Source organism: Corvus cornix, chromosome 8 (genome assembly GCF_000738735.6).
Source record: "Corvus cornix cornix isolate S_Up_H32 chromosome 8, ASM73873v5, whole genome shotgun sequence".
NCBI lineage: Eukaryota > Metazoa > Chordata > Aves > Passeriformes > Corvidae > Corvus > Corvus cornix.
The window spans coordinates 23,744,464-24,032,821 of NC_046338.1; the positions used below are offsets into that span (position 1 = coordinate 23,744,464).

At 40.7% G+C, this 288,358-nt stretch overlaps 8 protein-coding genes and 1 long non-coding RNA gene across 15 annotated transcripts; 3 read left to right on the forward strand and 6 right to left on the reverse strand.

Annotated features, from left to right (window-relative positions):
• Nucleotides 1-13,284: 13,284 nt before the first annotated feature.
• On the reverse strand, nucleotides 13,285-115,041 carry CDC73 (cell division cycle 73). Its single transcript, XM_039555878.1, has 17 exons — nucleotides 114,875-115,041; nucleotides 109,359-109,464; nucleotides 108,290-108,359; nucleotides 107,215-107,277; nucleotides 107,074-107,126; nucleotides 106,637-106,725; nucleotides 105,053-105,269; nucleotides 94,584-94,682; nucleotides 93,255-93,333; nucleotides 82,984-83,048; nucleotides 31,564-31,621; nucleotides 28,537-28,572; nucleotides 28,057-28,144; nucleotides 20,709-20,870; nucleotides 18,846-18,946; nucleotides 15,640-15,781; nucleotides 13,285-14,774 (listed from the first exon to the last, which is right to left on the reverse strand). The coding sequence occupies exons 1-17, from the start codon at nucleotides 115,003-115,005 to the stop codon at nucleotides 14,738-14,740; spliced, it is 1,596 nt and encodes a 531-aa protein (XP_039411812.1). The 5' UTR covers nucleotides 115,006-115,041; the 3' UTR covers nucleotides 13,285-14,737.
• On the forward strand, nucleotides 52,535-60,723 carry LOC104695422 (beta-1,3-galactosyltransferase 2). Its single transcript, XM_010409292.3, has 2 exons — nucleotides 52,535-53,136; nucleotides 57,877-60,723. Exon 2 carries the CDS (start codon nucleotides 58,014-58,016, stop codon nucleotides 59,280-59,282), a length of 1,269 nt encoding a protein of 422 aa, XP_010407594.1. The 5' UTR covers nucleotides 52,535-53,136; nucleotides 57,877-58,013; the 3' UTR covers nucleotides 59,283-60,723.
• A 1,975-nt stretch (nucleotides 115,042-117,016) lies between the features above and the next one.
• LOC120410365 lies at nucleotides 117,017-119,185 on the reverse strand. Its single transcript, XR_005602448.1, has 2 exons — nucleotides 119,047-119,185; nucleotides 117,017-118,933 (listed from the first exon to the last, which is right to left on the reverse strand). It is a non-coding gene; the product is annotated as an uncharacterized LOC120410365 (long non-coding RNA).
• A 71-nt stretch (nucleotides 119,186-119,256) lies between these two features.
• On the forward strand, nucleotides 119,257-122,261 carry GLRX2 (glutaredoxin 2). Of its 3 annotated transcripts, none has more exons than XM_039555693.1 (4): nucleotides 119,257-119,345; nucleotides 120,137-120,206; nucleotides 120,910-121,086; nucleotides 121,609-122,261. In XM_039555693.1, exons 1-4 carry the CDS (start codon nucleotides 119,296-119,298, stop codon nucleotides 121,726-121,728), a joined length of 417 nt encoding a protein of 138 aa, XP_039411627.1. In that variant the 5' UTR covers nucleotides 119,257-119,295; the 3' UTR covers nucleotides 121,729-122,261. The 3 variants fall into 3 exon arrangements, with proteins under 3 accessions (XP_039411627.1, XP_039411630.1, XP_039411628.1); XM_039555696.1 differs by lacking the exon at nucleotides 119,257-119,345 and adding an exon at nucleotides 119,364-119,445; XM_039555694.1 differs by lacking the exon at nucleotides 119,257-119,345 and adding an exon at nucleotides 119,391-119,440.
• Nucleotides 122,262-131,891: 9,630 nt separating this feature from the next.
• RO60 (Ro60, Y RNA binding protein) lies at nucleotides 131,892-142,063 on the reverse strand. Of its 3 annotated transcripts, XM_039555691.1 has the most exons (9): nucleotides 141,980-142,063; nucleotides 137,538-138,139; nucleotides 136,630-136,850; nucleotides 136,246-136,392; nucleotides 134,848-134,985; nucleotides 134,503-134,619; nucleotides 133,637-133,750; nucleotides 133,082-133,228; nucleotides 131,892-132,174 (listed from the first exon to the last, which is right to left on the reverse strand). In XM_039555691.1, the coding sequence occupies exons 2-9, from the start codon at nucleotides 138,115-138,117 to the stop codon at nucleotides 132,022-132,024; spliced, it is 1,617 nt and encodes a 538-aa protein (XP_039411625.1). In that variant the 5' UTR covers nucleotides 138,118-138,139; nucleotides 141,980-142,063; the 3' UTR covers nucleotides 131,892-132,021. The 3 variants fall into 3 exon arrangements, with proteins under 3 accessions (XP_039411625.1, XP_019147419.1, XP_039411626.1); XM_019291874.3 differs by lacking the exon at nucleotides 141,980-142,063 and having other exon boundaries at nucleotides 137,767-137,922; XM_039555692.1 differs by lacking the exon at nucleotides 131,892-132,174 and having other exon boundaries at nucleotides 133,098-133,228; nucleotides 133,644-133,750; nucleotides 141,980-142,062.
• Nucleotides 142,064-142,403: 340 nt separating this feature from the next.
• Nucleotides 142,404-159,047, forward strand: UCHL5 (ubiquitin C-terminal hydrolase L5). Of its 3 annotated transcripts, XM_039556221.1 has the most exons (11): nucleotides 142,409-142,597; nucleotides 143,972-144,035; nucleotides 145,747-145,852; nucleotides 153,198-153,323; nucleotides 153,408-153,469; nucleotides 153,547-153,677; nucleotides 155,039-155,102; nucleotides 156,185-156,287; nucleotides 156,713-156,826; nucleotides 156,991-157,089; nucleotides 158,438-159,047. In XM_039556221.1, the coding sequence occupies exons 1-11, from the start codon at nucleotides 142,516-142,518 to the stop codon at nucleotides 158,480-158,482; spliced, it is 996 nt and encodes a 331-aa protein (XP_039412155.1). In that variant the 5' UTR covers nucleotides 142,409-142,515; the 3' UTR covers nucleotides 158,483-159,047. The 3 variants fall into 3 exon arrangements, with proteins under 3 accessions (XP_039412156.1, XP_039412155.1, XP_039412157.1); XM_039556222.1 differs by lacking the exon at nucleotides 156,713-156,826 and having other exon boundaries at nucleotides 142,404-142,597; XM_039556223.1 differs by lacking the exons at nucleotides 142,409-142,597; nucleotides 143,972-144,035 and adding an exon at nucleotides 149,259-149,342 and having other exon boundaries at nucleotides 145,781-145,852.
• A 48,894-nt stretch (nucleotides 159,048-207,941) lies between these two features.
• RGS2 (regulator of G protein signaling 2) lies at nucleotides 207,942-210,899 on the reverse strand. Its single transcript, XM_019291608.3, has 5 exons — nucleotides 210,766-210,899; nucleotides 210,509-210,610; nucleotides 210,346-210,407; nucleotides 209,316-209,482; nucleotides 207,942-208,936 (listed from the first exon to the last, which is right to left on the reverse strand). Exons 1-5 carry the CDS (start codon nucleotides 210,870-210,872, stop codon nucleotides 208,742-208,744), a joined length of 633 nt encoding a protein of 210 aa, XP_019147153.2. The 5' UTR covers nucleotides 210,873-210,899; the 3' UTR covers nucleotides 207,942-208,741.
• A 39,596-nt stretch (nucleotides 210,900-250,495) lies between these two features.
• RGS13 (regulator of G protein signaling 13) lies at nucleotides 250,496-259,837 on the reverse strand. The gene is made up of 5 exons (XM_010409512.4): nucleotides 259,701-259,837; nucleotides 257,032-257,100; nucleotides 254,423-254,484; nucleotides 252,925-253,091; nucleotides 250,496-250,929 (listed from the first exon to the last, which is right to left on the reverse strand). The coding sequence occupies exons 2-5, from the start codon at nucleotides 257,094-257,096 to the stop codon at nucleotides 250,732-250,734; spliced, it is 492 nt and encodes a 163-aa protein (XP_010407814.1). The 5' UTR covers nucleotides 257,097-257,100; nucleotides 259,701-259,837; the 3' UTR covers nucleotides 250,496-250,731.
• Nucleotides 259,838-268,417: 8,580 nt separating this feature from the next.
• On the reverse strand, nucleotides 268,418-271,755 carry RGS1 (regulator of G protein signaling 1). The gene is made up of 5 exons (XM_010409297.2): nucleotides 271,520-271,755; nucleotides 271,052-271,135; nucleotides 270,366-270,427; nucleotides 269,644-269,807; nucleotides 268,418-268,963 (listed from the first exon to the last, which is right to left on the reverse strand). Exons 1-5 carry the CDS (start codon nucleotides 271,621-271,623, stop codon nucleotides 268,778-268,780), a joined length of 600 nt encoding a protein of 199 aa, XP_010407599.1. The 5' UTR covers nucleotides 271,624-271,755; the 3' UTR covers nucleotides 268,418-268,777.
• Nucleotides 271,756-288,358: the final 16,603 nt, after the last annotated feature.

The following is a 288,358-nucleotide window of genomic DNA, read 5'->3' on the forward strand; positions in this document are numbered from 1 at the left end:
GTTTTTTAATGTAGTCAAACTGCAGGGACAGCAAAGCTTTGCCAGCCTTTAATTCCACAGAGAAATGCACATGAGATAAACAGCTGTCATTTTAAAAGGTGTTGCTGTATGTCCCTTCTTTGCCCTTCCCCTGAGAATACAGTGACAGAGGAAAAGCACTACAGTCCTAGACTGACAACCCAGGGGATCAGCACTGAAGCTTTCCCAAGCAAGGAAAAACCTGTGCAGACACAGCAGGACACAGCCCCCTCTCCACACCCCTTCTTCAATTTGAGACCAGCGTGAGATCTCAGTTGAGCTGTTTCCAGCTATCAGGATAGCAAAATATTTATAAAGTTAACTTTGGGCACTCATGTTAGGATAGCATACAGAGTCTGACACCTCTTGAGAAAACTGAGTCACATCAAATCACTAGTCTCTGGCAGAAATTATATTTGAAACATATGCTGCTACCATAAAGCGCTGGTTTTATTTCAGGAAGAGACGAATCTGAAGCGGTCTGCATTGCACAAAGAACTACCAATATTGCCATATGCACACCCTAAGAACTGGTCTGAAAGCTGCCTTTAACTTGTGAAGGAAAAACTGCTTTCGATCTCCTAAAGGAAGTACAACAGCACCAACTGCTGCTATCTCAACTGGTGACCAATGGATCTTACTGCTCTGGAAACAGGAACAACTGCCCAGCACAAAAGCTCATTTACCTCATGGATCAGCTGCAGCCCAGCTTTGGCCTTAGCTGCCAAGGAAGCTCTTTCATCTCCATTCAGCTGAAACCTCCCCTGATCTGAGCAATAAGACAGAAACCACACTGAGGAGGGGGAGGCCCAGATAAGAAAACATCTTCCTAGTTACAAAACAATAACCAAAACCTCTCCCCCAGAAAAGTCAGCAGAGAAGTATTTCCTCCTTGCAATTAGGTAGTATTAAAGAACTCCTGTGTCATTCTCAAGCTTTGAAATGGCCTCTCCAGATGTTCTCTATCTCCATCACCCTGTCTGTCCTGCCCCCTTTGCCTTGCTCAGCAATCACATGCAAAGCAGAGATGCACAGAAGAACCAAAATCCAGCTCCAACAAAAGGACTGTGGGAGCTGAGAGGTTTTAGCAGCCACATTTAGCAAACATTTTGAAGAACGTGACTTGAAGTCCTTTTCTAAACTCTCTATTCTAACAGAGTATTTGGGAAAGGAGGAAACTTTTTTAAAGAGAAAAAGGATTACACTTCTATGCTCTATTCTTATCCATAGAAATCTCCCTTCACACATGATGTTACAGCATCAGTAAAATACAGCAGATTGCATGGGCATGTCCTTTAATAATTTGAAGGTAAAAATGGAGCAATGACAAGGTAACATATACACCTGTAAAGAACTCTGGTGCTCAAATCTTATGGCTAATAATAGTCAACGTTGGTAAGAGTGTAAGTGTTATTCATAATTTCTGGTTGCCTCTGAAGTGTAGCAGACATGAGGACTTTATCACTTTACCTCTGTTCAGAGGGGATTGGCCATTTTCTAAGCATGATTGTCCTCTAATCTGTGCTACAATTTGATAATTACTTTGATTATTATTTGATTATTAGCTTGGCTGTTTACCTGCATTCTGATAACTACAGAACTCCAGAGCCCTGAAACTCTCTTGACTGCAGCTTTTGAACAATTAGAAATCTGTAATGAAAGACCTGCGCAGAGCTCGGGGAGAAAATTTTTAAATATTATATAGAAAGACATCAGACTGTTAATAAATGCAAATATATTGATGACCTCTGTAAACACTGCTTGGAAAGACAACACACCTGCTTTTCACCTCTAACACTTCCACTTCAAGAACTAAGCCAATCAAGGTAAGGTAGCAGCTCTAACCCAAAATCTAATGCCCAGAACCAAACCCAGTGTCCCAAGTTAAAGAGTTCTTCAGCTGATAATGTGCTCTGGAAAGCCAGATAATGGCCCTTCCATCTGCAATGTGCTACCTTCCCACACAGGAATTTGTTTCATTTTAATCCACTGCATTTCCCTATAAAGACTGTCTTAATCAAGTGAGCAAACTCTGGACCTGGTTCAACATCTTTCAGGGGCAAGACATTTTCAGCTATTGCTATTTTTAACATGTGTGAACCTGCTCTACTAAATTTCCTTTTAGCATTGTCCAAATAAACCTGCCTGATTATGTAAATGGTTCATATGTTCTGCTTTTTCCTTTTTTCAACTACTTTGGATAGCAAATGACATTCTTATGACAGTTATAGCAGATTGTATTTTCTGGTACAGTAAAGCAAACTCTCAATTTTTTCCTGTACAGTAAAGCAAACCATTTTAAATATCACTGCATTTTAAGGCTAGAAGAGACTGAGATGCTCACCCAGCTTCCCACAGCATAAATCAGAGAATTTCATCCTGTGATTCCTATATCTAACTCATCTCTAAAACTCATTATTCCATTTACATCTTGAAGAATCTCAGTATTTAACAAGCAACATTCTTTTGACTTCAAGAAATAATTTACATATCAATTTATACTGCGGATCATTGCAAGCAAGAATCCAACACCCTCATAATTATCAGACAGGGCATGTTACTGTAGTTTATTCAAACTAGAGTTCTACCAGCATTGAAACAGTCCTTGGTGCCTTAACAGCAACAAAAAGCCTCATGAAAGTGTTGAGTTGACCCTGAATACTTCCTTTCATGTTAGGAATGGGGATGCTTCCCATTGAGTTCCCTCCCTAGACAGCCCTGGGAGAGGGATCTTTGCTGTTAACCTTCTCAGGAACTGTGAAGCAGCAGGCTGAAAAAACAGATGCTTCCTGAAATTGGTAAACTGATAGGTAACAGAGCTCGACTGCATTTTGTTTGGCATACAAGGGAGAAATTGGGGCATGCTAAACTTGATTAATCCAAAACATTCAGTACTCAGTTCCAGTAATGAGAAATGCTGAAAACCTGGTTCACTTGGTGAGGTAAATGCATCTCAGAGGTCTTTTTGCTGTTAGTGAAAAGAACCTTTACTGATGAGGAGCAATAACACTGAGAAGAAGATTGATTCTGTGAGACAAACCACTGTGAGACCAGATCAGTGAAACTTCAAAAACTTCTGAGATTTGGCAGGAAAAAATAAGATCTCTGAAGGTTCCTAAGATGCATAAAACTGTCTGGATAACAGAACTTTGCCTTGTATCTCACTGACCCTAACTATCAAAGCCACTTCTGGTCCTGTCTCAGTCAATACCTTCAGCTGGAGGGGAATAAGGAACATACCTTAAATTAAACTATGAAGATAACAGGCAGTGGCTTCTGACTACCAGTCTTCATGTTTCATAAAAAAAATCAGAGTACCCTGTTAACCTGCCAGAGACAAAGGGAAGTCTCTCAGAATAACTTCAAACAACAAAAAAAAACTTCTTAAAATGACTTAATTAAATCACCAGTGGTCAGAGGATCAAGGAAGAAAACTGAGAGGCAGATAGGCTATCTTGATAATAGCAGGGAAAAAACCATAGCTAACACTTGAAGAAAGGCAGTGACATTTTTCCACAAAAAAAACAAAACCAAAAGCAACCCAAAAACTCAAACAAAAAACCCACCAAACAAAACAAACCACTGTTATGGGTACAGGCTTGTGTTTAAGGTACATTACAAAAAGTAACTTTCTCCATCTGGATCTGGAAAAAACTGCAAGCAACTCTTGTTCTTTTCTACAGAAGCTGAGAAAGGTGTGAATAAAGCAACACGGCTAATTGGCAAGGGAAACAATCAGCAAATAAACTTGATTGTTAATATTTACATAGCAAAATCATCCTGGCCATTATTAGAAGATTACTCAGAACAACATTTAAATACCACCACCTTCTGCTGATTACAAACTGACTGATTAAACTGAGGAGACAACTGGAACTCACCGCTTTCCTCCGCCTCCCAGCGCCTCCTGCTCCACGGGCAGGCACCTCACCCTTGTGGCCACGCAGGGAAAAAATTACCTGGTTCTTGTTCAAAGAGCCGGGGAGGCTGCAGGGCCAGCGGGGTGTGAGGGGGATGACCTGCAGCTCCTGGGGAGGGGCGTCTGAGGCACCTGAGGTGGGGAGAGGGAGACCCTGAGGCACCTGAGGCAGGAGCGGGTCCTGAGGCAGAGCCAGGTTCTGAGGCACCTGAGGTGGGGAGAGGGAGGCCCTGAGGCACCTGAGGGCCCTGAGGCAGAGCCAGGTTCTGAGGCACCTGAGGCAGGGCTGGTTCCTGAGGGTCCTGAGGCAGAGCCAGGTTCTGAGGCACCTGAGGCAGGGCTGGTTCCTGAGGGTCCTGAGGCAGAGCCAGGTTCTGAGGCACCTGAGGCAGGGCTGGTTCCTGAGGCACCTGAGGCAGAGCCAGGTTCTGAGGCACCTGAGGCAGGGCTGGTTCCTGAGGGCCCTGAGGCAGAGCCAGGTTCTGAGGCACCTGAGGCAGGGCTGGTTCCTGAGGCACCTGAGGCAGAGCCAGGTTCTGAGGCACCTGAGGCAGGGCTGGTTCCTGAGGGTCCTGAGGCAGAGCCAGGTTCTGAGGCACCTGAGGCAGGGCTGGTTCCTGAGGCACCTGAGGGCCCTGAGGCAGGGAGGTCCCGAGGCACTCGAGGAACTTTCCCTGGAAAGCACCAGTCTGTTGGCATGGAAGCCCTTGACACAAAGGAACACCAGGACGTGACTAATTTTGCACACTTCTGTTTAAAGACAGGTGTAAGATTAACCGGGTCCTGAACGGCACATTGTACATCTCTACCATATAAAGGAATGATCAATGGCCTTGAATCAACATGAGATACTAAAGAGACAACACAGGGGATTTGTGGGCTCAAGGAAAAGTCCAGGTCTTCGGAGATCCCTGGGTCCAACCTCCTGTTAAAAGCAGGGCGACAGACCAGGTGAACCAGAGCCCATTAAGCCAAGTCTGGAGTACTTCCAGTGAGGAAAGAAGTTTCCACTCTTTTGTGGGCAACAAGTTCCTATGGTGAATTGCTGTAATGAAGACTTTTTTTGTTTTCTTCAGTCCAGACAGAGCTGGTCCTGAAGAAGCTTGTCCATGTTTCCTCTTTTTCTGCCACTGTGCATCCTTGTGAAGAAAGAACCCCTGTCTTCTCCTCAGCTACCTTTTGAGTACTGGAAAACACAGCAGATCTCCCCTGACCCTTCAAAAACCCCACGTTAATTTCTCTCCCAGTGATGAAATGAGCGTCAACACAGGAGAAACATACTACATTAACAAACCAACCCAAAAAAATGGCATTTCTCTTAGATAAAACTAACAAAAAATACACCTCTACCCCTGAAAGTGAAAACTGAGTAATCTGTTTACACTGAACCATCTAAATATACAAGCTCCATTTTAAAAATAGTTTTATACAACAGAGAAGTCCCCAAAAGGATTAGTTAGCAGGGCTCACATTAGTGACACAGTGACCCTCCAAAACTCGAGATGAAGCCTACTAAGGTAAATATTTTTGCTAAGACTGCAACACATTCATTTACTCTGAAGGCTTAGATCCTTCCACAGCAAGTGAACTAGCAAGAGCCTAAGTTTCATGGATTTTTTTTTTTCAGAAATGTATGTTACTCGTTCTTGACCATTTTATGCAGCATGTAGAGTGAGCCTCAAAGGATGCACCTATATTGGTGCTGTAGTTTGGGTGAAGAACATGTTCCTACAGAAAACCTGAATGTTTTCTGCTTAATTTGCTTGCACTTTCTGTTTTTACATGCTTTGTAGACATTCCACATCTAATTTAAGAGAAACTTACTCTAATACTGGAAATACTTGCTCTAGAATAATTAATTTTCTTTCTCTGTGCTCTTTCACAAGCATAATAGTTAAAAGCATATCTGTGGAAATTTATAGGAAAATCGTATTAGCTCTGCATGACACAGATAATTATATTAGACTTTGCACTTTACCCTGCAAGTTTGGTAAATCAGGTTTATCATTCTGTTGAAAGATGCACATATCACTACAAATAACTAGAATTAAAAGGGTGCACAGGAAGGTAGAAGTTAATAGAACAGAATGCCTTTGCAAAGGGCACAAGGCATGCCATTTACAAGTGTAAGTCAACAGCAATCATTCACACTCTCCAGCAGTCAGCAGGCAGACATTCTGCCTTCCAGGCACATATGATACAATGCTTGGACTCGCTACCTTCAGAGGGAAGTAAAGTTATCAAACACCAGTGTCATTGGGCAAAAGCACTGAATTCTAGAAAATGTAGAGATGCCGAGTCATCCATCTCAAAAGGAGTGCTTTACAATGTCATTTACTCAGTCATGCCATGGCAATGCTGATGCAAAATGAGTCTGGTCCCATGCAGACAGCTGCTTTGACACTGCTGAGGACCTGCAGCTTTCTCCTAACATCAAAACACTTAATGAATTTTTTTACATTGTGATCAATTTCCAATAATAGAAAAACTGCTGTCTTTAGCAGTTATTAGCTCCATACTCAGCTAATGTAAAAGCTGTGTCAATTTACCTCATGACCTAAATTAGGTTTTGCAGGGTCAGCTAGCTTACCCAGGGAGAAGGATGCATGAGCTAGCTGAGTCAGACGACCACTTCATTAGGATTGTTTCAGTTGCACATTCTAATAAATGCAATGACATGATGAAAAAAACTGTATCATTTTTTTAGCATGTAAATCTTAACCTAGAAGTTCACATATAGACTTTTTCTGACATATTACAGAGAATCTACTGATGACTTCATCTAACCTCCAGAGCATAAAACCACAGCAAAATAAAGTTAAGCTATGATAAATCATGACTGCCTGTGGGCACTGTAGAAATACGACTCCTTTGATGGTCCTGAACCTCCTCACCTTATCATCATTTTATGACACAGAAGAACCCCCGTTTCTCTGTCTGGATGCTAAAAGCATCAAGGTTATTGCTGGTTTTTAAGGAGTCTTTTAGTCTGCAGACAATGCCATCCACTGCATTGCTAAGTGTGGCATGGAACATTAAGAGCTGCATTAAAGAAAACCAGACATTTATCTCTGTATTTCAGATATAAACTTTATATCATCTTTTACTACTATAGAAAAACATTTGACGTGGCTATGAGATGGCCCATGACTGTTTACAAGGTTGGCAATACAGGTCTGGCCAGCTGAGTTATTTTTACAGAAAGTGGGCAGGTACTGCAATACAGTACAAAGATGGGACAGACTGAGAGAACAATGGGAAGTAAATGCTGTGAAACAGCAGCAGACAGGAGGTAAGAAAACCTGGCTATGGGTTGAGACAGTGTGGGAATGATGACTTCCTAAACATTTGGGTTGCTGTACCCCCAAAATCAAGCAATGGCCACAATCCATTTATTTTCCTGTTTTTCAATTAAGCAGCTCTTCCCAGACACACTTCTACCTGCACTGGACATAATTCCTGTTTCAAGAGATACTGGTTATTTAAGGAGTTAAAAATTAGAAAATATTTACACCTGCTCCCTCCCCGGCTGTGACAGGTAACACACCTGAAGGTATTAATCCCAGAAATAACAGTACAAATCACAATTTCAGGGTATAAGATGAGAAACATTAAAAAATATATTGCACAAAGAATTATTGGGCCAGTGATGGTGCATTTATTACCATTTTTGCAGACTTGACGTGTGATGGATGAGAATGTTTTGAAGACATCTGCGTGACATTTCACATCTCATATCAAATGGGCAAATCCCTGACATATTCCATGCATTTCAAAGACTTCTGGCAGATTTTATTCTCCTGAAGTTCTCAAAGGCTATTTATTGCTCTTGGAAATGGCCTTCAGTCTGTATCAGAGGAAAAACAAGCCCCTGAGAGGCAAATTACTAAACGCAGAGCTCTCCTTACCTATGATTTCTTATGTAGCTTAGTTAAGGTATTGACTGTTGTCTCACATTGTATGGCCAAGTGCCAACAGTGTTCTGAAAAGAATTAACATATGGAGAACACCACACTTTAATTTTGATACATTACAAAAGCCATGATATAAAAATGACAACGTACATCATGATGGATGCACATTTCTCAGTGGAACAGTAATGTACATGCACATAAACACAAAACTAACTTATTTTGTCTTTACTTAATTCTGTACAAGATCATCCAGCTGCCTTGATATTTGGGTGAAAGAAAAGGCAAGATGAACAGACCAATAGGTGCTGACCAAAGCCAGAAAAATCCAGATTAGAAGTTAAAATAAAATTCAAGAGGGATTTTACACCAGTGATTGAATTTGTGGATCAGTCAATTTGATAAAGGTAAAACAAGATTATTTGGAACACAATTTAGGGCATTACTCCACACAGAATAAATTTGTTGTATACAGACTTCACAGTGCATTGTTCAAAATGTGTTTCAATTCAGTTACCTCACTCTAGGCAGCTTTCTATGTTGTTTGGGTTTGCTGGTGTTTTTGTTAATTTGATTTCGTTGTTGGGTGGTTTTTGCAGGTTGTGGGGTTGTTTTTTTCTTTTTGGGGTTGTTTTGGTTTTAATCTTTAATCTCATTGTTACCTTTCTACCAACTTTTCAGCAACCAGACTAATTGCTTCCACTGTGCATAAAACAAAGCCTCTTTCTTACAAGTTTTATTACAGAATAAAAAGATGTCCTGTCTCCACTGGAACTTGCAATCCAAGTATGGACACTGCAGCCGAGGAGGGGTTCAGCCCAGATGTCCCACTACAGACACAGACACAGCTGGTGAGGTGCTGTTCAGCTACATCCTCTTTTTCTGTGACCATCTGAACTTTTTAAGGGCATGCTGTAAAATTTACTGATAACCTCTAGCCCTGAAAAACCATCAAATCCATGCTTTCTGCTCTCGGGATTAGGATTAGTTACTGTGGTCATCTCACAATTCTTACTCAATCGTGAATAGCTCTATTACAAGAGTTGAGCAGCATCTGGGAAACAAATATCAAATTTTTTATTTTTTCACTGCTCATAATTTTTTAAAATTTGATCTGTCTCACAAAATCAGTAACAAAGAAAACTAGTGTGGTGCTCCTCAAACCCTTTGCCAGCTGTGAACAAAGGCTTTCAGGTAATTAAGCATTTAGATTTCACTCAGTCTCAGGTTAAGAATGACTCAGTAGAGCTCAGAATAATCATTCTGCCCCTAAAACTAATCTGCAGTAACAGGGAGAACTCTGCAGTTGAAGATCCTTGGAGAAAAACTAGAGACATACCAGCAATTAATGAAATACTAACAACTAGTATATTTTTATGTTCAGAACTTCAAAGCTTCATTGCTACAGGTCAAAACTAAACTAGAAAGAAGCAGGATGAAATATTCAGTAGGTCATACATGCATTTTTACTGGTTTTGAGGTCTTTGTTGGTTTGGGGTTTTTTAGTTTGTGATCAGCTTTAAGGCACAAAGGGAGAAGCTCATGCTTCTTGTGCTTCCACTGCTCTGTCTGTGCCCTGATGGGGCAGAGAAATAATTCCTAGAGGTGTGCTCCCATCAAAAGACTGTGGATTAGGGAACAGTCCCAGTTTGGCAGAAACAAGCAGGAAGAACAAGTCAGGGAAGCAGATGGGTGGCTGGATAGGTCTCTGGAAAGGATTTCAAGAGGGCAGGAAGAAGTGAAACATTACAAGCCATTTCTTTAAGGCATTTTTTACATCCTATTTCACCAATAAAAATACCTTCAGTGTTATGAAACTACAGCTTTGGTCTTAACTGATAGGAACACGAGAAACATGCCTTTTTTGTTTCTTCTTTCAGGGCTGGGTTGCCTGTTGCATTTAGAAAGACCTTTGAAAGTCCGCAAGATATTTTTTCTAACAATTTTCAAAAGTTGGACTTGAGCTAATGCTAAACTATAACTCTCTCTAAAAAACATCATTAATATAGTCCAGATCTTAAATAATAGGTCATGTGACAGGATATTTCCAAAAATTTAAATTTAACAGTCTATTAAACACAAGCTTATGACAGTTATGTCCTAGTTTAAAGGTTTAGTCTCATGAAAAGTTTGTTTCCATTCAATAGTGGCTTTTCCCATAAGGCTCTTTTGAGATTTCATTTGAATTTCAACCTTCAAAACCACTATCGAAATTTGGGCCCACTGACACAGGCCGTAACTTACAACCCACACACTCATATAATCTACAAACTTTCAAGCAACTACAGCTGAAGATTTACCTCTGACAGTTTCCAGTGATACATGCAGGAACCTTGTGAAGCAAGTAAACAGTTTTTCTGCATTTGAAATACATCAAAAGAATGCACAGATGGAAATAAATACCATACACCAAGTTCTTTTTCTTACAGATTTTATACACCACCTCATATCTTTCATTTTTACATGTGAACTAGTATGTGCAATAAAGTTTGAAATATTTGAGATTGTTCTTTGCATTTGTACTCTTATTAAAAAAATTATAAAATTCTTGTTTAAAGACAAATCAGCACATCAAAAGTCTGGATGTGTGGCCTGCCAACAGCTACTACCTACCAACAGGTTGTGCTGGATGAAATCTCATTATTCTCAAACCTGCCCTCTGTGATAGCATCACCACTGAGAAGAATGAGGGAGAGAAGTAAATGACAGCTGAACAATCCCAGAATGTGCTGAGTTGGAAGGAACCACAACGATCATCAGATGGGATCACAGTCCCATTCAGACACCACCTTTACCCTTGCCAAGGGCCTGAGCTCCACTCCAACAGCTTCATCCTCAGGGATCTGATCTTGCCTCAGAACCCTTGAATCATGCAAACAGTCTCTGGGTAAACACAAACCTAAGGAGGGAAACTACACAACTCTGATTGAAGTATGCAACTGTTCAGCAAAGGAAGCAGAACTGCCACCTCTCCAAAAAAATCTGTTCAGTTACAAATGAGCAACTCAGGATATGACATTTGGAGATTCCAGTTTGTGGCACATTTTTCCACAGATCAGCTGAACTGTAACCTACTTGGCCAGCAGTTTCTTCAGGCAGAGATTTTAATTTTTCATGAACACATTGCTCTAATAAAGTACTTGGCATTAGTTATGGCTTTTGAATTAAAATGCATTCATGACATTAAATTTTAAAATCACTAAGCCATTAATTTTGATCAGCTTTTTTTTTTTCTAGTATAGCGATTGCAAGAATTAGCAACTAAGTGCATATTTCACCTGCAAAAGAATAAAGGCTGTACTAATAAAACTTACTTTTGCATGTGTCTGCAGAGAATGGTAATATTTTATACACCAACTGCACAGCAAATGAAAGCCAAAAACAAATTTGCTGTTCTAATAAAGGCTGATATGTCAAATGTAACATAATAGTTTGACTTATGACCAAGGGCAACTTAGCACACAATTTGCTATCTACATTTTCTTCTGAATTCAGAAATAAAAAGGTTTACAGCATTGCAGAACAGTTCCATCAATTGTCTAGCTCAAGCACTGCCTTTAGTACCTATTTGTGAAACCATCTTCCTACAAAAATTTCCAGGTAATAGCTCAATAGCTGAGCCTACTCAGCTGAGGATGCTGATCTGCAATTTCTTCAGGTATGCAAGTCCCTGCAGTTGCCCTACTTTACCTTACAAAAATATTCCCCTTTTTGTCTGCTTTGTTCAGGCTAACATTCAAAAGCTGAAATAATACGAATCACAGGTTTAGTTTTTAATACAAAATCATTACTTCAGGTACATCTCCTGGCCCCACAAACCCTGTTACTAAAAGTAGTAATCACCTGCTGACAGTATGGGAGCCCAATAACAGACTTCAAACCAGTCCTCAACTTATCTTGTTCCATCTCACTCATCTTGTACTTATGAAACAGTGCAGAGTTATGACACTGAAGGTGTTTAATAGGAACAGCCAATTTGATATCTGATTCTTATGCTCGTGTCATTCTACTGTTCAATACACTGCAGCCAGGGAAGGAGCTCAGCTACAGTTGTACATTTTAATTGAGTACAATTTACACACTTTATACACCTCTAAGTAGTGCGTTGAATTTGCTCAGCAATAAGAAAGCAGCTCAGTAAAACAGATGTCTGCTCCTCCAGCTTCCCCACTTCTTAGTACCAGTTTTCTTTATTACTCTACATTAACTTGTAGATAAATTAAGCATAACATAAGTGTCTAAAATTCCAGCTGTGTTGCAAAATGCTGCTGTAAGGCTAAATTTTTAAGTCCAAGTAGTTTCATAATCTATGTGCAGTTATTTATGAAGGCAGCAGGAATGCTATTCTGACAACCTAATTAAACTTCCAATAATGTCAGCAGGAATCTGATTGCAAAATGGCTCATTTTATAAACATCACTACTTTTATGACTGACAAAAATATGCACGATCAGGTGCCAGCTCCTTCACAAATACATATTTTATAACTTGGGTTGCAAACTACTTGCCAATACAAAATTCTAAGATGCTAAAGGTCTGTTCTCAACCCATAAAAACCAACACAGGTCACACAAAGATTTCATGGATGTTGCTCTTCTGCCCATTCCACATCTGTGTAACTTCAGTAGTTTCAGAGGAGTTAACTCCCAATAAATACATAAATCTACATCTAAATCACACCATCTCCTGTACCCAATACTGGATCTGGGATTACACCCGCACTGAAAACACAAGTGAAGTATAGGACACAGAAAAGATAACTGGCCCTTGCCTGTTGCAAACCCACTCTATGGCCTGCATGTCACACTGCATGTGAAGCACACACTTCTCCAAAATTTGCTTTTCAAATTGACTGCCCAGAAGTCTCTTTACAACAGCATAGGCCATATTGTACTGATTAAGTCTGAAAAAAACCCATTTCTAATTGGAAATGTTTTAAGTTAAAAAATGCATACATGATATCCCACTATTTAAAGCAGAAATGAACTGTAAATGGAACCACTTGCTCATGGTAGCAGCTGCTGTGTTGGAAGAAGCCATTACAGCTTTGCTCTGTACAGTACAGGTTAAAACCAAGCATTCAATGTTTCAGACAACTCTAGTAAGACATGGACACATTTATAATAAGCTTAAGTACAGGGAAACCACGGTAACATGGTACTGCCCAGCTGCCCACACAAACAGGAGACATCCCAGTAGTCCTGTAGTGCCCACTCTTCCCAGTCACCACACTGAATCCATTCCAAAATCCAGGGTCAGCTGCTTCTAATCTTGGGATTCACAGGGGGTTGTTTAGGTGGTTTGAATTTTTACATTTCCTTTAAGACCATTTGAAAATACAGTCTCAGTATAGCAGGGATGGAAACATACAATCAAAAGTCAGACCTCACAGTCCTCATACATTTAAGACATAGTTTTAAAAACCTCTCACAGAGATGTGACTTTGGGTTTTATTGAAAATGAAGCTAAGATCAAATAAAAACTAAAACAGAATAGGTAGAACATTTTATTTTTGTCAAACCTTAAATGTAAAGTATATTAAAAAAACATGGTTTGGAATTTCAAGAACAGGAATATAAACATGTATCCATGTATCTTCTATCCCAGAAAAAAAATCATGCAGGTGTTACAGAATTTGATCATTCTCTACATTCACTGGTATGCAACATCAACTTAATGTTATTCCATAGATACAGAGATGCTGTAAATTGGTACAAATACCAGGGTCCTCTGGCCTCACACTGGAGATGAAGCAAATCTGTTCTTTGGTAATTGGAGAAGGCTGATTTTCCATTCCAATGCAGGACTCTTAGGAGGCCACATTAGCCACTCAGCTCAGAAAATTATAACTCCTGTAGATAGTCTGGGCTACTTTTGTCACAAGAAAATAGTATTAGAGGTATAAATGCAAAGCAGTTAAAATTTTTCATTCCTTGTGGCGGCTCTTCCAGGACAAAAAAAAAAAAATCCCAACTCTCTCCTCCTCTATTCATCGTTTAATCTAAGTAACATTTAGACTCATATGCAAAGGTATTTGCTAGATGGGAATGTACACATGCATACTTTCAGTTTAAATAAAGAGACGTGTGTGGAGAATGGCAATTTAAAGTTAACATGACTTGAAGGTACGCCTATAATAAAGTTTCAAGATTTAGTAAACTGGGACATTACAAATCCAAAAAAAGTGTTTCTAGATTTTTCATCTTCCCTTTTTCAACAAAGACTGACAGAATATACATATACAGGTTGACATTTTGATTTATCCAAAACAACTTTCACTTTGCTCAGTTTGCAAGTCCTATTGACTAAAATGTAATATCATTCACAACAAAATATTTTCAGTAAGTGAAACGGTAAGCAAAGAAACCCCAAACTAAGCTCAGAAGCTAAGTGGTTTAGAAAGCCTGGAAACATCTACGTGTGCATCAGTGTGTCTATAACTTTTTTGTACACTATATCTATAGACACACCCACACATTATTTACACACAGCCGTGCGCACACGCGCACACACACGTGGGGAACCTGCCGTGGAGATCCAGCTATTGTCTACTCAGGAACAAAACACATCATTTAAAAATGTGGCTAATTTAACAAAACAGAGAAGAAACTGCTGCTATCAAAATATACAATTTGGATTGCAGACTAGAAGGCTAACAACATTAAAAAAATAGTTTTAAGCAAAACCCCTTTGCTTCTGAATAACAACAGGTATCAACCTGCCATAGCATGAATCATCCAAACAAGATTTTATAAAAAGTTTAAACTGTGACCCTTCCTCATTTGTAAAGTTCTTGACATATCATATAGTGCGAGCTCTGGTCTCCAAACTGGAGCCCCTTCTATTTTTTTCAATCCATACTTCAGGAAATAAATGGCAGCTGAAGGATTCAGAATCTCAAGTGAGATTTGTGCTTTACCATATACCTGAAAAAAAATTAACAGAAGATAGCATTACTACCCTTGTGGCATTTATAGGAATTTTACTCACAGGAATAAAATGCACAGGCACTGCTAAAACAGAATGCTTAGGGAACTAGAAAGTTGCTGAAGAGATGCCATGTGTCATGTACCATATAGAGCTCTGTGTTATGCACAGGATTTGTCCCACTAAGTAACAGCCAGCTACAGCCTTGCCTCAAAGAAAACTCATGTTTTCCAAGGCATTGCATGACTTCTAACATTGAAAGACTGCTGTTAAAAATAACTAGTTCATTCTGGGAGTTCAGATATGTTGTTAATCTGAGACTTTTAAATAGAAAGCCATGGAAAGTTTGACAATTGGAATTATTTTGACAATTCCCACAGGATTTTTCTTTTTCACTCAATCATTCAAGCAGTTTGCTATGCAATCAACATGAAAAGATTAAACATTCATGAAATGCATGGGCTTCTCCACTCCCTCAATATTTCTTCAACTGCTTCATGATAATAAAGTTTCTTCTCTACAACATGAAAAAGGTACTGCAGTGAACTTCCCCCTCAGGAGGGTTCTGACCAGAAGCAGAGTCAGAAGGTGGGGAATCATGGGACTAATCAATGATTAATGGAAACTACCCTTCCTTTAAATCCACACTTATTACACTTTGGAGATTATTACTTACAGTCTGTAAACATATACCACTACATTTTATTAACTGCATCATCAGGGAAAATCAAAACAAACACTATTTCCAGGCTAAAACATTGTTCAGATGTCTTAGTTGTAAACAATTCCCTGGTTGCCAGAACTTTTCACTCCCACCAAAACCATAAAAGCATGACCACCAAGGACTTTCAGCAGGAAACATACCTGTCCAAGGTTTCCCAGAAGCGTAGAAATACCGGCCTGTCCAAGTGCCTTTTGTGGTAGCTGAGCTCTAACACTGTTACATCCCATTTCTGTACGTTGGGATCCAGGCGCACTTCATCGTATTTGAGATGAAAAGCTTTAACTACAGCAAACAGGAAAGCATTTGGTACAAACACAAAGACTTCAGTGCTTTTTTATTGGTCAAAGAAAACTCCCACCTCACCCTTCTTTTTTCAGAATGAAGCCTGAGAGCAAAATTAATGAACCCATAACCCAAGGAAGTCAACTACTCCCTAAAGGGCACAGCTAAACATAGAGGTCGATGGCTCTCAGGCTATTCCAGGGTGAAGGGAAAGGGCAGCCAGATTCCAGGGGAACAGCACAAACATACTGCCAACTCAAGCACATTTTCTTTGAGAAACAAAGAAGGTATTTGTGAAAACCTCTGAACCACCAGAGAATTAAAAATAATAATAATAAAGGTATTTCTGAGACCATTGAGTAGGAAGCCTGGCTATACCCTGAAAGAATCCATAGAAGATTGATGGTAGAATGCCAGTGTAACCCCCAAATCATACATAAAGCATTCTGAGAAATCTAGTAACTGCCAATTTCCCCTGATCTAGCACTCAGTTAAAAATGGTAAAATATGAACTGTTATTTTTCTCTTGGGAAGTATTGTCACATGTGAATTAGGTAAAGCCTAAGCATTTACACAGTGAGCATTAAAACCAAAGTATTTAAGCCTTGGACAATTCCTATCTGGTAACCCAGTCTGAAGATTTTAGTAGTATTGGCAAAGTAAAACAGAAGCCACCAGTCTTGTGGAAACTAGTTATTTTTAATGCCATGGTTGTATCTTCTTCTGATACCACGCTCTTAATTTTGTCTTCCACAAAATCAGTCCTCTTTTCCAGATCTATCTAGGAACTTCCTAGAAGGCTGGTATGTGAAATAAGCTTTTTTTTCAGCTGACAAACTAAAGAAATTATCATCTGGCTTGTATCCCTGCCAGATAAATTTCCAAGCTTTGTGAATGGAAATGAAGAATACATATACATTATCTCTGCGATACAATGCTGCATGTATTCATGTAACTTCAGAGAAAACAAATAAAGATATACCAGGGCCACACATTTACAGAAAACTTCAACACCTGACAGAGTCTCTCCATTAAAGTTAAATGTTATGGAGCACAAGAGCATCCACTTCTGAACCTGAAACAAATCACTCCTAAAGCTCACTGATGTGCTCTGGGAGGAACACCTGAAAATGGCAGTCAAAATTAAGTATTTGTTCATGAAGGTGACAGCATTCAGAACCTCCTCTCAAACGTTCACTTGTAAATGTGAAATTAGGCTGGTTTGCTATGTGAGTATGAAACAGTCAGGCCACGCACAAGGAAAACTAAAGAGCAAAGTTTTAGAGAACTCAGCTAATGAAATGTTCTGTGACAAAGCAATTGAACAAATAAAACCAGCTTGGCAGACTCTGGCCCAGTACACATTTTACTGAGGAGTTCTTTCTTGTAAGCTACCTGCTTGCTTTCCAACAGGACAGGGACAAGCCTTGAATACTTGGTAACCACGACAGACCCAGAGACATGGAAGAAGAAATGCAAATCCCAGAAACCACATTTGTGAAGACTATTGAACACTATAAATATGGCAAAGCAACAACTTCAGATAGAAATAGATACATAAAACTGGACTGATACTCTCTGTGCTCCCTTCATTTACCTGTTTTCATTTGAGGGGTGAGTAAAGTCATTAGGAAAAGTTTAAGAAATATATTTTTATCAGGAAAATATTTTTAAAATACCATGCTTTGAAGCAATGGAATGTATTTCTAAAATTAAAGATCCATTTCAATGTATAAATTAAGACCAGATAATCCCTCTTTCACTTGAAAAACGTAAGAATTGGTACATCTTCAGCCTGAACTGTGCAGGCTGTGCTTGTGATCTTTTGGCATGTGAAGACCCAGAATGTCAAAGCAAGTCAGAACAACTGCTACAGCCCTCCATACATCTATATATAAAAATATTAAAATGAATAGGAAGCAGCACGTAACTGCTAGCTAGACCTTCAATATTTCACTGCATTTTTCTTGGCTTTGCTTTTCACAATTGCCATTTTCTCAGTATCTTTATTTTGAAGTGCTATTTCATTCTTTCATTAGTCTCTTTTGTTAAACTCTTTCCTGTGGCGTATTTTTACTTTTACAATGACTTTCAGGCTCTTTCTCTCTTTCCCTGCTCATTCTCAATCCCTCCTTTAAGTGACTCATTCTAATTTCTTGTTCACAGACCCATCCTTAGCTTTCTGTCCCACCCTTGAGTCTTCTTGCTGCTCACCAAAGTAGCATTCTCTTTCCAGATTCTACCCCACATACCAAAGAGGGGCACATACAAGACCTGATCAAACCTGCTTCCTCATCACACTGACTGCAAGATGACAGAACTGAACTACGGTGGGTTTGGGTTTGCTGCTATTTTTTTTTCTTTTGTGTATATCTGTTGGTTTGGGGTTTTTTAAACAATCTGAAACCATAGGACACTATCAAACAGTCTGTTTTCTAAGGCAACTCCAAACTGAAGCAACAGAGAAGCTGACAGATTCCTTAGATATTATGGCCCACCTCTCTGTCAAAGGGGTGAACTATGCCAGAGGAGTGCCTCAAAGCACCACAGTTGTGGGGACTCAAGAAATCTGTTCAGATCTATACAATGATAACATCTAGCTCACTTGAAACTCAGACTTTTTAAAACTCTGAAGTTTTTGTCAAACACCAGATCACATCTTAAATGCTTTCTTAGAGGCATACTACGTGATTAATTCTCTCTTCAAAATAGCACTGGAATGTGAAGACAGACTGTGAACCTGTTATCTGTGAATTGCTGGAATATGCATTGTCTGTTCACCCTTTTTTTAGAAGACTGGAAAGTAGATTTGTACACCAGCTATTTGTGACTCTTGTAGCTGACAGCTCTGAGAAGATTTCTATGAGCTTCCACAGATCAGAGCGGAACAAGCGCAGAGGGCATGGGAATATTCGCTTCCTTGAGGAAACCAAAGCCCAAAGTCTGCTCAGCTACCTGCACCCAACAGCGCTTTGGCAGCACTCTGTCATGAGCATAAACATCCTGCAAGAGCCCCCAAACACAACAACAAACCCCAAACCAAGGAACAAAATAAATCCCTTACTTTTTGCAAAGATATCGACGGGAGATCCGTCCGGCAGGAGCCAAGGCCAGCCCTTGAACTGCCAGGCGGGCCCCTGGACAAACACGGCCACCACGCGGTCCCTGGAACACACAGAGGGGTGGGCATGGGCATGGCCTGGAACATTTCAGTCACCTCCTGTCCTAAACAGGCAGCATGCCTTAGCATAGCTGCTGCTTTTATAGAGCAGGATAGCACATTTAACAACCACACCTCCAGCACAGCTGCTTTTCCTCTTGTAAAGAAAAAAAACCATTCAGGTGATTCCTCTGGGCTTTCAGCCCTGTCCCTTTGCAGAAGGCAGCTCAGTTTCTCATGTTACAATTTTTAGAAGCCAGTGTTTATTTGTTGTCGTAGTTACTTTGCTTTTGAAAAGTGCTCCAGCATTTTCAGAGATAATCTTCTGCGAATGGCACTGTAAACTGAGATGTGCAGATTTAAAAGCCTTTATTCTCAGCACTGCTGCCTTCCAGGCTGAAAATTCATGAGCAGCAACAGCTGCTAAATTTCTGCAAAGTGCACTGGCTATTTTAAGAGTACACAACCATTACCTGTGGTCTAAGAAAATAAATTTGTGATTAAGATGAAGCTTTTGCATTAGTAAAATTTAAAAAAACCCACCTTTGAGAATAAACGACCTCCCACATATGGTCTACTTTTCTCTTGATCATTTACATCATCCAACTGCGGTTCCTACCCACCATAACAAAGAATTACCTCTCTAATCTAATCCCCAAATTTAATTTATCATTAAATCCACTAAATCCCAAATGGAAAAGAATAATCAAGGTGAAGTTTTGTGGTCTAGAGGGGTTTTTTTGCAGGTTTTGTAATGGCTTCCTTGGATAAAACCAAGATAAAAAAACCCACACCACTTCATGTCTTTGGTCAGAAGTACTTCAGAAAGTAGTTTAGATGGTTCTTAAAGGTTTGATCATTAAACATTTTAAGTGCTATTTAATATTCAGAATTTTAAATACATGGATTTCTGATTAGTTCAAGGTCTAAATACAGAGAATAATTGATTTAGGAACAGAACCTTTTCAAAGTATTCCTCTCCATTAAAATCTAATTTGGAAATTGCAAAACCTCCAAATATGTCATCATCCATGTCCCAGATCTTCTCACTTGTGAGGAAGAAGTAAAAATGCTGCATAATGCACTTCATCAAATAACAAAAAGATGTCAAACAACAATAAAAATGCTTCTTCAGAGTTTTCCTGTTCAAAGAGAGCTATTTTTTATAGCCTTGAAGAATGGACTACAGACCAAATAATCCGTCCCAGCTTTTTCATAAAAGTAAAAACTACCTATGATTCCCTTTCTGCAACTAGGGCTTTTCCTTCAGAAGTAAAACTCCAGTAGCTCCAATACTGGAATCACAGTTCAGTCTTACTGTCTGATGTATTTTCTTTCATTAACTATTAAAAAAGTTGGAATGTCAGATGCTGATGGCCTGCAAACATATATTCCCAACAAGCTCTCCCTCAGAAAACAGGAAAGGAGTGGTTTTCTTGCAGATCATGTTTCAGTGACTTGCACATTATGCTGTCACAAACCAGAAAAATAATATGAACATTTCTATTTAAATTTCTGGAACATTTCTGGCAAAATTAGTAGAGTAGCTATGCTGCTCACACTGTTAAAATGTAAAGTGTTGCAAGTTTTTAGATGAATTTAGTTTCATCTTATTTTCACCTGAAAAAAAAGACTCCTATACAGTTAATAAAATCCAGCCTTATATCTGTATCTTCACTTTTCAGTAGATTTCAGGTCATTTTATTGGTCCCCTTCAAATTCTGCATTGTCCTGGTAAGAAATTGTGTAAAGGAGAAATGTTCTTACCAGTCTTGTGGCATAAGTTTCAGAGGTTGATCTACGACTCGGTAAGGGACAGTGACGCTGACTGTGGTTCCCCCAGGCTGCATCTGGTCCTTCCTCCTCTGTATTAGAGTCTCATTCTCTCGTTGACAGCCCTGCTTCTTCTTCTCATCTGATGGTACAAACCTTAGGGAACAACAAACCCCTCAGTAGACAAGGGCAATTTACTTGATGGGATCAGCAGGAAAAGGAACAGCTTTATCAGAGCTCAGCACTATTGACAGCAGCCTCTGAAGCCACCTCGTTTTCACGGTGCCAGGTCTCCGTAACTACCCATTCAGAACACCGAAAGAAATGTAAGAATAATATTTCAGAAGCCTTCACGATAAAGTCATACTAAAAGGTCCTCTGTGCCTCAAAAATACAGCCTGACCCATTCTTAGACATTTGGGGCACTCCTTGTTGACTTTATATAGTACAGTTGCTGATGAGGAGCCAGACTACAACCTGCAAAGTGACCACAACTCTTCTTTTTAATGACCAAGTGTAACCTGGGCATTAAAACAGTTGCTTCCTGGAGGAAATTTTAAGAGCTCTTGGAGCCATCAGAATTATTACCAATTAGAATTTTCTCAAGAAAGCTGGGATTTTTGGTCAAAAATGGTTTTGAGTGAGGTTTTGGTTTTTTTGGAGGATGGTGAATTTACATTATCAGTGATTCATTTGGTTACTATGATGCATGACACTACAGGTTTTTTTGGTTCTTTTTCTAAATAGATTCTGTGATGGAGTAAATGCTTGTAAAATCCGGATAATGTGGCCCTCATGTCATATGTAATCTCCCTATGACAAAAATAGATGCTAAAATGTGACACAGCTTTCCTCCCTCCAATTAATTACAGATCCTTAATCTTTCAGCCCCCCGCCCAAAAAAAAACAAATGCAATCACATTTCAAGGCCCTCTTCTTTGTGGTGATAATAAAATACCCAGACAGGTCTCAAAATTGGCATCATAAATGTGAGAGTAGTGTGAGCTTTTTTACTGATACATCTCAATGGATTCTGAGATAGATAAAAGAAAGGTAACAGAGCCATGTCTTTCACAGAACTAGAAGTGTGTCGTGGAAAGGGAAGTTGGTGGGACCAGCAGCACCTTCCAGGCCAGCACAACAGCAGAGTTCAGCCCTGTGTTCTCCTAATATTCTACTCAGAACCACCCAGCTGCAACACAACCCTATCTGCTGCTGACATTTCATTGCCAAAGCTTCTGATAAAAATAAAACTGTTTCTCTTAACTGAAGAAGTTAGCAGAAGGATTTGTGGTACATTTTAAAAGCACAATACATAGTTGGTAACATTTCTCTTCATTACAGTGCACATGGTGCTTTTGAGCAGCTTACTAGATTTTTTGGGTAAGTTGTTTGCAGCATTTCTATTTGTTCTCTTCAATCTATTTCTATTTGAATACTGAAAACCAATTTGAATGTGCTTTAACAGGCAGGCTGCACTTCCTATTGCTGGATAAACAGGAAAAAAGAATGCAAGATTGAATATGAAGAAAAGTTTGTTATTCAGTCAACTTGAAAATACTAGTTTTCCCTACATATCCAATGAGAAAATGACATTTTGGGGAAAAAAATCCCCCACAGCAAACAAACAAACTTTAAGGCAGCGGGTGAAAATTGCCAATAAACCTCCAAGCAAAACTGTTTTACTTTCCCAATGTAAATTAACAGATGATGTCCCCTCATACTCCTCATGATTTAACAGTGTTTCAGAAACAGAAAGTCACAAGCAATTTGTGAAACGTGTGTCCAAATGCATTCAATTGATACAACTGCACTGGGAAATTAAAAAAAGCCCAACACCTGCAAATGACTATGAATGGTGCATTAAAGCTGACTAGCACTGCAAATACAGAAAAAGCATCACAGGTGTGAAACAAGGAGCTATAAACCAAATTATGCTTATCTGTCTAGTACATGTGAAACACCATCATTCTAAAGGAAATACAGACCAAAAAGCTGTACAGGACACTGGGAGAAAAGTACACATTGGCCACCTAGAATATATTTTTTAAAGTTAAGAGAATAATTTCCCTAATAATTGAAGTAATTAGGAAATAGTTAGCATTTACATACATTTTATCCATCACGACACACTGACACATACAATTGTGTGCTACACAGAGGCATTCGACTGAGTTCTGCACTGGAAAAAGCCACCCAGTGTGACACCAGAATTGAAGTATTTCTCATCAATTTGCTAATTTAAAAACTCCAAAGTGATGAGCACACTCATGAGAACTCCTAATGGCCTGTCCTGCCAATGTATCACAGGTTTGGCTTTGCCAATAATAACTGATAGGAAACTCTGTAACTTAAAATGAGGACTTGCTTGGTGGTCCTTCAGCTTTTAAGAAAACTACTAATGAGCTCTCATCACTCATTAGAACTAAAGGAATCTAGGCTGAAAAGAATGAAAATAAATTTTAAAAAATAATAAAAAAGAATTAGAGAAACAAGCCCTCAAACACCTTTTATCCAGGAGGCAGGCTTTATAGGAAAAGCCAGGATCACCTGAAATGGTGGGCAGCTTGAGAAGAATTTTGTTGTTCTCTGTCCCCTGCACTAAACAAGAACAAACTCTTACAGAATATGTAAATAAAAACCAAACAGCCCTACACACATTACAGTGATAATCAAGTATTCATCTGAACAGGGATCTAAAAGGTCACATTTTAAATTTAATTTGTAAATGTGAGGAAGCAAACACATTTTAAATGGAAACAGGAAAGCAAAGCAGCCCTCCCAAATAAGAGTAAAGGCAATATTGCTGTGCTACAGAGGAACAACTTCACCACTCCGAGGCCTCTCAAATTTGGCTGAAACAGGCACTCTCAGCTTTAAATGTTTCTGTGTTTAAGAATTCATTTCAACACTAGTTTTTGGCAGTTTCTCTCCATTTCAGCTAGAAACTGTGTTACAGCCACTGAGGCACCATTCATTTGTGCATCAGTTATGTCCCTTCTAGACAATGGCTTCAGTTTTATTCCCTGGAAAAAGTCTGAGTGTTTTTGAGTGCAATTCCCTAGGACACAACACAAAGATATCTTGTTAAGGAAGAACTATCAATGAGCAGATTCAAATGGAACAGCGGAGAAGACAACGGTCACAAAGCAAGCACTGAAGCAAGCACTTACATACAGATAAACACACAGAGTACAGGAATAAAGAACAGCTTACAGAAAGTTTATGGAATATAGGCCTGCATTTCCGGGAACCATTGACTCAGTACGCACAGTAAAAGTCACGTGCTCAAGGATTGAGAATCAATAGAAATTACTGTATGATTATAAATACATATGGACTATGTCATCACTACCTGGATATAAAACACAAGCATAAGAAATCTGAGTACTAAACACCAAAAATCCCATCTTCTCTTGGAGATTATTTATATTACTGTATGATACTACAGCCCATGGCTTAACTACACATTTGTACTTGACACCTTTTACACACCAGAAATGGGGTCTGAAACCTGAGTGTGCAGGAGCTTACAGTTTCCTGCTGCTTCTCCAGATTACTTTCCCTATTAAAAAAATTGAAAAAAAAATCCATACCTACTTAGAATGCACTTTTATACCCCTAGTAGGGGTAGAAAATTAATAGCCCTCACTGTTAATTACCAAAATCATTATCCACATGAAAAATGGTGCACTCTCACTTTCCAAAGGCAGCAGGTCCCTTCCCTAAGGTAACAGGCAAGTGATTGAACACCATCAGATTGTGGGAGGTAACTGGTAAGACACCATCTACTGAACTGCCTGAGATGTTCCTGTCTCAGCTCTAAACTCACATCCACTGTCAGCAGTGCCTTTAAAACACTTTCACACTGGGGTCAGAGCAGCACTTTCTGGCCCCCAGCTCAGGCACCCTGAAAAATGCATGAACGGAGAAGAAGGCAACTCACCAGCAGCTGAGATCACAGTAATACACATTTGATTGTGTTCAGAACTGGAGACTTATTTTTACAACCCTCTCAGTATTTCTGTTAAATTACAGTATCAAAAGCTTTAGACACCACCTATTTTTGCAAGAGAACAAAGCTTTTTTACACTACATCATGCCTGAATGTATCCCAGATACCTCACTCAGTATCAAAGCTGGATAAATCTCCAGTGAGTTGCCTGGCCACATATGGTGAAATGCATCACAAGCAAGAGCATCACCATAATAAAAATACATAATCACCATCTAATCATTCTCATCTGCCTGATGGAATTCCTGCTTCGCTTTTGCTCCACGTAAAGCAGAAGCCTTGCCTCTGAAAAGCCTGCTTCAGGTATTCTCAAATACTCAGTCACAATTTCACACAGCAATTGTGATATCCAGCCTCGCATTCAGATAGTGAGTAATAATAAAATGTATCATATAAAATATTTTAAAAAAGCATCACAACATACCAGAATGGATTGCAGTTCTGATTTTAAATTAAATTAAATTAAATTATATCCTTCTACTATTTTAGAAACTCCTCACTTTATGTTGTACTTGGCTCCTTAGAAAAATAACCTTTCAAGAAAGTTAGCAAGAATATTTGCATATTATCCAGCAGGTGAATTGCATATATTACAATCACATACAAAAACGTCTCCCTTCAAAATCTAAGTTGCAACAAATAGAAAAGTTAGATATCTCTAAAATAAAATCTTAAACCAGTGCCATGCTTTGGGTTTGTCATATGTATTTCCTTCTTCACATGATAGTTTTCCTGCTTTCCATATTCTTTACCTTAAAAGAGAGCCTAACATTAGTGATAAATTAAAGATGCTAAGCACCATACAAATGTCAGCCAAATGTGGCATAGAAAACTAATATACTACAGAGCTATGAAAAGGCTTAGTAAAAATGCTGGTATAATTAATAGGTTTCTCTCAGATCTTGACAATTCAATTTAAGTCCTACCATAGAACTGGATGAAGAATCTCCTGTTTATTTTACAGCCACCAACCTAAAATATCTGGCAATGATACTACAATTAACTTTTCTCATATCCAAAGTGACCATGCACTGCAGTCCAGTTCCTTACAAAAAAAAAAAAATCCAGGATTGTAGACAAAAGGTATCCTAAAAGACAGAGATTCTCAGCTATGATTGAAAGTTTTGATCTCTAATTATAATTTCAGCTGATTTCTTTCCTTATTTTGTTTTAAGAAACATTTAAATGGACAGCATCACAAAAATTGATTTATGAAACCCAAATTCTCATTCTTCATGATCACACACTTCACAGACTGTGCTGCCTGGGGGATCAGCCACGGAAGAAAAACCCGTCCTATAAACAGCTTCCATATCCCAGCCATCCCAGAGGCATCATCCTCCCAGGCTTCTCCTACGTTTCGTCAGTCTCCCCTGAAATGGCTCTTACCCTTCCAGCTCCAAAAATCTCTCCTCCAACCTCCTCTGATGGCAAATACAAGCAGGCTGACTAGCTCTAGAAATACAAGAAATGCAAATCTACCTGCATCTTCCTCAGCAGGGGTAAGGGCAGTAATATTAATTTAGGTGTGTCTTTTCTATCTGGACAATATTTCTTTATCCCAAAACTTGTGGCAGTGACAGGAGTCTTTGAAATCTCTGCTCTTCTGTCAGACTTAGCAGAAAGGGGGAATGAGTTAAAGAAGGTGCTGACTTAGAGGCAGGAATTAGCTAAGTCTTCTTTCCTCGGAAAACCATCACATATCTATCAATCACACTCTACATCAAGGCTAGTTCTACACTCTGCATACCTGAACAGTAAAAGCAAACCCTGAAGCTATTCCTGAACAAAGTACTTCCATAAATCTGAATGCAAAAAAATACAGGCCAGGTGGCATATTTTCCAGAAGAATGCTAGACCTGTCATGGCTAAATTAATATTTTGCTCTTCTGAATTCTGCTATTGCACTTCTGATTCATTAACATACCTTGCTTCTCCCCTTTCACTTTCATATAGGCTAACTATACAGTGTCCTCCTTTGAACCCTTCAACTTCCTTTCAGTTTTTCTGGATCATGTTCCTTGCACTCTAAATATGAGCATCCTCTTGGGACAGGCCTTGGGAAGCTGACTGCGGCTCTGCCCCGGTGGAGCTGAGAACAGCTGAAAACTCTGACTCCTGGCACAGAGGCACTTAGACATGACAGACAGGTGCTTCATTCCTTTCTGGGTACACCTGAGCAAGGAAGTCACAAATTACACAGATGCAAAATCCAGGGCTTGTTGTGTGGTTTTTTCCTAACTATAAAAACCCACATAAACAAACAACACCCTCTGCCAACCCAATTAGCTCAGTGCAGTGAGTGCTTGCACATTAAAGTGTAATGTTAACAGCCAGCCTTCTCTCAGAGCCAGTATTGCAGAAGAGACACCAAGAGGCCAGTGCACTCACAGGGTCTTTGATGGCCTGTGGCAGTAAGCTAGGAACTGGAATTAGCTGCAGATCAGAAGGCACCTGGTATCTCAGAGCACAGTTTTAAACAAGTCTAGGGCAACTCCAGCAGAAGCTGTACCACCACAACAGCCTGGTTTGGACAAAAAGCAGTGTAACAGTATCACAAAGATGAGTGCTGGAGATGATAAAAAGATGACCCCTCCATTTTTTGGACATACCACTGCAGACAACCTACAACAGTGTATTTCTCTGTGAAAATGACCGTTCCAAAAAAAATTACCTGATATTTACTGATAGGCAAGTCTAAAACCCGTGATCTGTTGGACAAGCAGAAAGATTCATTCACTCATCATGAATTAAATCTTACAATCAGATGTGTGATGAGATAAACAAGTTTTAGCAACTCACTGGTACTTCCCTGGATGCATCTGCATCAATACTCAATGACAATATGTGAACTTTAGAAGAAATTCTTTACTTGCATAACCAGCTGGGATGCTTGGCTGATACAGCCCCTCTGGTCACCTTCTCCTTTACAATAACTGTGGTCCTTTCCCAAAATCTTTTCTGAGCTCCATGAGCTCCCTTGCTCAGCTTCTCTCCGCCTTCTTCCATGGGAAGGGTTGTTCACTGATCACTTGCACGTGGCTGCATAGATGTTACATCAAAGAAAAGCACTGCACACATTCCAACTGCTACTGCAAGAGTCTCCTCAATCTGCCCCATGAGTCACAACTGAGCCAAAACTCTGAATTAGGTTTTTGCTTTTTTCCTACTAGTCAAGAGGAATTAATATCTTTTATACTCTGGTCTGTAAAACTAGCCTGTCACAGGAGAGTGGATGAACCCTCTTGCTTAATTACTAATTAGGTGCAGTATAACTTTGTATCTGAAAACAATTTGTTATACAGTATGTTCTAAGCAGCTACTTACTTCAGATCTTGCAGAAGGTCCTTTGCATTAAGCATGGTTATTAAAGAGGTCGTGGCTGCTGGAATAATGATTATGGGAGTTCGAGATCCTGTAGAGATAATAAAGTTAGGCTTTCTTGGAGGGGCTTTTTTGTTTTGTTGTGGTTGTTGTTTCCTCCCCTCCCCCCCTTTTTTCATTAAAGGAACTATACATAAAAACAAAACTCTTGCTGAAGAGGTCCCAGTCATGAAAAAATAGTCAAGGAAAATCAACAGTCAAGGTTTTCATTCACCAAAGAAAGCAGACCCTCGTATCATGAGTCTCTCAACATGTGTGGGACCCATATTTAGCAAAACAGAATGCTCTTATGCTATACAGAATGCATGCTATATATTCCACTGCTTGCTTATATTGTTGCTTGTAGTGTCAGGAAAAAAAAAACGAAGACTGGGCACAATTCACACAAAAATGAAAAGGATCATGTAACTAAAATTGACTCACCTTTTTTCTGGTTTGGAGGTGGTCTTGCTTGGGAAACTGAGAAAAAAAACCAACAAAAATTACAGCAGAATGAGTAGGACATAAATCCAAATGTCATTGCAAGGCATCTGTTTAATTGCAGGAGTGAATAGGGACGAGTCACACTACAGTCATTAGATCATTTTTACAGATGCAAGACACTAAGATGAAGAAGGGGTTTATAATTTGGGTTTGAGTATTCAGAAAACAAACAGCTTTTGACCATCTGAAGGAGATGTTAGGAGAGTTGAGTCAATCTCTCCCAGTTTTACTGAAGCTGCTCATTCCCCCTCCATCCTCCACAAAAGACACCATGGACACAACACCATGGACAAAAATTTCCAGCAATCTTGAAAAAAGCTGCTTGTAGATCTTCAGTACAATAGTGCTGAACCAACAGGAAAACCTTCACAACAAACTGATCTCCGCAGAGCCTCACCTTTTCATTAGTAGTTATTTTTGTACATGACATCCGTGGGATTTAGCTATCCTGGACACATACAGAACTTTCAACAATCAAACCCTGAATTTCAGGCTTACTCAGGTTAATTTTGGATTGCAGTTTGAGTTACATGAGGTCTCCAGGTGTCAGAAACAGTCAAGCTTGACACTCAAGGGGAAAACCACCCAAGCAATCAAAAAAAGGAGAAAAAAATAAAAAAAAACCCAAACAAAATTACTTCAACCACCAAGGACACACACAAAACCACTACTGGACTGGTAGAAACCAAAGAATTGCCTCCACCTCCCCAGTAGAATGTTTCCACTTCAGTCTTCGAAGTTGTGACCACCTCAGTAAAGGAGCTACTGCATTCCAAAGGTGGAAAAGCATCTTTGTTTCTTCATTTTGGTGCTATTACTGAATTACCTGCCTTCCCCAAATAAACATTTTATAGTTCAGTTTTCAGGAGAGAACTGTAGCACTTGATAATCATCATCATCATCCATGTTTATCCTAATTCAGAAAATGGTGAGTAGTGGAGAGATTGATGCAGACTAGCTCAAGTCTCAACTGCTACTATGCATGACAAATTTCATTAATTGACTTCCAATTGCATAGCACCAACTTGCTCATGTTTATTTATGACCAACTGTTTCAGAAACTTCCTAGAACAGTATAAATATTCACAACACATACTTGCCATTGTTGAAATATTGAGACCATATCCTTAATTATCTTTTCCTGACACTGTCAAATGCACAGATATAATTGGCAACACTATATTGAACTACATGAACTTTACATACCCAATGATTTTCAATTATTTTTTTTTAATCTAGGTATCTCCTTAATGTAAAAATGTTCTTTAAATATATGGGCAGAGCCAGCTGTCCTAAGGAGAAAAAAACCAAAACAAAAAGGTGGGGGAGGGAGAATAGGCATCTGTAAGAAATTTAACAGCTGTACAAAGACGTGTTAGGAGAAAAGCTGGTAATGCAAAATGGTGCCAAAGAGTGTAATTTAAGAGCACATCTCAGGTATTTTTTCCAAATCACCACTATACAACAGTTTAGCCTAATTTAACTAATGCTTCCTATGTGCAAAGCATCCTCCTGCAAACAGCAGGCTTTAGTTGCTTTGACTGCTAAGAATAGAACAGCTGAATTTTTAAAATATCCAAGTATCAAAAGTCAAAAATATCCTAGAACAGGCAGAAAGGGAAACCTCTTCTGACTACACTTTTCTTTATTCTCTCTTCAATTTCCAATCTAGAGGCAAGATAATGGATGGGGCTGGCCTTAGAGCAGAGCAGTATCAGTATCATCTATAGACAAACCCCACGCTGCTGGCAGGAAATGCCCAGGAAGTCACAGCCAGCAGCAGGGACTGTGACAACTCAGCCACATTTCTGTTCTTGCCACTTCTACCCTTTTCATGCTGCTGTCTGTCAACTCCATCTGCATTAGGATGCTTAACGGGGCTAGTGAGAGAAGTATGACAGGCAGCATGACCTTTCCAGTTCCAAAATAACCAAACAGAAGAATCTGTGCACAACAGCATTTAGGCATGCTGAGAACATTCAGTATCAGAACGGATTTTGGGGGAAGAAGCAGCTGTACAATATTAAGTCTTGGCATTAAATCCTGCAAACAAATCTCAAGGAGTTAGCAAGGCACACATTGAAAGCATTTAGTCTCAACAAGGATATACAGTATTCCAGCAGCACTTCTAGAAAAAGTATATTCATTTTAACTGGTTAGCTTTGTTTCCAACCCCCCCGAGAATGTCCCCAGGACCTTCATAACATCATCTTGTTCTGAAATAGCACTTCTCACATCCACCAAACCAAAAATTCTCACAGCATGCAACCAGGGGCAAATCTGCACACCACTGTTTGCAACCACCGTCCCTCTCATGTACTGCTCTTACGCACTTCTAAAAACTCATCATAAGGGTTTCTTATTTAAACAAAGCACATCTTTCAACCCATCACTGAATCAAAACTTGAGATTCAGTCTGACAGACAAATGGACTTGGTAGCCAAAATCTACTAAAAGAGAATTAAAAACCCAGTTGAGGACTTTGGCCCCATTACAAATACCTTATGTGCTAAGAAGTGTGAAGAAGTAATGATAACACATTCAGAGAACTACTTATTTCTGATATATTAATCCTAGAAGTAATAATATCTCTTTTTGAGATTAGCTATTCTGTTTAAGTTGTTTACCCTTGGAGTTTTAATCAGCTCTTGTTAGATATTTGAGTGGGAATTTTGTCAAATTTTAATTGGTGACATACCAAGCCCAGGACCAAGAAGTTTGTAACTTCTTAATTTCAGCAGTGCATCCTTTCAACGGGCTAATTGGGGAACACACTGAAGGGAATGACCGCAGGTCCCACGGTACAACATTAAACAAAAGGCTATAGCTTTTTCCAACATATGCACAGTTAAAGGCCACAAACAAATGACCCCTACTTCATTCTTGAGCTAACTAAAGTTTTAAATAGCACTTCTTTGAAACTCATGTATCTGGGACAGAAGCACAAGTGACAGTGGGCCCCCTTACCTGGTCGTGGCACAGGCTGTGCTGCCGGAGTTTGTGTTTTTCGAGCAGATGCACCTTCCTTTGAAAAGACAGAAGAGGCGACATTATCAGCTGACCTTCGTGTCAGGTACACGAGTTTCTCAAATGAACACAGAGCTACAGAAGGTATCATGATAATGAGAGCAGTATGTTTCCACTAAAGAGATGGAAGAAATAGAGAAAATATTCCAAACTCTTTATAGATCCTGTTTTAGATTTGAGGAGGACAGACAACCTCAAACTTTTATTACAGTCTTACGTTTTAACCAATCATAAACTTGTTTTAATATACCTTCAAAGAAACCTTCCCTACTTACAGCATTGTTGCATTTCACCTATCACTTTCACCACAGGTTAGTCATGTAAATATAAGCAATTGGCTGTAGAAATTTCCAAAGGAGATCTGCTTATGCTCTGGATGGAAAACCAGGACTAAGAAATTGCAATGCCTTGAGGAGTTTCAGGGCTCAGAAATAGCACTCTCATGATAATTAGTTCTGCTCATGCCTTATCCAATTACCTTAATGTAACACAGAAAAGACCTGCACTACTGTTTATTCTTGTTAACTCCCCAGAGTCAACACAGCACCAAAGAAAACAGTGAGGTCACACGTCTGCTTCCAAAGCAACACTGAATTCCTGCAAGAACAAATTCTGCTCTCAGTTACTGCCGTGAAACCTCACTGAACATAACACATAGCACCAACATGCTAAGAAGCTGCAGTATATTCCAGCCACTTCTATCTGCAGAGCTGACAGGAGAAGAACTTTTTACATGAAACCATGGATTTTATCTGAAAATTACTTAAACGCTATGTGAAGTATCCTACAAGCATGAGACACTCAGCAAGGTCAGAGATCCCACTCGGAGAAAAACCTGTTGGAAAGGACTGTGATATGGCACTATCAGACTTCTATGTCCATGCATAAATAACAGCGTGTTTTGTAATTCAAAATAAAAGAAAGCTTATGAGAGGGCTCACATTCCATGATTTAAATAACACTTAGAGGAACTGCTTTTAAGTTTCCATCATGAAAGTTAAAACTGTTTATCTCAGGATCTCTGAAGAACAAATAGAAGGTCCCACACAAGCCCATAGAAAACACAAATTTACTCAAAGCCTCTTTCCTGAGCTTTAGTGAAGCCGCCCATGATTAGTTACACTAAGCTAGAGCTGACATTTGGTGCAGTGTGCACCTTTTGTAACTTTTACAGGCACCAGCCTCCCATTAATCTTTAGTATAAGGATTTAACCCTGCACTGCAAGTAATGGGTCTATCCCAAATTTTACTGTACTCTTTTCTGAATACCAACATTTATGTAGGGCAGTTGAGTCAGTACCTGTTATTTTAAGACTTACTTTTATAGCAGCAGAGGAAAGGTATTTTTGCCAATGTCCTTTCACAATAATTACTCAGAAAACGATAAAAATGAAAGTAACACCACACTCTGGAGGATAGCAGCAAGAAAGGCTGACTACCTTTGAGACAAGCCTTGCAACTGAGAAACAGCATCTTTCTTCTTACTTCCACTTTCCAAGAAAGCAAAAATAAAACATTTTGCACCTCTTCCTGTAGAAAGATACCATGTTCTGTGTCAAAAGAATGATTCTGTGCTGCACTAGTTACTCATTTTGAAGAAACCAAGAATTCCCCCATAACACTTCCTTAAATTCATGGTGCTTGATGAATGTAAAGAACATTATCAAGCTAAAGAAACATCAACTCCTGCAATGCTAAGTTTCAAGTTTCTAAATCCAGTTCAGACACATAACCATTACTGTGTGCTATCCCCCACCTCTATTCCTTCTGCCACCCCTACGGAATCAGCAGTGCAGCTTTGCTGCCTCCTCTGCCACTCATCCAGTGCCTCCCATGTCTCAAACACACCCTGCAGCGAAGGGAGACAACCAGGAGCTGCTGCAGAGAAACTCTTGTAAAGAATTATAACCAAACCAGTGACTTGAGCCTAATGAAGTTACTGGCAAATTATCTGTTTGGGAGTTCTTGACACTCTCCTCTGAACTGCCTGCTCAACAGCCATTCAAGGGAGACTTGGTGCAGGAGTCTAAAACAAGAAGGGAAGGCCTTGAGAACATGGCAACTGAAAGAAACAAAATATACCACCCCCAAACCAACAATGATGTACAGAAAAAAATCACTTTAAAATATCTGATTAATAGTAGGATATAAATTCATTTAAATGAGTAAACAACGTTTCCATGCTTACAACCATTCTATCTGTAAGACCAAATTCTGCAAATCAATAAATTATGGAGGTCACAGCTTTCAGTTGTATGAATTGGTACCTTAGACTATGATAATCTCAGGAATGAACCTCCCTCAGCCCACAACTCCTGACATTGAGGTATCCCCAAAGCTCAGCTGTCACCTGCTGAAGGTGTACCATCAATCCTTTGGAGATTTACACCCTTCTCTTTTTACAATTTTCAGTGATCTAACCACCAGCTCCTAGTCTGTAAAAGCTGCAGCCAATGTAGCAAAGGAAGCTGATCAATATTTCACCCCCACATTTCTCAGAAGATTTGTAAGGAGAAATGTATACTATTAAGGTGAGGAAAAGAAAGGATGTACAGAGCTGAGATGGTTGATAAGACCTGCACCAGGAAAACCTGGTGTCAGTAAGGAAGTCCTTATCAAGATAATTTTGTTAATATTTTCCTTTGTCCCACTAAGTTTGGATTTAAAATTAATGCTTTTCAAAAGCTTTCAGATAGAGATACAAGCTTTTCCTATGGCGACACACTGATTTAAGACAAGCTCTGTTCACAAGGCAGGTATAACCACAGAGAACTCCATGCCAGGACTTCTCCCGAAGAGTATTAATCAGACAGAGTAACCTCTGTAGCTGCCTTATCCAGCCACGCAAAGGAGGTGCTGCTGGTGATTTGTGGCCTCTCAGCTACTCAGAGGCAACTCCTTGTTTGCATGCTCTCACTCCCTGTAAAGGCAGGAGTTACTTCTTACTGAGCACACAGGAAGATATTTCAAATCTTCTCATGTAAAGTTTTTAATCTAAAAGTTACTCTTAAGTAACCAGCATGCTGCAAATTCAAACTCCAGTTAGGGGAGCTTTTGTTCATGCAGCTGTACCCTAAGCATCACAAGCAGCAGAAATCACTGTTTAGCTATTTAAAGAACATTCATTTCCTCAAAATTTCTGAATACTTAAACAGTTTTGCTCGAAAATGACATACCTAATTCTCATGCATAAGCTGTTTGACACTCTTAAGGAGTGTATTATGAATATTCATAAGTTGAAACTAATTTAGTAACAAAACCATGTAATTTGAAAAATACAAATCTTCTTTAAGACGACCACTTAACATTGTATTTTAACCAAAAACATATTACTTGGTTTACTTGTGCTAATTTACCATAGAAAGTTATATATATATTTACATAGTTTACTTATGATTTACATTTAATATAGGAGATTTAACCATTCAGGCAACAACCTGATACAGGATGTAATCAGCTCCATACTTTCCTGAGCCTCACTGCCTCATTTCCTTATAGTGTTGGATCTGCTTCTCCATGGGACTCATTTTAGTGCTCCTGTTTCCCGTCATTTTAGACATTGAAAATATCTCTTCTCAACAATGTTTTTGTGTTTAGTGTATTCTTTATGCTATTTAACACTGTCCTACCTAAACACCTAAAAATACTGGGTTCACAAACAAATGCATGAGTGGGAAGCAGCTCAGTACATGTGGTTAGCACGTCTGGTTAGTACAGCTATGGTTGCATTTAACTTACTCAAGAGTGGGTGTTGGGGGTTTCTTTGTTTCCTTCCTCTTAGACACCTTTTAAAAACCTTTTGGAGTGTTCTCTCACCTTTCTAAAAATAACATTTTTTAAAAACAGCAATTATTTGTACTAATCAACAAAAATTACCCATTACCAATATTCACCTGATGGATTCATCAGGACCCAACTATTATTTTCCTGTATTTTAGAAAACCGTCTGTATTTTAGATAGTTAGTACTTTTCTTAGGTCTAAATGAGCATTAACATCCACAGTTAGATTACTTTCACTTCCCAGCTGGAATGACAACTTGCCTGAACAATAAGTCCTGGTACACTTTAGAAAATAAACCCTAAATTATTAAAGGTATCTTATGGCAGCTTCACAGGTTCAAATGGTGGAAGGAAAAACTATTTCATTGCATATTCCCTTTCCCAACTGGATTTTTATGGAGAGATCCATAGAGTCTGTAGTATTTTGACCTTTTAAAAAACCATTAGGAGCAAAGGTCAGAGTTGACAATTTGATGCCATCTTGTGGCTTTAATTTGGTAAATTTAATTACTATCTTGTTCCTTAATAATATTTAAATTAGTCCCAGAATTTCACCCAAAAATCTGAAAATTATTGGGTAGCTTGCATGCTCCTGGCCCAGAAGCAGTAGAAGCAAAAAGTAACATTTGATTCTGCAAGAAGTGTTAGCAACTGCTCGCATGTAAAACACAGAGCAGCTTCCAGCTTCTCCAGCCATGACAGAATTCACCCAAGGCCAGCTCTGTTTGTGAAGAGGAATGTAGTAAAACTTGGACTCAAAAGAGGAAGAAAATAACTACATGTGGATGGCAAGCTTGCAAAATTATCTTTAAGAACAGACTTCAATGTATCTATTCAATTTAGGGTACAAGAGACTGTAAAAACTCATTTTAATTACCAGCAACTCTATTATCACTTCCTGAGTGACTTAAAGTATTGAACCTTTGAAAATTCTAGTAAAGCCAGCCTAAAGAACTATGAAAAAATTTAAAACAACTGCATAGTTCAAAAGAATACGACTTTTCTATAAATTAAATATTGTATATATCAATGTACAACAAACAGACAAAACAAAGGGTTGACTTCAAAGCAGGTGATCTAAAAAAACTGGTCCAGATGCCCTACTTGAAGCCTGACAGATAAACATCTATTTCATATAAACTGGATTCTGAAAACATGGAGATTTGTTCTAAAAATTTAAAGCCCCTAAAAGCCTTGGGAAAAAACCCAAGCCCCCCAAAGAGTCATGCAAAATAATCCAACCAAGTGGCTCTGCCTCTGCAGCCTTCCCAATAATTCTCTGACTTCTGCTTGCATGAAGAAAATGTTAATAATATTTTAAGTGGTGTTTCACATCATCATTTTACTTATACATCAAACTGGTATAGTTTATTTTCCTACTTCTATGCACACACAAATCTGCATGCAGCCCCCCAAGACATACTTAAATAATAAATTGCAAGCTTTTAACTGCCTTCCTAATAACTATGCTGTAAAAAAATAGAATTTGATAACAGGATCTAACTATTGTGCAAATACTTCTAATGTTATAGTCACTTTCATTTCCATTGCCTGCAATATTAATAAAAAGGTCATTTCTACTGTTTATATTGTTTTACCTTCCTTATTTCCTGGAAGGAAGAGTGGGAGTTTAAGCAGAATTAAAGATATTTTTACAGAACAAATTTTAACAGAAGAAAAGTTTACCAGTATTTATCAAAGGATTCCTATACCAACTGCCTAAAGAAAATAACACCACAGATTCGCTTTTTCCTACTTGGACAAGTAAAAAAACTGATGTGACAAGACAAAAAGGGCTGATAAAAAATATATAGAACATGTTTATTTCAAAATTCAAAACTCATCATAGAATCATTAAATTTGGAAAAGACCTTCAAGCTCATCGAGTCCAACCTTTAGTGTATTATATTAGAAGATATTATACTGAAGGTCACGTCTTATCCAGCATAGAAGGCTTCCAATCCTGAAATCCAGTTTCATGCCAGAAAATTCGATGCCAATCTTACAAAGGTAAGAGAAGCCTCGTTATAGTTCTCCAAATAGTGCAGTCCATATAACAAATTTCACAAGAGTAAGGCAAGCAGAACGAGTGCAGCACTGCAGGGAGGGAGGAGAGGGGGAAAGGAGAGCCAGGGGAGGGTGGCACAAACGAAACTGCTGGTGCCACCAGGGGACTCCCCAAACTTAAACACTAATATCTGTTGTACCACAGCGTGCAAATTAAACTTTCACTTACAAATCTGGTCCTTTATTAAGCCATTACAGAATTAAAACTGACAAGATTATTCAAATTCAGAAACCCTGACACTGTTAAACGTAATAAACAACAGAAGTGATGGGTGTTTTCCATAGCAGGTTGGACCTGGCAATGAGTGCCATTGAATGAAAAATATTCCCTGCCATTTCTTGTTCATTACCAGGTTAAAAGAAATTCAGTTTGAACATGGAAAAATCTGAATGACTTAACTGAACTGCTTATTGATATCTTAGGAAATATTCTGGTTCTGCAAAGAAAACAAACCAAATCACAACTGAATCTAGAAGAAAACTGTAGTGACTAGTGAGCAACTAGGGACAAAAGCATATAAATACACTGAAATAATAACAATAATGGAAATTACTAGAGAAGTTTTTGAAAATAATTAATCAAAGCCACAACTACTGAGATGACTTAAAACCATTAGCCCCAAAGTCAAGCCATCAAACCCCTCTGAACAGCCTCACAGAAGTGTGCTAGAGCTCCTCCCACCTTTATCCTTGCACAGAATATCTGTAAAATTAAGATCTTTGTCTTGAATTTGTATCAGTCACATAAATTCAAACTGTTGCTACTGAAATAGCAATTTTTGAGCTGAAGAGGGATGTTGGTGATGAAGATTAAATATGTAAAGCACTTCCATTTTCCTGGGGATAAGCTGTGTTCATCAAAAACAACAAATCTTAATCCTGAGAATTCCAGAGGGCTAGTTTGTTTGTTTTTTTGAAAAATAAAGGCTTGTCTATACCTACCTATGTTCATTTAAACAATTCGTTTCCTTGAACTGAGTGAAAAGACAAAGGCAGTTATCACTAAAACATTATTTTTGCTTAGAGTTCTTTCCCTTTGGGTTAATTATCTGAGCCGGCCTCACTCATATTACTTGGCAGCCAGGGAGGGTTTTCAGCAGCACAGTTTGAGTATTAAGGGATTGTTTCACCTTTCTCAAAAGTCAGGTGTAAAGGTTTCTACACTACTGGTTTTCTGCTTGCCACAGTCAGCCCAGGACACATCACTTCAACAGAACTGGAATTTGCATCTAATTGTGAATTTACTGCAATTGGCTCATGTCTGAGTCTCCAACTGACAACTTCACATATTCTTAACTATCTAGTTCCAGTGCTGCCTCTAAGGACAAAGGTCAGTCACTCACAGGAAGTGGTTCTATCAGAAATATCACAGCATATGGGGCTCAAGCAATCCATTTGCACAACAGCACAACTGACATGCAAATTCCAAACATATAGAGAAGCACCATTGGTTCAGATTTGGCTTTGGAAGTGGGATTCAAGGGAACAGTCACATTTACATTTCAGAAAATGCTGCTCAGTAGAGAGCAGCAGGAAGACCCCACTTACACCTGCATTCACTGAGCAATACATGAGCAGAGCTCTACATGACCTCAGACAGGTTCCTTTGCCACTTCTGGAAAGATTTGTGAAATGCTTTGTGTGAGAAGTATATTTTTAAAGCTCTGCAGGTGCCTAAACGGATAGAGATGGACCCTTAACTTCTGTATGAACACCTCTCAAAAAGAAAACCCCAAACTGAACCAAGACCCAAGCAACTGAGTAACTTTGTGTAATGCTGTCCAACATTTCAATGCAACAGAAATTGCTGAGGCTCTTTCCAGCCTTCCCCTGCTCATTCTGACTCCCATTGCCACAACAGGGGATGCTGGATTAGAATTCTAAAGACCTATTAAAGACCTTGGGTTATTTCACGATTGCTTGTTCAACAAATTATCCAGCACCACTTGTTCCCAGTTGTACTTTATCCTGATGTGATCTTCTCCTTTCTATTCACTGAAAAGTAGTTTTAATATTATTCTTCTGTACCTCGCCAGCTTTAGCAATCCCAGCACTATGGCTATATATTACATTATGTTACAAGAAAACACAATTATCATGGGTGGTCATGGGCAGAGAGATGAAAGCAATTTTCCAAGTAATCACCTTGGAAGACTTAAAACATCTGGAGAAAACCCTGACACTGAATTCCTTGAGGAGCCAATGTGCAAAGCTGAACAGTAGAGCAATGAACTCTCAGCTGTTTGTGTTGCCTAGAAAAAGAACTGCCGAGTTCAAAAATGTGTTTTTCAGGATCAAAAGCTTTGGCTGCAGCTATAACAAATTGTAACAAATAAGCCAAGAGATGAGGGCTTGAGTGATGACAGAGATGGCTGTGAGCAGACAAGGGACTGTAACCACTTGGATATGGAAAGGGCTATTTTGAACTGCCACAGACAAGGGAAAGGGCTAAAAAATGTTCAAATTGCAGAGTGCCTTGTACTCCAGGCTTCCTTCCTTGATGAACAACAGCTCATCAGCTATGCAAATCCAGCTCCAAAAGCAAAGATACTTTCTACTAAACACCAAAAGGTGATGATCCTGAGATATGCCATAACTGTAACAAGCTGCTGGTAACTAAACCACACAGGTGTGCAGTCAGCTGGGTAGTATCAGTCATGAAACTTGTGCTATCTCAAATTTTCTTCTCAACTCTTCTTGTATTTTTTTTACTTTGTAACTTTTAACAAGCACACCCCACGAGATTCTTGTGGGATGCCCACTGCTTCAATGGCTACAGCAAAGTTAAGTGATAGAACTGTAGGTAGAGAGGATAAAGGAAAAAAGAAGTGTCTTTATACAAATTACCTATGCCATTTGCAAACAGAGTAGTTAACCTTTAACATTGGTTAAAGCCCTCAGATCAACAAACTGTCTGCTTAGAGCAGATTCACTGTCCTGCATGCTGGTGATAGAAGTATTGACAAGATATTGAGACACAAGAGAGATCTGTACAACACGAGACAAGCAAGTTAGAAACAGAGCAGTAATTCTCTGCAAAAATTTCTGAGTTTTAGTCCAGCACAAGAGTGTTAAGATTTCTGGACTCGCACATGCTGCAGTTATCCACACCCTGTAATTCCCCCAGATGCGGAAAACTAGATGTTTTAATCTGCTTACAAGATAACCAGAATTCTGTCTCTGAACATTTGTCCTGCCCCAGCTGCCTCAGTTCACAAGTCCAGTTCTAGTTGTCATATGGGGGGGAAAAAAAGTTTAAATTAACCAAAGGAATATCACAATTCACAGATGACACAGATCCTGTCCCGCTCTTACACTACAGATTTTATTGCTTTAAATCATTAAAAAAAAAACCCAGACTGAAAGGAAGAAAATACGTTGTCTACTATGAAGACAGAAAGTGAATCAAATCGGGATGCAAGTAGGTTTTTTTTGAGGACAGGGGTGAGAGGACAATGGGTGAACAGACTTTTCTTGTTTTATAACACTGTAGCTAAGTACCCCTGACCATAGTGGCAGCAAAAAGTATCACTGCTCCTTGGCAAGAACACAATTTGGTCATTTCCCCTTTTCTCAGCTGCTGAACTTGAGCTTTGCATTTACAGCTGGTACAAGGGGAACAGCCCCTGTGAAACGTTTGCCAAACACTGCACATACACACAGCATATGCAAGGTTAAAATGCAGGGGAACAGCAACAAAAGCTTCAAACAAAGCTTTCTGCACCAAGCCCACCTCCACCTGGGGGTGGCACTTCTCCCATCACTGCCAGCCCAGATCTCCTGTCCCCACATGCAGCCCCAGAACAGTCCTTGTTAACAGGCTGATAATGTGTTCAGCTCTGATTTTATCACAAGAAGTTGGAAAATCTGCCCCCAAACACGAAGTTACCAGTTATGTTGTGAATGAACTTTTATTTCACTGAGAATACTAAATCAGAGAAACCAGGTGTTGTGAATATAATACTTTGCATTTCCAGTGTCCAGGCTTGCTATATGGTGCCCTTTGAACAAGCCTTATTTTCAGAACTATTATGACCAGAGCTGACATTTGATTGCAACGTTTCTTTCTGCCCCATGACTTCATATATTTGCATCAAGTAAAACAAAATATGTCAACACAAAGAAAACACATCTGTTGTTGGATTGAAATGTTTATATATTCAGATATAAATATATATATCAGATACATATATTCAGATATATATATTCAGATGTCAACGATATAAACACACCCCTGGAAACATTTTCCCACATTTTAAGACAGGGCAGGGAGGCAGTGTGGGATTCAAAAGAATATACACACAAACTTCAAACCTACAAAGTTCCTAAGCAGTGTATGAATAGTACCTCAATCGTAATATTACACTGTAGGAGTTACTTACCTGCAGCTTCCCATGCTTACATATTTAACACAATAAAACATCACTGAAAAAACACTTGTGCTCTTCAGTATCCTCAAATGGCCGCTCCCACCTAGAGTCAACATCACTAACCTATTTTTCTCAGCATGATATTCTCAAGTCAGCATTTCCAAATTTTGCAGTAATAGCACTCCTCTCACACCAGTCACAGCAGTTCTGACAAAAACTGCCTTCTAGACTACCTAGGTCTTTTCTTTGGCTGCAGGATGCAGAAGTTTCATATGCAGCATCATAACCAAATATCCCGAATAAAATTGCAAAGGGTTTGGTGCTGTTATGTGCCATTTATGACCCTGTCCTCCAGTTCTCTCTGCCTCCAGCTTTCCCTGTGAGATCCATTCCAACACATACTTTTCATTGCAGAACTCTCATTCCAGAAGTCTGTTTTAATTAAAATATTCTTTTATTTACAATTAGGAAGGAGCATTCAAATTAGACCAAAACATTTATTATTCCCCCTTCTTCAAGAAATTTTCTCTGAGTGCAACTGGGTAACTACAAAAGGCCTGAAGTTTCCCTCCCTGCATAGAGATATAAACAGATGAAAACATTTAAGTATTTTGCAGTTATCACTACTATGGAGCACAAAATCATACTACTGTACATGTCAGCAGAAAGAGCCAGGCAGCCACCTGAACCCAAAATTCTGTTTTTCCTAAATTAAGCCTTTATACTTATCCTGTAGATTCCAGAATGAAAGAAAACAAAATCCAACCTAATAGTCCCCCAAACACAACAAATTTAAAACTTCTGGTTTGTACCCAGAGAACAAACAGACAACATGCATTAAAGTTTCAGTTGTCTCCATTTCAGCATGGTCTAAAAGCCTGGCTCTTTGCCAAAAGTAATACAGCCTTTGGACAGGGCTGATTTCCTTCCAAAAAAAAATCACATGGGGGCAACAGAATCCCAATATTAATCATCACCTAACAGAGTCACCTGGGACACAAAAGCGTTCCAGTCACACACCAGATTCATAGATTGAGGACAGACAATAGAGGAATATATAACGTATTAGTATCACAGCAACAAAGCTTTCTACTTGTATGCTTCTTGAGAAACAGCAATATTTAAGGAAGTGCCTTCAAGGTTTTTAGTGCTCGCATGGCTTCGATAGAATCTGTGCATTACTGCTACAATACCATCCACCAAAGAGACTGTGCAAACTGCTCTTGGTATGGGTATCCTGAAGAAACTTACATTCATACCACCCTGCTGGAGCATATAAAAGCTGATGATGTTACATGCCCATATCAAAACCTAACTCTAGTGGTAATAAATCATGCATTAAGTTAAAATACAGGAAGGCTTCTGGCTGTATCACACAAGATGAATTTTTCCATTTGGCCTTCTGCCTCTACTTTCAGCTTCCTTTGGCATTATATCTAAATGCCCCATTATTCTTCTCTCTTTAGTAGAGAAGATTAAATTAAGCTCTTCTCAAAGCACTAAGATGACAGCATGCAACTTTTATTTTTCCATTTTCCACACAATCCATACACTAGACAGACTATCTCCAAGCTTCTAGTGTTGCATTAGGATTCCTGGTTTATCACACAGCTGTTCTCATCTGTATTTTTGGTGCTGCGGAAATGCATCCTCTTAAAGAAAGGTCAATTGACAAGGTCTCACATAGTCTGGGGCCATCCTATTCAAAGATGAGGACAGGATAAGGGCTCTACAAAACCAACAAATTTTAGGATCTTCCTGCTATGCTGTGACTTTTATACAGGCTTCATCCAAGGCTACAAAAAATACCCCTTGACTAAATTAGCAGACTCAAAAGTGCATCGAAAAAGAGGTTCTGAAAGTTATCAAAAGGCTGTCCCCTCCCACTCTTTACACACACACACAAAAATTTACCTTTAAGAACCTCCCACTGTGAATAACCACTGGAGATGATAGATTCTGCCAGTCAGCACATTCACAGGTGAAGTTCACTACAACTATTATTTCTGCTCCTCATGTGTTAGCAACTATCAGTCATCCATAATGATCCTGGGGCTTTCACAGTTTATCTGAAGGAAATGTGCCATAAGCAGCAAGACCTCCTCAGCTCTCCTTCAGCCCTCACATCTGTCCTGGTACTTCAAATAGCTGTTTCACCTTTGAAAAGTCTAATGTCAGTGATAAAAAATAAAGATCGTTTTTTTTCTACAGCTATGTGTTGCAAAGTAAAATCCCCTCACTGAAAAACTCAACATTTAAGTGGCAGGAAATAAAAATGAGTAAACCACTAAGAGCAGACAATGTTTTGGAATAGAGTTAGGCTTTCAATGCCAAGATTTCAAGGAGAGAAAAAAATCCCAACATAGAGTGTAACAAGATTCCTCTGTTATGATACCCTGGAACTTTCTGTACGTGCTTAGGATGGCTTTACCAGTCACAAACAGATTCAATTTCATAGATACTCATCCAATAACTTCCTTGTCTTAGTCGGGTCGTGCTCTACTTTTACAAGAAAAACACCAAAACAAAATAGCAGCATCACCTTTTGAGCAAGGGCAGCAGATTAATTTTACGTGTAGCTCAACGGGCTGATAATAAATACACAGACCAGAGACCTCACACTTTTCTATCTATTCCTGTGCTTCCAAAAAGACATTTTAAAAATGTAAGAAAAAACAACTATTCAAGAGTTAATGCCAGACTACGTATTTCTTCCTTATTTTGGAAGGAATATTGGCATATTCCTGGGGGAATGAATATGTGCCTATTCCGAAGAAGAGCAGAAATCCTTACCTCCTCCAACAGACACTTCTGTCACTGACTAGTGCCTAGTTTGAACAGACACATCTGAAGGCACTACCACTATGAAAGCTGTTCTAAAAAAACCCCAGCTCGTTATTGCCCTCAGATCTCAATCAGCTGGGATCAGATCTTTCCAGGTAGCACATTTTCCATTCAGGATGATGGAGGTGCCTCAGATTTCTCAATTTCCTTAGCTCAGGGCAGCTTCTCAGCTCGCCTCCTGCCCAGGCCAGCGGGCCTTCAGCCACAGCACTGCACCCAGCATGGAGCTGCTATTTATAACTCCTGCAGGCATCTCAGGGATGCCTCAGCATTGTTCCAAGAACCAGCAGGCAATTCTGCACAGAGTCATCAGAGCACACGAGCTCCAGCCACGCGGGACCTGAGGGCTGCACCGGCCCATTCTGAGCCGGCTGGTGCATCTATTCCCACACAGCCGACGTTCCACAAGGCTCAGGGGATTGTGTGCATTGTCCTGTGCACACACACATCCAATTTTAATCTGGCACAATCCCACCCGACCTGCCAGGGAGAGGAGAACAGAGATTCCAGAGACCTGCTCTAACCTCTCCTGCTGCACCCAGCGTTTCCCACTTTACGACAGACCTCCTTGCTCGCTCCCTTCCCCCCCACCCCCCACCGTGCACCTCAGGTAAGTGACATTTAATACACGGAATAAAAAACCTCTTCCTCTCCTGTCATTAGGCAAACAGCATAAGAGTATAGATACTGGCACATCGTGAGAAAAAATAGAAAAAGACGAAAGAAAAACAAAGAGAATGGCAAATGTAAATTTTTCACAGTAGGGAAACCTTTTCCTTATGAGGTGACCTAGATTCTCAGACAAAGGGATTCCCTTTCTGTACTGAACCCAGGCCTGATTAAATGAAGAAGGAATTTTTATTCTATTTATTACTTTGCTTGTTTACCTAGAAATGCAATAGAAGGGCTTTTTATATTTGGCAAAATAAGGAACACCAAGGCAAAGACTAACATGGAGATCCAAAGGTGTGAAGGAAAGAAACAAAAACAGAAAGAAAGTGGGTCAGATTTAGTCTCACCAACAGCTCAATCTTTTCAACTGCAATGTAAACCCTCATACTTGCACATGGATAAAACACAAGCATGCATTAACCAAAACTTACAGAAAAAGCATTTGTAGAAGTCTGAATGTTTCATTACACAAATCCTCAAGAGGAAAAGACTTCAAAGAACCCACAACATGCAACCCATCATCCAAGGTCACGAGATTTTGTGGGGTTTTAAGAGGATGACAGGTTTTTGTACGTTTTTAAAAAGTGGGGTGGTTTTTTTGAGATGACAGATGCTCCCTATAAATTTACTTTAGTGAGACAGATCAGCGATAGAACTCTTTGCAGATGCTGATTATGAACGGCAAGATTATATACTTAACAGAAAAATATCATCTTGAATTTTAGGCCAAATTTTACGGACTCAGCATTATTACATTAAATATAACCAGTATTTCTTCTGTTACAGACACACCTCCCTACAGAATGCATTAATGATTCTTAATATTATGTCTTGAGGTGGACAAGATGCAAGAGAGCTGTCTCTGATTTCTTCTTCTGCTAGAAGCCACTAAATTACAGAAAATAAACCACCTGGAATTCCAGTTTGAAATATAGCTTAAGATAGCAGAAAACAATAAAAATTCTCTAGTTCTCAATCAATATTATCTCTCATTTTACATAATACAAACCAGACTATGAGGATTTCCTCTAAATCATGTATTTGAGGACTAGGAGTCCTGGTTACTGACTCTACATGAGTAATTTATGTGAGAAAAATCCTCAGGCTCATGAAATTAATCTAGAGTCTTACGCAGATTACAGAAGGAATTATGAACACAGTTATTCAGTCAAAATCCATTATTTCCACAGCAGAGCTTCCTTTTCCTTGAAAGCCACTCAAAGAACGGTATCATTTAAGTTTAATGGGAATTTTACAAGTGGAAAGTCTGCAGCTTAATCTGCACTGACTGGGAACAGCAAGTTGAGGGAAACACAGAGGTGGAACAACATTGGGTAAAATCAGGGACGTGTCCCCAGCTGGCCAGGCTGAGGCAGTTCAGTCAGACTGGGTGGTGTGCACAGTGTTTGGAGGAATCTCAGCTCCTCCAACATGTCAAAAAAAGGGCAGTAGGGAATTGCCTTTAAAAGGGGATTTATTCTCCATTTTATGATCCAGGTTTTCTGTTGGCTATGAACAAATATTGCTGAAATTTATTACAGGAATAGGACCTCTTGAGTCACTGGGGGAACGATTTTTTTCCACAGATTTTGTTGGTTTTCCTAGCTTAAGCATCTGTGCTTGAAGAAAAGGATTCAGGCATTTAAGGCACTTGCTAAATCTTTGTTATTTCTGCTGTAAACCCTTCATGTCCCCCAGAATCAGCTGTAAATGAGGATACCTACAGGATGGAGCTGTAGGAATTAACGAACTAAAGCTGCTGAGGAAACGTGACAGATGGAAAGCATCAGTACAGGTCTCAACCCCAAGTCACAGGAAATTCTGACAGCTCTGAAAGTCCAGTTCTTCAATTTCACATTATTTAACATTCACTAAACAAGAGCATCACCTATTTCAGTACTAAGAATTTCTGAGGCTGACAAAATGTCTCCATATTCCTGTACAAACCATATACATGGAGAAAAGAACTTAGGGAGCCGATGAACAGCTGGAGTTGCTAATCTCTTAATTGGTCTCACACAAAAGAAAAAAAAAAAAAAAACATCTATGTAGCTACTCCAGCATGGAGGAGTGCTGGGCAGGATGTCTGCATCCTTTGGTGAACCTCATGGGCATTGAATGCCAAGTGTGAAAAAGAAAAAAAAAGGTGAAATGAGAAAAAAACCCATGAAATTTCTTACCTGGGACTGCCAGGTAAGATTGACCTGGACACACCATTTGACAGCACAGCCCCCAACAACCAAATTCCACAGCTTCACCTCAGCTCAACAAAGCTCTCAGAGCACAGAGTTACCAATGTTATCATTCTCAACATCTACAGTAAACCCATTCCATAAATCTTAAGGATTCATCAGGATAGGCCTCTTTAAGTTATTGGGAGAGAAGTGTGGGATGCCTCAAGAGCCTGAGGATAGCCTGAGGGAAAAGGGGCAGAAAAAGAAGGTATCAGGCACAGAAAGGCCTGCACAGGTGGCAGCGGCTGGAACAAGACATTTTCCTTCCCTGGCATAAGAGCTGGTGCCTGTTATCTCCAACAGGATGCCATCTTTCTGCTTTGAGATTGGATATTTAGTACCACTTCTTCCCCGAGAGTCTCACTTTCTGTAAGAATTGGAGTTTTTATTTCTAATTCTCATGCTGGGGATGTGAGGGTGGGTGTTAGGGGTACCTTGATCACAAAGTGCAGAGGCAGGTGGATGAAACAAGAATGAGGTAAGGGGGAAAACACCAGCCCATTTCCCACTGTCGTCCTTTAAACTGCCTGTGAATGTTTGGTACTTCAGCTGCTTGGCCTCCTCTCCCCTGCTGTGCTGAATCAAAGCTTCATAAAGTCCCTGCTCTTCTCAGAATGCAAAAGCAACACTTGTGACAGGCAGAAAATATTACTGCTGGCACTGGCTTGCCAGTTCATCAGAGGAGAACCACACAACCAAGAATCCTGCACAATACAAATGAAATTATGTTGTCCATCCCCTGGAAGAATAAAATCTGCATTTAGCACTTGAGATCAGCAATAATTGCATGCAAAGCCTGAGGGAAGACATGAAAATCAGAAGAAAGAGAAGATATGATAAAACAAACAACACAGTATTGAAGAAAGAAACATGTCTGGACAGTATACATTTTCGTAACACACAAAACCAGAACTGAACCAAAGCAGACCAAAACCAGTTTGTATTTTGGCCTTTTGAATGAATTTTGAAACACTCCAAACCTGTGTTCCTCTAAGGAAGCTGTGACAGGAGTGTGCACTGAATTTTAGCTGGATACCTAGAAGATCAGTTTACTTAATAAAAAAATACAAGCTTTAAAATTATAGAACATCATCTTGAAATGTTTCCCCAGAAGCACCTTCCTGACTTGAAAACATCACTCAGACTTCTCCCTTTCTCACAGCTTTGTGATGTTGGGGATACGCTCATATTCCTTACGGAATGATACATAACAATAATCAACTACATAAAACCCCGTGCATGTTTCACAACATCTGGGAACTTTTTCTAGTTATATAGAGATTGATCTGTATTACTGAATTCAAGTTCTAAAGTTATGACACTCAATAATTAATGAAATCACCAAGTTTATGGCTTGGGTGTTCTTAGAACAGAGAACAAAATCTTGACCATTTATAAAACAATGCACCAAGTGTAAAAGCTGGGTTTCACTACCAGCTAAGCAATGGTGAAAATCTACTAAGCAAAATAAGGCAGGCAATACTGACACTTGTGGTCATTTCTAGATTGCTATTTTTCATTCACTTACAAACATATCTGGGATAGCTAAGAAACATGTTAGGATCTCAAAGTAGCCAAGCAAATTCCAAGTATTTGCCAACCCTGTCTCCACTCTAGCTGAACTTACTGGAGAAGTATTATTTTTGAAGGAAAGAGGAGAATGGCCACTGGCCATACACACAATAATTCTTAACATGGAAAATTAAAACTAAGCATTTATGACACTCTGTATTAACACATTTCCAGAAGGTAAAAATAGAGCTTAAAAGCAAGAATAACCAACCTTGAAAATGTTGCCATTAATCATTCTGAACTGTCACTTGAAAGGCTCTCAACACATTACAGTTGATGTAATACTGCATTTTACTATGATAAAGTGGAATGAAGATTGCAAAGTATTCATGGAGTTTCCAGAAAGCACGGTCCATATGGGAATAGTGATATACCAGCTATGACTTAAGTATTTAAACTCTCATGGGGCTTGTGCCACCAGGGAGAAGTTACCAAGCAGTATATGCCTGACTGCTGCAATTACTCCAAATTAGTTTGAGGAATTTCTGCTAATGTTGTCAAGGCAGAACTTTACTGAATGGCTCAACCTAAGAGTTTATTACAAAACCAGTTAGACAAGACTCTGCTGACACCCTCTAAAAATGCCACAGAGAGTTTCTTAAGTTTTTTGAAGAAAATATTCCAAACCTCCCCAAGTTCGTGTTGCATTGGTAGATTTTGCTCAGTTGCCAGTTGTCATGTGCACAGGGTGTTGTGAGCAGCCCTCTCCTCTCCCTCCCTGTCTCTTTGCAGGACTCGCTGAGCACTCCTGTTCCTGGTCACGGTAACTCCGCCTGTTCCTCACAGGCTGTACATTTTCACTTACTCCTTAGAGCCTTAATAGGTGGCAGCCTCTCAAACACTAACACTGCAGCTTCTAATTTCGGATGTAACCATAGTAACATTACAGAACACATTAGTCCCTGCATCGAGAACAAGCAGTCAGTCCACTGACCCTTTGCACTGAGATTGGGCTGAAGTAAAGCTCATTCCAACCTCCAACCCAGCAAGATTACCAAAATCTGCACCTCCTATTTCTTTCCAGTCCAAAGCAAGACCTGCCCCCCGAAACTCCCACAAACACACAGTATCATAGGAGAGCAGCAAAGAACAAAGTGCTATACAAGAAAAGGAAATTCTTCCTGAAACTTTGTCTCTAAAGCTACATCAGTCACTCCCAGATGGAAAGCAGTATAAAAATCAAAGTTTTTTCTTACTTTTCTTTAAGATGAGCAAAGAATGATCATACTTATTTGAAAAAAAAAAAAAAAGAGAGAATGAACAAAAGATATTGGTCATTAATATTTAAGAATTCAATACTCAATTTGTTCACAAGGCAGGATGACACTTTTTACACATATCAACAGACAAGAGCTCTGCCTGAACTTTACAGGCTACACACAAGGGATATGACCATTTAATTAAAAGCTGAAGCTGATGTCTGTTCCCTTCCAAATTTACTTTAAAAAGGATTCTATTTAGAAAAACAGCCCTTGGGATTTTTGTACCTTTAATATTTACTAATGAGCATTTATAGAAAAATAAAGACAGCTCTGCCCCTTCCAATACAGTACACAAACACCCTACCTATAGCTCCCAAGCTTTAGCAGCTACACCAGGTACAGTGAAGCAGCAGCAAATAAATTAAGTTGAAACAGTGGAGATTTTAATAACCATTCTGTTGAGATTTGAACTCGTTTCCCAAATACAAGGTTACATGTCTTGTCTGAAAATTCGAAATTCAGAGGCAGATTTACATGTTTATGTTTGAGAAAAGCATTATTTCCTTCTGCCTAAGTCCCCATGGGTGCACCTACCACACGAATAACCCACTTGGTTTCCTACTCACACCCCAGAGTGCAGCAAACTGGGAGCACTCCTGGCCACACTCTCGCATATTTTGTGTGCATCAGCAACAGACTACCCAAAATTCTGAGTATTATACCGGGCAGCCATAAGAAAGCTTTGTGTGTTTAAGTGGGAAATTGAGTAGTCTGGGCACATATTGAACCTCTCAGTGCACTGATTCTCAATTATTCATAGAAGTCCCAGATCAGTAAGCGGTGCTGGACACAGGCCCTCTTCTCATGCTCCACCTCCACACTGACCCCTCCCCTCCATTTTTTAAACACTGATTTCTTTAGACTGGAGGAGATACAAACTCTTTACTGATATGCACTTTATATTTATAATTACTATTTAGGAAACATGCTCATGACCCTAAAATGTCCTCAGATAGGATCAAAGGATTTGTGGAAATCATTATTAGGTTAGGAATTGCATGCATTACAAATAAGACTAAATTAATAGAGAAAGTTAGTGTACATAGATGATTTAGTTAGGAGGATCTAAATCTGATTACGTTTCTAGTAAATTAGCATCATACACATCTAAAATAATAAAACACACTGACTGCCTGGGGAAGCCTTATTTCCCAGTAAGGGACATGCCTACCCCCAATCCTACAGATCAGACACACCAGATAAATTACAGTTTCTTTACCCTTTGGCTGGAAAGAAAGCCTGAAGAGCTAGTCATTACCTTCTCAAAACAGAGTGGGCAAACACAGTGACTAATAAATACCTGGGTAAGTAAGCTGCTAGCTCTCTATTTTCCCAGCTATCTATTGTAGTATTTTATTTATGTAGTAAATAGAATAAGATGCTTCAGCATAGAAGGGTCAGTCATTGAAAGGAGAGAAAGGAAAGGAACAGAAGTTTCCTTAGGACCAAAAAGACAAATTCTGTGATATAGGTATGTCTGTAACAGACAAAGGACATTTTAGGTTCATCAATAATTGAAATGAAGTGCCCCTGACTCTGCAATGCCAGACTTCAGGCTGTACCATAGCAGAAAGCCATTAACAGCAGAGAGGCAGCTTAACAGCATGTGCTTATACATCAGTGGTGTTCAGCCTAATTGAATAACCTCAGATAACAAAAAGCAGCTTTTAAAGAGTAAGCATGTGTAAAGGAAATATGAGCAAAGAAAGACATTTTTATCTTTTCTTTGGCATGAAGGCACAAACCATTTGTACTCCAAGAGAGCCAAATGGGTTAAATCAAGCTTCGGCATTTAAATGCTTATAATTCCCTTGCACAGCAGAACAGCTTTTGGAGTATGGGAATAGAACATCTAGCATTAAAAATCTCCTAGAAAAGCCTAAGTTACAGTGTCAAGGAAAAGTGAAAACAATCTGTAAAAACCCTCAATTTTTCACTTAATGATCATACAATTTTTATACTATCACCTACCACTGTGCATGAACTGAGTATGTATCATTTATCAAATAAGAGCAAGAGCCTGTACAGCCTCCTGTCTGCCTTTGGATTTAGTCAAAATGAATGCTAACAATCACGTGGGATTCAGCCAAGCAGTGACGTTAAATTCTGCTCTGTCAGAAGACAGCATCTGTCAAAGCCCACATTTAAACTGCTGCCTGCCTGTGCAGCAGCTGAAGAACTACGGGATGGATTTTATACACCACAGTTCCGGGTTAAAACAGCTCCAAACCATTTCTACTACTGCCTAGCAACAATGAAGGAAGGAACAGAGGGAGATCCTATTACTGAAGACAACTGAGGCACTACGCGCTAGCACTCCCTGCTAACATTTCCACCAGAAATATGGATCCTGAGGAGAGGAGAACACAGCCCTGCATTGTCCGAGCCGGGAGACACCAGATGTGAGAGCCCCAATGCAGCGGCTGTGAGCGCCAGCCAGCCCCGCGCCAGCAGCAGCCACAACTCCTGTGCCTTTGTCTGCAGCATGAACAAAAAGCCCCGAGACAAGGACGCCACTTCCACGCAAGGAAGGTAACACGGCAACGGGCAGGCAGATGGACAGAGTGGATCCCGAGCAGAGCGGTCGCACGAAGCAGGGCTGGTGGGGGATGTGCGCATGGTCGAGAGCATCTTTTTTGCTGAAGTGATGGCGTGCCCAAACTATTTTCTGTGGGTATAATCCTGCACCATAAATGGCCTGACCAAGGAAGGTATGTCAAACCCTTGTGTGTGATATTCATTCGCTTGTCTGTTACCTTTTCAGCCATTACAGATAATGATCGTTCCTAATTTGCGGCGCCCTGAGATAACACTGTCTCTGAGCAGGGAGAAAGAATTCTAGCAGGTTTTGCTCTCCCCCAGCACAATGTCACTCCCTTACACTGAATAAATGCACTGCTCACAGTCTGCCAAGGCTGGTGTGGCTGGAGAGGAAGGATTAAAGGGATAATGGAGCTCCTGCAATGATTGCTTTTAACTGAGAAATTAAAAACTCAAAGCCCTCCAATACAGAAAAAACAGTCAGAAATCCTCTCAAACTAGGTCAGAATTAATCCTTATCTGAAGTAATCTTAAAGCATGGTAATATGGCCATAATGTGACATACCGAGAGCACTGAACCAATAAAACAGACCACGCAGTCAAAAGACATTACCCTAAAAGTCCCCTCAGCCCTTTTTACACCTGCTTTTCTGCCCGCCAAACACAAGCAAAATGTCACCAGGGCACTACCGGCCAAGCATAAACTGGGAGCAGGCAAAAGACTGGGCATGATTTAAACCATCAGCAGTGCAATCAGGCACCACGATTTACAAGTAACATCAGGCTCCCTGACATCCCAAAAGAAAACCTTCAAACACTACACACTCAAAATGGTAAGCACGTAACTTATCTCCTGCCATCACTGCAATTTCTGTTTAACATGAAAACACTGACTGTTTAACTTGGATTGTAAAATAACATTCCATCTAATTGCCATTCATTCCTATTTATTGTTGAAATTTAAATACTTCGTCACTAATGGCAAACAAAAAGATGAATAATTGCAATACAAATTTAAGACCTAAATCTATAGCAAGTCAATACACCACAGTAAGAAAGTGCTTATCTGCAGAATCTACCAATTAGCTATAATAAATCATTAAATGTCAATATAAATGTGCTTTCTTTCCCCAAGGCAATGCCAACATGAAATAAAACAACTGCAGCTGGAAAGAGTTCACAAACCAAGGGACACAGCATACAACAGACACCGGTTTCAAATCAGTTTTGAGACATTTAGAATATAAAGTCACTTTACAGAACTTTTAAAACAACAACAACAAAATGTACCTTCAGGCAACACTCCAGGAGAAGCACACCTGGCTAATGTAAGACACTAGTATCGGACATTTAAAAACCTGCACATCAAACCTTATCCCAAATACTGTTTTGTGCAAAAGATTAATGGAGTTTGTAAGGGAAGTCAGGCACATTAAATGAGGCCCAATATGCAACTGGCTGTTCATCAGAATACAGTCTCAGGCTGCCTTTTGAACTCTTCCCTCTAATTTAAGAGTTTGCCCACACAGCTAATCAAAATATGAAAATCCAAGACGTGTGAATAGGAAGTCGAATGCTTCAATTTGCAAAGCTGTAATTATAGAGCAGAACTACAAGTACCAGGAACCAAAACACCAGCAGAGCACAGACCACAAATAAAAATTCAAGAGGCATTCACAGTTTATGTATTTGGCATTTGATAATGCATCAGTGACTGCACTATCAAGTGCCAAAAATGAAGGAGCATTATCAGAAATAATGTCTCCAAAATGCAGTTACATGCAACAACACACTCTCAGAGGACAAGGTGAGTGTTCTAGAGACCCTCTACTGTACTTAGGTTTTCTTATCTACTGTCAATAGTTGGTGCCTGTTCATAAAATTCTGTGAAATGGAATTTTAAGTATTTGGACAAAAAAAGTAATGCTCTAACCCTATTTAAGTGAGACAAAATAATACTTTTATTATACTCTTCGATGGTGGGCTTAATATCTATTGACAGTTTTTTACATCCTGTTTAAACAAAGCACCCTAGCATGTACTATTTTTTTTTTAAGGTGCAATTGTTGTTGCTGTATTTTCAGTGCTAAATACCCCACTGTGTATTTTGAAATGTTTTACACACAAACTGCAAAGAAAATGAGCCCAAGTTATTCGGGGTTTTTCAGTCAATAGCTTTATGAAGCTGAAAAATAGGTGTGGGTGCATCCCCTATTCATAAAATGCCTTTCTAAAGGGCAAACAGAGACAGATTTTCTAAGACACTCCTACGCTGAAAAATCAAGGAAATATGACTCTCTTAAAATGTCTTCTGATTCTAGTTCTGCCCCTCACTGTAAAACTTATTTCGTGTGCACTATGTGAGCATACAGCCTAATAAAAAAAGGCTTCGGCCATTGTAGCTGCCTTTGCTGGGACACTTCCTCAGTGCATCAGGGAAGCACAGCACCTGCAAACAGCTTTCAGTTTTCAGAAATATTTATGTAACTTAAGATTCTCATTTTTGCCTATTGCCTTATCGAAGTAGCTGCTCAACAAAACACTACCTCACTTAAAAATTATACAGAGATTAGTAGTGCAGGGCACTTTTGCTGAAGTATTTCCATCTAATGACTGTAGTTTTATAAGTGGAACCATTCAGTGTGACAATATTGTTCTGAGTTCTAGCTGCTACTCCACATTCATGAAATTCTGGCTTTGATTTTCTTCCTAAATTGTGGACGCATGCACTGGAACAATAACTAATCAAACATTTCCACTGCTGCCCTCCAATTTGCCATCAAACAATTAACTTCCCCGACATCTGGGCTATCCTTTGAAGTGACGTTTATGTTTGCTTATGCACAGCTATTCCCGAATAGCTGCGTGTTCACTTACAGCTCACTGCACACTGCAGACAAACTAAGAATTACGAGTTTTGAGGGAGGCTTCTGTTTTTCCAGCAGGCAAAAGCAGGTGCGAGTGGCCAGATAAACACGAGCCTTGCACATTTGGGGCGTATCTTCTTTTACATGTGGACAACACTCGAGTTAAAGCAGCACAAGTGTGGAGTGTCAAGTTAATTCCTGAACTACAGTTCAGACACACGCGTTTATGATTTTTAGAGAGGCAGCTGAGCGTCCGGGAAGTGGCATCAGCCCCGAACAGTTAAATAACAAAATCAGAGATACTTTCAGCAAGCTTTAAAACCAAACGCATGAAAGCACCTGAAGTGCAATGGGCCGCACAAGAGGCGCCATTCGGGTGTTCCCGGGCCGGGCTCGGGTGTTCCCGGGCCGCGCTCGGGTGTTCCCGGGCCGCGCTCGCGTGTTCCCGAAGGACCGCGGCGCGCGCGCCCTTCTCGCGTCACAATCGCCGCGCAGCGTCGCCCCCTGGCGGGGGTCGCTGAGGCGGCGGCCCGGGCGCGAGGCATCTCCCGCTCGCTCCGGAGGGTGTTGCAAAGGTAAGTAAGTAAAATAAACAGCAGTTATACCCCTCTCCCCACCCTTCCGAAATGCAAATATTCCCTTTCGTGAATAGGGCAGCCTGGATGTTGTATCACACACATACAACTTAATATTCTATTATTCGATTGACATCTCAAAATACTTCCTTACAACGTTAAACCCTGTAATTTCCCATGAAACGTATCACTTGGTTTTTAAATGCACAAATTAATGCAAATATTTGTTTAAGAAGATAGCAAAGCAATTAATAAATTACATATTTCTATTGGAAACAGCATTTTCTATGGACTCTCGTTCATCTGTCATCCTTTTTCCTATACAAAACCCTAGGGCCCAGGAATAAATTAGAGCAAATTGAAAATTGCAAACGAATTGCTACTGTGCAGTGAAAGGTTCATTTACGAGATGATGTGATCAGCTTTTAATATGCAGCATCATGAAGCTGCCATATTGACTCTGCTCCTGAATATGAACAAAAATTTAAGAAAAAATGAAGCACAGACTACTTTGGCACTTTTTCCTACAGCTACAGCTGCTGGTCGGAATACTTGAAATTTCTGACTGCTGTAAGAAGGACAGTAGTTACACTTTTATAGAAGAAAAAAAACCCCAAACCAGATGATCATCAGATAGCTGGCCAGAAACTTAGTCCTGAGCAATTTTATTTCCAGGTATCATGATCACTACCCAAGATCTCTGCATACTAAAAATCAAGAGCTTAATTTTAATCCAGCTGCTTCTGAGCCTGGCACCACAGCCCAGTGTTCCACTCAATGTTTTCCTCCAATGCAGAGAACAAGGTGAAAGGTGCCTGAAAGGTGACTGGGAACGTTATCCTGCACTAGCATCTAAGGTCTGTGCAGTGAGCTTACTGGACCCTGAAAATTAATTTTGACAGGTGCATCTTCTCATTGACTTTCCCTGCACAGTGGGGGCCGGTGGAGATGCACCAGGCAGTGTCCTGTGACTAACACAGCTCTGCCATCACCAACCCTGTGCCGTCTGTCCCCCCACCAGGCATGGCCATTTGCAAAAAGGGCTTTAAACTGTGAGCCATCCTAGCCTCTGCATGTCAAATCAATTTTAATTAATGCCAATAAACCTTCCATCTGCCAGCAAGGCTTTTTCATTCAGTCATTCTCAAACCCTCTACAAGGATTTCAGAGCCATGGATATGAAGCTATTTACGTCTGCTTCACACTTTTTCCTGCTGATCCATTTTTTTTTTTCTCCTTTTTCTTTGGTACCCAGGATGCTTGTCAAAACTTTTACCATGAAGAAAAGCATTTTTAAAATCTAACAAATCAAGTTAAATCAAATCTTATTTCCATTGACATGGGCTGTTTTTTAAAAAAAGTAAATTTAACTGAATTTTATGTTTATATCTAGTTTCTATTTGTAACCTTTTATGTTATGCGTGTGTAAAATGAAAGATTTCTGATTTTTTTTTTTTACTCTTTGCAGAGTGAGCCATTTGCAGACAACTGCTCAACATGAACAAAGGAAAATGAATACCAAAGAATAGCAGTGGATTCTAAACCAATTGGAAAAGCCTTGTGCTTGAGCATTGTCTCATATCCCATCACTGGATCCTTACAAACATGCTTCAGTGGAGAAGACGACACTGCTGCTTGGCAAAGATGACCTGGAATACCAAAAGGTCTCTGTTTCGCACCCATCTCATTGGCCTGGTCTCTCTGGTGTTTCTTTTTGCCATGTTTCTGTTCTTTAACCATCACGACTGGCTGCCAGGCAAGGCTGGATTCAGAGAAAACCCCATGGCTTACACCATACGAGGATTTAGATCTACAAAAAGTGAGACCAACCACAGCTCTCTAAGGAACATGTGGAGAGATGCTGTGCCTCAGACACTCAGGCCTCAGACAGTCACCAACCCCAACAACACGGATCTGTCCCCACAGGGAGTAACCGGTTTGGAAAACACCCTCAGTGCCAATGGAAGTATTTACAACGAGAAAGGCACTGGGCATCCAACTTCCTATCATTTCAAATACATCATCAATGAACCTGACAAGTGCCAGGAGAAGACCCCTTTCCTAATACTGCTTATAGCTGCAGAGCCAGGCCAGGTGGAGGCCAGACAAGCAATCCGACAGACCTGGGGCAATGAGAGCATGACACCTGGCATCCAAATTGTGCGGATTTTTTTGTTGGGCTTAAGCACCAAGGTAAATGGACACCTCCAGCGAACCATCCTTGAGGAAAGCAGACAGTACCATGACATCATTCAACAAGAATACTTAGACACCTACTATAATTTAACTATTAAAACTCTGATGGGAATGAACTGGGTTGCAACCTACTGTCCACATGTTCCATATGTTATGAAAACTGATAGTGATATGTTTGTCAATACTGAATATTTAATACACAAGCTTCTGAAACCAGAACTTCCTCCGAGGCACAAGTATTTTACAGGTTATTTAATGAGAGGTTATGCACCTAATAGGAACAAGGATAGCAAGTGGTATATGCCACCTGATTTGTATCCAAGTGAACGTTATCCTGTATTCTGCTCTGGAACTGGTTACGTTTTTTCTGGAGACTTAGCAGAAAAAATCTTTAAGGTCTCTTTAAGCATCAGACGTTTACATTTAGAGGATGTGTACGTGGGGATCTGTCTCGCCAAGCTGCGGATTGACCCCATGCCCCCACCCAACGAGTTTGTCTTCAATCACTGGCGAGTTTCTTACTCCAGCTGTAAATACAGCCACCTAATTACCTCCCATCAGTTCCAACCTAGCGAACTGATCAAATACTGGAACCACTTGCAGCAGAACAAGCACAGCGCCTGCGCCAACGCGGCCAAGGACAAGGCCGGCAGGTACCGCCACCGCAGACTGCACTGAGGGCCAGCACCGCCGCCCGGCCCTGCTGCCACCTGTAAATAACAGCGCTGAACGCATGGACAGTGACCGCGGAGCAGCCCCGGGCACAGCCCGCACACAGCCCAGCAGGCGGGAAATTATTTTTTTAAGTTGAATAAAAAGTATAGCTCTTGAATATTATGGAATTATAACCAAAAGGTTTTCCCAGCGAATTTGAGATTAAAAAAAAAAAAAAAAAAAAAAAAAAAAAGATGGTATATAAGGATTTCTGTGTTAATGTGCAATAATAAGCATGCACACTTTGGTGGTACAATTGCTGATTTATGTGCCAATAAAATATAATTGAGCATATTTTCCACACTAAAATTTTATTTTAAGAAATGCATTCATAGCTCTAGTTCTCTTCCATGTAATGATTTCTTGTTATCTAGAAACGCTATAAAATGAAAAATTAAAAACTAAGGAAATGCACAAAGGGCAGATCAGTTTTACCTTCAATTGCCACATGACAATTATTATACACTTCTTTAATGTACAACACATTTAGCAATGTCACAATTTAGTAAGACACTACCAGTAAATTCTAAAGTACTAAGAAAGTACTCCCTTGAAGTAGGTCCAGTTTTGGGAAGTTCGCTTATTTGGTTTGGAAGGAGAGATAAATGAAATCAAAGTTGCAAAGACTTGCTTTGTACATCACCTTCAGAAATGCAAGTGGTGTTCTGGATGCAACTAGATGTCCACAAAGAGCTGACCGAAAGCTACTTCATTCTCTAGAAGTCACAGGGCAAGCTCCTAAGATCTGGTGCCAAGTAACATTCATTCCCCTTGGCACCTTCATGCAAATTCATTGGATCTGCTGTTAATTTCCCTACATAACTTCAAGGTAACTCAAAGGCTGATGAGAAATGTAAAACCTAAGTTCCAGTCTTGCACCGTTCTTGACAAAGTTTCATTTTGTGCAAAGTGAGAGAAAACTATTCAAATGTGTTGATTTTGCTCTTTCCCGTCTGACAAAACCAAGGATCAGTCAAGTGAAAACATGTGCTGGAGAAAATGGAGCCCCACACCTGAGTTTATAGGTGGGGAAGACTAGGTCACAATACGATTAAGAGTTCCGGCCAGCAATATGGGCAGGAACAAAATCTAAGCAATTTAAAGTCATAACACGTACCACTGAAAATAAATTGGAGAAGTGGGTTTAATCTATTTACAGATTTCCAGTTTTCTAACAAACAGAACTTTTAAAGCTTATTTTCCAGCTGTTACAGCAGAGTTGTATCAAATTCAGGTTTTACTGCTTGTCACAGTGCCAGGGTAAGCAATACCCACCTCTGATTTAGCAGCAAATGATCGAACTACAATTAGTTTTCTGTTTGACTGGGACTTTTTAATTGGATAAAATACAAATCTTTGATGTACTTTTATTGTTCAATAAAATTGATTATATTTATGGTCTTAAGATTTCACTTTTTCTGGGAAAGCTGCTCAGGAAGAAAGAAATTTCTAGCTTTAGCATTACTTGGTTTTTGTAGTGTTCCCTAGTCCTTAAAGCCTGGTTTTCATGCACAGTACAGAGATCACAGCAGGGTTTTCTCCTCTATAATAAGAAGACAAATCATATTACTGAGCACTCTCAGCAGCTCTTGGGCTGTCTGTCTGCAGGAACTCTCACACGTGAACAGAGTGCAAGGCACTGGGTGCACCTCTGAAGCAATTCCAGCAGCTCTTATGGAAGGTGGGCATGGAAATTTGCTCAACACCATTTTTTTGGTGATCCTCCACTATATTTTTTCCTCTGCTGTGTTTCAGGTGTGTTAATTGTACATTTCTACATTTCCAACACCCCTCAAATCATATAATGTCTGGATTTGGGGAAAGCAAATACCTGTAAAAGTAGTAACTCTTCTGCAGAGATTTCTCCAACTAAATTGCAAGTTCATACACTTGGTTTACGTGATGCCTATTGGCATTCATGCGAGAGAGCTGCTCTGGACAGATGCTTGGGAGTGTGCTTTGAGCAGCTGCTGCAGTTTTCCCCACTCAATGTGCTGCTTGCTCCCAGCTGCTGCAGGCCGCAGCTGACAGGCACCTGGCTGAAGGTCACTGCAGGCAGGCTCTCCACCACAGTGCCAGCTCTAGACCCCCAGAGCAAGTGTGGGAAGCCAGCTACTGCTGCAGGGGACTGAATTTTGGAAGATGTCCAATGCCATAAGTGGCCTCTCCCCAGGCAGTGCTGGCCAAGGACGCAGTCCAACCTCCTGGAGAGGACTTCAGCGCTGGTCCTGGCCCTTGGCGCTTTCCAGCTCCACTGCGATGTACTCGATTTTACCAACTCTGGCTAGTCCTGAATGCTGTTCCTGGCTCCTGAGTGTAGTCCAAGAGGTTAATACTGAACCTTAAATAGTTTGGCACTGGAACCATCAAGTTTGGCAGCCAAACCACCTCTCGGGTGCTGGGCTTTGGAGTTCCTGCACGATGCCGATCTGCCCGAGCTTGGCAGAACCACGGCATGATGCCCACGAGTTCAGCATACCAAACCTCCTGCTACTTACAGGACTAGTGAGGAGCATCAGATGCTAAATAAAAAGCCATTCTGAATGCCCTTTGAAGGGCCCGACATGATTTTTAATTTGCATTAGTGTTTGGGTATAAGTTGAAACTACCCTATAAACATATTTGCATTCTTATCAAGATGGTTAAAGGCGACTAAAAACATTTGCATCCAAGTACTGTTTTCTTGCACAGTTTGTTGCAAAGCTTTCAGTAACAAAAGGGAATCATTTTGTGTTATGAAATATGCAATTATAGAATGAAAGCTCTACATTCCTTTCTCTGAATGTTTTACTGTTTTCTAGCTTGTGTTTAAGCTATTTGCTCACTCTACTAGAATATAAAAACAGTTCATGTTAACAATAGTGCAATAATTATTTATATCATTAAAAGCTTGGACAAGTTCTCTCACTTCCTTTCCCCATACAGCAAGAAAAAAATGCATTTTTGATTAGCAATAAGATACAAACTTATAGCTAAAACTCTAATTTGTCTGCAATGCATTAAAAAAAGGGGATAAAAGATAAAACTATTCATTGAATATAGAAGTACAAGAGTTTGTATAATATTTGCTTTAAATGTTTTTACTTCTCTGTATGTCTGCTTCAGGTTGAAAACAAATATAAAAAATCATAATGGCTCAAAGCTTATGATGGGAGAAAAAAATTGTGACATCATCAGTACCCTCATTATGGCAAAGAAAATTCTCAGAAAAGCTGGCCTGGTAACAAAAATCAGAAATTGGAATACCATCATCTCCCCGTATTTATTTAACTTTCAACTATTATAAAGATTTACACATTGATACTATAGGACCAAAATTAAGTCCCACCAAAAAAAAGTTGTTATTCAACAACAGAACTGTTCCTTTCATGTCTCCAGTTACATCAGTGGTATGAGTTATTTGCACATCCCACACCAATAGAATTAAGAATGGAAAATGCACGACTACAGCTTTTGCTGTAGTAGAACTGATCCCATCCCCTGTCACTGAGAGATCTTTCATGGGTAAAGTTCACAGTCTGTTCTAAATTTAAAAAATTACATGTCAAGGTACTTCCAAGCCTCAGTGGCTTGTTCTGAGAGAAAATTCAGTGCCCACTAAGATCTTCACTTAAATTTATAAACTCAAATTATGGGATGGCAGTGATCTAGAAGAGATGAGACAGACTGCCTTTCAGGTTAACCTTACTAGAACAGCAATTTAGAATCTGCTTTTCTTTGCAGTGCAGTAATACAAAACGTGTCAGTCCTCATTTACAAAGTATTTTCAGAATATATCAACATGTTAAGACATGCATCAACTGTCTCCAAGCCCCGGCTGAATCAGGCACTGGAGGGGAGGGAAGCACCTAGAGGCCATTACTTTAGACTGCCTCCCCCTTCCCACTAATTTTCCTGATATGTTAACGCAGTCCCCAATCACACTTCAATCTAAAATACCTACATAATCCCAGAGGGCAAGAAAATCTTTTCTCTTGAATGAATGCTCATTGCAATGCATGGAAACGTCCTAGGAGGAGATGAAAGGGAGAGGGAAGATGCTAATATAGAAGCTACTACTTCTTCCATTTGTGCTTTTGGGAAGAACAGGCTTGTAACTGATTTGCAGAAACATCACTTGTTGCCATATTTTCCCAATTTTAAATGCCATTTCTCAGTCCCTCTTATGCTGTCAAATAGCACAAATAAATAAATATTGGACAATCACTCAGTCACACTGTGAGAACCACACGTCTCAATGAAGAGCAGTATTGTCCTTTCCACGTCAGATTGTCCTTCCAAAGCAGGATGTGATTCGGGCCACAGTCTCATCCCCCTTGCAGAACACACCACTGAACATGGCACTGGCTGTTATTCCCACAGATCCCATCTCCAGCACTGCTTCCCAAGCCCAGGCACTCCGTGGGCACCCAGGGGAAGGAGGGAGGCAGGGAAGCTGCATGGCCAGCTCTGAAATGCTGCACTGTGCAAATGTAGGTCAGCAAGGACAGAACGTGGGCTCTGCTTTGTACCAAGAGTGAATCAAAGGCTTTCCGGGGCAGGAGGCTGGGGGAGGGCTCTGGAAAACAACTTCTTTCAGCAAATCAGTGAAAAAGGAGCTTGAATGTCAGAAAACAGAAGAGCGAAACTAAAAATGCAGCAGCTGATCAACACCACACAGGTTGGAAATACAGGGCAGGCTCAGTGGCAAGGAAAAACATTACAAAAGTGAGGCCAAATTAGAAAGCAGGATCTGGAATTCCAGTCATAAGTGTTTACACTTCTGCACTTGAACATAGGAACCTATGAGGTAAATCCATTCTTCTAACAAAATTTTAGTGCATGTGTTTTATTAAGACCTGAACCAAATTCCAAGTCATGACATGATGGCATAAACAGCAGATCAGTAACTCCACAGAGAATGCTTTACACATAGTACCCTGGCAAACCAAGAGCAAAGCAAATTAGATCACTTTTGCCTAGGATTTGTATTTAATCTTCACACAAAGAGTTAATTTCAGCCTTCATTTGTTCCAGGTTAGCTCAAAAGAAACAGAGCCTGGTACAATATGGTACCTTCCTTTCACAGCTAAAAGACTGCAAAGGAGTTTAGCTGAACATGGGATATGGATGAAAACTACCACATTGCTGTTCTGATATTGCCATGGTAACAGTTACAAGAGCTCTCTTAAGCATTTAAATCTGACAGCTTTCCTGATAACACTAACTGAATGATAGTAATGATGCATTTTGGTTCATGAGCTAACTGCTCTATAACCACAGGGTACGAACCGTTCCCTACACTTTTCTCAAGACTGCTTTTGGTCAACACGTTCTGACCGAGACAGTAACCTTGAATTACCACTCAAAAAAGAAAAAAAAAAGGGAAAAAAAAGAAGTCCCTTCAGCTCAGGGAGTACTCATGGCTTAAAGCTTTATGCACTCTCAAAGGTTTCCATTCGAATGCTGAAGTTGTGCACAGTCGGTGTGCAGAGTGGAGAAGTCAAGACTGCTGAAGTCTTTGATGGGATTTTTCTCAAAGGGTTTTCATTCGCCTGGGAAGGCTGGAGGAAAAAAACCCACCTTCTGAAGGGTGGATTGAATTGTGGCTGACCTTCAAGATGTCATTTGCTCAAGAAAAGACAATGAGGAAGAAACAGGCGTTTTTATACAATCTTTTTCAGTTTGTAACCAATATACACTTTTTTCAATTACAAAACACTGCAAGCTGCTCTACCTCAGTAGAGGCCAAAGTGCACTGAGGAATACACTGTGTGCTCTGAGAACAAGGGCATCACAGCAATGCCTCCGCCTCCTATTAGCCCATTTAGCTTTAGCTAATATTAAGTGGCATTTTTCAACTGTTTAATATGAATATTCTGGGAACCACTCGCTCTGATCTCCCAGATGCTCAGTGTGGGCATAATGGAGAAGTCTCTTTTTCTTTACCTCATTAAAAAGTGAAGTGTGTGAAACACGTTTGTCATCCTAACATTTCAAGGATACCAGCTTTGATAATGTCTTGCAACATATTCAACTAAAAAAGATTAAGATACTGAAAACAGTGTGAAATCTTTAAAAATTTCCCAAGGTGACAAAAATTCAGATTTCAGAGGAAACAGTCATGCTTGCAAGGATCTAAGTGAGGAATCTTTTCAACACAAGAAAGTCTTCAGAAGGTAAAGTATTCCCAGTTCTTTTGCTGTTAACACTTTTTAAAGTTTTATATTAAATTAAAAATTAAAAACATCCATGCCATCCTAAAACCACCAAATCCCTCCACACTCTTGAAAAACCACAACCCCACCACATCTTTTCCTGTGGAAAGGCCAAGTGTTCCCACATCTCAGTAAGGCTCAAAGTTTAAATTGAGAAAAACCAACTGCCACAAGAAATCCTTTGTTAATAAAAAACCAGACAAGACACCAAAGGAAACTAAAACCTTACTCACTGCCTTTCCTAAATATTTAACATACCCTGCATTTAAACAAGCTGAGGCCTAAGAACTATTTTGAGAATAAGAATAACCTACAATCTTGCAGGTTTCATTCAGGATTTGTGTGTCACTGTCATCACTGTCAAAAGAAGCATCAATTTACGTCACATTTTAAACCTGTTTTGCCCTAACATAGGTTTATACAAGATGATAAAACAAAAAATGAAACACTGGAAAGCACCATCTGTGACTCAGTCAAAAATTTAATGCTGCTACTTAATGCAAATGCCAGTCTTTTTATAGGCATTCTTCCAAAGTCCACCTAGACATCGATTTTTGCAGCCATAAAAATTCAGCTCAATTATCCAGCCTTCTGAATGAAGAAAATCAATTTCCCATTGTATCATCTTTAAATAATTTAAAATATTGTATTTTATTGACTGGTTTTTAGTGCAGAAAAGGGTAACAATTTTATGTCCCAAAAATGTAAAGAAATGACACAACAATTCAGAGGTAGTCTTAAGGTTACTTGAGACTCTAAAATGAAGGTAAATATCTCATCTATACCTGAGGGAACAACTAGCACCTCTATTACCCAAAAAGCAAATTACAAAGCTTATGCTGTACCCGTAGTGAGGCATACCAAAGGGGAAAAAAAAAACCCAGCCAAAATGCAACAAACCCACAGAAATCACGTTGTTCATATATAGATGTATCTTGAACAGAAAAGTATTTTCAGTAAGACCTCTATTTATGTCATGACAAAATTCTGTCTTCCAAATCTGAAATGATTTTTAAGACCTGATGCAGCAGTTTACATCTATTATTTGATCAAATTTGACATGGTTTAACAATTTTGGAAGTTATCCGCATTAATTAAACAACCTAATCTTTTCCCTGAATTCTCAAAATGGCAAAAAAAATAATTAGGGCAACAATGATAGATAATCACAAGTCTTTTACTTACATAAATTGAAATTTATTCAGAGTTAAAAGCTGTAGTCACTACTTCCTACTATCCAGCTGTGAACTATCCCCTTTTTAAAAAGCAGGCAAATTTGTTTGCTACATCCATCAAAGGTATGATTTTCTTCCTAACCAAAATTCAGTTGAGAAATGGATGCTGCAAACAACTTCAGAGATCCAGCTTTCATTAATGTTAATAAAGGAATGACAGCCTTGTGACAATAATCTGGAGGCTCTAAGCCTGAATGAAATATAATGCTGTCCTAGTTATTAAGAAGTGCACTGCCTGGATCCCTCAACCATTTTCATTTTGTTTTCCCTTCCACCATTTCCATGTTTTCTATTAGTAGAAGTTAAGCAGTTTGAATGATTTATCATCCAAATTTCATGCTAGCAGAGCAGAATGGAAAAACTAGAATAAAGTACACAATTACATTTCTTCCCATTCATTATTATCCCATCCTCCTATTCATTAAAAAACTTTACACCCTTGAACACACTTTTAAGAAGAATCTTCTAGACATTCCATAAATTGAGAGTTTTAAGAAACACTACTTTGGTTTTGCCTGTAAGACTCCTTATGACCAGTCAAGTATTAATGTTTTACCTCTTCCAATTCTGTAAGAAAAAAACACCTATGAATCTTGTATTAATTTTTTTTTTCATTGTAAAATCTTTTACATGGAATAAAGAGTGTTCTTTTCCCCCATTTCTTATGACAATATTCTCTTGGACTTATGAGTATTAGCACCTGAAGCACGAACATAGTACTTGAATTCATCAGACCCTGATTTACTCATTGAACAGATAAATCCTAGGATGTTCCTGACAAAACAGATGACTGTTAAGTGTTGTTTCTTTTTTCTCACAACAGTGGAATTGCAGCAAGCAGTCCATGCTGACATATCCTGGCTAGGACATAGCAAAGTTCTTCTGCACCAGTTCCAAGTGCAGCCATTTCAGCACATACAACTATGATCCAGTTTAAATTTAAGATAAATTGCAGTTGGACAATGCTCTCACTCTGAAAGGATGAACACTTCTTCCACAGGTTCTCTGAGCAACCCATTCCAGTGCCCCACCACCCTTGCAGGAAAGAATTTCTTCCTGACATTTAATTTCAGTCTAAATCTCCCCTCTTAGTTTGAACTGTTCTCCCTTGTCCTATCACTATGTGTCCTTGTCCAAAGCCATTCTCCCTCTTTTCTATAAGCCCTCTTTGAGCACTGCAAGGCTGCAATGGGGTCTCCCCAGAGCCCTCCCTTCTGCAGGATGAGCAGCCCCAGCTCTCTCAGCCTGTCCTTGGAGCAGAGGAGCTCCAGCCCTCCGAGCACCTTCGTGGCCTCCTCTGGACCTGCTCTAACAGGCCCAAGTCTGTCTTGTGCTGAGGATTCCAGAGCTGGATGCAGCACTGCAGCTGGGGTCTCACGAGGGAACAATCCCCTCCCTTGACCTCTGGCCACCCCCCTTTTGATGCAGCCCAGGATTCAGGTGGCCTTCTGGGCTGTGAGTGCACACTGAGGGCTCATGTCCAGCTTTTCATCCACCAGAACCCCCAAGTCCTTCCTTGCAGTCCTTCTCCCAGTCTGTGCTCATCCCAGTCTGGGATTGCCCCAACCCAAGTGCAGCACCTTTTGCACTGGCCTTGTTGAAGCTCATTAGGGCCTTCACAATCCTCAGCATATTGTGTAACCCAAGGTGCTGGACAACTTCCATTTTTTTTGATGGCACTTTAAGACTTGGGCAAAAATAGCTTTACATATTTGCTGAACATATTTCACACTGGCTTTGTCAGTTACTTGAAGTGAAAAATGATGACAATGAGATGTGTTGCCATAGAAAAAAAAAGGCTGCCTCCCACCACAGCCAACTAAAACATTTGGCATTTCATTTGTTTCAGTGGCCAAGACAGACAAGAATGTGTTTGTCCCTGGATTTTGGGAAGAAAAAAAAAAAAAGGAATTATTTTTCCAACTGTCAACAAAGCTTTCTTTTCCTGTTGTCCTCCTTCCCTTTTACAACTACCTCTTCACAGCTAGAGGTTTTCTCAAGTTATCAGAGATATGCTGTAACCCCCTAAAAGTGAGTCTTTGCAAGATGCAATATGAAAAACTAAGCATTTCTCTAAACAAACCCCATAACAATCTCCTTCCTCACCCAAACACCTCAAAAACACATTAAACATTCGCTCTCAGAGAAATTTCTAACTAGTCCTTTTAAACAAGTGAACACTAACTCCCTAAAACCACTTTTTCTAAGACTCCCAGAGATGGCACAAACCTGTCTGCTTCTAATAAATACCAAACTACAGTTTCTGAATTTTCTATGCAACATTTTCAAAGCTTCCTAACAAGTTTTAGTCCTTTAGAGAATTGGTCACATATTACAGACCAACTCTCTGCTTAACAGCGGCATCAGATGATATTAGACCAAATCAAAATTACTTGTTTCAAAAAAAAACAGTAAGTACAGATAAATGTTGACCAGGACCTGTTACTACCCATACTCCCTCCCTAAACAGTTGGTAGAATTTAGCCAACAAGTCACAGGCATATTACCCAAGTTTCCCTATTTAACTGAAAAATACAAGGGCAGAAGACAGAAATTCACCTACACAGATTCAGCTATAGGGATGTTGTAATCTAGGACTCCACACATGCAGAATGGGAGCAGAAATTATCAGCACATTTACTCTGCTGTTGCTAACTGCATTAAATGAAAAATATTTTAAAAGCCCAGCAGAAATCCTTTAGAATAATGGACAGTAATTACAAAGTTTGTAAGCTGTGACACTTCAGTAAGTGTTATACAGTACATCTCTTTCTATTAAACAAGGAGATAAAAGATGCAAAACCCACAAAAGTCATACTTCAGGGGAAATACACAGGCAGGACAAGCACTTAAAAGAGAAAATATTCTGCCCTAAGGAGCTTATATAAGTAAATAAGTGGGCAAATTTTAAGTGGTAGGCTTCAATTCATCAGTTTAAGTACTGGAAAAGAGTGTTTTTTCTTGTGTAATGACAATTGAAATAAAGTGTGAAAGCACTGACTATGCCCTAAAATAAACAGTCTATTAAACATCCACAGCAATTTAATTTCCTATTCCTTTCTCAACTTAAACACCCCAAACATAAAACTGAAAGCTAAACAAATTATCTTTGTGCTTGCCAACCAAAGTAAAACCAGAAGTTAAAAATACCTTTACCATTTTTAACTTTTTTTTTTTTTCACTATATACACAGAACAAGCGCATTATGAAAAATTTTAAAGGAACTGAATTTACTGCTGGATGTCCATGAGATCCAGATGATCTGGAACTGGGCACTGTGGAAAACATGCAGGCTGTGCAGGTTGGTTAATAAATACTATCGTGGTTCTGTATAATCCAGCCATTACTGCCTGCAGTGAAGAGCAGTTGAATTTTATTTGTGGCTCTGGTGCAGACTAGATCTGCAATCCCATGGGAGCTCCACACAGCACTAAGAAATGGGACCTCAGAAACCAGAGGAGCAGGAATCACATGTGGCAGTCTGGGGAAGCTGCTCCCAAACCCAACGGGCAAACAATGATCTGAAGGTTTATCAAGATTCAAGGAAAGGTGGGAAGTCAAAACACATTAATTTAAATGCACTGCATTCCCATGTGAGTTTTCCAATGCAGGAGTAAATTGGCCTTCACTCACTGTAAACCAAGGAAATTAAACTACATACAGCTCACTAAATTAATTTTATTCCTAAAGACATCACCAGCCAATGGCAATTTAATGTATTATAACTTATGAATGTTGATGTTGTACACTTTGGTAATTTGCATTAATTTGCTTGAGTGCCTTAATCTAGATATAGCCTTAAGGAATCTTGTATATTGCCATTTTAGATTGCATCATCCATTGTATTAAGGAGAAAAGGTTACTTGTGAATGGCAGAACTATGAAGCACTTGCTTTAACAGGAAAACACAGACAATTATTGAAGGCTCTTAACTTCCTAATGACTCCCAGCCATGCTCAGGTGGCAAGAGCTGCACCCTGGAAAGACCTGATGTGTTTAATTACAATTGAAATATAAATTAAGATTTTAACCCACTAAAACAAATCCTGGTTTGGGGAGCTCAGCAGCTACAGGAGAAATCTGGGAGGAAGTTCCACAAGATCTTCAAGTCCCTGAAGGGCACTGACAGAGACACCAAGGCTACCAGGAAGAACCACGGTCATGTTTCAGACACACGAGGGCATTTTTCACCCCAAAGCTTTACACAGCTATTGTTGTTTGATTGCTTTTTGTGTGAGCACAAAGGTACCTCCAGAAACCTATTTATTTGTCACAAAATCCCTTAACAAGCCTGGAACCGAGGAGGATCCAATGCTGAAAAAAGCAGGCAACTTGTAAATTTAAATTATTAAATAGCTCCCAGGTCAGCACCAGGCTGGAGGCTACCACAGAGAGATGAGGCTTCAGGGGTTAAGAATCAGTTCACTCCAGGAAGGGAATACCTGTGAATTCTGCTAGAAAGCACACAGGATCCACCATGACTTTCTCCTACAGCAGCTGGGTCATAAGGATTAAGCCAGACTGCAGGCAGGGCTTTATCAACAGAAAAGAAAAATATTAGAATATTAAGCAAAAGAACTGAAAGCTAACTAAACTAAAATGATGTAAATAAAAAGATGTAAATAAAGTAGGAAAATCCTGAGTTTTAAACATTTTACAGTGAAAAACAAAGAAGTAAAATGCAAATAAAATTCACAGTAACGCCTAAATTTACCCTGAAGCATAACAGATTCACTACAAATCAGTGTTGGAGTAAATGAACTACTAATACATAAACCCAGAATACATCTTTATTTTTCCATCAAGATAATGTCAAAGAGTACATGACACGTATAACGGCAAGGTATAAATGCCTTTCTGCAATTCAGCTAGAAGCAAAACATTCCCTCCCACCACCATTATCTTCAGACTTGCCAGAGAAGCTCATGCTACTTCCTTCATCCCTGAGAAAATAAAACATCTGCCTACCCCATCAGCTTTTAATCTTCTTATGGACAGAATTAATTTAGCTTCCTTCTGGGGAATGTGGTGGGAGAGGAAACTGGCCAAGCCTATTTGAGCCAAAGTCAGTCTTTTGTTTAAACGAGAAAAAGAGCAGGGAGGAGGAGGAAAAAACCATAAGCTGTGAACACTCTTTAGTTATGCCACATTTATGAAGTATCAATACATTTCTCTGCATTTTACCATAGTTTAAATATGACTTCACTAAAGAAACACCACTTTATTGAACATAAGGCAGAAACTCCCTGAAGCATGCCAAAGATTAAATGTCAGGTTTATCAATCACTTCCATTCCACTTAAGAGAGGCATCAGAAAAAGTTACATTATTTCCTTAAAGGTATGATTCTTATTCATAACTAAGAACTTTCACAAATATTAGTATACAAGTAACACTATCCTAGTGTTTAACTTTAATCCATTCTGGATCCTAACCTGGAGGATGTTGAGTACTTATTACCTTTTATATTCTATTCCTCTCAGCTCCATATAAAGGAGTAATAAAATAATAGTTGAAAATACCTTCTGTGTACTGCAAATTTCTGTCTATAAAATGTTCCCTGCATATGGATTACTGTTATGGTACTCATTCTTTAAAATTATCTAATACCCACATTCGTATTTGAAAGGATTACAATTCACAGAATTTGGTATTACAAGCCAAGTGCAGGCAGCTTTCCAGAGAAGAAAATAAAAGGACATTAAGAGTCATGCTGAGCCCTGCCAGGGGAAGGAATATAAGAGGCATATTGAATCTGTGGTTTTGTTGTGCAGTGCAATAACACACATATGCAAGCTACCCTTATTAAATATTTAGCTCACCTTAGGTGAGCAAATTGCCTGATTAGGCACTTTCATTATTCTGAATGGGAACTGTAACAAACAAGTAAACACAGTTTTTGAAAGGTTTCAGCCATGAACAAGGAAGTTGATTTACTTATTAAAACTTCACCTTTGAAATCTGAGCCAGCTATAAACCTACCCTTTAAAATCAGATGTAACATTCAGGCAGTTCAGAGTCCCTTTAGATTTTAATTTCTAAGACAGCATTATGATCCATTTAGGATTTTAATATGTATTTTACTACTTTAATCTGCATTTCACCTGCTGTTCATGTCCAGATATTTTTGGAAGCTTTTTCTTGACATTATTTTCCAGACATAATTATGCATGTGAAAGCTACTATAAAAATCATTGTTTGCTACAGGACACATCACCCTAAAACAGAATGGCTTTTATAGACCAATACGAGATAGCTGCATATGTTCTGTATATTATAATATATTCTGTGTATTATTAGCTACAAAATATTTAGCTTAAGGCTTTATAAAGCCCTCTCTATCCACAAGTCTTTTGTTTTAGTTAGCAATCATGATAAAACACAACTAATCGGGCAGGTTATTTGCTTTAATGATGACTGTATTCCATTTTTATTTCAGTTATATGTAAATCTGTTTGCCTGATTTACACCAACTGCTCCAAAGGTAACTGGGATTAGGGCTGATATAGAGTGCTGCATAATGCACCCTCAAGTCTCCAACGCCAAAGCAAAAGGACAGTTGGTTTTTCCCCACCTCAGTCTGCTTTAGTAACATTCCCTCCCTCCTCCCACAGTATGATTCGAAACTACTTCCCAATTTCAATAAAACCTGGAGAAAACTTATTGCCTTTGTCAACTTTTATGAAAATTGCTGGCCAGGGAAATTAAACCCTTGAATTACTGCTCCCAGGGAGGGAGAGGCAGGCAGGCTCTGTGTCTCCTCAAAATGGCAGCACCAAGCCACCCAAAGCCACACATCTGTAACTCAGCAGCTGCACTTTTCCCCAGGCCAAGGGAGGGCATGAGGAGACACCCACTTCACTTAGAGGAAGAGAGGCTCAGGCAGTTGTAGAGACAAAACCCATTATTTGCATGAAGAAACCTGGAATTTTTTTAACAATATTCCAAATGAAAAGTACTATGAATTTACAGCCACTAGACTGACAGTTAACCACAAGCAAACTTATCACATCATCACTTTGCTTAGTCACACCAAGTTTTCCTTTGCACTTGAACTGAATTTTAAAAGCCTATCTGTTGCTCATGCACAAAATCTACGCATATATCTTTATGGTGAGCCAGAAAGGAAGAGATTTCAATTCCAAAAATACATCCAAAGTTTCTTAAAGCAGCAAACCAACTGAACAGTTGGACTTCCTAAACCTTAATGTGCCAAATACAATGGTAATCTAAGGTGAAATAAAAAGATGCTTTGTTAATATTCATGTTGTATAAAGTCTAACCAACAGTTTTATAGGCCAACTAATTAAATGATGTATTTGTAAAAACCACAGTTGTTCTCAAAGTTATTTATAAATTTCTTTCAACTTCCCAACTTCCTTAGATAAATTTGACATTTTAAGTACATTGGACAAACCTTCATTATTTAAAATAGTTAACTACTACAGATGCATAGATCCAAGATTAGCTTTTTACAATTTAAAAGAAAACCAAAATGTTTGTCTCTCAAAGAAATTTACATTTGGGCTACATATTTTTTGATTCTCAAAGGTAAGGAACCAGATTTATTTTACCAGATCACCTTCTTCAGTGCTGAGTCTTGAGTCCCATATGCATGAGACCTGTGTTGCCTAGAAAAACCCCAAACTAAAAATCTCCAGAAAATCCCATAAACCTTCTGGGAACAAAGAGGGGCAACAGAGAAAGTGGTGAATGAGATTTAAACCAGCCAATGCATCACTCAGTGCCTGCCTGCATGCACTTGCATACACACACATCTCCCCTTAACTCCCTGAGCTCAGCTGAGTGAGTCTGAGATGAATCCAGAGTCACAACCCACCCTTGCAGCAGCAGTGATGCAAGTGGCGTCAGCAATAGCATATTGCTCAGTGCAAACACGAATGCAGCTCCAGATGGCAGCTCAGCAGCTCGCAGTCACAGGTGTATTCCAGGAGGGATGAGCAGTACTGCCCAAATGCCAGGTGAGTGAGCCATAACTAATGCAGAGTTCATTATATGGCCTTTACAGTCATTTACCTAACAAGAAAGCCTGTGCTGAACAGACTGTTATCCAGAACCACCAGGAGCAAACCTGAGTAAATCAGGACTTTGCCTACAGACATCCTAAAAGTGAGGACACGCTGATTGAACAGCAACAGTGTGGCTGCATAAAAGACACAGGCAGATTAACACCTGGATTTAGATGGAACACTAAAATCTCACAAATTTCGAGACCTAAACATAGTCACTCTTAATCAATTACCTTCTTAAATGGTGCAAGAAGGAACTGCCAAAAGAGCTTAAAAATATGTCCTATCTTACTATTCTAATTGGATCTTCTCATTAGTTATGTTGCAGTACCTGGAAATAGTGACCAATGATATCACTTATAATCCATCCCCCAAAAGACTTAAGAACCAGGGCCAGCATTTCATCAACATTTGCCTCCAGAGCTCTCAGTTCTGAGCTCTGCAGGTTTAATGTGCTTTGAAAAGACTATCTTTGCCTTACATATTCTGATTGAAGAACTAAAGAACACCTGCCCATGCCACACTGCTGTAATAACTGTGTACCTGTGAACAAAATCTGTCACATTGAGATACCCTCTGCTATCACACACTCCCAGCCACATACTGAAAGAATTCACCAGAAGGGAAAAAAACCAACTAAACAACAAAATAAACCCACAACTGCAAGAAAAAGGAAAGGAGGTGGACCTTTAACAGAGTAACAACAGAACAAAGTCCCCAAATTGAAACAACAGTCCTTAGGTATGTTCAAAGAGGGCAACAGTAAGGACTAAGCACAGAACTTACAAAAATAATTATAAACAAATCAAAAAGGAGAGTTAGCTCTGGCTTAACTAAGTAGTAGTAAACAGCATGAATGAGATGTACAAGAGCCTGGGCTCTGAGGCAGTTCCTATGGATATTGCTAGGGTAACAAGCTATCCTACTTCCCAAGCTCAGAAGAAGGAATGACTGTGATACTAAATTAGACATAAGCAAGTACTCCAAGCAGAAAACTTGTTTCCACAAATAATGAATTCTACCTTACTCTATGACGAGCAAACACCTAAGTAGTAAAGTGTCACAGGGCCTAATGACAATGGTATAATCTCAAAATTTTTGACCAGAGAAGGAAATCTTGACTCAGTTCTCACATTAGTTACATTAATCACTCAGATGATTATTAAATACTTTAATTGTAATTTTGATTTAGTTACTCTATCATAAATTGCAAACTGTGCTAGAAACCTTCAAAAGTTTGTTAAAACTAATTGCCAAGACAAGAGGATGGCTACCCATAACCTGCAGGGAGAAGAAGGTATGTTAAAGTGAATTATTTTTTGATCCCTCATCTGGCCCATGCTCATTTCTACTGGGTCTGCAAGACCTTTACATCTCCTTCAATTTGTGAATAAATTACAACCTACATAACAGCAGAGTTGTTCTTTCCCCAGAACTGTCAGGTGAAGATGCAGCTGTTAGACATTCATTAGATGTTTGGAGATAATTTGTAGAGGGAAAGGTGTTGACCCAGTTGTTTAACATATGCCTGTGCAGTGCATGATGTCTGACTGTTCAGAACTATTAGGACAAAGTATAAGAATCTGTAGCTCTGGTTCAGCTGGTATCACTGAGCAGCACCCTATAAAACTTTGATTACACACAAACCCAAAGACCTGAGAAAACACAAATGACTCTAAGCAGAATCCTATACAGGATTCAAGTAAAGGTGGGCATCCAATCCATAGAACACAAATGAAGCTCCCTAAGCAGTTTTATTTGGTGTCAGGTTTCCAAATTAGAGTGACTCCTGAAACATTCATAAAGGATCCCAGTGCTAGTGCACAGTGTGCATGGCAGATGAGTTTCCCAGGGGATACCCCTACGGCTGGCAAATACACTCCTGTCATTCAGCTTTGGATCAAGACAGGTCTAGGAGGTCATCTCACAACTCATACCAAGCATGTCTGAGGCTCTCAGGCCTTTTTAAGTAAAGCCTCCTGGACGTGTAAAGCTCTAATTGAATGTACACTCAGAAATGCTTTGGGTTCTCACATTTGGCCCTCCTCCATTCAAACCTCTCAAGGACCTGCCAGCTGTGCCACAAGCACCCTTAGCACTGACACAGCTGAGCTTTACCCACAGCAGTGACTCCAGGCACGCTCACTCAGGGGCAAAGCTGCACAGCTCCAGGTCTCGCTCCCTCTTGTTCAGCTGCACACTGGTGCCACACAGCAGTGCCTAACTTCCTGAGGCATGACTGGTTATACAACATCCCCTGCTTTACTTGAATTTGCCGTTCTTAGTCTCAACATAAAAGAAAACCTATTATGGGGAACAAAACAGGCAGTTCTATTGTGTAACACAGTACAACAGCCAGATATCTTGGCACAGATGTACACAATTTACAATCCCAAAGAAAACGAGTGCACCATTGTTCAACCTAACACATTTTCTTGAAAGCAGCATTTGTGTGTGATTTTTCTTGGTCTCTATCAGCTTCACTATTTACACTAGAACTCTTTAAGGGAAAGCAATTTAATATTTGAAACACGACTGAGGCAATGAAATGCCAACCACTGAAACTGTTGTGTGGGCCTTAAATATAAAATACAGTAATACTTCTTAGGAAACTTGCATTTCATCCACTCTCATTAGAGTAATACAGACACACAAAGCCTTCTTGTCTGTTACCCCAGAGCAGTGTAAGGTTGTTGGCAGACTATTCTGGAGAAACATCCATTTCTCCAGCTCAAAGATTTTTCTGAGTTCATAGTCATGTCCTGGCCCTCAACCCTCATGGACCAAGGACCTCATGAGTATGTCTGAATTAGTTACAGATGGGTATATTTATGGTGAAAAATAATTTACAAACCCAATAAAACAAATATCTACCTCAATTATCATCTATAGGAAACTTTTCTAAAAATATCTGCCCTCCATACAAATCTATGTAACTTTATGATTCTATATTATTACAGTTGTCCTCACCTCCTCTTGCTGGTTAAAAACTGAATAGGATGCACAGAGAGAATTCACAGAAAGCTGCTCAGCCTGCAGAGGGGAGTGGGAACGTGGGCAGGCTGCTGTTGCACTCACATTGGGAATAATGACCACCTTATGCACAGGCTGCATAAAAATTATGCTGCATTTCAGAGCCGGTTTCAGACATTTCAAAGAGTCCGTTGTTTTGCTGACTTCTCCCTCAATCCCACTGTCCTCCAACATTTTAATGAGATTAGGACATGACACAGAAAACTGGTGATGTGGATAAGTAGGTATCTCTCCTCCATCTCTAGTATTAAAGATGTATTAAATTTTTATTTCTTTTTAAAAGTGCTATTTATCTGAACACTCAGAGACAACATCCAACCCCACCATATGCTTCTTAACAGTCATTTTGAGTTTTGGCACTAAATCACAATCTTAATTCCTCATGATAAGTTATAAGGTCCTGTGGATTTACCTACTCACATAGAAGCATTCAATTTTCTTAAGTCTTTTATATAAAAAAGTACATGCACATACCAAGTTGATTGTTTCTGCCCCAACTGCTTCCCCTCTAATGGCTCAGCCTGTAAAGTGCCATAACTTAGCCATTCCCTTCCTTTATACTACACATTATTCCTTTGAAAATACACCACAGGTGGTTAAACAACCTCTCAGTTTACAAAAAAAAAAAAAAAAAAAAAAATTACAGAGATTATACCCAACTCAAAAGATTTTGAGGGCAATAACAGTAACATTCTCTGATGAATTAATGCCCAAATCTGATACTGACCACAAACTGATGATAAACGCTGCTGACCTTAGGGGCGCTAAATCAGTCTCCAGTTCTTCTGAAATTACACCTGCTTGGACTGTGGCTTACATAGGGACTTCTTTTTAATTAGCTGGTTTCTGTTGCGACTATAAAATGTATTTGTTGTAACTGAAATGCAAAGCATTTACTTTAATTATTGATATTCTCATACGTTTACTCAGGGTGCTTTTACCCAAAGATTGCTGTAAAGCCTGGCAGTGCACAATGGAAAGAAGGATGTTACTTTTGTCAGTTTGCAGGAAAAATATCACTGAACTCAGAAGCACTGAAGAGTTACATAGAATTTCTTACTTTTGAAGTCTGAATACACCACAGAAATTTGCATTGGAGTTTGTTACAAGTGAAGTGCCTCAGCTGAAGCCCTCACTAACTATACCGATCCATCCAGGTACAGCTCCAAACTCTCTGGGAAGGCCATCAGCTCAATCCTGCAAGAGCTCTTGTATCTGCCTGTTTACTGAACAGGAAGAGAAAGAAATGCCAGCAGTAGCTCTGGCTACTTATGAGTGCAGATGATCAATGACAGATTCCATTACTAGCAGCAAAAACCAAAGACAAAGGAAGCTCCCAAGCTTCAGCAGCCCTGAATGCTAAAAGAAACAAACCCCAAGTTCAAAACAGGAGAGCTTTTCAGCAATTAAGAATGACAACAAAATCATTTCTGCAAGGGCTTACTGCAGTGCTATGCAGTTCTTGTTCACTCAAACACAAGGTTCCAGCACCTGAATCACCCTGACCAGCCAGGGCACTCAGAACTCAGAGGAAATCACCCTACAGAACTCCACAGGTTTTCATGCTATTTCTTTCTTTCATTCATATTAAAGCCGTGAGAACTCAAGGCAAAAAGCACAAAGATGAATAAACCCAGCATCACCATGACTATTATTGTAATGGACAAACAAATATTATTTGCAAGTGCACACAGTCAATACAAAGCATGCCCTCAGCTTGGAATAGTTTAGTACCCACAGCCAGCTTTACCAAGTTCTCACAGAACAAGCAACTTCTCCCTACCCTGCCCTAGGTGAAGATAACTGGTCTGTGCTGATCTTTACATCTCAAGCTTAACAGCTAAATGCTTCACATATCCTAGTTACAGAAACAGATAGCCCAAAATTTCAGTTTCATTATACATAAAAGGTGAGACCCACCTTCTAGGCTTCCACCAGATGACACTGGCCTAGGCTCCAAGTTAACACTTCCCTTTAGAAAAGCAGGAGGCTAAAGCCCCAAAGATGTCAAATTTACACAAGTAACAAAGAATACATTCAGAACATCAGCTTAAGATTCTCTCTCGGCACTACCTCACACCCTGTGTGGTACAGAAATACAAACATACTTCTGTTCCAGAGATTGATCCACCTCAAACAGCAAACTTTCCTAGGTAAAAACTAGAAGTTGTTCTGCTATACATGGGATTAAGCTCGGAAGTGAACCCTGCAGGGAGACCTGCAGGTTTTGAAAAGTCATGCTGGACAGTTTGCTATGTGAACTGCTGGGGAACCAGATAGCAAGAGCTAGCACCACTAGCTTACTTACTACTTTTCCAAAACAATCCAGGCACATAGAAGGTGCCACAGGTATTAAAAAAGGAAAAAAAATATTTTTTTAAAATCTTTCTGAGGAAAATGCCTTTTTATGAACAATTTAAGGTCCAGAATAATGAGATCATGCCTTCACAATAAAAATTCAATAAATAAGTCAGTTCTTCCTAAGAGAAAGTGTGCCAATTAAGCAAAAACCCTGTTACAGGGAAGAACTGCCAGCAGCACAAGTTATTTTAGCTGACATTACTTCAGAAAAAAGCCCACCATTCACCATCTGTTCTGGCACAAACTCTGAATGCTAAGAAAGTTTCCAACATCACTGATGAAAAGAAAGCAGTCAAGACGAAGAAGTTTTTGTTTTGCTGTTAAAAAGAACAAGCATCTAGGACAGCTCACATTTCAGCAAGAACAAACACAAAACAGAAGTTTTGCACATTTCATAAAAATCATTACAGAGAATTACAATAAGGCAGAGTGCAAGTGTAGGGAATATAACCAAAACAAAAACACCTTTTACGAATTTTATATGAGAAGCAGGTGGGCAACTCCAAAGAGTGGATCACTTCACACTGCAGGTAAGAAGCATGAGTTTTAAGGGAATCTGACTGCTCTCCAGAAATACATTAATGGAAGCAAACACCACAGAAGAAACGGAGGAGCCACCATGTCGAGGAGAAAAATGGCATAAAACCAGAAGCTTTCAAACACCAGCATCCATCTGGAAATCAGAGGTCTGAAGTTTGAAGAGAGCCTCTAACCAAGAGCTACCTAACACTCCAATTCCTTTGAAATGTTCGATGAGTTCACAGAGAGATCTTTCCAATACTATGAGGACAACAGATGAGATCATGCAGGTGGAATGAATTCCAATGCTATCCTCCATATTCCTAGGATTTAGCCAATGAGTATAATGGACTTTCCCATTAAACACCTAGGGGAAGCAATTACTTTCCCATTTCCTCCCTAATTTTCTCTAGCATAAAAAAATATAAACAAATCACAAAAAACCTTCAGTAAAAGCAAAGTATAAAACTTGCCAAGTGGCAGGAGATTAACCATTCTCCACAAAAATACCGTCTGAGATTATGGGTTAGAACTATGTGGTCCATCACTATGACAAAGTTTAGACAAAAACAGATGAACATAATTAACAGATTTATTTCTCCCCCTCTGAAACACAAAGCCAGGATGTTACTGCAATTTATGAATGAGCTCAATATTGAGGGCACCTTTTTAATAGTCTGGAAAATAAGGCTCCAAGAATCCCTTACCGGTTTTTTCTTAGACAAAAGCTAAGTGACAGATGGAGTTTTAATATTTCTCATGGCACCAGATTATGCTTTATGTGCAATCATGCAATACCTCTTAAACAGTTATTTTTTAAAATTCTGGTTTATGTTAAAAAACAGGTTTATTTGTAATTTAATATCTATTATATTTTCTTTCTAAATGGAACAAACCAACAAGGACAGTTTAATAATCTCAAAACCCTAGCCAGTACACTCAGTACATGAGGTAGGATTCCTAGAACAAAAAACCTTAATTGTGTTATGACCTTAAAAAACCCATATAATTTTTAGAGTTACTGTACATCCCTTCACTTTTACAGATTTTACACTGATAATCTTAAAACATTTCAACATTTCTGCTTTACTCTAATCTTGCTTTTCTCTTTCTTCTTTCTTTTTCCTCCCCACAGAGCAATTTAAACAGAACCTATTTATTAACCCCTTTCAAATCACTACCCCTTGAAGCAGATACAATATCCCATAGAAACCTGGGTTTGGTATAACAACACTCTGATCCCTCATAAAGTAGCCCAAAATTCATGCAAAGTTCAAGAACAGATCTTCAGACATAATAGGTTATCTTTTCAAATTTCTGAATTCATCTAGAAATGACACTATTTGCTGCTAAGTAGGTTATTTCCTTAAATATTCCCTTCCATTTTTTTTACAGTATCCTAATTCAAAATGAGTTGCAAATGAAAGATTTGGGAAAGGACTTCTACCAAACAAAAAAAACCTTTGAGTGCTTTTCAGAAGTTTCTACTCAAGATCCTATTTTAAGTTCAAATGAGATGTGCAAACTAGAAGTAGTGCATGGGTTTAGGAAACTGTTTAGCACTGTCTATTCATCAGATTTACATAGGTATGCAGATGGCAAAAACCTTAATGAGGGCATTACAGCAGTTTTGTAGCATCTGTCCTACTCACCAGCAGATCAAAACAGCATTTATTTGAGAGCATTCAACCCACTTCCACAAAAGCAGACAAACATTGGCCAAAGAAAGAAAAGGGAATCTGTTTGAGGATCTCTCTCATCTGTGAATGCTGCAATTCCCACTGACAGCATTGTACAGCCATACAATAGAAGTCCATCTCACCAGGCTAGAAAGCTTCAACAGTAATGCTGAGGTCTAACTCTTCTACCACCAAAAAAAATTATTTTATTAAATGCAGAGTGGGAAACAGAGCTATACTCCCAAAACCTGTGAGTATAGTTTTATCACTTATGATTATGAAAGATGTCCTTTCCAGACACACCTAAGGTTAGCAAAAACCTGGGTATGCTAAGCATAGCAGAAAAAGGCTGCACCTCAAGAAGCCTTCCCAGCACACCTTTCTACTGCAGACCAACAAATCCCAGGGCTGCAGACCTCTCAAACATGCAGATCAAACAAAACACGGTTTGTCTTTTCATAGAGAACACTTTCATCAATTCTGTTACTCAGCCTAAGTGACCTTCCAGAGCCTAGGACAAGAGGACAAGATCTCTGTCTCTAAACATATATTTTATATACAGGTACATGATCATGTCTGTAAAACATATTTAAGCAAAGACTTCCCACTCACCGTCACAGACTTCAGAGTCATCCCGTGGTAGGTGCCCATGGTGTCAATCTTGAAGCCTTCCGTTTCTGCAAAGAAGAAAAGCCTTCTGTAAATCCTTGTGAATACAGCAGTGTCATGTCTAAATGGACAACACTGCAGATCTCTCTGCAGTTATTTTGTCAAAGAACACATCCTGCTGGTGGTGGTTTAGGTTCTGTTCCCAGTACAAAACCTGGGTAGTCCCTAGGAAATCTGCTTTCTTTAGACAGAGGTCAGTTTGATATTTCTGCTTCCTGTAACCAGAGTAAGCTTTTGCTGCTGCATGGAATTAATTGAAAGCACTTCAGAGAAAGGCTATGAACTTAAATCTTTGTGAGAATATGTCACAACTTGCATGCAATCTCAGAAATTCTCCTCTCTACAAGATTAAGCCGCTCATATTCCCAGAACACATTAAAATGCAACATATTCAACTTGTATTAATGGAAAAATACACTTAAGAAACCAATTTACATGCCAACTCTAAAAGTGTGGCCTTTGTACTTAATAAATTCACTTCTGGAGTGCTGAAGAGCAACAATGTCATTGTCATATGATACAGACAACAGGATCTGCAAAAATACACAATACCAGACTAAAGGTTATAAAAAGGGGGGTTCTTGGGGTGGGTTTTTTAATTAGTTTTAATTAGATTGAATTTATGCTAAGTGTCAGAAGCCTGCAACTGCCCAATGACTAAACCTGCTGTCAGTAGCCTGTTTGCTTTTCAATACTCCTTCTCTGTCCCCCTATTCTCAGGGCTTTAAGATCAAAGTAAGCTCCTGATAAATGCCACCAGGACTCACAAGAAAACCTTTTTTCCTTTTGTAAATTCCCTAGGCTCAGCATCTACCATCAACTGATCCCATCACCCAACAATACAAACAATTCCTACCTAAAATAGCATGGTCATCACCAATCAAACCATGACAAACAAGCATTTATCCACATTAAAGCAACTTTTGGACTATTTCAACTAGAGTTGGGTAAAAGGAACTGATACTGTGCAGAAAAAGCTACTTGGAACTGGTATGATTTTGTCATTTATTACACCCCATTCATACAATGCATCAGCACAAAAACATGATAGATGAAGAAATAAGGCAGAACCAAAGCATGGTTCCTACCTGAGCCTAAAAAAAGTACAAGAAAAATATTGAATTTTCAAAACTGTTAGAGCTTTTTGCTCTCATCATGAGTAAATTAACTTAAATCGAAACCCAGACAACCTTGAAAGCAACGCACATGCTCTGGGAAACTTCTGTGGCTGCTCATCCTTTCTGCTTTAGATGAGGAAGATCATCAGACACTCGAAGGAACCAAGGCAGAAAAGTTTTCCAGATTTAAGAACTCTCCAATGCCTATAAAAAGATACTCCAGAGCTGGAAACTGACCATACTCCTCTCACCGGAGAGACAGCTATCTACTTTCTGAACAGTCTGGGGTTTCACCTTCTCTCCCTCACTCCCTCAGTTATGCCACCAGACCTGGCACCCACTACCAGTCTACAAGTACTACAAGTCTGCAAGACTACAAGTCACGATGGCCAGTGTCACTGACCATGTTTTGTTTCAGCCACCTCAGTTCCAGCTCTTCTTCAGCTTTACTTCTCAAGGCCACCCCTCCCCTTCTGCCAGATTTAACATTTCTGAACTACAGATATGATTCTGAGAAAGTAAAATGCAGGTACAGACACACATGAATACAGTCTTTCCTACTAGGGGAAAAAAAAAAAAAAAAAAGACAGCAGCCTAGCCTCCCTATATAAATTGATACTGCCTCCGTATATAACTTGATACTGCCTTCCCACCTTTCCCCTCAACCCCAGGCTGTAACTATGCCCTGAGTCTTAGCTCAGAGATCACACCACTGAACTTGAGCTGAACATGGTCAGATATGACTGCAAGAACACTTTGCTCTGTGACTATATAGGTCACTGCTGCTGGGCAGGGAGCATATTAATATTTCAGGTGCTGCCTGGAGCCTTGCAGAATACTTGGTAGAACTCCCCTAAGTTGAAGAGATGCTTTTGCTGACTTGGAGTGACATAAATCAGAGGTGTCTAATCTAGGCTGACAGTCGTTTGTGAATTTCAGGACATCACCACCAGAAGAACCTTTATCCTTGCCAGACTGACCTATTGTGGGTTCCTCATGCCGGTGACACAGAGCATTTCCAACTACTTTGGTCAGATGTTCTTTCCAAAGAGTACAGATACCCCATAGCAAGAGCAGCACAGCACCATCCTCTGTTGTGCCTGGCCTGCTGTGGCTTCTTTCTCTCAGCACAAATCCTGACTCTGTAATTAGTTCTCCGTGTTTTCTCCCTGTCTCCACCAGCATTGCAAAGGGAATAAAGGCCTACAGAGCCAGCAGCACACTTAGAAAGTAAATCAAAGGGGAGAGAGGCACCTGGCAGGGAACAGATCTCTGCTCAACTGCCACTGGTTTCATCTTTTGCAAAAGTTGTCCCAAGTCTCTCATAAAATCTGTCCTGGCTCATTTAATGAGCCACAAACCATAGATCTGGTTCTCAGCAGCTTCCTGCTCCCAGCCTTGTCCTGACCCCTCTTTCTAGCAGGAGAAGTAAATAACTTGGATGAAGAGCCACTTGTTGCCTCCAGCAAACTCCAGTTTCCTGCCTGATGAATGTTCCCAGCAGCTACACAGGGCCCCCAGTGCTATTTGGCCGCTTCTCAGGTAGCAAATAAAACAGTTCTGATAATTAGCAAATAATAGCATAGCAGCTTTCTGTACTAATGCAAATATAAGACATGTTAAATGGTCAGTGTAGGTACCCACTTACATTGCTGCAAACAGTTACTGCAGCCACTACGAGAGCTACTGCAGGGCCCATGCTCTGCTGGCTGCAGTAGGGTGGGGTCAGTAGAGGAAACCACATCCCAAACCTCCACCAGATCTCCAATTTCCTGCCTCAAACTCTCAAGCAACTGGTGAATTAGAGTTAAGCATCTCCAGCTTCCAGAGGGCCACAGCAAACCTCCCTGAAGCAGTAACCACACGGACACTTTTCTCAGAACACAGCTTTGTTGATCCGATCTGATCCTCTCACACGCACCATGTGATATTGTACCTATCAGTCAATCACTTCTCCTACAGAAATAAACACTGCTAAAGCAAGAACCCTGCCCCTTGCATGTCTGTACCCTTTTTGTAAGGTCTCAACAGTTTGTACACTTGGGCACATCCAGCAGCACCCTCAGCTCCACTCACTGTGCACAGCCCGTGCAAAGCAGGAAACAAGTGCTTCCAGGTCAGGCACTCCACAGTTCCAGCTTCATTCCCACTTCAAAAATTGCTGAGGATGTCAGCCAGGTTAATGCTGTAAAAAATATTCAAGGAGCAGGCTAGAAAGCAAAGGCACTTCTTCCAGATTATTCTCCAGGGGCTGACCCTGATGCAGCTGCTCCAAAGCAGACCTGGGATACAAGAGGAACCATGGGCCACAGTAAAGAGGAGCAGAACAGAGAGCGGCCCTGAGCCCCCGGCCATGGCCTCAGCACACATCAGCACAAATGCTGTGCCATACCCTCCAAGAACACAAAAGCAATGCCTCTTCTCTCCCTCCCAAAGCAGCTCCAACCTGTGCTGCTGAGTCATGCACCAGCACAGCCATGAAATGGTAATGCTTGGCCAAGAATTAGTTTATAACTCCAGCTTCAAACTCCCAGCTTCACTGGTGGTAACAGAAGCAGTTAAAATGATAAACCATCTACTAAGAAAAAGTTATTTAAGAAGAAAAAACCCCTTATAAACAAAGGTACCACGTTGGTAAGACTCTGGACCCTTATTTTTAAACTTGGAATTAGGTACAGAAAGCTATTAAAAAACTTACTTGAGGGTCTTCAATACACTGGGAATTTTCAATATAATTACTACAAAGTTATGACACACATTTCTGTTAGGCAAAGAGCAGTCCATATTAAGTGTTTCAATCACAGGTCTAACACTAAGGACTAAAGAACACAAGCAAAGCTCAACAATAGTTCTGTCATGAAAAACTGTACTGCAACCTTTTGTTTACCAAATATAATCAGTTTTAGAAATATATGCATTGTTAAAAACGCCAACATCAACAGATGCCTTAAAATTACATCTTGAGAGACTAAACATAATAACTAGAACTGAATAAACAACTCTGATGCTTCAAAAACATAATTTATCACCAGGGTTTTTTTCTTCTCCAGTCACTGCATGTATTATGGTCACAGTTTCACAGTTCCATGACCCAAAGACTGGTAAAAGAACCATAAACATTTCCAGTGTGGTTCATCACTAGTTACCTTTCTAGCATCACCATGCATCAATCTTGAGTGCCTTTTCTTATTTAAAATAATTAAACACGGAAATGAAAATATGCACCCTAGTGCATCAGCTTTTTGGACTGATTATATTCTCCATCATGGTGATGGAGACCTCCATGGTGCGTGTTCCATTTCCTCACATACAAGTATTAATGCTCAGAGTGCCTTCCATTTGCTTAAAGCCACTGTTCACATCCATCTAGGTCACTCAGCACTTTGATTCTGCACCTGCTGCAGCTCAAGTCATCCAATCCGACTACAAACTTGAGCTCTGAGACATTACCAAAAGAATAAAAGCTTGAAAAAGACTCAAATTAACCTGAATTTCTGGAAGGAAGTCAAGGGAAATAAAAACAGAACAAAGCAGCATGTCTCAAACACTGAAGAGCTCAAGTTAAAGACTTGGTTTGAATTGTGGATGAATAAGACTGAATAACCACTTCTTTTTTCAGCTGTACACTCTTCAAGCCCCAGATAGCAACACTCTGCAGACTGCCTGGAAATGATTCACTACCCCACTTCACAGCCCCAGTAATTTAATCCCTGACACCAAATTTCACTCTGAATGAGAGCTTACTGAGCACTCATTTACAGTACTGTACCCTAACAAGAAAAAGTTTCTCACCTAAATTTCCAAGCAACACTAATTACTTTACGAATTCTCTGTACAGTTCATGTATAACAGCTCTGTAATAATCTTACCAGTAATTAACACCAACATATTAAGTTTCTCACAGTTAAAAGCAATTACAGTATGAATCCATGTGTGTTTTCCAGCACAGAAGTGAATGTACAGTGCTGAAAGTTTTTAAACTACTTGGTCACTCCAAGCCAGAAAATACAGATAGACCACATTCTTTTTCCAAATGTGCATCTCTTCCACATATTCTCTGCTAGGGAAAAAAAAGCAGTATCCTATAAACCTTAAAAGTGAATGCAATAAATAAAAGTCTAACAGGTCAAACTAAGTCTGACCAGTAAAACTTCAGAACCTTCTATCTCCTGCTACCAGCTCTACTCTCCCTGCGTAAAAGGATATCACACAATTTAAAACAAAAGAACTTATAATGAGAAATGCTTTATAAAGAAACTTTTCTAATAATGTATGGGAGAGAGAAACAAAATGTTATGGTCCAGAGTCAACTCAAATATAATAACTTCACAGTCCTCAGTTCCCTGGGCTTAGCACTTAGGACTGACTGAAAGCCAGACAAACTTCTGGAAAATGGCAGCTATGTCTGAAAATCCAATGAAGTTATGAATAAAACATGAAATGTCAATAGCAGAAAGTCAACAGCAAACTTTCCTGAAGGAAACACTTGAACACAGTCAGCAATATTCTTTTCACCATTATGGGCTGAAATCACACAGCAAGACTCCCTGATTTACACTAAATAGGACTGAATATTGGTAGAGGTTTGGGGGGGGGGGGGGGGGTGTTCTATTTTGGGGGAAGTATTAACAATTGGCTTCTACTATGCTGAAACTTTGAGAACAACAGGAATGCTCCTGGAATAAGCCTTAAAGACCTAACCTTGGAACAGCACAGGGAAACTTGACTTTGCCATCCATACTGAGGGATGCACTCAATGGGTCACAAAAATGTTGTATCTTCGAGACGACCATCCCAGCACTCCTGCACACTTTGAAATTACAGAACAAGCAAGCACAGGAAAAGGATCATCTCAGGTAAAGCCACCCAAGAAAATGGGGGAAAAACAAAGTATAGCATCCAAAATATATGTATCAATAACGTGTATTTAAATATCAAACATTAAGGCACGCAGGAGAGGACACAAAGTAAGCTCCTAAGCATCAAACGACATTTGAGCACACGATTTTTAAATCCTGAAAAAGATTTTAAAATTATGTTGCTCAAGAAGGTAGGACAGACTGCAGTTTGAAAAAATATCCCCAATTGTAAAGATGCACATTAATAAAGTGTAAAAAAACTACTCGAGGGAGTAATATGAAGGAAAGGAATTTACCAAGGTAAAAGCAGAGAAAGTTTAGCACAGGATGGAGCTCTGTGTTGCTGAAGAGAAGATACCATCACTAACTGCCAGCATGAAAGAAACCAAAGCAACAAGAAGGAAACAGCACCCAAGTAAAGTGTTTGCAAGGAGTTCACCTCCTCACCTCAAAAACATTTGAGCAGTTGGGCAGGATGGGTGCACTGCCCAGCAACGCGTTCTTCCACTTCCCATGTGGAAATATCCAGGATGTGCAATTCCTACTGCAAACAACATTCTAACGCATCACAGAACTTGAACAATGTCAAAGGAAAGGTTTCTCTGTCCTGCCTGACCAAAGCTGCAGGACCAAGACCCCCGCTGGACAAAAGGTGAGCAAGCGCTGCCCCTGGGCTGCTGAGCAGTTCTACTGACTGCACGTGGAACTCATTGTTTGCTCTTCAAGAACAGCACAATTACCACCCCCTCACACTGACTATTAAACCACTCTAGTAGCAAAGCCTGTCCCATCTGGCATGAAAATTTTAAGTCAGTGAACCAGAGAGGCATCCTGATACACTGCATCAGAAATAATGATCCATCACAAGAAGCAGAGAAATTTGGCTGCAACTCAACAGTTTACTTAATGCATGTTAAAATTCCTAAATTTACCCTCTTAGCTCGACAAACTTCGAATTTCTTATGCTAAGGACAAGACAGCTAATGGAAAAATTGTGTATTAAAGCACACAAATATTCAAAGAAAAACCGTTCACCTGTTTGCTGCCTAAACTTTAAATACTGTAGTATCATACAAAACTGAATATAGGCAATATGCCACAATCCTGCTGCAACTAGAAGAGGACTACTGTGAACCCTTCTTAGGATTTCAGTACCTCTGAGGAAAGAGCAAACAGGTGAGACACAAAGAAAAAAGCCTAGACACATTGTCTTTTGGCTTTGTTTCAACCTTTAGCCAAAGCCTATGCAAGCTGAATTGTAGCACTGTGCCCATTGCTACAAGCCATCCTGCCTTCCACAATTTGTAGCCAACCACAGGCAGTCACAGAGGGCAAGGTGTGGAAACCCTTCAGAACAGAAGAAATCTGTAGGATTCAACTTCATCTTAGGTGTTATCCATCATTACTAATAAATGTGGATACAGTGGCATAAAGACTGCAAGTTATTACCCTTTGATTATTTTTTTTTTCTTTTTATCATCTTTCTTTTCCTTCAGACTTCTTTCCCAAAAGTCCCAATACTGCAACCTTTCCATAAACATGTGTAATTCCAAGTTCTTACCAGACTTATTGTAAAAAAACAGAATTTAATGAACAAAAAATGCCTTATTTTATTTTTATTAATGACTATTTCTGCTTGTAATCTCACTTCTACACTGAATATTTGGAAGCCACAGCTTCATTTTGAGGGCAACTAAATAAAAAATTCCATAAGGAATGAGGTCATTTGTGACAGAGCTGCAAGTGATGTGCATCGTTCAGTTTTAAGCAAATGACATTACCAGTGCATTAATGCCTAATTATGACATGAAAACCACCTGCACTGGGAGTTCCAGTTACACTACAATTTAATAGTTTTACAATAGAATACCCTAGAAGTAAATGAGATCTTTGCTATTTGCTGAAGTTAATTTGAAGCTGAAGAAGATCTCAAATATCTCTAGGTCCCCTCCTAAGAAATCCAGGTGTTAATTACTAATTCTATGTAACTTCCATAAGTGATGTACCAATACCTTTCATAAGTCAACCTCACATTTAAAATACCTTCTTTCCAACACCTTGTTTTTATTTCCAATGCTAGCCTACACTTAGCTAACTTGGTATTACACCACTGCTATTCTTAACCTATGTATTTCTTTAAATATACCTAGAAACCTGAAATACAAAATTAACTTTGTGTGACTAAACCAAATATAACCAGAAAGTTAAGGCAGATAAACACACTCTAGAATGGAGTGTGACAGTGAGTTAGGCAGGTAGAATATCACCACATCACAAAGGAGCCTTTCAACTGGAACAAGAGCTGCAGTCCAGTCAACCCCATTTCAGCACCAAGAGAAGCCCCAACACCACATTCTCAGAATCACACAACATTGAAATGGATTTCTCACCACTGCTAATTACAGACAATCTTTTTTTCTCTGCCAGTCATCTGATCTCATCTCTGCTTTCTGCTCAGAAGTGTCTACATTAAGCTCGCACTGATGAGCTGCTCCACAAACTCTTCTGGGTTCTTCATTCCTGCCATGCAAAACCTGTTATTTCCTGTTCCCTCCTGAACCACACACATGTGGTATAAGCAAGAAATCCACCCACCTGTTCAGGACAGATGCTGCCTGCAGGGTTCCTGACCAGAACCATGTCATTTGGCAGCTAGGAGGACTCAGACCATCACTGTACCTGAGCTTCTTGTTGTAAAAGAGCCCACAATGAATTACAGGCTGTGGTACATTTGAACTCTTACACTTGCCTATTAATTCCTTGCTCTGCTTTTTATCATTTCACACTGTCCAGTTTAGATATTTACTACTTTTAAATCTTAACAGGAAATGGTATTAAAAGGGAAACTGCTTGGCAAATAAATGAGTTTTGAAGGTTTAAGATATTAACAGAAGGACACTGAGTAAGGACTAGTAAAAATATTCATGGAAGGATTGGTTTAGCTCTATATTTTGTGTTCCTTTCTTTCCCAAATTCCCTTGGCTTTTCTTGCAACAATTAATTCTTCATGGAAGCTACTTTGGATTATTTTTCATTGCTGAAAAAGCTACCAAACATCCTGCTTTGGCTTTTTTCTCCATCCCACCATGCAACTCACAATGAGCAATAGTAAATAAAACCACTGCACTGAAATATAAGCGTATTGAGGCCAACAGGGAATAGACTTCAAGAGGATATAATACAATATCTGACCCAATTTCCCATAGGAAGTTTCATACACAAACAAACATCCCCATAAAGGATATATTCACATGTAAATGCAGCTTTACAAAACTTTCTTTTTATTTAAATCATTTCAGAGATGAGTTGGCTACGATTTTCCTGAACAAAAAATGGTAATAACTTGGAGGAAGCCAAATACTCTAAAAAAATGCAAGCTGAATTGTTCACTTTGAGTTTAAAATGGCATTTAGCAGCATGTAAGTCCTTGCAGCCGAATAGAAAGCCCTTAAAAACATATATGGGAAGTTTTATTAAAGAGGAAAATGACTATTTGAGAACCAGGAGAGGCAATTCAGAAGCGTAACAAAATTCGCATGACCTTCTGCAAGAAGCACAAAACCATCCAAGCACAACAAACACAAGATTGCAAAATAAAACCACAGCAAGACATGAAAGTGAAGTAACTGAACTTGTGCTAAAAACAAGATAAAAAAAGCAATGGGGACAGGAGAAAAATTGCATTAGGAAGACAAATCATCACTCAAGTTCAATGTTCACCATGTTTTAAAACTGGTGAGAATTCTTCAATATTGTAGATTGTTTCCATCTCCTCTCCAGGAGGGTGCTTGTGTTTTGCACTGCAGTTCCCAGTTTGTTTTTTAATTTAAATACACACAACTAGATAATATTTACTTGGAATTACTGGAGGCAACTTTTAGGGTAACAGTGACTGTTTGAGGATAGGGAATCTATTTCATGTTACACACCTGACAGTCATCCTTGCACTTGTGCTTTTTTATTAATTGCATACTATCTTCCCCATACAAATCTTTTCCTCCCCAAGGAAGTTCTGGTTTTAAGCTTTCAGTTTGCTTCCTAAGAGGTAGAAATAATTTCTAAGAAATAATACTTTTGGATTTTATTACTTGGAAAGTTACCTTTAGGCATAGTTAGAGCTCTTTGTTGTCTTTTCATAGGTTTGTAAAATAATAGCAGAGAAAATGCCCTAGTATGACTTGTCAGTTTTGGTTCTCAATTTTTTTTTCTTTTGAAAAAAGCATAGCAATCAACTTACCCTCTTTGCCTTTAAATCTTTCCTGATCGTATCTGTTGTAGGCAGCTGGAATAGGTTGCTTATTTCGTAAAGTTGGATCCTAAAACAGGTTAAATAACATTTGTAAAACATACTAAAAATGTATTGGATGGTTTTTGAATTTCATGAAGAGTTACTCAGAACTACTCAAGAGGATAAAACCAGTTCATTTTTGTATGAGTTTGAATGCATTTGAAAACTTCTGATGTTTCCATTCAACATCCACTTACAATCTTACAGACACAGACTTTAGTACTGAATGCAAAGTGAACAACCTGAGGCAAAACTAAAATAAGAGGAACAAACTACATTACTAAAATCTCTATGTGTAGTGAAATCACTGACTTTTTGTTATACTTAAAGAATTAGCGAGGAAAAGAGTATCAACTGACAATTCATGATTAAGGCTTCAGCCACACAAAATTTCCCTTGTCAGCCTGATTAAGACAAAATTTTGCTAAATAAAATAAATAAAAACAAATTTTGAGTAAAAAAAGCATTCTGGGAAAAAACTTTTTAAAAAGCACCAATCTAGAGGCACATTCAATACCAATTCAGTCATTTTTGTGGATGGCTTAGTTATGTATTCACAACTACTCTGAGTGGGACATTTGAATAATGCCATGCACAATTTAAGAAATTCAACACAAAGCAAATATTTACATGTTGGAATTCATCTTGCTATTTAAATTTAGTTCTTTGTTAAATGCAGTAGCAGCAAAAACAACCAAGTATGATTAAACAGCTTTTAGAGCAGACTACCACCATGTTCGAAGATACATTAGGTTTAATAGAACACAATAGTAAACACCACAACTCTAAACAAATCCTGTCTAATACCTAGATAGCATTGAACAATACAGCTCTAAGTCTGTCCTGATTTATTACAAGCAAAAGAAAGCTGGTTCGAGCTGTTCTCACTCGTGAGTCATGCTCCAGATTCTTAAACATTTGCTACCGTATCTGTCAGAAAAGCAGCAAAACATTTCATCTGAAATGGCAGCACTCTCATCGAATACATTTTTTGCAAATAGATGCAGCACATGGCTAGTGCTTGATAGATGCAGAAGCTGGCACTAGCAGATTAATCTCTCGGTAACAAGAGCATATTGAACAAATTAAACTAATATATTCAACTCTTTAAATACCAATAAATGCAACTTAAGTCAAAGAATAGCTGTGAAGTTATGCTTGAAAAACATGCATTTTTTGGAAACAAACCAAAACCAACTGTGTATGTAATACTGAGAAGACACTGTGCTCTCACTTTTGGTGTCCCAGCCCTCGTGTTCAGCCAAGCACTGCTCTTACCGTTGGTGCTGTGTTTGGTGCAGGTCTTTGCTCAGGTGCTCGGCCTTCTTCTCTGGCTTTAACTGATTGAAGAATTGCAAAAATATTCTTGGCAAAGTTCTGAAAAAGACATTAGATATCTGTGAACCTTGATGACCGTGTGCATCTCACATAACAACCACCCAGGTGGAAGACACCGTTTGGTGAACTTAAATTTCACCGAAAACCAACACTGGTGCACCAATGTTCTAAATAAATGATTTCTGACCCCTTTTCAGTGACAGGATCCAAACATTAACAGGGTTTTAAGGCATCATTGTTACCCCTTATTCTTTAAGGCCCACACCTGCTAAATCTAACTGGCTTCATTACACCACATGGTAAACCAAATTCTTCTCAAAGCACTTGTAATCTATAAACTGCAAAGTGTACACAATGTCTGTCACTGATGTCAATTTTCAGTAATGGTTCATCAGTAAAAGAAATCTTTTATCAATTAAGGAAGACAGCTTTTTTTTTTTTAACTGGTTCAGAATAATATAAAGTATTCACAAAATGCTTACACTGTCCAGAGTATTGTATACTAACACTGAAGTTAACACCACTGACATCATGAAACAAACACATGAATTACAAAACAAAGACTTCTGGGGTCAATTTTGTAGAAATCACTTAGAGAGAGTTGTACTGCAAAGCTTCCCTAATTCTGCTCACTTGACCTCAGTGAGCACCTTGTCAAGCTGGCAAGGCAGGAACTGGAAGACCACCAGAAACCACTTACAAAGGCAAAGCCATCCCTTGAGCAAACAGGTTCTTTTGACACAGTCTGAAAGAACTCACACAAAACTGTATTTTAAGTTCTTTTCAGTCAGAAAAATCCCAGGGAAAAAACCCTTCAAGAGCTGCAAGCCATACACATATCAATTATATGAGGATACCCAAAGTCTAAACTACAGGCCTTCACTGCAAATTCAGATTGCTCCCAAACTGTGGCCTGGGCAGCATATCTATCAGTCACAATTCTTGTCATTGCTGTGCTTATTCACACACTGTCTCTAGGAAACAAGGCTACTCCATCTTCTGAAACTCACAAGAAGGAACTAATTAACAACAGGAGTAATGTTATAAGAGTGACACAGTCCACACAGAAGCCACAGCTCCCAGTCACAAGGATGTTACAACCAACTCTCACATCTGTATTGTACTCATAAAACCTACAGTTAACATAGTCTTCAAGTGAGTTTGAACTTCAAATTGTGAATTTTTCAAAGGCCTTTAAACATATGGGACTTTAATAGCCTTAAATTGCACATCCTGGACCAAACTCAGGTAAAAAAAACCCACAGGATTCTTTCTCCCATCTGCTGAAAACAAGCCACTAATAAGCATGGAATTAGAAGTGTTCTTGCTGATGTCTTTTTTCCACAGCATGAAAATGCAAGTCCCCCAAGGCCGCAACCAATGTCTGTTTGGAACAGGAGAGAACCAGCAGTGTTTTAACAAGCACTCAAACTAACATCATCTTCTTGCTGCTCACTGGCTTGGTCAGGGATGTGGGATTATATTACTGTGACAGAAAAATGATTGAGCAGGAAGTCACTGCAGGTACCAGCTGATTTGTAAAGCCCTGCAGAATTGCAGACAGCTAGGTTTTCATTGTTCATCCCTTCAGAGATCAGAATATGAATATCCCTTAGCTTCTGCCCTAGATTTAGTTAAACTTAATAATCAAGTGCAACATTTTTACTACCAAAAACTTCTCATCTGGGGGACAGAGCAGAAGAGAAGAGGGAAAAAAACCCCAAACATCAAAATATTTGTTTCTCTGCACAGATGCTCTATCCCTTGCCGACACAGTGACTAACATACACTAAGTCAAGTTACTATTGCTAGTGGTAATTTAATGCCGGGATGTTTGTGGAGAAATCTCAGGGCCAGTCAGATCAGACTGCTCTGATGAGGAAGGCTTAATGAAGTCACATCGCTAACTAAATTCCTTTTGTAATAAAAATGCTTCCATCTCAATATATCACAGTTTATGCTAAAAAATCACAGTCTTTAATTTCTGTAGCTCACCGTAACCCTAATGTTCACTAACAAAGACTTCTAGTCACGACAGCAGCTTTATCATGCTAGCAAAAATAAATAAATATTTCTTCTAATAGTGATCATCAAGGATAAACATTGGTTTCAGCTTCATAGAAAACAATTCTAGAGGAAAAAAGTTGAAGAAAAGTACACTTCATCTCAATCATCAGACAAAAATAAAACCTTAAATCTAACATGTAAAACTAGAAGCATATGCACTGTTACACAATATGGCTTACAGTGCTTCAAAACTTTCCTATAGCTAAGTTGTAACCAAGTTTTAATATACATTCTGGTGTTTCACTACCGAGAGAGAGGAGCCTAAGAAAAACCATATAAACTCAAATAAAATCTTACTGGAACCAACAATAAGGATTTGTTGGACATACATGCTTCCCAGGAAAACCAAGAGCTGCAGAATGCTGTAAACATTGTCCAAACTTAGAGCAGGGCTGGAGAAGGAAGAATTGAGCCCCAACTACATTTCTTTACACATTTGCTTGATGTGCTCAGACATACTGCTAAATCCTTTACAGCCACTGACAGACTGAAAGGCATGATGCTTTCCAAAAAGGCAATATTCCCATAACACATTTTCAGTAATTCCTATATATGGCATGACATGAAAAATGCAAACAGTATTCAGATGGCCTCATGAAAGTACAGCAGAAATTAAAACATTGCTCATAAGGAACATGAAGTGATAAACTGTATATTTAAAAGAAAATATTTTGCACATCTAAATTTAAAGCACATATTTAAATCTGGAATTCAAATCAAAAAGTAAAAAATCATTTAAGGCATCACTCTCCTATGCCTCAGAATATGTATCTTCAATTTGCAAACTGTTCACCAACTTTGAAGCTGATTTTCTGTCCTCCCTGCTCTTGTAATTCACAACTGCAGACACTCATGGTGCCCCTCAAACTGTTCTCTGCACACTTTGGAGCTGGACAAGCCATGCTGGGGCACACAACAAGCACACTGCCACACAGGAGATTGTTTAAACTACCACATGAATAAAAAGGTGTTTGTGACCCTGCTTTCAGGACAATGGTAGTTTAAGAAATTCACATTACAGTATGAGAATATATATTGCTAAACAACTGAAAGCAGAGCACATGATGACTTTGTCAAGCTTCAGATTAGGAAGCCTATAAAAAACTGTTGATAAAATTGAACTTGTTACTAACTGTTGGGGGAAAAAAAAAATAAAAATCAGACACTCCTTTCACTAGAAGTTACTCTGGGAATTTCTTTATGTTCCACTCAAAAAGTTAACTGTGTATTACTAAAGCTGAACTGAAAACATAGCTATGAGTATATTTGCTCCCTGTATAGCTGTGGCCTATGCTCCCTGTACAGCTCCCTGTCTATTCGTGGACTTTGTTTTCAGAAAAAAGTCCAATTCTCCCTTGTTCCATGTTACCTTCACTAAATTTTTATAGCAAGAATATTCTATGAAAGACAACTGAAACTTTTAATCAGAAATGTTAATTCAGGAGTGTGAAAGAAGAGCCACACTGTAACAGCCTGAAGATACAGCACAGCATAAAATATCAAAAATCTCCTTGATACATAATCCTAGTTTATTTCTCCTATGAATGCAGCATGTGGAAATACATAATTTTTTAATAGTTATGTTAGAGTAGTGTTTAAGGGATTACTTTATAGCTGACCTAAATATTCTTTCAGGAAACATAATGCTTTATTCTACATATTTTTTGTCGAATGCAAGGTACATATAGAAAAAACAAGATTTATTATTGCTCAGTATAAATACAATTTTTAAAATCTGGCCCATCTTTCTTTTAAATGCTACATTCAAAATGTTTGCAGTAGTAATAATGCAGCAATAAAAGAGCCTGCCCAGTTTTACTAAGGAAGTCAGTCCTGGGTGGAGTTTGAGCACTCAAGCTGTACCATGACATTTGTGCACAGCCACTCCAAACCCACCCTCCTGCTCCATCTGAAGGACTAATGAGGACACCAGTTGCTATTAGCCTGGCACACCTTTCCTTTTTCAATTTGTTCTTGAAGTCCCCACGGCTGTGAATTTCATGAACGTGGGACAATTCTGCCACCTAGAGCCCACGCATAAAGTTGCTTTTACAATCAATTTCTTTTAAAATATCCACAATTTTACTCTCAAAACTCTTAGTTGTCTAAAGTGATTAAAGTACTGTTAGTCTTGCTTCAAAATTGTTTTACCAGCTAAATTAAATTACTGAAACTCTAATTATAACTGTATTATTAACCCACTCACAGGTGACTTCACTAGTAACAATGGTCAAGAGGCATCAGAACAAAAATACGAGAACTGAAAGTAATTGAAAACATGATTTCTCACAACATTTACTTCAAACACAGTAGTTACTGTGAAAAGGATCAAACCTATAAAGAAAATACATTAATTTTAAAAATAAAATATGCAAGTACTAACTGCAGTAGTAATATTTTTCAGGCGGTAACACAAAACTAAAAATCATGACCACCACAAAGATCAGGTTCATATGGGGAAAAAAAAAGTTCTGCTCTTTAATACTTATGTACAAGAATACAGAAGACCACAAAATAACAACATTCTGGAATAGTTCAGCTGCTGTATTAGATTAATTTGCACTTGTGGGTTACATCCAAGGTAAATGCCACATAGCAGGAAAATGCCAATCCCCCTAGCTAGGTCATCTATAAACTCCAATCATCCTACTCAGTTCTGGTCTTCTCTCACCACGCACACAAAAATACCCAGAAGCTGGGGATGGCACAGTGGGGAAATACAAATCAAGATTATGAAATTTAATACATAAAACTCACAGTCAAGATCTATGAAACTGAATTGGAGCTTGAGGTCTATTCTCTTCTGTATTAACATCTTGTGTCATGGGTAACAATACATTGGACATCAAGTAACTTTTTCCCAAAGAAAAGTACGGATAGCTAGTACATGCAACAGGGCGGCAATAACTAAGGATGTAAAAGCTAAAAACCTATGAAGGCTTAAAAAAGAAAGTTGTTTACTTAATCAAATCACTTGTTATACAATATAAGATTTCCATGCTTTCAAAACAAAACTTAAGCAGATGTGCTGGACAGCCTAGTCTAAGTCTTTCAGATAAGAACAGATATATAAATATAAGGATTAAGGCAGGAAAATATTTTATTTGAGTTAGGCTTACTTCCTACCTTATGAGAAAGAAAAAAGAACAATTTTTATATTAAAAAAGTGCTGTAATTTAGAATATTTTCTTAAAAATTTTGTATATATTAAGCAGGGAAAGCAGGAAAAAAACCCCAGATTGCAAGAGAATCAAATTCACCAGTCTGCAGCAATGAAGCAACAGCAAGAAAAAAAACAGACCATTGCTTCAACATTTCAACCTTGACCTTGTAAGTAATATACACTGAAAGGAACAAGGTTACACTGACAAAAAGATACAATTTCAGGATGTAAAGGTTATGAAACTGCAGAGACCCAACTTCACCTAACAGATCCCATACCAAGTCTTAATAGTGTTTCCATTATGAACAGATACCTGCAGAAAGAACCCACATCCCATCATTTCCATAGGTATGAACACACCTAACTCCATTAGAAACATGTTTACCTCAAATGCCACCTTCTCCTGTCCAACTTACATGGTTCTGCTTCAGTGCTTTTCCCTGGACTGTCTCCAGGCAGGCAGAAACTTTGATGCCACACAGGTCACTCTGGACTCCCAGTGCCAGGCACTGTCTTCAAAAGATTTACACAAGGCTCAAGGAGGACAAAAGTATTTACAGATATGCTAAAAGCTGAGAAATGCACCAGCACCACATGAGTGAATGTGTCTGCCTGGACAATGCACCTACATCAGGAGTGTGTAGCTGCTGTTCAGCTTCTCAGCTGAAGAGATTTAGAAAGGTTATGTGGTATAACCTTTAAGACTTCCCATATGTTTGACAGGCTGGATTATGTTATTTCCTTGTACATAGGGTTAGAGGTCACTCGAGAAAAGGTAATTCTAATATACTTGCAACTGTGAGAAAATAGAACTGAAGGAGTGCTGGCTGAAATTTAAAGTTTTAGCAATAATCTGTAGCACTTTCCCATGAACTGGGCCTGCCTGAGCTGGAGTTAATTCCCTCCCAGCTGCCCTGGTTGTGCTGCACTAAGCCTTGGTAGCCAGAAAGGCGTTGATAACAGCCCAGTGTTTTGGCTGCTGCTGAGCAGTGCTGGCCCAGCAGCAAGGCTGTCTCCACATTCCCTCCTCACCAGTGGGCTGGGGCTGAGCAGGATCCTGAGAGGACAGACAGCCAGGACAGCTGACTCCAGGGATATTCCCCATCACATGACATGTGCTCAGCAGTAGAAGCTAAGAGAAATACGGAGGAGGGGCATTTCTTGTTACAATATTTATCTTCTGGAGCAACTGCTAAGTGTCCCCAAGCCCTGCTCCCCAGGAAGTGGCTAGAGATCTTCTGCTGATGGGAAGTGGAGAATACATCTTTTGTCTTCCTGTGCTTCCCCACACATCCTTTGCTTTTATTCAACTGCCTTTATCTTGACCCACACATTTTTTCCCATCTTATTTTCTCCCAGCCATCCTGCTGAGGAGGGAAGCAGCTTGGTGGGCACCTGTCATCCATCCAGCCAAGGTCAACCCACCACACTCTACAAAAAAAAGGATGAAAGATTTTTTAAAAGAACATCTGAAATGCTCAGAGCTCACTGTTCATATCAGAACACTGGTTCATTTCAAAAAGTTCCAAAGTCACAAGGCCAGTATTAGTGCATTTCCAAAATTCCAGCTTTAAGATTTCTCTACACACAAGTAGAGCACGTTCAACACAGCCCACCCAGTTACCTTGCTGCTTATCTAAGAAATAGTTCTGAGCAATCTGGGAGATTAAAACTAAATAACTAAATATAAGTCAAGTACACCAGCAGTCACAGACAAAAATACACTCTCCAAATACACCTGTGAATGATGAAACTCCTGCTTAATCTAATTTGTTCCCACAGGAAAAATTCAAGTGCCAAATCCATTTACAGTAGAGATTAAATGAGGAGGTTTTTCCTTCAGCAGAGATTGCTGTAGCCTGCTACAGAAAATTATAAAAACCAAAGGATTTTTAGGAAGGAAAGCTAGAGGAAGGATGTGAAAGGAAGGAATCAATTTCAGTATAAACACAGCATTTTTTCTAGGTGTTTAATGGTTTGTTTTACAAAACAGCCTCATATTTATCTAAAAACATGTACACAACTGAAACCTGTGCAGAGCATTGATGCAAAACTTAACACTTCTAACACTTATGATAGTAAATAGTCTATGCATGGATTCAAAACTCTTCCTGAAATTAAATTCCTTTTAACAATATATACTGTCAAAGAGTTCTAAAATTAAGTTACTATGAGAAGAAAAAAAAACCTTTATACTAAACAGATGCAATTTGGCTCTGAAAAGTGATCACATAAAAATGCCACATTATTCATAAAAATCTAGAAGACTACACTACAGACTTGGGGAAAGCCAACAAATATTTAAAACAGAAGGAGCAGGATGACTCATCTACTAGCAATTAAATCAAACGCTGCATTTCCAAAAGAGGTAGAACTGCACAATAATCATACAGAAAACTATGGAAAAATAACAAAAAGTTTTAAGCAAAGCATAAAAATAAGCAAGCACATTAATGCAAATTGTAGAAATCTTAAAACCAAAAGAGGACAGGTGAACTGAAATGTCTGATTTTAGAAACAATAGGAACCTCATGGAAATCAGTAAAAAGACATCCAGGGATTAATGCAGCATCTGATCAAAAGAGGGTAACAGAGAGGTCATGCAGACAAGGGACCTGTGTGATGCATTACAGAAATCTTAAGGGTCAAATAAACTGGGAACGACACAACTGCAGAAGTATCTTCTACAACAGGACTATCAATGCACTCAAATTACACATTTTCATGAACAAAAAAAAAACCTCACAGCCAGGAAAAAAAAAAAAAATCACTGTAATTTCAGCAAGGGGAGCTTTGTGACCATGAAGATGCTGGCAATAAAAGCAGCAGCTGAAAGGACAGAATGCAAATATCATGAGAACTTCTTAAAATGTTAAAAAAGAACATTACATCACTGGAGATCTAAAAAAAATCCTGGAACAATTCTTATATAAAGCAAACTTCGGAATTGGGAAGTGTGTCCAAAAGGAGAAACAGTAAATGCTTCAGAAATACAGTTAATATTATTGGCATCTATGAAGAATTTAGAGGAGCATATTGCTGGAGGAACCAGTATTTTCTTCAAACATATCAAAACCAAAGGAAACCTGTTAGTAAGCTGAAAAAGTCAAGAGATTATTTTTGTACTGTAGCCTGATCTTTCTCGTGTTTCCCTTTTGCATCTTAAGCTATCTCTGCATCTTAGTTTACTACAGAGAACACTGGGAAAACTCACACACACAGGACTGTTTGTCTGTGGAATAGAGCTTGAGAAGCATGCTCGGACTGAAGCAATTTTTGCAAAGAAACAACAAAATTTACATTTAGGAGTGCTCACTGTTTGTTACCATTCACCCAGGAGTTCCAAAGGAATTCACATATTTAAAAGGCATGCACTGCTGAAGTCAATTTTGGTTTTAAATACTCTAGGAGGATTCAAGAGATTGCAGATAAACCCATACCAAGCAGATAGTAAAAATTTACAATAAAAAGAATTATCAGGCACAACAGCAATTCAAGTATCACATAGAAGAGTCAAAACAGCATTTGCAGAGCAGTATCATGCTTCCCTGATAAAAATTCTTTAAAGGAATAGGGAAGTAGGGAAGAAATGATTTGCCTGAGACAACATATCTGGGTTTCTTCACTACTTTTGAGAAGGTCTTCACAAAGGTTCTTGAAACAGAAAAAAAGGAAAAAAAAAACTAAACACAAACACCCCCCCCCCCAAACACACACCAAAAAACCCTCCCAACCAACGTACAAATGAAAAACCTGAGCTGTTCTGGGATAAATCACAGCCCTCAGTATCACGTGATGTTTCCCCATCTACTTACTCTCACTGCTACTTGTTGGAAAATATAAACATTAACACTCGGTGATTTCTGTCCAAGCTATCAAGAATGTTCCTGCAACCCTGCACAAACCGAAATAGAAGATTTGCTGTTACGCCCATGACACTCATCAGGCTGCTCACAGTAACTGCATGCTCGAGTCCAAGAACAAACTTCGTCTCTTGTTTCTTGTCTTTCTCCCTGTGTCATGTTTTGCTTAAAGTCACTACCTCATCTCACTGTTACTACAATAAAACATCATCTCTCTCCCTACTGTCTTTGCAATTTCACTTGGAAGAAAAGTAGAGACAGGAATGCCAAGAATGATTCACAAAAGGAAGGAAAGCTACGCAGATTCCTTCAGTACAAACCTTTCCAATGACTAAAACATCAAAGCTTTTACCCATTTATCAGCTGCTCAGCAGCAAGGCTGCTTCAAATCTCCCAGATTCAAAAAAGCAACACTCACCCTGTAGGCGGCAAACAGGGATGTGCCACATACCCAGTAATTACCCCATAATTCATGAATTAAATTATTCTGCCACTAATGCCCTGGGACAATACTAGGAAATTGAGAGCTATGTAAAATGCTGTTAAAAATAAGACAAATGAAGACTGAGAGCTCATTTACTTCTAAACATTATTTTCCTGTGACAATACTTAAAAGAAGTAGTGAAGGCAAAGGATGCAGTTTAACAATAACCTCAGGGAAACAGACCCTTGCAATCTTTTAGAAATTGACTTAGTGCTTCCTTGAGAAATTTAGTGCCAAGTAGCTCTGCAATCAAGAAACCTTCACCATCCAAAGAGAGCAAGCTGTCAGCTGTGCTTGCAACCATGTTCAGAATGGCACGTAACCAAGTGCAGCCAAAAGTAGCATAAAGGAACAAAACCAGACAAAAGCCTCTTCATGGTAACACTTTCTGGTTTTGTTCATTCCAGCATTTTCCCTCCTTATTTCTTTGTTGTTTTGCACAGCTTAGAGGCCTTTGGACTTTCAATGTGCCTGTGCTGCTCTTTCTATCAGTTATCCCCCACTTTGGTCTGTTTCCAACCCCACAGGTACTTTCACGGAGCCCTCCCTGCTGCAGGGCTCAAGCCAGCTGTGGTTAAGAGGAATTAAGTGATTACTTAGTATCTTTTAAACGGCTGAAGCAAGTAGTTGGAGATACAATTTAGATTTGCTGTAATGTGATAAGGACAAACTCAGAATTCTGTCACTGTGCCAACAGCCCTGCGAGCCCACCTTTCATTGGAACACTGAGCATAATCCCCCTGTCATCTCTGATTAACAAATTACATACGGAAAATAAAAATGTCCTTTGCCACAGGGATCATAAAACACAGCTTGGTATCCAGAGCATTACCTTGCCTGTGCTTTGTAAGATTGTAGTTCTTGTCCTCCATACTCTCTCCCTGCTGACAATATCTCTAGTTACATCCACTTCAGCATCAACAAAACTTCGCTGTTTAAGAGCAGTTATGTCATCATCCAGATCAGTTTTGATAGTGGATCTTTTCTTTGCCATGATTTTGGCTTTGATAGCAGCAATTTTTTCCACTGACATAGCTTCAGACAAGGACCTAAATGAGCAAAAATAACAGTAGAGACTGAATAATTGCACAAAAAATTCTTCTGAGAGAATTTGTGAATGAATAACTTCATCCTGCTTAAAGTTTAAGATTATGCTATAAATCACAAAATAGTTACCTTATATACAAACTGAAATATTATATGGGCTTGGCATTGCTGTTTTGGGCATGAGAATCCAATTTGTGACAAAAGACTCACAGTAATAACACAAAGACCTTCCAAAAATCCCAAGTATACGAAACAAAAGTAAAGAATCCAAATGTAAAGCATCAGGGCCAACACTTTCATTTATAACAACATCTGAATTTCAGTTGTTATTTTTAGTGGATTACAATTTTGTGTCCAGTCAACCAACCCCTGGCTGCTCTGAGGCTTTCAAAGCATTAATCTAAATCTTGTCTGAGGTGCAGTTATGAGGACATGGTCCCTTGGAAGATGTGGCACCTTCTCAGACCATGCAGGCCAGCAAACAGCTGATGGTGGTAACCTTGCCCACATCAATCTGGGTTTGAGAGAGCTCACTCGAGTCCAAGAGTGCAACACCTACGTGTGTTTGCTCTTAATTGTAAACACAGAATTGGGCTGTCAGTGAGCCCTACTGTTTTGCAGGTGAGCTGAACGAAAAAAGATAAAGACTGAATTGCACAATCCTAACTGTCCACACCAAATTCACTATTACAGGGTTGGTTTGGTTTTTTTTGAGAATATGTGAAAAAATTAATTCAAGTACTGGTTGTGAAGTATTCTCCTTTACGATTAAGTTATTGGAAAGGGAACTTCTTTGTCTTCCTACTTGGTTCACAGCAGAGTCAAGCATGGAGTTGAAATTCACTGCCTGTAAATATCTGTATTTTTTTTAAAGGGGCAGTTTTTTACATTCAGCATTAAAAAAATTGGTAACTAGACAATACAAAGTAATTCAAACAATACTTAGTAATCCCCACTGCAGCATTGCAAAGTTGTGAAACACACAAGGTAGCATCCAAATTATTAGTTTATACAAAATCACATGTACTTTTTGATTTTTTTCTTATTCTTATGCTTCCTAATCATGCCACAATCAGATTTTTTCCCCTATAGTTCCCTTTTAAGTACACCTATATAAGGGATAGGAGGAAGTCATTCAAAATATGTATTTTTTGTGTGATTAGCTGTAATTATGGATTTCATAAATGCCTCAAATCTGCACTGTCATAAGTGTTTCAAGGTCTGACTCTTCAAACATTACTGAGAGTATCCAAGGAAGAGAATTTCCACTGAGAGCTGTTGAGCAGAATAAAACTGGCTGCTTTGAAAAGCACAAGAATTGTTATCCGTGCTGTAATTAAGCATTATGCATAAGGAAAAGTAGTCCCACCTGATCTGCTCTGTTTGCACGATGCCCTCTTTATGTCCTTCCAGCCGAGCTGCCAAGCGCTCCTTGTCGAGGCGCACACACTCCTCATCCTGGAAGGAGCAGTCATGTTTAAGTTCTTGTGCATTCTCTTTTCAAAAATAAATACAGCTAGAATTAAAGCTACTCAGGAGTATTTTCTTCACATTGCAAGGACAATCTTTATTTCCAATGATTTTTGATCTGGGCACCAGCATTAAGTGCAGAGCTATTGGAAATTTCCTCTCCAGAACCACAATTCTTCAGTTCTGACTTCTAACCCCTTCCAGTTCCCATTCACACGAACAGAAGCACTGTGTACACCCAAGGACAGGCAACTCAATGAAATCCCTACAAAAACAGACAAACACTGTCATTTACCTCCACCCCCAATTTGTACTGATGACAGTAACTGTCATTACCTCTATTCTTGGTTTCTTTGCTTCTGCTAATATTTCATCTGCTGCTCTTTTAACTGCAACAAAAAGAGGATGTTAAAAATGCAAGATTGTACTAGATTTTTATAAAATAAACCTCGAAGTTATTTCTTAGTTAAATTGTACCTTGAGTGGATCGTTGAAGACCAATTTCAAGTGGAGCACTTCTGTCTATGCTTGATGAGGTTGCTGCAATCAAACAGAACATTCAGTTTAAATAGAAAATCTTTGCAATAATATTTGGGTGTAAAAGAAAGAAGGACAACAGATGAACTATAACAGTGGAAACTACACATATTAGGTAGCAAAGGTGGTAAAACACTGGGACTAGAGGAGTGGAGATATTCAGAACCTGACTGAATGTAACGTTAAATCAGGTTGCTAAGAGCCATTTGACCCTTCTTTAAAAAGGGGATTGAACCAGGTGACCTCTTCTGGTCCATTCCAACATAAATTAATCAATGATTCTTTGATCTCTTTATACCACTCATAAAAGAAAACAGTCACAGTGAGAATTAGAACCTGGAATCGAGATCTACCAGTTTGTCTAGGTTTTTTTAAAAAAGACAACCTGCTGATCCCCTTAAAATATATATAAAAAGTGATTTTACTCATCATATTACAGAAATAATCTCCTATTCCCAGATACTTAAAATTTTAAGACCACCTACGAAACAGAGCATCTTACAAAGGTGGCATTTCTATTTTTCTCAGAGAAACCTCTTTTCTCTGACTATTGTTAACAAAAAATTTAAGATGATGAAATGCTAGGCACATCTGCCAGACTGACAAAGCAGTGACTTGATATACTTTATTAAACTGAAGATTTCATCCCACACATTTCTTGCACTCAAGATCAATGTACTGCTGAAAGCTTCCCATAGTCTAGAAAAGGAAAAAACATACATGCTAACCATTCTAACACATAATTATTAACCAAAGTAGGTTAAAAGTGATAGTAATAACAATGTTCACTTCTAAACATACATGTAGGAATGCAGCTCCTGTCCAAGCAAAACAGTTAATTTCAGAACACAATTAAAAAATGCAAGAAATAATAACTTTGAGAAGTTTCAGCTCATTCAGTTAAGATGCAAACTGCCTGCTGTTACCCAGTCTCCCCTCCTACCCCTCACTTGTGCCATGAATATGAAGCAGTAAAGAGCACTGTGTGTCCAAGTCAGAAGAGCGTATCACTCACATGTCTCCCCATTTAGGTATGCAAGCAAGTCTTTCCTATCAGGTCTTCTTACCACAGGAATGTTTTCAGTCTGAAAAGACAGCAGATGTGACATTAAACTGTTCTTCCCTCACAGAGACTCTTGCTGAAGATTTTTCACTTTTACTGAAAACTACTCATTCACACAAAGACACGACCACGTGTTCTGCCACCCAAGAAAGCTTCACAGATCAGGCTTCAAGTGCAACCACATCCTAGAGGATGTTCAGCCACACAAAATTAAACACACAGCCTGCTATGAAACTGAAAGAGAAGGCAGCCTTTTTCCTCCTTCCCTTCAAACTTGCAAATAAGAACTAACTTTTATCTCACATACACACAGACTTCTCTGCCAGGAGTCTGTGTTGATGCATAGAAATCAAGTATATCAACCATGTTGTTCCAACACAGCACTGCTGTGTCAGGTACCCATGTAGCACAAGGAAATATGAAGAGTGGTCTCATAGAAAGCAGTCAAATGGAAATCAAAAGGACTTAAAAAAAATTCCTAACACTAACTTTAAATTATTTTTTTCTTTATTTGTAGGGCTTAACCAGTAATTATTTGAATTGGATTGCTTACTTCCAAGTCCACTCCAAAGCTGTTCTGCTTTTCTCCATTCTGTAGCTCCCTGCCATCTCAGACACTAAAGGATCATCTAGATTGGGATCACTCTCACACAACAGATGGACAAAAGTACTCCTGAGTGTCATGGTGGAAACAACTATGTCCATAGAATATCAAGATAAATGCTGCCATTACTGTTAATAATTGGTTGACAAACTCCTTCTGTAAACATAATTGGGTGGTTTGAAGGGATAATCTGTCAGGAAGTGAATTGTCAAGAAAAATACTCCACCCTGACAGGGACTGTCATGTGATCGTTCTGTAAAGGTGATTGTTTTTAAACACTCACACACTTTGCTGCATATCACCCTCCCTTTCCCCAGCCAAAGCCATACACACAAGTGCTATCACCATTCCCTGAATATAACTACACACATATTCATTATCACAAGACAAAAATCACATTTTGTGTAGTCTACTTACCGCAGCACGACGGACATACACAGGATGGGAAAGGTGCACATTATTGAGCAGGAACAAGATAGAATCCAAAGTGTAGTATTCCCTGGGCTGGCCCTCTTTCCCTGTCCTGTAACACAGAAAAAGATTGGAACATTTAAAATCTTTTAGAAAAGGTCTCTTTTCTTTCTAGATGACAGTTTAAAAAGCAAGCAGTTATTATCAGGCTACTGCCAAACTAGTGAGCTCTCAATTGTGCTAAAAAATACAGGTGAGGGAAATGAGTTCTTGCAGCCTCTTCACTGAATGAATTGTAAGAAAAAACCTGTCCAAAATATTCCAAAGTAAGAGTTGGATGTGTTGTAAAGTAAACACGCAAGACCTGGGAAACCGTAAGTACACATTCCCCGGCACTGACCCTATTTATTCTGATTATCAAAGGAACTGTCTATCTTATGTGAGACTGCCAGAGAAACAGAACTGAGCTGCAAATGAAATAAAATATTATGTCACCTTCAAGTACAACAGGCCAGAATTTTCAGCACTAGAGAAAGCACAGTGAGACTTGGGATATATAAATTACACAAAGTCTAGGGAGCAAAGGGTTCAAAATGGTGCCAAAAGATCAAAATAAGGAGTTACTAGAAACTGATTGCACACAAAACCAGCAAAACCCTGAAGGATACAAAATCACAGTGAGCTCCCATACTGAAGTCAGACCACATCAGAGCAACACAACAATACCAAGTTCAATCTCAGCTTTCAAACAGCTTGTTTCAAAGATACAGCTTTTAAGTCTAAAAAGGAACTTGTTCTGTGCAACTATTCACAATTAAAAAAAAAAAAACCACCACACCAAACAAGGCCAAATAAACCCCTGGTTTCATGTACATCGAGCATAACTCCCCCCTCTCACATGTTCACCCATTTTGCTGTTACTACAGGAAGCAATGCCTGTCCAAAACAAAACCTACTCCCTAAGCACTCCAACTGCTCTGAGAAACAGACCTGGCAGTCAGGAAAGCAGCAAGAGCAGCAATTCCACTGCCCACTCACACTTGGGACCTGTCAAACCCCAACTCCAGGCAGGACAGGGCTCCTCCACATTGCCCAGTCCCTCTCCCCAACCAGCTGGCTCACCTTAAAGCCTGAGGAAGAGAAGCCACCACAAAACCAGCCCAAAGCTATAAATTTAAGACTGGTAGAGAAGTTTCAGCAAACAAGAGATTTCAGGAAGAAACCCTTTCATTAAAAGAGTTTTCCTTCTAAGTATAGTGGCTTTACTCATGGCTGATCATGAGCACCAAAACACACACCACAGAAGTGCCAACGTCACTGGGGGAAGGGAGAGGAAATAAAAAGTACTCAGCCACAATTTTATGGAGCCTGAAAGAGCCACACAAAAAAATCTACTAAACCAACAGAAGTGTAAGTCTGTTTTCTCCGTACTGTGGATTTAATGCCACCTACTGCATTGCTTGTTGTTACTTTTCTGAAATTAGCTAAGAGTGCCCAATAACCTATTCAGAACTCATTATTAGCAGTAAAGTTCAAATCCTTACCTTCACAATGATGCCTGAGAAAACCAATATATGAATGACATGCAGAGAAAACAGATTCAGGATACCAGAATTGTGGAATGAAGGCTCTCTCTACTACTGCCCCTTCCTTCTGAAAACTTGGGTCTGCATGGGGTGGAGGGTGCCTGTATTTTTGTTGCTGCAGAGGAAAGGGAGTAGATACAGGATCTTTCTTTCAACTGCTAAGAAGCCAAAACTTGGCTTCACAACGACAGGCAGCCACCAAAACTGGATTCCTCAGCAAGGAACTGTCTGAGTTAGCAGCAAAACAGTAAGGATCTTTGATAAGGTGGTATCTAAACATACAGGGAGCACTGGCAGAAACAAAAGCTTCCTCCACACAGGCTTGGCTCTGAAGTAAAGCCGTGATGTCACATGATACAGCTGTCACTTCATTTTAAAACAAACACTTTAGACTCTCTTAGTTCAGAATAACTCATTATTTCTTTGAAGTGTGCCATATGCACCAAGCATAATAGAAAAGTCCAGCTGGTCATCTATTCAAGTTTTAACAATATTTAGCAATAAATGACAAAATATAAAAACAAACAAATACCGAACCACTATCTATTAATTGAAAAAATACAGTATTACAAAGCCACAGGCATTGCCAAAGCTCAGCAGGGCACAGCTGGTACTTCACCACTTCAACCACACACACAAGAATTCCCTGTGCTCATTATGGCTCTAAGAGGATGTTTTATTAGGGGGACAAGATATTGCACATTAATGGGAAATCATCAGATGGACAAGCAGTTGCACACAAGGAGAAAATCTAAGCCTAAAGTGACCTTTCAACATCAGTGTGTGCTCATGCTAAATAAACAGAGAACCAAAACCAGGCAGATCTGAGGGTAGCTTGCCTCATTCAATTTACAAACATCTGAAGTAGAAAGAGAAGTTAATTCTCTTATTTCCCATATTCAGTTATGGCATCAATTACTTAAGAAAAAAAGTAAATCTTAGGAGGCAGACCTCAACAAACCCAGTAACAAACACTAAAGCAAAAATATAAGGAAGAGTTGCATCGCTTACAAAATAAATTCGAGCTTAAAAATGGAGAAAATGTTTCTATAAAAGGAGAGAGCAAGTTTCACCTGCTTGTTTTTAACACCAAACTTACTTCCTTCTCATCCAGTCACCTTCCACCTGTGGGCACCAGGAATTTATTCATTTTTAACTGCTTTATTTCCCCTTTCCTGTTTCAAAGCCTGAAGTTTTACAGACATACTAAGGGCCTGTGTCTCATCCACACAACCAAGCAGAAATCTTTAAAAACACAAGACAAAGCACACGGAGTATCACACAGCTGACAATACCCAGGGGCGGCTGCTCACTGTTTAAAAACTCAGCTGCACATCCAAACCCCTCAGCTGGGCAAATAAAGGAGTACATTTCTCTGGTAGGTTGATTCCTTCCTTCAGTTTTGAAACAGATTCAATAATCACTCTTCAGGGCCCATAGGTCAAAACACACAACCCACTTCATCTCAGACCACCTAGCCTTCTTCATGTGCCACCAGTAGTATTTCTATAATTATTATCTGGAAACTAAACCAGATGGAAGTTGCTTTTCCCCCTCACTTTTTTTTTTCCTCCAGGTTACCTTTAACCTGGCTTGGTTCCTCAGACCAATTCCCTGTTTGGCTGACACTTGTGCTAGCAGAGAGAGGAGGCAATGCAGGGCAGCACTGCTGACTTCTGCCAGCTGAGCTGCTCGAGGAGCCAGAGCTAAATGTCTCGTGGGACTACTTCTAATTCGAGCAGGGACAAATGCCACTGTGGCATTACTCTCTCCAAGCTGCAGATGCAATTACAGCAACTGTGCTGTGGACACCTAAAACAGAACTCCAGGTTTGCTCTGTGAAAGACTAAGCCACCAACACCTGCTCAGTGCAAGCATAATTTGTATCCTGTCGAGTGACCTGAATATAAAAAGCTTTGAATCTTGAAAGTTTTTGAAAATGTCCCTCCTGAGTGTGGCAATTACCTAAATTAGCATCTCCTCAAGTGTGGTGTTCAAGTTACTGAGCATGGCTTGCAGAACTGGTCTCATTTTTACAGTGTCTTCAATTTAAAGCTGAGACATGCAAAATGCCACAGTGGTTTACAAGAAATGCTGTGAACTGAGAGCAGTCTGATCCCATCAAAAGTTCAGAAGCCGCTGGTCTAAACCAAGATTTACTAATTCACCTCAAACGAACCAAAAGAACAACACCCCTCAAATTCTACCACACATCTACCGCAGGAGGTGAGCACTCACAGCTCTGACAAGGTGCTGCTGTGCTCAGAGAATCCTCCGGTCACCCACACATCCTTCTTGACCAGGAAGATAAAGCTGTACATAGCAAAATTTGCTCTCCAGCTGCTTTTAGGCTTTTGGTAACAATTTCTGGGTCTAATTCCAGCTCTTCTGAGCAATAGAGCAGGGCTGCATATCAGTTTCTCGTTCCCTGCAGAAGGGCAATGAAACTTGTCTGTCTACTTAACCACTACTTGTTACCACTTGGGAAAAGTGACCTGTAGCAAGGACACCACCACAACTGTCTACACATTGCCCAGCAAAAATACAGCCAAGGCTTTTAACTGCTTATCCAAATATTTTTCTTCCTCTTCAGTCTACCTACCAGTATCCCCCACTCAGCCAGGAAGCACAAATAACTCCTAAATTAGTTTCTGAAAGCTTGAAACAGGTAATGAAAAAGCATGTTTCTAGTTATAAATAGAGTGCAAAGTAAAATCAGCTCCAAAAAGTCCACCTACAAGTTAAAATAAACAAATAGGTTTATTTCCTTTCTCTCTTCCAGACTAAGGATAGTAATAGTCATATCATAATTATGAGAACAAAACAAAAAAATAATTCCTTGTCAGACTTAACTACAAGTTCGAGGTTTTTTGAGAAATCTACAGGTTCTTCTGCTTTCCCACGAAGCTTCACAGGATAATATGCCCTCTTTGATCAGTACCTGAGCTTTAACAAGAAGCATTTTTTTTCTCTTGGGTTTGAAAGAGATTCATTGGAACCCTTCTAGTTAGGACATAAAAAAGCAAGCAGCTGCTAAATTCTGAGGAAAGGCAAACGAAAAACTCCCTTGCAATGCAAGCAATCCATACTATACTAGGAAATTCAACAGGTACAAACCCTCATTTTCTAGAAGTTTTCTAAAAGCAAGCATTTTATCTAATACAATCATTTAAGCCACATAAACACTCTCTCTACTTGTTCATTACGATAAGACCAACCGGGAAGCAGCCTGCATTAGGTCCTGCCCAGGAAGAGGCCTCAGGTGGGGGCAGAGCACCTGCACAGCTCACCAGAGGGAGCGTCGGTCTGGACCTCGCTGGCTTTATCCTGGTGCATCAAAGCTCCAGGAGAAGAGAAGCAGCCCCGACAACCCAAGGCAGTAGAATCAGACTATGCTGAGTGGGAACGGACCCGTCAGGATACCCAAGTGCCACTCTTGGCCCCGCGCAGGATACCCCAAGATACACCATGTGCCTGAGAAAGCTGTCCAAACAACAAGATAAAGCCTCTTTTTCACCAAGCACCCAGAAAAACTTGGGAGAAGCTGCCTCCTGCCATCTCATCGCATGAGTCTGCAGGACGCGGCTCCGCCGGGCGGCACGGACAGCAGCGCCGAGAGCCGAGGAACGGCCCGGCCCCGGCCCCGCGGCTCTCCTGGCCCAGGGCAGGAGCTGGGAACGTTCCCGAAGGGAGCGGCGAGCGCTCCCTGCCCGGCCGGGCTGCCGGGGGACAAGGATCGCCCACGGGACACGCGGGCAGGGCACCGCGGCCCCGGGGCCCTGCGGGAGGCGGCAGCAGCCCGCCCGTCCCCGTCCGCCTCGCTCCCTGCAGGGCGCGGGGGGCCGAGGACGGCGGGATCCCCGACCCCGCTACCCGGGCGCAACTTCGGGGCAACTTCTCCCCCCGCCCGCCCCTTTCCCCGGCCGCGTCGCTCACCCCCAGATGACATAGTTGGTCTTGACGTTCTTGGGCCAGGAGAACTCTCCGAAGATCACCTCGTCGCCCTTGACCACGATCTCCTTCTTCTGCGTGTTATACTGCCGCAGCACGCTCAGCACGTCCGCCATCTTCGCCCGGCCGCCGCCGCTCCGGCCGCCGCCGCCCGCCGCAGGACCCCGCCGGCACGCCCCGGGCTGCCCGCCGCGAATGCCTGAGCCAACGCCGCCGCGCCGCCTACAGGGGGCGACGCCGGACGCGTTGCCATGGGAGCGACGTGCCCGCCCCCGGGAGGGGGGCGGTACTGGCGGGGCGATGAGGCCACGCCCCCTCCGCCCTCAGGGCGCTCGCGGCCCCTTCGCCTTCACGGCGGCCCGGGCGGGGCCGGGTGTACGGGCGTAACCTTCACCATCGTGGGCACACAGAGCTTTCCTGGGTTTTGTGTAAAAATAGAGCCTTTGCACACAATTACTGCCCAAGTTTACCGGCGCTGCTTCTCTTCTCTGGAGCTTTGATGCTTCCGGGTGTCCGCCGAGTCACGGCGCGGGGCTGCGCCGCGCTCCCAGGGCGCGCCGGGATGGTTTGGGTGGTGGTAACGAGGAGTGTTGCTGGTGCTGAAGAGGTTTTAGAGAGTGCTTGAAGGGGGTTAGTGGTGCTAGCAGGGTTTTACGGGTGCTGGGATGGATTTGGGGGTGGCAAAACACAACTAAAAAGGGTTTTGGGGGTGCTGAGGAGGTTTGAAGGGATTGGGGATGCTAGGATGATATGTGGTACACTAGGAGGAGTTTTAGTGGGGCTAAAGAGGTTTTACAGGGTGCACAAAGGGATCTGGGGGTGCTAATAGAGCTTTAGGGGGTGCTAGGAGGAGTCTGAGAGAGCTAAAATGGATTTTGGGGGTGCTGAGGAGGTTTGAGGCGGGTTGGGAGTGCTGGGATGGTTTATGGTATACTAGAAGGGGTTTTAGTGACACTAAGGTTTTAGAGGGCGCTGGGAGGGATTTGGGGGTGTTAATGGGGTTTTATGCCATTACCCCCAACCATGTGCCCAGCAGCACATGGTTGGTACTGGGGAACACCTCAAGAAAACAGCGTAAAAGGACCAGAGGGAAGAGCAGGAAGCTGTGTCAGAGAGGTTTAGGCTGGATATTAGAAAACAGTTCTTCACCCAGAGGGTGGTCAGGCTCCCCCAGTGCAGTGGTCATGGTCCCAAGCCTGCCAGAGTTCCAGAAGCTTTTGGGCAACGTTTTCAGACACATGGTGGGATTATTGGGGTGTCCTGTGCAGGGACAGGAGTTGGGCTCGATGATCCTTGTGGGTCCCATCCAACCTAGGATATTCCGTGACTCTGTGATTCTCTCAGAAGCTGTGCGTGCATCTCACTCTTTAGGCTGGAGAGAAAATCTCCTGGATCCTGGATATAAAGCTGGGGGGGGGGAAAGATAGAAAAGTATCTGCTTCATAAATCACAAAAGTGCTCCTTAATTCTGATACAAGTAAGCCATCAAAAGACCATAGCAGAAAAAGGTCATTAGGAAAATGTTGCCTGTAAATCTGAAGAAGAACAAACAGTAACGCCATGGAGCACATCCTACATTACCCTGCAGAATTTGGGATCTTGGAGCTCAGTTTGCTCTGTTTGCTCACCTGAGCAACTGCACAGTTGCAGCTGGCATGTGATCTCTCTGTGCTCTCTTCATGTTCCAGGTTAATTTCTTCTGCTCAAACACACAAAAACTGGGAGCATACAGTTCCCAGCAGAACCAAACAGACTGGTACCCCCTGGGGAATAATGACTACAGGATTTGAGGCCTGGAAGCAAGCTCTCAGTGACTTATTCTAACCTTGGATACTCAGAATTTTCTTAACACTCTCCAACACTGGCAGAAAACATTATTCCATCCTAAATCTGCAAAAGGCAGAATTGGGTCATTTTTCCTCCTGTAAGTAACATGTGCTGAGACTGACAAAACAGACTATAACCCCAGCAGCCTATAGAATTCCCTGTTTCAAGATGTTAGTGATATCCCCATGTCTGTCAGAACAACTCAGCATGCAGAGCACCACGAGTGTATTTATAACATTTCACATACGCTGTTGAAATAGTCTAACACACAAATGTGCGCTACAACACCCAGAAACATGGTGAATTATAGCAAATATTTATTTGTCAATGGGTGTAGAGTAATATTTATGTATTTAGAAGACAAAGCCATAATAAACAGTATAATTTCCTGAATTGGATTTGGAATATTACTGGAGCTACAGCTCATGAAAATTGGAATGGGACTTAAAATGCTTCCAGTGGGCCAAGTCCCATTTCCATACCTCATCCAAAAGCCCCACTGTACCCGCTAAACCAGTGCTACCTCTTCAGAAACACATCCTGTACATCTGCTGCACTACAAATAATACTTTTTTTCAGTGAGACACACAGCCACTGCGTTCCAATGATACCACAAAGCCCCTCATTTCAGTTCTGCTCCATTCTGGGAGCAGGGAATGGTGTGGTGCACAGTCAGCTGCACACACGGCTGCAAAGAGATTTATTTGCAAGTTTCCAGAAAGCGTTGTAGTTCTGGTTTCCTTTTTCATTTAAGGCTGCCTTCACTGGGGAGAACACTGAAAAAGAAAGCTGAGCGAGAAGGAGTGCATTCATTGGCAGTAGTTCAGCAGGGACAAGCAGGATCCCTGCGGGAGCTGGGTGTGCTGCTGCGGAAGGAGGGAACAAAGCAGGGAGAGAGGCGGTCACGCCCTGCTGAAATCAATGCAGGTATGAAACAAAGGATGGAGCGGCACAGAGGTGCTGTGGTCATGTTCTGGCAGGAACAATGCAGGTAAAGGGAACTAAGCCAAGGGAATGACCCAAACCATGACCCAACTTTGTGTCAATAACCCCCATATGTGCTCGTGACTAAAATCAAACTCCACCTAAATGGGAAACTATGTCAGCCACAACTTCACCTTCTCCCCTCCCTCACTGAAAACAATATAAATACGGCTGTAGTGGGGAGGGAGGTCAGAGGAGACTCTATCTCTGTATCCTGGCACTGTCAGAGGGCTGTACCTATCTGCTCCCCACAGGGGCCGCTACTGGGTAAGACTCCATCCCTCGGCTATACCGGGTGCTTGCTTGGGAAATTCGGAAAGCCAGCCTGTGCTGTGTTTGTACTCTTAGTGCTACATTGGCATCTCCCAGCTGAACGTGCTTGTGGCTGGCTGTGTTGTTCATATTTCATGTGTTCACACATACTTCTGCACACAGGCTACCCACCACCAGCACAGAACTACAGAGTGGTCTGGGCTGGAAGGAATTCCAAAGGTCATCTCGTTCCAGTGCCACACCGGCTCTGCATATCTGCTGCCGAACTGGCCACGGCTCAGAAGCTAACCCCAGCTGTCCCAGCCCCTCTGGTATCCAAGGAGCAGCTGGAATGCCACGGGGTGATTTTCTGCTAAATGTAATACAACAGATATACTGATTTTACTCTTAACATGACACTTTCATTGCAAGTTTTAACTGTGAGTTTACAAAACAGTTCCCACAGTTTGCTTTGGGGATCACAGTGACATTATTAACCAGCATTTATGTCAATGAATCAGGATTTGATATGCAACTATTTTCATGTGGCATTAGATACCTAAGAGTTTATCAGTTTTATCACAGGAGATTCTGCTAGATAATCACCTGAAATGAGAAAGCAAGTTACCATTTAATAAAGTGAAAGGATATCACATAGGTACAATGTTTCAATTGCATTTTCTCACTGCTTTAACAGGTTACACTGACGAAGGTATGTGGGGGTGAAATAACAGAACATTGTTGAACAGCTCTTACTGGGCAGACTGAGGAGATAAAAAAACCCAACACCTCCACATAAAGTAAAACCTCCACTATTTTTTTTTTTTTCCCCAGGAGCCACTAAAAACATTCCACACATTACAGGATTAGCCAACTCTGCTAACACAAATTCCCAGGTACCAGGAGGAATTCTTCATCCCCCACACGTTATTTCCTCCGTTCCAACGCTTCTGTTTCACGGGTCAGTTTCTGACTGAAGAACTGCAAGGCAGGAAAGAAGCGTGAGGAAGAGCAGGCAACTGAAACGCGGACGGAGAAGAGTTAGAGTAAGTTTTACACTCGACAAAGCAGAGGCACCGCCGAAACCCTCGCACCTGGGAGTCGGCCGGGCAGGAGGCCACACTCCGGTCTCCCCGATTCTCCCCGCAGCAGCAGCGGCTCCGGGGCCCGGGACACCCAGCCCCTCCCCGCGCCTCTCCGACCCCGTCCCCGGAGCCGGCCCGGCCCTCAGGGCGCGCAGGCAGCGCGGCGGGCAGTCCCGGGAGGCGGGGCGGGGGCCTGCGAGGAGGGGCGGCGGACCGCCGTGAGGACTGCGGGGAGCGCCGCCCCTTCCTGCTGGCGCCATGGCCCTGCAGGGGGCGCTGCGCCGCGCGGCCGCGGCCTGGGGGGGGCGGTGAGTGCGGGCCGGGGGCGCCGGAGCGGGACTGGGATCGCGATAAGGATCGGGACACGGATGGAGATAGGGATCGGGACCGGGATAAGGACATGGTCTGGTACAGGGACCGGCGCCGGACCGGCATAGGGATCGGCACTGGCAATGAGACTCGCAATGGGATAAGGATCGGGATACGGATAGAGATAGGGATCGGGACCGGGACTGGGATGAGGATCGGGACAGGGACCGGGACCGGGACGGGGACAAGGAGAGGGATGGGGACCGGGATCGGGACAGGGACCGGGACAAGGCCTGGGTCCGGAGCAGGGAGCGGGAGAGCGGCGGGGTTCGGGATCAGGATGAGAGCAGGGATCGCAGCGGGGCGGCGTGGCGCGGCCCCCGGCAGGGCAGGAGTGCGGGGCTGCTGCCGCAGCGGGCGGTGCTGCGGGTGTCACCCGTGTATCGCACGGGCGGGGCCGCGGGTGTCACCCGTGTATCGCACGGGCGGGGCCGCGGGTGTCACACGTGTATCGCACGGGCGGGGCCGCGGGTGTCACACGTGTGTCACACGCGCGCGTGTGGCTGTCCCCGGCGGCACGGAGCGCTTCCCGAGTCACGGCACCGCCGCGCTGTCCCGCAGCCACCCCGTCCCGCTGCTCCCCTTCCTGCGGGCACCTGAGAGCCTGGGTGGCTGCGGGTGCTGCGGCTCAAGTGAACTGGCATGGAGAAGTCAGTTAAATATCGAAACGAAACAGGGCAATGTGGCGTTTCGCTGAAAGCTCGAGTACCTGACTGTCGTTTCTTTTTAGTTCTAGAATGGGGAACAGCCAGCCCGCTTCTGTGGGATTGTCTAATGATGCTGCTGTGAATCAAATACAGGTTAACATTATTTATGTGGCTTTTACTGATTTTCAGCATTTATAAAAGCCAGTTACTTCAAACATTTTCTTATTTATACAAAGAAATATTGTAAATAGTTCTGCCTGTTGAACCTGGTACTATGTTTATTATGGTTATCAAGTCATGCTGGCAGTTTTGTTTATCCACAGCCCTGGAACCTGATCCTCCTAGGCTGCACCCACTCTTATGTTTTTTCAGACCTCTACTCAAATTCGGTGCTGCTGTTGACATTGGGAATAGAACCTTGTAAAATTACTGATAGCAAGTAAATTGGTTTTTTTATAAATGTATTGATACTAAATGATAGCCTGAAATCCCCTTGAGTTTACAGTACAGTGATAAGGGTATGTCTTCAACCCACTGCTTTTGGTCACTGTGCTCATCACTGGAACATCCCAAGTACCTTACAGACAGGGAAAACTGTCCTAAACAATCCAGGGAGATGCAGCAGGTTGGGCAGACTGCAGAGCAGAGTTGTACCACACACTCCACCATCCTTGTGCTCAGTGTGGCGCCAGGTGCAGGTCAAACCTGCCTTCAGAGGTGCTAGCAGAGGTTTTCCTGTGTTTGTTACTCTAACAGCGGGATTTTAACTTGTGTGTTAGTTTTCATGACTGTTAATAGTGTTCAAGGTGCACTGGCTTGAAGCTCGCTGACTTTTAACTTTCTTTTGAGCACACAGGACATTATTTCACACAACTGTGTGGTGATTTTCTCTAAAACAACATGCCCATACTGCAAAATGGCAAAAAACCTGTTTGAGGGTTTGAATGTGAATTACACAGCTGTGGAACTGGACGTGAATACAAATGGAAGGCAGTTCCAAGACATTCTGGAACAGATGACTGGTGGCAGAACAGTGAGTATATTCATTCTCTTACACATAAGAAGTAACAACTTGGGCTACACACATCCCTCTTGGGTTAGATCCATAGCAAGTCCTTAATTTTTTTGTGATAATTAAATTTAGGATACAAGCTCCTTAATTAGATGCTGCAGGAGGGTTCTGTCTCTTCTTCTAGAGCCCCTCTGGCTATCCCTCAGTTATCTTTTCCATACTGCCACTGAAATAACTGAAGTATCAAAGCCATTTTTCATTTGTGTATTTAAACCATTGTGTTTAACACTTGTATTTTATTTTATATAGTCTCACTTGACCCAATTATTGGAATTTATTACAATCACCTACACAGGGACTTCATCCCACTGTGGAGGGGCACACAAAGTTTCCCATGTCTGTAAATACTATGGGTTGTACACTAATATTATACACACATCTAGAAGAACACAGTAATTGTGTGTACTGGAGTCCACATGGGCTTGCTTGAATGTTTACCTTTTTTCCAAGAAGTAACTAATGCAACTTTTGTTTTCTTGATAGGTCCCAAGAGTGTTTATCAATGGGACTTGTGTTGGAGGTGCAACAGATGCTCAAAAGCTTCATGAGGAAGGCAAACTGCTTCCTTTAGTTCATCAGTGCCAAATGAAAGCAAATTACTGAGCAACCATCTCTAGCTTATCTTCATCTTCCTTTGTATGAACAGAATTTCAGATGAATTCAGAAGATCACAGACACATGCACTCGACAACCTCAAGCCATGGCTTTCTGAATCACAGATCACTCTCTGACAGACTTTATGGACTTGGCAAATTACTTGGTGTCCTTGCCTCAGCTTTCCCACAACCCAGATGGTCATTAGCAACCATTATGTAACTCTTGGGGCTCCTAGTGAGACAGTGATGTCATTTCATGGTGATTCCATCCTGCTCCAGGAAGTCCAGACTCCGCAAAAAGAATCCTGTGGGCTTTGCTTTCTAGCTTTGTCTCAATAAATTGTCAGTTTAATTTAATGGTTTCTTTAAATAAAATTCTTCTCTGTCAAACTGAGATGAAGGAAGTGTGAAGCAAACCCATTTTGTAGTGATATTGGTGTGTGCATGTCTGCCTCTCTTGTATTCCAGCACCGGGTCACCCAGCTCCCAAATCGTGTGTCCAATGGAACAGAAAAGGGAATAAAGATTCTGGCAGCTTTAGAGAGCGATAGCTTTCATCTTTACTCTGCACTGTGAGGTACCAGTCTGTACTGTCACTCGGGAATGTCCTTCCAGGGGCCAGGCAGCTTGGGCACTCAGCTGCAGCTACAGACTACACTACAACCAATCCAACAAGAGCATCAAACATAAGACCAAGGGAAGTGGGTCTAATATGCATAGAGTTTATTTAGTACTTAAATTCTACAGTCAGAATGCAGTTTACTAGCCATTTTAACTTTCAGTTAAATGTGTAAAAGAAATGACTAAAATTCCATAGTTTCAGTACAATGTACATCCAAAGCCAGACCAGGCAATGCCAAGACTCTTGGTTATTTCAAAGAAGTTCATATGCAAGTAGAAAATTATATCCCATTCTTCAGTTAAAGGGACCATTACACAACTAAAGGTGCACACATTAGAATAAAAACATTAGTCAATGAATTTTTTATTCACATTTTGTGAATTAAGACTCCTGTTACTTCCATTGCTTTCAGCACTCCATGTACCTAAACTCCTTTTTCCCCCTCAAGGGAAGAAAGCATCAATCTTTAATTCCAGCTAACTACAAGGACTACAAGAGTATCATTTAAACTTGACAGCTTCACTTTCGTGATGCAGGTTTGTACTAAGTTTAAACTGCATCATTTGTAGAAAGTCTTTAGTATACAGTTGCCTGCATTGTGCATCTTTAATGTGTAATCAGCTAATTAAACACACTGACCTTGTTTCATTTTAATTATTGCAGCTTACTGTATGGTGCTAGGACACAGTCATCAAGGTAAACACACAAATGTGCACCTCTCTCTGAATTTACACTTAATAAAGCAATTTATTTTGCACATACAGTCATAAGAATACCAAGTATTCTTTTTCTCTGCGTAGAATTCTTCAGCCAGTGATGTTATTTTCAGAAGCTTAATAATAATTTTGTCCCCAAAGCTGATAAACCCATCACATAAAAATAACAACAATAGTATGCAAAGGAATTTTTCAGAGACCTTTTCATTTTGTTTAGGGGCTTGTTTTTTTAACCAGTAGTCTAAAATAACCCTTTGAGTTCCAAGTTCTGGAAATCCCAGGGCACTGTCACTTAAGGCAAATTCTCTTGCAGCTGTTGAAACAAGCTGTGTGCCTGCAGATCCAAGTGAGTGCCCCTTCATTAAATAAGATTTAGCTTAAGGCACCCAAAGGGTTAATTATGCTTCTTTTTAACAGTATTAAGGCTCCCCATCCAAACAGTTTTTCATTAATTGTGTATAATTCCATAGAAAGTAGCAGCAAGACAGTGCCTTTGTTACTGGATGGCACAAAGCCATATTATGTTTAAGTTAATTAAACATGATATGGCAGTTCAAGTGTGGTTCTACTCTAGCAAAAAAAGCCCCCAAAATTAAGAAACTCAATAACAGTAATGAAAGATTTCCTTTTTTTTTTCCCCCCCAGCATTGTCTCCAGGACAAAACTGTTTATCTTAAATTACGCTTGCCGTGGGATCTGAATATTAACATGTATCCACTAAAAGATCTGGATACCTGCTCATCCAGCTTAAATCCCATGCTTCTAAGAAGCACAAGAAGCTGGAAACAAACACTGAGTTATTTAATGAAGCACACAGAGCTGTGAATGTGCCCATGTGTTGCTTTTTAAATACAGAATTATTTTTAAAGAGTAGAACTGCACTTTCACAGGAGAATGAAAAGACATTTGTAACTACTTGTGCTTAACTCTTAAGCTGGTAACATTAGGAAAACAGCTATTTATACTTACTTGTTAATGAAGCATTTTTTAAAGTTCTCAACATACCACATACATATGCAAATATATATATATTTAAACTTAAATTCAGAATGCAGAAATACCTAAAGAAACCACACTTTACAGTATCAAAATCATAAATCCAGATATGTAAGCACACATATTTAAAGACACCATACCTTCTGCTGAAATTAGCTCATCTTTTGTGATTTCCCTCAGAGCAGCACATCCATAAAACACTGTCCTGGACAGTGTTTTACCTTTCCCCCAGAACTCTTGCTCAGCCATTTGTACACTCTGCTGTGTCATGGGAAGATGAAATCTCTACCATTCCAGCAAGAAAGTAATGGGAATAGCTGCTTACAGCATATCTGTGCACTGCAAACCACTGCAGACAGCAAAACAAACCTAGAAACTGGTGGAACTTCAGAGAAACTAAAGAAAAGGATTAAAAGCAGAAGCAAGACAAATGATTCTTTACTTCTACAGCCTATTCTTTGAAGGCTTTCTCTAGTCAATACTGCAAAGAAGCTGTTTATCCAGAATATTAAATGTTTTCCTAATTTTGCATGACAGCAGTTTGATACTGTTTAACAGAATGAAAAGTTTCAAATCACTGAACTAATTCTAGAAATAAACTTTACACTTGAAAAGCCAGTTTGAAAAGCCAGTTTTAAGAGGCTACTTTTTTCAAATAAAGCCATTCACGGGCAGATGTTGGATTTTTGTAAATAAATATAGTATACTTTTGTCACTGATTTTTACACAGTGCTTTGCCAAAAATCTGACAGATACAGAAAATTAGATTTTTGGTATGAGATTTATATAATTAAAGAAAAGAAAAAAAATGTTCATTTTTTAAAAAGTTAAGATAAATACTATACCATCAGTCCTGATGCAGGGAGCTAAGTGAGCACACTCAGTGATAGCAAGAAGGCAGAAGAACAGAGGCAAAAAAACAAACAAAAAAAAAAAGGAATGGATGAGAGCTTGTGAAAAAAGATTCAAGTATAGGCCTGAGGTGACAAGATGGAAAAGGAGAAAAATCCCCACCACTAACAGAGAAAAGGGTAAAGCAAAAGAAGAAGAAACAAAAAAGAAATGGAACCAAAACTAAAGCTTCTGTTATGGTGGCTGTGAGCTTGGGACAGGGTTAAGCAGCATTTGCAATGCAGACAAATATTTCATAGTGTTTCTACAGACAGAGCCATTATTAAAACACAGTTCCCAAACTGCTGGTGTATTTTTAAGCCAAGAATATGTACTTTGTTGAATAGCCTTTTAAAGCCATACCCATTTATGGGCACCAGTTATCAACAGCAATGTAAAAGAACATAAACCCCCTTAAGATTTATTGTTTAACAGTGGTTTTAAGCAGCAAGGTATTTTTGTGCCAGTTATTAGCAGCCCTCACACAGTGGGCATTTAGACTGGCCCTGCTGACCTCAGAGCTACACCTACCTTTAGATTTCTCTTTTTTGAAACACGGAGGACTGAATTCTACAAGCACCTCGAACTCTCCTACTCCTTGCTCCAGGTCTAAAATTCCTGACATGAAATTCTATTTCTTGGCAAAATTATTATTGTCATTACTGAATTTATTACACAATGCTGATGTGCTCACTGCATTATTTTTAAAAACTCGAGAGCCTCCTGCCCTCTCCACATTGTCGATTGTGTCTCCTCCATGAAGAAACCTGACCTTTGATGGTCATTCCTTACAGAAGAATGTTTCACCTCTTCTGTGCTTCCAGCCACGACATGCTTTTCTTCTTTCTTAAAGCTAAAGTGCCTGAACATTAGGGCCTTAGACAGAAAAGTCTAATGCTCCAGAACTGTCAAGTGGGTCACAGTGAAATGGCAGTCAAACTGAAACCAGTTAACTCTGTTAGGTATCAGGAAACCTGCATTTGCCTGGTCTACAGTTGCACTCTGCATTTAGACTTATTTTTATTCAGTATTTTGAATAAAACTAACTAGCTTTAAACTTCTCCCTGCTCAATGTTTACTGATAAACTGCAGTGCACAATTATAGCCCCTTTTCTGCTTTTCCAGTCAGTGTTCCTCCAATGCAAAGACCACTATTAATTTGAAAGTCTCCTTTTTGGTGAAAGGGTAGATAGTTTATTGTACACTGAACTAAAGCTTAATCTTAGCAACTTTATCTTAGCTCACGTTTTTTATTATTTTTGAAGCATTACAGTAATTATTGCCTCTTTACATGTCTAGGTAGTGTTTTGGAAATTATCAGTTTAATATCTAAAGACTAGAAACAGGACAAATGCATGTTATGGCAAATGAGTCATGCTGTCCCCTAAAATTCAGTGTATGGGCAGATAAAAACGATCCAGTCTATGGACAAGGAATATGCAGCATCATTCTTCTATGCCCCTTACTGGAAGAGAATGACAAAACCAGAAAGAAACCCCCAGAAAGGTCCACATACTATAAGATTTCAGCTGTCAGCATTTACTTCAGTTTCCCCTCTCTGCGCAAATCTTGAAGGAGGAGCAGATGACAACATGGTCTCATCAGTGCTGCTTTTACATCGCACGAACCACTGAGAACATCCTATTTCTAACAAGGTCTTTAGCCCAGAGATACTATAAATGTTTAGGAGCACATTCTGTACCCCAGCAGGGATGACCACCTTTTATCACTGGTCACAGCTATCCAGTGTCAACAGATACAGGGAGCTACAAATTCTATTAGTCCTACTGAAAAGTTCATCTTCACTTCCACACTCTAGTTCAAGGAATTGCATTTTAAACTGGACTGCTTCCAACGATGCAACACCACTATAACCATTCATTCGATCTGTTAGTAACTACTCTAATTTTTATTTGCAATACGTTTACTTGAAAGTTACTTGAAACACCTGTTTTAAGTTTTCATTTTATATTTAGTCCAAAATATTTCCTATTACTTCACAAATACTACTCCAAATAAGAAAAAGTACTTGCAAAAGATGCTCATCTATCAGTTATTTTCAACATCTCTAGCTTAAGAAGGAAACACCTAATCAGATGTTTGACTATTGTGTCATTTAAAACACATTACTACCAAACCCAACCCCCAAACATCAGTGCATTTACTTGAAATAATTATTAACATGTATTGAGCAAATGAGTTTACTCCCCATATTCATGGTGTTTTGCTTAGACCCTAAAAATGATGCGCAATTTTTCAAGAGAAATGGCTGATTTTCTTTTTCCAAACTCAAAAGTGCTACGTCTCAGCCTTCGTAGGAACACTTGGTTTGCTCTAGAAGTCACCTGAGGAGCTGGTGGCAGTCCTGTGTCCTCCAAGCATTCTGTCAGAGCAGTGATTAATTCAGGAGTGATACATTCATGTTGGCTGAAAGGCAACACTCTACCCAGCAGTTTTTTAAACCCTGCTTTAATGTCAGGAAAGGCTTCCCTCACTGCATTGATCATGCATTAAGGGAGAGCGTAAGTAGCAGAATACCTTCAGTAACATGTAACATCCTATTTTAGCACCAAAAGAGATATCCCTGCTACAGAATGCAAGCTTTGAATTTATAATCGATAGGAATGAGGCATAATGAAAAGTGTTACAAGTACCAAAAGTATAGTAGGAACTTCCATTTTACATTTAAAAGCTTGGGTTTTAGGCAGAAAAATATGGTCTTACATGTCATTCACCACTATGGGTAAACGTGGCATTTTTATAAATCATAATTATTTTCAAATTAACATCAAATTCACTGTTTAAAACAGCCAGCTTTAGCATAAAAGAGGCTGACATACATCTGTTTTAGAGAAAGTTGTAAAAGCATCACTAAAAAACCTTTCTAATGTTTTAAGAATGATCTACTAAAGAGATCTTTTAACTTCCCCCCTATACACACATATATAAAACACAGAATTAAATACATGTACACACAAATTGCTATCAATTTCTGTTCCAAAGTGGTAGAATACTCACTGTCTTTCTCCTTGTCACACTCTTACTATCAGACTAAAAATAAAGAATGAAGAATCCAGTTTCAATCACTTCCTAAACAAGATTTTGTGAACATGAAGGAGGCAACTGTACAGTTCATAAAAGTTTTTAAGAATTGGTCACTATAAACTGGAGGTAGTTTTGAAATATGTTAGCTTGAATTAATTTATGAAATCAGAAGTAACACTAATCTACAAAAAGATTTTTAAAAATGAAATACTCTCCTGTTAGGAAGATTGTTTCTGAGTCACGGAATACATTCTTCTGAAAAAAGGAAAAAAAAAATAGCTTTTTGTTTCTGGTTGTTCCCACTCAGCTTCGGTGAGCAGGCCAAGACACATGCACTTGTTGGTCTTGCTCACTGAAAGTGTGCTGATGCTTCTTGAAGTTGTGACAAGGACTGAATGTGACATCCCAGTCATTTCCAAGGCCTTTTTCTACTAAAAACAGTTTTTAGAACTTCCTGTAAAGCATTTGAATTCTAAACTAGTGCTTTTGAAACTGTATTGTGCAGAAACTGCCCCTCAATTTATCTAAAGAGGTATTTCCTCCTGAAAATCCAGATGATAATCCAGAGAGAAAAAGATTAGCATGAGCTCTTGCACTTTCAGTTTTATCAGTATAAAATGTCCCTGGGTAACTTTTACACTGTATCACAGTCACATGGTCTCAACACACACCAGAAAAAACAACTTTTGTAGCTTTTAACTGTAACCACGGAAACCACTGAACATTAGTAACACTTAAAATACAAAGATTTTAAAAAGCCCAAAGAAAATTCCCTCTCAATGAAGTTGCTGTTAAATTGCCATTATTAAACATACTAAGCCCATTTGTTTCCAGCCCCATTTTAGAAGTAACTCATGAATTTATACTTGCAAATAAGCATTCCACAGCAACGGGGGAAATTAAAAATCTCTCCATATTTATAATCTACTATAAATGAAATTAAATTATATACTATGTAACCCTGTAACCACTTTTAGCAAACTTCTGTTATTTTAAATTGTGTGCAACAAGGAAAAATAAAAAAAGAGATTCCTCATCTGCTTTTCTTGTTTTCCCTTCACAAAAAGGTAACAAAGAATCACAAAATCATGATGGTTGGAAAAGAGCTTTTAAGATCAAGTCCAACCATCAACCCAACACTGCCAGGTCCACCGCTGAGCCATGTCCCTAAGCACCACATCAACGCGGTTTTGGAACACTTCCAGGGATGATGATTCCACCACTACCCTGGGCAGCCTGTTCCAATGCTTGGCTGCAAAAAGGATTTGAGGTTCAGCCTCACCAGTGCCCAGTACAGGGGGAACAATCCCTGCCCTGGTCCTGCTGCCACACTATTCCTGATCCAGGCCAGGATGCCCTTGGCCTTCTTGCCCACCTGGGCACAGCTGGCTCTTGCTTGCCCACTCTTGACCAGCACCTCCAGGTCCTTTTCCACTGGGCAGCTTCCCAGCCTCTCTGCCCCAGCCTGGAGCACTGCATGGGGTGGTTGTGACCCAAAGGAAGGACCCAGCACTTGGCCTTGTTGAGCCTCATACACTTGGCCTTGGCTCATGGATCCAGCCTGTCCAGATCCCTCTGCAGAGCCGTCCTGCCCTCCAGCAGATCAACTCTTTGGCTCAACCTGGTGTCACCTGCAAACTGACTGAGGGTGCCCTCGATCCCCTTGTCCAGATCAGCCATAAAGATACTGAACAGGACTGGCCCCAACAGTGAGCGCCAGGGAGCACCACTTATGACCGGCCAGCAGCAGGATGTGACTCAGTGCCACACTCTGGGCCCAGCCATCCAGCCAGGCTTTTAGCCAGCAAACAGTGCACCTGTCCAAGCCACGGGCTCCTAGCTTCTTCAGGGGAATGCTGTGAGCAAGTGTCCAAGGACTTGCTGAAATCCATGATGTAGACCACATCCACAGCCTTTCCCTCATCCACTAGGGAGGTCACCATTCACAGAAGATCAGGTTGGTCAGGCAGAACCTGCCTTTCATAAACCCATGCTGGCTGGGCCTGATCCCTGACTGTCCTGCATGTGCTGTGTGATCAAGATCATCTGTTCCATAACCTTCCCTGGCACCAAGGTCAGGCTAACAGGCCTGTGGTTTTCTGGATCCTCCTTCCGGCCCTTCTGCTCAATGGGTGTCACACTGGCCAACCTCCACTCATCTTGAGACCTCCCTGGTTAGCCAGGATTGATGATAAGTGGTGGAGAGTGGCTTGGGTGGATTCCATCTGGCCCTACAGTCCTGTGAGTATTTAAGTGGAGCAGTAGATCACTGTTTCCTCCTGAATTACAGGGACTTCATTTTGCTCCTTGTCTCTCTCTTCCCAAGGACAACTGGTCTGACTATTAAAGACTGAGACAAAGACGGCTTCAAGTACTCAGCCTTTTTCTCATCCTTTGTGGCAATGCTTCCCCTCACATGCAATAAAGGATGAAGATTCTCTCCTTGGCCCTCCTTTTGTTGATGATGGATTTGTAAAAATACGTTTTGTTATTTACTACGGCAGTGGCCAAATTAATTTCTAGGTGGGGTTTCACTTTTCTAAGCTTCCTGCGTAACCTAGCAACATCCTTGTAGTCCTCAAGAGCAGCCTGCCCCTTCTTCCAAAGGTCTTTTTTCCCTGAGTTCCAGTGACATCTCCCCATTCAATCAAGCCAGTCTTCTTCCCCACTGGCTCATCTTTCAGCACACGGGGACAGCCTGTTCCTGCATTTGTAACATCCTTTCATGATTGTTTGCCAGGCATTCTCTCAACCTGTAAGGCCCAAGTCTGGCCTCTGGGGCTCCTCAGCTTCCTCTACAGCCTCCTCAATGACTTCAAGGTGGTGCTCAGGGCTCTGGAGGTGATCCATCTGCTTCCTGGCACCACCGGTCTCTCTGCTGCTGCTGAAGTCCTGGGGGACAAGAAGTGGCCATCCTGCAGTCCAACACCAGCTCCTGTGGCTGATGAAGGCAGCATGTCCTCAGCAGGTGCTGGGCCTGCTGCTGAAGCAGGGGTACCTGCAGCACAAGAACTCCAAAGTTCACGAGGAGTTGGACAACATCATGGCCCTCTTCATGTACCCTGCTGAACAGCTGGATGTGGCCAAGCTGGTGTCTGGGCTGACTCCAGCACTGGTGGAGAGCAAGAGCAGGGTCCAGCATGGTGACATGAAATGTTTGCTGTAGTGGTGTCTTCCTTGAGCCCAGGCAAAGCCACCCTTCTCTTCAAGGCAGGAGATGCTGTGGAACTTGAGGACAACAGGGATGGGGTGATCCATGTGGTGCAGGGCAGGCTTGCCAGGAAGACTTGGGTGAAGCTTGGGGACCAAGGGTTTGTAAAGTACACTGTGCTCCTGCCATCATCCCATCGTAACAGGGGGTCCTGTTTGCTCCCTGGGACAGATCCAGACTGGCTGTTGCTGGCCCGCAGGACTCAGAGCACAGTCACTGTGGATATCACACAAGGGATGATGCTCTGTGGAGCTCCAGCTCACGCAGAGCCCAGGCCAGTCAGGGAATTAAGTCCAACAAGAGTTTTGAGTGCGTGTATAGGAAAAAACCAACTGCCTTGGGAAAATGAGCATGGTGGAGACAAGGAGGGTGGCTGAAGAGTGAAGGGCATGGAGCTGGGCTGCCAGCTGTGCTGCAGGACTCTGAAGGGCGATGTGACTGCACTGCCAGCCATCACCAGGAGTGTCCAAATGCGCAGGGTGTTTCTGCACGGCGCCAAGGTGACAGTGGTGACGTGTGGCTGCCACCTCCAATGGCAGGGGGATCACTGGCTACTGACAGTTAGTTTGACACTAGAGATACAAGCGCTGAGTTTCTCTGAATCTGTTAGATTTGCATGGGACTGAAGTTCTGTTCAACCTTACAAACACCTTAGTGAGAAGCTCTAGTCAGAGATGCTTGACGTGCCACCACCTCCCGTAACATTCTGATATGTATACAATATGCCATATGCTAATAAAGTATATTTGGCTGGGAGTTGCCAGGGTGAAGTCTGTTGCCAGCAATGGACCCACTGGGAAGAGCAAATGCCTAAAAAACTTAAATCAAATCCAAAGTGAAGTTTCGAATGACATCCAAAGCTCCTGTATCAAAGCCGCAGATATCCAACATGCCTCTGTCATCCGGGTCCGCCATCGTAAAACCGTGGGAGGTCATTCCACAAACAATCAGCTTAGCAGGAATACCCATTTTCTAGAGGAAGGACAGCAAAAAATATCAGAAAATACATATAGAGTGAAACATGTGCACATATGCAGTAACTTAAACAGGCCAGAGGGCCAAATCTCGCTTGCATAAGCCGCTGTCTGAAGAGCTGTACTGACAGAAACGAGGAATGCCGGAACAGAAATGCAGGATGCCTGTCAACACTGGGATGGCAGCTAACCTCAGCTAAGGAAACCAAATTAAAGACTTTTGGTATTCATTTCAACTGGGTGGAAACTATGTAAAGATAAAAGTCCATACACCAATGCCTGACAAATGCATTTTTGGTAGTTTAAAAAATAGTTTCTTTAAAGCATAAAGTATTGTTTGCTGAATAACTAAGAGTTTCCAATAGCAATGTGCTTGGAGAAGGTATTTTTCTTTGTTCTATTTAAAAGTATGCAGCTGTACAGCTTGGAGCAGTCCCTTTAAAAGACAATGGGCTTTCCTCACAAGATACTGTCACATCATCCTAGTGACACTTGTCTTCATTACTTCATTGAAACTTTTTGATATCTACTGCAAACATCAAAGTTAAATTTAGCTCTGAGAGTCAAACTTCAGTCTGTAAAAACTATAAAAACGTATTCCATCAATTATATATAGGACGCAGAAATTCATACAGTCCCTGAGTAACAAAGTTTCATGGACATTGCAGCACACCGAGCAGGGGAGGCTAATTACAAATCCTTTCAGCAATTCTGTGGTTTTAAATATGCACAATTAGTGCAATACGTGTACTAATTCTGCCTAACAACAGAATTGAGCAGTTTTAAACAATATATAATTATTTACTGAAGAAGGCCACAAAAAGTCCAATCTCTAAAAGATTTTTAGAGCTGGTACTTATTTTGTACAGTATTTACTAATCATAAACAGTCAGAAGCATGTTTACCTCTCTGTACTCTCTAAGGGCCATTGCAGGAGGAGTATTCCCAGCAAAGGTCTCGTTATCAGTAAATACAATGAAGACATCAGCAGCTGTCTGAGTTTTTTGAGCCCATATCATTGGAAGGGAACAGTCAGTGGTACCCACTGGAATCTTAAAGATACAAAAATAAATATACATGGAACACATTAATATAGAAATTAACAAACCATGGAAAAATTACTTTTGATGTAAGCTTCACGTTCTACCATGTGTCACTACATGAAGACTTTTTTTGTTAAACTTGGTCATTTTATCTTAGTTTGTCCAGGGTTTTTTTTTGTTTGAGTTTTTTAAATATTCTTTTCAAGCTAACTCATGTGACCTAGCACTGCCATTCTAAATTGCAATGTTTAATATCCAGCAAATGAAATAATGACATTTGCTGGGCTTTCTCTAAATCAACTGCACCAAAGGAAAAAAAATCCAAACTTTACTAGAGAGATACAGATTAAACAAGGTAGTAGAATTGATTACAAAGAAAATACAGTGTAACTGCTGAGACTTTTTTTTTTTACATACTTCATACATTTTCACTAAAACTTGAGGTAAGCTCATGTCAGCTGTCACTGGACAAGGGACCATTTCATGTGAAAAGGCAACAATGTGGGAATCCTTCTCAGTCCGTGCTACAACCTGAGAAAGAGAGAGACAAAAATAATTCAGTTATATTCCTCCGAATTTTTAATGTCTAAACTGAGCCATTCCCTACCAAACACACAGCATGACAAATGCTTTCGTATTTAAGTCACCATGGCTCCTCATAAACACTAATGGTGCACTCTACACTTTAAAAATTCTGTAATATTACTGCAAATAAACACTGCAAAAAGAGCTGAACGACTGCTCTAATTACTGTAACTAAAGATACTTCTATTTTTCTTTCCTCCTCTCTGACATAAACCTTGAGCATTTCTAAATACCAACAAAAGCTCAACTCCTCTGCAATACAAGAATACAACCCAAGAAGTTTTAGAATACTAAACTGAGGGGAAAGTGATTGTGAATAAAGGCCACATCGATAACTCCAACAGACACAAGACTTACCCCAATATTTCTTCATCTAGCCTGTATTATTCTGTGAACGCTTCTGAAAAAATTAAAATGTGTGTATGCACTTTTTACGTACAGTAAGCCATTTTATTATGACTAAGGTAAGTGAAAAAGCTGCCCTGACCACTTTGATTTACAACAGAAACCAACTTCTTCAAACTGATCTTTCCAAATGTGGTTGCCAGTAGCTTTCAGCAATGAGACACAAGGTCACTGTGCCCAAAAACTGTTATATCTAAGTTTCCCCTTGATGCCTAACCAGCTGCAGAGCACTTTTGTATCAAAAAAGCAATGCAAGCTGAAAACAGTTATAAATAAGAAATTGAAAGCCTCACCATACACATTACTGCTGCAACTGTGCTGGCATTGAGCACACTGCCCAAAACCTTTTGTGTCATTGATGCACTGACATCAACTGCAATTACAAAGCGTTTTCCTGTTGGTTCAACTGTCTGAAAGAATAAAAGACAAAAATGTAACAGGTACACATCATTTATATATTAATTTCTTCTGCTGCTTTCAGTCCTGAAGTGGGCATTTTTTACTCTTTCTGGGTAATGTCAGGACAGTGCTGTTGCCAAAGTTTCAGAATTGTTACCCAACACAGGAACCGTTCTTGGTAAGTTTTCAGAAAACACCGAACTCTTAAAAAGCTTAACAAATAGGAGAACTATTATTACCTTGAAAGCTTTGTAAAATGAGGCATCCAAAGCTCCTAAAATGTCTTCATCAGGACGCCACCAAAGCTTCCCTCTGCTTCCATGTCCAGCTTTATAAGTTTCTAATGCAACCAAAATATGGAATGGATGTATTCTACCCTACAGGTAGAAATCAAAAATATGGATATGAAAATTTAACCTCCTTAAAAAAAAAAGTAACAAACTAAATGTGAAAGTAAGTTCCTACTACAAAAAAATCTCTGGTTTAGTATATGGTTACTTTAAATTTGTTAAATCTGAAGAGTTCATGCAGTCTTTACACAGCTGTTGGATTAACTGATACTTGTGGCTTACTGACAATGGACCTCATTCCCTCTCAAGAATCCTCCAGTTAACACCAAATGTGATGCCATCACCAGAATTCTGGTAAAATTTTGCAGCTCTATGATTGTCCAGTGCTGTTTTCCATCACAGGCTTCCAGTAAGAGAAAGTCCCTGCCCAACTGAAGAGAAAGGAGCTGAGCACGGAAAAGAACCAACTTAAAACTAGTTTTATACCAGATACAGTAACACTGGACAAGAAATTATTTTTGGAACATAGCATTCATTTTTCTCATTCTACAGAACACTCCAAACAATTTTTTTTTCTTTCCATATATGAACTTAACTTACATAACTTTATCAACATTTTGTTATCTTTATCTTAAAGGGGAGTTTGCAGTCCTTAACCACTGCCAGCAACAAAACTCAGAAAATCTGAATGCCTGTTGTCTATCTTCCATCAAGGTATTGCACCATGATCTTTGCTCTCCCTTCTCCATGCCTCCAGTATGATTAAGGAAGAAACCAGAGAAAGGGAATTGCAGTAGGATGGGGAAAAAAGGACTTCTGTTGTTGTGCTCAATTCAGCTCTGGTGCTGAAGAATTTAAGTGCCCTGATTTTCATCTTCCCAACTCACAAAACTGCTCGTCAAGACACTTGTCCTCTCTACTTTTGACTAAATCCCTGAAATTTTTATTCTCTCTCTGGGGAATTCTCTTTTCCCTCTTACTTTCCTAGCATTCTGATGGACAATAAAGCAATCAGAAAAGAGGAAAGTCTCCTTGCCCATCTTGTTTTTCCCCTCAGCTGCTATGCTATTTTCTTAACTCACTTAAAAATTACAAGACTCAGAAGAATTGATGAACCCAACAAGCAAAGCTGGCCACAGCTGTCATTTAAGAAAAGATCCAATAGCTGCCAATACACTTAATTTATCAGAAAGTTTCAGAAAGCAGGTGGGGAATTAAATGAAAAATTATAAACAGAAGTTTTAAAATAATGTTGCAGGCATTAAACTGCAGTTTTTAAAAAGAATAAACTAAAAATTAAAAATGAAACTCCACAAAGGCTGGCACTGATTAAAAAGAAGTTCTTACCTTTTTTAGCAGTTTCTCATTTCTCAGTTTTTCACATACTATTGCCACTTCTGAACCTCGTGGCTCAAGCACTGAATTTGCTGTCAGCTTTCCTAAATTTCTCAACAATACAGAAACAGGCATCTCCTTGAGCAATGCCTTCCAAACCTATGATGAAAGAAAGAGAAGAAAGATGAGATTCTCAAACTGCAAGACCTGGCATCTATACATTGAATAAATGTATTTTTAAATAAATGTACAAATTATATTAAGATCTTAATTATTTAACTATTTGGGTAAACAACTTGAAAAATAGCGTAAGGGCTACATTTTAAAGAAATCTAGACTCAAGACTCTGAACAGCATCACTCTATGGAGAATTCAAAGGTAAGGAAGTTTACCTACCTCTTTAGATTTCAGATGGTTTGTCAGGAGATGCTCTCTAACTAGACCATATTCCTCTATCAAGTGAATGACTTCCAGTTCATCTTTTGTGCGTTTTACTTTTTCCACAGCCTCCAGATACTTCAAGAGCTTTTCAGTCTCAGCAGAAACTGCTTTCTCTTTATAAGCTTCTTGGACATCTTTCCATCCCTTGGTAATATATTTAGTGACTATAGCAATTCCTGATGAAAAAGAAAACCATTTCTCAAGCAGGATTACCATCTGTACACTGGCATTTATCATTCTAGCATGCAAATGAATTTGCAGGTTTCATTCTCAGACCTGCCAAACACCTGTTGAAAAGGTCAGCCACACACAATTTAGAGCAGTACTTTTAATTACTGTATTAATCTCCTTAGAATTAAGGAGCTTTATGTATTTCCTACATTGCCCAGAGAAGCTGTGGATACCCCATCCCTGGAAGTGTTCAAGGCCAGGCTGGATGGAACTCTGAGCAGCCTGGTCTAGTGGAAGGTGTCCCTGCCCATGGTAGGGGGGTTGGAAATGGATCATGTTCATGGTCCCTCCCAACCCAAACCATTCTATTATTCTAAGATTTGAAGCCAACAGATCTTCCCACATAATGAAAAAGTGTTATTTCATAATTTGTAAGCAAATAGGAACAAAATGAGGGAATTGGGTTATTTTATCTTCTCTTGGCATATGGACGAAAAGAAGGAACAAATTCTGTTTACCTTGAAGATAAACAGGTCTATTTCTGATATGAACACCCACATTTTTAAGATGCAATTTACAGGATATCCTCACTAAGAATTCACCTACAATGGTATTTGGGTTTCCAAAATACTTCCACAGTAAATATAAAAGGTTTAAAACACAGTATTTTCAGGTAAATAAAAATTTATTACCTTCACTGGCAGGTTTTAGGTGGGACAACCTCAGAAGATCTTTATGAGACCAACCACTTCTTTGCTTATATTTTGTAACTGCTAAAGCAAGAGCCATGCCATTCTTTCCATTGTACCAATCTGCAACAGCTTTCCTCAGAGCACGGCCCCACATGCCACATTTCATGCCCTCCTTCAGATCTTTTTTAAACTGGATGAAAGTAAAGAGATGGGTTGGTATGCAACACACCTCGGGGACAGCTTTAAACGCCGCTTGTTTTGTTTTGGCATCAGAACACTGCGAGCAAACTGCGAGGGCAAAGAGCAGGGGCTCCTGTCTTGCTGCTCTGCCCTCTTGACTAAATGCTTTTATTTCTTCAACAACTTCGCAGCCTCTGCCCTCTTCAATCAGCCTTAGCAAAGCTTCGGCGTTTTCAAAGCCCAGCTTCTGCTCCTTGACGTGGTAAGCGCCGCCCTCGGAGCCGAAGCACAGGAAGTGCTGCAGCCGGGCGCTGTCGGTGAGGGGCCAGCCGGCACCGCTGGCACAGCCGGGCTCCGGCGCCGCGCCCGGCACCTGCGCTCGGCTCTCCTCCGCCTCCATCCCTCAGACTTCCAGGGGTCTGCTGCAAGAATAACACATTCTATTAACAACTACTGTTGACTGCTCGTTTGGCAAAGTAAATACATCTTGTCTATAATCTTAAGTCCTCTTTCATAAATTTAATCAGAGCGTACTCCAAGTGTGCGATAATCCTGTCATTTGGAGGAAAAGTAACAGAAATCTCTCTGAGTTATGATAACGACAAAAATCAACTCAGAAACTACTTAACCCCCAGTAAGTGGCAGACAAAAACCATCTGGTGTTATAGCCTTTTGCCACTAATATATTACATCACTTTCTCACGTAAATTTTTATAGTGCACACTAAATGGCTCAAAATTCAGATCTTGCCCTGCTCTATTTTGCTGAAGAATCGCTAATACCGACCAACTGAAGAAAAACAAGGCTAAAATGAAGAACTAAGATACTGAGAAACTGTTTAGTCGGAAGACTCTGTGAGAGTTTATGTATGGTGGGTTTCAGTGAGGCCTAGACAACAGCTTTTTAACAACTGAGTAGCTCAAGAACAAATTATCTTTGCCTCGGGCTCAAATAGTCTGCCGCTCCAAGTGAGATCCAAGAAAACACAGATTCTGTACTGCTTTACATTCGAAGTTAAGAAGCAAAAATCAGCACAAAAAATCACAATAATTCAGGTCTTTCTATTTACTGCAAGAGAGTTCAGCTGTAGTATTTGTAACGCAACACCACTGCTCTTACTCGGAGAACATCCAGCACAGTAAAATTCAAGCCATGACATTTAAAATAAAGCAAAAGCAGGTGAAACGAAATCAGCAGGGTAAGGGTAAAGAAATTCCTCATCATCACTACCTCCAAAACATTAATAGCACAACAATAAATTTAGTTTACTCAGTTCTCACCAAACAATAAAAATACACTAAATAGCACCAAGAGCTCCTACGGAAAACCAAAAAGGCAGCACCAATAATCCACTCCCTCAAACTCCATATAAATCTTAAAATACAGGGACTAAAGTCTGAGCACACACAAATTACATTTCAAAGAAATCCACTAAACAATTTTCAAGTATTGCAGATACCTACTTTTGACTCTTTTCTTGTTCAGAAGACAAATAAAAGCCTTTTTGCTCCATTTACCAGGATAAGCTAGCAAAATAAATGTCACTAATGTAGACAGAGGGGTTTTTCCCCTCAGTTTAGGTAAGCAACACTTTGATTTACAAACAACTTCCCTACTTCTTTGACAGAGAATTTTTCCCTTTTTCTGCAAGTGATCAGAAATGCACCTTTCCTCTGCTTTCCATATCTGCATTGATCTGCATCCAGAATTAAACAACAATCATCAGTGCTCCCATTACAAACTCATAAAATCATAAAAATAGAAGCTGTATGCTGACACCTGGTTTAAGAAAGCAGGTTTAAGTTGAAAATTAACTAAGAAATATCTTTCATTGTATTATTTAGACCATCAGTGCTCAGCTGAAATTATATATTCTAACCATGTTTCCTGCCAAACCTATTGAAATACACATCATGGTTGAGCAGGCTTTTTCCCTGACATCTGAAGCATGCAAATACACTGAAGATAACAAGGCTGGTATTCCCCATGCATGAATACCACATCAGGACCTTTTCATGTCTAAATACATTTTATTTCAATACAGTTCCATTAGCTCATTTCATTAAACAGTCGGGAATGTTTCATAATAAACACAGAAAACTCAAACAAAAAATTCCGAAATCACAGTAAGCATCCATTTATTTACCAGAAAAAAAATGGTACATGAAAGATACTGAGAAACACCATTATCCTGAAGGAAAAATAAGAATGGGAAGCATAAAGGATCACTCATGAACAACAAGATCTCCATGTATATAAAATATTTAGAATAATTCCTTGCTGTAGCTTTCATACTCCTACTACAACAAATATTACTACATTAAAATCAGACAAATGGGAAAACTCTTATGGATATTAACAATGGATAATTTTTATGTTTACTTTTGCATGGACCAGGCTATTCATGCACTCACAACACCGGAAAGAGGCATGTGCCTCCATCCGTACGCTTGTGACACAGACCCATAATAGAAAAGAGAGTTGCAAATAGTTTTTCTGACATTTAGCTCTTTAATTTGCTTTCTTAGGAATATACTATGAGCTACAAGCCCAGATGCTCTTACGATTTCCAAAAACTGCCTAACACAAATTGTGAGTTCTTTAAAATATTTTAAAAATTACTTTTGAAATCTGCTATAGCTGACGGAAACCACCAATCTCACTATGGAACAGTCACAGCAAAAGTATCAGATTTACACTTCACCAGGAGCTACTGGAAAAGCGCTTATTCACAGCTGAGCTGCTCGAGTCATGTTGGCCATTTCTAACCCTGTATTACATCCCAGCCTCACAAGCTCCCAAAGCTATTTCCTCCCTTGCACCAGTTCCTCTCCTCTGCCCAGACCTCAAGCTTATTTTCTTCCTTTAACACCTGTACAACAGAGACACCTTTCACCCTAACAAATAGATAAATGCAAATGTTCACTTAACACATGCTCTACTATAAGCCTACTCGTCACCTGCTGAGCTGCAGCAGGGAACTTGAATTTAAAACAGCTGTGGAGGATTCATCAACAATATTCTGGCTCCATAAGCATTTCCAACTTTTGTGCTATGGGAATGCAAACAGCAATGTGAAAAGCCTTAGAAGTCCCAGATGAGGGGTTTTATAACAAAAACTGCTAAGCTAAACTCCACGGTTGTTCACCATTATTAATGAAAGAGAAAACCCACAATATTTCAACCGCCATATAAATTTATAAGTAATATACGGCTTTGACTGCTCTGAAATTGTCTATACAGCACTGATAAGTCAGTATCTTTATGTTCAGTTCTTTAAGCTGATCTTCGTTGATTTCTATGGCTTTTTTTCTAACTTGCTTTAGCTCTCCTAAGAAATAAAAGGTCTTACAAGTTTTGTGAACGGATGAAAAAAAAAAAACCCAACACATTCAGTACAAAGCTTCAACAGAACTACAAATTCTAACTTAAGCTCTTAAATTTAACTGCTATGTTAACAACGAATCAAACTTTGCAGTGAAATCCCATGGAATTAAACTTTGAAAAAGCGTGATCTTCTATGACAAAAAAACCAGCATTAACATTTTAAAGACAACATTTCAAATCGCCTTCAAATACTTCGAAACTACATATACTTCATTCTACAACGAACTGCATTTTCCTCCTCCTGCTCTCTAAATTCTGTATAAGCATTAAACTGAACACTATAAGGAACATCTCCTAGTTAATTGAGCAGAGAGACCACAACCATCACACGGAGGTTGTAACAAAACAGGCCTGTGCTGCAGCACAGCTCTGATAACATAGCTCTCATACTTCGGAAAATAAGCACCTCTATGTCAACTGGGATGCCAAGAGAACGCTTCCCAAATCACCAATGGAGTGATGCACGATGGCAGCACAGCAGATACCCGACTATATGAACCACACACCTGCCCACCCATTTCTACTGCAGAATTTGCAAGAGCCTGTCTGCTTAAAAAAAAATGTACCGACTGGGGGGGCAAAGGCAGCTTAGCTGACGTAGCACAGAATTAGGAGGTAGAAGCACCTAAAGCGGATACCCGAAGAGCTTTGATCGCAGCTGTCAGTCTCCATAAAGACGATAAACACGCGTGACGGGGGAGCCGCGTAACGCCACAGACACGCCCGCGAACGCCCCGCGGGCCCCTCACGCCCAGGTGCCCTCCAGAGCTGCCCCTTTGGCCTCTCCGCATTCCCCGCACGGCCCTGGGGCCCCCCGGGGCTGGCCCAGGGACCCCGCGCCCCGCTCCCCCCGCACCCCGGGGAGCGCCACTTGCCTGCGAGGCCGCGGCCCAGGCGGGGCCGGGCGGTGCCGCAGCCCCGGGGGCCGCCGGGGCGATGGGCAGGGGAGGCACTGGGGACACAGAGCGGCGGCCGGGCCGCTGCGGGCGCGGGGGGCGGGCAGGGCCGTCCCGCTCGGGCCGCCGGCGCTCCGAGTCTCCGGCGCCAGCCCCGCCCGCCGCGCCCCGACAGCATCGCCGGGACCCGGATGGGGCCGCGCCCCCCGCGCGGTGCCCGGATGGAGCCGCGCTCGGGGCCGGCCCCCGCTCCCCGCCGCGCCGCCCGAGGGCCGCGCGCCCACCGCCCACCCCGGAGCCGCCCCGGAGCCGCCCCGGAGCGCAGCCTCGGGGCGCGGCGCGGCCTCCCCGTGGCCGGGGCGGTACTGCCGGCGCCCGCAGCTGCCCCGGATCCAGTCCCGGCCGCCGCTTCCTGCGGCCGCCCCGCCTCTCCATGGCGGTGCCCGGCGCGAGTCCTGCCGGGAAGGAGCGGCGCGGCTCGGCCTCGCAGCCTGAGCGGCGGCGGCGGCGCCGCCATGTCCGGGGGCAGCAGCGCCGGCGAGTGGTGCCTCATGGAGAGCGACCCGGGCGTCTTCACCGAGCTCATCAAGGGCTTCGGTGAGGGTCGAGCGGGGCTGGGCAGGCGGTGGGGGCTCCGCGGGGTTGTTCCCGCACCGGTGGGTGCGAGCCCGCTGTCCCTGCGTGGGGCGCCGGGCGGGCGGGGAGCGGGTGCGTGGGACTCGGTGGGCGCTCCCCGCGGGGCTCGGCTGCCGCAGGGCCGGGAGGGTGCAGGGACGTGAGGCCGGGGGCGAGCGCGGCTCCCTTGACCTCCGCGGCGCTGCCCCGGGCCGGCCCCAGCGCGGGCTGTGCGGTGCGGCTCGGCCCTCGCCCCGGCACGTGTTGCGCTGCTGCCGGACGGCTCGGCAGGGACGTGCCGCGTAGAGGCGCAGCATCAGTTAGGTTGGAAAAGACCTCCGAGATGGGCGAGTCCAGCCTGTGTGACCCAATGCCATCTTGCCAACCAGACCATGGCACTGAATGCCACCTCCAGTCTTTCCTTAAGCACCTCCAGGCGCGGTGACTCCACCACCTCCCTGGGCAGCCCATTCCAGTGTCTAATCACCCCTAAGAAAAAATTCCTCCGAATGTCCAATCTAAACTTCCCTGGCGCAGCTTAAGACTTAAGGGTGGGAAAGTGTTCAGGTTACAGAGCCCCGGGAGCGAAGACGTCCTGGGAAAGGGCTGTCCCCAGGCTGAGCCGTGGGGCTTGGCAGTGGCTGGATAGCCTTCAAGTGGCTGCCTGACCTTCTAGAATATTAAATTTTGTGTTGAAATGCGTTTAAAATCTTTGGTGAAACTTTGAGTACATGGTTATTACAACAGAGAAATCTACACAGGATTTCAGCCAAAGAGCCAACATTATTTTACTCTAGGTTTCATTGATTTATAGTTTCTGTCATGTCTTTTTCTCAGAAATGAAGTCCAGACAGGCTTCTTTGATGTTTTTATTTAACTAATAAATGAAACTTGCACATACTAAATATTTTAACCTTTTAGTCTCTGTATTATGCAAATACCTTGCTTGAATGTACAGCATTTTTGGTCTACTACCATGGGTCTTTGTCTGGAGATAGCTGTTTAAAGTTCTGCTTTGGACTTGCTGATAATGCCTTTAAAAACAGTATTGTTTTCAGTTAAGCAAAGGACATGGAGTGACCAGAGATATTTTAATCTCCTCTGCTTCTTTTTTAAAATGCAACTGTGTTGTAAAGACAGCATCACCATACACACGTTCAGAAATTCCTGAAATAATTTCTCTTTACCTGTCTTGTTTTGGGTTTTTTAATCAAGGTGTGTTAAAGCCCATAGATAGACTTTTCCATAGCCTGGACATAAAAGTTACAAACATTACATAATGTCTTTGTGTCTTGACTGGCTGCGTCCCTTTTTAAATGGGTTAGTTGGAGAGACCTGTGTGTTTCCTTATTTCAGGCTGTAGAGGAGCACAAGTTGAAGAAATATGGAGTTTGGAGCCAGAGAACTTTGAAAAATTGAAGTAAGGCACATGTTTTTTATTCACATTCATCTGATGTCCCTGAAAGAATGTGTACTAAACTCAGGTGTATTTTTGGTGGATTTTTTGTTTGCGGCATTTTGTGTTTGTGTTTTTTCCTTTAGTTTCCACAGAAGTTCAGTAGGATTTTGATTAAATTTAATACCTGGCAGTTAAATTGCCTTTTATTAATGCTTTGGTACTTAATCTAGCTTAATTAGGTTTTGAAAGAGATGCTGATAGTAGCTAGAATGTGGAAATAGATTCCTAATGCGTTTTGCCATTAGCTTGCATTATATCTTTTAACAAATTCTTGGGCGAATTTCTGTTCCTTGATTTATCTCCCTTCTTCCTCACATCACATGATATTGCCTCTGTTGTCTTAAATTATTTTCCTGTACTTAGATACTTTTGTAACTCGTTTTTCCTGCAGAACCACTTCCATATGTATGTGAAGGCAAATAAGCCTTTTATAACTGACAATGACTGGTGCCATGTGGAACGATTTTGCCCTCATTAAGCAACATTAATTCTTCTAACATTTTGTCCGTGATGTGTTGTTATCCATGTTCACATAGAGGATTTTAAGAGGAAAATGTAATTTAACCTGGACCATACTCCTGTATCTTGTGCAAATATCCTATGTTTGTTGGATTAATCTTTCAAAAGATGCAGCAGTTGGTACAGATGATGTACTTCTAGAATTTTTGACTGAAGATGCTTGGCAAGCAACACCTGAATGGCAGAAATGTTGCCTAGGAAGGGGTTTATTTGCTGTCTGCACCATCAGAACGTTTACCTGTTTGTCATTAAGTGACAGCTTTGCATGTCCTGGGAGATGGCCAGCTTCCTTCCTCCCTTCCCATTTACACCTGCAATATTTTACACAGTGTATAAACACTGGGAGTGAAACAATATAGGAACAGCTTGGTTTTTTTAAACAGCAGGTCCACTGAGAGAATTTGAAAAAATGCATCTCAGACTTCTGGTCAGAGCTTAGGAAAAGTTTCTTATGCAGTACAGGTGTATGTTTGCCTTTTGTAGAGAAACCTTTTGTGATGATGACCTTTAGATTTAAGCTGATGAATAAGTTTTTGTCTTACTTTAACTGTAGATTTGGTAAGAACTATTTCCCTTACTGATAAATTTTTGTGTTCTGGGCATACTGAATACAGTGCAACATGTAATAAAAGCTGTTCACTATTCAAGACATGCAGTATGAAAAACAAGACACATTTTTACTGGAAGAGAAAACTGGGGTTCTCTCACTTGTTGGTGAGATAACTCAAAGCATGAAGTTTCAGGAGAGCTCCTCTTCGGATATTCCTTCTGTGTCTAGAAGGATTACCAAAACTTTAGCTCCTGCTCTTGTATATGATTGACAAATGCTTTGACAGCTGTTTGTCACTAATCAATTGAAATGAGAATTCTGCAACTGTAAAAGTTGCAGTAACCAGGAAAACTGGTCCTGACTTTTGAAAATTACCGGCTAAATGATAATTCAGATTGGGATTGTTTAGCACTTACGGAAAGAAGCCTGAATTGTCTTCTGCCTAATTGAAAGAGCACATCTGAAAATTTCAGTGCAAGTTCCTGATGTTTAGAAAGAACTAACAGAATTACCATACCAGCGTACAGGTAAACTACAGTACAGGTGATTTTGGTATTTTTCATCAGTACAGGTGACCTTTTTCATATAAATTTTGTTTTTCAGGCCAGTACATGGGCTGATTTTTCTCTTCAAGTGGCAGCCTGGAGAGGAGCCAGCAGGTTCTGTTGTCCAGGATTCCAGACTGGATACAATATTTTTTGCTAAGCAGGTATGACAAGTTCAGTAATTGTTTTAGATGTGTCATGAAGCACAGCTTTTAATACCAAAAAAACCCCCTATTTTTTGTTAATATGTACAGAAATTGGCATTTTGCAAGGTGAAATAGCTTCAACAAATTCTGAGAGTAGGTGCTGTGTATTGAAAGGTGATTAACAAAGCAAATCAGTTTGATCTGTCAAGTCAGACAAAAATAGCAGCCATGGAAGAGTAAAGCTCTTATTTATTTGTCAGCCCTCACGCATAGAGTAACTCAGTCTTCTGTGCAGTAAATAGTGTTTTGGTAAATGTTCCCAGCAGAATGAGCAAATTACTTCTTTTGAAACCACTTTCAACAACTTCTTGGAAGAAATTTATTTTGGTTCTGTTCTTATTTCTTGTTTTTCTCAAATGCTCTGAAGCTGGAGCAGTATATGTAGGATAACGCTTTCCTTTAAGGGTTTGCAGACCATTTTGGCATGCAAGTTTTAAGCATTCAAATCAAAAAGGTGAACTTAAATTAGAAATAATAGGAAAAATTGGTTTTGCTGAGGTAATCTATTGTGTTTTATTAAACACAGGGTAGTACTGAAATTCTGTTTTAGAGTTAGCAGACTGCTGTGTGTGTTGTTTGTAAGCAAGAAAAACAAGAGAAAGTGACCAGAATGAAAGTAGGGAGTATTTAACAATGTTTTTAGGTTGTTTCTGAGCCCTGCTTCCAAAACACTGATAAATGTAATAGTCTAAACAGGAACTGTAACCCTACAGGTGTTAATTACAAAACATTGATATCAAAGGGAAAATTATTAGGATTTCTGTGAACTTACATAGTCTAGTTGTTGGGGTGTTTAGGGTGGGGTATTTTGGGGGGCTTTTTTTTTTTTGGTTGGGTTTTTTGTTGTTTTATTTCACACCACAAATGCAGAAGTGTTTTGAATGTAAATTTCAGAATATGAAAAAATCTCCACGCACTTCCAGGTAAAAGTATAGAAATAGGGAAAACAATGCAAATAGCTGTCCTGGCCACTCTTTACCTGCTGGTTTATTCCTTTAATAATCACCTTCCTGTTTCATGCTGTTGTGGATCAGCTTTTTTAATGCTGATTCTCTTCATTCTTCCCCTGTTGCAGCTCTTGAGTCCTGCCACACACTGCCCACCATTTTTATGATACAATGATCAGCAGCAGTTTGCTAATGGTCTTTATAGCTTGATAGCTCTCATAGGCACTGGTTTAGGTTGTGATCTCTGCCTCACCAAACTTACTGTTAGTGGCCATGGGCTGTAGCTACAGAACAGCCATGAGGCAAAGAACTCAGGGAAAACCCTTGATAAAACTTTCAAAAGGTGGTTACATGGTGGGAGGAAATTACTCTGATCGGAATCTAGAGAGGGATTTTTTTGGAGGGTGGTTTTTTTTTGTTTTAAAGTGAAGGTAAATTTTCCCTCACTCAAGGGATTGATTCCATCTTGTTTCCTGAGTGTAGCTGGGGTTCTCCTAGAGTTGTTGTTCTTGTTAATGCTGAAAAGTTTCAAAGCATTTGTCTGCCTGCTCCAGTTCTTTTGCCTCTTCCACCCCCTCTTCCCTTCTTTGAACCTTGACACTGTGTTTAAAGGCAATAACTAAGAGGATCTTTCTTGAGCTTTAAGATGAGATTGCAGAATGTACATCACAAAATTTGGATAATGTTAGATTTGATAACAAACCCCACAAAATTAAAGGCTAGCAGTGAGAAGTCTATTTAATAGTTTTCTTTGAAACACTCATATTTTAATATGTTCTTAAGCTGAAACCTCCTTTCTAATTGTCCCTTTCATTCACCTGCTGCCTTTAAAGAGAGTGTGCTAGAGTGACTCTTAATTTTAGTATGGAAAGCAATTTCTAGAAATGTTCTAGAAAAATAATTCTGCCTGGTTATGCCACTTGATGGCGTGGAATAGATGTTTCAAAAGTCATTTGCAAAAAGTTCAGAGTTAGTATCTTTCATGTTTTGGCGTTATCTGTCAGTCAAGTGCAGTGGCTTTGCAAAACCCAAACATTCCTTGTAGACATGTATGTGCTTGTGCTTCATATCAGTTCAGTTTTGCCTGGACTGAGCTATTGTGACTGAACAACTGGAAATAGGTACAGAGAAGTTATTATTAAAAGTCAACAGAAAGAAACTGCTTTGGGTATTTTGGAGGAATCTGTTTAATACCAGTTTAGCTCTGGTGACTTTCACACTGAGGAAAGTTAGCCTGGGTTAGAGATCCAACTTGACAAGCAATGTTTTGAGGACTTGTAGTGTTTCCTTGAGTAGGTGTCTGATCTTATGATTTGCTGCTGATGAGAGCAGGGTGCAGTGAGCTTCTGTGAGCCAGTGCAGCTCATCCCCCAGCAGTTTCCTGTGCACTTTTTCTGGGCTGATCTGTGCTGTACTTTGAGATGTGTCTGTTTAGCGAGTCTATACAGGACAAAGCTGGCAACAGGTGAGAGAGAACAGGGGGTTCTTTATGGTAGTGCTGAAGTTACTGCATTTCTCAAAACCACACTCTGAATCCTTCTGAGTCACCCAGGAGCACAAAGTGAGATGAGCATTCGTATTGAATATTTGTATTGTGAAAGAGCAAGTCCTCCCAACCGTTGTGCAACTGGGTTCACATGTATTTTTTATTTCCTCTGTATGTTTTATTCCAGATTTTATGCTGATTTTGAGGGTCTTTCCGGAAGACTTTTTTCTTCATTACAGAAGTGATGATGTAAAATTACATTATGTTCATTTGTAGGCTGGAATCCCAGAACAAATAGGTTGGTTAGGGCAATTTTTATGACATTTAAGGTTATTGATCTGTTGATCCGTATCTTCAAAACTGTCATGACACTGGAGCCTGAAAAATCTCAACAATTCTTTGTCTCTCTTTTCTTTCTCACATATTTTCTTCTTTTAAATGTTCCCATCTAAAGACATTTGGTACAATTGGTATTAGTGCAGACATGTTTTCAAGTCTCCTCCTGCCTCCTGGGTGAACAAGACAAGGTTACTGTTAATATGTAACAACAATTGAGTATAGGAAATAAATTGTTTCTGTTCAATATTATTATGTGTTCAATCTTAAAAATTGTTTCATTGTGGGGAACTTTAGTTAGAGGTGAAAGGCTACAGCTCTCAAACTGTCTAGTAAAACATCTTTAAAATTGCATTAGGAAACTCAGTTTTGGTAAGAAGCTTGTGCATGCTCACATTTTCCTCATTTCCACTTCCATAGTGATGTTGTAGGTGAATTCCAAATGGCAACTAGATCTTGTTCCACGTTAAATCACAAGTATGCTGGGGGGTTGAATTTTGAAGTCTGTCTGGTATGCATGCATATTAAAGGATTTTTTTTAATGGTCACTTTTATGTGCACTCATGTTAAAATTTGGCCTCCCTGTTATGCCTAGGTATGGTTTGGTCCTCTATTTGAGGCCACAGAACTCTGGATGATCTTACATACCCTTTGAGCTAGGATACCTAGGCACAATGAGGTGAGTTAAGGATACAATTTCAGCCTTAACTCTGAATTCCTGATTTCTGTGTTGCTTAAGTCACAGTGGATACATGATTACACCTACTCAATGTATTCAGCTCCCTGCCACAATGTTTGGAGGAGCTGCATTCTCTGCTGAGCACTGCAGAAGTGTCTCTGGACAAAAAAGAATGCCGTTGTTAGACCTGAAACTACTTTTTTTTTGAGTTTAATAAATGCTTCAGCTTTTAGTACAGAAGTATTGGTATCCTGCCTTTCTTAGATGCCATGTATTTATTTTATTTTGCATTGTTGTGACAGAACATTAACTTCATTAATTGGGAATACCTTCAGAAGGAGTATCTTATAAATGATACTGTTAATAACAAAACACTGGTCTGTTTATGGCACTAATGGAAGCATATGTATTTTTACATTTCCAATACTTAATTGATTTCAAACTCAAAATTTTTGACTCTTGCAGATTTGGTAACATTAAGATAGACCAGATATCTGTGTTAGAGCTAAGTTTGGGATAACAGATAACTTACAAGAAGTACAACTTCAAGACATGAAACAAATCAGGAAGAGATTTTCATTAACTAAATATGGCTGTAGAAAAATTATGTCTTTACTCCAACAAAATTAAAATGGAAAAAAAATTATGTAGGGTTTCTAAACAAGAATAAGTTGTGGAACTTTGTGCTAATGCTGAATTTTTCACATTGAGCTCCTTTAAACCAACTGTTCTGTAATGTTGGGATGTTTAGTAAGTGAAGCCTAGGGATTTGCTGGTTATACTACCAATTGCAGCACAGGCTTGTCCACAGCTTTTTTGAAAAGCAAAATACATAATCCATCAGGTGGAAGATGTGAGTCAGGAATTTAAAGAGCTTCTACCTAAAGTTGATCCAGAAAGTCAGACTGGATCCCTAGAGAAAGGTGCATGCTTAGGAAGTAATGCATCTTACTTCGAGAGTAGCCCAATCAAGTGGTTCCTTGGTTTGTTTTAAGCTGAGCTTCACTTGGGGAAGGGCTAACCTTCTCTTGATACATTTCTGTGTGTATAATTTTCTTTCAAATGTTATTAAATACACCTTGAACTTCTGCCTACAAAATCTTTTAACTGTGGGTCTCTGCTTTAAGTTGGAGTCTTGAGTATTGATCAATCTAATATCTGACCAAGACTTCCTGGACAGAAATATCCAGGCAAATGTTGATATTTCTGGACAAATACAGACAATCCTCTTAATCCTCAAGTCCAAATAAAAATCTTTTCGGAACAACCTGCGTTTATTATCATGTTATCTGAATGCAGAAAAGGTTTTCTGCTAATGCTGAGGCATCTTAAGTAAGAGATACTCTGAAAATTAGAGAGATGGGTATCCTGAAGGATTCTCTAGATTGTGTATGGAGCAGTGCTGTGTGCACTGATGGCATTGTGTCTGTGTGACAAATAAACCTGGCACTTGTCCACATTTGGTCCTGCAATCACATCCTCAGCCTGCCCTCTTCACCCTGCCTGTGAGCTACCACTAGCTGGATATTCCCTTGTTCCATCTTAGTAGTTCTCCTGTGTCATCTGCATCCAGGAACACACTGGATTTTCATGCATACCACCTGCATTTCCTTCTACTTTTCTGCTACAGGACAGTTATTGCTGTCTTTTGCTTACCTCCTGCCTCTCACTGACTGAAGTTCTTGAGTTCTGTAATGTATTTTCATTTCAACAGCTAGAGGCCACTGCCCCCAGAGCTGCATCTTTTGCATATTGTTTTCTACCAGTCAGACATTGTTCAGCTTGGTCCCTATAGACTTCATCAGACTTATCTCATACTGTAGTTGGAATACAAAATAGGCTTAAAGGCCAATATTTGATGAGCCCATTAATTCTCTGCCAAGTCTAATTTTTCCTCTGATTTTATTTCCTGTTTAAAGCTTCTGTAACTTGCTATTCAGCAGTTTCAGTGTTGATCTTCCCTCTAGGCACAAAATCTCTGTGAATTTCCCTTCCTTGTTTTGACGCCATTATTGAGTTGTCTCTAAAGAGATCAACTGATTGTTCCATCTTGATTTTTCAGCAAAAGTAGTTGCCGTTTAGTCCTGTCCCTCTGTATTAATTATCATTTAACAAATACAGCTTGCTGTAGTGATGACCCTGCCTTCATTGTACCAGCACTGTTCCAACAGCTTGTCAGCACAGGTGTCCCTACCTTCTTTTGCTTCTCTGTCAGCTTAATTACGCTGCATCAGCTTCATGCACTCTGATCCACTTGGGATTTCCCTGCTTTCATCCTAGCACTACTTTACAACTGTCTCTGATAACATTCTTTAGTTGTATCTCAGAGAATCTTTAGTTCTTCTTCCTATGTCAAGTGTAATTCAAATTATGCCATTCTGCAAGTCTGGAGGTTTGAATTTTTCTGCTGCAGGTTCGTTATTTCAGTGCCCTTGATGGATTTCCCTTGTATGTCCTTTATTTTGCAGCTGTGCGTGTTCTAGCCCTTAGCTTGTGTACCTGCAGTTGGTTTAATTTGAGTTTTGATTGCTGTAATCTGTTCTGCATGTGTAGTTGACTCCCTTGATTACCATTTAAGTCAACTAGATTGTATTTTTCTTAAATTAAGAAGTGCTCTATTATTTCTTTATCATCTGCATCCAGACATAATCTGAACTGAGAACACCCTGAAGCATAGAAAATAAATTTATGATGTGGCCTTTAGTATTAACATACTAGGTTTTCCTTTGTTAGGGCTAGCCTTGATTGTGGAACAGGTTGCTTGGGTTTTCTCTTTTTTTTTTTTTTTTCTTTCTCCTTTCTTGTTGGAAGTGGTTTCACATTCACAGCCCTGAACTAATTTTCATTTTTTTTTACAAAATTCACATCCTCTCTGGAAGCTTTAAGGTTTAAGTAGCATTTTCAACTGCAAAATAGTCTCAAAGACTAATGATACATTACTTTTTCCTAACCCATAGCTCACTGAGAAAAAACTGCTAATATAAAGTCTTTCTTGTATTATGGCCTCATACAATTTGATTACAGTGCCTTTAGTTAAATCTCAAATTATATTTAATAATCCTTGTAGCCTCTTTCTTTAAATACAGTGTTTTAGTTTGGTTATTAGTAAACAACATTAAAGACATGGCTTTAATATGAAGGGCGTTGCTTATATTTTCTAAAAGTGGAGTATTTAATACTGAAGCGTAACAGTGTCAAACTAGTGACTTAAACATTGACTTGAAAAGGATAGGTATATTGCAAGTAAAGAAACAATTACATTATTCAGCGAATCATCACTTAAACAATCTCTACATCTTGGAACACTTTGAAGTTTTATTAGTTTATCCCTCGAATATTTGAAATTTTTTGTCCAATAAAACCTTCTAATAAAAATTCTATGGTCCATAATGTGCTTTATTGCTTCAAATTAAATTTTTTGACCTCCTACTCCTAGTAGGAGATTGATTATTTGAAGGAATTTTCTTGGGAGAGTTGACTTTTTTTTAAGGCCATAGTTAAAATAACCCTATTTGGGCAGCTTGCTTTGAATATTACTGTGAGTTTTTCCACAGAGATCCAAGGATTTTTGCCTTTCTTCTATGCCTTTTATTAATCACTTCAGACAGTGGAATACAGTTTCTGAGGACAGCTGTGAAATACGAGTTTTATCAATGAATTGTATATGACAGCCATGCAGAGCTGATTTTATTACAGCAAAGGCTTTTCTGTAGCTACCCAGGCAGCAAATCCAGTGTGGGTTAGAGTGCAGCTCTAATGTGAATCAGCACAGAAAGTGTTTGTAACAAAAACAAACCCAGTTTGGAGTGAACTTTTATCACCACTGCTGACCAAATTCTCCATGCTTTTTTCTAGGTCATAAATAATGCCTGTGCAACTCAAGCCATAGTAAGTGTGCTGTTAAACTGTGCTCATCAAGACATTCACCTAGGAGAGACCTTGTCAGAATTTAAAGAATTTTCCCAAAGCTTTGATGCTGCGGTGAGTGCCCACTGTTTTCTGCATTTTGAGTGTCCCAGTGTTACAGCTCTGGTGGTTTACAGGTGTTTTGTTACTTCCTTTCAGATGAAAGGTTTGGCACTGAGCAACTCAGAAGTGATTCGGCAAGTCCACAACAGTTTTGCCAGGTAACATATGTTTTAAATCTGGCCAAAATTTGAGCAAATCCTTTTTAATCTCAGGGGTTTTTAAATTTTCTTTGCAGACAACAGATGTTTGAGTTTGATGCAAAGTCTTCAGCAAAGGAAGAAGATGCCTTTCACTTTGTAAGCTATGTTCCTGTTAATGGGAGGCTCTATGAGCTAGATGGCTTAAGGGAAGGACCAATTGATTTAGGTAACATTTTACATTTTTTCTGAACATCCTTCATTTTAACCATAGCTTTTTGCAACAAATTGGTCATATGTTATAGGCTCAAAGCAAGTTATTTATTAAAATAAGGAATATCTAGGGAGTTTTCTGAATGTGCTGTAGGCTTGTACTTCCTTGCAGTCATTTGTATTGTTTTAGTTTTGTTGGTTTGAAAATACAGTTTTCTCCCTGCTTCCTCCATGTCTCTGGTGCTCTCTCTTTTCATTCAGTAACCAAATGATCAGGTCCTGCAATCCCTTCCAAAACCTTGGTAGTTCTGTTGCAAGTGAGAAGTTTACATAAAGGGAGAATGTATACAGCCGACTCCAGATACTTTTTTTACATTATGTGGCTTGTGTTTACTCACTGCCCTCTTTCTTCTTAGACAGCAAGTGTTTTCCTAATGGTTTAAAAGAAAATTGCTTTATTCTCTGTAAGACTGGCTCATGTTTTGTAATCTTTCTTGAGATATGTGTGCCCTGTTGTGTCTTGAAAAGCTCTGCAGTGCCTATCGTGTCTGTACTTCAGAGTCTCATACATTGTCAACAACAACATGTTCCACACTCCATTCCTAGAGTGTTTTCCCAGTGTTGTTGACAATTTTATTTATGTTTAGGCTGAGCAGTGGGTTGCTCCTTAATCTTGTCTTCAGTCTGTCTGGAGATCCTGTACAGTTTGCAGACCTAACAGTACCATCATTTCTATGGTCACAAGATCATGAGTCTCTAAATTTACTTTAAATTTAGAAAATTTTTAGATCTCAAAATTGCAAAAGAGGCATTTCCAGCTTAGGAAATCACCTGTAGGTATTCTCTCATATATCTTGGAATCAAGTTCTCTATCATATATCCTTTTATAGTTTTTCTTTCTGCCTGACTTTTTAGCGTTGTATTGCATCTACACAGACAAAATCAAGAGTTAATATTAAACAGCTGTACCTGTCCATAGTGATTTCCTTTGCTGTTTACTTCAATGTTGTCATACCAACTAATTTCCCTTGTGTCATAAAAACCTTACATAACATACTTTCCCCCGCCCCATAATTTCTTGTTATCAACAAAACAAATGTTAGATGCTTATGCCCTTAAAATTTAGCTTTGTTCCATTGCTTTGGCCACTGCATTATCTAAATATTGTTATTAATAAAATATCTTCCACCTCCTGAAAAAGCCACCTGAGTAATTTCAGACCTCAGTAGCTAAAGAAATACTTGTTACATACTCTGAAGTTGCTGCATAAGGCTGAATTATACGAGTCGGCTTTGCAATACATTTTGCAAAGATGCTGAATTTTTTCCTCTGTTGAATTTTGCAAAGATGATGAGTTTTTTCCTGCTTTTTCCCCAGGTGCATGCAATCAGGATGACTGGATAAGTGCAGTGCGGCCCGTCATAGAGAAGCGCATACAAAAGTAAATGGTCGTGATGCCTTTAAAATATAGCACCTTACCTATGCTTCAAATTCCATAGTCCTAATTTCCCTCAGTTAAAAGATTTCAGCTGAATTTCTAAGCAATCACTCTTACATGTCATTTTTTTATGCATTTCACTGTGTGACTTGAGAACCTGTTGTCCGGCATGAGGCAGATGATAGATAAATCTCAAATGCACTGGGCTGCTGCATAATTAATCCAAGTGGGTGTCTGTGTAGTGAAGAGAGATCCTACAAGTGCCCTGGAAAAGAAGATTGTTTTCTCTGTTACACAGCTGTGGGTCTTTGGGAGTGAAAGCTAAGAGTGTCATGACCATGAATAACATTTGCCTATGCACTTAAAAGCACTAGATAGTCATTCTCTCCATACAGCTGGTATTTAGAGATAACAACAAGTTTTTCTTAGGTATGTGGCTTGTCTTGGAAATTTAAGCTAGAAAAACATACTATGGAACTTTCCTACTTCTTAATTCTGGTTCCAAACTGCAGTCCCAAATTTGTTAGAAATAAAGTTGATTTTATGCCATTTTTAGAAAACAGCTCCAAGTTTTTGCTTGAGGACTTTTTTTTTTTGATAAGCAAAACAGGACTACCAAGTTGCTTTTGGAGAATTTAACCTCCAAAAGGCCTGCTAGTCTAATTGTTGAATTAGACACTCCACTGTGTGGAGAAGTCTCCAATAGTTTTTACTTTCTCATTACTATTACTTGTTAGAAAATATTATGTGCTGCAGTCTTCTGTAAATTCTGTTGTCATGTTTTCTTTTCTTTTTTGGACAGTTTCAGTATTTGTTTTGTGACCACAAACAGGAATAGTAAATTTCGGGGAGAGAAGGTTATTAGGAGTTACATATTGGAGAGAGGTAGTTTGCGGGCTGATTTTATTTTGTGGCAAGACTGGATCTGTAGCAAACTTAACTTAATTAGACCCATTTAAACTTTTCTTTCCGTGAAATGCATTCCTTAAAGTGAAATCAAGGAGGGGGCTTTTGAGTTGTCATGTTGGTGACTAGTTTTGAAAGTGGGTCGTCTTTGTTGTTTTGTTTTTCTGTTCCTCATTTAGATACAGTGAAGGTGAGATAAGGTTTAACCTGATGGCTATTGTGTCTGACAGGAAGATGATATATGAGCAGAGGATTGCAGAGCTACAGCAGCAACTGGCAGAGGTAGGCCATGGAATTGAAGTTGCTAAAGCAGTTCTCTCATAGTTCTGTGTGTTGGCTTTATTTTTCACTTCCCTTCCTCGCTCCAAATGGAGTCACACTAAAAAAAGCAGGGAGTGATTGCTACAGATGTGGATGCACTCAGTGCTGCAGCTCTGAGCTGAGCACTCAGCACAGTGTGAAAGTGTCATTTTGATTTTCTGCCTTGACTCGTTTGCTGTGGTGCGGGAACTGTTCTTTTCCCAGTACCTGAACTAGTCTGCTTGTAACTAACTGCAGAAATTCCTGGAACGTTCCCATAACTGTAAACAAAACTGAATCTTTCTGTGATAGAAATACTTCTGAAACTAAACTTGCTTTAATTAAAAAAAAAGAAAGAATTTAAAAATGGAGTAACATCATCCATTTAAATTTTTGTTTTGTGGAAGGAGGAGCCTATGGATACAGATCAAAGTAGTAATATGTTAAGTTCTATACAATCAGAAGTTGCAAAATACCAGATGTTAATTGAAGAAGAGAACCAAAAATTAAAAAGATATAAGGTATGTAGCTTTTGCTTTTCTGATGAAATTATTGGAACAGTTGTAAGAAAAAGCCAGCTTTTATATATATGTGGGAGCTTTGCAATTAATCTGAAGGAAATGGATGGGGACTAGAAGATAGTTCAGCCATGTAATAATTGTTAATGCTTTTAATTTATTTTTAGATTGAAAATATTAGGAGAAAACATAACTACCTGCCTTTCATCATGGAATTATTAAAGACTCTAGCAGAGCACCAGCAGTTAATACCATTAGTAGAGAAAGTGAGTATTTCCAGCTGACCGTATGTTTCTGTAACTCTTCCTGCCTTCTCTGTTAGATGGACGAGCCCGTGCCATTTGTGCTGCCGAGGTCTTTGGCCGGGAGCGCTGCCCTGCGGCCGCTATAGCGGGCGGTGACCGCGCGGTGGCAGCCGTGGCACAGCGCTCGAGTTGGAGCGCTCCCTTTTCCTTGCTCCCGTGCTCATTCCCTGGCTTGGCTTCCCCCCTTTCTAAGGTATCTAGACATTAGCATTGATTTACTGCTAAGGTTTGTATGAAACTTTAATAAATAAGTGTGTCTTCCACTTTGGCGAGGTTCTTAAACTGGTCAAGTACTTGAACTGTACTCGGCTCTCTGTGCTGGCATGCACTTAGGCTTGAGTGCCAGAGGCAGGATCCCTGATTTTGTACTCACTGAGGAAGGATCTCCAAATCAGTGTAATGAAAAAAGAGCTGTGTGTTGTTTAATGAGTGCATTCTTTAGCTGAATTTATTTAGGAAGGTAAATTTCCAGGCCTGTAGTTTATAAGACAGTAGCTTGTGGAGTTTTAATTGTTTTATGTTAACACAAGTCATTTATAACACCCATCAAGCTGCTTTCACAAGTAAATGACCAGTGAGCTGATGGTAACAGATCTTAATTCTAAATCACTGAATGAGATGCTGTTCAGTTCAATAATAAGCGGTAATAAGCAAAAGCCTGATTCAGAATTAACTAATGTTTTGACAGAAAGTTGTTGGCCTTGCTTCTGAGTTGTCCCCTCTTCTTGCTCAATCTGTTTCTTAACTGAAATCATAACGAGGAAAGTGCCAGTTTCCTGTCAATTTGAACTATTTATGATTGATATAAGTTATGAGAATCTGTCTGCAGATATCTTGATAGGAACTTCTGTGGGGTTTCTTTCCACTCATTTTAAAGATCTAAACCACTGAGATCTTGTTTGTTTCAGAGTTCAGTTTTGATAATCAGTATGTCTGAATGTGGTGTTTTCTTGTGACATAAAATATTTCCATTAGGAAGAGATTTTTCTATGTTAAATGAAATTGGTATGGAGGTATGAAAAATGAAGGTTTCAATTATGCTTTTAAAATCGTGCTTTTCCCCTGCAGAAGTTACCCAATCTCAGTTTCTTTTGCATAATTTATTTAAACCTGTGTTTTTTTGTAAAAGGCTTTATATACTAACCTAGTAAAATAGTAGTAGGATGCTTCTGAAGGGTCTAAATTTACATTGAAATTTTTCATTTTCCAGCATATTTTTAATATTCAGAAATGTAATGAGTGGTCATTCAAAGCTTCAGAATGATCTTTGTCTTATCAGAGCTTGACATCATCTCCCCTTGTTTCCTAGGCGAAAGAAAAACAGAATGCCAAGAAAGCTCAGGAGGCCAAATGAAGATGACTTTGCAAAACACACACAGTTATTTGCTTCTGATACTATTTTCATGACAACCAATAAAACTTTTCATAAACTTCAACTTTTGTCCAGTGCACGTTTGCCAGTTGTGACAGTTTGTCTTGTACTGTTTGCACGGGTCTGACTCTTCCTTCCCCTGCATCTTGTGCATGTGGTACTGCTGAGCAATGTTTAGGTTCTCCTGGTCACATTCAGTATTCACCAGTCTATCTGATTGCTGAAAGCTTGGGAAGTGGACCCAGAAATGTGCAAGGAAAATGTCCCCATTTGTCCCACTTGAACATGTGATAACGATACAAATGCCAGAGGTTTAAGTATAAGCATGAGCTTTCTTTGCTCATCCCTACTAACAGTTACAATCCTTTCCAGTTGTTCAGTGACATAGCCTGTGTCTTTGTTTTTATGAAGTGTCTGATTTTTTTACAAAATGGAAAAGTATGAATCTAGCTGTAGAAACATTTGCAAAGACCAATGTATAATCTCAAAAGAACTGCATTGCTTTAGTAGAAAAGATAATAAATATTCCCATTTTTATTTTGGCAAACTTTCTTCTGTGGTATTTTATTATGGGATAAGATGGTGAGGATATGGAGTCATCAGCCTTGTGACTTGAGTATATGCATTCTAAATTTGGGGTAGAAAGAAGGCATGCTATTGTTTTGGGGAGTTAATATTCTTGGATATAAGGTATTCCTGTTCTGAAGCATATTCAATTTAAGTCTTTAAAGCAGTGCTTTTTATTTGACTTTGAGAAGTACTAGAAGGAAAAAATGACTTTGAGAAGTAATACAAGGGAAAAGGTGTATGAAAGATTATTGTGGCTGACAACAAACATTGCTGTGGAAGATGCTTGAGCTGTGTCCCGTGGACCAAAGGGAATGCCTGGGGAGTGGAGCTCACTGGGTGTCCTGGCACCTTAAATGCTGCCTGCATGTGAACTGTGAATAGATTGTTTTGGGATGGATAGTAACAGTCCATTGCAACAATACACACTGTTTGAATTATTCACTGTCAGTGTACATGAGTTTGTTTAGAAAACTTCCAGTTTCTTCTTAAAAGACTCAGATAAGAAACAGAAGAAAAAGAGCTTTGATTTTTTTGTTTTGTTTTGGTTTTGGCAAACCTTCAAAACTGTAAATAGTAAAATATCCTGTTTGTTTCCCTTATTTTGCCTGTACTTCATTGAACTCTGAACTCCTTTGGTCTTGTAGGCTGAATTTTTTGAAACCCTGATGTGGAATATTCTGTTATCCGTTGGTGCTTCATATATATTGCATATATATATATATATATATATACAGACACAGGATAAAATTTTGGCTGAAGAAGTAAAACACAGACTGTGCTCTTTACTGCTGGAAAGATTTCCTCAAGTCATTGCTGTGGCTGGAAAGGTAGGGTCTGTTTCAGAAAAACCTGAGATCCATATCTGTGTTTTGTACAAAATTGATCAGGTTAATGAGAACATAAACTCTGTGTAAGTGTCTCCTCCTTTAGTAACGCAGCATTACTAAACTGCAGCATTATTGTCCAAGGAAAGGGAAAGACTGTTCCTCTGTAAGAGACATTTCTGCTCTTAAAATTACATTTGATATGCCACTTCAACCTGTTGAAAACATTTGTCTGTTTTTCTAAGTGGTAGCCTGATGATTCCCACAGCACCCTGTCATCCTTGGAGAAGTTTGCAATTTGTAATTAGATGTCAACTTAAATTTGTACTGAAGTTATTTCGTTCTCCTTTTATTGGCATACTTGGGCATGTACAAAAGGAAAAGGAGTTTTGCTGAAGCAGCAAATTATTTTTGCAATTATCAACAAATTTTAGTAGCAATTGTTTCAGAAATTAGAAAATTTACATTGCAAGCAATCTTTCTGGATTTGTGGAAGGACAAAAAGGGTGGATGTAAAGACCAAATTTTAACAAAATTTGTTAGTCCAATGCGTAAGTGAAAAATGTTTTGTTTTTAAAAAAGGCTGTTTAATGCAGAAGTAGAACATTTCAAAACTAATGTATTCTGTTGTATTATGAATCTTTTTTTTTCCTGATCACACTTATGGCAGATTTTTTACTATTTTTGTCAAATTTGTAGAACCATTTTTTCATAATGTGTGTCTTGGCTTTAAAGGCAGTTATTTGTATATTAGGGCAGTGTCACATGAATGCAGAGCTGGACGTGAAGTTGATCCTGGCTAGGCTGGGATACAGTTAATTTCCTCCTTGGTAGCTGGTGCGGTGCTGTGTTTTGGATGGAGCATGAGAATGATGTCGATAACACACTGATGTTTTCAGTGGTTGCTAAGCAGGGCTTACTGTGAGTCCAGGAGTTTGCAGCTTCTCATGCCCTGCCAGCCAGGAGCTGCAGGGGCACAGGGATTGGGAGGGGACACAGCCAGGACAGCTGGCCCCAGTGACCAAAGGGATATTTCCCAGTTGTGATGTCATGGCCAGTGTTTAAACTGGGGCAGAGCTGGCCTGGGATGCTGCTGGGCTTGGGTCAGTGAGTGCTGAGCCCTGCGTTCTGCAGCACATGTGCATTCTAATTCTATTACTGTCATCCTTTCCCGACCCCTTAACCTGCCTTTGTGTCAGCCCACGGGTTTGCTCTCTTTCACTCTCCCACTGGTGGAGGGTGAGCAACCATGTGGGGCTGAGTTGGCAGCTGGGTTTAAACCATGACAAGGATTTAGCAAATTAAAGGTGCCCAAAAGTCAAAACAGACATTTGGGCCTTAATCCATTGTAGACTTTTCGGAACCTCAGTTTTGCTGTATGTAGAACGGTGAAAGGTTTGGGTTCTGATTTGTTTCAAGGGCTGTGCATTCTGCTGGTGTAAACACACAGTGTGGCATATCTGTCAGAACTGAGATTTGGGTATAATGAGAATAAACAGTAACTTCAGTCTCTGTGAAGAATTCTGCCAGTTCTGTTTCCTGTTGCCCAAAAGAGGTCAGTGTGTCTCCCATTTGCTAAGAGTTTGAAAACACAAAATCCCAAACTTCAGTGTGATCTCTGGCTGCCAATCCTTGCATAGTGCATAAAAATTTCAGAATCCTCCTGTGGCCTGATTTCTTCCTTCCCAGAGTAACGTTTTATACTTTGAACATGACTTAGTTGTAAGACATTTTGGGTAGCTGTAAATGTGATGATAAATTCTAAGTCAGTGCTTTACCTGCTGTGAGTAATGAAATCTTTAAGCATAGTTGCATTTGTCATTGTTAAGAGAGGTTGTAAAAGTGTGTTACCTGGGGAAATATATCTGAAAAGTTGTATTATCTCTCATTAGTCATAACAGACTGTGGAGCTGAGCTTTAAGAGCATTTGCCATGATTTGTGTAGTGCATCCAGAGGAACTGCAGACCTGCATTTCTAGATGACTGGCTGAGAAGAAGCAGTTCTCAGCAGCACTGGTTGTGAGCTATGAGATATTCTTTCTTTCTCCCTGACCAATTAATAGAATTGGCATCCCAATTTCAAAATACCGAGTCACCTGTTTCTTTCAGATTATAATGTGCCAGAAGACTAAAATCCTGCCTCCTTAGCCAGCAATCCAGAACCTGGAGTGTGGTGAATAACAAAGTTAGTGTGCGTGTCGTGTTTGTCAGGCTTTAGGTGTGATCTTACAGCATGGGCTGAGCTGTTTATGTCCTTCATCCCAACATTGAATCAGCATAGCAAAGCTTCACCTTAACATTTCAGTGGTTTCCGTGCTAAGGCTTGATGAGTGTAAAGAAATAATTCTTACACATTCCTCAAACTGCTCCTGTAATGAGTGGTCAGGCTAATCCATTGAAAGGATTTCAGTCTTGTTTTGAGAAAGCTGAAACTCCTCGTTCTGTCACTCAGTGCCATGGTGCTTGCTTAATCAGCCTGATTAGCTTGAAAACAAGGAGCTCTCTGGAATAGTTAGGTTTGATGCTGAAATATGTCCTGTCAGCCTGGTTTTGAGTCTTGGCTATAAAGTCCCCTCAAAATTTGTGGGTTTAAGTAGGATGACTAAACCACATCAAACTGACAGTGCAGTTACTCCTACAGTAAAATTAGTGTGTGCCTAAAGAATATTGATCAATTTTATTTGTTTTCAATCTCAAAAGCATACTAGGAAAGTGAAGATGTGTCAAGTTTATAGCCTGTGTTCACTAAATATCTTTGTGAAAGAATGCTGGTGTTATTGCAAAAGCATTTTATCAAAATTTTCTACTCTAAGAGGCTTTATCCAGTGTAAATCCTTACAGAGTGTTCAAAAAAGTTTGAATCATTTTAGCAATACATTTTTTTATTAATAGTGCAAATACATTACAGACAGTAGGCTTTGTAGGGGAGGAGAAAAAAAAGGCTAAAAAAGTGTCAAAATTCAGTCATTAAGGATATGTGGGCTTGATCACTTTGTGCCTTGCTAGTGAAATTTCTTTCTCTGAAAGTTTATGCATTTCTGAAATGGGATCTATGTGAGATTGTAAAACACAGATTTTTCTCTGAGGTCCCTGAACATCCTCATGAAATAAAAAAACAAATTAAAAATGGAGTAAATAGTTACATGTTATAGTTCCCTCTCTTCTTTTTTTTTTTTGGTGAACACCTGATAGGGATATTTAAATCAGTCATCTGTGTGCAGTGGGTTCAGAGTTCTGCTAGCATTCTCACTTTCTTGTGTTCATGAAATCTCTTCAGTGGAAGTGGGGATAATGCAGAGTTGTTCCCACAGAGTTACAATTACAAGGTTAAGTGAAATGGATGTAGATTTCTCTGTTATATGCAATAACTGCAAACGCTGCAAAAACCAGCTTAGCCATGGAGCCTTTTTGTTTGATCTGGATAATCTCACCTCTCTCTATTAATAAGATCTAATAGGGCTTGTTATATTGAAGGCACTTCGCAAATCTGGTTAAATATTTTGCCGTGATAAGCAAGTATTTTCCATATTTTGTACAGTTTGTTTATGCTCTAGTTACACCAATTGGCGATTATGTTAATATTTGACTTCTTTTTTTAAGTATACACCTTGCTAATTGCTGGGATTATGTCTCTGACAATAACTAAGCAATCATCTGCAGTGTTATCAGTATCTGATATTTACAGTTGGATGAATGAAAAATAAAGCTTGCTTTATGCAAATATTTGTATTAATTTCTGCTAATGTTATCGACAGCAGTCTGGTACCAAGATAATTGCTGTGTATCCCAATTTAAACAAGAAAACATGAAATAACTGTAAGAGATTTCTTATAAAAATAATTTCTGGCTTGAACATCCTCTTACTCAGCAAATGTGCACACACATGTCTGTGAATTAACATTTCTTCACACCAAATAGAGAAAAAATAATGGGTTTTATAGAATATATAATATAATATAATTCTGCTGATGATATTTAAAGTAGCCCTCTGAGCAGTCTGGACACATTTGACTCGACTCATTGTGGTTCCTGTGTGGTGTGCTCAAAAAGTCAAACAGCATCAGAGCTTATAAATGTTGTTTCTTAGTAGAAAAGTGCTTTCTAAGAGTGGAAAATAGTATTGTGAGCTTTTCCATGTTCCATGTCCTCATTCCACTTCTTTCCAGTTTTTCCAGTAAGGCATTGGTCATTTCTCAATTCCTCAGAAATCTATAGAGCCCTTCAAAGTAAATAGTGAGTACAAAACTTCCTGAAGCCCTAATGTGGTACCACTAAGATGTGATATAAACTTTACTACAGATTCCTCATTTCCTGTTGAAAATGAGGTTTGTTTTTAGGGGGAAAAAAGAAGAGATTTAAAAGTGAAGCTTCTTTAGCTGCTTTCATTTATTTTTCCCCTGTTCCATCTTTGAAATATCACGCTGTCCTCCAGCTCTGTGTCCCCACTCGCATGAGAGCAGGGATTTGCTCTCTAAAGTGATGAAGCATCATCAGATATGTATTTTTAGGAACTGTATATGTCTGTGGGGGATATTTGTTTTATCAGATTTTATCAGAAAGGCTTAACTATCCAAACAGACAGTGACTTGAATTCTGAACATGCTCTGGTGACGGAGGGAGGAGGGAAATGTAGGGTGTTATGATAACCCTGGGGATGACAAAAGCCTTTGTGTTCATATAGCTCATCTTTAATGAGAAGCTGTGGGGTGGCATCTTTGCAGTGGCTGCTTTCTTTACCCAGACAGAGAATATTTATCCTGCTGAAAGTTACCAGTGTGAGATGATTTATCAGTTTTCCCTTTGACTGTATATGGTTTTTCCCCCTCATGTAAACTCATACCCAACTCTGGTAAAAAGTTAAAAGGAGAGTGAGGTGTGTACTGAGTTCTCTGTATCTATCTCCCTGCCTTACCTGCTTGGTTACATGAAGCAAAAAAGATCATTAGAATTAGATGTTGATGCGTGGAAGTGAGGCAGATATAACTGTCCCCTGGGCAGGGACTGGTAGAGACTATTACTTAACTTTGTCTGTGTTCTAGTGACTGATAAGAGAGAGCTTGTCTTAGGGCAGTTTTCATGCAATGCTGAGAAATAGAGAGATAAGGACAGTAGGATTGTGCTGTCTCAGATACCTGAGGCTCATTATCCAGAGTTCACCGCTGTCTTTGAATAGTCTTACATGTGCCATGGAAAACAACACTGGGGGAAAGGTCTGTGCAGATTCCTCTCTGATACATCATTAGGTTAGTAAGCCCATAAAAGCAAAATTAAGCCTGTAAAAGCTGACAGCTGACTGCACTAACTGCCCTCACCCAGGTTCTCTGCTGTGCGTGCACAGGTCAGAAGAAAATGGGTTTTGCTGATGTGGCTTTGCTGGCCAGGGTCAGTCCTCTCTTCTGCTGCTCTTTGGGACAGGTAGCGGGTTGGTGTGACACTTGAAAATTTTCATTACACTCTAAAGAAAAGATCTCTCCCACTACCTGTGCACCTTGAGGGGTCAAGTGTTTATGGTTAAGGACTTGAAGCTGTGTGCTCATACTTTGTGAGAACTTGCTTTAACTAACTGCAAGGCTGACTTCGGCCCCCTTTAAGACAGTTTGGATTCCAGTCACATCTTCTTGCGTGAAGTTGCTTATTAGTTCTGAAAGAAAATAAATGAGTATATCCATAACTACAAGAACTTAAAGGCCCCCATAAGAAAACAGAGAAATTCTTTTTTTCTGGAAAGTTTAATTATTCCTACTGAAACCATCTCCCCTTTGTGGAAGCACCAGATGCTGGTACAGCAGACCTCCAGAAATACTTAGGCTGTGGAGCAGTCTTGCTAGATGTCGTAAGTTGCAGCTGCCTAACTTCTTATCCTGGCCAAAGAATCTTGAAAAATGCCTCTCATTCTCTCTGCTTCAGAGTTTGCCTTGAAAAAAGGAAGAAACGTCAAAAATTTCTTCTCACTGGGAAAGGAGAATGAGGGAGGTTTTGAATAAAGTGATAAAACCAAACTGGGAATAGTAATGGGAAAGCCTAAGAAAGAATGGATACAGAAATCATTGGTTGGGAGTTTTTTTGGTTCATTTTCCCAGAAGAAGGGGAAACAGTTGGATGAAAGGTCTTTCCCTCAGTGATGAAGAGATGATTAGTAACTACATGACAATCAAGTGTAAAGTTGCAAGTGAAGTCTTTGTGGGGTGTTTTGGGGCAAAGGAGGTTTGCTGCTCTTTAGAGCTGCTGCAGTAACCCTTTCAAGGCACAGTATGTTCTATTAACCAGGTAGGTTTCTCACATGTGTGTATGCATTTATACGAGATCCTGCACCTGAATTTCCTGAAATATTTTTGAGGCAAATGTTTGGTTTAGACTGTGTTTTTGTTCATGGGAATCAGGATCTATACAATAAATTTGAGTGATTTGAAATAAGATTTACAAATGTCAATCCCTATGATGTTAATTTTTCTTACAGAGTGCAGGAGCCCTGAGTGTGGGATGTATTTGGACATTCATGTTTCACTGTGCAGTTTCTTTGAGTAGCTTTTCAATATATACAACTTCTTAGTACTTAATTTTGCATTTTTTTCACTATATTAACATCCCATAACATGAGTTCGAGTCTAGGGAATGTTGAACCTGGCCTTTGGCTTTGATTCTTAAAAATTCACCCTTCAGTTTTACGTCTCACAGTTCCTTATCTGAAGTGGGCTGTTGTGAGAATGACTTGCAGTTTGCCAGGGGAAGTTCACTCTGCTAGTGCTGGCTGCACTTGTTTCTGTTCAGTTCATGGTGTGAGGTACTGAGGAATCTGAACCTCTTGGTGTGTTTGAAATGTGAGAGTCTGACATGACAATAAAAGCATCAGTGAATTCCATAGGCAGCAAGGAATTTAGTGTGAGGAAGCAGCAATGGATTGTGCTGTAGTACGTGATTCCTCTTCCATTAAACCTAACTCCTTGTGACTCATAATAAATCATTGATTAAACATAAAATGATCTTTCTCACATTGCAAGAAAAGCATAGAGATGTCCAAGAAAAGTAACCAGAGGGGAATCTGCTCAGTAGTTGCTTAACTGAAGGTATTTCGGTTGTTTGTGAAAGTTCCCATAAGAATTTAATTACAAATTCCTGGTCAGAATGACGGTTTAATACTTCAGATACCAGAAATATCATCCACAAGTTTGATCAATTAAAGCAAGGAAGAGTACTGAAGGAAACAATCAAGAGCAGTTTTTAATAGAAAGATCTAAGGAAAGCAACTGAATTTCAATTTGTTTGTAGTGTGACACATTCTTCCTTTTCCATCTCATAATTTTTATGATCATAGGAAAAACTGAAAACTGAATCTTGCAATTCAGAAGAAGAAATCAAAGTCTGAGTGTGGAATTCAGCCTTTGCTTTATGCCTTACCTTAAGAAGGATATATTTTCACTTTGAGATCCTTTCACTACATGCACTTAAATCGTGTTTGCACACATAATAATTGCTGTTATTGCACAACAAATGTGGAAAATAACATGACAAATGAAGAGGGGAAAATTCTGTGTGTGGGTTCCATGCCCAAAGGAAGCATTCCCTGTTCTCCCCCACCTGACTCCTCCCTCCCAATTGTTTTTTAATGGTTGGCTTGAAGTTTTGAAGATTCAGCTCAATCAGACAGTAACTTGTCCTTAGCATGAAAAGAATCCTCAGCAACTTTTATAAAGGAGCTGTCCCAATAGAAAAACATTCAAGTCAAGTTTCTAATATTTTGATGATAGCAGTATCTTATGTAGATATCCTTTCTTCATGTATCTCCTTAACATGCTCAAACCCCTTCAATAGGTGGGAAAGTCTAATTCCATGTTTTTCTTTCTTACTTTGTCAGTTGCCAAATGGGACATGAATTGCCAACTATGTTTTATGTTGTGTTTATGAACTATTTTATAAATACAGAATTTTACAGTAAAATAGGAACACAAAAGTCAAAGCCAGAGGAGAATGTTTGGCTGACATTTTAAGAAATGTTTTTGATTGATTCAGTAAAGGACAATGTAATCTATGGTTGGCTTTGGGGGCCTGGCCCTAATAGTATTTGGGGGAAGGGGGAGAGGAAATGGTTGTTTTCCCTGGAAATGATGCAGCAGTATCCAAATTCCATGCAGCTGGAGTTTGGGTTTGGTGCTTTGAAGTGGGATGAGACTCTGCAGTAATTTGTTCCCCTCTCTGAGTTCCATGAATCACTGCAAGCTGCATGCTGTGCCATCTGCTAACAGTTTGAAGCCACCAAAACCCCGTGAACAGCATCGTCTGGGTTGCTTCACAGAAGTCTGACTAAGTGTGCCTAGAGCCTGACAAGGATTCAGGATACCAAAAATGGTAAAAGCTGTGACCACCCCAGAGGCAGCCAGGTGTCTTTGGAAGGGCTTTAGTGCTCCGCAGTAATTGGACGCTCTCGTGTCTTGAGGAGAAGTTGGCAGTGCTTGGGTGCAGGATGACGCTGGAATTGAAACTACTTGAAGAGTTTATGAACAGCTGAAAACAAAGAGCTGAAAAGTGGAGTTCAGAATGAATAAAGAGTACTCAGACGGGAAAAACAAGAAAAGTGGCCTTTTCTATCACACAGACAGCTGCTTGGCATCTTCTGCAGGAGTGGAAGGGACTTAAAATCCATGAGAAGGGGAAGAATTTATATAGTGCTAGAGCGACTCGTTTTTCAAGTTCGATGGAACTCTACTGAGGTAATACTCTTGCAGTATTTGCATGAGGATAATTGCACTGTACGTTCTGTCATAGTTCTTTCCAAAACAAATGAGTACACCCAGATATACAAGATATGCAAGAGATAAGCAAGTTAGATAGTCCTGCCCAAGAAAATGTCCTGACACTTCCCTTCTGAGAAATCTGAGGCAGGAACTGGAAAGTTTGTAATGAAGGTGGAAGAAACACTTGAAAATATGCCTTGATTGGATGGGAGAGCAGTAGAAGTGAAGAACCCAGTTTCTCAGTGTGCTTGGCTTTCTCTGAAGAGCTAAATTCAGTGACTTCTGTCTGCTGCATGGTTTATTGCATACACAAACACAATGTGCAGGAAATAAAGTTTATAGTTCTCAACTGCTGTAAAGTGGTAATGACTGCACTCACAGCAGACACAGTGGGGACATTGTATGCTCCAGGTTCTCTTCCAGATAGCCTGGATTTACTGTACTTGTATCTTGGTAAATATAATCCCCTGCTACATGGCAAAAGGCTGACTCTAAAGGCAGTGATCTGCAGTGTGATGAAGCCAAAGTCCAGATCTGTGTTCTGAAACAAAGGCTTGCTTTGTCCATAGAAAATCATTTTGAAGTCATATATTCATGTACTATTTCCTCCCCTAAACAAAAATAGTTAGTAGAAAAATTAAACATGATGTCAGATGCATCAGCCACCGCCACTAGTGAGAAAAACTCATGTGGACTAACATTTTTTTTAGAGATGAGCCATGTTACTTGGTTATGTTTTATATGCTTCAATTAGCTTTGGACTGAAGTCTCACACATGCGTGAGGAGGTTTTTATTTGTGATATCATGATCAACAGTGGAGCTTAAGAGCTTCATGGGTATTTTAGATGATGTCACAAGCTATTTGAAACTTTAGTGTATGAAGAATGCTATTTTTCTAGAGCTTGACTCATTCCTAGTTCTGAAAGTCTGTGCACGTGAACAGTCCTACTGAAGTCAGATTTCTTACATAAATAGCTCATATAGACATGTAGGAAGGCTCATGCCTGCATGTGTAATTTATGTTTTTGATTAGATCCTGTCTCTGAGTAAATACGTATTTCTAAATAGTTTTCAAATGTGAGATCCTGGTGTCTTAACTGCAGAGGGTGAGAAATACCTTCAACATTTTCTTTCACACTGTAAGTAAAACTAAGTTCAGAACAGCTCTGAGAGAGTGATGAATTAAAAGTGAGATGTTTAATTTAGTCTGGGCTTCAGTTCATATTGTTCTTAGTCCATTATTTATAAGAGGTTTTATATTTTACTGTAAGTGCTCAGTGTTTGAGGTCACCATTTTTCTGCTAAACCATCTATTGAAAAAACAAAAAATCTTCTGTGTACTGTTCCCATTCCTCATATTTGTCTAAACGTATCTTTTTTCTTTGTTTCTCTTGTCATTACTTTCCTGACCTTTTTTTTCTTTTGGAGTATGGCCAAGCAAAATATATCAATTTTATGAGTTCCCAATAGAAAGAGGTTGAAGAAAAGCAGTTGAGTAATATTTATAGGTGCAAAGACTACTTCAAAATTATAAAATAGTAAATTAATCTACTCCGCATGAAGGACAAATTAATGAATCCAGACCTAATGTATGCTTCTGTATTCTTATTTCTGAGAGGGTAAACGTGCAGTTTTTAAACTTGAGGACCCCATTTCTTGGATGCTCTGTAGAACTGGGCATGTGAGGAGCCTCGGAGGATGAGCTTGCTGCAGAGAGGAGACTTTTCCTTTCTGCCTCGGCCAGGCAGGGGGAGCACCAGGTCTGGATATTTTCCTGCAGTGGAGCCACTTCTGGTTTATAAGTGCCTTCAGACCTCAGGGAATATTTTGTCCTAAACTCTGAAAAAACAGAGTATTAGAAAGAAGATAGATAGCATTAGATCCTTTCTAGCTGTTTGCTGTTCATGTTTTCAGGCTGTGCCTGCACATTCTAAGCTGGCTACACTATAACTGTGATTTATTATGGTTAATTGGAGTGAAAATGCAGAAACTGGAGCCAGCAGAAATTGCTGCAGGAAGCTCTTCGCTACTTACAGGTTGGGCAGTGTTTCTGGGTTTTTACTGTGCTCTTATTTTCTGCCTTTATCTAGATTAGGGTACCTCTGCCCCTCCTGTTATGCTACACCCAATTACTGTGGAAAAAGGAGAGGATGTTTGCTTTCTTCCTCGGAGATTCCCTTGAGGAGGTTATGGAGCAGGTAAGCACCATCACTGCTCTCTTCCTCTGCACATCTTTAAAAGAAAAATGCTGATCCTGTTCTTCTTTGGAGAGGAGATTGTGGGATCGTGCTCATCAGGTGTGCTCTGGACCCTGCACACAACGTCACCCTTTGTGATACCACACTGGTGGTTGGTTATAGCTCACTTGTGGGAGTTTCCATCTTCCTGATGTGTTTTGGACACTGAGTTCCCCCCCAGCGTTGTAGGAGTGAACATTTTGCTGGAGTTTAGAGACACCTGATGAAAAGATACAGACATAATTCTCAGATTCATTAATGGAGTTGGATGCCACGAGTTCCTGTGAAAACCATTGCCCTCAGCCACTTTGTGTATCTTCTTTGGTGACACATGTTTTACATCATGTGCTGCTTTTGAACCTGTATCTCTGCACTGACAGGGGAGAATCAGGGCACACAGCAGGATTGGCTGTGGGTGAGGCAGGGACTACACTCAACTACTGTTCTGTCCCTGCTTGATGTTTTCATGCCCAGTCTCCACAAAGCACTGCTGGAGCATGTGGGATTTGCCTGCTCTAGGCTAGAAGAGGCTGAGTGCTGTTTATAAGTGCCTTCCAATTTACAGAGCATAGCATGGTTTGGCTTTAAGCATAAAGAGAAAAAAGTAGCTTGTTAATGCAATTCAAGCAAATCCTAATAACCAAGTTGCTGGCAATAGTCCTTCTGGTGTAGAGAAGTCTTATATGCACTGCTTTAGAGAGTACATTAAATTAATCACAAGCTCCTAGAAGTTAATATTAACTCAAATAGACTGAAATCACCCTTATATTTTACTTTTGGAAATTCATTAAATAAGGATGTCTGTGCTCACGTTCAGTTACATCAATTGTCTTATGATCCATTTTGTTTGCATCTTTTTCTTTCTACAAATCCTTGACACCTACAAATTATCAAAGAGAGCAGTCATAAAGTCCTAAAGAGCCTGTAGTTAAAACACTAAAGTGTCTAAATCCTTAACAGTACTGAAAAAAACCCCCTGTAGCAGAATCCTGGTTTCGCCTCAAGACCTGCAAATAGTCACTTTCTGGTTCTCTTTGGGGTTTTTAATGCAATTTTGGTTTTTTTAATCTTTCTTTGGTGGATTATTTATGACCTTCATGAGCAGACATTGCATTTTATGTTCTTAAATAGCTATTCAGTGTATTTACATAGATTAAAAAAATCTGGCCTATAATTGTCAATATCAGTATCTTGGTGAGCAGTTTGATGAAATAAATTTTTTTCCCTCATCAACCTTTAATTTGCATTTAAGATACTACATAAACATTGACATGATTTTTATATGTTATCATTTATGAAAGGTTCTCCTCCCGCAAGAAAAGGAAAGAAGTCTTGTGGCAAGATAAGATATTCATTGTCACAGAAAAGCATTTTTGCTTGTCAGTCACAGCATTGTTTCCCAACATCCATTCTGGGTTTGAACACCAAGAAAGTTCATTATTCCACAGCGGTTTCAAACAGAATAATGTGTTTTAGTGACATTTCAAGTGCAATAATTCTATTTGCATTGGTATGCGTAGCTCACATGGTGTTTCATTTGTTTTCTGTCCAAAACAACATTCCTTTTGCAAAGTTTAGCCCTGGATATGGAGAAATACAAAGGTTTCAAGTGTCATTCACAGACCTCAAACTGACGTCTGCCCTAGAGCTCCTGAGTAATTGGAAGTGGGTCTTATCTATGAGTGCTTGAGTTATGGATGAGGTCGCTGAAGTGGAGTGGACTCAATCCTTAGTGCATCTGCCAAAAAACTGTTATGACAACTTTCAATTTTTGTTTCATTTCAGCATGAAAAGAATTACCTGAGCTATGAACCTGGGAAGCATTTTGATTTGGAAATACCAGTGAGCCCCTTTCTGAAAAGACTGGAAAATGGTATTTTGTAAAGTTTAATTTGAATGGGCACATTCAGAAGGAGTCCTTTCTAGCTGATAGTGCAGTGGAGCCCCTGAAAGGCTTCAATTAAGGCCTAATAGATATGGCACAAAAGGTGTGGCATAAAGTAAAAGAAGTTAACAATAGAGTGCAAGAATCTTGGATGGCACCAATGAGTTTATTCCCTCTGCACGCAGTGATGTGAAATCAGTCTGCAGCAGCACCAGTTGTGTTTACATAAACACCATGTGTTTATGTAATTGTGGGAATAAAATCTAATGAAGCTCCTGAAAGCAAAATTCTACCTTTTGTTATTCATCTTTGTTTCTTCTCATTGCCATTTTGGGTCAAAAAATTCAGACAGAACAAGAGCAGAAGCAGTTCAGGTATGAATATTAGCATTGCATATTACTATTGAATATGTGAAATATAGGAGTGGGAATATTCCTGTTGTATATGTAGGTGTGAGTGATTTTTTTTAAACCAGTTTTGGCTGTTACATGTGCTTGCATGTCAACATTAGGTTGTGTAAATCAAACCTCAGGCGCATAAAGACAATGACAAAGCTGCAAAGGGACGTTCCCTCCTCTGTTTATAATCTTAATTTTGATCTTAAAAAAATCCTGAAAGCTAAAATTCAGATCTTTTAATTATTGTGTCAGAAAGAAGAAAGAAACAAAAGAGCAAGTGATCTGCAGCCTCTTTTTTGCATCCCAAACTTGTCTAAAAACCTGAAGGTGCTTCTCACAGTATTGCCAAGTTACCCTACTTCAAAGGGGTGCCCAGGATTTATACTATTGGTTCCCTGGAAACCCAGACTGTCTCTTTCTTTTTAATGCTGCCTTTATTCAGCATTTTCTTTAATGCTGCTTTCATCCTCAGTTACTGAGGATCTTCTCTATTTACACAGTATATGTTAGATAAAGAATCTATGTGCTTATTTTAGATATACCTCCCATTCTGTTACAACTTGATTACTTTTGAAAGTACTACTAGAGTAGAACCTCAAAAGCAGTCAGCGTCTTACTCTTGTTCTTTCTAGTGAGTTGTTGTTAAAAACTGCATTTAATCTAAATATCCATGCTCAGCCCATGTCCCAGAGTTGTCCATAACAGGACATGTTTTTTCCAGTTCTTTATTTTAAAAGGGAATGTTTTCTGTTAAATCTCTTGCATGCGACTCACAGCACTATGACCTGAAGCAAATGTTTGTCTCCTGTTTCATAAGAGGGGCTGGCCCGTGGGAGAAAGCAAACCCCAGCAAAGAGAGATGTACATGTCCTGCAAAAGTCACTGTAACCTGTTTTTATCTTTGTCCCACTGTCAGAAGGATGTAAACCTGTACAAATCGGGCCTGCATAGATTCTGACAGATACATTCATTACTTACAATGGGGGTATTGGAACTTTTGTCCCCTAGTCCAAAACTTACCCTACTGAATTTCACAGAACTGAGTAAATTGGCTGAATTCAACAACTCCTGGAAAATCTGATAGAGCATCTTTTTGTGCATGAGGGCAGGAAACATTTTTAGGAATTGCTGCTTTTGTCTTTCTGCAGTATTGCACCCAGGGCATCTCTGGGAAATGATCTTGCTGTTGGCAGAAATGGTGTTGTGACTGCAAACCAAGGGGAGAACAAATCCTGGCATAAATAATAACAACTCTGGCTCTGCAAGGGCTGCAGCTGAGCGGGGTTTTGTCCTCGGCTGCAGTTTCAGGCCTTCTCTTGATGCCTCAGTGTTTGAAACAGAGCCCTGCAGGTTGGGTTTGGCAGCCAGGGCTCTTTCCATGGCCCTGTTGCCAGTCAGGAGGAAAGCAGCTCCCCAGCCTTCTTGGCCACTCTGAGCAGCTCTGCAGCTCTCTGCCTGTGCTTTCCGACACAGCTCCAGTGTGCTGGCAGGGGGGTGTCTGTGTCTATCCCCAGACTTCTCTCGGGAAATGGCCAGCTAATTTTAGAAGCGAAAACAGTCAAAAGAGGCCCTTTTCCAGTGCAGCCAGAGCACCTCCCCTCTAATCAGCGCTGAAATCTGATTGATGCTAAAGCCTTTCCTTAGCAGAATGTTTATTGCTCTTGAAGGGGGTGGGGGGAAAAACAACACAAGAGATCTTTTACAAGGCAGACATAAGTGAACAGAAGCTCTTTAAATATGAACTTGTGGGAACTGGGAGATTGATGCAATACATCACGGGGACAGAAAGGCCAGACGACAGCTTTCTGAGTACATGGCATAAAATCAGATGGGGAGAAAAGAAACTATGGTACCTTCTGCCTGACATGACATGAGGAAAATTACTGGCTGCTGTGCAGCTCTTGCATGGTTGTCTCGGGCATATCATGTTCTGTAGTGATTAAAATACAACTTCTGGTGACAGCAGGAACCCAAATGCCCTTCTGAATTGTGTGCAAAGTGCGACAGTTGTTCCTTCAGCCCAGGTCATGTTTCAGAATATGCTTCAGCAACTGCTTTTTATTGCATTTGATTCCTATATCATCGTTCTGAATGGAAACACAGGAAGCGCAAAATCTTGTGCCAATATTCTGTTTATAAGGGGAAAGGTCACCTGTTGTCAGGGTCTGTGGGTGTTGTATGGATTCACACCGTGCCAGGAAGGTAGGGAAGACAAAATCAAAAGTAAGCACACTTTTAAGTCTTTCATCTAAACTCTGCAGCACAAATTGAATTTTTTTCAGTGAACAACTGCAGGCGAATACATTTTGCTCCAGGAGCAGAGCTACTGCTATTTTCATTATTTTCCTATCAGGACTGCCAGTGAAGGCTCTTCTCTTCCTTGCTGACTACAGGAGCCTGGGGCATGAAGAAAGTCCTAAAGAGAGGGAGTCTTTCATCCGTTTTCTGGTGTCTGCTCCTCGGTAGACTTTTACCATGGTCCTTTTCATGCAGGGTGGGGTGGTTTTGCACTGAGTGTTTAATCTTATTTGAGTCTTACATAACTATTAATAGACTTGAAAATGTTGCTGAGCTGCAGGCATGAGAAACAGATTTTATCCTAAATAGAGTAGGCCTGAAACCGATGTGTTTGCGCCTGGCTTTAAACACTCACATTCTGGGCTGTATACTATAGCCCAAGTGAAAAAGTGCTGCATTATTTGGAACTGTACGTACATTTCTCCTCTGATTGCTACATGTGAAAGAACCCATTCCCTCTTATTTTTGGTAGGATGACACTTCCTGGACTTCCCTGTAGCCTCAGAAGAAGAGCAATTTGTCTCCGTACGAAATATCTGCCATAAACCCTGTGCCATTCTAGAACATTTTGTTACAGCTGATTGTGCCTCAAACGGCATCTTTGGGAAGAGTTTTTGTATCTCTTTAGTCTGTGCCAAAATGAATGCTGATGAGTGATTTCTTGCGTGATTTAAGTGCTCGGAGCACAGCTGATAAGAGCAGCAGCAGTCATGTAACGTACAGCTTGTTACAACTCTGCTCCAGTGCGTCTTACCAAGCTCTTGCCGCAAATTTTAGTGGGAACAGATGACCCTGTGCTGAAGGCTTTTGACAAATCCAACCAGGAACATTTGTTGAGAACTGTAGGAACTTTTTGAGGACATATGTAAAGACCCAACGTGAGGCATGGAAGTGAGAGCCCTAAGGCAAGGAAGCTGCTCCATTGTTTGTGCTCTTAAAATTACTTTGGGGCTCAAGTAACTTCTGAGCCAAAACAAATCAGATATTAGACCTCAGCGAACTTGTGGATGTCAGAACTCTTTTGAGAATTTGGAATACTTCATCGTAACCACATATTTGGCCAAGATACGATGTGTGGCCCCAATTCAAAGAAATTGTAAATACTGCTGTTTATCCAAATTATTGTTCCCTTGCTATGTCTAAACTTCAAAGAAAAACAGTTTCTTAATAGTTTGCATGCTGCTATAAATAATACTTTTCTTTATTGCATACTGAGAAAAGAATAGCATTCCATGAGTCATACTTATTGTGGGGTCTGTGGACAAAGCTCTCAAGGCTTTATGAGCTTCCACAACGTGCAAAAGCCTTAAGGTTCAACAGTCTTGCTTCTTCCAGCAATAAATTAAAGGCAGATTCTTAAAATACTTTGACGTGAGTAGCTGAACCTGCTTCAAGAAACACCTTGGTGCTAAGTTGCTCTCAATTCAAGCAGAGGAAAGCAAAACATCCTCCTTATGGGTCAGATGAAGGGAAATCTTTGTCCAGAAATTTCTTGGGTTTGCTTGGTGTTATTATTCAGTGAGGTGGGGGTAATGTGTTCACTGAATGCTGTAATGCATAACAGGGGGGTTTTAATTATTTACTTGAAATGAAACTCGCTTAAGAGAAGTGACACTTGGCCATCACTTGCTACAAGTGACACAAATTCTGTTCTGTTACAAGTCTAATCCTGTTGAAGCCCATGGTAGCAGAGAGAAAAATTTGACCCTCCTTATAATTTACAACTTTGAGCCAAATTCCCAGATAAACTGCTTCAACACCATCTTGATCATTTCGATGTTTCCTTGTATGAGAATTGCTGTATGTGGAAATTCCAATGGGACTGTATCTTTCGTAAAATGACAAAAACAAAACCTGAAAAGACAGTGGTTTTGAGGTGTGCAGTTCCTTGCCTACAGAATTATCCTCTGCACGTAAGTACCTTTGAGTGGCCTGAGACAGCAGAACTGCAGCTTTTCGTTGTCCTGTGTAAGTATCAAAAGATGTGAAGTTCAGTGCATGCATGCCGATGTTTCACCAGGTCTGGCTTAGCTGGAAGGTTCGTGGCAGTATTGGTCATTTTGTCTGAACAACAGCTGAAATAATAAACCAGTCTCTGTGACTGAGCACAGCTTTATCTCCAGTACCCATCTGATAGGAGAGAAGCAATCAGAGCCACAGCAAGGACGGGATCACCAGGAAGTGACTGAATAAGGTTCTTTGAAGAAATTTCCTGTGTTTTCAGATACTTCTGAAATTTTCATCCAGAAATCTCTCTCTGTTTTGCAATAGCTCTGAGGGAAACATACGATACACTGAAAGACACTGAATAATCTTCTGACTGACCAAATCTATTCCATAACATTGTCAAAGAGCCCAGTAAATCCATATGGGAATAATTTCCATTTGTGTGCAAAAGCAAATATAAATGACCTTTTAATACACTTCTGCAGATAGTCACGTCTGTGAACTTTGCATCCGCAGAGATTGCATTCAGATTGCCTCAAAAGCTATGCCCAAACTTAGAAGATGAAATGAAACTCTGAAGTTTAGCTTTTTTCACCCTTTTGAGAATGAGGTTCACTTGAAAACCTTGGTTTGTTTATTTATCCTAGCTTTGGAGCAGAAGTTTCTTTTCCCCACTATGCTTCCAGTTCTTGCTTTGCTAACATGTAATAATCTCTTGCTCCTTTCCATTTGGATATTAGAGAGAATGATGCTATATTACTGTAGAACATATTTTGAATTTGTCTTTCATCAGACTTTTAGAGGTGAAAGTACTATAAAACTAGTAATCGGTCCTATATGATACACTCAGTAACGAAATGCAAGATTTAAGATTTCTAGGTGAGAGCCCTGATACAAGGGATTGTGCTACCAATCTTTCAGGAACTATTTAAACATGGTGAACACTGTGAAAATGGGTTGCTGCAAAGGAACTGCAGTATTTCAGAAGCTCCATGCCTGCAAGGGGAGCAGCTCTTGCACCCTTTCCCCTCTCTGCTTTTGCAGAATTTGTAATAGTTTTTGTAGGACTTCATGAAGACTCTTCCTGCTGTGTTCTTTTTACTGTCTCTAAGTATGATTTTGCTCTACATACTTGACAAATGCCAGATTAACTATAGGGAAATATTTGATCACATGGAAATCTGCTCTTAGGGCTGGTGGTTTTTTGTTTAGCTGCACTGTTAAGTCCATGAAAGAGCAAGATACTCAAGCACAGACCTCTTCAATGTACAGGTTGTGTACAGCGAGTGGCTGCTTCCGTGGTATCTCACCTGACACACAACTGGCCATATTCATAGGGGGCTTTCAGCCTCTCATGGGGTGCAAACAGCATTTCCATGCAAGCGATCACGATTATCCACCATCAAGAAATCTAAAGCTTTTCATTGTTGTGGGGTAGGACATACTGACAGCAACTAAAAGCAGTGCTAGAACAGTAAACAAAGGTTGATTTTTTCCATTTTTCACAGGCGTGCATCCAAACCAAACCATTTCAGGTTCAGGCTGAACATGCTGGTTGGAATAGCTGAACACAGACACAGAGATGCTATTTAAGGACAAGATGAAGTAATGATTAAGTCACTTTTCTGTATCTGTCCTTCTCTAAGAGACACACTCATCTCTGTAAAAATTCAGATAAACCTCAGTAGAAGACAAATATAAATATTAGCATGCCTTGAGTAACCAATCCAATCCCTGGGATCTGTAAAAGGGAAATAAGGAATTATTTTTTTAATTTCCCTATTAAATTCTTGTGAATATTATTGAAATATAAAGCACATACAGTGATGGGACATATTGGAATCTTGAATTGTCAAATTTAAATCTAGGAAATGTTAAATGATCAGCAATTTGTCAACATAATGTCCTAAATAAGTCTGAAGGATTAGTGATGACCTCTTTGGTAAGCTTTTCTTCCACCTTGTGGGACATTTATCAATTAACTAATTTATTAGAGATTATTGGTCAGTGGTTATTTTAATGGCTGCTGAGACAATCTGCTGTGCTGACTTAGAAGAGCTTTAGCACTCTGGAAGTTACAACTTCAGAAGTGAATGCTGTGGGTTCTCTTTAATACCTAAAACCTGTATGTATTTTTGGGGCATGAAACAGGGACTGTTTGCTTTTCACTGAAACTAACATAAATGTCATGGGTTTGTACAAAATGCAGGTTTTTATTCCTTTTGGTCACGTAATGTACCAGCTGATGATAAGGAAATCTGGAAAAAAATCTACCTCTATAGTTTTCAGATTTCATATTATCTACATGAAACCAGTGTGAAAGTTAACCCTGCAGAATAGCAGAAGGGATTGTATTACGAAATCTTTTTCTCAGACAGGACATTGTTTCTGACTGAAATTTGTATGATGAGGTCGAATAGACCTTTCAGTTTGTTGAGGTATTTTTGTTTCTTTCCTGGAGGAGAGCAGAGGGAGGAGGAGATGCAAGGGAGAACTAAGACAAGAATTTGTCAGTATATTATAGAGCTCACTCACAGAAATCAAGTGCATCTTGTCCTGGTCTTTCAGTTGGAAGATGAGGATAAAATATGGAATCACTGGGGTCAGACCAGAGCAAGGGCAAGGGAAGCCAAACCCATTGTCAGCAAGTATGTTTCCAAATACAGAATAGTTTAATTGTCTTTCCTTGTTAGGCCTGTTTTCTAGATTTAAAAATAGCTGAGATTACTCTTTAATCAACACTTGCAAATTATGATCTGGCAGTGACCTGTGCTGAGCATCCTGCACGTCTGTGCTGTTTGGGTGGTCACAGATTTATGAGTTTTCCTGAATGCCTCCTGGACAGCTGGGAGGAAGGCCACTGTCCTTTCTGGCACATAAATGAATACCAGTTGTGGTAGTGACAAAACTGAAACTTGGATTGTGCCCTTTACCTCCTCTCTCCCCTCATATCTAAAATACAGGGGAATACCACAATATACTGGCCTCATTTTATTAAAGTATTTCAAACTGATGTTTACCAAACTCTGAGATTTAGACCCTGCTGGTCTAGAAGGTGCTGTCCTCCACTGCTTTTTTGGGCAAAATGCCCAGTTATTCACAAGCTTTTTTTAATAGTTGCTCCAAAAGTTGGTCCAAAAGAATACTGCCTACCTTTTTAGATTACTGTATTCTCATATGGGATAATGTTTCAGTGCTCCTCCTATTTATACTCTCCTTAAGGTTTTTAAATGTAATTAAATGAATTGTTGTTTCTCTAGCTGTTTAAAAATAAAGAAATAATTTCTTGCTTACAGTCATTAGCGTATTTATGTAATTGGACAAAATCTTAATTGAATGTATATCTGTATCATTCTAATTTCAGTGAAAAAAAGCTCAGAACTTGTAACTGAACTGAAACTCTGCTGATTGAAAGCAGCTGATGATCCACGAACAATAGAAATGCCATTATACATGTTTATAATGTCCTCTGAAATGGAATAAGAAATTAAATTAGAAAATGTCTGGAGGGAGGAAAATATTGTGTTATCTCTGCATATTGTATTGTCATCTTCAAAAATTACTCCGAAGGAAGAATGACTCATTTTGGAAAACAGAGAATGTAATGAAATATCCATGAAAGGTCTGAAAACTGAATGGTTGCGGTGACTACTATAAATAGGTTTCCATAAGCTAAATAAGAGATTTTGGTGAAATGTCCAGGTGCTGATTTATGCAAGTCATTAAATGTGTTGGGAGATGGGGCTGCCTGAGTTTGAACTACTGGAATACTCAAAAATTCTTAAGTCACAACAAGTATTACAGTGTGGTCCTTATTTTGGATACCATTGTCCCTCCCACCTCTCTTCTCTCTAATGTCATCTTCTTTGTAACTTCTCCTTGTGCATTGCAGAGTAGTAGAAATGTCTGCACCTATTGTACCTTGATGTTTGATTAAAGCAAATGAAACCAGAGGGGGAGTAATCTGGATAGTCAGAAGAATGCTTTTATAATCTGGTAAAATATTCTGAGGAAGAGAAAAAGTAATCCCTGTGACATGACTGTTTCTGAAAAAAGGAGCAATTTATCAGACTCGACCAGTTCTTCTCAAAGAGCTGGTCATGGAGATCATCCATCATTTCCATCAACATCATAGCAACAGGAGTCATGGAAAGATGCTCAATTACAAGTTTTCTGATCTTGCCCTGTGGCTTTGCTCCAGTAACCCTGCTATTAGGTAAGGTTTTTCTTCAGCCCTGGTCTGACATGCAGTGAGAGGGACACTTGTAAACACTGATGAGAAAAACAGCAGCATCCCACTCACAGGAGTATTAGTTACTGCACAAAATCCTTTATGGGCCTGCTAAGTTTTCTTTTCTCTCCCTCAGCTTGAAAAGTTCTGATATTTCTAGGCCTCTATTGTTCCATACTATTTATAACCTGTAGCTACCCAGATCAGCTCACTGTGGTTCCCTTGCTACTTTAGAAGAATGTTATTGTCGCCTTTCCGTCTAAAATTACTATAGTGTGCTTTATCTTCTCAGTTTCCTCTTATTATTCTCCCTCAGATCATTGTTCTTGATGCTGTTTCTAAAAGTAATGTATTGATTTCCTGTCTCTCTCCCTGTGTTTTGATTATTAAGATGATAAATATTTTAAGATCGTCAGTCATTTATTACCTATATTGTGTGTCTCTTACAAGAAAATTGCTACCCAAGATTTAAGAGCAGAATCACACGTGTAATGACTCCAGTACAGCCACCAAACACCTCTGTGTTCTTTGTTTCATTACTTCATTTCCAAGGTGCTGGTAACAAAGGACTATTTGTTTTCCAGGAGCACTGAGATGATGGTTTGTATTTATCACTCTGAAACCAGCATCCACTCAGTGTCTCAGAGAAACAGCTTCTAAAAAGAAGCTGCTCTAACACAAATATTCATCTTATTTAATTTGCTTTAGCCCATAAATCAGATATGTGCAAAGCCTAAAAGTTTCAGGTCCATAACTATGCTTCTTCTTTACCATTCAAGCTTCAGAGTCAAATGATTCAAAGTCAAAAGTCAGCTGCAGCTCATGAGTTTATGAGGTTTAAAGTCTTTGAGCTTATGAAACCAGTGTTGTTCTCCTACGAAGAACCCTAAGCCAGCCTAGGTTTCTTCAATCTGGTAAACTGTCACATGTTTTGATCTAAAAGGGAATCATTTACACTTTTGCTTGCTTAGGGCCAACTTGGCGTTGGTGAGAGCTCACACACCTCTGCTGCTGGGGGAGCCTCGTGCCTCAAGGGCAGTGCCCTCACTGCAATGTATAAACCTTGTCCGACTCCAGCTGAGCATCTCTTGTTTCTCTGATTCTGCTGATGTGCTGCAGATAAAATGCCCTGGAGAAAGGCGGCCAAGGCTTGCCCTGCAGAATTGTCTCGTCCTTGGGGACATTGGAGAGGAAAGGGACACATGAGCAACTGAAGACCCATATGAATCTGGGAAGGTGGAAAGAAATGGAGATATGAAAAAGGAAACTGAGTGAAGGGCATGGACCACAAGAGTGAGGAGAGGGGGCACAGCTCCCTGTGAGCTTGGTATCCCAAAGTCTCCTGCTGGAGGCAAAGGCTGGTGCGCCCACTCCCTGTGTCTGAAGGGCAGTGTGGGCAGTGCTGAACTTCAGTGCAGCTAAAGCCCTGCTTAAGGGTGTCATCTAAAGAGTCAAAACAAAAGCTAACCCAACCCACGTGTTGGAACATGGCTGGATACCACTGACTTGAGTGGAATTTCACTCCAGCAGAGGCTTACTCCAGTCATGGTCCCGTATTCGGAAAGATAAACACGAATGTATGCTTACATCCTGAACGCAAGTTCTTCAAGGGAGATAAGGCAAGAGAAAGTAAATATAAGTAATTCTATAGATCAGGATGCCAGCTGACCTCATGTTTGGTCAGCTCACTTCCCAATATTTGCTCTGCTGAAAGGAAAACTTGAGTATTTCTTTGCAATGTTTGTGAATGGATTGGTGTGTTCATCTCTACGCTTCTCTGTCTCAGCACTGCAAACAAGATAAGGAGTGATTAACGCACCCTGCTGACTGTGGACACGCTGAGCAACACCCCAGCCAGGAGCGGGGCCAGAGTAAGATGCTTGATGTGCACAGTGTGTAAAAGGATCTGCGGGGAGCTGAGGATGTTTACCCAGCCATAAAGAGAACAGGTGTGTGTGTGTGACTCCATAGAAAACCCAACATCCTGTTTATCAAAGGAAGTCCCTTGGTTTTTCATGGAACCAGTCATCCTTGCATTTGCATTTTTGGACAAGAGAAATAAGGAGCAAAAGTAAAAATAGCTGCAGTATCAGACTTTCTTCCTGAAAGCTGCTTTGCATGGGGGGTGGTTGAAAGGCTGGGCTCAGACAGAGAGATGTACTTGTGCGGTTAGGGCTCGGGTGGGAGCTCTGCTTTATCTCTCAACAATAGAATAATTCCCATCTGCTTGGTTGGAGCAGAAATCTTCTATTTCTGACAATACTTGGCATAGTGTTGACACTAAAATTACAATTTTCCATTGTTTTTTTGACCCTCGGATAACTTGGTTTATGGGGAAAAATTTACTACCTGCATGCTTTGTATTTAATTGAGCTGGTATTCTGCCACAAACTGGCTTTTCTGCTGCATTTTCTTTAGGAGAGGGCAGCTGCAAGACAATGGCTGTATGTAGACAGCTTCATTCATTTCTAGTAAAGCCTTGCTCAGTGGCACCAAAGGCTGATGTCCTGGCCACTGGAGATGGAGGCTGTAGAGTTATCTCTTCATATCAGTGGTTTCCAGATCCATAACACAGATGGAAACCTTTGTCACTTTCAGGCTGCTGAAAGTCATCTCAGGACCCCAAGAGTCAAAGAGCATTTTTTTCCACCTTGTGTATAATGGCAAACAATAAATATTCCAAAAGGCCCTGCCAGGGCTGTAGCAACAGCAACGCAGGTGCTGTGATGCACATGTAGAGCTTTGCAAATGGTTTTATTCACGGGGCTCAGGGTGGAATAAAGCCACGTTCCCTCTTGCTCAAGAGGGCTCCAAATGGAGATTTCTCCAAGAAGAAGGAGCATGTCTGAGCAGTGGCTTTGCAGAAAGAAAATTTGCAGGTTGAAGTTAGTTCCACCATAGAGCACTTACAAAAAAATTCCTTTAAGGGGAAAAAAAACCCTGAAACTAAAATGTCCTAATTTTGTTAGTTTTAGGCATGTGCTACTATTCCCTATGAGGACCCTTGTACCTTTTTTTTTGCCAAATAATGGCAATAGTAAAGTATCTTTAGAAACAAATTACACACTTTCATATATGCTGCAAAGCTATTTGAGCAAAATGCAACCTCTGACATCTTTTAAATGCCTTCTTCTAGAAATACAAGGCAATGCCTTTTTATAGAGCCTACTGACAAGGGTAATTTATGTATTCTACAGTATAGAAAATCCTGGAGGCCGGGCTATTTTTAGCTGTGTAACCTTTAAGCATATTCAACTATATGCTAGTAAATTGGATTTTAACAGGTGAATGACTTAATATAGCAAGGCAGATGAATTACAGATGTGGACAATGTCTGTCCAGATCTCTGTTTTTTCCTGGCTCTGAATTATTCATCTGGGATGGCCAGAAGCCAGCTGTGGGGATTATTGATAAAAGTGAGTTAAGAATAGATTAGAACATTTCTCTTGTGCAGTATAATGTTTCTCTGTTGACTGCGTTATTTTCCATCTTCCATTAAGCACTGCAAGCCAGACTTTTTTAACCCAATTTTAAACAATTAATGTTCTATATACGTAATATTATTATAAATGCTTGAGTTCCTTGTTTGTAGGGTAAGGGGTGTTCTTTTAAAAGACATAATGTTGTAACCAAGAAGACAAACATTTCAGCATTTTGCTTAGGCATGGATTTTCTGGAGAAGTAAAACTTTTCCTCTAAAATCTTGCCAGCTGTCAGAGCTGGGTGGCTGAAATGTGCAATACCCTTTCATTTTAGTTGGTGGTGCCAGTGCCATTCTTCTGTGACTGTCAAAGTGTTAGTCCAGCCGTGTTTGTGATTGTTTTTTCTTGTTCTCTGTCACTTTTTCACTATTGCTCTTTATTTTTAATAAATCTAGATTACTGAGAAGATTAAAGTCTTTGGCCTGTACCAAAAGATGAAGAGATGGAGGTACATACAGGGAACGTATTTGAAACATGATAGTGGAAAAAGCATCATTGCTTCTAAAACACAAAATAAATGAGGTTTACTCTGCAGCTGTGCAACATAGCTCTAAAAACTGTGAGAAGTAAATGAAGATTGTACAGTGGTGCAATAAATGTGAAGTGACTCTGTGCCTATGAAGGCCATAAGGGTGTTTTCCTACATTAATACAGTGCTTTGCTGCATTTGAAATTCATTTGAGGCTAAAAAAGAAAAAAAGAAAAAAATGTTTCACTAATGAGGAAGCAAAAAGGTATAGAAATAGAGTCCAAAATCCTGAGTTTTCTTTTCGAATTGAAGTATTTTAGTTTTTGGTCACCTTTCTCACCTATGTTGTGATGAATAGCTGTAAGGAAGGAGCGGTAAAAATAATAACATTGAATAATTCTGAGAAATGTGGAGAAAGAACAGCAGGCAATAACCAGGTGAACACTAGAGATTAAAGATTCAGCTCTAAACTCTGAGCTTGCCTTTTTGTGTCATCAGTGTGAATTTCTTAAGTATTTTTCCCCAATGTGTAATGAAGATCATTCTCTCATATGTATTGTCAGAACTATTTCATTTATTTCCATGAATGCTTTTCTCAGTCCCAAGACGAAAGTTTCCTGTTGTGTTCTACATTTCAATGTGACTTTTAACTGTAAAACAAGCTACAACTCATCAACTTTGCTGGTAATTTTGGAGAAAGTATTGTCCTAAACTTCTTTCCTAGTGTCCTTCTGGCTCCTGATCTTTCTCCAGCTCTAGATTTCGGAGCTATTGCATGTGTTGGGTAACTTGGTCGTGAAAGAGTTTGTCTTCAGATGCGTGGAAGCTGAAGCACAGGTTGCATTTATGAAGGTACTGTTTTTAAAGTGTCCAGCCACCTTATTTTTATTGCTCCTGGCTTTGCATTTGTGTGTAACTGAGACAACTGGAAATACTGAACAATGGTGGTGCCTCTCACTGAAAGTCATTGCCACTGCAGTCATTATTTAGATACTAATGACTTCAAGAAAAGGAGGTTTGGTAAGAACAGCAAATGGGGTCTCTGTGGGAAATGGAAGCTGAATGACAAAATGACCAAATGTGCATAATGTTTGTAGAGGCTGTGCAATAAATTATCAGAGTTAACAAAGTGTAATCACAGAAACAGAAGAAAGTTGGAAGTAGAAGATAGCTCCAGTGTGGTTTAAAGCTGATACTGTCTCAGATGATTTTCCATTTGCTAACTTGTGATACAGAATCATGTCATTGGACATTTGAGGTTTTTAAGATTACTGTTCTTATTCCACTAAGTCTTGACATTTCTTATATTCCCTCGTTATTCTTCATGTTCCTGCCAGGGTATATCTTGATGGCCAAGATGAAAATTTTAGGTGTTCAGTGTTGTTTACTGCCTGGCCATTGCAACAGCTTGTTTTGCTGCCTTTCCTTCATCCCTGCCCTATCTCTTCCTTCCTCTGCCCTTTCCTCACTCACTCTTGGCTGGGCAGTCCTGCCCCATCCTTGAACGAGTTCTGAGCCGTAACTGAGCTAATTTATCTTTCTAACAAAATATAAAATACAGTAAAACCTGTTTTTCTGGATCATTTTCTGCCCTTTCAATGAATTAAAACAGAAGGGCCTGACAAGTGTTGGAGCCCAGCTGGGCAAGCTGGCTGAGAGCAGGGGGAGGGCTGGAAAATGATGGTCTGTGCACAGGGATTCATCAGTTCTGTCATGAGAGCCAACCTCCTGGCATCACGGCTGTTGGCATTTGTGCTGCTGAGGAATATATTCAGTGCAGGTAGCTCAGGGGTGGCAGGAACCCCAGGAGGCCATGAATCCCTGACCCTTTGGATAACAAAGGGCCTGGGGACCTGTGGCACAGCCAGGTGAGGGATACTTGGGGACACAAGAAGCTGATGGCCCCAGACTTTCCCTCACGTGCATTGTGACAGGGTCTCCTTTGCTTGGAGTCCCTGCTCAGAGACATCAGCTCAAGCTGTTGATTTCTCATTTAGTTATTGCACCAAAGTTAAATTACTTTAAGGATTGGGATGTCTGAAACTCTGCTATGGGGCTAAGCCAGTGAGGAAACTTGGTGTGGCTGTGTGAGTGTGGGGGGTGTAGCTGCGAAGTGACCCCAGTCCCAGCCCAGGTGGTGCAGGTGTGACTGCCAGAATGGCTCCTGGATGGTAGGACAGGGAAGTTTCCTTAACAGGACTTGTCCCAAAACACACGAGTTTGGTGAAAATGTAGGATTCAGAGAGCCCATGTCAGCATGAATCAGCCAGAGCCAGGGGCAAGCCCTGTGGGGCACAGCGGGAAGCACTTGCCTGGTTAACCTCGGCACTGTTGTTTCCTTTCCCCCTGTAGGAAAAGTTTTCTCTTCCTGGACTTTGCATTGTGTTTCCCTGAAAGGTTTCAGTCTCCCTCATGGAAATTATGCAAAATGTCACTGCGCGCACGTAAAAAATCTGACAATGGCACAAAAAGTACAGGACTAAAATAGGTTTTGCTAAAAAAAAAAAAAGTCTATGTAGCAATGAGAGACCTAATTTCCCTGTTACATATTTAAATTATTAGGAGATAATTCTGCTTATCAGTCTGACAAAGTCTCTTCTAAAAAATGAACTATGCATTTTAAAAGGAAATGTGTATGCAAATTTAGTGACAATGAAGAAGTGAAAAACCCTGGGATGTAAAAGCAGATTCATTTGCTGCCCCAGATCTTTAACAAATAGAGTTCAGTTCATGTTGCAAAATAAGCTGACCTTCTAGCAGGGGCCAGGCATGAAGCTTTTTGCCAAAGGTGAATGGTTTGGAAAACTGAGCGTGTGTGAAAAGGGAAACAGTGGAAACTATTCCGCGCTTGGAGCGCGCCTGGGCTCTGGAAAGCTGCTCTGTAAAAATGTCAGCCTCTGACTGAAGAGGTCTGTTTTCTACGTGGAGCAGCAGCCCGAGCCTGTTCTCTGGTTCATGTCCTGCGTGCAGCTTGGGCGCTCACCACGGTCGATATATTGGTGTTGGGTTTTGGTTGCTTGGTGCTTCACGGCCAACAGCAGATGCAGCAGATGCTATCCCAGCCCTGGCCATAAGTGGAAGTCTTGCTTTGCTGACTTTTCTCTGCAGATCTCTTCCTGCTTCACCCTTGCAGGTGCCTGCAATGCCACTGGTCCCAGCAGAGTTCCTTTTAGGTGTGTTTTTGGAAAGCTGGGGCTCTGCAGTACAGACCTAGAGGCCACCCTGCCCTGTGAAGCATGAGTGTCCCTTTGCCGGAGTGACAGGTTTCTCTTCCATGTCACTCCAAAATTCCAGAGAGGAACCACTGGGACCTTACGTCTAGCAAAGCACAGCAATGCCATTGAATCCATATAGCTTTTCCTAGTGTTCTGCTGATGGCTTGAGGTCCTAAATTCTGACAGGAGCCATCCACAAACCTCTACTTGGATGTAAATATGTGTATTACAAATACATTTCCATCAGACTTTAAGCTCATATAATAACTCCTGAACTGTAAGAGACAGGTATGAATGACCTGAAATTGAGTGTCCCTTGTCTGACAGGGGAAGTTAACAATGCTGGTCTCTGAGGGAACTATAGCAAGAAACATAAATAGGAGCAGAACACTGTGTTCCTTCTTCTGTGTCTTGCCCTAATCCTGACACGTGAGCACCTACCAACACAAATAATGTTATCAGGTCAGAATCGCCAGCCAATAATAAATCAGCCCTGGCACTGGCGAGGCTCTCACTGCTGTACAACAACATGACCTCCAGTCAGGAAGAGACTTTATATTTGGGCAGAGATGCTTGCATTTGGTCAGAAGCAACTTGCACCAGTACTTGGGAGATGTGCAAGCAGGTCGGAAAAGCAGAGACACGGGAAGGTGTAAATTTAAATGGAATCTGTGCTGATGAGGTTCTCTTCCAGCTACCCAGAGCAGCTGCAAGGCCAGGGTTTGAAAAATGCAGTAGAAGTGGGCAGACAGCAGGTACTAGGTGGCATTATAGCTCAGAGTTGGACATTATTGGTTGCAAATGGCTCACTGCTGGCATGCACTGGAAGGGTAAACCACTCCGTGCAAATGCGTCACACTTGGAAAACTGAACATAGGTAGATAATGAAACCTGCTTTCAGAGTTACTGCCATTTCCATCTACAGAAAAAAATTGTCTTTTCCTCTTAAAAACTATTTGAGAACTCAGTGGAGAAACTCCAGTACAACATGAGGCTAGAACTGGCCTCCTTTGAAACAAGCTGGATGTGGAAGAGCCAATTTCAGTTTTCTTTTATTTATAGACATCTTGGTGGCAGTTTTGTTGTAACTTTGTTCCTACATGCTATCAGCATCCATCAATACATTTCAGATAGATCCCAAGCCAGAAGCTCTAGGGTTTTTCCATTCCCTCCCCTGCATTTTCCAAGCTTTTTTAATCGCAGTCACAGACTTCATCAAGAGTCATGACGGGTGGATAAAGCACTAGCAAGAGTATCAATATGTACCATTTCTGTTGGAAAAATAAGAAGTATTTGGTTCAAAATATTGGTTCTATTGGTTACATTTAAACTCTTTTGAAGTCAATAGTGAGAATCTACTGATCCTACTGCAAGATGAATTATTCCAGTACAAACTTTCAGAGCTACTTATCTAGAAGAAGCAGACTCTCAAAACCAGAGACAAAATACCACATTTAATGCACATATTTACTCTTTGTGCACTGAGCACAAAGAGAAGGGCACAGGGCCAGGAGAGAGATAAGGTAACTTCTATTTTATGCCATGAAATTGCGTCTGACATCGCTATTTGTGAACAGCGTAAATGAGTCTGAACGCTCTGGGGAAGTGATTAAGAAGGGATGTGTGCTGTTAGATGTACAGCTGATGGCAGAGGACGTCCCCCGTACTTTCTGCACTGCACAGAGGAGGAAGGAAGGGCAGGCTGCACGAAAGCAGTGACAAGCTGTCAGGATTTCCTCCCTGAGAACTTCTGGTGAACGTACAGAGCATTGTGTGTTACACAGGTATTGCATCAGTGCGTACAAGATACAGGTACATCTGTGACAGGAAAACGTAATCATGGGTGAAAACTGGGCATGCAAAAGAAATGCTTGAATTATAGTTGCTCGTAAAATTTTGCTTAGTCTTCCATCTAGAATTGAAGTGCTGCTTTGATTTCCAGAGACATTTTAAATGCACGCTGCTGTCCTAGTTTGGGCAGGGCTGTGGTCAGCTTGTACCCCCGTCCCTGTGCAGATCATTCACAGGTAGGTGACATACGAAATCCACATGCAACTGGTATTTTTTGGTGCCCTTGTGCATTCTCTAGTTTCTGTGTGGCTTTGCTGTTGCACAGAACGTCTATAAACATAACCCACAGTCACCTTTTGTACTTTCTCGTTTTCTCCCCAAACAGGAATGGTCTGGTCTGGACTTTGCAGTAATCTCTGATGTACAGGCAATCTATCTCCAGTGATGCAGGGAAGGAGCCACAACCTCTGTCAGTGATCGGGGCTGGCTGGCAGGAGGAGGTGAGGCTTCTGCCCAGTATTTAAAGGCAAAAGTGCAAAACTTGGCAGAGATCAAAGGGGCTCAGTTATTCACTTAACACAGGCGAGAACCTTCTGTGGTTGCAGGACAGTGTCAGATCCAGAGCACCCAAAGCAAAACCTGCATTTCCATCAGGTAGGATGGAAATGTCTTTTTACCTTGCAGTCCAGTAGCTTGCAGCACTGCTGTCTTCATGTCCCACAGGAACCAGCTCTTTCAGCTGCTATCAAACTTTTCAATCACTTTGAAATTCATCTGTGAAGCAACTCCTCTGTGGAGCCCAGCAGCAAAGAGCAAATTGGCTTTGGAGACCTTTCTCATAGCACTTCACTAAACTATCCCAGAGATTTGTATGTGACACTGGCAGTTTCTCCGAAAGAATAATCAAAACGCCTCACAGTGTTTAAGGAAAATATGGCAAGAATTTAAGTCTTCTGTTAGAAAAGTTGATTGTATCATTCCTCAGAGAATTTATTTATAAACAGTGTTGTCGTACATTAACTTCTTGTGCACCCAGTCCCACCCAATCCTCTTTCTGTCTCTTGAAATGTTTAGATAGAAAATACAAATGTATCTTATAATGCTTACTTATTGTCTGCCTCTTGCATTTACAAAGATGCAACCAGGTTTAGAGTTAAACTACAGCGCTTGTTTAAAAATGTGCTGTTTCAGGGACTCTTACGTAAAATGTTTGAGTTCTGGGCTCTGCTTGGACTTTATTTTTTCTTTCTCCAAATTTTTCAGAAAACCAAACAAAAAAACCCCAAACCTCATTGTTGGGGCCTCACGCTGATTGCACTGAATTAAGTACAAGGTGTTGCTGCGACGGACGCAAAGGCGTTGCGACGCTCTCCGGGTAGGTGACAAACGCAGCAGCCTGTTTCGTTTCTGTGCTAATTGCGCAACCACTCCTTTGCCATCATCGAGGCAATTCTCGGCTGCTCTTGCAGCAGAGTCTGCTGCTCCTCCTGCCCCTTGTGCCCCTGGGAACTGCTGTCCCTGCTGCTGGTGGCAGGGGCTGGGATGTGGCTGTCCCCAGCGACAGTGACGGAGAGCAGGGGCTCTTTCACCCCTGGTGCTCACACTCTGGTAGGTGTTTAATGAACAACGATCCAGTGCCTGTTTCTGGGTGTGTGCACAGCTCCACGCTCGTATATCCCCTCTGCTGTCTGTCTGGAGGTTTTTCCATGATGTGCCTTTATTTTGGCAGTTTCATTTGATTCTCGCAGTCTGAAACACAAGGTTCATACATCAAAAGGGGATCCCACCCCCGGCTGAGGGGTTATGGCCATAAATGGTATTTAGATTTATAAACCGAGTAAAACTGTTGCTATTTTAAGACGATGCTGCCAGAAGGCTGGCTCTGACCTCTAGGTCTAAATAATAATTTTTAAATGTTCCACAGTGGTGAGTCTATCACCCTCCAGCAGATTCTCTGTGCTGCAGCAACAGGGGCTCCAGACAAAGGCAATGGCATTGCACCATTTTATGTTAGTCCTAAATGCTCAATAAGAATTAAAAAGTTAAGGCCTCTTAAATAATAAGAAAAAGGGGATTTGGGTCGGGGAGAAAAGTGGGGCTTATTAGCCTTGTAGTGTTTTGTGCTTTTGGAAGTCACATTTCAGCCTTTGCTCTGCAAACACAAGTGCTATAGACATGTTTTAAAAAGAAAATTGAATTAGTTTTGTTTTAAACAACAGCTCCAATAACGGATGGCTCTCATAAAGCAGAAAGGACACCAGAAAAGTTAAAAATGCTGCCCGGATGCAACGTGGTTTTAATCTATATCTCTGGTTCTAAGTCTTAAACTTTCACTTTGTTTTCCTTGCCCAAACCTTGCTGAATAATCTCTCTAAGCATTCCTAAATAGCCAGTTAATTAACATGTCCTGATTGTTTTCTGCCACTGCTCTGGTAGCAGCAAGGAGTTATTTCCTTACTGCCCTGCTTTTACTGCTCCACTCAGGAAGCTGTGTCATGAGGACGTGTCAGTGCCACCGTGCTGACATCGCAGCTGTGCATGATGACATCTCCCAGTGAATCAAAAGGGAAAGGCAAATTACAATATGTGTATCCTGGGGTGCAGCAGTGACTGATATGGAAAATATTAAGAAGTGGCATAATGAGTAGTGTGTGTAGGAGTGCTGGGTGTAAGTGGGGCTTCACTAAAAAAAACATGTGCCATCTCACACAAGTAAGATTGGGTAAGTCTTAAATCGACAGAGTGAGAACAAAGACTGCACCTCAGCTTTTTGGCCTGGCTTATGCGAGCAGCAAATCAAGCAAGCAGGGAGCATCAGGTTTCTATTTTAAACCAAACATTCCTTTCGGTTTTGTGCAGAATGGTGTGTGAGCCGTGAAGGGTGCACCTTTGTCCAGTGCGTGTGATGCTGGGGACTGGATGTGAGTCCGCGCTCCTGTTGGCTGGAAGCGTGGGAATGTGCACAGGTACCGCAGTGTAAATAACCCCTTCACGCTCGGGGGAACGTGCAGGTAAGGTGTAATCACTTGTTAAGCACCCCGGTGTGGCTCTCAGCACGAGAGGTTATCAGAGCCTACTCGGCGGGTCAGGCTCCGGGAGCAGAGCAAACAGCTCCTGTGGGAACGGTGCACGCAGGTTTAGCACCGTGTGCCTGCAAGTATTTGACAGCTCTGAGTTACCCCTTCACCCTTCTCTCAACCACGTAAGTAGTTGGAAGTGATGAACGGCTTTGGCACCAAGCCCTGCCACCCTCTCTCACACCAACCGAGCACTGATACTTGCTGTGGAAGGGGATGCAGGAGCCTGCTCCCTGTCTGTGCCAGGAATGCTAGAGCTGGCATCCCGCTGGGGGTGAGGACGTGTGGGCAAGAGGGTAGCATTGCAACACCCTAAATATAGATGGGAAGTCCCCAGCTACGCTGCTGTGGGACTGCATTCCAGTCTCTGACAATAGCACACGATTGTCAGACCGCATTTTTGCAGCATAGTACTGGGTTTGCCTCTCTTTAAAGTGCCTTGTACTGTGCTCTTCAAGCCCTGGGTGTGCAAGCAGCATTGGCATAATATAGAAACACACCCCTGATGGGCAAGTAGCTTGGTTTTGGAGTGTCTGTGATGTTAAATAAGCTTTACCTGGGCTCCTGCAGTGATAATGCAGAAAGAGAACTTTTAATCACACTGATTTTTCTACCATTTGTGAATAGCTGCTTTTTTGCCCCTTCCTTGGCTGCAGAATTCAGCAACTGGCAGCACTGGCTGTGTGTGCCTGCAAGAGTGTACGGGAGGGGCAGGGAAAATATGAAGCTCCTATGTCCCGATTACAACCTCAGCAAAAGTGTTGAGAAGCTTTTCAGCTTTGCTTTAACTCATTCCTAGATCCTCATGGCAACTGATCCCTGTAACTCTTAGGGGTGCTCTGCACAGTGGCACAAATCCCTGCTCCTTGTCTTACTCAGCATAGCTGAAGGGAGCAAAGACAAGATGATCCCTCTCTGTTTGTGCTCTGACTGCAAGCCACTGCCTGGATATCTGTTGCAAGCAGCCCATCAGCTCTAGTAATCACTCAGACTAGTTTGGGGCTTTTTTTTTTTTTTTTTTTTTTTTTTTTTTAATCTAGCCAGTCATATCTTAGGGCTGTTGATACTTTCGACCTCTGGATGATCCAGAGCATAATTACAGAGTGTGCGAGGATGTGTTCCCTCTTGTTTGTTTTAGATCTGCCTCCCAGCAGATGCGGTTGGGTGCCAGACGCTTCCCGCATTGTGTGAAGCAGGGAGAGTTTGTTTTGTTGGTTTTTTTTTTTTTTTTTTGACTTCTCTGCACTATTTGCAAAATTATAAATAGGCCCCTCTGACACCTTTTCTTCTTGGCTTAAAATATTAAACCCCTTCAAAACTGGCTGTTGGGGAACAAGGTGTGAAATCCTTCTTGAGGACAGATCCTCTGCTGTGGAGGTCTGGGAGCCCTTGGCACAAGAGCCCTCCGCACTCCCTTGGACGACAGAGGCCTGAGGCCAAAAAGAATCTCCCCAGGGACAAGCAACCTTCCTTAGGGTTAGGGTAACAAAGTGAACCACCACCAGCATGCCTTGTTTCTATATGGCAATAGCCTGTACCCAGTTGGCTAGCTGGTTTCTACCCCACCCCCTGCCTTTCCCATAAAAAGCCCCTGCTTCTGCCCCTAGCTAGGGAGCCTTGTCCCCGGCCACCCCTTCACAGGGGCTGCAGGACAATGAAAGCTACCTCTGGGGAACTGCTGTACAAGGCTCCTGTCTCTCTATCCCCGAGTTCGCCTTGGGTGATTTCACAAATAGATGAATCACAAGAGCTGGAATCACTTGTAGCTGGGAAATCGCTACACTTGCTGAAATCGCTTGTTGCCCAGGGAAGCCGGCCACCGCTCCTGGAAGAGTTGTTCCTTGCAGGACGCTCTCTCTAGGAAGGTCGTGGCACACCGGTGCTGACCAGCATCGGACCCCCTGCGATGCTCTGCCAGCTCCCAGAGCAGCGCGGAGATGAACGTGGGTCCGATTTCACAATCCGGGGCTTTCTGCTTCTCGTCCTGTTCCCATGGGCTTTTCTGTGGGAAACAAATCTCTGAAAGGGAAAGTTGTCCACTGTGGTAACAGGATTTCTCTTTAAGTGCTGGCTGCTGAAGGCAGCGGGAGCACAGGGAAGCCAAAATTGCTTTTGAAAGCTGTTCTGATGTCGCCTGGGGATTTTGTACATCTCTCTATTTTCCACCTCCTCCCAGTAACGTATGGCAATAAAATAAGATCTAGTGTTAGGAAATTGCTTTGGAGTTAGCTCGGGTTTGTCCAAGGTTTAAAGTGATTCCTGAATGTTTGTGTTCCTGGAACCTTACTCCACATGAAAGCCCATTTTAGCCTAATGTATTTCCCTGAATAGGCTAAACTAAGTAAGGGCTAAATGACAGCTGGGTACCAGCACCTGAATGTTTCTATCCTGGGCCAAGTACTCTGGCTTATTTTATTCTCCATTAACTATTCCAGCAAATCCTCCAATGAAAAAGATGTTTAGTGAAATTGTGGAAAGAATTAAACCCTTTTTTTTCCAGTAAATCAAGGCATCACTGTAACCTCACTGAATTGCTTCATATTTTCCCAGACTAAGGGACTGAGAGGATATTTTGGATAGAAAATTCTGTTATGCTGATGTTTATAAATACCAGTCTTTATACCAACCATCTCTTTTTTGCAAAATCCTATACTCTGTTTAAAAGGCATCATTTTAGTTTGAGAAGCAAGAAAGATATAGCAATAACTTCACTTTTTGTAACAAAAGTGTGCCAGCCTTGTTGTATGGCAGAGCCAAGTCAAAGCCAGGGTGTATTTTCTTATTTCTTTTTATGTGTCCCCAAAATGAGGTTTCTCATCTCCATTTCCCACATGCCCACACAGGTGACTGGGCACCCGGGAAGCTGAAGGATTTTCGTGTCACTCACCTATTCCCCAAACTGTAGTTATTAAACATGGTCACCATTTTTCAGGGACAACTTCTCAGCAAATACCTTTCTGGAGGCAAACCCATAAATCTGCAGAGCTGGAAAGCTGGTACAGGCTGGTAACAGCAGGTAGAGCAGAGAGAAAAGCTTTTTGATAAGCTGGGGCTGCTCCAGGACAGGAGGATAGGTGCCTCTGCTGCCAGGGCTGCCCCATCGCCACACCACACTGGCTGTGAAAACGTGGCGGGCTCTTCTCCAAGAATTGAGGTTTTAAGTGACAACTTTGACTGCAGTTTGCACATATGCCTAATTAACTCAAAATTAATGGCCCAGAACCTAGTACAATAGCTGTGCTTAATGTTGCAGAAAAACCCCCTCCTTTTTGTGACCAGGGTAGTACTTCTTCCCTGAAAGAGTGTTGGTTAGTCTTGAATATCAAAGGACTGTTGTAAGCATAAGCGTAATGTATACATTTATATTGGTTTTGTTTCTTGTGCCCTTTGTTGAGCCTTTCCTAACATCTGGTATTGCATTTCTTCAATTGTTTTGTCTTTACAGCTTTAATTTTAAAAATAAATAAATAAATAACTCCCTCTTCAATGTGTTCAGCTGCATTCTTACAAAATTCCTGTACAGATGCTCGGATGGAGTAATGAGAAAAGATGAAGTTAACGCTTCTGTGGCTGATTACTTGATTTGCATTTCAGGCTTTTCTGAAAGGCTAAACTTGAGGGGAATATCTATTCAAAAGAGTTGCTATCTCATGTATATGCGGCTGGAGAAATTAAACATCTCTCTGAAACATCTATCAAGAATTGGTCCGTATATATTTCTTTTCCATGGGCCTCGTTGTCTGATACACGTGTTGCAGTATCCCTGCTGTAACAAAGTATGTCTTATTTTAATATTAATGATACTTGTATTTTAAACACAGTCTTTGCAGATTGTAACTCCTGTCCAAGCACTAGCTTACAGGTGGATATATCAGTCCTTGAAGTGAATGTGATGATTTCCCTTGGCACCAGACCTAGCTATTAATCAATAACTTGGATATATTACACAACGCCAGTCAGAAAGAAAAATGCTTTAAACCACCTCCAGGGTGCTCAGGTATCTTGTAATGTAACTCACTGTGCTTTGTTTTGGATCTAAATCAAGAGCAGTACCTGTTAGCCTTTTGTATCAGAGACTTTGTACAAGGGCATGTAGTGACAAGGGAAAATGGCTTTAAACTGAAAGAGAATAAGTTTAGATTTGATGCTACTGTGAGGAGGCCCTGGCATAGGGTGCCCAGAGAAGCTGTGGCTGCCCCTGGATCCCTGGAAGTGTCCAAGGCCAGGTTGGACAGGGCTTGGAGCAGCCTGGGACAGTGGAAGGTGTCCCTGCCCACGGCAGGGGGTGGAAATGAGATGATCCTTAAGGTCCCAACCCAAATCATTCTATGATGCTATGACTAATGAGGGAAATTTTTGAAGATGAGACTTCCCAGCAGAGCTGTAGGTCTTGGAGCACTTGATCCTCACCCTGGAAGAAAGCAAGAGGGCATTACTGCAGGTGTGACGTGACTGAGGTGATGTTGGCTGAACTTCCAACACCAGTTTCAGACAAAACCTGGCTTCTTGCGAAAGGTTAATGGGAAATGTAAATGCTGCCTGCGTGAGGAATCTATTTTGGAGAACACCAGATGCTCCCCCTGGGAGGAAGGCGGCGGCTGCCGAGGTTAATGGAAGGAAAGTTGTGCTGCAGCTCAAGATGTGCCCGTCAGCAACTGCCGTCATTTGGTGCTATGGAAAAGCTACATTTCAAAGACATTTCAAACCAGAAACCTGGCTCCAAGGTCATCTCACAGCTATTTTCTCTCCACCACATCCAGCTCTTAGTGACCAAGGACAGATTGGGTTCTTTCTTCATGAAAGGATGACAGAGGGAAAAAGATATATGATATTGCTGACTTCATTTACTCCTGCCAAGGAGAAAATGCAGGTGAAAAGGATTCCCTGAGTTTTGCAATACTGCAGCTATGGCAGTAAATAGAAACAGTAGCTGGGGAAGATAGCAAGAGTAGAAATCATGATCATCAGTCTTCAGGCTCTGGGAAAGGGAAATAACCTGCTACGTCAACTTATCCAAGACTTTTGGCATTCCTGAAAATACATCAGGGATCAATCACAGCACTTCCTTGCTTCATCCCTATTCTCAAGTAATATGTCCCTGCCTCTTTTGGAGAGATTAAAGTAGGAAGTATAGGTTAGTTAGGAACACACATGTGCTGTAAATAAAACTTCCTTGAAACTTGAGCAAATTTAGGTGCGAGTTGAAGCTGTTCAGGCAAGAGCAGTTAAAGCCTTTGCTTTAATCAGAATTGTTTGGCCCCAGTCAAAATACGGTAACTACAGTCAATAATAACATCAGCTTCAGCTGCTGCTGCTGAGCTGTGCCTGCTGCCAGTAAACTACTTTCTGTGTTACAGGCAGTGCCTGAGAGGGGCAGAGTGTTTATAAACTCCACAGGAAGAAAGATACAGCAACACAGTAAGTTAGAACTAACCCTCATCTCAAATATACTGGATCCTTGAGCAAATCAGTATGATCCTAACTAGTTTGGGAAGGTATCACTGCTTGGTGAAAGCAGGAAAAAAAGCCGGCTACTTTAATCACTTAAAACAGTGTCCTGGCAGCAGATTTGTAGTCTGACATTTTCCTTATGAAAATCAATACACTGTAGGCAGTGTTCCCTATGCCATAACAGCGTGAGTTTTACTTGTTCTGGAAACTGCGCTCGTCATCAGAAAGCCACTAAATAAAGGAAGAAGTACTGCTGGAAGATATGAATTTGCATCAGTGCTTTTCCAGCTCTGTTTGGAAGGCAGGTAGGCTGCTTTTGGAAAAGGCTGGTGATGTTCTGAGCAGCTTTGTCCATTGACACTTTTGCCCATTTGCATTATATCAGTGACTCAGATCAGGTCACGTTACAAATGTACTAAAATTATTTCCATGCCATAATTGAACCTTGTGCCTCCCAACCAGACTGTTAAGCGTCAGTAGGTGCTCATGTGATCTGTAACATGAAATTATTTATTGGATGATAAACCAGCCAACCAGCCCTTCTGTTCCCTAATGAATGACCCGAGCTGCCCCTTCCCTGTTTGGACAACACCACATTCACAGCTTTCCTGGTGATATCCTCCATTTCAGCTGCTCCCACAGTCTGTAAATATCTCCTGATGTGCCGCCCTGTGACCAGTCTGGCTGGGTTATCAAGGAAGGAGGGGCAGAAAAACAACATTGCTTTTCCAGATGAATGGTATTTCTTGTGAAGATGCACCAAAGGAAGGTGGAGGTGCAGTCTAAAGAGAAAAGTATGACAAAGCAGTGATGAGGGACTTGAACCTCAACGTCACTCAACCACACCTTCCTGTATCTCAGGCCATGTCTCACCAGTGTGTCCCTCTCTTCCCTGTCACCCTTGTTTAGCATCTGCGTGGCTGCAGGCTAAGTTGGATCAGTGGTCTGATTCCATGGAAAAGAAATTCACCAAAAAAAGAACAGTTTCCTGCCTGACCAGCTTGCTCATCCAGCTCCACAGCAGCTGCACAGCTGCTAAATCAGATGCAAGGGCAGCGAGGGACGTGCAGGGGCGGGGGAGTGTGACAGTGTGACTGTCCTGGTCTCGGGAAAGCAGCTGCTCCTGGTACGTCAGAGCACAGCATAACACGAGAGCCATATCCTTCATTTGGCTGAGCAGAATTCCCTGAATCCATCCTTTCCCAATGGAAAGCTCACTGAGGAATGCTGATTCTGTCCCAGCACAGGCATATCCTGTGCCCTGTCAGTCCCCCGGTGTGGTGGGACTGGGGAGGATGTGAGCAAGCAGCTGTCACCCAGCTGGTGATGTCACTCCAGGTCCTTCGATACACATGTTAACAACGTGTTGAGATTTAAAAGAAGCTGCTCCAATGTGGCTGGTTTTGGTAAACCGCTATTAAAATAACCCTGTGTATTCATTTGTGGTTGTGTCAGTTCTACAAGTGGCTTGTTCCAGGAAAAAGTAATTTGGGCCACACTAATTCCCACAGGCACAAGCTATGCTTTGTTGTCAGCAAAGCAGTTCCATTATTTCTACCCTTGCATCATTTCTACCCTACTCAAGCTCCCCTTGATTTAAAGGAGGGAATATTTCCTATCTGCTGCCAATCTGCTATCAGCTACTTCCATGCTTCCTTAGTGACAGTTCTTCCACACTCCTCTATTGTCCATGGCACTGAGACCTCATGCAAACCCTGCAGCTGATATGTTCTTTGCTTGTAAATAGTACTTTGTTCCCCTCATATTTGTTTGTTTCTGGTGGCATTGATTCGTGGTCCTCTGGTTGTCACCAGCAGCACCTGCCTGAGTCCACCTTTCCCCCAGGCAGCTGCAGGGCAATGCTCCACCATCCTGCGCTTACTCGGAGGAGCTGCTGCCATCTTTGGACATTATTTCCTAGTTTGTTGCCTTGTTGATGAGTGTCATCATTTTTAGTCACTTACTATTTCCTAGTGGAAAATATGTCCCACAGGGACTCCTCTCTGAGTCTATGCTAATTCTACCTGTTCATGTGGGAACAGGGGATGACTCTCATCCTGAACTTGACCCAGAAACCTTCACTCAGTGTTGATTCATGGGGCTGAAGCAAATGCTGGGCAGGTTGTTCCCCTCATAGGGGCCAGCCATCCTCTGCAACGTCCTGTTTTGTCCATCCTGCCAGCCACGTGGCTGGTGTGGCAGGAGTGCTCTGTCTTCCCTAAGAAAGCCACTTCCTGTGCCAAGGGTGCTCGTCTTAAATCCCGGTGCTCCTGTAATTAGGCTAGGCTGCTGGGCTGGACTCATACTGCTGTTCTAAAAGCGTGCCAGTGACTGCTTCAGGGTGTTTCAGAGAGACTCACCGTCCTCTAGGGTTTCTAGGTGCTATTTTTGGGAGCTGGCTATTACAACCTGATTACGGGTATAATCCCTGCTTTGCTGTTTCAGTTATACTGCAAGATATAACTTAGTTATATATTATATATATATATATATATATATATAACTAAAATCTTCTGGGTGCTGTAGATTGGTGTAATTGCCTTGCACAAAGCTGAGGAGCTGTATTTAGTATTTCCTAATATGTCATTCTGGCTCTTATTTATGTTCCTTAACTAACAATCAGTGCTTTGGTTTCCCTACCTCTATCACAGAGTGAGGCCATGGGGTGAACCAGGGATGTCCAGCCCCTTGTTCAAAGGAGGCTGGAGAAGGGCTCTGGTTACCCCTGGGTGCAGCACTGGTGGTCAGCTGGGCAATGCCGAGCTGGTTTTCCCTCTGCAAACTCTTATCTCTGCACAGAGCAGGAGTTCTGGAGTTATTTGGCCCCAGATCCGACACCTTGCTCACACCCTTGATGAACACCATAAAAAACTGACTTTGCTCAAGTAGGCTTTACGTAATAATTAGTCTGGGTTAAATACAGCAGGCATGCTGCAGGACAGGTGCATTAGCCAAGATGTGGGCTGCAAATCATGTAGTTGCTGCTTGCTGCTCCTTTCGATGCTAAGCATTGTCATTAGTTTGTTGCCCTGATAAATGTTTGGTTTTCTCACAGGAATGAAACTACCAAAAGAGATTAACTGTGGTGTCCAAGAGAGCTGATAAAGAAACATATTTCTTCCTATTCCAGCCATGAAAAGGGAAGGCACGTGAAAACCCCTTTCAGGAGGTTCTCCCAAATTAGCAACCTTGAGAAAAAACATACAAAGAGATTTGCTGAAGTGTGAGGTGTAGGTACCTTCTCCAAAAGTTACAGGGCAGGAGCACACCAAGAGACCTTTTGGTGTGCAAAGGCTGCTTGTTCCAGAGCACAGTGGGGTTTATACCACTGTGATTTTTTTGTTTTTGTAAGGAAACACACAAAAGGAGAAATTGTTTACAAGTGTGTTTGTGTTTCAGAACACCACACTTCAGGAAAATTGTGGGCTCTCGTATTTCCTCAAACAGCTACAAGACAGCTACTCAGCTTCTCACAGCCAGTTCTGCACAGCACCTCATTTTTCCCTCCAACAAAAAGAAGCCAGGAGCCTTTATTGGGAATATTCTGTATATTTGCTGTAGTGACCTATGCATTCACACAGGCATCACACAGGCCTGTTGCAACATGCATAATCTCTGCAGCATCACAGAGCTGCAGCCAGTGGGATCGTGTCACTGCGTCACTCCACCCTGACCTCCACAGAGCTCTGTGACTCTCTGCTCCTGAAGTCACGGCTGATCTCTGCCTCAGCTCTCAACTGTGACCCATTTACGCTGCACATTTATCTGGCATTTTTGTCTTGAAGGGCTGCTGCTGCCAAGTGAGCTGACCTCTCCTTTTGTAAACAGAAGGACCCTGCTCCCAAAGCCAGCAGCCTGCGCAGGGGACAAGGGGAAAAAATGACATCGTGGTGTGCCAATGGCGCTGAAGGCAGCTGAAGAGTGCTGTCTGGCCTGGCAGTCACTCCTCCCCATGCTCTGACGCCTGGACCCAGCCCACAGCAGGTATCAGGGACAGCAAACAGCAGGAACCAAGGACAGGAGACAGCTCAGCTCTGCAAACAGCCGTGCTCAGGCTGGGCAGGTGCCAGGCAGGGCAGCCACATGCGGCACAGAATCTCCCTGACGCAGTACAGAGCCAGCTGAGAGCGGGGAACCCTCCAAGGTCTGCACATGCCACAGCTGTGATGGCCCTGGGACACTGGGAACGGCTCTCCCCCAGTGCCCCTTTGCCTCCCAGGCTCAGCCCCATCAGCTCCGCCTGGTCCCAGGGAACCCAGTAATCCCACAGACCTTTAAAAGCAATAGTCAAATCAAGAGGGTGCCAGCACAGCCCCTCTACCATGCCCCTGGTATTCCCATTTCCCTTGGACACCCCCAAAGGCAAAGAAACACACCAGCTCATTAAATAGCCTGCTCTGCTCCCGAATGCCTTTTCCATATTGGACAGCCGACTTTCCGAGCCCTATAAATACCATATTAGTCCCACGTCCCTGGAAGCCCAAAGGCAGGCTCCCATCCAAAAAGCCACCGAGCTGCTCTCTAGTCTAAATCCGTAATGCAGAAACGCAACTTATTCCATGAGATCCCAAGTGGGAAACCTGGCTGGGGAACATGAGTACTAATTTATGTCAATTAGATTATCTTGAATGGAATATTTAGTATTTTTAATGGAACATTTTTTAATTGCTGCTCATGGGTACTTTGTAGCTGTTGGAAACTCTGATCTAAATGATTATTTTAATGAAAGATTGCCAAAGGACTCACATTCGAAACTCCTATGTAGGATAACAGCGGGACTGTTTTCCCTGGGCTGGCCAGTCCTCATTTCCCTGTCAGGGCACTCAGGGTAATGCCAATTAGCACAGCTACAGAACTGAATGAGGCCAATTGCTGAGGGTGTTCACCACAAATCCGACTGTGGAGCCTCCTCAGAAACAGTCTGAGCTGATGGGCTCATATGGACAGCACAGGAACCTTCAGAAAAGGACATCTCCATATTTGTGTCAGGACCCTGAGGACACTAATGGGTTTAACTGCCCTGACCAGTCCCTCCTGTATCCCCACCTGCTGCCCACTGGCAGGGGCTCCATTTAAGCTCAGCCTTGAGGTCCCTCTCTTTCCCTCTGCTTGTTGTTGTAGGTGCAGCCTTCCATACAGCTCTTGCTCCCTACACTGCAGGTAGGTCTGTCACCAGCCCTGTCTCTGTGGTGCACCTTGGATTGATGTAGAACCCTTGCTGCTCCCTGGCACATGTTACGTGTGCTGGTGGGATAAAGAAGAATTGTTGGTAATGTTTTGTCACCTGAAGAAAGTTGAATTTGGGATGCTGTCCCAGCTTCTGACCAGTTTTTCCCTCTTGAATCAAGTAAATTAAATCTAGGGGGAAAAAAAATACATTAAGATCCTTAAACTACTTCTAAAGGTCACGTTTCTTCTCTGTTCAAGTTGCCAAATTACAAAGTCTCATCCAAGAAACCCTTCCACACACATACATCCGTGCCTATACAGCCCTTTAAATCGTCATTAGTGACCCCTTTTCCAAAGAGAGAGCTGCAATTTCAAGTGGAGAAGCAGATTGATTGTATTTATAGTCTGGTTTTATCTCTCAGCCAAAATACACAAACCCACGGAGCAGGATCCCCACACTGCCATTTGTTTATTGCATGGCATTGCTTTCCCATTCTCCTGGAGAGGTGAATCATCCTCACTGCTGAGCTCACCCTCTCCAGTCTTTGGGCCACAGAGCACTTGATGAGGGTCAGCAGCCTTGGTGTTGTGCTTTAGGAGGTTAAATGCATTTACATGATGCATTTTGGCAGCATGGAAGATTCTCTTTCAGCTTGTCCTCTGCTGTGGTGTCAGGGCAAGCCCTCCAAAGCCCAAATTGTTGCTGGATGTGGTCATTTGAAACTCCTGACCTAGTTTCCCAAAATCGTGTGGTTGGCTTAGAAAATCAGATTTACTTTTTTTAAAAAATGATTGTGTAGTCTTTGCATTAAGTTCTGGTTTGGGGAATTACTAGAGAGACTCCAGTTGCAATTTTGCATTTCTCTTCATTGTCATAAAGGTGTTTTTGTTGCACTACACAACTAGGGAAACTGCTTGCCTCTAGCAGCTAGGAAAAACACCAAATATTTTGACACTGTGGTTCAAAAACAGGGATATGTGGATAGTTAGAAGTTGCTGTTATTCCAGATTTTCTGGAGTGTTCCAGCAATTCCAGATCCTCAGACCCACATGCAGTATCAGGTGTGTTAGGAGGGCATGGGCTGGCAGTGACTTGCTTGGGGTCAGTCTGGGCTCGCTGTGTGGCTGCGCCCAGCTGCTGGGGTGGCCTCCTACAGTTGCCCACTTCTCACTCCTCAGCTTTTAGCAGCATGTCTGTTCCATATAAGCTTGTTTACAGATTTGTCCAGGTTCTGTGCTCCTTTGCAGCTATTCACTGACATCCCTTCTTATTTTTCTGCCTGGGCAGCTCCAGCCCATACCCCAAAGGGAATGTGGGCAGGAGCAGTTTTATAACCTGCTGGAAGCTAAAAAAGGCACGGTGCTCTGGGCAGCTGCTGAGTAGCACCCACACCTTGTCCTGCAGGCCCCCAGCTGTGTCACCCTCCCCTTGCTGTTCCCATGCCAGTCCTGTCCCTGGCATCACAGTGTGTTTGGCAGAGGGCAGGCCGGTGGGACTGGGGGTGTGTGAATGTGGACGGGCTGTGGGGGCAGGAGCAGTTTATTATTTATTATTTATTTATTGTTGCCAGTGGATACTGATACCAGAGTACCAATCTTAACTGCAGCTGTAAGGCTGCCCAGAGGACAGAACCAGCATCTCTTGAAGCAGTCATTGGGGTTTTATTTCCACAGGAAATGTTCATAGCAATATCTCAGGTTGCAGTGCTCCCAGTATGTCTGGAGCACTCTGTTTTCTGATCAAGCTTACTCCTAGGAATTGGGAAAACAGATCTCTGATTAAAAATGGAAAAGCAGTAATTGGAAGGAACGTTGTGTGTTGGATTTTACTAAAAAGATTTTTTTTCCTGTTGATACACCAGGTTGTTTTGCTGCACAGCTTGGCCTTGGAGCCAGGGCTCACTGGTGCTGCAGACAGACTGTGCCAGGGACTCAGCATGGCTTGGTTGCTTTGCCACCCTGGTGGCACACTCTGTGGCAGCTGCAGAGCTGCCTGCATGGCCTTCCTAATGCTCAGTGCTCATGATTCAAATTTTTACAATACTCCAGGGCAGCCTCAGGCAGGGATGCTGGGCCTTACAGCCCCACTTAATTTCCGCTACATACTGTGCTAGAATTAGTTTAGGCACCTGCTGAAACTAGAAATGTTTCTTTCCTTAAAACCAGACACCAGCAGCGGTTAATTACCACATCCCAAACTGACACAGTTCAATCTTCACAGAATTATTCCAGCACCAGGTCTGAGTCTTTAATAGGCATACTTCTGGCTATTTTTATTATTTTGTTATATTACAAAAGCAATTATTAGCCCAAATCTCATTTTCCTTGTTAGTAAAAAAAACACATTGCAAGAACTTATTGGGGTGAGTTTTCCTTGTGCTTTCTTTATGTGGACTTAACTGATCAGCAAATGCAGCTGCACAAGAGCCAGCTCTCACAGCCCCAGAAACAGGGCTATGGCAAGGTGGGGGCTGTACCAAATTAATTTCTGTGTATTGAGCCAGTATAACAGATATGCATATCTCTGTGTGTGCATGTAGAGTCTACTATATGGAGAATCCTCATGGAATCATAGATTGGTTTGGGTTGGAAGAAGCCTTAAAGATGGTCTTGTTCCAGCCCCCCTACCATGGGCAGGGAACCTTCCACTAGACCAGGTTGCTCAAAGCCCTGTCCAGCCTGGCCTTGGGCACTTCCAGGGATAGCATCCACAGTTTCTCTGGGCTACCTGGTCCAGGGCCTCACCACCCTCACAGCAAAGGACTTCCTTCTAATATCTAATCTAATCTACTCTCAGTTTGAATCCATTCCCCTTTTTTGTGTCACTCCTTGCTCTTGTGGGAAGTCCCTCTCCATCTTTCTTATAGGCTCCCCGCTTGCAATGTGTATATACAGACCTGAAGGAGTTGCTTTTGAACAACTTTTGGATGTGTAATTGAAGTGGAAAATCCCATAGTTAGAATTTTCTTGATGCTTGGAAAAGTGGAGTGTTATAGAAGTGACTGCTGTGGATATATGTGAACTAAGCAATGAAAACTGTGAAACAAGCATTGGAGTCAAAATACCTAGAGCCAATCCCTGAGCAGACCTGAAGTGCAGATGACACAAAGCTAACTAGGGACTGGTTTGGGGAAAAAATAATACATGGAATAACAATGAGCAGTAACTTTCCCACAAGCGACTGTCGCCTAGCTGAGAGTCAAGCACCTGTATTGTACTATTGCCTCTCCTGACTATGCACTTTAGGTTTTGTGATACTAAAGTCCTCCTAAATCCTTTCTGAAGCAGAGATCTTGGGAACAAGTGCAGTACTATGGGTACCTGTAATCCCAATGGCATCCTGTGCCCTGCAGCAGCACTGCTGCTCTGTTTGATCTGTCAGCATGTGCAGCTGTATGTGTGCCTTGCATGTCTTAGAGATTGGCTTCACAGACATGTTGGGACAGAGGATGTGGTTGAACATGTCTCCCTGTTAAGCTTTCAAGCTCTGAAGGTTTTTGTTCTGTTGATAAAACCCAAACAAAAACTCAGCTCATAGATTAAGAACTAACTGCTTTAAAATTAGCCCCATTAAGATCTCACCCAGGACCCACAGTCCCTATACACACTGTCTGACACTGGATTCCAGAGTATCTGTGTGTGCAACACAAATTAGGGAACAAAAGAAGCTTTGTATCAAAATAGTTTATTAAAAACAATAAAACTTCACTGAAGCTTGCTGTCTTCAAGACAGAATTATGACATTGCAGCATTGAACACAATCATAATCCACATATAAATATAATACTATACAGCTCCTGTTCGCCTTGGCCAAGTTCTGCCCTCAGTCTGGCCCCACACAGCCCTGCTGACACAACCCAGCCCTGCATACTTTAGCTGCAGAACCTGTTCCTCTGGGAACTGAGTTATTATATCCCTTCCTCCCCTCACAGTGCTGTTACTGTGAGGAGGTTGCACAGAAACCCAGCACAGCCCTTGGCAGCTCGAGGCAGTAACAGAACCGGTGTGAGCACACCGAGCCACCGACAACAGCAGCGCTGGGGGATGTTTAGGAAAAATAAATAGGCAACCAATTACTCAAGTTCCCAGCACTGCCCCAGTGCAGAGAGCAGCTTCTGTTCACAAGAAGGAAGCTCTGTCCGGACCTGCCGCATCGCTCCTGGGCCGTGACAGAAGGGCTCCTGCACCAGCACACTTCGGTCTAACACACAGCCAGCTCTCACTGCAGCACTGGCAGAGAAGGGCAGTGCCAGCAGTGGCTGGCACACTTCTGCCATCTCCCCTGAACACCCTCCAACAGCACCACTCTGGGCCATCAGCTCTGCATCAAAGTCAGGGTTTGTCCTTGCACCGTGGCAAACAGACTGAGCGCTCAGTGCCTCAGCCTTTCGGGTCAGGATGCTGCTCATGAGCTGTGGCTTGGCTTCCTCACCAGCCCAGAGGCTGCTTCTCCCTCCTCTCCATTGCTCATGTGCCCTGGGCTGCTCTGCTGATGGGTGTCTTCTTGCACAGTTCCTGGTAGAACTCAGATTCCAAAAAGCGTGGGTAGGAGTTATTCTCCATTAAGCTGTAAACTCTCTTCTGCGCTGCACTGAAGCAGGTATGGGTGGCGTCCTGAATGTTCTGTGCGATCATGTTCTTGGTCTGGAAGTCTATGTTTATCTGAAATACACAAAGAGGAACATTACTACTGAGAATGGAATTCAACTAAGTGTAATATACAGTACAACTTCTGAAGGGGTGAAAAAGGCAAGATCCTATTACTACAGGGTCAAATTAATGGAGAATTTAAAAAAGAAAATTATTCTTTTGCACAAAGCCAAAAGTAGTTCAGATGTGTCTTTTCTGTTAAAATGGAGATTCTCTGCAATGATGCTTGTGCCATTTTCCACCTCAGTGAAAAGGCAGTTGCACTCAGACCCAGACATTAGCAGTGAGGTATATAACAATGCAGTTTGATATCTGTATCCTGAGTTCAAAGAAATAATGGCTGTAAGAATTCACAGAACAGAGCATTTATGTTTAACCAGGTTTTCTTTACCTCTTTGGGAGCCTCCTTTTCAATGAAGTCATTGTAGATTTTCTTTGCTTTCGATGTCAGCTTCTGGGGTGACTTCGTTTTCTTGAAGTCCTCACAGGCCAACCAGAACTCGATGTTCTCTTCACAAAACTCAGACTTCAAAAAAGCTCGGAAAGCAGCAAGACCATCTAAGGAAAGAAAAAAATACTCGCCATCAATTAACTATTTCAGGAATCTTGATTTTACCTGTTGGTCACATCAGTTTCTACCAAAATGTTTTGCTCTAGGTCTGTTATTTTCAGTGACATCATGGCGATAAAAAAAATTCCATCATTTATGTTTGCGAACAAATTAACGCTTCAACATTAAAGCTTGGCAGGTTTTACTTTGAGTTTGCTGTTTCTTAGGCAAACACAAAAAATGAAACTATTTCTAGTTGATATGTTTCCTCCTGTGATGCCTGAGAATACATTAAAAAAATCCACTTCTCTCAAGATAAGGTCTCCTCTGTTAACCTTTACACTGCAGTAAATACAACTGCTACAGTACTCTGGAATATTCTTTCAATGGAAAGGATGACTCAAGCTCAAAGAGCAAATAGTAGTATTATTTCTTAGTCTTTTTGCTTTGCTGTTGAATGCTGCTTCTTGTAGAGCTACAGTAAAACCCCAAGATCACTGAACCTGTGCTGCAGAATCCTTCCCACATTACAGGAAAGTGTTTGCCTTGGTTATACAAGCTCAGGGAAAAAATGCCCTTTTCCCATTTGGCAAAGCCAAGCTGATAGGAATGATTCTAGCTACAATGGCTTCGAGAAAAAAAAATCTACTACAATGAGGTATTCTTTGTGTTACTATTATTTTACAATTTAAAAAAGCCACTTCTATGTATTTTGGCTTTGAACTGTTAAAAACGTTTAACTTGCAAGACCAGAATCAAAGCTCTTTACATGAGAGCTACAACACTGACATGGAAGGAAGCAAACCCTTACAGACATATAAACCTCTCCATCCCTTTGCTCCCAAATGTTACTTTTTGAAGAAGAACTTACATTTGTTAGCAAGAAGTTCGTCAAAGGCTTCTGACCACAGCTGGGCTTCTTCAGGGGAAGGTCTGCAGAAAGAGAGGGAGAACATCAGATTACGCTGCTCAAGCTTTACTGCCTTTGTAGAACACTTGAGTTACTTAAACAAAGTCTCTTTCTCACAACTTACCTGAAGTAGTTGCGGTGTTTCCCTGCCTTCTTAGATTTCCTTTTATTAGAATTGGCAGAGTTCTGCAGGAAGTAGCTCAGTCTTGTTTTCCAATCTTTAATGCTGGAAGAAAGAAGAGGGAGATGCTCGTTAAAAATGACAGCTCGCAGAGCTTTAGACAGCAGCGCTTTCCCTGAGGCGGCTCCTGCAGCAGGAGTCACGCACAGCCCCTGAAGGCAAGGAACTCGCTTCCCCTCCCTGCGGGCGGGGGGACTCACATCGTTCTCTTCATCCTGCCCTTGTCGGCCTCCTCCGGCTCGCTGCGGCGGCGGCCCCGCTCCATGCGCCCGCCGTGCCGCACCGCCAGCAGCAGCGCGCTCTGCATCGCGCCCCGACCGCGCCGCGCCGCGCCGCGCCCGCTCTTATGGCCCTGCGGCCGGGCGGGGCCGGCCGGGATGGGCTGGGCTGGGCTGCGGGCGGCACCGAGCCAGGCGCGCCTGCCTGTCTTCCCAGTAGAGCAAAATTTGCCTCTCCTCCGCATCACGTCTCTTTTTCCCCTTTATTTTGTTTTTCCGTATTTCGCGCACTCCCCCCTCCCCCCACCTCCTTCTTGGAAATCTGTTGGCGTGTCACACCGGCAAAGGGCTGGCTGTCCTTTCCGTTAGCCAGAAATATACCCTGCTCTTCTGGAGGTGTTTGTATTAAGGTTATTCAGATTTTTGAGTGTGGCCAGTACGCGAAAGAGGAAGGACTTAGCCGTATTTCTTCAAAAAAATGAAGTAACCCTAAGTTTGAGCGTACGGTGCTTTTGGTGCGGCCCCTCTGCTAATCCCGGCTGTGGATCCCTTCCACCCCGTGCCTGCACAGGGTTTAGCTCTGTGCGGTGTTGCCACCTACCCGTGAATTGTGTAAATTACCCCTAGCACTGGAAGCTGAAGTTTCACTGCCTTTCTCGAGCCCTCAGCTTGTTGAAAAGGCCATGTGGTCCTTCTCAGCCGTGTCCAGCTGGAGGGTATCACGTCCAAAGAATTTGGATTTAGGAACTATGTGAGTTTCTCTTTAACTTCTCTCTGCTTTTCTGCTCTTTTCTGTGCATGTGTCTTCCTCTCCATAGTACCCTAGAGCCTTTCTTTCCTGCCACAAAAAGCAGTGTTCAGAGAGACTGACTCCCAAAAGCACCGTCTGACTTCAACACAATCACGTAGCATAAATGTCTGATCCTTTTAGGTAATCGCTGTAGCCTTACAACCTCTGCTAGCTGAACGCTCACAAGCTGCACAAAAGCATTTTGCTTTAAATGAGATGTCTGTGGAAAAGGAATGCCATTTAATTTGTGACAGCATTTAAACGACTTTTCAGTGCTGCTGGTTGTACTTTGCAGTATATATTGATGATCTGATAGGAAAATAAAGTTCCAGCCTATAAATTTTACCAAACCGCTTTAAATGATTTTTGTAACAGGTAGCTCTTAGTCCTGTATATGATATGTACGTTTTCTAAAGGGCAATTATTGTGAGGGCGCTTACCATAGGAGAAAGAATGGGAAGAGTAAGGCTCTAAGTGCTGTAAAAGCCTCCGTTCCAGAAACTTTGTGGGGTGAAGTTGCCAAAGCGAAGAGCGGGGCAGGCAGTGCCTGGATGATGGATGGGTGTGTGCTGACTGCCTTCTAGTGCTTCCACTGTCACTGCAGCGCCAGGGCCAGGCGAGCCGTGCAGCTGTGAGCTTGTCAGGGCTGCGGGACAGCCTGTGACACTCGGGAACACTGCCCGCACGTGCGAGCCTGGCACAGGCAGCCTTGAAAAACACAGGGAAACTCAGCCCTGGGCCTTCCCCACGCTGGAGCCTCTGCAAAGGATCAAATGATCTGCAAAGGAGAACAGCACGTTCCCACCTGCCACCCAGCTTGCAGATTTCCCCAGTTTGGATGCTGGTTTCGAGTTTCTTTCACCTGGTTCTCAAAGATGAATGGGGGAAAATGTGCCAGCTATTGGCAAGTGGAAAACTTCAGAGTCTAGCAAGCTACAGGAAGGTTTGCTTAAGCAATTACATTTTGGGAGCTTACCTGTAGCACACCAGAGATCCTGCAGATGTTTGAAGCCTGACAAAATGTTTTCTTGGTGATCCTAGAGGAGGCTTGCAAGGGTAGAGCTGGGATATTCCCAGCATCTGCCAAGTTGTAAAGTTGGCAGTAGCCAGCATATGGAAAATTGCAGCATGAATCATGTATTTATCTGATACTTTCTATTTCAAACTTTTTAATTGCTTCTTTCAGAAACCCATAAAATGGAAGTGCCAGTTAAGGAAGGCAGTTATAACATGTGTAACATCTTCCACAAGTGGAAAAAAAGCAGGTAAAAAATTAAGCTGAATATGGAAGTGTGAGGTTAGATGACCTTATAAAACATTCTTGTTGTAACATTTGGTTTAAAAACTATTTAGATTAAAGTTGAATTTTATCAGCTGCATTAGATATATTTTGGGTTATATATTTATTATACTTTTAAAATTGTGTTTTCCAGTAAAAGAGACACTACAAAATACTTTCTTGCTTCTGGTGTGTTTTCTGGCTGGGACACTTTTCCAGGACATCAATTACACATCTGCACGATAAAATGTGTTTTCCATTTATGTTCAAAGACCAAGAAAAGGCATCTGAGCTCCCACAATGCTGCCAGTATGCTGTGCAAGGATTCAGTCAGGGCTGGGATGGCAGGGAAGAGGCTGCTGGCAGGGGGCCAGCAAAATTGTCCCCTTGAGAGCTTCGCCAGGTGCAGTGGGCATGAAGTGGCCCTGAGTGGCTGCACTGCCTGCAAGAATGTTTGGGCTCACTGAGCAGTTTTAAAGGCACCAAACCCAAATATTACTTCATTTTATCAATTTTTGGTTTTTCAAAGCAAGATGGCAAAATGGCTCGGGTTGTTAGCTTGCCTTTCTGATGGGGAATCTGTTTCACACCAGTGGCACCATACGTTGAACGGGCAAAGGAGATTTGGCATCTCAGCTCTGTCCCGCACTCTCTCTTGCAACAGTATATTGAAAATCTCAGGAAAATTAGGAATTGCAGTTTTAAAGAAAAGCCCCAGATTGCAACTGCAGCACAGGTTCAGGTGTGTTAGCGCAGCACAGCGCATAGTTCTGCTGGAAAATAAGCATCTCCGAGCTGTGATTCCTTTCCTTGGGAATGGGGCTGAGTGACTCCAAGCAGTGCCCAGAGCAGCACTGCAGATCTGCCTGTGGGTGTGCTGACCTCTGCCCTTTGGAAACAGGGAAGCTCTTGGTAGCTGAGGACAAACGCAAATATAGTGCCCAAGCTTTTCCTTTACGTCCTCCTTAAAGCTTCCATCTATTTCTGTCCCACTAATCTCATTGACGAGGGGCAAGGCCGAGGGAAAGTGGTGGGAGGAGGGAGCCTGTAGCCCAAACTTTCCTGTTGAAGTCGGTGACAAATTTGCCATCGCCTGCAGCAAAATCTGATGTCAGACATTTAATGGCACAAGCGCTCACCCTGGAGATCACACTTTGCTTTTCAGAGCCTTTCTTGAGAATGTTCTGTTCTTTTTCTGCTTATACAATTCCTGCGGGCACCAGGGATGGCTGGATGTACAGGGGACTGTAACACAGGCAGTAAACATCCCGGGAAGAAGATTGGGATTTTTCCATCTCGGTTACGTTCTATGTCGCAATAGCTACGCTGATCTTTTGAAGTCCCCAGTGAGTTGTTCTTACTGAGTGATACTTAAATCCGTGTCTGCATTTTGTGAAATGCCAACCCTTGTTTCTTTCTTTTGCTTGACTTGTAGGACACAGGAAAAGTGGTCCAGAGTTTATAGCTGAGTTTCATAAAGCCAGGAGGATAGAACATGCTTTTGCATGGTAGTTCAAATCATGCATGGGAACTATTTGAGGGACGTCTTATTGAACCCTCAGCTATGACTAACTGAAAAATCATATTCAAAAGAAGGAACAAGATGTTGAGCCAAGTCTTTTTGCTTTGTAATGCAAATTGCAAATGGCAGGTATTTTTATTGTTCTTGTACGTACAGCTGTACGGTCCTGTGCTGTGTCCATGGAATGATTCATGTAAGCATCAGAACAGGAGATCACCAAAGCACAGCACATCCTGACCTTCTGTTCTTCCCTCTCTTTCAGGCTGTGTCTTCTCTGAAGTGCAGGGACTGATCTGCATCAGTACAGAGGAGCACAGAGGTGCCCAGCTACAGGTGCCAGCGAAGGTTTGTGCTGTGCATTGCTAAAAAACAGCAGCCAAGCATGAGCTCTGTGGTAGGGCACCACTTTCTAGATGAATATTATGATTATGAATATTAAAACTGCCACTCTTTTTGATTTTCTTACTAAGTGAAGAAGTTCACTCAAACCCTTAGTCTAATTCTAATCCCGTTCATTGCATTCTGCCTTTCTAGTTCCTGTGAGAATTTCAATTACATGTAGTAGGGGGAGTGGTTTTCTTTGGATTTTTTTTGTGGTTGTTTTGGGTTGGGTTTTTAAATTTATTTTTCTTTTGTTTGTTTGTTTGTTTGTGTTTTTTCAATTGCTTGAAGATTGCTGAAGTCAAGTTGTTGCATTCTCTGACTTTGGCCCTGCCGGCTGTTGTATTTCCCTCAGTATAAGTTTCCAGTCATAAACCTCAAAATGTGCAAATCACCAGAAGCCATTTCTGGATCTAAATTTAACTCTACTATGGATTAACACTAACCGGGACCAATTAAATGCTAAGTCTTTCCTAAATAAAAAATAAAATATATCTCATTACAAATGGATCTTGTTTCACTTAACAGCAAAATCCTCTGAGTAATGTATAAACTAGACAGAGTTCTCTGAGAACTCATCAGTCCCAGCCCTCAGCCACCTTGTTTTACATAAACACTGACATTAGTTTATAAAAGTTCTAAAAATAGAGCTGAAATTTGTCAAGTGGATCAGCTGGGACTGTATGTCTGCTTACAGTATTGCTGTTGTGTGGATGTGTACGTCTCTGTTTAATGATGCTGTGAAAAGAATGTGAATTTAGGCTTTGAGCCTAAATTGTGATTCCCCCTCTGCCCCTGGATATTTGGAAATGTTGGTTTTGAAGGGGATCCTGGACAGCAGCAGGCAGGAATTGGAACAGCAGGTTCCCTGGGAAGCAGGGATGGCTGTCCTGCTCGTGTCAGATCTGCTTTATCCCTTCTGTAAAGATAAGCTGAAAGGAGACTGCATTCTAAAGGACAGGACATTCTCATATTCCTTATGCCTTTTGTCAATACAGAAAGCAAACAGCTTAGCAAGAAGAGGGGCATTTTTGACAATGAAGTTTTCTTAGCAGATACGAGCTGGGTTACACCATCTCAGGTGAAGAGAGATGATTAATCTTGTTTGAGGTTAGCCAGGTGATGCAGAACACTGGCTCCATGTTCTGTTCCAGCTGCAGCCTGTTTTGCTCCTCCCCCCTCAAAGCCTGTATTTGTTAACCTGGGTGTGCAGAGGGACATTAAATAATCAAATATGTTTGTTAAATCTGGATGTGGGCACCACCTTTATCAAATTATCTGCGCATAACACAGTCAGCACACAGCCCTTCTGATGGCTATTTAATCCATGTTAATGAAAGTCTCTGCAAATACCTGAATGAGGTTAGTCAGATATTGATTCAGAAAGTCTCTGTGGCTTAGAGAATCAAACCCTTTTACAACTCCCACAGGTGAATACTGTCAGGAGCACAACAGCAAGAAAATTAGAAATTAGAGCATAGGAGTATAACTATTTGTGCATCACCTTAAAAGTTCAAATTAAAATAAAAATTGAAAATAGTAAGTGAAAACAAGCACTTCTTTTGAAATGGGGATCAAATGTCATTCTTATTTTGTGATGGGCAAAAAATTTTAAACAAAACCACTTCTTGGGACACCCTGATCTCCATGCTGGGTAGAACTAGCAGAGGTTTAATTAGAATTTCTTAGTGGAAAATAAAAACTGTGGCAAAATATCAAATTTGTCAGAGGAAATTTTTTCATTTCTTTAAAATTATTTTAGAGTGATATTTTCTCTTTATCACCTTCAGTGTTGCAGTATAGGCTTTTTGGTGAAGAGTAGAAAGGTAATGAATGTCTTTGAGATGCAGTAAAGGCTGCATGGTAGTGGAGAGGAGAGAAAGCATTTTCTGAGCAAATTTGCTTATCAAAGTCAGGAGACATCTCAGGAAGGGCAGTCTTACGCCCCTTCTAGTCATCACACTGTCAAAAACTATTTCAAAATTTGTAAGTTAAACTCTCTGGAGTTCGAAAAGAATGAAGATTTCCTGTACAAGGTTATTAATCCCACAGTGGTGCCCTGGACTACTCCCAGAGCAAAGGCTGGGAGAGAAGGGAAGGACAGGGTGATATTCGTCCTCATCAAAGCATAGAATTTCCCTCCTGGCTGTTTGAAGAGTACACTGAGGAGGTCAGGCCATAACCAGAGTGTCTTTGGGCCAGTCTGGAAGAGAGACATAGCCAAGTATCTTGACAGATTAGTCATTCCCTTCATGACAAATATTGCAAAATAGTATCTCCATCCTCCAAGCGCTGTAGGCAGGTACATGGTTCCTCTAGAACATTTTTCTATTAGTTCAGCATTCAAACAGGCCTACAGAGCAGAGCAATTAATTGCTGACTTTAGGTGAATCATTCCAGGTGGAAAATAGCAGTCCAAACCCATAAAAATATGTGGAGAGAATGATAATGTCATTTCTTGTGTTTGAATGCATGTTAGGTAAAATTCCACAGAAATTAGTGAAGCTCTCCTTGCTGATATTGCAAGATGTGCTAGATGTACTCAGAGTCCTTAGTGTCACAGCAAACAGCAGGCACAGGTAATTTTGCTTTAAAGAAACTTTTTTTTGGCTTCTTGCAGTGCTAGGAAATGTCAGTGCAGGAGTGCACATTACTACAGGTAGCACTCAGAATTTTGAGAGGCTGCAAATAACTCATTGACTGTTCTGGCAAAGTCCTTTTTAAAGAGGCTGTAGTTAGTGCCACCATGCGACACAACCTCCAGTGTTCTCTACATTAACTGCTTGGGATTTCTCAAGGATGCTCTTCAAGGATTGCTTGATGCATCATTGAGAAAGGAGAGCAAGAAACCTGAACTAACAAAAGAATCAACAAAATCTACCATTTTTTCACTTAAGCACTAACATGTACCAAATAGACAATTTAAAGGGAAAAAAGGAGGTCTTGCCAGTTCTTAAAGGATGGGGCAGGTTGATTTAAGGTGACAGGGAGGAGAGTCGAACTCATCTGTTCAGCACTTCTCTCCTGGCAGGTTCATCTTTTCCAAGATGCACAGCTACTGCAGAGGAGAGGGTGCTCGGTGATGTTGGCTGTGATTTCACCTGCTCCTTCCAGGAAGCTTCTCTTAACTCTTTTAAAAACGAAACCCACTGTGTGGCAGTTTGTAAACACACACTTCAAACCAGGATTCTTCCGTACTTTTTCTGATGTGTGCTGCTCTGAGGGGTGACACGTGAGCTGCAGTTCAAGCTCTGGAACGATGAACTTATTTCACATTTAACATTAAACTGGTATTTAGTTGCTATGGGATTTTCATTTTTCAAATCAAGTTGTTTACCTAATGTCTTTGTTTTAAGTAAGCTTGTTTTTCTGGTAGTTTTCCAACAAAAACTGTTACTTGAAGACTGGGACAGCATTCCTGGCTAGTGTATAACTGAGAAAGAAACCAAGGACAAGAGGGCTCACATAAGCTCTCTGGGATATATGTGAACATGTTAGGAATTATAAGATGCATAGGTAAATTTCAAGGGGTAATGGAAAGAAGAACAAAAATCATCTGGAGGAAATTACCTTCTGCTGTGGTCTATACCAGTGGTCACAGCATTGATTATCTTCTGCTTGCTTTGGCTACAGGAGAAGTGAGGACAGTTTTTTCCATGTATTATGGAATTATTCCTTCTTTGCATATGTACTTTCTTTGTTTCAGACAAATACTCCAATCCATGTGCAGTAAGCAGCAAGGAGAGATTTGGAAGTGGGTACAGATTAAACACATGGGAAGCTTCTTGAAGCTGGAGGGTATTTTTGCACTGACAGTTTCTCTGCAAGTAAATGGAGAGTAAAGAAGGATGTGGTGAGGTTCTCTGCTGTGCTTTTGGGTTCACAGCAGGTATTACACAATTGCCCTGTGTGTATCATACAGGCATGGTACTTTGAATATTGTTTACTAGATCATCTGTCCACCAGTATTATTTAATTTGTGTTTATTAAAACAAATTGAAACAAGAGGTTATTTTGTTACAGCTCAAAATGCTCTCAAAATGAGCTGCTTTTGTTTTCTTTGCCAGTTTGCATTTGCATTTATAATGCATTCCTAGCCAGCTCATTTTCTTTTCTGATGGACTTTTTTTTGGTTATAAATACAGCTGAGAAATCAACAGGTTTTTATTAAACTACATCCCCATTTTTTTTCTCCCACATGGGAGGAAATCTAGTAAGACTGGGTTTTGCTTGTCTGTCTGCTTGCTTTTTAAGCTTCTGAGTGAAGAATCAACATATATTTATGATGTTATCACAATGAGTCCTCTTAGAACTGAGGAAAGTGGATCAGGAAAGAAGAGGTACAGTCAGGCCTACAGTGTGCCTGCTGTGGTTTGGGCTGGCTGTCTTGCTGATGGAGCTGGGTTACTATGATGACTGTAGTGGTGAGAAGCAGCCTTTCTCAGCTGTGGCACAAGTGGTGGTGCAGCTTCCCTGCTGGATCTGCCTGACGCCCAGCCAGCTGGCACCTCTGGCAAAGCACCTGGTAGATGGCTGCACCTCCTCTGAGCAAAGCAGCCCTTAGATGTGGACAGGTTGTTCCTTGTTGTCCATGAACCTCACTCTTCCCTGGCGTGACCCAAAATCTACGCTGCGAACGCATATTCAAACACGTTCATGGGCGGAAAGGGAAGCGATTGTATCGAGGGCTGGGAAAGGAGCATTTGCCACTCTGGGTGTGCTGCTCACTGTTTATCTGCCCCTGCAGCCGGCCCAGGATCACGTTCTGTGTGCAACAGCCCAGTGCCAGTGACCCACACAGCTGTGCTGAGTCCCAGCAGCCCTGGCTGGGCTGGGCTTGGCTTGGCAGGCCTGGCTGCAGCCATCTCTTGGTCACAGCTGGCTGCCACCCGGCAAGGGCTGCGTCACCATCCAAGCGCAGAGCTGGGCAGAGCCAGCCCTGCCAGGCTGGGAGCTCCCTTTGGACCCTGTCCCATTCCCAGACAGGTGTGCACTCACGGCTTCTCTTCTACAGAGAAATCCATCTGTGGCTTCTTTCTTCATGTGTGTGAACCACTCAGGCTCAGCAAGAGCTTTGAAGTGGTGCTGGCAGCTGGAAAGTGCCCTCTGAACAATGAGGCTGAATGTTTCCCTTTCTGTATTTTTATTTTTATTATTTTACTTTTCATGTTTTCTCTCAACTCTGAGAACTGTGCATTCTGTGCTGCTGTGACTGTGATTCTTTTTTCTCTTTTTCAAACCCTCAGTGAAATAGCAGTACTGGCCCAATGTTTTAAGCTTTTAAAAGCAGCAGGTTATTACCATTTGCAATTGCTCAAATTTAAGGGCGCATTTATTTATAAATATTTACCCAAAGGATAATGACACAAGAAACTGAGAATGTTTTCCCCAATCCTCTATATTGACCTGGTCATGTGGTACCATTTAGCAGATTTACAGCAATTTTCCAGCTCTGTGAGCTCTCCTAGGTAAGAAAGTTGCCAGTGAGCAGCTCCAAGGTTTCCCTTTAGCCAGTAAATACCCTGGGAAAATTGAAAGGTACAAAGCATCCTGAAAATTTCAGGGTGCCTACATTGGTTATTCTAACCTGTGCCGTAGGTTTATCCTCACCCACTTTGCTCTGCATAAGCTGCATGTAGCTGAAAGTCTGATCTGAGGACTGGATCAATAAGATTAAATAGTAATTGAGGTTTAATTGCATTAAAAAATATATACTGTTTAGCAAGAGTATAAAAAGTAGATAATGTAAATGCCAGCAGATATTCTTTTTGCAAAAAAAAATTAACTTTAAAAATACTGTGCTTTGCAGACTCTGAGTTAAAATAGCCCTGTCTGGAATGTAACCTCCTCTGGAGTACATAAAGGAGAGTTGAGTCAGATTTCTACTTTTTTTTTCAGAAATCTAAAAGAAATTGTTATCTGGAAAGCATCCTGTTATTTTTACAGCAACAGAGGACAGTTAGATTTTGCAATCTCAGAAGTTTCTATCTTAGCCTGTATTTTGCCCTGCTGTTAGTCACCCCCTTCCTAGAGGGTAGTGATGAGTTTTGACTTGAACCACAGAATGCTGGGATGCATTTGAGAAACACAATGAAGTTTTAAACTCACTGTGAACAATGCAGAAGAAACTGCATTGTACTAACTCAGGCAGCTGCCTTGACCTGCCTCACCTTTTGGAGAAGTAGTGGTTGTTTTCTGTCTTTTGTCTCATGTCTTTGTCATTAATTAGCAAGGGTTTCCATGCTCAGGGACTTCTTTTCCTTAAGGTACATAGAACCTTTGAATGTTTTCAGCCAGCAATGTAATCACCTTGAGCTTCCTGCTTAATCCACTTGAGGGTTTTAAATAGGTATATTTTTTTAAAGAACCTTTTCACAAAGCAGACTCAAATGCATGTGAAATTATCCTCATCTACAGACAAATTTGATTTGAACTGGAATGTTCTCAGAGTGTGATAACAGCATTTTGTGCGTTTTGGAATCTAGGGTAGTTTTAGGGAGAGAGATTGAGAGCTCCAATGATTCTTTTTCTGAAACCGTTTTGAGGTGAAATCCTCTCTAGGCAGAGATATCCATTTGTGCTGTTTACTTTGCCACAGTCAGCCTTTGTCCAGTCATTACCAGGCTGGGTTTTCATCAGCTCCTGGATAAACGGAGCTTATTTTCTGCTAGCTCCTTAGTTACTCCAATGCCATTTTCAGGGCTGCACAAGGCACTCTCCATTTTCTAGACATGCATTTTGTGAACTGCTGAAACACTACTTTTGCTCCTGTTGCCTTTTTTTATTTTTCCTAACCAGATTTTAGCCAGTAGTTAAATGTGGATGCACTCAAGAAATATTGCGAGTGCTCAAGACGCAAGACAAAAATATCACCAAGTAATTAATGTTTGATGCTTAATTGCTGCCCTTTTTAGAATGTCATGGTCAGAGCCACTAGAAAAACGTGGTGGTGGTAAATCTTCCACGTTTTTGTGTTATTTCATGCTTTAGTTCCTGCTGGGAGCAGGCTGCGATGTTCATGGGCAGTAGGTCTGTACATGGATACTAAAGCACAGCTGTTTTGGACTTCTCTAACAGGAGCAAGGAGATAGTGCAAAGAAGGGAAATGACAATGACCAAAGGGGTGAAACTACACTTAGGGCATCACTTGATACAAGCAGTAGGAAAGCAGTTAGAATAAAATCAAACCTGTCTTCAACAGGCTGTGGAGATGGGGCAGTCACTGGGTTCAAGTGAATTCATGGACAACAGATCCACAAATAAATCCCTAGAAGGGTGGGGATGCTCTAAAATCCCTGTTGTAATAGCTGTGAATGCTGAGCAGCTGTGAGGGGAACAGAGCAAGAAAACAGCTGGATTTTTGTGCTTTCCCTATTTACTTACTTCACCACCACTGGACACCGACTGCAGGGCTACAGAAGGCAGTGCTCTGTCCCACTGTGGCATTTTCTGTGCCCTTAAAAGTTTTATTTATTGCTCAGACCACCACATGATTAGGGCTTAAAGCATTTACTCCTGAAAACTCTACAAGTAAGGACCCTGTATGTGTGCATGATTTTGCTAGACTCAGACCCTATACTTTATTTGGTTAAATAGGACCATGAACATTTACACAGCTATATAAATAATCACATCCAGTTAGTCCTGTCAGCTGAGCCAAAAGAGAGGTTTTAAGTGCCAAGGACTTAGAACATCTCTTTCTAATTTTACCCTGGCTCAAAGTATGTTTAGAAGATGAGGTATAGATAAAATCAGATAAGCAAAATTATTTAGTATCCTGTCACTTGTAAAATGTTTATCAGTTAAAAATAAAAGAGGTGAGAAAAATAAGTTAATCTTTTACAAGAAACAAAACCACAGCTAATGGCTGGGTTCGGAGCCTGTGTTTAATAAGTGGCAGCGGATGATTACAAACAGTCCACAGCGGCTGCTGACAGACATCCTGTTTTTGGCAGTTTGTGCACTGCTCACCAAGACATGCTACCTGCAGAGGTAGCAAATCTCCATGTGCTGTCTTAGCTGGAGCTAATTAGCTGGAAGATGGGTAGAAAAACATGAATGACTCAGCTAGACACTGGAGAGGTTTGGAGGTGTTCCAGCTGATTGGTTTTCTGGTAGAAAAGGCTGATTCTTTCAAAGGAAAACATCTTCCTAGGATTTACAGTCTCAATAAGAATGTCTTTGGTGCTCTGCCCAGACTATTCCCCCACTTTGCCAGGCTCTCTGGCAGTCACCAGGCAGGTGGTACAGAGGTGAGCTCTTCCCCTCTTCTTCTGCTGGGTTTGCAGTGGCTCCTGTCTGCTCTTGCAGCCAGTGACCGTATCTGTCCTTCCAGCCACATCAGCTGACTCTGTTGGCTGTCCAAGTCTACCACTGCAGATTATATTTTTTCATATGTTTGGAATATTTTGCAGGCTGCATAGAAAATATTCCAGGCAGCTGCATTAATATACAAAGACCCTGGAGGCAAGAGAAGCCCTTAGAGAAAATACAGCAGATACTTTTTTTCTCCTGCAAGAAAAATGTCAGTAGGTTCTTGTTTATTGATTTGGAAATCAGGAGGGATTTTCAGTGTTTTCCTGAAATATTTCCAACTGACACTGGGTTATTCCTGCCCTTAGCACTGCAATAATATCTAATGGCATATGCCAAGCTTCACCCCTAATTTGTTTATGAAACAGGACTTGTGGCACAAAGGAAGCTGAGAAAGGTTCCTATGCAAAAATGTATTAGTGGGTTTCATAGCTTATGGCATACATCAAATCTACTGATTCATGCTGCTTGTGGGGAGACAGGGGCAGAAAAGAGAAAAGAGAAAGCCTCAGCAGCCATCTGAGAGGAAGAAAAAGCACTGCCACAGCACTTCAGTGACAATGCAGAGACCTGCCAGGAAGGCACCTTGCAACACCAGGCTGCTGCATTTCCCCTTTGCCAAGTCTGTTCATCTCTTTCGATATCTCATTTTTTATCAAACACTCCTTTTAAAAGATCACGGGATGTGTGTTTTACTGCTTTTGCAACCATGAGTATCACTGGAATGACAGGGCAGGAACAAACAACTATGTGTTCCTCTTCACTGGGAAATAGTTCCTTATTTCAGTTATAATGTTTGTAAATTTTTTGGCTCCAAGGTGCACAGGTTCTCCATCAGAGAGATTTTTTTTTGTGCTTGGGAATTTATATCTTTGTGTCATGGATGTCAAAACTTTGCAATGACAAGGCAATGAAAATGTTGAGCTCAGCAAGTTGTATTCCAGGTAAAAGATTGGAAGAAATGTCAGCCATGGACTTGCCCTTCCTGGAAGGCAAGACAAGATTTTACCTCAAGGAGAAACAAAGAAGTCACTTCTGTTTGTTTATCCCAGTGTAAGGACTAGTTTATCCTGAGGGTGGGAAGTTTGGATTTGTCTCTGTCTTTTCCATATGAAAACTACTGTACTAATAAGGAAGGAACGAAGAAGAAAAATGGGGCAATTGCTTGACAATTAATTCTTGCAAAAGAGAAAAAATATGTTTACAGAATGATGTTTATATTATGGGATGGAACAACCATTAGTGACTTTAAACATGAGCCATTTCAGCCTCTGTAACTCCCAGATATTTCTGCTGGAAGAGGCCAGCTGTCCCTCAGCCTTATTCCTTGTGCATCCAAGAAAGGGATGTGGAGGGATGGGGTTTCACCTGACAGCTGAACACACCAAATGGTGATTTGCTTCTGCAGGGGGTGGTCTTGCTGCTCTGGGTCTAGCCCTCATGGAGCCTCTGGGTGTGATTCAGCTGGCTACTCCAGTGCCAAACTGGTGCTTTTGTGCCTTTCCCAGTCACTATATCTGAGCTGTGAGAAATAATGGGAAGAGGTAAAGCTCCTGTAGGTGCTTCTTTATGTCCTACACTGCCTTGGCTGGATGACATGATACCCTAAGAAATGTGGAGATTACTGCTGTGCAAATTCCTTGCCTGGAGTTTGGGACACCTACAAAAGGATATTCTGAGGGACAGACATTTAGAAGGAAAAATAGGTGTTTTGTGGATCAAATGACTTCTCCTTTTTGGTGATAATCGATGCAAGAAGAATGACGCCAGTTTTTAAAACTGTGTGTTGTAACAATGAAAAACAGGGTTGGGTTGAAAGATTGGAGGTGGTCTCATGGCACAATGTTTAGTCTGCATCTGGAATCATGACCTTTTCCCCTTGTTTTCCTGGGGACTCTAATTATTAAAAGAAAAAAAAAATGTCCAACACAGCAGCTGGATCAAGCAAAAGATTTCACAAAACTTCCCTGCCCTGTGAAACATTTCCTTTTAACCCTGAACTGATGGAGACTGGAGAAGCCAGTTGTTATTCCATTCCTTTACAAGCAGAAAACACCAGGCTTTCCATATTTCTGATCAGCAGATTTCACCATGGATACAGATGACATAAAATACTCTTTTTTGCTTTTCGTTATGTGCTCCATTAAAATACACTTGGCACAGCTCAGAGTACTTGTGAGATGGCCAGGTTTTAACCTTCAAATAAAAATACGCCCATGGTTTCTGATTTATTTCTCCTATTTATTGACTTTTTTGCTTCCAAGATAACAAACTAGCTCTTGGGAATAAAGCAACACGTGAGAAACACTGTGGCAGGAATCCCAGTGCAGTGCAGCCTATACAGATGTTCCAGGAGCAGCTGTCAGCCTCAGCTGGGGCTGAGCAGAGGGCTCAGCACAGGCAGGTTGACGGCACTGCTTACATGGATCCTGGCTGGCCAGCAAAGCTGCAAGAGCAGGTGGTGCTGGTGACTTCAGCTGCATTTTATTGATAGATGGAGCTGGGGACAAGGGCTGTAAATATTACTGAAGGGCTTGGCATGGCCCAAAGGCTTGGCTGACAGGGTCCAATAAAATAGGAATGTTTCTGTGTTATATGGGCTGAGCACTACAGACAGGATTGCAGGCACCTTTCAGAAAGCAGGTGCTTCAACAGCACATCCCATCCCTGGTGCAGGGTTTGATCTTGGGATGGGTCCTGCTGTGGTCAGGCTGCAGTGGCCTAGTTTTAGTGCTGGTTTATGATAATGTTTGTTATACACAGGGCACAGCAAGTTTTGTTGGGGGGTGCTTGTTAAAAATAAAAGCAATCCACTTGTGCAGTGAAGATTTCAGTTCTGAAGTTCTCACGTTCCTCCAGTCCCTGGGAAGGAACAGGAGACTGGCCCAAGCTCCAAGAGGCATGAACATCTTACATTTTTAGAAGGTACTTTGAAGAACATTAGTATTATTTTGATCATATGCATTCCAAAATCAAAAAGAGATAAGGAGTCTCACTGCAGGAAGATGCTAAAATAATCCAATCTCATATTTAAAAAGTGGAAAACAAACTTCCCAGTATGGTATTTAAAGGCTCTTAAGGCTGCTTGAATTAAATGTTCCTGTCTCTTGCAGTGCAGTGTCAAAAGAATCGACATTCTTAGGATCACAGGTAGATTTAAAATAGCAGAGGAAGGAAGGTTGCCAGAGCTCCTTTTCCAGCAAAGTTTCTTCTCACAAGTTTGCTGGGAAAGAAGCAAGAAATAATAACAAGAGTGTTGTTTTAGCTCCTTTTCTCCAAATATATTCTAAGAATGACCTGAAAAATATTCCTTCTCTAAGGAGGCAGTGAGCGTGCTCTTGCCTCTCTAGGCTCAGTAACGAAGTGAGATTTCCTACAAGAGGAATAAGGTCAACTCCTTGTCTGAGTTTTTTTAAACCAGAAATTAACTGTTAAAAGAACAGCTAGACACCAAATTTCCTACCCAATATTTTGTGGAAGTGGCAGCTTTGTGGGATGTGTGTGAAAGTTGTAGGAATATGATCGGTCCTCTAGAATTAGTGCTTCCTCCTAATTTTAATAAGGAAGCAGGTGCCTCAGAAGGTCTCAACAACTGCCTGCAGACATTCCTACAAGGGAAGTTTTCAGTGCCTACACGAGTGTAAACAGCACTATATAATCTGGTTTCTACTGACTATGTATTTTGGCTTGGCTTTGGTGGTATAAACATTGGAGTTGTGGTTGGTTTGCTGTAAATGGAGGTCATGGGGATGCTGAAAATTCAAAAAATGTACTGTTTCTGTCATGTGTCATTTTCTTCTCATCCTTCTTTGTAGGATCACTAGCAGTCAAATCTATTTTACTGCGCAGCTTTGCTGTTTAGAGTTGTTACATATTAGTGGCAAAGTTGCTTAAGGAGTCCAGGAGGGCCTTCTCCTAACAGGAGCCAACCTCAAGGACCGGATTTCCAGTTCTCAGGAAAAGATATCTGTTGTCTCATTTCCAAAACATTCTTCTTCCATTTCCCTTATAATTGCGTGGTACTTCTAGGAGACATTCTGTGTCCTGTATCTCAGCTCTTCTCATAATCAGGCAGAAGAAGTTTTATAAAAGCCTCTTCCAGTGGGATGTTTTTTGAATAACAGCTCTCTGATACTGGAGCAAAGTTGAAGACTAAATGCATTGTTTAGTTTAGTTTATTTTTGGATAGTTGTTTAAGATGGGAAGTTAATACACTTTTGTGCAAGATCACCGTGTTGACCAGAAGATTTAAGATGGTCCCACTTGACATCTGTGTGGTTTATCTGTAAACAGGGGAACCAAAGGGAGAATTATGAGGAGTCATTGGCTTGTTTTCTTCATGCAGCTCCAGGCTCAGTGCCAGAGAGGTCTTCCTTTCTGAAACCACAGAAGGCTTTTTGGACATGAAGAGCATCATGGTGACTGTTTGGAGAGAAGAAAATTCTTTCATATAAGCTCAGGAAATTTGGAAGCGCCAAGTGGGCAAGAGAGGATGATACACTTGGGCTGCATGAAAAAAACCCAAAAAGCCAAAACCCCCACATCAGCAATAAGCCAGATTCGAGGAACTGACCATCAAGGAAAGAGATTTAAAAAAAAAAAAACCAAACAAAAAACCCTACCAAAACCTACAAAGCCTCCCACACACATTAGAAAAAGCCCTAAACCCAAAAACCCCAAAAGCAACCAAGAAAAGGACAGGATGGTTTGCAGGCAGGAGTTGCTCTTCTGTACTGGAGGAGGCTGGAAAGAGTGGATGTGGTGGAAATTCTTCTGTCTTCATGAGAGTAAATATTCACAATTTATCATTGTCTAGGGGGAGAATTGCTTGTACACCTAGTGACAAATAAAAGCATATTTAAATAATAAGCAAGGTGGGCTTTGTTATTTCAGCAAGAACAGCCTCTCAGGCTTGACCCCACCATGCTGCGTCTGGCTGGGGATCCCCTAAAGCCATTTAAAAACTTCTACAGTCCAGAGGCCCAGAGGCAGCAGCTCCCATGCTGAAGGGGCAGCTCCCCTGCTGGAGTGTCTCCAGGGAGGTTCTCTTATCTGCCAAGATTTATTAACATTTCCTTGATTCCTGTGGATTGAATATAGAGCCCTCACAAATAATCATTGCCATAGAGATATTGAGCCACAAAATGCAACCTCTATCGTTGATGACTGTAAGGAACTAATTCCAGAAAGACCATCTTATTACAGCCCTCGCCTTGTTGTCTAATTGCAGTCCCATTATTCCTGTAGCCAGAAAAGCAATGTGCTTACCCTTTTAACTGTCAGAGAATGAGTCAGAGGGCTTGTTTAACCCATAAAATATACCAACTTTTTCCTGTTTGTGACTTCCTGGCTTTATCTTGCTAATCACGGTGTAAACATCAGACATTATTTCCAGGTAAATTTATCTGATAAGTGTTACATTGCATAAAATAATATTTTACATTATTAACCAAAATGTTTAATTAATCCTCAATTCATAGGGATGAGGCTGGAAGTCTTAGACAGAAGGATGCATTCAAGGTCTGAGTGACTTCCTCTAGCATGTGTTAACTTTCAACTAGCTTTACTAGCATGACAAGAGCATGGAACTGCTGCAGTCCTATCAAAGTCTGTGAAAAAAGTCCTTCAAATCCAGCTGAAGAGCAGAGGCTTCATTCTCTGGATGAATACAGCAGTTCCTGCCTGTAGCTGTCTGCAGGGATGAGAACTCAGCTGCCAGCACCTGAGACCCTATCAAAATGTGCAGCATATCAGGTGAAGATAGACTAAAATTGCTGGTTTAGGCTGTGAGGTTTTAGCAGTTGTTTCATTATCAGCTGAGTCATCCCTGCAATAGGAAAGGAAATCTGAAAGAATAAGTTAGGTAACAGGACACGAACTGTTCTTTCTTCTGATGGGGAAAGGTAAAATTTGGAGGTAATTTATTTTGAGAACATAACTGCAAAAGAGCACAATGGCAGCAGAGAAATGTAAGAGGTAGAAAAAGGAAAAGAGACATTGAGAGGATCAGGAAGGATACTGGTTAAGGCATGGGTTGCAGAGTGCCATAACTTCTTGTTTTCAAGTGTGTGCATGTTTAGAGGGGAATAGGAAATGGGAGGCCATTTTTGGACCAGCAAATTTGGCAAGCAGTTCCTTGAAGGATGAATTGATTAGTTTTACAATGTCCCTGCTTACAGCCAGGGTTTGCTGCACAGTTTTGAACTGTACATATAAAAAGAGGGCCATAGGGGTTAGTGTACTCCTGCTAAGAAATTTCTTTTTTCTCAACAGAAGCATTTTCCGTTCCTTTTGTTAGTGAAAAGAAAACTTAAGGAATAGGGTCACTATTTGTGGATTGCACCAAATACTATAAATGCTACAAATACTGAAGATTGGACTAAGTGAAAGATAAGCAGGAGAAAGTATACAAAATTCTGCTTGTCCATCTCCATGGGCTTGGAGAGCTCACACTGTAGGTGAGACAGTTCCTTTGTGTAGGACACACTGAGCTGAGTGAAATGGCAATAAATCTGAAAAAGCTGCAGTACAAACTGAATGTACTGAACCACGAAATTTATGAAAATTAGTCTTATCTCATGTTCTCTTGTAAGTTCAGACTGTTTCTTAGCCTGATGCCAGAATTTAGTCAAAGAGGCGGTTTTTAGACTAATTGGATTTGGAAAGAAAATATTTTCATGGGCATCAGATGCACTTTTTGTTCCGTCCTCTTTTTTAAACTGGTATTGAGGATGTGCTACTATTACAGGAAATTAATACACCATTTTTAGGCAAAACTTTATTACTATTTGACAAGACATTCTGTAGCAGTCATGTGTGATGTGAAAATCACAGCAGCTCTTTAAAAATCACTTTATTACCAGACAATATTGACTCGGCCATGTGCACAATTACAGTTACCTGCTGAACTCCAGTCCTTTGGCAAAGGACTTCTCCTGGTGAAATGATTTCTTGTGCTACTTTGAGGAGTTAGTTATCTGTTGCCAGCTTGGGGACGTTTATATGTTTCACTCTGCCTCCCTAAAAGCTTCCAACTTTGTGTATAAGCATGGAAGGAAATGGCTGGAATTTAGGAGAGGGCAGAGTGACCAAATATCTAATTAAAACCTTGTGCAGTTGTGATTCTGGCCTCTAAACCAAAACCCCTTGGAGCTAATCAAATGTGGGTCACCCAACTATAAACACAGACAAGAATCCAACTTTTGGCAGCTGGTTTTTGGAGAAGTTTGGCACAGTTTTCTTGAAGTGAAATGTAGAAGCCATTGCTGCTTGATGGATTCTCTAAACAGGAATTGCGATGGCTGCCCTGTGATGAAACTTGTGTAAAGAAAACAAGGAGAGGCTCAGAACATCACATTTTAATCTCCTGCTCTGTATTTCCGCTGAGAAGGAATTTGGCCAGGGCTTTCCACCAGTCCATCTTTACCAGAAATTTGTGCTGAATTAATTGGCAGGCTCTGTAAAGCTTTTCTATTTTGCTGATAGTGATTTCAAATCAGGAGAGAAATGACTACGAATCAGTGCAATAGTGACCTAGAGAGGGCAACTTCTCCACTGCTTTACAAGAGGAGCAGAGAGCTCTTCTCCTGAGGACAGAGACTGGAAGTAGAAAGCTCTCCTTTAGTTCATGGTCCCTACTGGAAGGGCTGGTTCAGGTTTCTCTAGTATTCCAAGTAGGTTGTTATGTCAAGGGGTCTTGCAAACCCAAGTTTAACGCAGTGTTTTCTTTGCATGCCAAGGATATGTACTTGTAAACAAAATGCAGTTCTTCAAACTCAACAGAAGTATATTTTAGAGAGCACCATAGAAACACCAGGAAAACTAGGCCGTAATTTTGTGTGGATACACTGACATCCAAAATTAGCTGTATGGATAGTTCGAGTAGTATTGAGGGTATTCTCATTTGGAACAAGTAGCAGATCCTACCCCACAGCAGGTGGGGTTTAACAGCTCATTTAGCAGCTGCTGCTGCCCACAATCTTCATTCCCCATAGGTTTGGGGCTGTCCTAAATGGCAAACGGGTGATTTGACAACTGCTAATTGAGCAATTAACTGCTGTTATATAAGGATACTGAAGTTACAAAGGGTTTTGTGTGGTAGTACGGGCTGTATTTGGGAAAGAAAAAATGTTGTAAGTTTTAATGGAAAGGGTTTATTTAAGACATTGATCTAAAATATATAGTGGAGTGTTTTAAAATTTGAAAGCTATGCTGAATTACCTTTCTGATTTACTAAGAGGATATTTGCATCAAATCATCTGAGTGGCAGAGGCTAGAGCACTCCTACAGGAAGCTCCTCCAGCACAGAAGGCTGGATGCACAACCTGCATGTGGGTTCCATGGAATTCTAGTACCACAGCTTTAAGTAAATATGTTGAGCAGTAAAATACAGTTTAAGTAAATAGGTTAAGTAGGTGATCAATTGAATAATTACTCGGAAGTTCCCTTCAGGGAGAGTTAAAAACAGAGCCTGGGTTTTGTTTTCTGTGCTCTGGGTGGGTGTTGTGTCCCTTAGCCCTGAGGGAAGCTGTATTTTAAAACAAAGCTTGCGGACTCAGTTCAGCCCATTGGAGGTTCAGAGCAGCAAAGTCCAAGGGAGCCCTGAGGTGACATTGGTGTGGGTATTTCAGTGCCTGGAAGGTGGCACTGGTGGCAGGCAGAAACCACCTGGCTCTGCCAGCATGCTTGAGTTCAGTGGGTGCTGGACCTGCTGCAAGGCCACGAGTCTCTCTTTAGTTTCTGCTTTACGACTTGTACATCTTGTAGCATAGGCAAGAACTTGTGTCTGCTTTAGTAATGAGCCAGTCAAGCTTGTTTCTTCTTGCAAGGTACTCCAAGGACAATCTGTAGGTTCAAAAGAAGGCTAAGGTATGTCCAGCCAGCATATGCAAAAGATATCTCTTATCAATTCTGTTTCCTTTCTGTATTTTTATTCTCTTTTAATAAAGTTTTTATTGTAATACTTCCCATAACCACTGAGAAAGGAACTTGGTGGGCAGGGGTATGGATTTGAGCTGCTACTGGGGGGACAGAAGGGTCTCACTGCTCAGTAACTTATAAAAGATAGTTAATAAGTTAATTAATTGGTTAATTGAGCTCAGCAGGGTTTATAAAGCTGGTGCTTTGAGTCTAACTAGCAGCATTTTCTAGCATTCCACAGACCTGCTTTAAACTCTTCTTTGTGCTATTTTTGGGGAAAGCTTTTAGCCAAGTTCTCTATGTGCTGCCTTCTGCTGTGTGCCCTGCACCCAGGGATGTTCAGCAGAAGACAACTCTGCCAGATCTGAGCCCAGACCTGCTCTGGAAGCTCCCATAAATGTTCCCTTTACTCTTTGGCACTTAGTGAGCTGCACTGGCTGCTTACCTATGGAAGGCCTTACATTCCTGAGTTGTTTGCCTGGAGCCTGTCAAAAACAGAAATAACAGAAAATAAAGCCAGGGTAAATGTTGGTTCTTTACTTTTGTCATCTAATATGCTTTCAAAATCTGATGCAGAACCTGGAAGGGTCTCGCTTAAGAGCTTCAGCATTTTGATTGCATCATCGTTTATATGCAATGATGCCTACCATAAAATGCAACACCTACTTTAGACTGAATTAGGGATGGCTTTGCTACTGATAACACTAAATTCATCACAAGGCAATGGCAATGTTATTTTGTTGTGTGACCTGTTATTTCTGCAACTACTGTGACTGTAGGAGCATCTGCCTTTGGGAAGAACACCCTTCTATTCCTGTTCCCTATATTTGTAGCTCAGTTTTCCAGGATTGATTCTCTTCAAATTCATGCATCACAACAGGTAAGTCAGTTTTTCCACTGAAATAAATCACTTATACAAAAAGTGCACTATGTGAAGATATGTGCAAGCCATGTTATGTGATTTTTATTTCTTGTCCATTTCCCTTCGTGTTTAATGTTTGCATTTTGTAGCCTTAAAGAAGGAAAGGGGAGAAGCAAAACAGAGCAGGTTACACCATGTTTTCTTGCATAAAAATTAGGTTTTGAATGACTTTAAGAATCCTTTCACAGACTACAGGGTTAAAAAAAAGTCATTGGGATATGCTATTTAGAAGTATGAGGGCTTTTAGTCATGAAAAATTACCAATGAAAACTCTGAATTTTATTTTGCTAAGTTTTTTCTTGACAAAAATTAATGTTGGAGCGTGTTTCTGTACTTTAATCTGAAATATTATCTTGGCAACAATTATAGAAATGGGATGTAGAATGAATGTTTTTGATACTGCAAATGTATACAAGAGGAGGTCATGTTTTTTTTCATGTCACAGAAACCTAGCTGGGCTTAATCAATTGCCCCTTCTTGTTAACCTTCCTTGAGGTAATTTGGCACTTGTTTCATTAGTTAAGCTTTTGCATAATTACATTTTTTGATATATTGCTACTACGTTGCAGAAGATCATATCTGTAAAGAAAAACAGGGCAAAAAAGTGTCACAGAGTATTAATGTTCTGGTTAAAATCTGCAAGTAAATTTGAACAGTCTGTTCTAAACTATTTTGTACTTCTGGCATAGACAGAAAAGCAATGTTGGTAAGCTGGAGCAAGTTTTGTGTTTGTGGGGTTTTTTTGTGTGTTAAGTCTGGCAAGATCTCTGTGGCCTGAAGCCAGTACAGCTTTGCTTGTCAGGACCAGGTTACTGGGAAGCTGATTGTTGGATTCAATCTCCTGTTGGAGACCAGGCTTGATATTCCAATCCTGTCTTGTATGTGTGGATTTGTGTGAGAGTTCTCTCGTAAACTGTCTTTAATTTGTTTAAACATAAAACTAAAGTACCCTTAATCTGCAAGGAGTCTGGAAGGATTTACATCAGTAGTGGCTGTCAGTACTGGGTCAAGGTGGCTAAAACCTATTTATCTCTTGGAGAATTATGTCTTTCATGAGTGAATGGCATCACTCACCTTTTTAAACAAATCTCCCTTTTCTAATTTCAATTTTACTATGGGTTTGATGTCTTAATTTGACAGACATTGTAGCTTGGGCAGAGAAGCCATGGCCCTGTCTTTCCCAACTCCTGCTCCTGGGGTATTTCTGGGCAGGGAAGGTGAGGTGGATGTCTCTTTCAGGTGGGCTTTGTCTGCCTCAGGGCCATGAGCTGCAGCTGTGCTGTGGGGTCTGTTTCACAGGGGAAAATTGGCAAAAACTTCCACAGCAGAGTTTTTCCTGAGGCTGCAATGTTGGTGCAGAGTTGGGTGTGATTTTTATATCATTACTCCTGTATTACTTTGCATCTTCTTGCAGAAGCTGTCAGCCTCTGATTCCTTTCACTGGTAAGAGGTTTCCTGTATGGCCAAGCCTGTTGGATCTCACCAGGTGCTCTTTCTCCTGCAGTCCAGGCTTCAGGAGAGGCAAAAAAGCCCAGCAGAAAACCCGAGAAGGGATCACATGAATGGTCTTCTGAAGACATCACTGAATAAATGTTTGTGACAGAGAGAGTTCTGTAAATGTGCAATGCTTTTCCAAGTACCCTGGGAGGAAGCATGCCTCATTGACTGGGGACATTCATGGCTCTATTGAAAGATGGAAGAATGAATAAACAATGCCTTATTTAAACAAACTAAACAAGAAAAAAGTAAAACCCACCTCCTGGGAACCAGAAGCAATGCAGTTTGCTTTGATCCTTTATTTGCACAGTAGGTAGACTTTTTAATCTCTTATTCCAATTACAGTGGCAAGTACACGTTGCCCATTTCACTTTTGCTGTTGGGTTTTCTGTTCCAAGCATTGTAATTCACATAGGATTGCCTGGAAATGCGAAGTTTGTTCTTGATTTAAATAACTTTGCTCTCAGTTGCTTTTGGGTAGGGTTTTAGCCCATATTTGATGGAAGGGACAGAATAGCCCTGTGGTGTGCTGTGCATGATGAGGAGATAACTGGGGCAATTTTTACATCTCATCTAAGCCTCTGGCTGAGGATTCTTGTACTTCAGCATCCCTGACTTGAAACTTGTGAGGATGGATTTATTTCAATTACACCTGTAATCTGATCTGTGCTTCTAAATGAGTGTGATGATTCCATGTAGCAATGGTGCTTTTTTTTTCCCCGCTTTGGGGAGACTCAGTGACATAGAGGAGTTGAATCTTAGCATGAAACCATTCAGCAGATCCACGTGATAAGTAATGGAACAATTTACTAAGGGCAAATATCACTTGGAGATATGTGACATTTAGAGATGTACCTGATGAATCTCAGCTTTCTTGCCTTTCCTTCCCTCCCTGGTCTCTAACCCTGCTAATAAGTAAGTACAGTAAGTTTGGTTTCCTGTGTTATTCCAATTCTGTGGCGTAAACATATCCACAAACCAAAGGGAAAATTCATTTGGATGTCTAAGTTACCTGCTTGCATTCTTATCAGAAGTGCAAGCCTTAGCTCAGCTGAGCCCTTCCGTTGCCCTGGCTACAGGCACTTTGTATATTAATGTTTTCTCCTTATCAGAACCTGTCAGTAGCTTTCTTTTGAAAGAAGAAAAGGGCAATTTCACTAGCCTTTTGGTTTTGATAAAAATCAGTGGTATCTGAGCTACTTCTGGTGAAGATTTTCTTAGCTCTTGTGGTGAAATTTGTTTTCCAGAGTTGAAAGGAAAACAGTTTTAAAACCTGTTGCCTGGGCACTGAGGTGCTTGAAACCCCAAAGTCCTCCAGTTGTTTTTCAGAGCTCTGTCTAAAGTAACAGATTCCTGGCTGGCCATGGCTGGCTCAACTCACTTCTGTTCAACTTTGTGTAACCAAATTTAACAGGAGATTTTTCTTCCACACAGCAGCTGAGGGTGCTGATCTAACCATCATTTCACCAAGGTTTTGTTGGGATGTGGAAGCTCACTGTGGCATAACCCAAAGCTGTGTATTGTGGGGATTTAAGAAATCAACTTCTGGCTTTGGATGGGCACAGGATGGACTGCTAGCTTGTTATTTCATATGGCTCCTGGAAACACAAGTGGGCATCCAAAACTGATGGATGTCATTCCTAGCCTGTACTCAGCCTCAGTTACCATGGTTTAGGTATTTTCTAACATTTTTTAAAATGAAACTTGGCTATTAATGATTGCCCCTTGTGAGATGACCTGGAGCACTTGTGCCTGCAGGAGAAATCTTTCTGACGCTGATGTGGTGATTGCAGAGCTCAGCTCCATCAGAAAGCACGGATGAAATGGGGGGTGCTTCCATCAGGGGGTGAGCCCTGGAAATCATGCAGCTGAAACAAAACACAGCCTCAGCCACTGCCAGTGTCCTGAGTAATGTGTATTTTACATGATTTTGAAAGAGCTGATTTTTTTTTTTTTTTGAGACTACAGGAAAACTCTGTTTTCAAATGCCAGCTTGTTTGTCTGATGCTAATAATCCTGGATCTGTGTCTTGGATTATGCCTAATGGACCACAGCTTTGGAGCCAGTGTATCATAACAAATTAATTGAGGCATCTGCTTTATAATGGTCACACTTTCTTTCTTGGACTGATGAGCCGGCACTATGCAATTTCAATTTATTTGAGGTTATATTACCATTTAGTGCTTTGATAACTTGCCAAGGGTTAGGTGACTGAGTTTTCCAGCAGCACTAGCACATGAGACTCTGAATTCCTTGGTTTTGTTCCTTTGAACTGTTATTCCATCTCATCAGCACACTGAGTCACTCGATACACTGAAGCTATTTGGTAATATTCCTGGAACACAGTATAAAAGAGTTTATTCTCAGAAGTTACAAACTAATGGTGACATATTCTTACTATGCAGACCTATTCCTCTTACTCATTACAACTTCTTCCAGCTGACACCAGAGGCCACATGCTTTTTGCTCCTTTTGGTTGCTGGGAAAATTTTGTTCAAATGTGTCAATTCTCCAACCTGTGGTACCAGCACATCTCTCAGGGGATGCTGTCAAAAACCCCTGCACAGTTATATGTGGAAAAGTTGCTCTGTTCAGCCATCTGCATGAGGAAAGGGAGTTTTGATGACAGTGAAGTTTAACCTTCTTCCCCAAAATGGCACATGTATAGAGGCAGGGATGAAAAATGAGATTTACTGAACTCTGGATGCATTTGAAGAAAAGTGGAACATTTCAAATATAAAAATTTCCACCATATTTACTGACACAGATCCCAGTAATGTGTCAAGACACCAATAAGGAGTGCTTTTAGTTTTACAGAGTGGATATTGGCTGGGTTTTTATCCTGTCCCTGCTTCCTGTGAGCAATGCAAGGGTGATTGACTATGCAAAAAGTTATGGAGTGGGAATTCCTTGGATGAAAATGGTTTGGTGGCAACAACTTTTTGCCAAATTAGACCCCTGAGTTTTATATACCCTCTAAAGGGATGTTTAAATGCCTCTCTTTAAATCATAACCAGCATATTGTAGTAGTGGAAGGCATTTTAGGATTGGCTAGCTCTAAGCTTGTGTGCTTTTTGGAAGACATGTAACCTCTGGGAATGAAAGGATTACTCCTGAAAATACCTCCTAGGCTGCTATCAGGAAAGAAATGTGCTTCCAGGCTCCTTGCCAGGCCTCAGGGTTGCATCTTTCCTTTTAGAGTATGCTTTGTTAATGCTAGGAAGATGGTGTGCTCTTGTATGTGTTGTCTCCTCTAACTGGAGTAAGAGAAGTGACCTTCCGAAGGATAATTAATTGCATTTTCCTTCCTGCTTTGTTTGTTTTCCTACTGAACCTAAGCTGTAAGTGCAGAGATCTGCTGGCTCTGTCCAACTGTACCTTCACCCCATCTGCTCAAGGCGGCAAACTACAAAGCTCTATTATCTATTGATAATAAATGAAGGGCTCAGCGGGAAGTTAATTTCCCAAAATACCTCGGTATCATACACTTGTGGAGAGGTTCTCAGGAGTAAACAAACTTAAAATTGCAGAATTTCTGTACCCAGTATATAATCAGGCAATAGCAAAATCTGAGGGCTCATTTTCAGGTCATTTCAATGTGGTTTTTTGGTGGTTTTTTTCTTCCTTGTTTATTCTGGCAGCAATGGATCGGCTTGAGGAGAGGCCAGGGATTCAGGTTTCATTCCAGGCACTAAAACACACTTTCCCATATGATGATGGAACAAGTTGGTTTTTGTAGTGGATAATTGGAGCACTTAGGAAAGCAAGCAGTCGGTGCTGTGAGTGCTCAGAGGAGCTGGGAATTCACCTTTGGTGCCACTGTTTGCAGTAGCAGAGAGCAGGTGGGAAGGGCTGGAATAGCTGGGTCAGAAATACCATGCATCTTCATGGGGGAGGAAATGGGCACAACTGCCATGAAAGTAATAATTGGAAGAAAAATCCACAGAATATTCAGCTGACAAATGATCCAAATAGCAATAATAATAGTTGTGTAAAGAAGGCCCTAAACATCTCTAGGGAAGTTGCATGGGAATTTTGAAGAATTCACTTGAAGGTTCCTTCCTTCAGATACAGGCCCTAAATTGTCTTAATATGCTCGTCAGTTTGGGGTGTTACTTCTTTTTGATGCTGCCATTTTCTGTATGATTTTTTTCAATTTCTTCAGAGAGTCAAGGAGATGTATCAGTACTTCATGGAGGGGCTGAATTTCAATCTGTGTTTACAGAAAATTTCACTATCTGCCATTTAGACATAACACTATGACTCTTACTGAGCTTACTTCATGTTAGAACTGAAAAGCTTTTCCCTTTTGCACATATATATCAGGACTAATACATTTATTTATGAGTAATAGCTGGCAAGTTTCCAGAATGTAGAAGTCACTGAAGAAACCTTATGCAGAGCCACATTTCCTACAGCAGTGGGAAGGCAGAGATAAGCTTCACTTCTGATAACAGCATCTTTTCACGGAATTACTAAGAGAGACCACAAGTGACACATCTCAGTATTTATTGATGTGTTAGAATTGATGGAGGTGCTTGATTGGCTGCTGAGCATTCTGTAATGTGTACCCATCAGGGCTTTGGTAATGTCAGCTACGAGCTACGTCACCCTCCTCTTGCTAAACAAACTCACTGCAATCTTCTCAAAGTGAAGGTAAACACAAGTTTCACTCCAAACAGGTTGGTCTGGCTGCCTTATATGGAGTAAACTGTGACAAAACCAAGGACAAGCAGAGCTTTTGGCAGTGTTACAGTCTAAGTGGAAATGAGACAAAACAGAAGTTGGCTTATAAGAGAATTTTAAGAGTCCGTTATCAATCATTGGAAAGAATTCCTATAAGGAAGTTGTGGAGGTTTAACGAATTTTAGGTCTTCAATCAGAGTCTATGGGCAAGTCTAAGAATCAGGCTTAGATGATTGCTTGGAGAATATCTGCAAACTTATTTGGCTTAATTCATTAACTGAGCCCTGCACCATCCTCCAGGTTCAATTAAAAGCAGACACATCAAACATGCCTATCTTATTTGGACATTTCTGCCATGCAGACTATTACATAGTTATAACAAAATGCAGACCACTCCCTGTGGTTTTCTTGCTTAACATAAATATTTGTGTGGTCATTATAATAAATACATATAAATGTTGAGCATATTAAAAATCAATCTTTCTAACAGTGCCTAACAGCTCTTATTCACTCTTTGAAGACTGACAGTTAATTGTCTATTATTTAATCAGCAGCTGCCCTGTCTTAGCAGGCTGAGGCCTCCTTATGTGCTACATACTTGTAATAAATAAAGCTGCACTGGTCTTCAAAACTGGATGGCAGGGATAAATGGTCTCTTGAAATTTAAGCACTGTATAAAATATCAGATTTTTCTCAAAGCGGGTAAAAGTAACTTCAGAAAATTAAAGCAAAACGTGTGACTACTTGTGTTGAGGATCTAGAGGGGTGAGCACAGCAACAAACCAGTGTAAATTACCTTGAGTTAGCTGGACTATTCAGGACCTTCTCTAAAGCCAGATGCTTCTAATTGTGAGGAGTAGAAACAGAAAACAAAAACCTTCCCTGTGGCCCTTGAGAATGTACTGCTGGACGGAGAAGTTGATGCAGTAAGAATTTAAAAGGTAAAGGAAGTGTGTGGGCTTGCTGCTTTTCTCTTTGGTTTTGTTTTGATTTTTTTTTCTTCTTCTCCACAGACAGTACCTATTATACCTTCGCATTCTGGACACAGTTCTGGGAATGCTTTGACATCATCTTCATTAGGGAATTGTTTTGTTGCTTTATCATGTTGTATTACTCACAGGAATAGGCAAAAAGTTTACAGAAGCAGGTTGTGCAGATGTGGTGTGGTTGTAAAGATACAATCATACTTGAAGTTAAACTTTTCCCACGGAAGATGCTGGATTTAAGAACTAAACTGGGGAGTTGTAATTAAACAAGGAATATTACATATTTTTATGTGTTCTTTAACAAGGAATGGGAGGGGAAACGAGAAAATTGAGTCAAAACAAGCACAGAAGCAAATAACAGTTTAAGAAACAAGTAACTGTTTATCTAAGCTAACTACATCTTTTTATACACCAAGAAACCTGTGATTTTTCTTAATGCTCTTGGTGAACTACTCATTTTGGGAGTCCAGTGGGGGTTTTTTTGCGTGTGTGAGATTATCCACATGTTCCCTGGGAACTGCTGTGACAACTGTAGTGCTGCTTTAAGCAGTGCTGGGTAATTATTTTCTTGCTGGGAGCTGATGAGGCCTTCCAAGTGTCTTTGGGAGTGTTCAAACAGATCTCTGACAGCAGTGTTGCTTGCAAAAGCATGAATTAAAAAGGGAGGGAAGCACAAGACCCACAGCTCCATGACAGAAATCATGAGCTGTATCCAGCTGTTGGCTTTTTCTTCTCTCTGGGCACTTTGGGCTGAACATCAATGACTGCAGCTGCTTCCAACTGGACTTAATATTAAATGAAATGAGTGACACAACTGGTCCTTTTTGCATGCTGAAATCAATCCATCTTTGGAGAGGCTGGAAAGGTGAAGTGTGAAAGGACATAACTTGCCTGTTTCCTGATCTTTTCCCAAAATGCTGCTCTCTTTGTGAAGTTACCTTTGAAATCTCACTTCTGTATCACAGGGAAGTTCTTCTTTTTCTCCCCAATCCATGTCCAGGTGCAGCTTCTTGTTCATCACCTTTCCTGATCAGTATGGGTTGGTACCAGTGCAGGACCGGTACAAAAATAAATTACAGATGTATGAATCATAAAATTGCTACAATGTATAAAATACAAATTATATTAAAAACCAAATTACTCTGCTTTATATGAAAGTTACTCCCCTTGTCTTTTGCTTTTAAAGCACCGCTTTGTTTGGTGGTTTTGTTCTTTTTTGATTTATGTTATAGGTATAGCCACATCCCTCTTGTGAGGCTGCACTTCTTGTTTCTCACTTATCTGAGAATCTGTCTGGGATTAATTCTGCACTGGATAGTGTGGTTGCATCTGCCATCTCATTTGTCACGCTGCAGTGAAGCAGAGTACGCCTTGTGCTTTTAGCTTCAGTGAGCTTTATCGCTTATTAATTGTCACAGACCTTAGTAATTTGCTGATGTGAATTCTTTTCAAATCTTGCACTTCACACTAGAAAGGTTAATGGCAAGCAGCTGAATTTAAATAACAAACCTAATGGTGCAATTATTTCCTGATAGCATTCTTTAGACAAGGGGCAGTAACAATTTCAATTTCCTGAATGTCTTTGGGGACCATATTTTTGGTATCGCCCTAAGACAAGGCTCTGCCTGCCCAGGCAGGTCTGCTTTGTACATCTATCAACAGAGCTGTCTGGCCAAGGAAAAGAAAGGAGGATGGTGCTCCAAACAGAATAAAAATAGCAATAGTGGAAAACTGACCAAAAGCCATTTTAATTCACTGAAAACCAAAGGAATGCTGAGTTTCTATAATGGTATTTCCCATTGGATTCAAACTGCCCCCTTTACAGCATTGGTCATAAATACTTTTTTCATTGCTTCAGTAATATTATTGCACATCTGGACTAAATGTGATCGGTCTTGGATGTTACTGGTGCAATATGTGCTGGTGCATTTGCAGGAATGGACTGTGCACAAGCTGGGAGGGATAAGCAAATTTCTCATCTCCACATGCGGTAGTCTTTAAACTGTTTGTGAGGGTTTGAGAAAGTTTTGTGTTAGGCTAAATGGGAAGCCAGACTCTTTTTATAGTTTTGTTTCTTTGCTTTCTTAGCTCTTGTTATTTCTGGTCTTGCAGGAGTGGTGTCCTAATTAAAACATTCTGCCTTCTGAAGCCTGTTGAACATATGTCAATTGTTTTTAAATGAAAAAAAGGTCAAATAAAATAGAATGAGAAAAGTCTGTTGGAAACTTTAATTTTCTGATTTATGTTTAGATGTTTGGTGCAGTTTGCTTCTCTAAATGCCTCTGTATAATTAAATGATTATGAGTAATTGTTTTGTGGCTTTTTAAGCTGTATGCATTAAGAATAATTTTCTAGTACAAAAATACAGAATTATGCACTCTTTCTGAAATAGAAACTGTAATTTAAGACTGTTTGATGTGGTAATGTGGATATTGTGTCTTTAGATGGAAATCTCAGAAGAATCTGTCTTAATAAAGAGCTGAGGTTTATTTATATGTCCTAATTTTTAACCCTGTTTCTTTGAACATTAAAAGTTACCATTAATGTCATGGTGGTAACCCCTTCAATGTCCCTGTAGCTGATGGATTCACTAAGTACAACACTTAAGTTGCCCTTTCTCATGGGTGCAGTGTTTATCTGGTTGGTTGTAGCAGGTAAAGGAGCCCCAGGCTGCTGTGGTGGTTTTTCTATTTCCATTGCCTTGGGAGGCAGAGCCTGTGCTGGTGGCAACTCATCCAGTTGTCCTGCAGCTCCTGGGATACCTGGGGGGACTCAAGTGTTTGTTGTGGCTGGGAGTGGGCTGTCTAAAGGTGTGGCCCTGGCCAAAAAGGAAGGTAGAGGGGAGGAGGTCAGGTTAGGGTGAGCTGGCCCTCTCCCCAACTCCTTCCTGCTGTTTATTTGGGGCAGTATTCCCCCAGGAAACCTGAAATGCCCCAATTTAAAATTATTTCTTACCTCTTGTGACTCCTCCACTTTTTTTTTTTTTTTAAAGCAGCATGTGCTAATGCCCTGGGGCTTTCCATGAGGCCTACCAGCCTTGCCATAATGTAAATAGCTGACAGTCTAGGCCTCTCTGGCCAGAAATCCTTCCAAGTTACATCACTGCTAAAGCCTAACAGCCTCAGAGTCATGAGTGCTTTAATCAAAGCAGCTTCTCAGCAGTGGTTAGAAACTTGTGCTAGTGGGGTCAGGTAGCTCTTGGCACTGGAAATGATCTTTCTTCTGCTTATGTGAAGTGCAGGTGGAGTAGATTAACACCTTTGTGCAAGTGTGGGTGTACTACAGCTGGCTGGCTTCACTTGTAAATCACTAGATTCTGGGTAGAAAAGCTCTTTTTATAGCCAAAATGGCTGGCAGACCCCATGCAGGTACAAAAATTGGAAGAATTATTTCAAAAGCTGTGGAAGAACTACTATCTGGATCATTTAGACAATGAGCTTCATGCTCCACTGCACAATAATCAGTAAATCCAGGCTAAAATGCTAAAGGCAAAATTATTAGCATAATCTGTTAAACATTTACCTACTGAAACAGATAAAATCTTTGCTAGATTTCATCTTCACTGTTTGATCTTCTGAAAAGCCTCCCTGAATATTTTGCAATGTTTTGCAAGTTTATTAGAGAGCAGAGCTAGACAGAACGTAATTATCTTGGTAACTGTTTTTTATAATTTCTCTTCTATAATTGACACTAGAAGTAGATTTTTCCTACTCTTCCATACTTAGCAATGTAGAACTACCTCGTTTAAATGTCACTGAGCTCTTCATCCAGTGTGCTACAATTGCAAAGACAATACAGGTTTATCATCCCATGAGCAATTTTATCCTGCTTTAGCACAAATTGTGCTGCAGGGAAGTAATTGCTGTGCTGAAGTAGCAGCAACAAAAGTTTCTCCAGAGTTGCCCCACTGTAATTTGGTTGGAGGAACTGTGGAGTTGAGGGCTTTGCTGTGCACTGAAGTTTTCGAGGTGCTTTGGCACATGTAACCCAGCCTGATTATGCGGAGAATGTGGTGATGATGGAAGGATCTGTAGGGATAGAGTGGAGAGAGATCTTTAAAGTAGCATCAGGTTACTCCTGTGAGAGTATGAACTCATCCAAAAGAGCTGTGGTAGATGCTAATCTGGAACCAAGGCCGTGTACACAATATAAATCTTGAGTTATTTAAAACAAACATCAAACCCTTTAAAATCCTGAAATATGAGAGTGCTAAATATGCTTTAACAAAAAAATCTGTATTGAATGTAAAAAATATGGAAGGCAGACAGAAAAGGAAGGAATTTGTAGAGCTACTGAGATAAACATATAAGGAAAATATGTTCTAGGAAGCAAGAGCAGGGTGCCCACCAGCAGAAACTGTTGCAAAGATGCAACTAAAATGAAAAGTAGTGAGAGAGTGAAGAAGGTAACAAGGAATAAACAAATAATTTCTGCACTGGTATCTGAACTGAAATGAGATTACATGTATTAGTTATAAAATCCTCCTTCATTATTAAAAGATTATTTTAGCAACAGATACAATTATGAGTGAAGAAATGTGGGTAATCATTCAGCAGCCAGGTGTTTCTTTCTTTTGAAGTTTTTTCATTGAACATGGCTCTTTTTGAAGTATTATATTTAAAACTAAGTATGTTTTCATTGGTAGAGAGTAATTAATAGAAAATATTGATGGTTACTGCTGTTGAGAACGAATGTAATCTGCCATGGTCCTGAAAGACTCATTAATAACTGACTGGGTCATGTCTTGTGAATGAGAAATCTTTAGAATTGCGAATACCTGAAAACTGCTTTTACAGATTTTTGGGAGTTCTTTCCTTGTGAATTTATGCAGGTAAGTTACAGTCCTGTCTTCTTTTTCTCTAACCAAAGGCAAAGCAAATCACAGCTTGGCCAGAAGGAAATAACTCCATGAAGTAATTGAGTATGGAACAATTTCTTGGGGGGGTGGGGGGGAATCTTGTTCTTATTTACCCACCTGTTTGATTCTGAGGTGATTACTGGAATCAACACTTGCACGTGAGGAGTGTGGGAGAAAAAACTATTTGCCTTGGCTGGTGCTGTGTGTGGTGACAGCCCTCATGATGGATGCTGTGGGCAAGTTTTGACTTAGCAGCCTGAGACTCATGAGATAGGCAAGCCAGGACACGCACAGGGGCAGCAAATTCGTGCTGTCACGAGATGGATGCCACGTTCCTTCAGGACCTGGCAGATGCAGCGGCAATTTGTCATTTCTGGTTGCTGGCATTCCCAGTACTTGTGAAATGCAATCTCCCAGCTGTGGTTTGGTGTTGTACCTCAGGCCTGGCACCGGCCTGCCAGAGCAGTCTCAGCGCCACGACAGAGCAGCTGCTCTCTGCCACTGGGCAGGAAGGCAGCGTTCACATCAAGCCTTTCATACAAGTTTTAGGGTTTGGTTTCTGAGTTGTTTCCCCTTGAGGAGATCTGTGGGCTCCTGTATCAGTGACTTGCAGTGGTGTGGGTTTGTGGAAGAGGAACTGCAGCCTTGTTCCTGGTCTCAGGCTGTAAAGCCTCAGGGTTTTCCACTTATGCTCAGATCTGTGCACCTAATGCATAAATCCAGAGAGAGGACATAGTATTAGAGAGCTGTGGTTGGGAAGGAGGGCTGTAGCTCCTCAGTGGAGGTTTGGCATGGTTGAAACCCATTACTTATTTAAACTTCTCAAGGCGGGCCTACCCCGTTTCCCAATTTTGTGAGTGCATGTCCTTGCAGTGAGGAGTGGCTCTTAGTTCCTGGATAGTTGCATCGTATTTTGAGTAAAGCAAAATCTGCAGTACAGGACTCTTGAGGTAACTGTCATAGCAGTTTTGGATAGAAAAATAAAGTTGTAGATGAACCACTTATTGAAAAGCTGCTTTAAGGTGCCAGTGGTGGGTAAAGGCTGGCAGATGGGAAACCTTCAGCTGATAGAGTTAAGAAAGCAGGATTGATCCAGTTGTGTAAGCACAGGCCCATGGTCCTATGGAGAAGCTATAGGATCCCCTGTGGCATCTACTTATCAACAGGGAACGGACAGTGTGTCAGATGTTCTGGTCCCAGGAGAAGCCCTGCACATCCCAAGGGGCGCTGCACACTGTGAAGTGTTTGTGCAGCTCAGTCAAGGCAGAATGTGTATGCTCATAATGCTGCCCAGCTGCAGAACACTTCAGGGTGTCCCATTCCACGTCACAGCTTTTGTAAGAACATGAGGACACATGAAAGACGCTGCCTGGAATTCAGAATATGACACTATCATGCTCTTAATAATTTGCATTCCTTTCTCAAGAACCCATTGCTCAATCTGGCTGCACTGGCTGAGATCTTGTTTCTGGTGTGATGAGAATTCACAGTTCTCAGAATCTGTGTACCTATGATGTGTAATATCTCAAAGAGTGCTTTGAGAACCATGGTTTTCTTCCTCAATACACAATCTGCTTCTCTTCCTTGTTTTTAGCTTTCTTTCTATATTGCTTCACCCATTTCTTTTTTTTTTCTTTTTGATTAAAAAAAGTTAGAATCCTTTGTATATTCTAATCAGACCCTGAACTGGGACTGCTGTTTTAAATTTGAATTTTTTAAAGTTTGTTTTATAAAGCCTTTTTAAATTTTGAGATTTAAGATTTTAATAGCAAAGCTTCTTAAAATTACTGACAAATAATTAAATGGGTAATTCTACTGAGATGATCACCTCTGTGAGGCTGCATTGTAGGAGATTGTATGTAAACCTCTGTTAGGATGCAGTCTTTGCCCAAAACCAGCTATGGTCTGTAGCCATGGGTTCCAGCTAATCAGCACGTGCAGCAAAATGTTCTTTTTGTTGGACTTCTTCCATTGCGCTCTGTTAATGAACATTAGACCAAACATCAGTTTCTGAAGGGCCCTGTGACTGCAACAGTACTGTACATTTGGGAATACTTGGAAATGCTGCAGTCATTTCCCTTTCCTGTGAGGTTTTAAGTTCCCAAACATCCTCATCTGGCCTGTAATCAGTGATAAACATCTCTGCTCACCATTTGTTTAGATCAGTTGTCTACTGTACCAAGTTCTGTATAATGGCTCTTTGCTACATTTAGAGTGAGACCGCATAACATTTATTTCTTGGGACTTGAAAGGAGAAATATCTAGAGTTAGCATGGAAGTACAAAAATAATGAGGAGAACTTGACAGAAAAGCCTCCAAACAACTTATTCTCTGGAAACTGGAATGGAGAGACATTTTGTGTTCTCGTTTACTACCCATCTGTACCAAAAAAATTAGGCTGTGCTATGCTTAAAGTTTTATTTTTGGGTGACTCTAATGATAAGCAGATTTTTACTTTGTTTTATAGACCTGATCTACAATCTGCATTTTTTTATTCTATACTTATCATCTATACACAAAGAGTTGATGTAAAACTCATGGAAATAGCAGTATAATGATAGAGTAAAAATTTCACAGCTGTTACAAGGAAAGTAGGCCAACACAGCTCATATTTACAAAGGAAAAGAGATCTAATTGTCAGCTCTTTTAAAAACAAACCAAAACCCCAAAAAACCCTAGACCATCTGTCCAGTACGGGTTGGTTTTTTTTATGGAGCCTCCATAGGTCAATGGTTTCCAGGGTTGACTACAGTTAATTGCTACAGTGGTTTTATTAATCTGCATTTTAGTCTTGCCAAACTTAGCGTTTGAAGAATCACCACTTTGATTTTTTTTATATATATATTCTTATTTAAATAAATGAGGGAAGAAGGAGAATTCTGCAAATTTAGCTATTTTCAAGTTTTTTTATCTTTTTTAACAGTACCTTTGAATGATTAATGTGAGCAAATGCCTTTTAGGTTTGTCTGCCAGTGGAAAAGTATACCTGAGCTCGTTCAACTGCTGTTAATGAAAATGATAAAAGCAGTGATTTGTTATTGCTGCTGCCATTAGTTACTGTTTTATGAATCATATGATCAGGTGAAATACTGTGTTATTGCCCTGCATCTGGTAACACGAAAGAAAAGTCAAGCAAGAGAAAGATCTCTAACAGTTAACAACAAATCTGTTTTGGGAAAAGGCCCCTCTTTTTTTCCTGACTGGGGAGTGTGGGATAGACATGGGGAACAGGAAACCCAGCTCCAAAACCCAACATTTTATTTATTTCTAGAAGGAAATATAAAATTAATAGTCCCACCAACAATAAGGGCAGGTAGACTCAGGACCTGTTAGTAAAATACCCACTAAACATTTCATGCCATAAAAATGTGTTTGTGAGTCCCTCTGTGATTTCCCTAAGTATTCTCTGTGGATGAGGTTTTTTATCCTTCTGGATAATCTCCTTTCTGCAGGGAGGAAGGGTTTCTCTATCAGCTCAGTGCCTGAGCAGCCCTTTGTAAGACCCCTTTGAAAGGCTGTGCATGAGCCTGTTTGGATATGGAGTTATTACTCTTTGTCACCATGAGCCTCTTCTCCTTGGACACAGACATGAAAGTCTTTTGAATTTCTATTCCAACAGAAATGGGAAGACTTTCCTCAGTGTGATCCCTGGTTTGTTCACTGTGTGTATTTTGGGGTTTTTTTTGCTTTTGCTCAGGCTGGCTTTTGTCACAGATTTGCTTCCCTGCAGGAATTGCTTTTTTTAAGAGATCCTATGATTTTTTTTTTCTTTGCTGTGGCATCTTGCAGGCCTAATCAAACTAATGTCCAATGCTCTGTATGCCCATCAGAAGTTAACAGCAGCAAAAGCTATACTATCCCTAGCTGGATTTCCTGTGGAGTCCTTTCTTGCTGAGTGGTTTTATGAGCTGGATAATCATATATCTGAATGATAATCCCTTTATATGAGGTTACTGCAAAAGGAAAGGATTATCTCCTAGAGTAACACTCCCTTTTCTTACTGCCCTGAAGTGCTGTTAAAGCTTTCTATTCTGGTGGGGGCTATGCCCAGGCTGGCTTTGCATTCTGCCGTGGATATACACATGAATCCTATCTTGTGAATTTAATAAAAAAAAAGATGGATGAAAAGAATTTTTGGGGCCTTAGATAACTGATAAGTTAAACATGTTCGCTTATGTCACAGGTTGTCATTCCCATGTTGTCATTAGGGTCCTCATAGAGTTGCAATTTACCAAATTAATGTCATACAAAGCCAGACATCAATATTATGCACTGGATGCTTGTTGATCAACATACTCATCTGTCATCAATAAAGCACTGTCTCTTTCTGCAAGTGTAGCCTGTGCTGTGCACCACAATAATAGTGCTGCTTAGAGGCCCTAGACAATGAATTTTTTTTTTTAAGGATTGAAACTTTACCTTGAAATATAGCCACATGTAGTATTTATAACAACAAGAGGACATCTAAAAAGAACAACTATAGTTTCTCCTCACTACAAGATAGTGCAACCTGGTTGTTTGCTGCCTGCACTGAGCTGTGTTTCCATGTTTGCCTTGTAAGGAGAAAGCGGAGATATTCACATCAGAAAGTGAGGGAGGTTCTCAGGGAGAACAACGTTGTGGTTAAACAAGGGGCACAATGAAGCTCTGTCCTCCCACAGAAAGACTGGGCTTTCCTGATGGAGGTGAGACAATGGGTTACCACATTGTCACAAAAAATGCCTCTTTAAACTAGGCAACCAAGGCACAGCTTAAAGTAAACGTTAATAAGCGTGATCTGGCAACATGGCTGAAGAAACCTCAGTCACATAAATGGATCCAGCTGAGTGAACACTCCATTTCTCCTGTGAGATCATCCCAGAGGATCAGTGGGATGCTTATTGGGGTTTGTGGGGCTGCTGTCAGAGAATGATTTGTTCTTTTATTCCTTGCAATAAAGCTGCTTGAGACGGTGCTAGAGAAGTCTCTGTGTACCTATGGCTTTTGTTGTCTACACTAAAGTCTGTTAAAAGAATCAAGAGATTCCAGTTTTAATGAGATTTGAGAAGCTCAGATTAGTCATTGTTGTAAACCAGGGTACTGTAATAATTGATTAGCAAATCAAGGAGTTGTCTTTGACAGTTTATGCATGAGAGAGCCCTGTCTGTGCTGCAGGAGGATGTTCAGGAGTCAGGCTTGCTTGTATCCCGTTCTTAGGGAGTCTGAAGGGAAAGTAATGTGTTTGTGTGTCCATACCCAGAAAAACAAGGCAAAATACCAATGAATTTTATCACTGAAGAAAAACCTGAAGACACTGGTAATATTTTAGTATACTGTAGATCAAGTGCCTTCATAGCATATGTTTTATGTCATAATTCAGCATAAACTCAACTCTACACCACATGAATAATATACCCCATAGTTTAAGATTTAGCCAACTCCTGTATTTCAAATTTATCTTTGTACTTTGAGACACTACAAGACTAAAAAGAACAACAAATGTAGCAATGCAGATATTTTTTTCCTCCTGTAATGTATAGTCAAATAAACATTTATTTCCCAGCAGCAAAATGCTTTTTTTTTCTTTTTAATGCTTAGTTTTCCATAGTTTTTAGGGTTTTTTTGAGGGGAGAGGAAAACAAAACAAGAACTCTTCCTTGGGAAGGGGGGAAGATAGTGCCTTGTGAATTCTAACATCAACAGAACAGTTGAACAGTTCAATAATAGTACTGCTCTACTGCCTGATTTCTCCTGTCTACTCTAAATCTCAAACACGTGTGCCAGAAGAAACCTTTTTACATTTTCAACCATTGTCTTTAGGTTACCATTGACTTGTTGCCATTAGTTTGAAGACTCTGTTTGAGCTTTTGGTAGAACTGCGATTCAAGAAATCGTGGGTAGGAATCTCTTTCCATGTGCCTGTAGATTATTCTCTGTGCTTCATCAAAGCAGGACTGAGTTGGCTCTTGAATATTCCTCATAATTGCTTTTCTTGCAGGGCTGTCAATGTTTATCTGAAACACAAATGGAAAAGGCAGTTTAATCCTGATTATTGTGATTAGTGGAGGTCAAGAGCAGTGGTAAAGTCTCTGTTGCTGGGCCTGCATGCAGAATATGGGCCCAAGGCTGCAAAAGGGGAGTTTAGCAGGATGAGTTTGGTTTGCTCACTACTTCTAGGAAGAATAAGAGAACAGGGACAATTAAGGCAGAAGTTGTCCTGTGGACATGGCTTGGATGGGGAGTGGCTCCAGTGGAAAGAGCAGCTGGAAGTTGCTGATATCCAGCCCTGCTTTCCTTTGCTAAGAATTGTTCCCAGAGCTAGGGTTAGATTCCAGAAGAGGAAGTCTGAATTCTGATGAGTCCAAGTGCCTAGAGGTGCACATTACCAGTGGAAAAAAATGACTAGAAGTGTTATGACCTGAGATAAAATCAATGTTATATATCAACCTTGTTCAGGAAGTTTTAGTTCCTAGAGTTTTCCTGCTTCAATTCATGGTTTGTAGCAGGTAAATTGAAGCTGTGCAGGTGTGTTACAGCAGAAAGGTCTAGTGGTCAGCAAAAACACCAGATAAAAGGAACCCTTTGATAATCCATCAGCTCATGATGAGTTCCATTGGTTGTTTTCAGCTTGACTTTGTTAGTGTTGAGAGAAGACCTCTAAAGATGTCGTTCATGGGTTGAAATCTTCCTCTTCCAGAGGAATCATTTGAGTGCCCCATTTTAAATGCTGCTGAAATAGCAATGTAACTATGTTTCATATCCTCATGAGCATCTAGTTTTTTAGACTGGTGCCTAGTTCTTGTATTAATAGTGAACATCAAGAAAATGTGAAATTGGTGTGTCCTGAAGGCCTAGAAACCAGACAAACAAAAGCAAGATTCAAATACACATTATTTTAGAAAAAAAATGGCACAGCTTATTTATAACTGTCCTGATTTAAGCCCTTACATTTGATTAATGAATTTGTGGTTGGCAATACTGATATTTCTCTTTTGAAAGTGCAAATGTCTTGCTGAGTTTCCTATAGCTGCACATACTAAAAATAAAAACTGAGAAAAAGAGACAAGAATGCATTGTTGTGCCAATTGGCATTTAAAACCAACAGAGGGTACTTTAAAAATTGCTCAAGTTTTGGATTAGAGGGAGTGGTTTAGTCATTTAAAGCAGCAACTGTTCTCAGCCAACATTTGGGAATCCAGCTGATCTGGGTTTGGCTTCTCCAGTGCCAGCAGGGAGGCTGCATTTTGAGACTCTGTAATAATTTTATTGTTACACATAAACCAGAAAATAATGAAGCATGATCCTTCAGTTATGTCAGCCTGCCAGAGGCAGTGGTAGTAAAAGCCAGAGTTGGCTTAGTTTTGCAAGGAGAGTAATAAGCAGGAATATTTAAAGGTTATAGAGCATGTCTGGCTGAGCAGGAATGACTTTTTTCTACAGCCACTTGTCAGGGGAAAAAAATCAGATATTTTACATACAAATCTGCTGTTTTCCGTAACAAAAAAACCAGCTAATCTGTCTTGGAATCTTTCTTTTTGCTCATTTTGCAAAGGGGACAGCACTGGGTAGAGTTTTTACTTTGTTCATTTATATTTACTGTTGCAAAGCCCAGGCATAGATAGATAGATAGATAGATAGATAGATATGTAGCAATGACATAATCCAGAATCTAGTGAAGCAACGTAATCCAAAATATAGTGAAGTGATATCAATGGTCCCTGGATCTGATGTTGAAAAGAAAAAAAAGACTAGAACAGACCCAAGAACTTGGTTCTTAATTGAGTTGTGCATGCTGCTTGTGTTCTTAGTGGATACAGTTGGAAGATTTGCCTGTAGATGAGATGTGGATTTCAAGTATTAAGATTCTGTGGGCAGAAGAGTTTGGGGGGAGGATGAATAGCAAGTTTTCACTCCTTTTGATACAAGCGGTGCTAGGCATTTGTTGTTGGTCTCCTGCATGACACTTCAGGCATTTCTACAAAAAAAAGAGCTTGTGATATTGTAGTCACCTCATTGGGGGCCTGGGGTTGGATGTAACTTGTAAAAAGCTTCCTGGCCACGGAAATCCTTTTCTTCTGGGATGTTATCTTCTTATACGCTTCACAGGCAAGCCAGAATTCTATGTTTTCATCACTGTGTTCTGTCTTCAAGTAGGTTTTGTAGATCATAGGCCCATCTGTAAATATTTCAGAAGCCAAATTTACATTACCTGTCTACATGCATTGCCTTTAGAGTCCCTTGCAGGCAGTAGGGACATTTATAAAGCAGTGTAATTCTTGATTGTTCCCCATAGATATTATTGGATTATTTCAAAATGGGGAAATATTTGCGCTATATTGCCCCTACACTTCAACCTTGCATTTTCCTGCACATGCAGGGCTCCCTAGTAAATCTAATCCTAGAGTAAATCTAAGGTAGGCAAATACTTTGCTCACCTTTCCTAAAGAGCTGCAAATCCCTGGGTTTAGAGTCTCTAGCTTTATATGTGAGTACACCTTTCTATTTTTGGATGTCATGAGGCTTTTAAATGAATTAAAATTCAACTAGTAGTGTTTTTAAGTGCAGTGAAGGAGGCATTTTAAGAAGGGCAGCATTCTGAGTACTGCTGCAAGCTACAAGTGTTTTATTTAAAGCAAACTTTCTTGCTGGTGCAGCATTCTGGCCTTTCATTTTTTGGAAGATGTTGAGCACTGCCTGTTATCTGGCAGGGGTAATGATCACTTGTGTGCCTGCTGCTTCTGCTGTAATTTGGTCTCTTTGAACAGTTTTCTGTTGGGGAGTTTCTCCCTGTGCTGTAACATACTTGGTTGTTTCCTGGTGAAGATTTTAATGGCAAAATCTTTAGAGTTACAAATGCTGTCTGTTAGTCTTCTTGCTCTCTGTAATTTTTCTGCAGTTTGAAAATGATGCCAGTCCTAGGAGTAATTTTTAGAGGTTTGTGCTGTGGTTAACTTTTTCATTGCTATTTTAAAAAACGTAATTCAGCAGTGATGTTCCGGGCTGCTGCCCATATGAGAAATGTGGGAGAGCTCTGAGCCCTGTATGAAGCAGTGGGAGGTTGGAGTGGGAAAGCTCAGAATTGCTACTGCAGCTACAGTTCTTCCCATCCCTGAATATTGGAGTTGTATTCCATGGTTGTTACCCTGTATAGCTGTGCCATTTTATGGTGTCTTTGCTGTACACAGGACTTCCCAAGAGAACTTTGTCACTTTTCTGCCAATATAAATTGCTATTCAGCGCTTTAAGCGGGGATGTGGCAGATAAACCACGCCCTCATCACATGCCTTTAAGGGAATTAAATGTGATTGCAGAAATGGCAAGTTTGGGGAAGCATTTGCAGCATGCTCGGTTTATTTTCACTGTGAGGCGTGCTGGGCATGTCACACAAAGTTGTTTCTCATTAGTTCTGTATAAGGCAGGATATATTATGCAGCATGAGTTATTGATTTTGCTTTGTGGGAACTTTTTCCAGCGATCCATCTGGGACACAAACACACAATTACTTACATTTGCTTGTTACTAGATTTTCAAAAGACCGGGACCATTGTAGCACTTCCTCCAAAGACACCCTTTAGAAAAACAGGAGGGCATTATTGCAGGATTAGCTGTGGCTCAAAGTATAAGAAAAATTAATTACATTGTTGAAAATTTGGCCCCTAATTTAAATATGAGCCATATGAAACTTATATTTTAAAAGGCTCTTCTGTGACTCCCAAATCTCGTACTTACTATGCTGAGACAAATATTTTTCTTGCTGTAACAAATGCAGTTCCATTTCGAGGTGCTCCATGTAATTCCTCTAGAAATGGCATTCATTTATTTATTTAAATTCTGCTTAGGAGAAACATAAGAAAAGTACTGCCTTTCTAGACAGCACCTTCTTTGGGGGCAGGAATCATCATAGAATTTAGGAAATATTGATGCTTGTGTTTAGTAGTAAAGTCTTCAGGGCACAAGATCTTATTGTAATACTTAAAGGCCTTTAACATCTAAGCTGACTTATCTGGGAGCTGAATGGAAGCTCCAGGCATAAGGTAAATAAAGAAAGTTTAATGCAATCTTAGCTGCAAGGGACTTCCATCTCTCACCAGTTGTTTACAATGCAGTGTGACACATTATTACTAACCTACACAGCCCTCGGAGGCGGCTAAAGTCAGATTTTACTTTCATGTTTGCTATTCTTAAGCAATAAGTTCATAAGCTTGTAGGAGTCTCCTGCCTGATTCTGGGAAAGAGCATGGACGTAGTGAGGTGAGAGACTAAACAATTTAAGGAAAAACAAATGTTTGAGGGCAGTAGCTCCATTTAAGTGCATGTAACTCCATTTACACCAACTGATTTTCAGGGATTGCAGTTTTAGGACACCAATGCTGGTAACTTGAAAAAAACGCTTATGTTAGGAAAAGAAAGGACAGGGGATGTATTCCAGTAGGTGCTTTCCATTATGCATCAGCCAAATTTGGAGTAAGATCCCTTCTCATTGAATGTTTGCTTTTCATGGGAGCTATAAGTTTGTCAACAACTACTTAGTACCACAGTGCTTTTTCAAAATTTAAATTAAAATCAAAATTGGCTTTGGTATGAGTGCTGCATGATGCTTTATAGATTTCTGCTGCAGAACAGCCATTAGCATCTCTGTAGCTTTTTTAATTGATAGTGATTTATAATTTATTTATAACTTGATATAATTCCTTCTTTCTCTGATAAAGTACATGGCATGACTAGCTGATTATTTTCTCAGGATTTCCTGATTAGACTGACCTGGTCAAAGAAATACAGAGTAAGAGAAATGTTACCACTGTTGAACTGTGGGATCAATAACTCTCTAGTAACTCTTGCCAGTAAAAGACTTTTTTTCCCTTCTTGTGAGCTATTAGCCTTCTCTCTGTAAAAACTCATAAAGCATGTGGTTATGGGGAGTGAGAATCTCTAGTTCTTTGAATGATTTTTTTTTTCTCTCCTTACAAGCTACTTCTGAGTCATATTTGCTGTTCCTGACAGATAATTTTTCACCTCTCTCAGCAATAGCACTTGTATAGAACAAGTGACAATCTCGTCTGTCTCACTGAACATCAGCAGGAGAGCCATCTTATTTCCATTTCTGATTATTTGTCTTTAGCATTAACCTGTGAAGCAGAAAGAACCCTGCCTGATGGGGCAGCTGACACAGAGGAAAACCTTTTTACCTTTTTATTGTCCTTTAAAAATCAGGAGAATATGAAGGGCAGTAAGGGAATAGGTTATGATGAACTCTATTAATGGCCCTTTAATAGCTGTTATGCTGATGGCAAACATCTTGCTGCACTGATTATCAACATGATTGGATTTGCTGAAGAACTTACATTACACTCAAAAAAAAAAATACTCTCCAAAAATAACTGAGGCTATATACCTGGGACTGAAAAAATTAAATTGTAGTGTCCTGTGGGAGCTGTTGTTCACTTATTGTGCACCCTCCACTGTGAGTGGCTCCCCTCACCACCCTGGTGCAGTAGTTGGAAACTCTGTCTGGATTTCTGCCACCCAACTTCACCCCAATGGCAGTTTCAGGGGTCATCAGGTTCTCCTCAGTATTGCTGTGGAGGGTATGTCTCAATAAATCAGTTCTGTGTCTGGTCTGATACCAGCTGAAGGCATTTTGGATGGAAGCATTTCCCCACCCCCATAGGATGTGTCCCCCAAATTCCTGGCAGTGCTTGGTCCCCATGGAGCCTGGTGGCAGCTGAGGACTTGCAGGAGCCACTCGGCCATGTCTCACATGCACTACATGAATATTCAACCTTTGCCAGCAGCCTGAATTCTTTTAAAAGATGGACCCCAAATATCCGGCTCACAGATTCCTCGCAGGCCCACATCTGGGCTGAATCCAGGGATGAGTTTGGGCCCATGCCTGTGTCCCATGAAAGGAGCTCCCAGTGGGATATGCCGGCGGACACCCCATGGGCTGTTAAGGAACTGGCTGCAGGAAGGAGCTTGGCTGGGGCACTTGTGAAGGTGTTGCCCTCTCTTGCACGATCTTAAGCTTACAAAGAAACCTCCACTGTGAATTTTGAGGGGTTTGTTCCTCCTGCTCAGCTGTAAGTACTGCAGAATATAAGATTCTTATCTGTACTTACTTAGAACTGATCCCATTTTCTTCTGCTCTGAATATCTTGCAAATCCAACAAGTATTTGGACTCATTCTCCTAAACATGGAAAATATGTGAGTTTTAAATCTGCTGTGCTGAGTTCTGGCTTTCTTAAATAAAATCTTATAATTCACTCTACATGTAGCAGTGCAATCAGTTCTAACAGTATTCTTATTTTGTGCACCTGATCTGTATCTATAAGTCATTTCTGAAGCATTTGACCAAAATATATTTTTGTAACACATGAGAACTTAAAAAAATTTTTTTAAATTACCAGATAGTCCAGTGGATATCTCTCAGGGAAGAATAGAAATGTTGATAATTTTCCCTCTTTGTTTCTCCAATTATGAAAGGAGATTGAAGGTTGAGCCTGAGCCAAAGCAGAATGAAACTAAAAATCTCTTTTTTCTTTTTTTTCACCGAAAGCTCAGGGTGACCAGGATCAGAGATCAGAGCTCAATGTGAACTGAATGATGCTGAGTAAGTTGTTAGGTGTCTGAGATTAACATTGATATTTGTCCAGCATGTATCTCAAAGTCAATAAAAGTCATATAAAACTTGCTTTTATATAGATATGATATCCATAAAAGAGGGTGTAGTTTATTAGGAATGAAGCAGTGAAAAATGTTTGTCTAAAAAAGACAAAATTTGAAAAATCTCTTGTGACATGGAGTATGTTTAGTGCTTCTCCTTTGGCTTTCAGGCAATGCCAGCTGCTGAGTTTACACAAGACTGTAAGTTTGTATGGACCTTCCTGAAATCAAAACAGTTTTTTTTATTTTTGAGGTTGACTGGCACATATTATGCCTACAGCCAATTTTTTCCTTCAAACTGAAACACACAGTAAAACAGAGGACAAGGTTCTGTCTCCCAGCTTTCTGAAATGTTTTCATTTGCCTTTAGTGTTGTTTTCTTTGTTACCCTGACATAAATAATCAACTTTACATTATATAAGAGTTTTACCCAGTAAATTTCCTGCAGGGTATTGAAACTGCATACCTTTGCCCAAGTGCTACACTGCAACTGCTGCTCACATTCCCTGCAGCCCTATGGGACTACCAGTGGCCATTGCCTGCTGCCTGCTTCAGAATTCTCTGAACTATGTTCTCTGCTAGATCTCTGACTTTTGAATCATTCCACCAGTATGTACTCATTTCACCCTCTGCCTAAAAGCAGTCTTTTAAAACTACACCATATTCCATATTTAAGATGAAGTTATGCATATAAATTCTGGCATATGGTTATTATTTATCACCTTATTTTAGGCTACTTTGACCAATGCCCTCTATTTTGGGTGTTTTCATGTTGCAATCATTCATCTTGTATCCACTGAAATGTAAGTGAAATTCAGTCTTTGTGGCTTTTTTGAAACCTGAAGAAATTCATGTAGTTTTTTTACTCACAGAGATGCTCAAGAAATACCAGATGAAGCAATATTAAGTAATCTGATTCAGCTACTTCCATCTGAATTTAAAGTGTCAATAATTATTTTTTTCTTCAGGTGATGGCTGCATGAAGTGACTTTTCTGTAAGGAAATGTTATTGTTCTGAGTTAGAGGCTTTCAGCTTGTTGAGAACACACATTTTCCAAGCATACACATCCAGGGCTTTGTGGTTCTCTCTTCTTCTTATGTCAGACTTATTTCCTAATAGACCAGGGAACAGAGCATGCTGATTTTATCTTTTCCAGCGCTGATTTGGAACATCTTCTTTCCACTGAAGCATAATCTATGTTTCATTAGTCTGACGTTGTGTGTTTCTGCTGACAGTGGTCTTAACCCTAAAATAAGACTGGTAGTACAAAAGCCACACCACACCCTGGAGCAGTGGGTTAGTTTTGGGTTGTCTAACTCCCAGGAGAGCAGCCTGTTACCTGTCACAGTGTCCTATCTATTGTAGATAGTAAATTACATCTTAACTACTCCATTCAGCTTTGCAGTGTTCAGAAAACTCGACTTGGATCATGGAACTCTTCTCACCCAATATTTATAAAGTGTAGTATCCTTTCTCTTTGCTTGTTGTAAGGCTGTATTGCAACGAGGCCACAAGTTCTTTAATGTGTAGGACCTGTGTGCTTCCTGCAGGACTGGTAACCAAAGAGAAAGTCACATGGCTGCAACTCTTCTGCAGAAGTAATTGCCTGACTGATAATAAATGAATCTAAGTGCTGGAGTTATTCATGTCTGTAAAATAAATAAGCAGCACCGATCTGGAAATGACTGTTTAACTCTTGTTATATTTTATATTGGAGAAATATCAGGAAAACTGATTTGGTACATCAAAGAACATGAAATATTTACCTTTCAAATGACTACATACATTTTGGTTTTTCAGCACCCTTTTTCTGTGCCAATGAATTTGTAAACTACCAAATGCCACAGCTTTTAGTGCCCAGCATAACTTTCAGCAGAGAGAAACTGCTATATAAAAGTTCTAACTGATTGCCCATGTAATGTTATTCAGTTTATTTTGCACTGACTATTGCATAAAATATTCATGTATATATAGGGATAAAGCTGGGTATACATCAGAAACATTTCCAACACAAATGCCTTTGCAATGCTGAGAACCTTACATGTCAAGAGAAAAACCAAGTGTTCCCCTGCCTATGCTATACTTTTCTGATAATATTTCAAAGTGCAAAATCTCATACTTACAGAAACTCCTCTTGGCTTATTTCCCTTGGTTAAAAAGCTTCATTTAATAGTTGCATTTGCAAGGGTAACTTTCCAAATTTCTTGAGCTGTTGTTTTCCTTTGTTATTTTCTCTTAGTGTAGGTGGTCTTACTACCCATTCTCCGTGCCTGTGCTGCTCATACTAGTGCCTGACTCCTCTTTTATACATATCACAGGCAAACAGTGGCTGTGGTTTCCATCAGAAAAAGCTCCTTTGGGCTCTGATGCACCACTGATAGAGCCTGTTTGCACTGAAATTATCTTGACATCTCTACTGATCAGCTGTAATGACATGAAGCTGTACTTGACTTCATTGAAATCTTGCATGTGTTGTCCAAGTCCTGTGACTAATGTTTTCCATCCCTTTATCAAAGTTCTTTATATGAAAGCTGAAGTCCATGTTGAAATGAGACAAAGGGCACAAGTACCCTTTCACTGAAACCAATTTTCGTCTTATAGGCAGCATTATGAAGCACTTTGGACTGCTCTGGGGGAACGTTTTTCTGCTCTGGCCCATCAGTGTCAGGCTTTTATGTGCTCCTACTTGGCCAACCTGCTACTGCACAGCACCTGAGGGATGTTAGACCTGAACTCTCTTTAAACTTGTATGACGTCCTCTGTCATTTTTCTCACAGCTGCTGCCCAGGTTATGGCTTCATTTTCAGCTGAGATTCAACTTATCTATGTTTTGCTTGTTCATCTCTGGCCAGGTGTTTGAAAGGAGCCATGCAGTGCAATAGCACTGAAGTTGCTGTGTCAGTGGGAGACTCATTTGTAGTGATACTGGGGCTTTGAGAACAAGCACTAGCTCAGCTGCTTTCTGCAAAGTAGTCACAGGAGGGGATCCTTCTGGAGGGCTTTCTGTCCTTCCTGCGGTGGTTGTGACTTGGGATCTCTGAGAATTTGCCATTGCCTACAAGGCACAGACTGACCCTGTTGGGAGGGGAAGGTTGGTCATGCCCCTGCTCCCTCTGACAGCCCAGCTGTGTGCTGTGATATTTCTTTCAATCTTATCTCTGTGCTCTGACTCATCTTCTTTTCCTCTTACGGAGCCTCCCAGACAGAGCATGAACTGTGGAGGATTGGAAGTTAAATTGAGGTTTGAGCTTATGACAATACAGTGCAATCATTTATTTTATTGCAGCTCACCCTACTGGTACCCAGGCTTTGTGTATGACATGTACATCCCTTTTCCCACAGCACTTGTCCTGCTGAGGAGGAAATGTGTGTGGTGTGCTCACCCACAGCAGAACCTGGTGTCAGAGCAGGGCAGCATCATGTGTGAGACCTGGCCTGTGCTTAGGGAAGGGAAGGACAAATATCACTGTGATCTATTTTCTATTGATTGCTATGTCATTAAATCTCATTCTGTATTTGTTGTAACTTCACACAGGATTTTGGAGTATTTTGTTCCATTTCTGTAATGGGAATAGGCAGAAGCAAATATCTGTGCAGTGTAACTTGAGCTGATTATTCAAATAATTATAATAGTGAGATATTTCAAGTTTATCACATGCCTCCTCCTGCTTCTAATGCTTCATATATAGGCACTTATATACCAAAGCATCTGAGGGCCAGAACTTGACAAGCTAAAAAAGACTATAAGGAATCTCATTTGTACAACTACTTATATTTAAATAAGAAAAAAGCACCATATTAATAACTGGAAAAGTTACAGAATGAAAATCGCAGTTATGTTGATAGTCTCTAGTGATTTGTACCAGTATATAACTATTTGATCTACGTATATTTGGAGAAACCTTATATGTGCTTATGCATGTTCTTTTGCAAAAGCATAAATGTCTTATTTTTTACACTAAATTTTATTGGCATTAAAGGAACATCCATCTAAAATCTCATTATTAAAATGAATGATAATGAACTATTTAGGGTTTTTTTCCTATCAACTGATGTCCAGGGTGCCATATATAGCATCATATCTTTGTAAATTTAAATTGTGCAGTGACTGAGGATCCTTAACCAATGACTTTGTGTTCAAATATTTTCTTTGCCTTATTACAGGCATTAAAAAAATGCTGTGATGTTGCTTAAAATTGAAATAAATTGTCCTGGGGTTTTCTCCCTAGGTTTGTTTTTTCTATTAAACTGAAGAAAATACATCTGCAAACCTCTCTTGCCTTGTACAGTAGGGGGATATTTAGGTGCAGGATTTGTTGCTTATTTCATGTTTTGTTATATTCTTGACCATGCTCTGATGAAAAGTTTGAAATTTAGTGGGTTTCAAATATGACTTTACAATTTGTTTCTCTGTGTCAGCTCTTTCCACTACCATCACTTATAGCTTGATACCCAGAAAGTCACCCATCTACTTCCCTTTCCAGAATATTTAAAGTCCATAAGAGTGGATAGTTTTGCTGTTAACCAGGTATGCTGCCTCACTGTGGAATTACGTGATTTAACGTAAATCCCACCCTTCCTCTCATTGCATACAAATTCCACTAGATGTCATCCGGTGTCACGCTGAAGGGGAAGGTTTGAACCACCATGTCCATCAGCTCAGACTGGCCTCGTGAGGGCGGCTGTGGGTGCAGGCTCTGGGTGGGAACACTGCAGTGCCCCTTTAATAAATGGTTCCTTGTAGCCTGAACGAGTCCTGGTGAGACACTGAGGCCTGCAGGTGACTCTGATAGGGCCTTTTCCCTTTGGATGTTGCCAGGTGTTGGGCTGGGATGTTCCCTGCTGTTGCCAGGTGTAGGGCCCAGAACAGCTCTAGGATCATGAAGAGATGTACTACACAGGAATCCATTTTTGCTTGGTTTATTCAGTGGTTGAACTGGATGTGCTTTCCAGAAAGACAATAAGGGAAATGCCAAAACTGAGACAATGGCTACATTGTTGCTGCTGAATTTATCAATTGTCAGGCCTGTTCATTTTCTAGGCATTAACCCTCAACTGGCAGCTAGTTTAGACAATGTATGTTGACCATCTTGATTGCAACCATTTTTTCTTACCACTGAGGATAATTCTCCCAGATGAGTTCTTGCTCATTCTTCCATTTCCTTTGCTGTTTTCCTGCACTCACTCACCTAGCATCACCTTTTTTAATTTTTATGTGTTCTCTTCAGGTTTTTTCCCTCCCACCCTTACATTAATTATTTCCTAATTATGTTTCTGTTTCAATGCTGTTGTGCTTAATAAACATCTCGCCCACCTACATCTGTTCCACACTAGTGAATGTGGAAGTACTGTTTGTCTCATTCTGTCTTGTACCCATTCTTTCCATCTACCCACATGTTCCCCTGCCTGCACATTGCCACCCTTCTCTCTGCAGTGCTCCCATGTCCTGGCATTTGGGAATGTAGGACCCCTGCTTCCTGGGGCTTGCCTGGGGCTCATGTTCCTGACACAGCATCCTACAAGGGTATGTTAAATAGGAGAACTGAGGCTGTGCCTGGAAATCCAGGTCCAAACACAAGGAAAGCAGTAAAATATTAGGAGGTCTTCATTAACCTTGAGGAGAGCACAGAGTGGTTACTCTGATTTGGCTGCTACTCATCCTCATTGCTGCTTGAGTAACTTTAGGACAAAATAACGAATCGGTGTTCTTGCTTCTTGCGTAATTCAGTCATAGATGTTTCCAGAGAAGAGTCCTGTTTCTGTAATTACATATTCCTTGGTGGTTTTGACAAATTCTGTTGGGAACTTTCTTGCTATATATTTGGCAATAACCTCAAAAAAAGTTAGGTTCTGTGTGGAATGAGGTTCTGCTCACAGGGATGGAGGGAACAGTGTTCACAGCTTCAGTCCTTACAGTAGGCCAAAACAACCAGTAAATTGTCTGCAGATACAGAGATGATGAAATGGTTTTTGTTTCTGAGTAGAAGTAGGCATGGCCTGCTAATAGTCACTGCCTGAAGAATTTAAAGCATTTCTATATTCGTGGCTTTAGGTTTTATCAACAAGGCTGGACAAGTCTTACATTGTGACCCATTTCTGCAAACTCTATTAACCAGTGTCCTGCTGAGCGAGAGCAGACTGAAGTCTAGATAGCACTTCTGGAAACCTGACCTCAGTTGTACTCTGTGACCTTTCTGTTCCCTTTTTATTCCTAAAACTGTGATGTCATTGTGTGAGCCTGGTGCACTGCAGCTATCTCAGTAGAAGAGGAAATAATGCCATGAGAAGTCTGGACTAGTTTTTACAGGAATTTTCACCCCATCCATTCTGTCAGGCTTCCCAGAGTTGTGCTGTGGTTTGGATACAAAGCACTCTGTGCCCTGAACTCTGTGAGATTCTGCATTCACACTTCCACCAAAGCTCAGCAGTGAACAGGGCTTCTCACACCCCCTGCAGGTGTGTACTCCTCTGGAAGGTGCCAGTTCTTCATCTTGTCATAGTTCAGTGTCAAATTATTGATTATAGTGTGGTCCAAGTCAGAATGTTTGACTGTGTTAATCCAGGGCGCCCCTTTCCTCCAGATGTTTGTTCCAGCACCTGGAGAGTTCCTCGCTGGACTCTGGGCTTTGTTTGAACATCCACAGTGTGTCCAGAGTTTCCTCAGACTGGCATGAACAACAAGCATGTTGCCAAACTCATGGCTGGACAAATTCTGTTCAATATTGAGTCTCTTCTCTGTGTCTAAAGCTGCCTTCATGGTTGACAAACTGTTTGCCACATGATGCCAAATACATTACAGACTTTTTCCATAGGTAGTATGGAAATCATGGGTTACTGAGTTATTAGTGTTATGCAGAGAGTGTTTATCTTGTTTTATTTTTAAAGTTAGCCCTCTAATAGTAGAAACCTTCTGACCACAGTGACTTGAAAAAAAAACCCCAAACCCCTTGTGATTCCAGTGAAGTCGAGTCTGTAGGCAGCTGTGTTGCCACTTCAGTACTTTGGCTGCATCACAGACTTTGAAGAGAAGCATTGCTAATCTGCTCTGTTTCTTTCTGAACACAAGACTAGAGTGGTCCTGAAAGGTTTACATTTCTGCATTTCATGCTCTACTCAAGCTATTTTTAATTTTATTAGTGAAAGGGACCATGTGACAGCAGGTCACCCAACTACTTTAGATAAGTGCTTTAAGGCTGTGTGGTGCTTGAAGAAATTGAAGGGAAGTGCTCAGCAGAATGTAAATGTTGATCATCTTTGGGGTCTTTCAAGAGGGTACTTTCTGGAGATATTTTGAGAAATGAGGGGGAATGAGTTTGTTTCCAAAATAGGCACACTGGTTCTTGATTTATGTGAATCCCCTTTTAGTGACTAAAGCCTTTGAGGCTTTATATACCCAAACAAAACCAGGGGATAACCTTAAGTCCCCTCTGACTTTGTTTCTGAGCACCCAATACAGATTTAAATCATCCAATGAATATTAAGCAATAACTTGTTTTTCAATTTCTGCCTCTGTTTAATGACTAAAGATTCCATTTCAAAAAATTCATCTGTAGACATTACACACTTTGATACAACCAACTCATATCTCTGAATGGAAGATGAGAACATCTAATTTTTCCACATCCTACTATTTTTTTTCTTTTCAAACTCATTTCACAACCATAAAGATGGTGACATCTGAAAAGCCTGTTACTTCAGAGCGTGGGCAGTGATGGGTGGCACTGAGGAGTCTAAAGTGATGAATTTGTATTATTCATCACATCTCAGTTTTAATTTCCTTCCTGTTTCAGTGTTCATAACAATAGCATGTTTCCACAGGTGGCCTGTTCAATATATGGGAGAGATCGATACTATGTTATACCATGTTTTTATTTAGGATAATATTAAAAATATCTGGTTTGGGTAATTAATTTTTCCAAATTGGAGAGGTCAAAGCTAGTCTTCTAAATACACATGCAGGGTCTGCTGGACTCCTGAGTCCTTCCATAAAGAAAACTGCAACAGAGAGAAGTGAATTCACTTCAAAAGTGTCCCTAAAGATGGTACAATGATTGATTTTTCCACTGGAACATTAACAAACAATGAAAATGTTGTTTCAGGGGTAAGGTAGAACACATAAAGAAAATTCTGAGTCGATCCTGTCAAATCTTAAAGCTTTTCCATGTACTGCATCCTGTTTTCCTGCACTGTTCTGTAGCTGACAGCCAACCTGATTCAATTGTTTCTTTTAGAGACAGTGAATGGAACAGCAAATTTCCATTCTCTCATGGCATACCTTCTCCAAAGAAGGAAAGCGGAATCTAGTTTAAAAAAAAAAAAGCCCAACCCAACCCACACCTGTGAAACCAATGTGTGATATTGGGGCTGTTCCAGTGCACGAGTAGAGGGAAATGAGTGCACCCACCTCGTACACAAACAAAGGGCGGCAGAAAGCTCTGAGTCCTTTGATCTGTGTGTTCTGGGTCATTCAGATCCCTCAGACCTTGTTTAAACAACCTCTTTTGGGCAGCCCTGCTGTAGCAACACACGTGTAATACTGGGCTTTCAGCATCCCAGAGCCAGGCCTGAATTTCTGCTGTGCTGTCATTTGCTTGCTGAAATGTGGTCATGTTGTCAAGGGTGCTGGAGTGGGCTGGAATATCTCTGGAATTAATAACCTGGGCAACTGACCTTTGCAGTTGATATCAAGTTTGTACTGCGAATAAGGTGAGAGACTTAAAAATAGCCAACGTTGTTGGGTTGTACAGAGTGGAACAGTTTCTTTTTGAAGAAGAAAAACACCTTTCTTGCTCTCTCACTCTGCCAAATTATGAAGTAGGGATAGATGCTTATGGAAGAAAGTCAAAACTCCCTTCTTCCCTCCTCAGATACTCTGGTCTCTACTAACTGTGTAATACAAGTTGGTGAAATTGCTCTGACAGTCTTCTCTGCTAGCAACAAGCCATCCAAAAGTAAATAAAAATCCTAACCATCCATGCTAAGAAATATGATTTTAGTCAGAAATTACATATGGGTGTTTGGCTTAACCATAGCAAAACTGGGAAACTGCAGGGAGAGCAAATGAAGACTGGGGCCATAATAATTAAAGGGATTTACAGTCAAAAGAATAATGTTACTTGAATACAGTGTCTGTTTAGAGGGTAGCTGATATTTCATAGCTCTTTCACCTCTGTGAGCTTGAAGTTCTGCAGAGACATTTGGGCCACATTAACTGTGTCAGAGCAAACATAATGATGCACCTTGTGTGGGAGGCACAGTTGTTATTCCTACTTCACAGCAATTAGATCTATTCCTAATGATCCTGGAAAATTAATTCCTGCAAGAATGCCAACTGGAGACTGGTTTACATTGTTCCAGGAGCAGTCAGGCTTTACAGTCAGACTCTCTCAGGAATGCATAACTTAACAATAATACTGCAAGACTGGGGTCTTTTCTTCAGCATTTTTTAGCCTTGAAAGGAAGATGTAATTTGCAGTGGCTCCCAGCTACTACAGTAGGTGATGGTGGAAACTGGCACTTTTCTATGTTCCTTCCAGCTGTTTTGCGTCTAACACAGACTTTTATTCTCCCCTGGAGGTCCCAAAGTCCCCAAAAGGTGGCAGTAAGAACCTGGTCTGCTCTCAGTGAGAGGTGACATCTCTGAATTTATAGCTTCTCCTTTTGGTACAGAGCAGAGTGGGGCTCACAAAGCTCATGTTATTCTGAAAAAATGGAAAATTTGCAAGGCTGAGATAAAATCTTGTATTGCCACCCGTGTGATGTCAGCGTCTCATGATGGGAACTCATTAAAACCAAGGCATCCTCTGATTTATTTTCCCTGTAAGCTCTAATGTCACAAGGTCTCAAACACTTGAGTTTTGGGAGTACTCTTGTTCATGGTTACATATTTCAAGCATAATCACTTTTTTCCCCTTTTACTTTAGTTCTCATCTCTACTGTGGTATAGGCTACTCATTACATTTTAGAGTAAATTGAATGCAATGAAATGAAATGACCCTTGATGCTAGTGTTGGTATTGCTTGTCACATTCTGGATCCTGCCAGGATTAGTGGAGTAATGCCAATGTCTCAAACAATGTGACTGCTGAGGAGTCTCTCTGGTTGCTGCCTCTCTACATAAGCAAACATGGGTGATCCATGTGCTCAACTCATCTTCAGTGTCCAAGGGGATTGACTGTGGGGCCATTGGCTCAATATTTTCTATATTTGAGATTTGACTTGGATTTGACAGCTGGTAGCTGGAGCATCATGAAAATACAAAGGAAATTTAGACTGGTTCCTCTTTATTTATCTACTTATTTTCTTTTTTGGGGGTTGTGAGTATGGGTCTAGGTAAGTCAGTATCACCTATTCCAGGTAACTCAGATTATGGTTGTGTAAAATGGGCAAAAAGAGAGAGAAGTGGTGGAGATAAAATTAACATTTGAATATGGAGATGAGAGGTAGTAGCATAGTGAGACTGAAGGGAATTTTGTGTTTCAATATTTCAGTAATTACAATGGAAAAATCACTTCAAATTTGATGTAAATAAGATATAAAACTTTATTATTAACTGTATTTTAATGAAGATTTACTTATTATTTTTCAATAAATTAAACAGGAAATGTGCTACATACCTGCCTGATGAATACAAATGTAATAAAATACAGCTTATATAATTCTTACATAATTTAAATCATATAAATTTTAAGACATGTCAATTTAGGATATATTTACATAGCACAACAGCATTGTGGAGCTCACACTCATGCTTATTAACACTTCATAGATTTTTGAAAGAGGCGTGAGTTTTGGCATTTTCTTGTTATGCCCAAAATTGTCAGTCATCCTAGCTTTTCTTCTGAACTTGAGAATCTTTTCCCAATGCTCAGCAAGTCTTGCACTTCCTAACAATCAGCAGTTCTTTGGGATCTAAGACACAGTTCAGTGTTCAGGGTGCAGTTCAAACATCAGTTTTCATATCCTGCTTTGACTCCATGGTGTGTGGGAGGAGGGGATTTTCTCCCTGTGCTGCTCTCACCCCTGTGACAGCCTCACCAGCTTTTATCCTGCGTTCTCTTGGCTGTGGAGCTGCTTGCATTTCCCTCATACTCCTCCTCCCAAGACAGGGATATTCCTTGGCAAGATCCAACCACTCTGGAGGATCTCTTCACAGGGTATTTGACACAGAGTCTACTTGGCTCTTCACTGCCTCAAACACTTTATTTCAAAGTGTTGGTTTGCAGCTGGTTCAAAAGGTTCAGGTAGGATTTGGATTTTAAAAATCTGGGATATGAATCCCTTTCCATAAGGATGTACACTGTTTTCTGGGCTTCATCAAAACTTGAGTGAGTTGGGTCTTGAGCCTTTTTGGCTGTTGCTTCCCTCATCTGATAGTCAATATTGATCTGGAAAAGAAAAAAATAAATGCCATTGAAAACTTAACTTAAAAATGCAGTCTCTTTCTATATCTGTCACTTTGTCAACACATGAACTTGCAGCCTTAGAACTCTGTGATAAATCAATGTCAGAACTGCAAAATGGGGGAAATTAAATACTTGTATCCCAGCTGGGCACAAAAATTGCTGTTCACTATAGAAATGTAATTTTTTCTGGAGTCAGAATTAATACAGCTCAACAATGGACTACTGAGAGGAGCAACCTCCAGTTACTAAGAGAAATCTTGTGTTGAATGTCTCCAGTTTAAACATGATCCATATACAGAACTTTACATTTTCCAGAAGGTCCACTGCTTTTAAAAGACAAGAAATGTTCTGTGGCACTTCCACTCACAAACACAAAGAATCTCCAAACAGCATCAGTAATTCAAACTGGGCTGACTCAGCAAGGAGCATCATGTGCTAAGCTGCTGAGGCCTTTGCTGAGCTCTGCTGGTGCCTCTCCCAGTATTGGCCTGCATCCTGTGACTGTGAGATCTGATAATGTCTCACTGCACACAGCAGTGATGCAAGAAGGGTCCTGAAAGCGTGCCTGTGCCTTCCTTTTATGTAACTGAGTGAGTGTGTGAGCATCTCAGTGAAGCCACACTTCCCCCTTCTGCCATGGCACAGATTGACTTTGTACATACCTGCTTAATGGCATCTGACTGAACAAACTCCTCATAAATCCTCTCTGCTTTGCCATGTAAGTGATCGGACTTGGTTTTCTTGTAATCCTCACAAGCCAACCAGAACTCGATGTTTTCCTCACTGAACTCTGACTTCAGGAACTCCCGAAACACACCTTGACCACCTAAAGCCAACACAAATACATCGTCTTTACCGTATGATATTTGTGACCAGGGAGGAGAAAAAAAAGTAGCAGCAGTTGTATTGAAATCTGATATAAAACCTTGGCAAAATACACTGTTCTTCCCTTCTTCAACATACTACAGATATTCTAATATTAAGGCTCATGGGAGTATTGCTAATTATGTTCAGTGGTTTTAGATCTAGACCCTGGGTACCAAATTATAACAATGCATTCTAGCCCTTCCTAAATGGATTGTCTTAGGGTATAAGTGGAGAGAAAATTCAAGATTAAACTGATGTGTTATCCAAGGATCGAAGACTGATCAAAATGAGCTATTTGGGGGTTGTTATGCTGAAAATGGGAAAAAAATCCCAAAACCCAACTTGGAAGCCAAGCTGTAGCAGTGTCCATGTTACAGTAGAGCTGTAAAAACCTGAGGTGCAGCAGCCCATTGTCTGACAGTGTTTATACAATGCTACAGCTTTGCCTATTTGGTGAGATTAGACAAAATTTTGTCCTCGGAGTAAGAACAAAGTCATACTGGAGTAACGGACTTACTTTGGCTGGCCAAGAGCTTTTCCAAAGACTGTGACCACTGAATAACTTCCTCTGCAGAAAGCCTAAGGTGACAAGAAAAAGAAAAGACTTCAGGCAAGGAACCATGGGGTTTGTTTGGTATGACTGAAGGAGACAAATTTTATAATTTATTATTCTATTCCAGGAGTATGTGCCAGATATTTTACTAAATTTATGGCTTTGTCATAATCTGAGATCCTGGAGACAGCCCACTTTGAGAAAAATAGTTGGAGATGAATTATGATGTTATGTTGAATTCTGTTCCCAGGAAAATAATCTTTAACTATGATAAAACTATTTTGTACCTCTACCTCTGTTTCCATATTTTTGCAATAAGAATGGTAATACCCCTACTCTTCACTTAAGTGAGAAGCATCTTTTTCTTGTAAAATGTTAGAGAACAGGTACAATGTCCCTCTGATAAAAATGGATTTAACCAGAGTGTCTTCTCCCTCACTGTTTGATGCAAACATATCAAATCACTAATTAAAAATCCTTAACTCCATGAATAGTTTCTAACTACCAATGTTCACCTTTCTTGCATTTTGGAAATTCTAGATCTTTTTACAGTATTTTTTGTTCTAGAAGTAGTTTAGAAATGAAGTAGTTTACTATATAATAATCTAGCTATAATTATATTTTAGAACTGGGTATATTTCAGTACTTACATAACATTTCTAGAGTTGGAAGCCTTGATCCCAGATTCAATATGTGGCACCATGCACTTCAAATAACTTTTGAGATCTGCACCACTGAAACAATGAACAAACTTTTTTTTAATCCATTACATTGCAGCTGGATTTAAATTCGATTTAAATTTTCCTCAAACTTTCAAACAGAGACAGACAGCTCCATCCTAGCACTGAAGTCTGGCAAGTTACACATCCAAGTAATTTTTTTTTAAAGACTGAGCTCCCCACTGTATCCAAATTCTACTTATGATTACTTAAAACAATCAATTAATTAATTGGAATGCCTCAGCTCAAGCCTTTTTGAATGATGTTGCAGTCCTGGGCTTTGAGCAGGTTTTGTTCATTTAGCCTGAAACACAGTGCTAATTCTTAATCTCCAAGATTAGTGGAGTGTCATTTTCACTTCTAATACATTACATTTTATACGAAGTTGTATATACTTACAAAGCCTTTTGCTTCTTTTTATGGACTTTGCCTTCTGCAAGCTTGCAATCTTCTTTTCCATTTAATTCAGTCATGTTGTTGTGGGAGAAAAAGAATCCTGGCATTTTACTAGAGTTTAACGTGAGGCGCGCTTCGCCACGATAATCCTCCGAGCCCCAACTGACAGCTCCCCGCCTCTGCTGCCCCCTTTTATTGACGCAGGCAGCCCTGCTAGCTGGTGTGAACAGAGCTGTTTATCATCTGTCTTCATCACAACCTCTGGAAGTTCCCCTTTCAGTGCACAGTGACGTGAGTCTTCTTTGAGAAAGAAAACAGACAGCAGCGTCTCGTGGTTGAAGTTAAACCAGATGAGGCTGAATTAGTTTGGGGTTGTTATGTGTGACTGTGTATGTCTGGTACCAAAAAACAAAAATCCCCTCTAGAACTTCGAATTCTTGTCCCCTTTCTAATTGGTACTTGCAAGTCAGAAGTATTTTTTGGTTTGATGAACAGAGCTGCAAATACTGCAATTTTTTCTTGACAAAATTCACTTGTTGCATGCCTGTGTCCTGCATTTTTATGCTTTTCAATTGGTCAGGTGGGCTCAGCAGAATACAAGGAAAAGGTACTTTACAATACCCCAGTACTAAAGTTCCATATGCAACAAGCTATTTGCAAGTCCCCTGTTGCTCTTCAAACTAGATCATTACATTAGACAGGTTTTTTTAGACACGTGCTGTGAAAATATTTAGAAGTGGTTTTCTCAGGAAGGGGTTTTGAAGCATCAAGAACTTATTTAATTTGGTTTGATTTTTCCAAGTCAGGTTATTTGGAAGCACAGGGACATATTTCAGGAATACCTCCCTAATTTTAACTGGCTTGGCATGTATAAATGTTGATTAGGTTAGAGCTGTTGTTGTAAACACAATGTGAATATTGCAACCCGTTTGAGGGAGATGGAGTTGTTTGTACAGACTTGAGTTCCACTTCAAAGAGGAAACCATGGATATAAAACAAGATGAAGTATTAAGTGTAACTGTTTATCTGTCCAGGATGGTGATCTAGATGTTGAAATACTTAATCTGGCCCCTGAGCAGCCCAATTTCTGCTTGTTTGCTCGGGTTAGTTTTGGGGTTTTTTCTGTGATGTTTCATAGATTTTCTTTTTTTTTTTTTTTCCTAAATAACGTGTGCATCTTTGATTACTTATAAATAGCTCGTGAATGATGTGTACAGGGTGATGGTGGTATGGGGTGGTGATGGCATATGATGGTGATAACTGCTGACACATCCCCAGCTTCCTAGGCAAATGTGATGCAAAGGACTGGGAGCCCGAGAGCCGCCGGCAGACAGATGAGCAAGGACAGACCGTCAGGGTCGGGGTGGTGGTGACCACAGCAGGCTGCCGGCGCCCTGGGTGCCAGCAGCGACACAAATGTGTCTGCATGGGCTGTGCTGCCAGAAATACTTATCTCCACACTACCAGGTGAACACTGACCTTTGCGGGGGGGCAGAGGTATTTACTAACTGCTCTCCCCTGAACGAGACGAGAAAGGAAGGAAGAGATGTTATCAGTGCTGGATTTGTTTTCGTGTCTAACGTGCTAGATTTTGACATTCTGCCCCCCTCAGCGTCTCACTGTGTTCTCTCACTTAGGAGCTGTCCTCAGTGGGAGGTTCCTTTGCTGGGAAGGTCAGAGAGATGGTGCACCCAAACCCTTCTCAGAGGAGGGCACCAAAAGCGTAATAAACAACAGGGGAGAATAATTTCCTATCTCATCTCCCAGAACTCTGTAGCCCTAGGCTAAAAGTGGGGCAATGTCTTGAACTTGTATCAGCTGGTAATTATAATATACCAGTGGAGTTCTGTGAGTGTGAAGGACAGTGTTGACCCCTTGAAGAATAGGAGTTTGCTTTATTGTACCTATTATCAATGCAGGGCTGTTGACAGCTCATTTACAAGATGAGGAATGTCTGTTCCCCATTTAAAATGAAATTACTCTCTTTACCTTTTTGATTTGTTAAACATACCAATGCATATAATAGGTGTTGAGTCATTCTTTCCTCTAGAAAGGAATTCTCATGCTGAGTGGACTTTGTGCTTCACCTTCTTGCAATAAATATTCTCCTGAGTAAAGAAAAAATAGCATTCTTGTCATTTGCATCAGGGTAATGCTGCTGTCCTACAGCATTTGAATTGCTTTCTAGGTCACACAACGCTTGAATTGCTTTCCAGGTGCTTTATTTGGTGGAGGAGATCAGTGGTGTTAGTATGGGATAACTTGTAGGTAACTTGTGTTGCTTGTAGAAATACCATATCACTGCACTCTAGGGGAGGTGGTAACCTTTGCTTTTGGGATCCTGGTGCTACTGAACTTGAATAAAAAGTGAAGCAGGAACAGGTGGAATACTATACTGTGAATGAGGAAAAAGTTGCGGTTACCAAGCAGACCACCTGGAATCAGCTGATGTTCTTACGTTCTGCTGTTCTCATATCCTGAATTAATAGTGCTCTTAACACACTGGGGAGTCCTCTCCAGTATTCCACATCACCAAACCCCAATCTCTACATTACAACTGGTGCTCTTTATCCCTAGGCTAAAAAGAAATCAATGCTGCCTCTCTGGTTCACCCTAAGCCAGGTTTATTTGTCAACTGGTGTAAAGATCCATGTAAGACTGGAAAACATAGAAGACAGAGTTCTGAGTGTCTGATTTGGAGAAGGGATGAACAGTGGATACCTAGGAAGAAGTTTGGCACGTAAACCTCTAGCTTAGGGTCATAAGAGGATATCGGTGCTTTACGTTGTCTTTACACTTCCTATCTTCCTGTAAGCACTATTCAAACTCTGCAAAACCAAAGCCTACTGCATTCAGTAGCAGACACATCAACGTAGGACTACCATTATCAACCACTTTTTTCCTCTGCTGTGGAAAAATACTTTCTTCCTCTGAGTAACTCTGATCTTCAGGGCATCCTTTTTTTCTCAACGGAGTATTTCACTGACTCTGATTCACTCTTTCTATGCAAGCCTACTCATCTTTAAGGTTTTATTTGTTGAGCCCAGTGCAAGTTTCCCAATCTCAAGAATGGGAAAAACTGTGTACGAGACTTAGGTATGAGCACAACTGAAGTGAGAGGGAAAAGAGGAACTGTAAGATTCATAGAGCTGACAAGAATTTTTTTATTGCTTGAGCAACATTCTGCTTCTGCAGACCACACAAAACCAGGGAGACACCTGCATGGAATTTCCTAAGTTAAAAATTCGTTAACTATGACTTTGGTTATTGTAAGGGATTCTACTTTGTGAAAGAGTTGGACTAGGTCCCACAGATGGACTAGATGTTGGTTCCCTACAGTTCTCATTATTCTGTTGTCCTGAATATTCTGACTTGGTATTTCTAGTGTCAAAAGTGATACTTATTTTCAACTTTAAAAAATATGATGCTTCAAACTCATATGCATCTATCCGTATTCAGGGTCACTATCCTGTTTCCTGTTGACAGAAATGTCTGGTGGGATTTTACATGATACCATGAAGAATAGCTATGTCCTGACCCAGCAGAAAGCTTTTCACATAACTTTCTGCCTCCTAAATTTCTGGATTTCTTTCAGTTTCATCATGGGATGGTTGGTAACAGACCTGTCTTTTTCATCTCCCACAACCTTAATCTACCTATATATTTTTCTCTGTTTCATGCATGATGGCCAATTGCTGCTTGAAATACTTTCTTGCTTAATAACCATTCTTTTCGTATTATTACAGGAAATTACAAAAATATGTATTTTAAGCCTTACAGTTTTAGAGCTTATTAGAGTAATCCCATTATTTGATACAAAACCCTCTTTGTCTTAAGGTTGGCATTGTCTTAGTTGATTCTCTCCAGTAAAAGAACAGAGGAGAACTTTTTGCAGGAACAGCAGCACAGCTGGATGTCACCAGCTGGTTTCTTCTCTTTTCCAGATCTCTTATAGGTTTGTGATGAATAATTCATCCAATTTTATGTGCACAGGAGAAGCTTGCAAGCATATGCTAATATTCAACCTGTTTCCATGCACTGTTTTCTACTCTTTCTGGTGACCACTTGGTAGAGTGTAAGAGAAAAAAATGTGAGAAAATTTCCATTACAACACTGGACAAGCTTGGTTAAAGTAGAGGGGACAAAAAGTTCCATGAACTACAAGTCCCGTTTGCTGGTCAAAATTAATTCAAGCTTCTCCTTCTGACTTCTGCTTTTTTGTTTGTTTTTGGTCACTCTTGTCTGGCCTTACCCTCGTTCATCCTCCACTTCAGCCCTGTTTCATTTCTCAGTGTTTCATTTTGGCTTTGGCAAGTTGTTGTCTTCCACACATGGCCGAATTTCAGCTTTGCTGCACTCTTGCTGTTGAGCATAAATGCCTCTGGAGTTAATCTGGCCACATCTGTGCTCAGCTCAAGGGCCCAGACAGGCAGTGCTGCCCCACTGAACACAGAACATCCCCTTGCCCATCACGCAGCTGAGCATTAGCTTAGCTATGAAAACAAGTGATTTCTTTGAAATGCTGTTGTCTTTTAGGTGACCTAAAGAAATCAACTACTGATAATCCATCTCTCTAGCACTTAAAGGAAATAGAAACTAGTTTCTGTGGGAGAGGAAATAGTGTGCATTAAAAAAAAAAGGGCGGTGGGTGCTTCTGAGCTGCAGTGATATTATTTTGAAATGTTAAAATTTTCTCTCATATTATGTAGTCAGTCCATAACAGAGTAATGGTAGCCCTTACAAATTATTTTTAGAACTAATTTCTGCTACAAGCAAAGGTTTTCTGGGAAGAAATTGTGAAGCCACCATGAGGAAAATCTTGCTACTTGATTTAGTGGTCTCATTTTTGGTGTTGGACTGATTTGATTGAGAATTGGGTCTTTTTGTTTTGTTTCAAAGTTAAGATGTTCCTCATGTTAGCTATTGTTCCTGATTAATTCGACGAGTTCTAACTTTGCAACCAGTAAGACGCAGCTAGGGCTGAATGGCATCAGACTTCTCAGAATACAAGAGGATTTCTATATTTGAAAAATAGTTGGAGCCTAATGCCAACCTCCTTCAAGGAATGTCACAAGCTGAACTTTGAGCAGTGATCCACCACTTGAGAAAGTCTTATGACATTTGCTCTATGAGACACCTGACTCTGGAGGACAAGTGACCAGAGCTTTCCTGAAATCTCTTCTAGCTGTTTCACTTCCTCACTATAAAATGACGTCACAGAAACATTCCTGCAAAATTCCAGTTCAAGCCAAAATTTCACTGTCTGTCTCTGAAGTATCTGCAGAATGCTTTTAGGGGATTTTATTTAGGGTTTCCCCTAGCTTCTGCAGGAACCTTGTGGAGTTTTGGGGGGTTTTCCTGTACCGTGGCAGTGAAGGAGAAACCTGGTAGGAACCCTTGAAGTCACTGTGGAGAGCACTCAAGTGATGTTTTCCCTGGTTTTTTGAATCGTATGGGGATTAAAATACAGTTCAGTCCCTGCATCCATTCTGGCAGGTCTGGCTCTGGTCTTTCCTTTGTCTGTCAATCTCTAAATGTCTTCATGGGTGCTGTGCTCTCAGCTTTTGTGACTTTAGTTGTGTCCCTAACCTGTCTAACTGCTTCATGTGTCTGTTGCAAGTGACCATTAGCTACTGGAAGCCGTCGATTTGAAACTTTGCTGAATAAAAATTGTTCTTATGGTTATTATTTTCTTTAATTTCTTTCTTTCTTATTATCTTTTCAAACTTTCATGACTTGACTTTACAGAAAAAGATCAATATTTTACGATAAATGTTGGCATTAAGGGTTGTGTTTATATGAGAGTCAGTGCAAGGAATTAGATGTGTATTTCCTCACCATACTGAGCACATTTCACTGACATGCATATCCAGTAATTCCCTCTTTCTTGTGACCATTTCTTAATTAGAGTGTAATAAGCTTATACAGTTTATCAGAAACATGATCCTTTTCTTTCTGGGGCTTTCCATCTGCAATAAATTAACAGTTGAATTTCTGTGAAATCAGGGGACTGTTGGTTCTCAGTCAGATTGGCTGACACCTAGATGAAGAAGAAAAAAAAAGAGGAGAAAAAACTGCAGTACAGTGACTTCTGGGTGGCGATGGTGATGCTTCCTGTATCTGCTGTTCACAGAGCAGGAAGTGTTCATCGCTCACCCTCGGGAAATGCACGCATTTCTCATTACCTCCTCACATTTTCGTGAGCCCCACACTGCACTGAAGCAGCCCCTTGTTTCTCATGTGCTATTAAGCAAAATGGAGTGAGAGCAGGGCCTGAGGTGCTGGGGTGTGAAGCAGAGTTTGCTGAGTTTCCACTGTCAACACGGAAATGAGATATGTGAGCACAATACAAGCTTGGCTTTCAAAGCCTGAAGGCTTCAGTTTCATCTGAATCTTAATGGAGAAAAATCAGATGCTTTTTCTCTCTTGGAGATGGTAAAATTCTGCATCCTTCAGAACTGTATTAACAAATGGTTTGATTGAACACAGCAAGCTAAAACTTGCGGTATCCGTTTTTAAAATGTTTTTAAGAGCTTTTAAACAGGAGAAGTATTACTGAAGCTTTTAGTGGAGTTATGCTGCTAAAGACTTATCTGAAGAACTGCACTTTTAAGTGTCTGTTTTACACTTGGTGTTATGAATTTCCTGGCTGAATTTTCACTTCAGTGCCAGCCCAGATATGGCTCTCTTTGACCAAAAAAACCCTCACAGACTGGAAAAAGCTGTGAGCAATATGGTCTAAGGTCATAGCTGATCCTGCTTTTTAGAGCAGGGGTTTGGACTAGAAACCTCCTCAGTTTCTTCCAAAACTGGTTTATCGTGAGATTCTATGTATAACTGATGAATGATGTCTGGAACACAGAAGTCTAATTCAGTTAGAAGATAACTACTTTAGGAAAGAATGGTAATTGTAGAAATTAATACAGGTTTCCAGCTTGGCTCTTTTGAACGAGAACTACACACTGGAAGTGCATCATTCAAATCACCATTTCTTCCACCTCCCTCTGAAAATACTTGCCTGGTATATACATGAAGTAGCAGAAAGTTACTTCAAGAAATGGGAAAGTTGAAGATAGCTATGAGGTCTCAATCTAAATCTATAAAATTTTAAAGCTACATGTTTTCTGTGATGATCTCTAAGAACCAGCTCTTCTTGTGATGAACCAGGAAAGGAAGATAGTTTAGTTTTATTTCCTGTCATTTACTTTGAATCTCACCTGCTGTCTAATTTCAGTTCTCAGGAATTAGAATGTTTGCAACAGAAAGACTTGCATTTCCTTACATTTATCATACTTGCAGTTTTCTGTTATGCCACAGAGACAGACCCCATCCATCCTATTGGTCACCTCCCTCCCTCCCTTATGACCCGTACCTGACACACCCTGAAACACTGGGACATCTGGAAATGTTCAAGCCCAGGCTGGACAGGGCTCTGAGACACCTGATCTGGTTGAGGTTGTCCCGGCTTATGGCAGGGAGCTGGACTAGGTGGCCTTTATGGGCCCCTTCCAGCCCGACCCATTTTAGGATTCCATGCAATGCCTGCACTAGGCTGGCTGCTACTGGTGAACTGCTGGCACCTTTGTGCTTTTGGGAAAATTTCAGCAGTTGTTTTATCGTTCCTGGGAAGAATGGGGGCAAAGGCTTTATTAAAATGCAATCTCCTGTAGTTCTTTGAAACCTGGACTCCTCCTGGAGCACATACCATTTAGTTAAAGACAGTTATTTGTAAGAAACTAGTGGGTTCATGTTTGACAAGACAAATGTTTCCTGAATGTATTCACCCACGTCACTGATGCCTGTGCTTGGCACCTGTGTTCGAGCATGCATGAGTGCTTAACAAAGCCTTTGGTGTATGGATTTGATTAAGAACAGCATGATCCTTCACACACCTTCTCCTGGCAGGGTCAGGAACAGAGTTTATGTACATGTCCATAAAAATAAATGAATAGACAGGGCCTCTTTGGGTCCCTGCATGTCTGTGTCCTCTCTAAAGTATGTGGAAAATGACTCTGCTCTAATTTACATCTAAATTGCAGGACATGGGCCCTTGTAATTCAGAACCACTGCTCAGTTCCTCATTAATTATCTATCTGGAAGCCCACAGACCTTGGCTGACAAGAGTACTGAATATAACCTTTGTGCAAAAGAGGAGTTGTCATATCCTCAGAATGGATTTTCCTAATACGTGTCGTTATGAAAAACCAAACTCCCATGTCCCACTGGTTCCCCACCTGTGGTGAAAACTCATGATTTCAGCCTTGTTTCCGTAACCTCCACAGGCAATTAAAACTGCCATTCCTGCAGCATGGGCTGCCAGGTTTGGAATTCCCCATTGGCTGTGTGTGTACATGTCAGGAAACCAGGTGAGCTTTGATACATGCGACCACTTCCCTGTAATTTTGAAACGAATTTGAAGATGAACACACAAAAAAATTCAGTGTGCAAAGCAAGATAACCAAATCTGGAGGGAGGGTTTCGTATGAGCAGCAGGAAACGGAACCCACTGAGTTTCATGACAAGAGTAGTTCTGCTCTGAACTGCTGAGCTTTCTTGTGCTGCCCTGAGTTACTCTGAAAGAGTCATCAAACACTGATGTACTTCTAACCTCAGCCTCAGCCGTGGGGCCTGGAAACCACAGGCTAACAATCCTTTGTGAGAGCTGTTCTGCTGGCTGGCACTGCCAGGCAAGTGCTGAAAGGAAGCAAATAAAGACTTTTAAAAATAATTTTTCTTTTTTAAGAGTGTATATATTTGCAAAACCATTGTGAGGGTATTGATATGCGTGTATAGAACTTGACATTATCTCCAACATTCCTTTAAATGTAGCATTAGAATGGCTCTTCTCTTTCCACACATGATACATAACACCAGAATGTTTGCTGCAGATCTGATGAATACCTGTTAGGAAATGTGTGTAGATATTTACATGTGTTTTGTTAATGGTGTTCCTTGAAAGCCACTTTGTAACATCCAAGTCACAAAGGTTCCTCTCAAACATGGTTTATTCTTGGTTTTTGTTTAAACAATGTCAAATTTAACACTCAAGCAATGTATCAGAACACACTGTGTTCAGTGACAGAAGGACAAAACCTGTTGGTGCTAGAAGATAAAATATAATTATTGTTGTTCTGTATAGAAGCATGCGTGTAATTTTCTTAATTTGTTTAGAATTTGATTGCACCCTTCAGTTTTACCATGAACTCACATAATATAGGAATAGCCACAGCAAGTGAAGGAAAGGGAAGGTGACTTAGGTTTTCTGGTATTATATTCTCATTTTCACACATGTGTTAATGCTTCTGAAGTGCTAATGCTCACTGTATTTGGTTGGGGTTTTTTTAAACTGAAGAATAACAACCCCAGCTATTTATTCTTAATGAAAAATCAGGTTGAGTAATGATGAAGTTTGAGTTAAAATCAGTGGAGCTGGACTGATTGCTGCAAAATTTCCCCCTTAATTGTGATGGTAAGAGACACTTCCCTCAGCTTGGAAGCTCTTTTAGTTGTCGTTTCCTTCCTCTCACTGCTGTTATTCAAACAGAGGAAACTCAAATTTACAGTGCATTTTTTGCTCTGTTAACATTTGTGTGGGAAAGACGCGTCCTAGACTTTTTTTAATACACAGGTTGGGATCTATAACCAAAATAAGTAAAGACAATGGTTCAGCAAATAAGAAAGCTCACTTCTGAACTGAATAAAAAATAAGACTTCACTTGCCCCAGGACACAGATAAATACTGGAAGATTAATCAAAAAGTTTCTCCTATCAATACAAAATGGGCTTTACCTGCTCTATGTTTGTTGTGTTCTAGTGAATTGGCATGCCCTGCTGCTTATTTTTCATGTAAGAATCAGTTATGAATTATTAGATTATTTCTAATGGGAAAAATTTTCCCGTAGTAATGCTTTGGTTACATTTTGCTTAGATTCTAGTATGTGGCAGCTTCCCCCTCACATACAGAAATATTGCTGCTTGGAAAATGACAAAATAAGGATGTTTTATGACTATTGGGTAGGGGTGAAATGTATAAAATGACATTCTGCATGACAGGGCCACTCTAACTTTGGCCCTCCAGGATGGTATAATCAGAATACACTGAACAGAAAGCTACAATGAACCTTGACGAGCTTTTGAAACATCATTTCTGTGTTCTCATGCTTCATGCAAATAACCCTGTAAAGTCAGGTCATAATAAAAGAGAAACCTGGTAACACCAGCTTGCGTCATTTGACAATCAGAATAGTCTTTGCATGTTGTTCTCTTTTTTATAACTTGCTTTGTCTGCTGCTGTAGCAAGATTTGTATTTTACATGGCAACCTCTTTTTGACTGCTCTTACGTTTATTGAATAACCAGCACCACTTTCACTTGTCAGCTGGTTTAGTCTCCCTGCGGGTTGCTATGGAACATTCCAAATATTAGGGAACTGCAGAATTGCAGAGCCTGAGGCTTCATGTGGTTTCCAGTCACAGAGCAAAACAACTGGAAAAATATGATCCCTGCACCCAAGAGACTAAAGCAGGCCCCAGGACACTACAACACATGGAATACATATTTTATGAAGTTTATGGTTCACAATGCAATGAGGATTCTGTTTACCTGATCTGCCAGTTGACTGGCTCAGGTCAAGGCCAAACATGTTTTCAGACTATTCTGCTATTTCTGCAAGTGCAATTTCTGTGAATTTTGCTTTCTTGCTTTCAGTGGTTTGTACTCACACCTGTTTCCTTTTTGCCTAACTTGTGTTATGCCTTGGACACATAAAGAAGTAGGGATTTCTTGCCTGATTTCTCAGTACTCTATATGCAGCTTGCATTTTCAAGAAACAAAGTGATGCCTGATGTCAAGACAAAGAAGCATGATTGCCTAAAATTAGTATATTTTTATATATCACCTTGGACCTGTAGTATATCTGCATTCTTTTCCCCCTAGATCATCGACTTTTGCTTTTCATTCTCTTCTTTCTATGAAGCATCTCTTCAGTGCTTGAGACCATTCAGCTCAGCCTCTCTCTGGCAGTGCTGCATGTGAATATCAAGATGACAGCAGTGTGCAGAGGGGCTGTGGGGGAGGTAAGGGTGAGAGGGACTGAAACAATGGAGCTGGTAAGAAAGAAAAAAGCAAAGCACTGAAAGAGTAAGAGGGCACTTTTCCCGTACAATCTGCTACTGTGCTGTGGAATGAGTCCCAACCCTCTGCTTTCTTGAGGCAATAGAGGAAAAAAAAAAGTTCTCACATTGATTTTCTCTCTAAATTTGATAGTAGATTTCAGCTTGAAACTTCATATTCCATGAAAATAGCAATGAAAGCTCAGTACTGTCCCAAATGCCAAACTTGCCAAGGATGTGTAAAGTGAGGTTTTAGAATATTAAAAAAAAAGACTGTTTTAAACTCCTTGACCTTCTGAGGATGGTAGTGAGAGCTCATTACTGTACACTGGCTTCAAGGGTGATACAGAAACCCCAGCATGCACTGTTTGTTCCAGAATTCATGCCAGAGCTTTAAGGCATTCCTCTCATGCGTGGTGCTTGACTCTCAAAAACACCTGGAGCAGCTGTGGCCACCAGGGCATCAGCAGTTTCTCTCCCCAGGGGCTGGCAAAAGGAAACCACTTCAGAATGAGTGGTTTTCCTCTGTCTGGGCAATGTTTACCAGCTTTTTACAAAGGTAGCTGATTTCATTGCTACAAAGGCTGACAAGGTGTGCTAGGGAGGGCATACCTGAGATTTAGGACAAACCCAATGCCAGGATTCTTTGGAATAAACTTGAAAATCTGTCACATACACAGAGCACCTGTCTAGCAGTGTCACATTCCCCTTCTTTACTTCCTTCTACATAAATGAGTCTGCCTGCCTGTGGTGGGATCTCTGCTGAGTATTAACATTGCAGAATATATTGCACAGGCAGATGAGGAAGTTTTATGCAGCATTCACAGAGATGTAAGGTGCTCTGTAAGTACAAATAAGTGACTGTTGTGAGCTTATCCTGACATTGAAAAGAACTGATCTTATTTCAAAGGCAGATAAAAGGATTTAAGAATGATAAAAGGGTATCTAAGAAATCTGTGATACTGCTGGAATAGCGTTAGGAAGTTTATTCATCATTCTTAGTTGACAGACTTGGAGTCTTTCAGTGTATTTAATTTTTTAAAATCTAATTTAAAGTGATACTCCATTGAGTTGCACCTATATTAATGAGAAAATTCTCCCAACAAAATTTGAGATAAATTTTCTGGTTCATTATCAAAAATCCAGCTCAGTAGTTCCCTAATCACTGTTGAACCTGGCTGATGGTGATTGTTTTTCTCTTAAACATGAGCAATTTTGAGTAAATACCATGCAAGCATTCTTATTTTACTATGTTATCCAGCCCATTTGCCAAGGGTGTAATTTATCTAACACAGAGTTCTGGTTAGTTGTTGGCTATTTATATAGATGTATATCCTACATAATAGAGAACATCTATCTGTTTTGTATTTTGCTGAAGTTTCACTCAAAAAAAACCCCAAAAAACAAACCAACAAAAAAAAACCACCCCAAAAACCCCAAACAAACGAAAAACCCAAACACTAACAAAATTACAGCAATGTTTGGACACGCTGTTCTGGAGATCTTAAGTCCCAACATGCATATCAGTCTACATTTGCAATGCAAAAAGGTACATTGTGTATTAGTGGGACTACTGCTTCTTATTTCTTTGTGTAACACAGGACACTCCTGGTGCCACTGATACAGGTTTAAAAAAAGAACAAAGCAAACAAACTGAAATGGTGGATATGTATTCTTTGGGCCTTGGGCCTGCAAAAGTTGAACCCATGTGCTCTTTGATAGAGTTTCTCTTTAATTTGTAATCTCTTTGAAGTTTTGTGAAGAAAGCAGTATCCAAAAAGTGGAGATTCTTACACAAACTGCCTTGTGAACCTGCCTAAATATCAGCGCTTGGTAAAGACATTTGGAATTGGTGACGTGGCCTTGTGCAGACATGAGGCAAGAAAGCAAACCAGCTCGCCACCTCAAAATAATTAAATGATTTTAAGCTTGTATATTTTGAATTCAAATACATTTTGCCTCGTTTCATTTGTAAGCTAAAGTTCCCTGCTATCTGCTGGCTGCAGTTTCCCTGCCAGAGAGCACGCTGCATGTGTGGTGCTGCAGTGTTAGATTGGCAGATATGCAATTTAGAGTTCAGTGGGGCTTAATCTGTGTGTTGGTCACACATCAGCATTATTTACTGATACAGAAGTGACAACAGGACATGACAGAGCAGGAGAAGGAAGTAGATCAACTGTTGGGTACAAAAATAGCTGACAACTCACGCTGAAGTGATTGGAAGATAGAGTGTGGGTTTTGGTGTTAAAGCATGTGTAAAACAGAGGCAGTTTCTCACCACCAAAAAGGGGTGATCTGCTTAAACAAGTTTCATTGCAGCAGTACTAGAGGTCACGTAGTTCTGGGCTCAGACTTAAGTAAACCGGGTCTAATTCCTAGGTCTGCCATGGATTTCCTGTGTGAGTTAGAGCAAAACTTGCTCTTGTTGGGTTCACATCAGCCACCGGGGCAGGGTGTCTGCTCCCATATGAGACAGAGCAGGGTATCTGGAAAGTTTGGGCAGTGCTGGCAAGTGTGACTCAGCACCTGTGGCAGCCCTGGGTCTCCTGAAGTGATGAATGAAGATCCTGTGCAACGTGAGGGGGTGTCAATACCTCACTGAGGGGAGCTTTTTATCTTTTTTTTGGCACTTGCAAAATGAGAGGAAGGAGTAGTTGCTTCTTGTTCCATTTAATTTCTGTCCTTCTTACTGAGTTTATAAAATCAGTTTTCCAGGGGCTATACAAGATATAAAGACACTGTGTGACCTCAATGTTCCAGCAGTCTTTTTCAATTCACAAAAATAATTCAGTCTCTTAAGTAATAGCAGAGAAGGAAAAAACAACAACCAGCCAACATTGTCATTGTTACTAGAAGTTTGAAAAACAAAATAGTGATGTCATATTGAGGGAAAATTAAATTTAGAGTATCAGGGTGTAAGCATCAACTGCCACATTATTCACTTACAGGGGAGGGGATTTTAAGCTCTTCAATAATTATCAATTTTTATGGGTAACATAAAAAAGAATCAATTTTTTTTCTAACCTTGCAGGTTACTATTTGCCATTCCTTGTTAATACAGAGAGAGGTTTGGCCTTGTTTCCATGCATTTTAGACACTGGAGGGCTCCTTTTGCAAGCATGGAATGTTTCTCCTGTGAACCATGGAGGAACTTGTCTTCCACCGTGTGCCTGAGGCACTGTAAGGGAATGGAGGCACAGCCCTAGATCCTGTACATCACTGCAAGGAGGGCAGAACCTGGCATCATTTGTATACACAAAAGAAAAGGTGAAAAGTACTTACACCTCTACTGGCTATCCATAAGTGAAGGGGCAAGAACAGGAAGAAAAGGATTTGTGTGGGATTCAGCAGATGTGCTGCAGGTAGTAGAACAATACAGATCCAACAAAAAGCTTGTTAAGGAGAAAATGTAAAATGAACCTTGGCATAGTTCCATGTAAGCAAAGACTGATTTGGGGTTTTACTATCAGAATACTTCGATCCCTGAGTTTCACACAACCCCTAAGCTATGAGCTGGTTTTGTTCAGGATGTAGATGTCCAGCCTGGGACAGGAATGGTGAGTTCAAAAGGCTATTAATTCAACTTAATGTGGATCTGAAGTGAATTGATAGGTTTTATGAGGTTGTCAAAGGTACTTGGCCTGGGTTTGTCTGGATTTTTGGAAGTGGTTTGCTCAGAGTATACACAGAATTTTGGCAGCCTCAGACAGACAGACAGACCCTGCATCACGACTCACAATACACTCCTTTGCCTTCATTTTGGGGAATACCTTTTAAAGCGTGTTTTCTCTTTTTGCTTTATTGCTCCTTAGATAGTTAAAACCACAAAAATACTTTTATTTTTTCTCCCTTGTTTCCTTTTCTACAACTTTAGATACATACAACATGACCATAGGTATTGCTCTCCTTAATTTACACCCTCTACTGCCTTATTTAAGAGGTGAATGTGGGGAGCCTGTGCTTCCTCCATGCTGTTGCCATGTCCCATCAGTAAAACAGAATATCAGAGAGGTCCTGGAGCTCTTCTGCCTACACAGCTTTTTTATAAACCTCACCACTAGGTTATGAACGTGGAGTGTGATGAGTAAGACCAGTCTCTGGCTCATTAGTCAGCCTTTGAAAATGAAAGCAGACAACTTCCACCCAGCCCCATTTCAGGGGAGACCAAACAGGAAAAAGGAAACTGGGGACAAGAAGTCTGAAGAAGTGCGTTCGAGGCGCCCGTCCCACATAACCACATGCTCCTGCCAGACAGACCCCAACCCGCTCTTACGCACCTTCTCCTCCTATGAGCAAACCAGTGTTTATCAACTGAAACTGCTTATTTATCTATCTGAATGCATCCAGTCAATCAATTTATTTGTCAAACCAACATTTATAAACCCCTTCCCACATGAATAAAGTGACAGCACATGTTCACACCATTTAATAGACTTTCATAAGGCCAAAGATGTAATTTTTTTTCAATTATGCTATAAGTCATTTTCCAAAGAGAAAAAAAATATTCTTAGGTTTATTAATAGTGTGGTGGACTGTAGTTCATGCTAGATACTAAAGAGTGTGTATTTTCAGTGTGCATAATTCAAGTGTTAATGACTGACTTAACAAATATTACAACAGCTAATTCTGAGAAAGAAAGGTTCTAACATCTTTTAAAGACGAGGTCAAATGAATTTCTAGTTCAATTGTTCTAGTGTTTGGATCTGAGGATGAAGTTGATTTTAAGCCTGACTCTGAAAGAAAGATTTTAAATATATTTAAATAACATTTCCTTAAGATGCATCAATTATGGTATTTATGACTATGAGCCCAAACTCTATCATGTGCTTGTCATTCATGAACACAAAAGAGAGTTTATCAAAGAAAGTATGACTGATCAATTTTTGGTTTAAACTTCCATGATTCCAATGTGTGTGACATTTAATGTGCAGTGAGATGTAACTTGTGTCTGTTTGGACCATGGAGAAGATGAGGAGGTTTGGGTTTGTTTGAATTGGGTTTTTTACCTGAATAATATTTGCCCAAAAAAAAATCATGAAGTCCCCCTAATGCCACTTCAGTGTGGGGAGAAATGTTTTTGAAGGTGAAACATTTTAATCAAAATAGTTAATGAAAAACCAAAGAAAATCTGTAGATGAAGGATAAAGGGGATTTTGCTCCTGTCACAAAATGAAGAAAATATTTGCCACTGCCCCACCAAGCTCCATCTACAGAGCTCCATCTACTTCCACCCACATTTTTTTTTTAAAAAAGGTGAGATCTTCTGGAGAACATTTATACAAGAGTGTAAAAGGAAATAATTTAGACTGATTAATACATTTTGAATGTCCACACAAATCAATAATTTCAAGAAAAAGATAGTTAGACTAAAACACTGCGGTATCAGCTCTTGGACTTGAAAGCTAATGCCTCCCACCTAAGCGTCTCATGTGTCCCTCCCCACAGAAGTATGGAAACGTTTAAAGAATACACATTCATCAAGTCACAGAGGCCTTGGAATGTCTCTCCTTCCCCTCTCTATAGTGTTTGCCATGCACCAAACCCCAGGGAAGGGTATAAAGCACTTCCTATGCACAGACTTGCAGAAGCATCTGTGAAACATCTCCCCCAAATAATACCAATGGCCGAGAAACGATGCTCAGCGCATTGAACCGATACAGGTTTTAGTCTTATGAGTATGTGTAGACACAATCAAGTTTATGAAATTTTGTGTTGGACAAGACTACATAAAA

Coding starts and splice junctions, on each gene's coding strand:
- LOC104695422 (XM_010409292.3), top strand. CDS start 58,014: ATGCTTCAGTGGAGAAGACGACACTGCTGCTTGGCAAAGATGACCTGG.
- CDC73 (XM_039555878.1), bottom strand. CDS start 115,005: ATGGCGGACGTGCTGAGCGTGCTGCGGCAGTATAACACGCAGAAGAAG. Junction 94,683..105,052: donor TCTTACAAAGCACAGGCAAG/GTAATGCTCTGG, acceptor TGTCTTTTTCAG/AACTTTGCCAAGAATATTTT. Junction 83,049..93,254: donor AAGATTTAAAGGCAAAGAGG/GTAAGTTGATTG, acceptor TCTTCTTTGCAG/AAACGGAAGGCTTCAAGATT.
- GLRX2 (XM_039555693.1), top strand. CDS start 119,296: ATGGCCCTGCAGGGGGCGCTGCGCCGCGCGGCCGCGGCCTGGGGGGGG. Junction 119,346..120,136: donor GCCGCGGCCTGGGGGGGGCG/GTGAGTGCGGGC, acceptor GTTTCTTTTTAG/TTCTAGAATGGGGAACAGCC. Junction 121,087..121,608: donor AGATGACTGGTGGCAGAACA/GTGAGTATATTC, acceptor TTTTCTTGATAG/GTCCCAAGAGTGTTTATCAA.
- RO60 (XM_039555691.1), bottom strand. CDS start 138,117: ATGGAGGCGGAGGAGAGCCGAGCGCAGGTGCCGGGCGCGGCGCCGGAG. Junction 133,751..134,502: donor TTGCAGCAGTAATGTGTATG/GTGAGGCTTTCA, acceptor TCTCTTTCTCAG/GTTGTAGCACGGACTGAGAA. Junction 132,175..133,081: donor CCCTTAGAGAGTACAGAGAG/GTAAACATGCTT, acceptor TCCTTCCTCTAG/AAAATGGGTATTCCTGCTAA.
- UCHL5 (XM_039556221.1), top strand. CDS start 142,516: ATGTCCGGGGGCAGCAGCGCCGGCGAGTGGTGCCTCATGGAGAGCGAC. Junction 144,036..145,746: donor GAGAACTTTGAAAAATTGAA/GTAAGGCACATG, acceptor TTTGTTTTTCAG/GCCAGTACATGGGCTGATTT. Junction 155,103..156,184: donor ATAGAGAAGCGCATACAAAA/GTAAATGGTCGT, acceptor TTCCTCATTTAG/ATACAGTGAAGGTGAGATAA.
- RGS2 (XM_019291608.3), bottom strand. CDS start 210,872: ATGCAGAGCGCGCTGCTGCTGGCGGTGCGGCACGGCGGGCGCATGGAG. Junction 210,611..210,765: donor GGCAGGATGAAGAGAACGAT/GTGAGTCCCCCC, acceptor TCTTTCTTCCAG/CATTAAAGATTGGAAAACAA. Junction 209,483..210,345: donor CGAACTTCTTGCTAACAAAT/GTAAGTTCTTCT, acceptor TTCTTTCCTTAG/ATGGTCTTGCTGCTTTCCGA.
- RGS13 (XM_010409512.4), bottom strand. CDS start 257,096: ATGAGTCCAAATACTTGTTGGATTTGCAAGATATTCAGAGCAGAAGAA. Junction 254,485..257,031: donor GAAAATGGGATCAGTTCTAA/GTAAGTACAGAT, acceptor GTTTTTCTAAAG/GGTGTCTTTGGAGGAAGTGC. Junction 253,092..254,422: donor AAATCTAGTAACAAGCAAAT/GTAAGTAATTGT, acceptor AAATATTTACAG/ATGGGCCTATGATCTACAAA.
- RGS1 (XM_010409297.2), bottom strand. CDS start 271,623: ATGCCAGGATTCTTTTTCTCCCACAACAACATGACTGAATTAAATGGA. Junction 270,428..271,051: donor TCCAACTCTAGAAATGTTAT/GTAAGTACTGAA, acceptor TTGTCACCTTAG/GCTTTCTGCAGAGGAAGTTA. Junction 268,964..269,643: donor AGTCAGATGCCATTAAGCAG/GTATGTACAAAG, acceptor TTTCTTTTCCAG/ATCAATATTGACTATCAGAT.